The sequence below is a fragment of the Larus michahellis genome, chromosome 4 (assembly GCF_964199755.1).
Source record: "Larus michahellis chromosome 4, bLarMic1.1, whole genome shotgun sequence".
NCBI lineage: Eukaryota > Metazoa > Chordata > Aves > Charadriiformes > Laridae > Larus > Larus michahellis.
The window spans coordinates 19,278,470-19,564,266 of NC_133899.1; the positions used below are offsets into that span (position 1 = coordinate 19,278,470).

Consider the following 285,797-nt stretch of genomic DNA (forward strand, 5'->3'; position numbering starts at 1 on the left):
TTGACAATGGAAACACATTGGGAATCTACTACTCATACTCATTTTGCACAAGCAGTTCACATTTAATATCACAGAAAGAAAGAGGAAAATCAGAATGGTGCTTTGCATGGAGAAGTTTTGTAGCTAGTCCTTGGGACAAGGTTGTTTATCTTAGAAGCAGTTAACAGATGCTGCCCTAACTTTTCTGTGCATTACATTGCATTTTCTGTGTATTACAGGACTGTGGCCACGAGATGGCGGATTTTTGTCAAATGAAAGCAGGGAGCAATTCAAACACAAAGCAGGTTTTCAATTTCTGTATCAAAAAATGCCTTTGTGAGTGTGTTTTATAAAGGTAAGACAACAACCCTAATCAGAAGAATTAAATAGGGAAATGCTAAGAAGGGCAACTTCTTTTAGCTTCCGGTTCAGATTATGGATTACTGATGGAAGATTTTTTTAAATAGTTTGCAAGGATATGGTATTCTACAGTACATGACTTGGTCTACCCCACACATTATAGAATTGATATATAATTTAATTACTTTGAAATTACTACAGTTTTATTAAAATCATTATGATAAGAAGATATGTTGGAGTATACTTTTACAAATGCCAGGGAAAATAAACTGTCCCAAAGGCAGCTCTGATGAGGCAAAGATCTTAGTCCAATTTAAACTGTATATATAATTTATATTAAAAGCTATAAACCCATAAACTTTAAAAAAGCTGCGTCTGTTTATATGAGAGAAGAATCCCTGTCTTACATTACAGAAAAGTTTACTGTGTTTTCATGTACCACTAATATGATTCACTTGGATTGTATACGAAAGCTACAACTGCTCCAGAGCCAATTTTCTTAGAGTTTCTAGGCAGAATCAAGGTAATATAGGGTAAAGCTCTCCAGGGAAGGCATACATCTTCCTAGCCAACTGCAGAACTGAAGCTGTAGCCTCACCCTAGAAAAAAAATTAGTAGCAAGCTAATGCTAGTGTCTTCCCTCAATGCCTATCTCTAGCACTGTAGGCATCTTCTGGTGAAGGAAAGATACTGAAGTGGTACCAGACATCAGTTTCACAAAAGCTTGGTGGTGCTTTGTGTTGGTGGACCATTGATCAATATTCATTTTACCATAGGTTCACAGATTAAAAAGGAATTACTATTCAAAAGAGATGGTGACATCAATTTAGACAAAAGAATTACATGTGACTGCACCTTCTCATGTGTTCTGAACATTAAAACTTTTTTTGCACTGCATTTGTATTTTGGTGCCTGCGATGTTAAGCCTTTTTTGATGGTGCTATGGCTAATCAGCCTTAGTAGAGTAAAATATTTATAATCAACATCATTTTTAACAAACATATACACAAGTCACCAGAAACATTCTTCTACATAATAAAAGCATCATGTCCGTAAAGCCGGATAGATGTCTTAGTATTTCCCATTTCTACAGGTAAGATCACTATCACCGTTTGGTAAGGACAAATACAGTGTTTCTTAGAACTCTGTATCGTAAATGACAAGTACTTGTTCTGAATTGGATCTAAGTGTTACCATGTACCACAGTGTGAATCCCAGGGTCAGGCTAGCGACAAAAAAGCAGACACTATATAGCGATATATAAACATTATGTGTTAGACACAAATTATTTCTTCCTGCCCACTTAGTAGCACTGGTCAGTCCTCCTAGGGAGTAGTATTTCCAGTTTGGGTACTCAAGAAAGGTGTGGACTCACTGGAGAAAGGCCAGAGGAAAGCATTAAGAATGTTCAGATATCTAGAAACTATGACCTAGGCAACAAAACTTGAAAACACTGGATTGTTCAGTCTAGTGAATCGTAGAATCATAGATTGGTTTTGGTTGAAAGGGACCTTAAAGACCATCTATTTACAACCCCCTACCATAGACAGGGGCACCTCCCACCAGACCAGGTTGCTCAAAGCCCCGTCCAGCCTGGCCTTGAACACCTCCAGGGATGGGGCAGCCAGAGCAGCTCTGGGCAACCTGGGCCAGGGGCTCACCATCCTCATAGTGAAAAATTTCTTCCTGATATCTAATCTAAATCTGCCCTCTTCCAGTTTGAAGCCTTTACTCCTCATCCTATCACTACATGCCCTTGTGAAAAGTCCCTCCACAGCTTTCTTGTAGGCCCCCTTCAGATATTGGAAGGCCGCTATAAGGTCTCCTCAAAACCTTCTTTTCTCCAGGCTGAACAACCCAACTCTCCCAGCATGTCTTCACAGGAGAGGTGCTGCAGCCCTCTAATCATCTTCGTGGCCTCCTCTGTACCCACTCCAACAGGTCAACGTCCTTCTTGTGTTGAGGACTCCAAAGCTGGACACAATACTCCAGGTGGGGTCTCCCTAGAGCAGAGGGGCAGCATCACCTCCCTCGACCTGCTGGCCACGCTTCTTTTGATGCAGCCCAGGATACAGTTGAAAGCTTGAGAGAATCACAACACTACACAAGCATGCAAAAAATAGCTGCAAAGAGGAAAGCAAAGAGTTCTCATGTGCACCAAGAACGGATATAAATTGCAATGAGAAAGACTCCGCTCAGATACAGAAAAAATTGTTTCAAGATATTACCAGAGAAGTGCTGGAATGGATCAGCTAGGGAAGTCATGGAGTTTTAAGAAAAGCTTGTACAATCATCTGTCAAGAATGACAGAGGTAGAATTGATGTTTCTCCTCTGGCATTCCCCCCAGCCTTACTTTCTGTGGCAATTCTACTGATCTGGTTTGTACGGAGCTCTCAGGTTTTTCAGAGCACAGTGCTACTTGCAAGTACTGGCAATCACAGGGAGACCCTGGAAACCAGCCAAGGGAAATCCTACACTCCTCAAGCTTCCATTACACACAGGCTTCAGTTAACCCAAATACATCATTACGATTACTCCTTAAGCACCTGCAGTTGCAAAACACAAATAAATATTAATTTTATAATAATTAAGTTTTATTAATTCTGATTATATCTTTGTGGAAGTACTCACGTCAAACTGGCAACTAAACTATGAGACATTTATAATTATTTTTGTTACAGCAATACAAACCGTGCAGCAACATACAGACTAATGTTGTGTTAGAAAGTACCAATATTTTTGTGTGAAGGACAGATATGAGAAAGGGAAAAGCACCATAACAAAACAAAGTGTCCAAACCAATGTCATGTAAGAGGCCAGGAGCCAGCACTCTTGGACCAGCACTCTCTGTGCAGAGACTGGTAGCTCGCCCCCACCATTGTAGCGGATTACCTTGAGAACCTAAAAGCATATTTTCCTAAATATGGTCAGGCTGAAACTTCCTTTTGGGTTGAAACCAGAAGCGCCAGCATTGCATTTGAAGGTGTGTGACTGGCAGAAGGCAGTGAGAAATTGAGTGTTTTAGAGGACTGCTGATCTGCCCCTGTGTCTGGCCTTTGACCTGCTCACCTGAGGTGGCCGTGGGGCAGCAGCTGTCATAGAATTATGGAATGGTTTAGGTTGGAAGGGACCTTAAAGATCACGTGCTCCAAGCCCCCCGCCCTGGGCAGGGACACCTCCCACCAGACCAGGTTGCTCCAAGCCCCATCCAGCCTGGCCTTGAACACCTCCAGGGATGGGGCAGCCACAGCAGCTCCGGGTGACCCGGGCCAGGGGCTCACCACCCTCACGAGTGAAAAAATGTCCTCCTGCTATGCCCCTGCAGAGGCAGCTCATGGCGCGTTCCTACAGGGCCAGTGTGCTGGAAGAGACCCTGTGTGAACCCAGCAGGTGTGGAAGGCCTGTGGCGGATCTCTACACTTCACCCACTCAAGACCAGAAACTCTGTATCGGCCTTCTGCAGTGGTGGAAATGCCTCCTGCTCCTAGAAAGGAATTTGGTTGTATGGTCTGACCACGCTTGCCTTTTTCTCTCAGATAACAGGCCACGTTGATCCTGAGTAGCCAGCGCATATAAACAACACAACTGCGGTATCACACAGCAAACATGGCTTCAGCGACCAGCGTTGCAGCATTTACGGGAGGTGTACATGACTGTAGTGAGCGCGGGCAGGGCTCCGGGGTTGCCGGCCATGGCAGCTGGCTGGGACGTCCGGCACCTCCCTCAGCTGTTCCTGCCTCAGCCCCGTCGCCTCAGGTGACACGCTGCGAGACGGAGGGCGACCGAGGGCGGGCTCACGCGCCCTCACCTGCCCTGAGGGGGCCTGCCCCGAGGCGGGGCTTCGCGCGGTGGGCCGGGCCGGGCCGGGCCGGGCCGGGCCGGGGGTGCCGCGGCCCTCCCCCGCGGCGGCTCATGCGCAATCGCCCGGGGCGGCGGTGCGCGGCGGGGGGAGCATGGCGCAGCGGGTGCTGCCGCTGCCCAGGCAGCAGTCCTTCTGCCCGCCCACCGTCCCCAACCCCTTCGTCCACCCGGGGCGTCTCAGCGCCAGGGACAAGCTGCGGGTAAGGATAGCGGCGCGGGCCTGAGGGGGCGGCGGGGCGCGCCCAGCCCTACCCGGGGGGCCGGGGCCGCCCGGTGTTGGGATGCGCAGCGGTGCGGACAGGAGCGCAGCCGGCGGCGCGGCGGGGCTGTCACACACCCCCCACCCTCGCGGGCCGGGCATGGTTTTGTGTCAGCTTGTCTAAAACAGCGGTGTGAAGGTTAATGGCCGTTTTAAAAAGACTCGCTTCCGCTGGGAGAGGCGAATTCGTGAATAAATAGTGTTTAAAACTGCCGCTGGCGCCGCCTGACAGGAGCGGGGCGCTGCCGGGGCCGATGCGGATTCGCGGTTACACCCTGAGCCGAGCAGGGAGGGACAAACCGACACTCAAACATCTACAGCTCCCATCTTTTGGAGGAAAAAGCATCTAGTAAGAGAAGTTCCTTCCCTAGCACGGCATAGCGTGCTTCCTCATCTGCTCTAGGGATAGCAGAAAATGAACAGGTTGTGTAAAAGGTCAAAGCAAAGATGCAAAAGGTGTTCAGTGTAAAAAAAAAAGTCCCTTTTTTTAAATGAACTTCTTCAAGCCATCACTCCTCAGGGGTCACAAACTGCATGGTTGCTCTGCACACGCATACAGGCCTATCAACTTCAACGTTAAACTTCTAACAAGATTTGCAACGAGCTTTTGAGAAGATTTTCATAAATAACACGTTACTCCGAGAGAAAATAGGAGTCCTGTTTGACTCCAGTTTGCATCCTGTTTGAATCACATGGATGAAGTACTCTCCATCTATCCATCCTGTCAGGTGCCTCAGCTCTAGAGTGAAGATGATGGTAACTTCTCTCTGGTATGATAAGCTAAAAAAGAAAATAACTTTTTACAGTAATCCTGTTTCAGATGCTTAACTCACTTCAGGCTGGGTTGGGGCTGCAGGGGGAGTTAATCTCTTGGTTCCATATTGCAGCGTGACAGCCCAGTTCCACTGGGTTACTGACTGGTGTCACTGAGTGACTTGAATTAGGCTTCTGAGCCGAACGCTGTCCCCATACAGCTTGTGTACAAGTGCACACCAGACTTGGAGGGTACTTTTACAATTAAGAAAGTAGGCGGTATTTCTGTGCTTTGATTTTTAAAAACATCCTCTTTAAAAATTGAGCTGATGAACCAAATCTGAACTGACATCTCATTGAGGACAATGAGCACATCACTGCGTAGGTGAACTTACTGTATTTTCTGCTGATTGTTATAAATATCTGAGGCTGATGTGCAACTAAATATTTTAAGTTTCATATAGCTCTTCCTCAAGTTATAAACAGCGTTTGCCTGGAAGGTAGTTGGGTGGAGGAAATGTGAGATACCTGGAAAACAATTTCAAATCCTTTTATCCCCTGTGTTGTACTAGCAGCCCGAAACACATTTCAAGTGCATCTGAATCAGTAGCTGTAGGCATGAGCCCCAAGGAAAAGATTCCAGTTTCTTAATGAGGTTCCAGACATGGACAGCTTTCTGTGCTGTCTGCTTTCGGTAGAGGATGCACAGACTACTTTCAAAAGCTGGAATTTCAAGCTACAATTACCATTTTATCGATAACAAATATATCCTACTTTTTTGCTTCATGAGGAGGAGATGAAAAACATGGTATGTCTTAAAACAAAAGATGCTCCATACATAACTCCACAACGTGCCTGGAAGGAAAAGCACCTGGCTGGGTTAGGGCCTGCTGCTGTAGTGAGCTTCGAAGCAAAACTGCAGTAGTCACAGAATTTTAAAGCAGAAAGCCACAGGAGAGACAATCTTTCTGTATCATGTGTTGCTCCCTTCTGTTCTTTTTCCGCTACAGTTGTGGAACCTAGGATACTTCCTACTGTCTGCTTTATCCTGTAAACGTCTGCTCCTCTCTTGCCCAGCCCTGCCTATTGGACCAGCTGGGAATCAGAGCCTTAACCAGAGGGTGTTACTATAAACTTCAAAAAAGGGAAATGTCTCTTCTCCCATTTAAATCAAGTGTAGTGTATCTCCATTCTTGCATGTTAAAGATTGTTTTGCCATATTCCCCCTATTCTATACTATTCCTTTAGCATACACCGATAAAAATAGATATAAATTCAAAACTGGGAGGCCAAAGCTGGATTTTCTTATGTTGGTGAACACCTTGAATGTAAAGGCTGCTGTGCCGTGATGAATAGAGCTTTGAAGTGAGACGGGCTAGCTGTTTGCATTTCGTTCAGCTTCAAATATGAAAACAGGCTGCAGCCAGACTGAAAAATAGAGTAGATTTTACAAATTTTTTGCTAATCCTTGTATTGGTAGTAGTTTACCAGCCAATGAGATTTTTTTGTCTTTCTTTAGAATGTGCAAAACAAAGCTCACTTGTGCTGTGGTAAACATCTGCATGTGCCAAACAAGTTTAAAACAGTTGTTCAAATGTTTCTGGTTTCCATTCTGACTGAAGCTGGCTGCAATTCATTGTTGGGATTTTTTTCATTTTTTAGTTTTAGTTCTGTTCATCCTGATTGCTCACTTGCCCTCTCAACTTCTGAACTGCACTGCAAAGCACAAATACTGGTTAAGTCATGACTAGATTTTCCTTTATTCAGGAGAGATGCTCGCTGGATTTATGTAATGGTGAACTACTTAATGGCATAGCCAGAATGCTAAAAGCAAGATTATTTTTAACCCTGTGCATGGAAGTAAACTGCTAGTCTGCCTGGTGGAGAGCTGTAGCATACTTTGGACGCTGATGGAATACCCTGTCTTGCTAGGCGGGTACTGCTTTGGGAGACAGTCCATCTGCGCACAGTTTCAGATGTCAGGGGAGTTCAGTTGGAGTTGGGCTTCCTTCTGGTCACCAGCCTGCTCTTCTGCTTTCTAGATAACTTGTCAGCAGCTGAAGTTGAACAAAATTTTAAACTGGATTCTGTGGCTTTCTGATAGACCTGTTTTTCCCCTTCCCTGGCTCCTGACATCAGTGACAGTGTAATCCCACATATTGCTTAAGGGTCAGTCACCGGTCAGAGTGTGACCGGGGCTGCAAGGATTACTGCAGGTGTCTGCCACAACTGCAGTGACAGGCAGTGCAGTTGGTGCAGATACCATAAATAGAAAGTACACGGGTGATTCCAAAAGTGGGGAAAGGTTTTTTGGATGACTCAGAATAATTCTATCTTTGTGATACCTGCATTTTCTTCTGTATACTTTTCTCCTATACTTTCTCTTTTCTAGCATACCTTGACCTTTCTCTTTTCTGTCCTTTTCTTACCCTAGTCTGCAGCTGATGGAGCAGAAATCAACTCTGCCTCATTACACAGTGACCTAGAAAGCCAATAGCTTGCATCAGCAGATCAGTACCACCTGCGTATCTGCCTAAAATAGATTAATGAATTTATTAAAGTTTTTAGGAAGGGATTGTTTTGCTTTTTCTATTGCATCCTTTATTTTTCATTGTAGGTCAGTGCATAAATATTCTTTTTTCATAGAGAAAAAAGTTATTTTAAGTCAAAACATGCTGATTTATGCTTATGCTGCCCATTCTGCATAACTGAATGCAGCTGAAACGTTGAACTGGGACTACAGATCATCATACAAGAGAATGCCTATGGAGGAAAAAAAGACACATCTGATTTTGGGAGACAAGTGAGGAGTCTTGGCTGATTTAACTTGCTACCTGACACTTTCAGATTCACCACAACTCCCATAAAGAGAGTGGGAGCAATAGATCTCCAGGGCCAAATCTCTCATACCCAGCTACTGAATCCATTTCTGTGATCCAGAGCAGTCCTTTTCCTCTTGTCCATGAAGTTATGGTTAAAATTCCTGTGCTAGTTATATACAGCTTTTATATAAAAAACCACTGTATGCTTCAAGAAGGAAACGGTCATACCTAAATGTTCAGATCTGTCCTGGAGACATGTTACGTGGCAGTGCTTATAGAACATAAGCAGCACCACCACGTACCTGCTTCTCAGCCTTATCCTAATTTACACTGTGTATCCACTATCAGGTTTGGCCTGTTGTCACTATGCCTTTTGTAACAGAGACCTGAGTCCTGAAGGCCCAAAATTCCTGTTAATCCTCTTCAGTATCAGAGGGTTTAGAGCCAGATGCCAGAGCCTCTCCTGAATATTAATGAGGACATTATGTGAAGGTGGAAGGAACTTGGGGAGGGAAAGGACCATGTTGATGAGAGGCCAATTAGAACCAACCTACTATATTAAAGAATCGTATAAATAATACTCAAAGATGCTTATATTCCAAATGCACTACAAACATTTGCTCCTTTTTGAAGAAAAGAGATAAAATCCATTGTGTTGCTTAATAATCATAGCTCAAGTATGTAAATTGCAAACTGTTTTGTAGAACTCCCTTATTGTTAAAAGCCCTGCTTTTCCTGTACAGTAAGTAGTCATTGCTGAAAAGCTGACTAGAAAGGTTGATTTTGAGAGAAACACTGTTGTTGAGCTGTTGATTTTCCTAAAAAAATTAGTAAGGTATAAAAAATAGTAAGCTCATAAGCATAACTCTCCTTCAGCAACTTCTACCATACTTCTGAACTGGTGGAGTTGTCAGTCTGTGACCACTGATGTACTCTCATGTAAGTTTTAAGGGACTTTTCGAAACATAGCCCAAATTAGAAAAAAAAAATTCACTATTACAATACTGCATGTTGTTTTGTGCATATGTACACACACAGAGCTGATCCTCATCAGCGAGTGGCAGCTGAGCTGGATTAGGTGCCAGAAGAAGCTGAACCAGTTACTAGCTTACCAGGAATGCCAGGCTATGGCTTCTGCAAGCTGACACAGCTCACCTGCCTCCCAGCTCTGGGCTTGCTCAATCTGCATAGTGCTGTGTTGCGCCATAAAGGCCAACCTTCAGGATATAGTTTCTAACCTAATTTGCTGGGGTAAAACAATTAATTTCTTCCGGCTCTGCCCAGTACCACAGCTGTCTGTTAACAACCTTGTGCCAATACACCTGCTTCCTGGAGCTGTGCACAAAAAAATGCAAGTTAAAAATTCCTTAGGAGAGGCTGCAGATGATACTTGAGGATTATTGGCAACCAGGGCGTGTTAGTGTTTCTCCTTCACCTCACTCTGTTTACAAATGCATATGAAGAACCAAAGCAGCAGCAAACCGCAGCCTTGGCTTGGATCTGTTTTGTACCAGTTTTGCTACCTAGCTTGGCTGGCTGTGACTGTAGCAGAACTCTCTCAATAGTTTCTTTTGCTTCAAGTTAAAGCAAGCTAATAACAGCTTCCTGATAGCAGGGAGGAAAGGGAACTAAGCTTTCTCAATTTATTCTGAAAAATTCAAGCACAGACGTTCGTATCCAAGATGCTTCAAACAGGAGGCAAGAAATTAATCTTCATAATCAGAAGGGTTCTGCTCTATGTTTACTGCAGGCAGTGAGCAAACCACTTACAAAGGCAATGAGCCAAGAGCTGCTACAGCAGCTTCAACAGTGCTGTGAAGTCTGAACCTTTGCCTTAAACCATACGTTCGGTTTTACTGAAAACTCCATTTTGCTTAAGTCCCAACTAGGGGAAAGGAAGCCGTGTTGTGTTTGCCCCACTCCAAGCAGTAAAGATCACTTGCAGCAATAGTGTGACTCAACACAAGATTTGTCATTTTGAAAGGGCAAGAGTACATTTCAGTCATCTTAACAATCTCACTTGGCTTCTAGACAGGCAGCTAGTGACAGAAGGCTCTGTCGTGGAGATACGTATCAGCTGGGTGGACTCGTGAACTGGTTGTATGCTGCAGACCAAGTCTAAATATAAACTAAAGTCAGCAAACTCTGTTTATCATCTCTGTCTAACAACATCCAAGCCAAAAACTCAAATACTTATTCCAGTTCTAGCTGAAATGGGAATCCAAAAGTGAAAATGAAATGCTGTGAATGACTGCCTTCCCTTTTTGAACACTGTAATGCTTTCCTTACCAAATCACGTAGCAGTAATGTCAGTATTTTAAAGTCCATGTAAGGTTACTACACAGATAGCAGTGTCATTCCTGTTGATACCATTTCTTAAGATTTCTCCCCTCTTTTTTTCCAGACTGTTCTTCAGGGAATTATTTTGCTACCCCTCCGTGCCATATGCATTGCATTCCTTTTACTGATAGCGTGGCTATTTGCATCAATTGCAACTTTCCGTCACCCTGGCAAAGGATCTGTGCCGCTTAAAGGATGGAGAAGGTAAAAAGTGACCAATATTTGTGAAAGCTCTGTGGTCTGATGTTTTGCTTTTTTTTTTTAATAACACAAAACCAGGGTCTAAAGCTTTTTTTTTCCCCTCTCCCTCCTCTCCTCCTTTTGATTAAAGAGCAGTCCTCAGCCAAATCTTAGTTTTACCCATTTAGGTGAAGCAACTTTTTGGTGAGTGTGTTTTACAACAAATTACAACAATAGCTTTTTAAATAGGTAGATTTTCAATTGTCTTGAGGCTAAAACAAATCTGTATAAGAATCTTCATAGACTATTTGTAAGCCAGGACTTATTTTAGGAATAATACTGATAGGAATATTTGAGAAAAAAACTCATTAAGTATTTGGTAACATTACATAGGCCGACTTTCTGTGTAGCCTTCTTCATTCCTGCTATGCTATAATTTATGACAAAATTAGCTTTAACAGCTCCTCTCTTAGCTATGTTGCCCTTGAAGGAGTATTTTACAGCTGCCTCTGTGGGTTCTGGGTTTCAGCTGCTCAGCTTCTGACCTCAGAGTAATGCAGTTCCCTCCTAGTTGTGATGTACCGCAGCTGCACGCAGGAGGAGGAGACAAGGGAAGTGAGTTCTAACAAGGCCAAGAGATTACAAGGAGTCCCGTGAAGGGAACATGTCCCCTGTTGAGGGAATGTGTTCCAGTAAGGGAACACTGTCATTTAATCTTACTTGTTGAAACTGATAGTAAAAGAACAGTATCAAAAGTTAAGTAAGTTCTTACAAAAAGGACACTGAATCTGCTAATTACCCACCCTCCCCTTGCAATAGTGTTATTCTACAATGCTATAAGATACGGCAAGAGAAATAGCATACCTGAGAGGAGGGTTTTGTAAGGTGCTGTATATTGCCTTATCTTTAAAATTATAATCTGGTTTCAACATGAAAAGGTGATGTTTCCGTCCCTACTCCTACTGCTTTCCCTTTAGCCCTACACTCTCCCAGTGAGTAGTGTTGCTACCCTGTGCCTGGCTCCAGTGCTGCTGAGACCTAGGAAATCTTTCATGGGCTTCTGTTTTGAAGTACAAAAGAAATACTAACTGTAAGATGGATGATATTTTTGTGTTTCTGTTTACAAGGAGGATGATCCAGACAACTCTCTCATGCCTAACTCGTACCTTGTTCTTCGTAATGGGTTTCCAAGTTAAAATAAAAGGGAAAATAGCGAGTCTGCGAGAAGCCCCAATCTTTGTTGCAGCTCCTCATTCAAGCTTTTTTGATGCCATTATTTGTGCCCCAACTGGAATGCCATCAATAGTGTCTAGAGCAGAGAACCTGTCCACGCCGGTATTTGGCAGTAAGTATTTATGAAAAAATAAAATGTTAGAAGTCAGTAATTTGACATGAGGCTAAAAATCTGATCTCCGATAGTGATTTAGGGGCAGACTTCTTTAAATCTTTAAGTGCCAAACATACTGACAGATTATTTCCAGTGAAATCCCCGGGACAAGTTATCTTTCTGAATTAGTCAAAATGTCTAAAAGTATGCTGTTTCTTTTCAGATATGAAATAGAATATCACTTCAGATTTTCTTTATATGGAAAGCATGTTTTGTAACTGCTCAGGCTAGCAGCTTTCTCTTAAAAGTCTCCCAGTAGGAAGGTTGAGAAATCCATTCGACTGCTGTCTTTTAACAGGGTGGCCCACAAATGTAGAACACGGATTAGTGAAGGTTATTTCAAAACAGACACAAGTTAACAGCAGTCTGGAAAATACCATATTTGTAAGTTTAAACTTGCAGGCACTGTTAGGGATTTTTTTTAATGAGAGTCAAACCAGGAAAGAATAAAGAAGAAGTTACTCAAAAAGGAAATGCAGAGAATGGAGAAAATCAGATGACTCATGCTTCTATTATTTTCTCCTCCTTTTGGCAAAAAAAAGAATTCCCATTTGCATTATTACTAGAATCAGCTGTAGACTTTCTGCTGGCTGTACGTCTCTTATGTCTATAGGACTCTTAAAAGAATAAGCCAACAGTAACCCAAAACTAAACTCGGCACACAACACAGAGAAATGCCTTTGTAGGAAATAAACTAACTGATAATAAATTGACCTTCTCTTAAAAGCACAGGAGTGGGACATAGAAGATAATTCTTCCCCAAGTTTCTCATCACATCTCAAAAGGTCCACACGTTCTGATGTAGACTTCTGATGAAATGAGGGTGGGGGTTTTTTTCTGTAATTTACACATAAGCTGTGTGGTTTTTGTAAGTGAAAAGGGACATCTTACTTGTTCTGGAGAGGCTCAAAGTATTTGTTGATTGCAGTCTGCATGAGTTAGGCCTGAGTGTGGCTCATGAGCAGAGACCCAATCAGGTTTTTTCCTTAGAACTGTGTTGGAATGCTCAGTGAAAGATAACAGCAATATTAGCGGAATGTGTTTGGGTGAATTTGGCACATTTATACCTACTGTAAAGCTCTCAGCTGGCAGTGTAGATACATCTTCTGTGTCTTACTTCCCGTTTTGGAGAACAAGGACAATAATAATACTCTTCTTATCTATTTAGTCTGAAAGCTGTTTGTGCAGAGTCTGTCTTCTAGTATGAGAATAACAAGATTTTTGCTACAAGGGAGCCTTAAACCTATGTATTTTCTAAGCACTAGCATAAGAAAAATAAACGTTTTTATCTCTTTCACAGCAATTTTAAGTTCCCTTCAGCCTGTGTCAGTTTCTCGTCAAGACCCTGATTCACGAAAAAATACTGTCACAGAGATAACTAAACGAGCATTATCAAGAGGCCAGTGGCCACAGGTAATAAATATTCTACTACTATTCTGTCATGTATTCATATTCCATATTCACTGTGTATCACAATACCACAAGTGCCCAGCTGAACAGGATTCTGTTGATGTACAAAGTTGAAGTCAACAGTCAGGTAATATGACTGGTTTAGGAAAGGAAGACGAGAGGCTGGTGCCTAAAAAGTTTTGTCATGACAAAATCCAGCCAGTACTAATTGCTGTTCCAAAATGCATATGGCTCCTGGCCTGCTCTTTTCCCTATTTAAGTCTTAACAAGCTGTCATCAGTGTAACAGATGACTTGAATTGGTATATGTGAATCAGTATTCTTAACCTAACTCATGTGTGAGAAGCTATTGCAGAGCTGTGCTCACAACAGTTTGTGGATGAGCAGTCGATGAGATGAGTAACCCGAGCTGTCCAAGCTCCAGCATGAACAGTACGTAAGCTTAAAACATCAATTTTGCATGTGAAGAATAGCTGAGGTGAAATTCGGTTCAGTCTTTAGGTTAATAATGCAGTAAAACCAAGACTTTTCAATTGGCCTGAATTGTGGTAAGATTTTAACATGGAAGCAATAGTTAATGATTGTGCACGCTGTTTCCCATGGTCATTCCTCAGCAGCAAGCTGCTGTTGCGCTTCTAGGCCTTGGGTGGCTTTCCATCTTGAAGAGCTAATGGAGCAGGGGTTGCTCTGGAGGAAGAAAAATGTTGAGGCAGCAACTCTGCTGCTTTTATGACAGGCAGAGGGGCTGAGATGGAAACTGCATCCTCTGCAAGAAGAAAAACCTGGAACAGTTGTGAACCTACTAACATCTCATTTGGCAGTGCCTCTCTGCTTTCTTCCCTTGCATTGACTGTGCTCCGATGTTGCCTTCAGACACCAGAAATATAGTATCACTGCCACGGTGCTGGACAATAAAGTCAATGATGTAAGACCTTTCTTCAGAAATACACTGTGGATTTGTGTATAAATTCACACTTTGTGTTTTGGATTAGTTCTTGGTTTCTTAAGGGTTAATTTACTTAAAATAAAAAAATTCAAAGAAGTGACTGGTTAAGTAGCTAAAGTCACAAGATCTATTTAGTCATAATTGGCCACCTCCTAAATGATTGAGAAGAGTTACTTTTTCCTTCACTTCTGTTCCAATGAATGGCTCTTGAGGAAAATTTAAAGAGGCTAGTGAAAATATAGACTTCAGAGCAGGTATCCTTACGGCAGCTTGACCTGAATGCACTGCTCTGCTCTGTGAATAGTCTCTAGAAACAGACCACGTTCAAGCGTAACTGCTTCTCATCCTGAGGGAAGACCAACACTTGCCACTTTTTTTGAAATGTCATTATTTAGATGTTTCATGCATCATTTTTACTTAGCAAGCACCTTGCAAAAAGCTTTTTAGTTAGTGTTTAGGCTGCCTTAATTTAACTCATAAATGCATTTTTCTAAGCTGCAGTAAATATTTTTAGAGCCTCCATTATTCTTTTCACTTTGTCAGTTATATGGAGGATTTTAAACATGCACATGTCTAAGCTAGGAAGGCTTTTTTTGTAATGCTATGATTACAAACTACACTGATGCTTGTGATTTGCTAAATTGTTATGGATGAAGTGATTCCAGCAAAGCTCTGGTATACCTAATCTCCGCTGAAAACACCACGGGGAGGAAAGGGGAATTGGCTTTACACCAATTCTGCACTTGGCATCAAAACTAGATGTCTATCATGGCATAAATAGTCTATGAGTCAAGTAATCTGGGAATCTCCAAGACTGAGTCAGCAGACTCGGAGTGTCACTGGGTGATCTCTAGTCCTATGCCCTGGCCACATATTCCTCCTACTCTTTTTTTTTTATTTGAGAAACTTGACCATAAGATGGTATCTGTCATATCCTGTTCAGAGTGCCTGGGCTGCATTCTCTCAGCACAACAGAAAAGTAGCTGGATTCCCCATACTCTCCACCTAAAACCAAAACACAACAGGCTGGGCAGCACATGGGCTTGTTAATAGCATGAGGTTCTGATTAGCGCTTCTCCCAGCCACGTACCAAAACAGAAGGGAAGGAGGGACTGATTACTTACTCTTTGGTCAGTCACTAGTATGTTTTCTGTGGCTTATGACATATGCTAAGCAGAAACATACCCATTTTTGTGTCCATAGTACCAGCAAATAATTTCTGATTACAGAATGCATAGTCAAAGGCTAAACGTAAATCAGTATGTGCAGCTGTCTCTATCGTACTTTGAAACAGCCTGTGTCTCTTGGATATGACCTAATTGATCTAGCCATGACCTGTTCATTCCCACTGAAGTGGGAGCACACCTTGAAGACTCTTTTGATCCAGACCAGTTCTTGTGCTGAGGTTTTTTTGGAATGCTGCTTATGATCCTCTAGCGATATGAGAAACATAAAGCTTCCTTGCATTCCACAGGGGGCTGGATTTGGTGTGTCACATTGCAGAGCACTGTGCATCTAATCTAGTATCTTCCAGACACTAATTCAGAAACATTCTGGGTATTTGGTGTGTCTGAGTCATTCAGGTTCAGAGGGTACATAGTGGCGTATAACGCCTTCAGAGCTCTGCATCGCAGATGCACATACTCTTTCTGCCATTTCCAGCTATCCCTCCAGCTGTGATCTTCTCATCGCAGCTGGCATCTCGACTCACGCTGATAGCATCTGTGCCTGTAAAGGCTCAAGGACCTTATGCACTTCATGTCAGCCCAGACTCTTGATGTTTGTACACCCAGCAGTTCAATAAGGAGCCGCCAGCAGAGGAACAATTCTCATATCATTACCAACACTCACCAGTTCAAGTGAAACACTTAAGGCCTTTTGTACCATATTTCTGAATTGATAAAGGCCTTTCCCAAGAACTCCTCTATTACAAAGCATTTGTTTCCAAATCAAGATGGATCACATCATTAACAGGCTAATGTTACTGTGAGCATCCTTCACTTATTTGTTCATTTCCTTTTGAAGCAATAATAATATTCTTGTGATGCAGCGTAACGTGTCACTGAGCTTGCATGAAAAGTCAGCCTGTACGTAATTGATGCTGAAATATAATCTTTTTATGAAATGTGTGTGTATATATGTATTTCTTTCTCTTTAAATCCAAGATACTCATTTTCCCAGAAGGCACCTGCACAAACCGATCTTGCCTGATCACATTTAAACAAGGTGAGAGATTTTGTCTCGTCATTGTTGGTAAATAATGTGTGAAATATTAATTTGGTAGGTCTGGTAAGGCCTATACTTCTGCAGATACATCATCCACAACAGCACTGGAGCGGATGTAGTAAAGTTTCAGTGGCACTAAACCCACTATTTTATACTAGTCAGTTTACTTTTCTGATTTTTGGTAATTTGCAGGACGTAGAATACCTATGATGTACACAGTTAGTTGGTTGAGTTTTTTTCTGGGTACAGTTTTCATCTACTTTATTTACCGAGAAACTTGACTGTGATTATTATGAGATGAACTACCAAAATACATGCTACTTATGAGGTTCTTTTAGCTCAACTTACAGTCATGCTGTCTTAGATTCCTGTAAATTTTGCCGTGCAAGGCTTAGCAACCAAATTATGAAATCTCTTTGCGTAGTGCGTAGCAAGGCAGGCCCATAGATATTTTTAACCATAAAGGTACTTGATAGCATCACTGATCATTAGATTGTTGTGCTGCACTTCAGTTAAAGCCGTCTTGGGCTCCTTTCTTACTGTTGTACTGTGTCTCGGGTAGCAAAGTTACAAAACCAGTGCTACGTGCTCAGATCCATATCACTTAGGAAGATGATCAAAACAGAGAAGGCTTCAGGAAATGCTCAACAGCCTTGTGAGCATCTAATCCTTTGAAATGAGTGACAGTCAATGGAGAGGTAATACACAGAAAATGAGTTTGAACAGTTCAGGAATCTTAGGCAGCTTTCTCCTTGAAATGGAGACTAGCCCTTTTTTGTCCTGACATCTTGCTAGTTGTGCTGCTAATTTAAAAAAAAAAAAACAAAACAAAATACCAACCCCCCGCTTCCCCCAAAAAACCCACAACACAAAGAATACTTCCCATTCTTCTTGCCTTTTTTAACAGTGTCTCCTAGACACCATGTTTTACATGAATCACTTAAAACTCCCAACAGCTGTAATAAGCTTAGTCTTAACAATCAGTTCCAATTTTTGGTTGCAGGTGCCTTTGTTCCACAAGTCCCTGTGCAACCTGTGTTGCTCCGATACCCCAACAAGCTGGTAAGCAGAACGTTGTTCTATCACTAACTAGGAATACGGAAGTCAAAATCCCGACTTACGTGGTACCTATGATAAATATTTTGCATTGTCACTGAAGAATGTATTGTCCTGAGCTTTAGCATTGGAGAGCTCCTCGAAGCAGCTGGGCTTCCCAAATGTAGCTGCTATTCTGATTGTGAAAATCTTACTGCTGGGCTTCTTAGCTATAGTTAAAGTAAGAGGGAGCACGGGAGAGTATTGCAGCGGAAGTTAGAAACTTCCTCCAAAGCCACAGAGCCTGTACTTTGAAGTCTAAAATGCACACAACTTCCCTACTAGTCATCATTTTTTCTTTAAGCTCAAAATACTCTTGCTGCAAAGGGGCTCACAAAGTTTCTGAACAAAAGCAAAGCTGAGCCATGCATTACCTCCAACACCCCCTCCTTCAGGCACCTCGGGGGCAGCTTTGCAGGTGGTTTTTTTCATGCAACTTTCCGTTGTTTTGCTGAGTAAAAGCTTCTAACAGGTATTGGGGTCCAGCCATATGGCTCTGCTTCTCTGACAGGTGTAATGCTGGGACATCAGTCTAGCAACTTGTTAACTTTTTTTTTTTAATTATCTGGTCATCCATCAAATCCAGAAAAGAACAAACTTTCCATTCCTAATTGTTGTTGTTATTTACAAAGATTCCTTTGTAAAATCCTTTTACAGATCAATTTCAAAACTGACGTGAACCACTAAAGGGAATTGGTGTGGCATTTCACTGATAGGATTTAAGGATCTGCAGTATACATTGTAAAAATTATATGTAAGAAGTAATAAACATAGAATAAGAAAAAAAAAAGGCAAAGTAAAAAAAGCATGATAGTTTCCCAATGCATAAATGTCCTTAAAAACGAAACCAAACATACTTATTGAGGGCGCCTTTCTCAAGGGATTGGTGAAATCCTCTGAAAAAGTCTTACTAGATTATTTTTTTCCTACTTCTGTTATTTGGATCAGAATGAATGATTTAAAATATCTAAGTAACTGTATAAATTTTATTCCCAATTGTTGATATTATCAACATTCTGCCATCCTTATTTCTAAATTTTTAAGGCAAAGAATCCTGGTTGCTGTGACAACTTTATTTATTTTCACTACAGGACTATAAAACCATCATCTGCTTTTACTAAACTTGTGCCTGTTTTATATTGTAACTTCTCTCTCTCTAACTTTCATGTGGTTTTGTCATACATTTCTGTATTTTATTTTTTTCCTTAGGATACTGTGACCTGGACGTGGCAGGGCTACTCATTGTAAGTTTATTAATCTTACTGAAAATTACATATAGAAGTTTTTTCCCCCATTGCTAAACAGTCTGCCAAACAGATTCAGCTAAGCCAAGACACATATTCTTCTAGATCTGTTTATATGAGAGGGAAATACTTGGGGATAATGCTGTCATGCAGTAGATTTCACATCTGAATGGCTAGAGAAAGGGTTTGCAAATGGGGAAGCATTGTTTCCAGCTCTGCCACCATTTTGTTTAATTTTCTCCTATGTTTTGCACATTACACTAGAGCAAAAGAAAGATTTAAAATTCTTTTTCTTTGGGAAACAATCATAGTCATCAAAATCCATAGATGTTTACAGTTTCCCACATGGTATACAAACAAGCAAAAAAAATGTTATTTTCATTCATTCCTCCATCTCATTTGAAGTCATATGAGAGTAAATGAAGAAGATGGGCAAAACAAATGTTCATTTTTCCCATCTTTCCCCATCCAAACATCTAGGTTTCTTCTTTAGATTTTTATTTTTGCTTTAGTCAACAGAAGCAGTTGTTTTGAGATCCCAGTGAAGAGGCTATATATAGTAACTGACATTGAAATAATGAAAAATATTTCAATAAACCAGTTAGGCAATGGATCTGTGTTTATTTCTCAACACAGGTGGCCTTATAATATGCTAAAATATTTTATTACAGTATTAAAAAACCTTTACAGCTGCACTGAAAATATGTCTGGAAAATACTTTTCATCTTATAAACATTCATTAAAGTGTGGATTTGCAGAATCCCTATACCACATTTTCAATGGAATATGTAGTGTATCTAAGTACACTAAGTGCTGATTTACTAAGGGACTAAAATTTTTAAGGCAGCTAATTTTGAAACATGTCTGAACTAGTGGAGCACATCATAAGCACCTTTTAAGCGATCATTAGTTAATCCTAGCACCTGCACACTCAGGGAATGGACATTAGGAAAGCTGACCTAGATGAAAACGTCCATCTCAGTTTCCAAGAATATTTTGCTATTATTAATACCGCTGTTACAGTTACTAACATACTGTAATGAACATTGCAAGTGCAATGGCATGCGGCACGTTTCCCCTGTGAAAGATTTAGGCTGGAAGACTGAAAAAGAGCTACATCTTCAGTTATGAGAGCTGGTGTAGGAATAGGTGAAGAAAGAAGTGAAATGAGAGGTATTGCTGTGGAAGGGAGGAGGCTGCCCATTCACTAAAAATTGAGAACTGCTCTATGGTGAAGGCCCAAATTGACACCTGTGAGAAGATGAAAGGAGCAGCCTGGCAAAAGCATGGGAGGAGAAGGGACGGATGGGGTAGAATCTGGAGATTCTTAATAAAAATAACTGGAATGGGAAGAACATCCGCCCCACAAACCTGCAGATCAGAAAATGCGTAACTGTCACACTCTTTGTAAAACTTCCTGGATCTCGCAGCCAGGATGGGACAGCACCAGTCTCCTTCTCAGAAACCTCCTGACACAGTTTCTGCTTTCTCTTACAACTTCTTTCTTACTTTTGTGCCTTACTGGGAGGAAAACCTAATGTTATGTGTTAGAAAATTAAGTGTTAATAGTGGATTCCTGCAGAAAGTAGAAAGGATCCCTTAGTTCTTCTCCTGCCTTTTCCTTTCCTCTTTTTTGCAAAACAAGAACAGAAGAAAGATTGCTTGAAAGTTTTCTATTATAATTTCCCTGATTTAAAGTAAAGAGAAAATGTGCATTTCTGCTTTAAAATCACAGTGAAAAGAACAAGTCAGAAGTGGAAGCGATCATGCTTATCATCTTTTGCAGTTTCTTCATCCCCCTACATGTTGATACTAAAATTTGTGACTTTTTCTAAAAGCACTGAAGGTCCCAAATATACCAACGCTTCATTAACACACTTACGTAAACACTACTATAATTTGCAGATGGCTAGCAAATACTAACAAATCCTTGCTTCAGTTCTGCAGAAGGTAGTTACTGGTCCCATTTTGCAGATGAACGAATAAGAGATAGAGTAAAGCTACTTCTCAGAATCAGAGCTCTTAAAGCTTTAAAGTCCAGTATGTATTCACCTCTTTAAAGATAAGGTAACATACATAAATTTTGCCAGCCAAAGAACTGGATAGTATTCTAATACGCATGACAACAGACAGCAAGCCGCCTGCCCGATGAGCAAGCAGCAGGTACATGCAGAAGCCTTGTAGAAAAAATGTCAAAAGCAACATTTCAGGGAACTTCACTGCAAGGTACTTAAAAACCTTGCCCAATATTGGCTGTGGTTTTGTCAATGCTACCGATGTGCAAATACTTTGTTTTTAAATAAGTAAAATGTATTTTTCTTCCTCTTTGCCTGCAGAAAAGAGCTGTGCGTAATGACACTGTGTCAGCTCTTCACAAGAGTAGAAGTTGAGGTAAGAATTAGAGATGTTTTTGTACTAAGATTCAGCAACCAAGGAATTTATACTTTGACATAAATGCATTATTCCTTTATTAGTCCCTGTTAGTGAACAATAAACAAATGTCTCAGAAACAAGAACAGAATCACGGTGAGTAATATATTTAGATTTGTTGTCCGTATCTATGTGTCACTTAATCTGATGAATTCCTAAGAGAGAGCTGTCAGAAATGCCTTTATTTTTAAAGCATTGTAAAATCATTGCTAACTATCACCACATGCATTTTACAGATGTTAAAACTAAGAATTATAGATAATACATTCTGTTAAAGATAACTTCTCTCTTTTCTCGTTTCCCTGCTCCCTTCAAAGTATCCTTGTCTTCCTACCATCTTCCCAGACTGAACTCTAAAAGGTTTCTGCAACTATGAGCTTCTTTAAGGACTCCAGTACTTGTACTGAGCCTTGTATAATCAACCGGTTCCCTTGATCATTAAATCAGCTGCACAGCACAGACAGGTGAATGACAACTGAAACAACACACACACTTCATAGTAGCACTACTTTAACTGCTCCCTGTCAGAGAGTCAACATTCAAAACACCGTAGTGAGGAGCCAGATAACTGAGGTGTGATCAGTTTGCTTAAGTGTTGTATTTCACATTCCTTACCCAACCACAAAGTATTGTCATGCGGACCACGTATGTTTAGGGACCTGAGAAATGGGAGAATTTCTGATAGGTTTTGCTGTTCATTTGCAAAACAAAGAATTCAGCAAAGTTGTGCAAAGCTTTATGAATACAAGCAGTGTTGCTACTACTAACAATCAGCAATATTGTCTTTGTTGGGAAACAATTAATTCTAAAGGAACACTTTGTTACTGTTTAGTACATACAGTAGACACATATTTGTAGAAGGTGTACTAAAGAGCCAATTCTCCTAATAATTTTATACAGAAGGACATTATCTATGCCACTTATATATGTGGGAGCAAGAAATAGTTAACATAGCCCTTCCAGTAGAAGGTTTATTTTCCCCTGCTTCTGAACAGAACTCAAACTTGCCTGTTAGAAAATAAATCTCAAGTTCCAAAAGATGAAACTGGAACATGAAAAAATATGCAGCTTTCACAGTAGCATGTCCCCAAAGTGGAACTAATTTCTTAGCATCAATGGAAAAGTCCTTCCATTTCTAAAAAGAGAAGGGACAGATTTGCCTGGGGAAGGAGGGAATCAGACTACTCTTCGTAGGAGTTTGCACTTGTGGTGATGTCCTGTACTGTGAGCAGGTGGCCTCTCCACTCCTGCTCTGCATGAACAGTGCCCTACTCCTGTAGTCCAAGGAACACACACATGCATGTCTAGTCATATTCTAACAAACTGTGGATATTGAAGATTAAACAGTGAACCTGGCAGTGAGTTTTAGGGCTGGAAAAGATACAGCATTTGGCAAATTCTGTGCGAAGAGAGACTAGGTCAAAAGCAGATCAGAGAAGTATTTTTGCTACTGAAAGAGCTGTGAAGAATTTTTCTTGCAGGGCTACAATTTGACAAGGAAGGTATACTTACTAGTCTTCACCAGATAAGCATCTGGGTGTGTTTGCGATTATGTGTGCCACCTCAGGAGGCCAAGAAACCAAATTCTTCATCCCCAGCTGTGGTTTCTGGCAAACTGGTTCTATGAATAATTGTAGGTGGGTTTTTTTGAAGGGGATGGAGGTGTTGTTTAACCTACCAGAAATTTAGGTTGCTGCCTGAGCAAGACCTCAGCCTCAAATGATGTAATGACCACTTTCAAGACCACGACGCATGTTTGCATAGATAAACTTCTCAGAGTTATGACTTCATCTCACCCAGTGATGACACAGTTCTCTGTGTCTGTACAGTGTGCCTGTGCTTCCTCAATTTAAGAGTTACCTGACTTCTGAAGGGGAGCTGTAATAAGCAGGGACATACGTCAGACTTGAATAGAGCTGGCACCTGCTTATTGAAGGAATGAAATCTCAAACCTTTGTGTGAACAGCTGGACCCCTGCTGCCTTACAGGGGATACAACTTTTAGCTATAAACAGAAAATCGTTATGGCTATTTTGACAGATAACCAGTTCCATAAACTTAGTGTTTTTAATCATAAAGAGGCAGCATTCTTTAAAAACAAACATAAAAAGGCTGTTCGGGATGGACTGCATTTATATGGGACGGTTACCGCTATATTAGTGCATCACCAGCAACTGCAATATAACTGTATAACTGAAGAAACATATTGACACATAATTAGCAACTGTGTCTTCCAGTGAACTATGAGAAACACCTTATACTTATTCTAGAATTGCTGTATTCTAGGATTTAAAGGTAAGATTGCAGGGTGGGAGTAGCAGAACCGAGATAAATGATAACCATAAGTGAGAAAAGGCATGGTACGCAGAGCTGCAAGTGAGCACTGTAGACTGAAGTAGAAAGAACAAAACACTCCTCCACACACACCACTTTGCAAACAAACAGACGCTGATTCATGCCACGATAGATAATAATTCATCTATAGCACATTTTTAGTGAAATGCTACTTCAGCTTCTTACATATTAACACTGAATAAGTCCTCAACAGTAAAAGCGTTGCCATTTAGATTTCTAGGGTGTTTTCTAGCTCTGGGAGGAGAGGGGGTTGTTTTGTTGGGGTTTTTTACTCTCTGCTTGGAGTTTCAAAATTTTAAAGTATTTCTATCCGGTTAGTGCTATATTTGCAATTCAGAACTAAGATTCCTTAATGTTTTTATCAGGGCGGAAAAACTTACAGGAAACTTATCAGTCACATGCTGACAGATACAATTAACAGGTACAAGGTGGGGCTGCAGTATGTGTTTAAAAACATTACAAATTTTTCATACACTGTTCCAGTATATAACATCACTTATAAAGCATCTTTGAAAAGGAGTGTACAGTATTTCAGACTCACATTCTTACCAATGTAGCATTTAATTTTCTAACTAAGTGTGCATTTATTATACTTTCCTTCTCTGGGGGGTTGATTTTTCATATTAAAGCAGCTTCTACCAATCCTTAAGAGGCAGGTTTGGACTAAACTTATTTGTTTGGCTAGGGCAGAAGAGCCCGAGTGGTTTCTAAGGCGGGTGAGACCTCTAGTGTCTAGTTCCTTCATTGCATGGCTGATTTTTTTCCTCCTGTTTTTCCCCTATTGCAAACAATAATAAGAAATTGTCCATGCTGTTAATAAAGTGGTGACTGTTGAAATGATTGGATAACTCATCTCTTTCAGTTTCTGCCTGTTCATGTTCCTACTGAAGAAGAAAAGAACGATCCCATTCTTTTTGCCAACAGAGTCCGGCAAACAATGGCAATGTATGTAATCAGGCATGAAGAAAATCTTTGAGAACTTTTCTTTTATATCTAGCAATTCCATATAGGTCCTAGACATAAAATACAACTTAGTCAAGTCCCAGGTACCATACATAGGAATTGCTCTAGATTTACACTAAAAGGTGTCAAATTCCTGTACTAAAACACCCTGATGGGTTTTTACATGGAGCATAAAGAAGGTTGTCTTACATTGGAAAATAGTATGTTCACTTCATGGAAAGCTGGAAAAAATTACTCCTGTATTTGCTTGGCAAGAAGTGGGTCGTTTGTCCTCCAAGGTTACTGGGCTGCATTTACAAGACTGTAAATCTTAAAACATCATGACACCTCCATAATATAGTTTCCAAGTATGGTTTCATAATTACACAAAATCGTTTGTATTGCTTTATTCTACTTGCAGCAGTGCAAGAATGAATTGTCATTTGTTCTGTATATTAGCATTAAAGCCAAATTGAGACAGAGAAGGGAAACAGTCAACTAAAAGTAATTTTAACATAAGAAATTGATTTTTCTGTTTCCTGAATTTTGTTTCAGTGCTTTGAATGTGCCAGTCACCGATCACACTTTTGAAGATTGCAGACTGATGATTTCAGCAGGACAGCTGACTTTACCCATGGAAGCTGGGCTGGTGGAGTTCACCAAAATTAGCAAGAAACTCAAGTAAGGGAAGTTTAGCTGTCAGTAACATTAATTATTGCAGTGCTGCGCGTGTTGATGGCCATCTACAAAAGGATAAATTACCTGACAACTGACTTGGCCATGTGTATTTATGTATACAATTTACATACATAAACTATATGGAAATGAGAGGTGAGGAAAATCCCAGTAAGAACTAATCCCAAGTAATTTTTGTGGGCAGTGGTACAAGGGGAAAAAATGCATTTTTTCTAATCTCTTACGGATTTATCTCACCAAAAGATGAGGAAGATAAAGCAGTACCTCTTTTAGGCACTTGATGGTAATCTTGGTGCCCAATTTAAATTGCTTTTGTTGAGATGCACAGGCGGTGTATGGTATAGGAAGTAAAACACCTTCTTTCCAGTCTGAGACCAGCTAGTGGCTTACTGTTTGTTCTTAGTTGTACTGTGCAGCCATGTTTCCCTAGTGGTGTTGACATTTTCTGTCTAGATATAGTGGAATTTGAGGACAGAACCACTTAATCATACAGTACTCCATCAAATAATCTGGCGTGGCTGTGGTCAAATCTGAAGTATGTGCTCAGTGAATTGTGACTTATGACATATTTGCTATATATCCATTTGTAGAACTCTGGAACAATCTGCCCTAATTGCCCTAATTATTCTTACTGAGGTGCAGTGGTGTATTTCTGCAGAGGGATCAGGTACTTCTCAGGCTGTAGCAATGATAGCATTTGGGTAGAGAGTTAGCTAATAGAGCTGAGATCTGTTTCCTTCTGTTAAGGAGATATTCACCCTAGAGCATGATGTGAATTTATGGTGAATAAAAGCTCTCTGCTAGACCAGCCTAGTAACTGGACTGATGATTCTAAGGTCTGGGAAGTTATTCTAAGGAAGTCTGATATACGCAAGCATAGAACTGCCTGCTTTTAATATTAATAACTGGGGGGAAGCAGTCCTTAATTGCCGATTTCATACAAAATATCAGGTTGGAAGTACAGCATTTCTAATGCCATACACATATGCTTTGTTTGGCTATTTTTCGTCTTTGAACACTGTAATAACTCCTACTGAAATTCCATCTGTCCAAGATCTGCTGTATAGAAATATCTGCTCTCCCTCATGTTTGCATAGCCTAAAATGGAATCATGTCAGAAAGCAGTTGGATACCTTTGCTGCTATTGCAAGTGCTTCCAAAGGGGGAAGAATTGGAATCGAGGAGTTTGCGGAGTACTTGAAGCTGCCTATTTCAGATGTCCTCAAAGAGCTGTTTCTACTCTTTGACAGGGTGAGTAGTTGGTTAACTGACTTGTTGACAATGTTTTGTTAAAAATCACATCCCAAAAGGATATTTAATTCATTATGTCCAGCTTAGTAAATGCTTCCTCGCTAGCAATTCCTGTAGGCAAGATAGGTGACTCTTACAGTTTACTACTTAAGTTTCAGTGGGAAAAGGTTGTTCAGTTTGTAGCTTGTGAGATGACAGCCATCTCTTGGACCAAGTTGCTGCACCACCATCAGATGATAATCTTCCTGCTGAAGATGGCTGAGTATTTCCTTCTGCCTACCCCAGATTTTGAGCTTACATACACTCTGACAACTTAATTAACTGATGTAGTTGTAAGTAGATAATTTAGGGCAGATTGAGGCTGACTAGAGCGTATGTTCCTGCTTTGTTTGTGAAAGGTGCTATTAGACACTGTAAGGACTCTTCTTGCCTGTCTCCAGCTGTAAAGGAGGCTATGTGTTAATCTGGTTATTAGGCTTATTAGGTTATTAGGCACCACTCCATAGTCAGTGGTGATCTCTCCAGTTCTCTGCTTCTCTCTGAAGATGAGAAAAATTGCCCCTCTGACTATACCAGAAGTGTCAGTGAATAGAGCGTAGCATAGAATCACCTTCTAGGCATCCAATACGTGCTACAGTGCACCCAGAGTAGTGGACTACAAATGCGTACAAACTGGAGTTTATTTCTTGTCTGAGGGGCTGTCCCAACTCAGCATCACTCTTCCTGATCAAGTTAGCTTTAGCACACCTGTCCTTGGGAGGTCATTGCGTTGTTTAAGCTGATTAAAACTGTTTCAGGATTTTTCCAGATAAAAAGGCTTTACAAGCTTTAAAATAGAGGAGTCAAATGTATTTCCTTAATTGCTGAATGCATTGAAACTCTAGCAGAGCTAGGTGCTTTCTTCATTCTTGCCTCCTCGCCTTGGATCACTGGCTCCTATGAACATGTAGTGCGAGTCCTGAAGCACAGTACATACAATATGGAAACAGAATGGCGTGGCAACAAAAATAATTAAGGGCAATCAAGATTCCTTTCACTTTCCCTATCTGGCACAACAGCATCAGTGACTAGAATTAGCGATGTAATGCTCAACTCACTAAAAAGTTGAAGGCATAAAAGATGCAAGAACAGACAAGACTAGTAAGCTTTCGCTGCATTCATCTTTAAGGATCATCCTTAACTGAGGAACAGTCACAATAATATGGCAGGATTCTTTTCAAATTGCTTCAATTATGAGCACAGGTATTACGAGACTTCTGCTCTGTGGCTTTCAGCCTCATCTTTTTTTTTTTTTCTAAAAAGATTCCTCAAATCACATAAAGCTCACTAGGCAGAGAAGAAAGAAAGAAAGAGAGGTGTATCAACAATTGACAGAAACTAGTGAGATGTGAGATAACTCTGGCAGCTGGAGACATGCACAGACGTGGGCAAGTCTAAGCACGCAGATAAGCTGTGTTTTGCCCACACCCAGCTCAGAGACCATAAGACTTCGGAGAGTTACAGAAGCACTGGATCTCTGAGCAACTCCCTTCAAAAAACCTTCACGATGTTCCTCGCTAAAGCTTTGCTGAGTGGAGCAAGTGGAAGTGGTCGTGGAGGGAGCCTTGCACGTGGTCTTGGAGGTCTCCTAACAGGAGGTGGACATGGAGGGAATCTTGGAGGACTTGTTGGAGGTCTTGTCAATCTTATAAGTGAAGCAGCAGCTCAGTATAATCCGGAGCCACCTCCACCTCCTCGCAATCATTTTACGAATGTGGAAGCTTATGAGAGTGAGGAGATCAGACAGTTTCGTCGCCTTTTTGCCCAGCTGGCTGGAGATGATATGGAAGTGTGTGCCACAGAGTTAAGGGACATCCTGAACAAAGTGGTTTCCAGACATCAAGACTTGAAGACAGATGGCTTCAGCTTAGACACATGCCGTAGCATGGTAGCCGTCATGGACAGTGATACAAATGGCAAACTGGGCTTTGAAGAGTTTAAGTATCTGTGGAACAACATCAAGAAATGGCAATGTGTATACAAGCAGTATGATACTGATCAGTCAGGCACTGTCGGGAGAGCTCAGCTGCCAGGCGCCTTGAAGGCTGCAGGGTTCCATCTGAACGAACAACTCTGCCAGGTAATTGTGCGCAGGTATGCCGATGAGCACGGTAGCATGGATTTCAACAACTTCATTAGCTGCTTGGTACGACTGGACAGCATGTTCCGGGCCTTCAAGTCCCTGGACCAAGATGGAGATGGACAGATCAAAATGACCATTGAAGACTGGCTGCAGCTGACCGTGTACTCGTGAAGGCAGAGCAGAGAAGAATAAACTTCGTCTGGAAGATATACATGGAAGGCTACACTTCTGTACTATAGAACTGTAGTCTCTGCCTTTTTCTAAGGCAGATGTAGCTAGTGGTAAATAGCTCAGCTTGAAGTGCTGTGATTCCTCTTGTGCATGCATTAGTCTGCTTTTCTGAAGGGTTTCTGTAAGTTGCCAGTTGGACAGTCTGTCTCAGCAACTATCTCTAGACTCTGAAGTGAGGGAATATGTTGAAGGATCAAAGCTTAGTTATTTCTTCACGTAAAGTGGCTTGTATATAACGATTATATAAAAAGCTCGTTAAGTTTGGTGTCACTTTGTGATGTTACTGTTCTGATTTGTCAGCATTCGCTAAGCTGGAATAAAGCTCTGCTCGCCTGAAGGCAATCACTAGTAGAGTTGTGCAGTTGTTTCTAACAAGGGGAAAAACATGAGAATTGCAATAACTATAATGATCAATGAATTTTCATTATCATATTTAATTTCCTTCCTACTTCTGCTTCTTCATGCTTGTCTGCTGAAGCAAAACCTGAGTGGTATTGTCAGTTTTATCTGCTGGCCAGGACAAAATTGAAGACTTACATAAGGCTACTTTTACAACCTTTTTCTTCTTCCTACAATTCTGTTAACTAGTCTTGTCTCTCTTTCCTTGAAGCCTTATTGTAGTTATAATGAAAACAACTTAAAATACTACATTTATATTTAGAGAAGCTTGCTGTTATAATGCAGTCACATAGCAGACAGCCAGCCAAAATCAACCTCTGGCTATCAGAGCTAAAGTTCGTTTAGGGCACAAGCATCCCACTCAAGCTAGTTATGCAGTTCTATCGCAGAAGTCAATTTTTGAGTAAAAGAAAAGGGAATAACATGAACTGTCAAAGGTATATTTCTTTGAATTAAGGATTACATAGTTGATGAAAACAGCTCTGACACTGCAGTGTACCAAGGCAGAGTTCTCAGAAGGGCTCTGCTGCTTTAAGAGCAAATTGTTTAGGGTGTGTGCTAGCTGACTGGAATGTGAGAGAGGAGCGCAGCCTGCCACTACACACTACATGCCATCTCCAGCTGTAAGAGTCCACGTGCCCCTGCTCCTCCTCAGGGAGACAGCGGTGACTAATTGAGAAATACCACACAAGACCTGCCAGGCATCTGAATACTAATGGGGTATGGTGGTTTGAGTTTGTTTCTAAATTTCCATAGCTTTGATTTCTAAATCTTGCAGCTACACTTGGCAAACAGTATTTTCCAAACTGATGACATCTCCTCCCTTCTGTACTTTGTTTAATACCAAACTGGGTGAAAGAAACAGTAAAAATATTCATATTGGCTTGAATTGTGATGAAAGAGGTCAATTCCTTCCTAATGGCATTTACCCCCCCTCCCAGTTACTCAATGGAAAAGCACAAAGTTATCCACAGTGGCATTCGGGCTCTGAGTAGTAGAAAACCGAGCATGAGGGAAAGTGCGGTGTCTCTAGGTGAGCACCATTGTGCCAGGTTTGTTTCAGAATTTCCCTTTCTGACTAGTTAGAACTTAGATGTAGAATAGGCGGTGGCAATTTTGGAGTTACAATAGTGTCTTAGGTGATTGAGCCTGGATATGAACAGAAGAGGTGCATCTGCAATTCCTCCCTAAATGGTCCAGTTGTAGCTTCTCTGTGGTAGCCCTGTGACTCAGGGTTTACTTAGCTACTACATGCACACACACACACTTGATTTTTCCTGTTGCTTTACAGGGAGAAAAAAGTTTTGGGGCAATAGTACTTTAAACTTTATTGACTGCATCTGCCTTGCACAGAACTTTGCCAACTGGATAAAGCTAACTGATTATCTAGCTCTAATCTCTGTGCAACTCTAAATGAGACTGTCCGTGACGATGCAACCTTTCTTGTTTCCCAAAGTGTCAGATTTACTGTATTATATAAAAAAAACAACAACAAACCCCTGGTTACCATAGCATGCTATAGTGAAAGTAGTAGCAGAAAACTAGTTACTTTAAAGAAAACAAGGGTTGTTGAGGTTACGGTATGTTTTGGTTATTTTGTGTAACACAAATACATAAATATTGATGTTCTACTTTGCTATTTAGAGAATTGGAGCTCAGGTTACATGTTGCTTCTTTAAAATATTCTTGGGTGCACAGGCTGCCAACAGAGCTAGATCTGCATAGAAAGACTATTGCAAGTGCTTGTTTGCAGTGGTGCTACACAAGCACTGAAGGTTTTCCTGCATTTTCAGTTTAACTCCCATCTCTTTTTCCAGGCAACAGCCCTGTCATTTCTCCTTAACCAAAATGCCAGCGCATTTGGAAGGTAGCCAGCATCCTAGGGTTTAGTAGAGCTAGTCACAACATGATCTTGCAAGTATAGTGAGTTTATTTCCTACTCAGATGGCTGGAGTTCCGTGTATCAGATTGCAGTCGGTTTTGGTTACTGGGTTTTAGCACTTTAATTAAAGTAATGTGACCCTTACTGGCTCTTGTCACTTTTCCATGTGCAGCCAAAGCTGTGTTAGCTGATTTCCGAAGTTGTTTTTTAATGATGCTATTTTATTTAAAGTTTACTTTCCAATTTTTTTCCTGTGAAACTTATTCTTAACTTTAAAAATAAATAAAAAAATATTCTAATGACATCAAACAATCCTTTGCTAACAATACAGTCTATAAAACTGTCCAAAAATAATATTCCATGGAACTTTGAACAATTATTATCTACACTCTTTCTTCAGTTTTTTTAAGAGTTAAGGTTTATAATGATACATTTTAAAGTCAGATCTCTTATTGATGTAGACAAAATATTTTAAGTCAAACTCTGCAGCACAATGAAAGCAAAGATTCGTAAATAAAGTAGCATTTATGGGAGAACATTTTCCTTTTCTAATTATTAAAAACTGACAAAAGTTATATCCCTTAGACAGACATGAAAGTATCTTAAAGACTATTCATATTTTTGCTAAAAAGCTTCCTTAAAATTCACAGGCCTTTAAAATACAAGATGTTCAAAGGTTTCACGTCTTCAAAAAAGATTGGTTAGACCACCAGTATAAAGAAAATAACAGTTATCTGTGCAAAACAGTCCTGAATTGGTTTTGAAGGCTAAATAACATCTATCTGAGCAGTTTTAAATCCTGTCAAATATATAGCTTGATAAAGAAAAGTTAGTACTGAATCCATTATTACATGTATTTTGTTAATCAAAGACTATCTTAAGACCTAAATTCAGTAACAGAAATCCCTATTTCATAGAACCCAAGATTTTCAAAGCTCTCTACAGGGCAGCCGTAGCATTTCTCCACTGGCAAGCTCCATATTCCCGTGTTCAGCAGCAGAAAACCAAAGCAGCAAGGTTAAGGTTGGTATGCTCAAGTGGGCATTAGAAGTTGGTAGGAGAGCCAGAAACAGAACCTAGATCTGGCTGTTCACTACAGATTTTCCCAGGAGACCACCCCTCTCTCGCTTGGCTGAAAATATTTTGTGCTCTTCCCAGACTTAGAGAGTCCACTTTTTTAAAAATCTATTTCTTCTTGAAATGTACAACACATCCGGGCTAAAGCCAAGATAGAATTAAATCTAGCTAGGGACATCAAGGATAACAAGAAAAACTTTTATAAGTACGTCAGGGATAAAGGCAAGACTAGGGAAGATGTGGGCCCTCTCTGGAAGGAAACAGGAGACCTGGTCACCCAGGATATGGAGAAGGATGAGGTACTAAATGACTTTTTCGCCTCGGTCTTCACTGGCAAGGGCTCCAACCACACCACCCAAGTTGCAGAAGGCAAAGGCAGGATCTATGAGAATGAAGAACCGCCCATTGTTCATCCACTAGGATGTTGCATTCACCTCTGAACTTTAGGAAGTGTCAGTGCTACACGAACTGTTACATTTACCTTAAACACATGTATTCCAATTCTTGTTAGAGGCTTCTCCGGGGTCATGTACTAAAGAAAAACTTGTGAGTTGTTTTAAATCTTTTTTTTGTTTGGGGTTTCTGTAAGATACAAATTGATACCAAATTTCTAGCTATTGAAAATACGTATATTGCTACTTTAGCCCTAGTATTACATATATTTAGTGAGCTGTTAGTATTTTTTCCAGGAAGAACAAATATCTCTAGTGTTGTAAATTGTCTTAGTGCATGTTGTATAGTTGATGTATACAACAGCTTTTAAAGTGATTTGCAATATGAACTATAACTACTGCCATGCGTATTTTGGTTACAGAATGGAGATGGCACCATCGACTTCAGAGAATATGTAATTGGTTTGTCTATTCTTTGTAACCCAGCCAACACAGAAGAGACTATTCGCATGGCATTTAAGGTAAATTCAATTTAGTGTAAATCTACAAACCTGACAAATCAAGACTGACTGTAAATCTGTTAGCTTTCAAATCATAAGTTTATAGCTCCAATCTGTTATGCAAATGTGAGTAATACTCTTAAACCAATTGACATTTAGAGTATGAAGGGAAGGGGGAGAATTGCAGGCATCCGCTTCATAGAAAAGGGTTTCAAAAGCCATGTGAAGGCACTAATGAATATGTAACTTGGCAGGCTAACTCCAAATATGATTCAGCAGCACTTGCAGTTTTTTCGCCTGAGGTTTTTTTTTGCTGCGATTCTTCAATGTCACAAGTAGACAATAGATGGAGCAATATCCACTTTTGGGTCAAGCACTCAGTAAAGTCACTGTGGTTAACAAAGAGGGGAAAAAATTCAAGAAGGGCTATTCAGGACTGGCATATCCAAAATTGGGCTGCATCTAAGATCATCTATTGGGTTGTACTATGGTGTCCTGATAGTACCAGCAGTCAAGCAGCAGTAGCTCCTTTCAGAACTCAGGTACAAGCAGGCAATAGGTGACATGAGCTGCCCAGGCTGTGAATCCCTGAATAGGAAAATGCTCACGTAATTTTTTTTTCAGTAGGTCTTTGACTCAGAGGCAGTTATTTTACCCACGAATCTGTTCTTACAAACTATACTGAGATATGGATAATGTTCATCTTAAACTGGATACTTTTCAGTACTGATGCATACTCAAGAAATACCAGAATTTTTCTGGCAATCCATTCTATCCACTGAACAGCTCTAGTGCTTATCTGTAAAGCAGGCAAAGTGATTTGTGTTTTTTCAGGGATGTTGTATCACTACAGATTCCTGTGAAGAAGCAAGCCTAGCAGCTGTTGATGCTATTTCATTGTTTTGTTTTCTAGACTCTTCAGTATCTTAAAACAGTTGAGCTGATTATAAAACTAGTAATTTGTTTTAATTCCTAATTTCAGTGGGAAATGGCTGGTTCAGCTGGTAAAAGCCCGTTTCAGTCTGAAATGGAACTATGGGGTTTCTTTTGCTGCTTGTTTTCTCTGCCACTGAATGTACTTTCCTTCACAACAGGGAAGTTTGCCTGTAGCAAGTACTTAAGGCTTACAGCCAGCCAGCCCTTTTATTTCTCAAGGGGTTGATTCATAGCAGATGCTTATTGTCACTGCACTGGGAAGGATGGGATGATCAGTGCCTGCATTCCAGTCACCAAAATCCCATGTTAATTACAATAATTCCTTAGTAGGTAACAGATACTAAAATTTAGGGACTTTATGGCAAGAGCATAAACTATGGCAAGTTTAATTTGATGGCAGATGTGCTATAACTTAATGAAAATGAAGACTAAAACTTAAGATGTTCCAGTATACAATGGCTGAATACAGTAGACCTTAACATAGCTCATGGTGACAATTAACATAAGTCTTTCCTTATTATTTTGTTTTTATTGATTTTCTATGAGTTTTATTACTGAACTAAATGCTGTGAGGTTTGGGTTTTGTTTGTTGTTGCAGGTTTGCTACATACTTTTCCTATTAGAGACTTCAAATCCCAACTATAGCATGTGCATTGCTTTGCTAAGTGTCTTATTCCAGAGAAAATACAGTAAATATTTTGCAAGAGACAGTAGCTGGATGCAACCAGTCTCTTCAAATCCCAGGCATTGTTTGCAGATCACCTCTTAAATACTAGAAACCTAATACGGGTGGCCGATGTACGCAGAAGGTCCATAGGCAAACTGATGCCAGAGTACTTCTATATGTAATGTCTTTTCTAGCTCTTCGACATGGATGAGGACGGCACTATAACAGAAGATGAGTTCGCTTCTATCATACAGTCAGCTCTGGGAGTGCCTGAGCTTGACGTTTCTATGCTCTTTAAAGAAATAGATGCAGATGAAACTGGGAAGCTGTCCTATGGTAAGTTACATCCTTTTGTAACAAAGAGCACTCTGATAGTCATATTGACAGTGAGTTTCCTATCTTTTTTCTCCCTGAAATTATCTGATGGTTCTCAGACCCCGTTTCTCAGGAAAACTGTTGAAGGACAGCCCTAGATACTTTGTGTGATTTGTCTGAGATGCTTCAGAGGAAAGTAACTGGAGATGAGCTTCAGTAAAAGGAACAGGCACGGAAACTTTCTTTGATTCTGTTGCTGCACTATAGTATCTGTATTTTTTATATTTTTCAGATGAGTTCAAGCACTTTGCACTGAAGCATCCGGAATATGCCAAGTTGTTTACTACATACCTAGAGCTACAGAGATACCAGTTAGATATGTTGGAGGAGGATGACATTGAGTCATCTGAAGTCAAACACAGTCCAGTTAGAAAGACTACAATCCCAGTCTCAGAAACAACACCGATTGCAAGAAATAAAGTTTGTCCTGAAAGCAATGAAGAGGATAACTCAAGTACCTCTGACAAAAAGGATGACTGAATTAAAGAATTTATCTCTTGAATTGTACAGGATTTTTTTCCCAAGCTATTCATAAGCACAATTGATATAAAATAGAGATGGAAGTTACAATTAAAAAAAAATTTTTTCTTTTTTACTTTCATATCAGGAGTTATTGCTGTTCGAATGTAAGGAGAAAACCACTGTAACTATTCTGTCCTTGATGTCAGTATCACAATACTGGGAATGTTGTTCACTGTCTTCTAAGTTCATACTTCCACAGAAGTAACAGCTGTGCTAAGGCGGGTAAGAAGCTCCAGCACTGCGGTGACCTCTCAGAAGGGAGACTGAGGAGTCCACTTGTGTAAAAACAAGTGCAATTTTTGGTGCTGCTCAATTCCTCTACATCCCCAACATGTCTTAAGGGAAAAAAATGATGCCAGAGTATTTTAATTTGCCTTTCTCAAGTTTCTGAGAGACACAAATAAGTTACAAGAAGCTGAGAGTTGAAGATGGTGTTTTCTTTTAGCTGTCCTTAGATTTCCCTTAACTACTTGTGAACTATAAAGCCTAAGCTTCTGAACAAGACATGCTGACTCACTGATGTTAAGGCTTAAAGGCTAGTTAAAGATGGGAATGGCTGCACTTCTAACAACAAAAAACTAATTGGAATTCTAAGACAGCAGCTCACAATCTACAGGAAAATGCAGACAATAAGACCTAATAAATTAATGGACTACTTCAAAATAAATAGAATGTTGTTTACAGTAACAACTGTTCAGGATCACATTAGGAGGAACATTTCAAACTTCAGCATATTTTTATTCTAGTAATTATCAACAGAGGAATGTGACCTTGCTCTGCAACACTTACAAGGCAAATATGCTGTCAAGTCATAGTTCTAGTAGTTACTATCTACTCTAAAATTGTCTCCTAGAAACCATGTTTGCATTACCGTGCCAATACTCAATTCTGATTCAAAACCAAGCTCTTTCTAGTCAATGATTTGAGTATGTTTTCCTGTCCCCTCTAGTGCACTGGAAATTTGGCCTTTTTCTGTCCTTCATCTGAATGCACTTTATACAATATTTAAAATATATATGTATTTACGCAAGTAACTTCTAAATAAAAACTTGGAAGGCGAGGAATGACAGGATATTTTCAAATTAAAACTGAGATGAGCAGTGTCTAGAATGTCTAGTACCAAAAATAACCAATTTTCAGCAGGTTTCGTATGTGAAATGGTAACCTCTGCCTCTAAGTTATTGCTTGTGTTGTCTGGCTGCAAGTTCATGGCCATGTTTAATCTTTCTGTGTTTAGAATTGTGCCTATCCTGATGTTTCACATGCTTAAAATAAATCTATATTTTTAAAAGACTTTACTTGTACAGCTGTCTTTTTAGTACAGTGGGAAGTGTCTCTCTTAAGGGGCTGGGGGAATTTCCAGGAAATCATCCTTACAATGTCTTACCTTGATAAACACAAAGCAACCTGAAGTTGGACTGCTTAGTTCTGAGTGTGATGGCACTTCTCTCTGTGGTAAGGGCAGAAAAGTAGAATGGGACTCATGTTCTTCCAAAGAAAATTGCTTCTGCTGCCTATTTCAGCAAGAGGGGATATGATACAAAGATTTGCAGGTACGTGAAGAGATACCACTGTTTTCTGATGGAAAATAAAGCATTGCCATTTACAGGTAAAATGAGTGACCTCTGCCATGACTGAGAAGTAACAACCATGGCTCTGTGTAGTCTGAACATTAGGAGAGGATTTTCTTTCACTTTAGAGGAGAAGCTGGAGTTACCCTAACCTGGCTGTACAGTTAGCTGGAAGACATGCTATTTCCTTGGCAAGGATGCTGTTGCCTAGCACGTTAACTGAAGTCCTCAGCTTTTCAACCAGCAGTAACCTTTTCAAAGACGACTTCTATTCCAACCCATAACAAAAAGACAGACGGGCAAAGATGACGAAGACAACCACTTCAAGGTCTCAGAATGCCAAGGGTGCCTTATGCAAACCCCAAACCAGGACGATGCTCCTGTTGAATCCAGCCACATTCAACAGCTGGAGCACTATGCTGCCCATCAGTGTAGCATACTTAGGACAAGTGATTTTTATAGAAACCTGCAAGTCACACAAGCACTTTGCAATTACAGCTAAAAATTGTGCATATAAATCTACATATCCCAGTAGTTTAAGGAGGAAAGGCTGCAAATGGGTTTGGTATGTAGCAGTGATTCAACTATGCTCTGAAAAGAAATCAGCTAAATGTTAGAGACACTAACTCAATAGACACACATCTGCTTGATGTGCGGGAAGGGAATACATTAATTTCTAGGCATCATTGTGCCTCAGGGAGCTTTTAAAAGGACCAAACTAAAAGCAGTCTGCAATAAACGGGCATTACATTAAGTGGCAGAGCAGGAACTAAACAGAAGGAGAAGGTTAAAAATACTAAACAGAAAATGGTTCTCAATCAGGCAGTGAGGGATGACACCTTTCTATCTGAGACTTCCCGAGCTGAGAATTCTTAATTCTACCAGGTGCTTAAGGATCATTGGAGTCCTGCGCAGTAGAGCTAGAAAGGTATATTTGGCCCCATGTCACCATAGAAAACATCATTTATTTACTCAGTACTCCTCTGTCATGCTGTAATATGGATTTTGTGATAAATCCTTCACAGATACCAAAATAAGACACTGTAAAGTATACAGAAACTCTAGCAATCTTAACTGAACAAGGGTGAGAATCAGACACGGACAAGTCTATTACAAAAGGAAAACACAGCTAGTTCTCAAGAACAGTGGCCCATGGGCTGCTGCTTTTCATATTTTCTTATAACTATGTACATACACTATGAATAAATCTCATTTATATATTTTAAAAGCTAGGCTCCTGTTTCTGAACACACGAAAGGCAGTGGTGGGTCACCTAGAAAAGTGGATCTTCCTTATTCACCCTGGAACAAGGAAGACATTAATACATTAAATCCTGATCAATTTAAGGAAGGTGAATCAACAGAATCTCCGCTGGCCACACCAGAGATTGATTTCTGGGGGAAAGATCTTCTGATCCATGAAAATTAAAACCATGTTTGTACTTCCTTTTCTGTATTAGTGACACTGCCTAAATAAATGCAGAAATAAGAGATAACACCTCCAGGTTTCATGTCAGATCATACTGCTAGAAGATCTAAAGCTAAGCTGCCAAAACCACATAGATCCTGGCTGGTTGCTGTTCGTCAGCAGAAGTATGAGGAGCAGTTACACTTGGATGGAAAGCAGCTGAAAACGGATCTCCTATTTTCACAGTCAATAGCTGTGCAACGTCAGTCAGGGGTACCAAGCCAGGCTGTGGCTGCTGCTTCTGAGCTTTTGTACTCAGCTACATCAGAACAGGTCAGGTGCCAAATCATATTCCCACAATGTCCTTATGGGTGTTATCTCCTTCTTCCTCATCAGTTTTCTCCACATCTTGGAGGGGGGGGGAGGGGGGGGGAAGGGGGGCGCAGTGTGGGAATGTCCAGTGCTTCTCGAACGGTTTACAAGGGAAATTTTGAAAGATGGTAAGAGCCCTGGGAGTCCAGAGAAGGGTCGTGTTGTGTGACAGGTCTAATGACCGTTCACAGGACTGCTCGGCCACATCTGTCATCTGCCTATCAATTCCCACCTAAAATGAAGTGTTCCCTGAGTATCAGAAGTCTGAGAAACATTTCCTGAGATCTTTTTTTCTAGGGTGGTCAGCACACCAGGGCCCTATTCCTGGGTAACTCCTCAGGCACTATGCCAGTGCAAATAAATACAGCATTCTGCCTGAGCAGGCTTCTGGTGGTGTTTGTATAGGTGCCAAGGGATACTCGGAATTGAATGGATGTGGAAAATCAGGGCCTGAAGCTTACAAACTAAATGTAAAAAATGTAATTTACATACACAAACACATCTGGACTCTTCGGACAGTCTGCCTGTCAACTGCTTGACCACAGCCTTCAACAAGGAAAGCAGCCTGAGATTTCACACTGAGAATTACATAGCTCTCACTTTGAGAATGCCACGGGAAAAAATTAAAATCGATTTTTAAGAAAGGCTCGAGAAGTTTGTAGTTACACACTGTATGATTTGCTAGGAAGGCTGGACTTTGTTCAGTGGCCTTTGGCTTCCATTTTTCCTATCAGTTTTGCATCCCTTATAACAGCTTACCTTTCTCTCTACTTTCTCTATGTTCCCACCTAAAATGCAGCCACTGCCATCAAAAGCTGTATTCCGCAACGATTAAACTTAAGAAATTATAAGATTAAAATGTAAAAATTACTAAATTGGGTGGCATTCAGGGGGCACGTGCAGTATTCAGGTAACTACTTTCACTGGCCTGCAGTAAGAGCAAACTTGTCAAAGGTTGCCAGGGATTTTAATGACATTTAATTAATTAATTTTAAATCTTTACTCAATGAAATAACATTTATTAGACTGACTAGCAGTTGGGAGCCGTTTGTCAGCAGTGCTTAAGTTGGCAGACTCTCTGTTACTATACATAGCCAGAGAGGCAGAAAGTAAACATCTTATAGGATTAGCAGCTATGTTCATAGCTGAGATGAAATTTGGACATTTCATTAGTATAAGATTGATTCTGACATTTCATAAAGCCGAAATGCAAACAAAAAAATGTGTCTGATATAAATACAGTATGCGGCACTTACTCAGATAAAGTTCAAGAAGCACAGCAGGTTTAGTGCCATGACAAAGGAAATAGAGAAGGGTCATTTAAGGACCCTTAAGCACTTAAGTGTATGCTTAATCCTGTGGGCATGAATTGGATACTTTGTACTTATTAAAAGCACACTATAATACTAATAATTAGAAAACATGAATAATTTCCATAGCTAGTTATTGTTAATGGTGGCAAGAATTACACCACTCTCACCAAGGAAAACAATATCACAATTGATTAAATTTTATGAAAGTTTTCATTTATTGTGCCATCCTCTCAGTTTAAGATGTTCTCTAACAACCACAGCTTGACTGCTGAGACTTTAAAGACACGTGACAATGTTATAATAGGAAATACTTCATTACCTTAATGAGGCACTACCTACTATTGTCTTTTTTGAAGCCCCTCACACCACAACAGGTTGAAAGGAAATCTATGCCCCTCCTCTACTCTCACATCACGATTATTCTACATTTTCATGCTGTTACGTGCTTTCATGTGCTAAAAGTAAATCAATTACGTTAACTTTTTTTCAGCAGCTAGTTCTCCTTAGACTGCCTAGAAAATACATTGTTGAAAATCTTCTTTTGCATGTTAAAAAGAGGTTATAGGAGGCTCACCTTTAAAGCTACACCTCCATGCTCATTGCTTTGTTCCAAACTGGGCATAGGTACGAGTGAGAATATTTCCCTACTTTCTAAAAGTCTCTTTGACCGTGTTATCTCTTGAGGTTATACAATGGCTGCATGAGACTCAATTTAGCAGTGTAACAGTACTACAACAGGAATCATTCAAACCAGTCATGGGTTTTATATAGGAGATTGGGGATTTGTATTTTTGAACTGCTAGCAAAATTGAGGCATTTTGAGAATGGTACTTAGCTTATTTTTCATTGAGAATTTGCCATTAGCAAGAATACCCAATAAACATGTACAAAAAATTATTCCAATCCTATAAACCCAGCATATAGACTTTGTTTGCAGAAGTGAGAATTCATTAGATTAAACCTGTCATTAATGGCCTCCGCAGAGGAAGACCGCGCAGCCTTGCCATACAAACTAGTCCATTGCTTAACAAATTTCTACTGTTAGAAAAGTTCTTCTCATGGTCTAACCGGAATACTTCTGCAGCTGAAGTCACTTGTCTTGTGTTCACCTTGCCCAAGGAGAACTGATTCATTTCTACTTCTCTGCAGGGTAGCTATTTATACCTGTACATACATCTATCCAGAGCTTATCATCACGCCTGTTTCACTCTTGCATCTCCCAGCCTGTCTTTCTTAAGCCAAAAAGCAAAACCTCTTATATTCTTTCCTCACAGGTTGCACTTTCTAGACTTCTGTTTATTTTCATTTAAGTTCTCTGGAGATCACACTTCGGCTTCAGCCTCACCATTCCTCAGTAGGCTAGAAGGCTTTCTTTAAATAGTTTGCTGTCACTATTCCTGCTCATACACGTCCAGCGTAAGGCTTGGCTTTTCTACAAGACAGCGTTGCCCACTCATACATAGCCATCGCTGATCCTTAAGCCCTACATCCTCTTCTGAAGAATTGCTCCTTAACCAGCTTCCCCCTTTCTCTCTTCCTACAACTGCTCATTCCTGCCTGCTGCAGTATTTTAGCTTTATCTCTACTGAATTTAAAAGATCAGTTTATCAAGAACATTTTGATCAGCTCAGATTATTGTTAAAAGAAGCTTTCTTCTACAAAAAAAACAAAAACCCAACAATTACTGCCCTTTTGTTAAGGACATTATCTTCCTAAAACTTCACTAAGCATCTGACAGTGCACTAGAAGCAAAACACTACAAATTAGAAAGACATGATGAAAGCTTAGAGGCTATAATTGTTCAAAAAGAATAATTTCCTTTTCAAAGGTAAACATCAGCCTTGCAGACAAAGATAAGGCCAAGTGCACAATTAGATACGCAAGTCTGCTTCTGCTCATATCTCCTGATATCAAAGATTGCAGGAAAATTCAAAATGTTTTCTTAAAACGTAAAAAAGAAATGAACAGGAAAAAGTGTAGGAGACTAGAAGGAGTCATACCAGAACTGCCAGCAGCTCTTAGGAAAGCTGTTTTCCTCAATGCCGGAAGTCTTTGAAACTGAAGATAACCAGCCATGAACTACAGCAGCCATTCAAAGCAGAAATTATTTAAAATGTTTAGATTTTGTACGCTGGTCTTTTGAATGAAAGCATGCCAACCTCCATAATGTTATTTAATTACATGCCTTTGACAGCCTGTCTCTTGTAGGCAGAAAAGTATATTGTCAATATATACTGGGGAGAGAGAAACAGCAGCATTTCCACCGATGCAGTTTGAACGCAGGTTTGAACTATTACTAACTCAAAGCTACGCTAAACCTAAACTAACCTTTGAAATAAATATGAGCAGGAGCTATTCTTTCTACCTTTGCTGTTGCTGATTTTGAAGGCAAAAGTCTATGCTTTTTATAGTGGAAATTTCTCTTTTAGTAGAAAAGATCCTCTGTGGGCCAAAGAGAACCAGCCCTTCTGACAATGCCAAGTCATAGGAGACACCTTTGACGAAACTTGCCATTATTATTCATTTTATTACAATGGATTGTGCAGCTGTAACAGAAGAACAGCCATTGAACTAAGTATTGTATAAAGGACATAATAAGGGTTTCTACCTTTCCTGGATATTTAACAGTTTATAAATAGACATGGCAAAAGGAAAGCAACTACTCTGCCAGAAGTTACACAGGAGGGTACCAGCAGAGCAGAGAGAGAAATACAAGAATTCTGACTCCTGAATTACCCATGGGTGCTGACGGTGTCCCAAAACTCCTAATCAAATTTGACATTCTTTGCTTTAACATTCCCACTTATTTTATTTTTTTTTCAGATGAGAAAAGGCAAACTCAGCATCAGATCGTGAAAAGCACAGATTGAACAGACTTGATCATTTATGGAAAGATGGTGCATTTAGACTTCTAGCATCTTTTTCCCTATCAAAGTACTTGTACTTCTTACCTGCCGCTATCTCTCGCTTGCTGTCACCAGGCATTTTCAGTGATACCAAGCCTGATTCTTTCCACCATGATCTGGTGCATGCTAAGGTGCAAAAGAAAGAGATCCCAGGTCTCCATACAGTTACACAGGGGTACGCAGGCAAGCTCTGCCCTAGCAGACACTGGCCTGCCACCGGTCACTGTCTGACCTTCTGCTGGAGTCAGTCAGTCTCAATTTACTCTTCTTCCAGCCTAATGTGAACAATTTCACAGTAGACAAAAAACCCCTCCCCTCCACCTAATCTCTTATTATTTTCCCAAGTGGAGTCCATCTAGCTTACATCAAAGAATTGGTCTCGTTAAGCCATTGTTTTATAAGTCTGCTAATATTTTTCCTGCCCATAATACAGAAGACACTGCTGATAGAAATATGTCAACAGGAAAACAAACAGGCAGCATTTGACATGCTATTAGTCCAAGTCTGAGTGGATAAATAAATCATAGATCAAATATTCATAAGGGGGAAAACACTGTTTACTTCCAATGGATTCATTACGCACACATCTCCCATACAGCACGGCAACAAACACATCCCACAAAAAGGATGTCACAATGTACCCAAGAAAGGACTGTTGATCCAACAAGGACAATGTATTCCCTCCTTAGAAAGTGCTTCTCTCTCTTGGGAATATATCACACTGCTCATACAAAACGAAGGCAGCTAGAAGTCTCCTTTAGCTGTATCACTGAGTAAGGCAGTGTAACTCATCAGGATCGAATCATTCCTAATCACTGGATGTTTCTCTGAAAGTGATTTGTGCTTTAAGTGCAATAAATATTAAGTATTTCAGCCCTTTCTTTAAAATATTGAAACTCCCACACTATTCTTAGATGAAAAATATATTCTAATCCTACTCACCAGGGTATCCCACCATCTTCTAACTGAGAAAATATAAAATAACTTAATGACATTAAGTTGTTAGCCATCTACATATATTTCAACTCACAACGCTCTCCCATAATAAATGATACTGATGTAGCAAAACTGAACCCAATTTATTTTGGTGATGCTTCCTAATTAAAAATATCAGCAAAGAAACCACCTTGGCAATTGTTTCAGATGCAACCTTAACTACAATAAAGCCAGGATGATAAGGTTAGCATCTCTTCTCTCCTAAAAACAGTGCTATTGCAATCAGGCCACCCAAACTCTAAGAATGAAACACATACAGCTGTGGAGTCCTCAGCTACTAGAACTCTGCAGCTCACGTCTTTAGTGGTGAAATAAGCCATCAAACAAGAATATTCATTTTGGATTAGAAGTTTGCCACTAGACAGATGCCTGTGACCCACTGGTGGCACCCACTTTCAGACAGTGGGGAATGATTAAAAAAAATCAAGAGCTTTTTTCTATTTCTTCAGACGCAGTTACTTCAGAGGAAGCACCTCAGATAGGTAAAAATTTACCTTGATCTCTAGATAAATGCTGTGTGGAAGCGCAGAGACAGAAGGTCACGTTGTTCAAAGGTACCTCTGTGCCTAAAGAACCATTTTCCAAAAGCCACCTACAGTTTAGAGGACCAAGTATCATTAAAATACATTTTCAGTCTGTTTCTTCAGAAAAAACAGCCCAACCAAGCACAGGGCACAAGAGATAGAAGAGAAGAAAATCCCTGTTAACTGCATTTCAATTGTGAAAATCAGCTGTCTGGAGGAGCTAAGCACAGGACTGGTGAAAAAGCACAAGTCGGTCTTCCCCCACTGCTTTCTCAGAGCAAAGTCAGAGAGACGAGAAGGCAGGCAGCATCACAGCTCTGGCGGAAGAACAACTCTCATCCAGGAAATGAGGCAACTGCAACTAGAGTCCGAGCAGCAGCACAACGCTGCCCTTTTGGCTTACAGGTATGTCCCTCTTGCCAAACGCCAAGTCATTTTCAGTCGGCATTGCTATGGGGATAGGGGAAGATATTCGCCACCCAGTGCCACAACCCCCATGTATTTTCTTTGCTGAAAGCCTCATTTATGCACAAGGAAGCTCATCTCATTTATCTGACACAGTAGCTCATTGACTTAGTTATTGTTACAGAAGGTCAGTGCGGGCTCCCAGGGCAGGTCTGTGCATGTAGGCTTTTTTCCAACACAGGCAACTCCTATTCAGTTCTTTCATTACTCAGGGCTGGGTGATGGACCATTGCCACAGTGCCGTGTTTTGCTCTGGCCTCTTCTCACTTACGAGCTTCTACTGTAACTAGTCAATGTCCATCAGCATACTCATTACAACTGTGGTTTCTCATTAATTGATAAATGGTTCAAAAGCCAGTGCTGATTTTCTCTGAATCTCGCATCATCACGAGAGCGCATTTAATGAATAGTTTTAATTGAACACATTCCGTCCCAGGTTACACCACAGACCTTCCAGAGCTTGAGGCTTACCTACCACTCCTGCTATATGGTTGCAATCACATGGTGTGTCCCTACTCCGTGATTGGATAAAAATATTTTTTAAAAGTCCAAACCATCCCAAAAAAGGAGGGAATACAAACCACTAACATAAACCACAGCCTTCCAGGAAATATTAATGACCTTACAGGCAATATTAATGTTAAAATCAAGGTAACTTTAGTTGCATAACTTTTTCAATGACTGTGGCAACTAGCAATCTGAATTTCATTTGTTCCTACAGAATATAATAAACTGAACTTAGTTCTTTTAATTGCTGAAACACTTCCCAAAAGGGTGCTTATTGCTCCCAGATTTAGTCAGCACTCAGTCTTAAGCCACAAAATTATTTAGATGGTATCGCTTCTCCTTTACCTTCACTGCCTCCATTTCTGTCTCTTCTCTGTACAGAACATCGAACACTGGAATTTACACAGATAACATTTGCATTTCAAATAACTACACTCACTAACTGGAGGCAAAGAGACTGTATAGTCTCGATAAAAAGAACTGTATTCAAATCACTTCTGTGCACATCACAGAAGTGTGTGAAAAACAAAAAGTCAATGAATCAATAAATGCCTAATATCAAACAAATGAAAATGCCCTATTACCCCTTCCTTGGACCTTACTAAATAAGTTTCTGGGAGACGCTGAACAGCTGAGGCTTTCTCAGAGACAGATGAAATGAGATCTCCTCGCTCCAAGAACAGGTCTCCCTCATTTGTTTGTTTTAAAAATCATTAAACAATCCTGAAACTCAACTGCATCCCTCTAGAGACACGTTAAGGGCCATTTTTTTTTTACATATTACAGGCAAATGCTCACCATTTAAAACAAATGTGTGCTTTTTTCCTAAGAAACTCCAAATAAAGTTATACATTAAGGTCATTCCCTTGCTGCAATTCAGAAAAGGATGCATTCCCAACAGGAGATAACATAGCAGATTTTAACAAATTCAGCAAACTTCAAGGGAGATTCAAAGAATGGCTGCTTCATTCCTGCAAAAGGAACCAATTAAAGATCCAGCGCTAAAAGGAATTTTGAATGTATTGCTCTTGAATGAAACAATGTTTGAAGAAGGAAATGAATTTGTTTATGAGACACATTGTTGGCTTTGCTGAGTTTTACCACCAGAGTTTTCCTCCAAGAGGAAATACATTATTAAACAAGAAGGAAGAAAGCCTCTATCAATCCCAGTAAGGCAGCCTAACGTTAATGTCAGCAACGACATGGTAAGGCTCCTACCAGAGTTTTATTTGGGATTTTTAATTATAAACCCTCTAGAACTGCCAAGTTCTAATTTACATCCAAACTCCTTCTGAAAGGTTGGGATTTTGACTTTACATATTCTTATCTGGGTAGGTTTTTTTAAGCTTGGGTTCGTTAGGGTTTTGATTGGCCTTATGTTAGACATTTTACAGACCCTATCATAAGAGGGACCCAGACCCCACCAAAATATAAATCATAATTTATTCAGCACAGCAATCTGACCTTTCAATGTACATTTTTGGAAGCTGCATTATCAGGTATATCTGCCAAGAAACAGGCCCCAGAAAATAGGTCCTACAAACTGTACACCAGAATCAGATAATTACATTGTATGATAATGAACTAGCACAGTTAAGGAAGCATCAATACTGCCTTAGTGGTTCCTAAAAGTAAAAAAACTGAATTAGTGTGCCATCAGAGCTGTGTTATTATACCACAGAAACACAGCACGAAGCTTCCAGCACTTCTCTGTTCCTGGCCTCATACTCATTCCAGTAAGACGACCGTGTCCTGCTGCTGCCTCCATAGCTCCGACCCATTTTCTCTTTCTCCCCGTAGGGGCTGCATAGACTTACCCGACAGCAGGGACTGAAACCAAGTTTTGCTGAGATCAACTTATAAGAGGGGAAAAAAGAATGAGGGTAAGAGAAAATAGGGAAAAGTATAAGAAAAATAATATGGGAGTCAGTGGACAATGTTAATGATTAATTTATTGAGAACGAGGACACTGAAGTGCTGTTGCTGCATTAAACCCTGCTTTTGCCTCCTTACAGACACATAGATGGAGAATTGCGGAGGCTGATGCCCTTAGGAAAGTGAGATGTTGGAGACAACTGCAGCAATCCTAGAACCAAAACAAGCAGGCGAAATGGTAACTGAACTAGACGTAGTAAAATATAGGTAGTTTGGCCTTCAGTAGCCCTCTCCCTGATGAAGTTATTGGCCATACCAACTTAGTTTGCTTCTATCTTCTTACTTTCTCTCTTCTAGTCTTGTTAAGTCAGCATATACTGACATCACTAAATACACAATATTCCTTCAAAGTAGAGTGTGCCTTCCAAATCTTACCTAGGGTCTCCTAGAGCACAGCCCTGATGAAAAAAAGATGCAGGGAGTTTCAGAGAAGCCCTACACTCAAACAACTCATCCTCTCATCCTGAAACTCCCCTGTAATTTCCTCTGTCCTTGTTAATTTGTTGAAAGGACTCCTGTGCTAAGCCAAGATCAGAGTCCAGCAAATACATCGGCCTATTCCTTCTTGCAACCTACATAAAGAAAGCAGCTCTCAGCTGCCAGCACATCCAAGTTCTAACCAAGCAGTACCTATACCTCTTTGTTTTTCTTTTTTTCTCTTTCATGAAGAAAAAATAAAAGAAAAAAGGGGAAACCACATTTCCCAACTTCCTCTGAAACTTTTGAGTCTAACTCAAAACTGCATCAGCCTGCCTTAGCTCAGAGCCCTCGCTGGAAGGACTCTGAACCCCTGGCTGGAGTTGAACCCAAGGCAAACCACACTGCTGTGTGGCCCAGCAGGAGGCAGAGCCCCTCATAAAGAGATATTGAATATATTCCATACTCCCTCCCCCAGAAAATCTGCAAACTGCTAATGAGATGCAGAAGCCAGGGATGCGACTGGCCCTTAGATTTCCTTCTGCAGTATGTATGGAAGCTCAGGCAGATCCTTGTCCAAACTTCAGAAATTAAAAACAAACAAACAGAAAACACCGGGATCACAAAAATGTATTAAGAAATAGCACTGCTTACATTAATAATATGCGGACTAATAATTAACAACAGCCTGCCATTAACAGCAAAAGCTTCTTTGAGGAATTAGGAGAGAGCATGTACAACAACTGGTTGTTCTATGCCGCTCATTAGCTTACACATGCATGCTGGTATATCTTGATTTTCTGCTATAATGTGCTAGTTTGCTTTTGGTTTGACACCCTTTCACACACATTCAGCTCACTCTCCCCACGCCCCGTGTTAAAAATTTTTTTATTTATTTTAAAAATTTCATTGTGCTCCTTTGCACAGGTAGTTTCTGCCAGACAGCACAACTGAGTGGAACATTACTTAATAAGAGCCTGATCCCATTTGCTTCCCCATCTCTACCTCCCTACCATGACAGACCTGCAGAATGTGAGGTATCTTAGAAAGGTTCTGAGACGCCTTCCTGAACGCACAGAAAGAGGCTCAAGTGGTTTCCCTCTCCTGAAGGCATTCTAGACCACACTGAAAAACTCTCCTAAATTCATCTTTGTTTTTCTTCCAAAAAACAGTAAGGCATATATTTTTATTACCCTTCCATTTTTGAGAACTCATGGTTCACATTTTCAAGCTTATGAGCTAGAATGTAACTTTTTCTTCTTGAGTGGAAGCTAGGTTTCTAACGGAATCACATGAATTCAGAAGGTGGGACTTTATGAAAATACCCTAAATACTCTGAGGTTTGGGCAAGCTGGCAGCACTGGGCCCACCCACAAAAACGGAGGATCCCTGGGGAGCTGCAGTACAGCAGCCCATCTGCACCAGGCCACACCACCCACCGGCCCTCCCCAGTTCCAACTCGGTCTCGCTGCCAGGCACTCCCTGGGGCTGGCACTCTCTCAGATTCTCTTTTAAAAGAGATTCCCATCTGCGGGAGATCCTCTCAGAGCACGCACTGCTGTTCCACCCTGGGCTCATTTGTCTGGGTTCCTCTCCATGGCCAGAAGAGCAACTATATTTGTATCGTCCCAGTTCCTCCCCCTTGCACAGCAACGGCAGGCCCAGGTCCCATCCCATGTACGAATGGTGCCACTTAAAACAGGAGTGAATGGTGTCATTTGGGTTCCCATTCTGTATCTGAATCCTAAAAGAACAGTGGCCACAGTTCACCAGAGGCAAAAGCACAGATGAAGGGTAGGCGGTGCATAGCACAATGTTCTGCCATGCTTGGAGATAAGCTGTGTAGCAACTTACTTTGCCTTTCCAGTGCACAGTCATATTCTCTCTGCCTAAATTTGAACAATCCAAACTGCAGACACAGGGAAGGAAGGCAGAATAATTCTTCTGAAGAAAATTATGTGGACTAATCAGTTAATAATGATGACCTGCACAGGGATGTGGAGGACCACCAGTGGGATAGAGAATGGGGAGACTGCAGATGCTGGTGTTCACTGAGAAAGAAAAGGAGCATGGCTGTCAGCTCTTCTGAACAGGGGAAGTTCTCCTTATACCTCAGGAAGTGCAATGGGACTCCAGTCACCGACATGGAATCCCAGCGTTACCATACTTGCCACCGTGATCCCTCCTGGGAATGCTTAAAACTTTGTACTCTAATGTGTACCAGAAGAGCAATTATCGTGATATTAAGCTACCCAGGAGATGGACTGCGAGTAGAAAAGAGACTGTATAGTCTGCAGATGTATCCTCAGTCTACAGCAAAGGAAAGAATTAATATTCAGAGGATCTGATTCTGTCTGTGGACTTGCAGATGACCTCTGCCATAGCATAATGTAAGCCACTGTTCATGTATCTCTTCTCCTTTCCCTCTAAACTGTTGCCACCCTGATTTTCTGTCCCTGTCTCTAACTGTGCGTGAGCACAGGATGAAGTCCACTGTAGATTTGCTATTACAACAGGGTTCTCGACTCTGCTATCAAAAAAGTCACAATTTTCTCCCAGAAACAGCACAGAAATTTTTAATGACAGTATAGAGGTGAGTATATTCAACTTCTCCATCATACTTTCCAATGAATGATAATTTTTGACTTGGACCACATCTCTCATCAGAACTTGGACACCAAGAAAATGCAACATGCAAATCTTCAGAAAGCAAAAGAGATTTTTTAATGTTGAAGATACCTCTGAACACCTCATCTTTCCTTCAGAGTATAATGTCTCACAAAGAATCTCTCACCATGATTAATCTTCTGGTATCACTATTCTTTCAGTACACAAAAAACAATTGAAGATTTGGCTGGGCAAAGTATCATCTTATTTTTTAATTACATCATTTTATGTTCAGCCATTTCTATGCTTATGTTTTACTGAGATGCAAGCAATGTACTTTGATTAAGAACAGTCTGAAAACTAAATAATCGCAGCAAGGAGGGATGACTGCATGTTTAGCTGCTGGTTACATCTCTGCTCAATTATTTTCTATGAACAAAGAAACAACTAATTCTCCAAATCTGCATCTAACTTCAAAATCAGCATTTTCATTCCCCTTCCTTTTACGTCAAAGATTCTTGTCTGCTCAGGACACAGAGCAATCAGGCAAAATTCGGCATTAGCTTTAGGAAACCTACATGGAATTAGTAGGTCACAAAAGTTTCAATTCCTGGAAATGGCAGAGAGACAGAAGACGTCTGGTGTGCGAGAGGGCTGGCTGGCAGAAGAACGTCAGAGGCACTGCCATGTTCTAGGATCTAACATCAGCTCTTCCATTCGCTTGTGCCACAGCAAAATCTTAACTAAAACATTATCTTGGCAACATTTCCTAAACTTTGATTGCTTGGCTTTGCAGCCGGGACTGGCTTTTAACATTGCCATTCATAGATCTCAAATATATGCTTTAAATCAGAATATTTGCTGCATCGTTAAGGAAGTTTGTGTCTTCCCTACTCTCAAAGCAAGTGTCTTTCATTTCTGTAGAAAACCACTGAGTTCTAGTCTTTTTAGAGGTCTACAGTATTTGATAGGAGTAAGAGAGCAGGCACCCAAGGCGAGATCCAGCCTCCCTTAAAAGATTTTTTGTGAAGGTTCATGTTCGGCAGTACCAGAAATCCCAGCTGCTGGGTACACTGTCGCCTTCCCGCGAGTCCCTGAGGCTGGAGGGAAGGACAACCAGCAGGTGGAGCTTTAGGGCAATCCAAAAAGACATTTTTTGCCTTTCCTTCCACAGCGTTTACTTGAAAAGTTGCTCTTAACTGTATCCCCAGAGCCAGCCACGCAAGGCTTCCTGCCAGAAACGCAGAGCCCTTCAGAAAGCAGAAGCCAAACCACCGTAATTATTATTTCTCTAGATACTTTCTACATAACCCCAATCTGGAAAAACGCAAGCCCACCCTGGCACCTGCTTTAGCTGCTCTGTGGGACACACGGCAACAGAGCTTGCCACAACATCCCCACCAAGGCAATATTGGCTCTGCCAATTCGTGTGCCTCCTTTTCTCAGTTTCAATAGTCATGCAAGTGTATGTTTGTTTTAATATATGTACACCCAAAGCAATGAATCATGCAAGTGTAAGTTCACTTTAATATATTTACACTCAAAGCAATAATGCAAGTACTTGTTTCTGTATCTTTTCATTCTTTGCAAAACAAGTTTAATGCCTATGAAACCATTTGCGCTTAGTCTGGAAATACAGAGAAGGAATTAGAAGTTAAGTGAGTAACAACAGGGAAATCCTGTCTTCTACTACCCATCAGTATTTCCACCTATATTAAATACAAACACAAGTTTATTCAAAGTTGCTCTCACTGTGTAAAGCTTGTCTCTGACTTTTCAAAGAACAGATATAGCTAGAAAAATTTTTTTTTCTTTACCCCGTTCTATAGCCTCCCACTCCAGTACTGCTCCATTTGTGGTTCAGCTCAGGCACCGGGTGTCTCCAGAAGGAATTCACTGTATCCTACATTACTGGCCAACATTTTGGGATAACCTGCTTTTTTAACACACACACACTGCACTCCTAAAACATCAACTTCTCTGCGCTACGTGGTTGTCACAGTGCAGCTTTCCCTTTTAATCCTTGAGCTGAAATGCAGCCATACACACAGGTACATACCTGTGTGAGACAGTGAGGACTGTGGGTCGCCTATAGGTTTCAGTAACAAATGATTTTAGATGCACCAATTAACATAGAGGTGGCTGACTATAATTTTTTTTTTCTCACTTAGAAAATGTGTCCCTTCTGCACGGATGTGGGATTTGATATCCCCTTCACCATTCTCTGACAGCATTCCCCAACATTCCTGCTGCTTTGGGAACTCGTAGCCGCTGCCCTTACAGAGCTCAAGCGTCCACAGTCCCTATCACATTTAGGACCTAAAAGTTAACTTGTTTTACTTAGGCTTGCTTTTTCCCAGGTCCACCTTCCTTCAATTCGGCTTCTTGCTTCTAACCTTTCGGCTTATCAGCATTGATTTATTTAATATAAAGTAGTGAGGTTACCTTAGATCAATTATACCTTTTTTTCTGTGCAATTTCCAATCCTTAATACATCTGTTACTGCTCAGCCGCAGGGACAACTTGTCCAGCTGGATCCTAAATTATTTCAATCCTTAATTCAATTGTATTTTTGCCACAGCCCAGCCAATGAGCATAATTCTTTTATGGCTAAGAAGCCTCTTTAGAAATAATCCAATAGCCCATATTAAAATATAGGTCATTGTGAAAACTGCCAAGTGCCTGACTTGTCATAACTTTGAAGACAGGCTCTGAGTCTCCTTCGGCATTGCTGATCCTTTCGGTGCTTGGAGGCTTAATTTTAAAACAATCAGCTCAACAAAAACAATTTACTTATAACTGTCCAAACTAGTCAATGTTAGCTGGGAAGCTAATTTGCTACTTGATGCTGCACTTGGATAAATGCTACAACTGAGGGCAACTGGAGGTTTCCAAGTACTAAATCAGTTCACAACTTGATGGACCTGTTGCTATAGAACTGCAAAGGCTTTGGACAGTAAAAATAAGTAAAACCCATTCAAACCTACATATGAGGCAACCATGTGAAAACACCTGTAAGACAAATGTGTAATTTTACATAAAGCAAAACATACTGAAAGTTTAAGAACTTTTGTGAAGAAATTATTTTTGGCTCTTCAACTAATACTTCAACTTCAAATGGGACTTGGATCCTTTTGAATGTTTATATTTTTACAGATCCACTTTGTTTTTAAAAGAAACAAAGAACTGGTCTTGTTCAGTGTTTTGGAGGAGACTATTTTCAATGAGGTACTGTTTGGTTTTTTTCTCAAAGAGATGGAATCATAATCTCAGAAGCTTAAGGAAATCAGTTGCCTTACAACCACTGACAGACACAGTGGTCCTTTCTCTTGAGGCACCAGCAATGGAAAACTAATTGCTTCTAGGTAAATAAGATGAATCTGACTTTTTTCTGTGCTTGTGCCTGTTCAGCATCTAGCAGAAGAGAACTCTGATTTGGCTATAACTGTAAGCCTTGGGCAACGGTAGGGTGAGCTACTGCTTGTACACCTTCCCTTATTGAAAAGGCAACTTTATCAAGCACAGTACACTTGTTTCTGAGTACTCCTAGAAAAGTAAAAAATGACAAACAATTTAGATAAGTGAGGCTTTCATTTCCACATCTCCTCTCCAGATCTCTGAGTACCATTCTCACTGGCCACAAAGGGCGTTCTGTTTCTATACCAAAGGAAATAATTTGGTACCAAATGTTAGTATTAGGCCTAGTAGAAAGCACCAATGGTGAATAATTTAAATGTTCTTACTATTTGTTTGGGCTTTAGTGTAATCAGTGAACTCAGCTGTTTTGCATTTGGAAAAAGAATCAGTCTTACTGTGTCTTCAGATATAGGTGCGTGATGCCTCTTAAAATGAACGAGGCTACATAAAGATTGGCTTTGAATGTGTTCAATGATCAGTGTAGTACACAATAAACTTAAGATCAGAAGCCCGTGTTAAGGTCCCTATTTCTAATTAAGCAAGATATCAGTGCTCATTCTCAGTCTTTTTTTGCAGCCTGCATAATTGGACATATTTTACTTGCTGTACAAGCAGAGATATCAGCAAGAGACTGGCACCAAGAGAAAGGGCAGGTCCTCCCAGCAAGCAAGGACAGATTGCTTCTGTTTTTTTGTTTAGTCTTTTCAACAGGAGGAAAATAATATCCAGCACCTTGCCATCAGCAATGCAGTAAAAAATATAATCTTAGGAACATCTGAAATTCAATGTGTTTTCATATCATGATACATTTTGGGTCATCTCAGTCTAGCTTTGGACATTGAGCAAGGTGTCTTGTTCAGGGTCTGCAGACGACAGAAATTATGAAGTATCTTCCAAAAGCCTTGGTTTAGGGAGATGCATGTAATCCTATGACCACACGGAGCTCCCAAGTTAAAACCCTTTTCACGAATTCTACCCATAGGCATATATGCACAGAAGACTGCTACATGCAAAACGAGCTTCCCAAAGGAAGCCAGATTAATCTGGTACTTATTCTGATAACTGCCTTTTATAAAAGCAAGAAAAATGTGGTAGATAGTAATCTATCACAACTTCACAAAAGCAGCTGCTACAATGACACTTGTAATTGTTAGTCTGAGCAGAAGAGATGAAGATAAATAGAATTGTTAAGACAGAAAAGGAACTGACTAAAGAGAATATAATACTATGTTGCGCTATAAGGATAATTACAGGCTTGGAGTAAGATTACCCATCCTGAAAGATCTGTTATTGGGAATGAGCTTATTAAATATTTGCATTAATATTAGGCACCCAAAAGTTTGTGTTTGCTAATGAAATTTGGAGATGATGAAGTTGGCAGGCAGTATTAAATCAGTGAAGAATGGGACTCACACAGGAAAAAAAGGAATCCTAGAGTAACAGAAATGGGATGGAAACGAACAGACTAAAATGTTAAACCTGGCATTTAAGGATTAGAGAAATGACAGAGAAGAATGACTTGGGTGTTTATAACCTGTCTGTGGACAAACATTTAATATAGGCATGAAAAAGGCAAGTGAGATCCCCTTCACATTAAAGTCTTGGCTGATGATCCTGGGAATTATTACTGTTTCACTAAATGCTGGTAAGACTTCATCTGAAATCTAGGCCATTTTTGCTTATAAAAGGTTTATTCCAACCAGAAAAGAGAAAGATTACATAGAGACATAAAATGATGAACCCAGAGGACAGACTACAGTGGACCCAAGCGTTCTGCTTCTCTTACTGGTCAAATAGGGACTAGGTCAGTGTGTGTCCTTGCTCCCTTCTGGACCCTGCACAGCCAAGACGAAGGGAGGAGGGTAGGGTGCACCTCATGCACAGTCAGACTGAAACTGGGAGTGCTCCCAGTTTCACCCCACTTACACGCAGCTTTGCAAATTGCTCTCATGCAACTATCTCTGAGATAGAATAAACCTGATGCTAAAGCAGCAGCAAAAGCCAGCGATTCAAAACAGGTAGCAAGAAAGAATATTGTTAAAGTTGCAACTTAACTACTTCTGGTGTGAAATGTTCTGAAGTAGATTTATAATAAAAGACAGTAAATGCTTGTAAGCTGGAGAGAGGCCAAAGTGAAGTGAAGAGGGTGTGCCTATAGAGAGAGGACAGTGGTGAAAATTGTGAGGAGTAAACCCCCTAGACTTCAACATCATCCTCTACACACACACACATTCTATATGTGATAAAATGATAAAGATGCCATGGGATAGCTTGCTTCAGTGATACTGATGGCTCCCTTGAAGAAGGTCACCTGATGCCAGGGGTAGCAGATCCCAGGTAAAATGAGCTTGGGAGGCGTGTATTTGTGACAATCTCAATCAACTTGATAAGGAAGATACAAGTGCTACTATCGTAAGAAACAGGGAGAGGTCCTGTCTTCCCCTAGAACATTCTTGCATAAATGCAATACCAAAACATTGTGGAGCACTTTTGTAATATTTATTTGCAGTCTGAAGACAGTTTGTAGCATGACAGACACTGACTGTCAAAATGCAGGGTTGGACCAACCCAAACGGGCCCTCTCAGTGAAAGAGATGCATTTCTTTGGCTCTAGGGAAGAGATACTATGACAACAGCCTGCTAACAATACAACACAAAGCTTTTAAATACCAAGTAAACACTATGCTTGGAATGGCAATATGATTTCAGAGATACTATGAAGCAAACCTGCCCAACCCACTCTCAGCAGTCCAAGAAGCTGGAGCTGATATACATCTACTGTCATCAAAAGGCGTCTGATACAGTCTACAGCATGGTATCCTTCACCTGCTAACCTAGAAAGATGGACACCCCTGCCACTGCCATGTTCCTATCACTGTGAAATTGTTTTAACATTGATTCAGTCAGAAGGCTGTTGTCTACTTTGTTCCCAATTCCTGCAGCAACTGGCTATTCCCTGAGTTTCTTCTGTCACAGAATAACCAAACCTAACTTCATTCAGCTTATGCACTTCATTTGAAAAATGTTTAATCTTTCAGTGCCAGTGAGCCCCAAGGCCAGAATGAGCTCAGAGTTGCTGTAGATGTATCAGGACATGAAATTAAATAGTTGGTGTGTATATCCCCTGCCCCTTTTTACTCTTCTCATTATACCTCGGATTATAATAAAGAAGTGATGTCCTGCTACTTCAAGTTGAAATCACAGCTCTCACAAGCAACATCATTATACAACCCTGATCAGAAAACAATATCCTAAAACCCCGGTCTTCAGTTCCCACTGTATTCACTGCTTTGATAGCTAGAATTCTTCTCATTTTCCAAATAAATTAATCATTAATCTTCTTTCCTTTGGTTTAAGTGGTGGTGGTGGTGGTGGGGTTCTTGGTGACATTTACCTCAATTTATTTTTAAAGCAATGATAATCCCCCCGCTCAGTCACTGTTTTGTTTGGCTCAATTGCCAAGCTCTTTCATCAAGCATATCAGACATTACATGAAGCAAGACTCTTTCAGATGCACCAACTGTAAAGAGTGAGTTCCAATATACTTGAACACTCTTTGATACAGCCCTTCTCAAAAGCTGGTTCCTAAGAAGGACAGTAGCCAGTTTCTGTAGTTCTCTAACACCAGTGTCAGAGGGCCGTGCTGCCAAAGGTGGAGAATTCAAATCCTGCTGCCAAGAAGCACAGTGAGCCTTGACACCAGCAGCAAATGCAGATCTGGAAGCACACACTAAATTGTTGTTCATTGGGGTGTTTTTTTTGTCATAGACACTAATGTATGAGAGTGACAATCCCAGCTTACTGTTACAGCATACAGTATATTCTCCTATATGTTGCAAAGAGAATGATAGACAAGAATTTGAATAATTGATGACTATAGTCAGCAACACCTGACTATTTTCTAAAGTAAATTATAGCCTATTTCCCAGTCAACAGTGGAATATCGCTAACAGCCTGCCATCTTACCTGGCTCCATTGAGGTTTCTAAACATAATATTTGCTTTTCTGACTTCAACTCTACCCGCTGTCAGGCTCTATTAGGCATAACAAGATCCAGACAGATTCAAGATTAAGCAACTTTTTTATAAAATCCAATTGAGGACTTTCTTACCTTGAGGGTGCAGCAGATATTACATTAACCAGATTGTGCACACTTTCCATGCAAGAACTAAAGACATATATATATATATATATGCAGAGTGACTTAATTCTCTTAGGAAATAAGCGGGGGCTTTCTAGATTCCTCCCACCATAGACATCATGATCAAGCTCAGCTAATTGAGACCTTGTGGGGGAAAGGGTGTTCCTTAGCAAGGCCTTATTTTTCCAGAAGCAATATGTGAGTGCTGTTGTCTAGCGTAGGAAGTCTGTGCCGATTATTAAGGCAGCAACAGTCACGTGGAGAGAGGGGAACCAGGTTTAAAAAGCTCCTTACTGGCTGGGCTACAGCTTCAGCTCCCAGACAGACTGCAGTCCCAGAGTGGTGGAACCAAGAAGAAAGAATCCACCTTCAGTCATCTTCCCCCTCCCCATAGGTACCAGGGAATGGGACAGAGACATCCCCAGTGCTACCTGGTGAGTCTGTCAGCAAGATAGCTTTAGGGCTCTGCAGCTGAGAGCGGAGGCTCTCCTTACGCCCGGAGCAGGGCTTGTCCTTCATTTGTTGTGGGAGAAGGGGCGTGCAGGTTCATCAAAACGCAGGGGAGCGGGGGCACATTTGGGGGCACTGCATATAACATGGGTGTGTATTTGATGCATTTGTTGGCAGTGACTGATGGATGATGATATGAGGAGTAGGCAGCAGTGTAGCTGCGCATGAGTGTAAAAACGTGGGTTGTACTGCATGGGCAAACAGTGCGTGTTTACAGTGTACTATGTAATGACTGCACAGGGGAAGTACTTGCAGCACGTATGGCATAAAGTATCAAAAAGAATAGAGAAAATAGTGTTATGCGGTGTATTCAGAGAAGATGAGGGCAGGAAACCATGGCATAACAGAAAGAATATATGAGCTGCATGTTCTAAGCATGCAATTGCCCTGAAACAGTATAGCCACTGCACAAATACTTCACCCAGATGAGGGCTTTAGGATCCAAGTCGCAATTTGGATCTTGGAGTTTGAAGCAAGAGCTTTTTGCAAAGGCAGAAAATCTGCAAATTATCAATAGCTGTCTTACTAGCATCTTTGTAGTCTGTGGCCTAAAGAGAGGAGGGGAAGATGCCCATATGCAAGCTTTAACTCTGAGCTGTGATTCTTTTTCACATTCCAAGTTTGCAGAGGAACCTGGTATTGCATGTGAACTCTGACTAGCACCTCTTCATATATTGCAATTACAATACCGTATTATCAGTCCTAGCAGAGTGAGTAAGAACGGTAGGCTGTAACACCACTGAGAATCCTCTGCGATCTGACCTATTCTAATTGATGCCAGGCAGAAGGGAAGCTATTTAACACTGAGGGGGGGACAGGGGGATAGGACAGTTTCTGCCTTTTGTGCTCAAATTTTATTCTCTAAACAGACGCAACATACAGTTACTACCCACAGCTGTAACAGGAAGCGCCCCTGAAAACCCCTTTCTTGCAGCAGTGTTTAGCCAACTTCTGGCACCAATCACTCTTGTTCTGCCAGCTAAATCTTTGCTCATTTTACACCTAAAAGACCCAGTTCCCATTTGGCATAGCAGTAAATAGTTAATATCCTGCAAATACTTCAACCTGACAATGGAGTCCTACCAGCCCCATGCTTTCTAGGAAAGAAAAAGACAGGCATCCATCAATCGTGGCATAGGGGTATTAGTAGCGTCCATCTCCGCCATTCAACCTGCACCCCACCAGGTTCTAATGTCAAAAGCCAAATTCTACAGTTTAACTAAAGCCACACTAGCAGACCGGGGGAAAGCTCAGCCGGGACAGAGGGGAAGTGGGCAATCCAAATTAGCTCTACCTGTTGCAAGCTAACGGCACTTGCAGCTTGCTTGACCGGGAACGCGGATTTTGCCGGGCGGGCAGGAGCGGCTCCGAGCGCCTCGTAGCCTGCGGCAGGACAAGCCCTAATTGTCTATCTTTAAGGTGAAACCGCCGCTGGTGGACAAGGGGCAGCGCGGGGCTGCGGCCGGCTCCCGGGGCGGGTGGGGAGGCTGCAGCTGGGTCTCCGCCGGCGTCCCCCAGGTGCGCCGGCGGCTCGGCAGATTACGGGCAGCGGCGGCGCGCCCGGTGCCGGCCGCTCCCCCGCGGAGGAAGGGCGCGGGCAGCCCCGCTCCCCGGGGGCACCCCGGCGGGCGCGGGCAGCCGCGGTCCCCCCTCTCCCGCCTCATTTGCATGGCTCTTATTACGGCCGTGCCTCGCTCCTGCCGCGCTGACACCGGCGGGCTGGAGCGCGGAGTCGCCTCCAGCGGGAAGCGCGCTTCCGTTATCCGCGCTCCCACACCCCCGCCCGCTCCCCCTCCTCAGCTCCCTCTCCTCTGGATGTTTAAGGCAAGGATGAACAAACAGATCCAGCCCGACCGCAAAGTGTCGGTGGTGGCCCCCTTGCCGGAGCGCCCGGGGCCGCCGCCCCCGAGGAAGGACGTGGAGCTGATCCTGGTGAAGGAGCACAACGGGGTGCAGTACACCGCCAGCAGCCTCCTACCCGCCGCCCCCGCCCCGCGCTACGGCGCCCAGGACAGGGAGACCTGGGGCAAGAAGATCGACTTCCTCCTCTCCGTCATCGGCTTCGCCGTGGACCTGGCCAACGTCTGGCGATTTCCCTACCTCTGCTACAAAAATGGAGGGGGTAAGCGCGCCGCTTGCGAGGTCCTTCTCCCCGGCCCCACACCCGCACCGCCGCAAGGGCGGCATCCCCTCCTCCTTTCCCGGAGTTTCAGGGGGAAAAGCAAGAGCCGAGGCTCTCCCCGCGGTGCCGGCTGGCGAAGGCAGGAGCGGCGACACCGCCGCGCTGCCCCGTTTTCCCCCTTCGCCCCCCGGCACGGCGCATCCCGCCGAGCCCCGGGCCCTCGCAGCGCACGGGTCGCCGCTCCCGCCGTGCGGCTCCCGTCCTTCGGGGTAAGGGATGCTCGCACACCCCTCCGAGTTGAACTTAGTTGGGAGCACAGGCGTATCTGCCTTCTGCTGACACTTCAGCCTGCTTAACACTTTTTTTCGTTCGTAAAAAATAGCAGCAAGAGGGAAAAAAAAAACCCAACCAAACAAAAACACTTGAGCAGAAACACGGCATCTAGAAAAGTTAGCGCCGGAGCACTGAAAGGTTTCTTGGGGAGAGTTTTAACGTGGGGTCAGGATTTCTGTCCTCCCTTCTGCAATTTGGGGGCTCTACCCCCTCCAAAGTAGGTTGGAGACTTGTTACAAACAAAACCTCACCTCCTGCACAGTTTGGGAATGACAGCAACAACGAAAAAAAATTACACACAGTAACTAGAGTTAGCTCAGATTGTCTGGCACATCTTCAGTAAGATCGTAACTCCATCATCCCCTTTCATCTCCCTGAAATACGCTGTGCTGTCAGTGATGACTCCACGCGGTGATGGAGTAACACCATCTGCGAGCTGGGCAGGTGCCTGGGGTGCTTTCAGATCACCATCGGGAGAACAGACCCTGCCTAGCAGATGGAGGACTGCTTGTGTGAATGGTGAATGATACAGAGAACCACCGCTAGATAGAAAGTGTGTTCTGTAAGATAGTTATGTATGTCTTGATAATGTGGTTGCCTGGCACCACATAATGTGGATAAAGGCTAATGGTTCACACTTGTAGCATAAAATACTTGCTTCCTGTGAAAAGACGAATGCAGGATGGGAAAATCCCTATCAATTAACATGGAATTACACCCGTCCTTGGAACTTAATAGGGTACTAGAAAGGGTTGGTACTGAAACACTCGGTCTGGTTTGGTACCTCCAAAACTTCTGAGGGGAGTCAGAAAATCTCTCTGCTCACCACCCAGACATGCTGAAGAAAGTAGTTAGTACTGAAAAATAACCTCCATCCTTATTTCATTATGTCCAGAAATAATCTAGCAATTCACACTACAGCAGCACAATTCATCATGAACTCAGCAGGCTTCCACGGTGTCAGGTGCAGGTGTAGCAGCAGAATCACGCATGCCACTCAGCACATATGTGCCATTGCCAGATCTCCGGGTTATCCGGCAATTTTTAGGGAAAGAGGTGTATTCCCCCTATCTCACATTGCACAAGGTGACACCCAGTGTTTGAACTCATTTCTATCGTATTTTGGGTCACTTAATTTCCTAACCTGCTTCCTTTATAATTTGCTGCTAGCTCAGGCATAGGAGGTGACTGTCTGCAGCTCTCTTGCATTTTGTTTAGTCTCCATGTATTATCTTATGTCAGTTCAGCAAACCTGGGTCTTCATCAGCATCTTTTAATTCAAGTACTTCCAAATTGCAGTGGAGAGACAGCTAACTACTTCACAGCTACAAGAGCCACCTTTCAGTGAAAAGTTTGCACCAATTCTTCTATACCACCAAAGTGGAATCAGAGCTTTACAAGCAAAGGTAGAGAGGCCCTCTGCTATCAAAGTCTATAGAATGACTCAGAACGGCGTACTGATACAGAGATTATAAACACTTGTTTACTCTGCTCTTCAATAGAAAACAAACTGCAGTATGAAGCATCTCAAATCAACACCTTGGATGTCATTCCTGAATGACATACATAATATCACAACATCCTTTACTGGCACTTAAGAGACTTATTTTACCATAAAATGAAAGACGCGATAATCCCAATGGTCAAAAACCATCAACAATGGGCTTTTCCTGAGGAGATGTTCTCATGGAGGACATCAGCCAGCTGAGCTAGACAAAGACACATCAGCTGTGGCTAACAGGGGGACAAACTCATTTTTACAGCTTGATTGTGCTTGGCTTAATGAAGTTTAATCATATCTAAATATTGAGATTATTTTTCTTTTTCTATGCTGTTTGATAGAGTGTGGCCATCAGCATATCAGTCATGACAGAATTTCCAGGATAGAGCCTGCACTGAGAAGCGGGGAATGGAAACACAGCCAGGGACTGGTTAACAGCTCTCCTCCTTCTCTTTACAACAACTGTCCCTATGTTATCCTAAAAAATTTCCATCCATTGCCTCCCATGTTGGACATGTATCAGTTTCAGTCAGTAGAAACTCCTGTAAGAGATTCAGGCTCCAAAGTACTTGACTGAGTTTCAAGCCAGGTCAGTCCCTTCTCTGTCAAACTGGGTTTGTGAGCTTGTTTGCTCTATGGGTGAATTCTCCTACAAGAGCAAACATGAGACAACAGGCAGAGCTATAGGATATTGTTAGATTTGTTGCTATCTTTCCAGTTCTAAATCACAGATATGCTGAAACATCTTCCTCCCCACCCCCGGCTACTGCAGGAGGGAACCTTTTTAGCACTACAGCAAGTTTTGCTATCTCAAAAGAATAATCCAATGGGTTTCATATAAGTGCTGGCTTATGTATCTCCATACAGAAGATATAATAAAAATAAAGTACTATTAGATACGGAGAAAATTTCATTTCATTATCTTAGTAGTTTTGCTGGACTGCTGAGCAAACTAGAGAGACAAAATCAGGTGGCATTTCTATACCTGTATAGCATGCTCAAAAGTTTTACAGAAGCTCATAACAGAGTTATAGTCTGCTTTTTGATATTTAAACTAGGAGATAAAGGAAAAAAACTGAAACAGATAAAACTTGCATTGGATGGCATGTATAAAGTAAATCAGTGGAAGGGAAAAGGTTTCCTTTCTTCCTCCCTCATTTTCTCTTTATTCTAAAAGCCTCATCAATTCTCAGCCTCAGCAATTTAACTAGAGCTGACTTTAGACAAATAGTCGAATGTAGGTTACGAACTTGTATATCTTCAACAGACATACAAAATAGGCAGTAATGCCATAAGTACTGAGCCACTAAGGTATTTTAACACTTGTTTTCAGCGTAGCTTGTGCTATCTAGCAAAAAGAAATTTGGTTATCCTTCCAAAATCTACACCCACAAAGGTTCTACAAATTGCTCTTAAATGTTGAACAACAGCGTCAAGGACATGGAAGTAGTAGAAAATGGCAAACCCCTTTACATCTGAAAAAAGTGACGTGGGTGACGTGTACTGTTATGTTCCTAAAACTGGCTATGATTAATTTAAGATGCCAGCAGACACACTAAGGGCCTTTCCATGCTTGTAAAAATAGGTGGTTCTCAATAAAGCGTGAGAACTTAAAGTTAACTCAGATGGAAAGTATAAATACACACTGTATTCCCTCATTCACAGTTGAATTTTACAAGGACATGGATGCATATACACCCCCTCCTTATTACTAGCCAAATCCTTGAGTTTCTTTCTTTGATAAACCCAGAGAAATTTCCTGATTAAAAACTAAACATACAGGCTTTTGGGTTAGATCTTGAAGTTCCACACATATAAAACTCCGATAGTTTACTTCAGTGAGTTTTACTTAACACGAGGCATACACCACCCAGTGGTAGTTATATAGACTTTTTTATGTTAGGTAACTTTAGAGACAGTACTGGTGGTGTTAACAAAAAAATCCCTATTTGTATTTTAACAAGCTCCAAGTAACAAAAAGCTAGAGAGTAAGAAGCATCCAGCAGCACTAAAATGCTGAATGAATAGCCAGAAACATCTGTGTTTTGGGAGTAGCCTGCTGAGAGACCCCAATGGGACTTCTGCACAAAGATAGATGGCAGAATGTAACCTTTCTGTGAACAACTGTGATTTTTGGAAACATTCTTCTGCTATAAAAAAAAAAAAAAAATCCCCAATCTCTAGTAAGATCTAAAAGCCTAGAGCATTTATTTTTTGTATCAGTTACCTACTTCCATAGGACTTGCCTGCCTTACAAGGGCAAAGAGAGATCCAGTGGCCGTGTGATAATATGATACAGGCCACAGAAAACTTTGAGGACAGTTTAGTATGAAATGTCTGGATGAGATCTTGCCCTCAGTGACTTCTTGGAAGCAGGATATGCCCATATATAAAAACTACTTTACAAGATGATAGGGAGGCTCTGTACAGATGGTAAAATTCTGCAAGCTCTCATTAATCAGATAAGGCAACACTCCAGAAGGGGGAATTCTCAAACATCACCTTGTCGGCTTCTCTGATCAATAAACCACAACTTACATGTATTTGACTGCTGCTCACAGCACAAAGGAAAAGCACTATTTGCAGCAAATCAAATACTTTTTGTGCAGTCCATTTGTGAGAGTTTCAAGGAGCAGGGTATGTCACTGGAGAAATCATCAACTATGGTCATTTCTACCGGCTATTCTCACAAGTGCTATATCCTCATTATAACTCATTTCTGGCAAAAGCCCATTTTTTTCTATTTTTAAAAAGAGACTCCCTAGCTCTATGACTCTGTAAGTGGTCAGTATCAATGTACTCAAAACAAGTCTTTATAACACATCCAACCTTTTAAGTGCTCCCCAGTTCTGTAAGAGGCTACACAGAATTAAAGAATAAGAAGAGTATTAAAATTAGACTCTCATCAACTTAGGGAAAGATTTACCCTGATATTTGGATTACATCTAAAATTTTACTGATGCCAAATGAAGTTGAGTAATGCCTAGTATGATTAACTGATGTGCTCACAGTGGGGGAGGATGATGCTCAGTCGTAGTTAACAAAGCTATTGTAGTTTTTGTACAAGATACTTTTAATGTTAATGTTCATTTTTGATCCATTTTCCTGCATAGTCGTAGGCAAAATTAGTATTTCCCATTGAACTTTGTGGAAAAAGAATTTACCAGCATAAAGTACTTCTTTTGTGAGCCAAAGTATTTGCAAGGTCAGTCATGTTCAGACTACTCATTAGGAAGCATGTAATTGTCGGATTAGTCACTGGAGACTTATTGTATCATAAGAATCAGATTAAGCTTTTCATGAATTTACGAATAGCTGCAGATAAATATTTTAACAGTTCTCTAGCTATCATAATATACACTTTTAATCTCCTCTGAAGCATTATTTTTAAAGTATTTTTAGACCACAGTATTTCTAGAAGAAACTGTTTGCTTCAAAGAACAGTTCGCCAGCAATCAATACACTTTAGAACAGAAGTATCTTACAATTTATCCTAACGCTTCCTTTCCTATTCATACTTCCATAAACTGCAACACAGCACTGAGCAATCCACAGCACAGGTACCAAAGACAACATACAACCAAATCCAAATATCCCCAAACAGGGCCAGCCCAAAGGCAGGTGCAAGAGCTCTCACACACTGAGAATGACACCTGTGAAAGTATCCCCTGCCACAGAGCTGTGAGCCTGGCTGTGCACCACTTCCCCAAAAGCAAGCTGTGATACTGCACCTTGCCTTTCTACTAGGCTCTGCCCCTTATGTTTTGCCAAGTGCCTGACAGCAAATTTCATCACTATTTTGAGAAATAATATAATCTGGCACTTTACACTTCAAAGGTGGATGACCTTTGCCTTGTAATATCAGGGTTTACATTCCAAAATAGCATTGATAATGATAAGAATAAGTCAACTTTGAAGTAATGTCACTGTAAAGCCTACGCCGAGAGTTTGACTCATCATTCAATCACAGCTTAGATGCAAATCTAGTCATTTTGGTTTCCTAATAAGGGGGTTTCAATTCCCGTTCACACATCGAATCAGTGACCTCCAATAGGTTGTGCTGCTCCCCACACTGTGGGCATCAGCTTTGAGCTCCTGGACATTGTGTGACATAGGGGACAACGTTCAGTTGCGTTGTGTGACAGTACTTCCTTCCCCAGAACTGGATTCAGTGGCCAGCTCACAGTTGCTCTCTTCCCTTTCCCACATGACTTCATCACTTCCCTGTCCTTTCCTTGATCAGCCAGTAATCATCCACAGAGGAGAGATTCACCTAGGCTCACCAGATTGTAGCTCGCATGCCAGTTGCCAGCTGCTTCTCTGAAATTCCCTTTCCTCCTCTACCTGTCTCATTGGCTCTGCAAAATAAACCTTCAGAACTGTAATGTCTGCAGGGTTATAAACTACTATGTCATACACCTACTTCATATGAGGCATTATGAATAGTTGAAAAGGAAGAACTGAGCCTTTCAATTCTAAAATTCTCACTTAAATTCTAAAATTCTCATTCGTGACTCTGGCTTCTGGTAAGATACCATGAAATGATGTGTAAGTGGTACACTGTATAGACTCTCAGCTAAATACCTGCCTGAGTGGAGGTATTTGTCCCTGAACAATTCTAGCAACCCACGGATTGCCAATTTTACAAAGGTTCTAGAGATACACAGACATAGAAAGATTCTAGACAAGGTTCATAGTATTCAGCTTCACATTATACCTTAAGAGGACCATACTCTGATTAATGCAGGGCAAGCATTCAGAACTGATCCAAGGGGTGCTCCAATCAATTACCAAAAGTGGTTTTCCACTTTTGCTCCTCCACGTTACCAAGATAATAAAAAAGGTGGTGTGAACCAAATGAGCTGTTTTGACAAAAGCAAAGATACCTCTTTCTAAGCACACTGAATGAACACATTTTGATTACCACTCAGAAGCACTTTATTCTGAAGAAAGAGGCAGAAAAGACATCAAGCAGTAAACTTAGTTCTGTTGTTTGGAAATTTTAAATCTCTGCTGAAGGTCTCCCCCCGACCCCAACTTCACTCCTGTATGCTCTTCTCAATTCAATCAAGAAATAAAGGTACTGAAAAATCCCTAGAAAGCCATTCCAACAGGATATATATCCCTCCTGGACAAGTAAATTCTGAAAGTCGCATTAGGAAGCCTTCTATGTTCATATAGAGGAGCATAAAACATATACAGGAGCTTCTTATAGTTTGTCTAGAGATCTCAGGTTTTGGATACTCATTCAAGCTGAAATAGCAGGCTCTTAAGCTTCATCTATTTCTAGTCTGTTTTCTCACTAACATCTTTTTAAGCTCTTTATTAAATTCACTGGGATCAATGGAGAACAGAAAGGCCACATTAGGAGTGTAGGCAACAGCCCTTCTTTATGAAGAAACCAAAATATCTCTAAGGAGACTGAGACATGGTCTACATGGTTTTGGGGCAGAATTTCTCTTTCATTCTTTTGCAAAATATCACAAACCTGTCTGTCAGTTCAGTGAATATGTGAATACAGCTCCAGAGGTCTAAAGATGTTTCAAGACAGATACTTTCCTCCCCATACTTACACCGATATGAAACAGAATGCTAATACAACTACTTACACATGAGATCAGAGGGAACACACAGCTTTAATGAGTGTTTAGATATGCTATGAAGGAAATGATGATTAAAATCAGTCCACAAATTACTCAACCTCTCGCTGTGAATTAAAATGGAAACAAATGGTTTAAAGAATTTTGAGCAGTTCTGAGGAGCAACATCAAATAGAGCATGCCTTCATTTTTGCTATGTCTAATGGGAAGCTCATAAGCAACTCCCAGTTCTAAAGCTTTTGTCCCAGGTTAACCAATTGATTAAATAGTTGAGACACATGCTGGCTCTCTAATATCAGTATGCACCGTAAACTCCATAGCATTTACACACATTGTAATTATTTGATTATGTTGGACCTAACTGCTCTCAGCACTATTACAAAATAATAAACCATAACCAAATCAATTCTATACTTAGAGATATATTTATATTAAAACATTGTAATTTAGGAGGCACGAGACAAATTCAAATGAAGTGTCTTTGTAATACAGTTCTAGATCTTTCAGTACCACTTTGCTGTTAGTACTGTCCATTCTCTCTGTATATATCCTTCATATAGAATATAAAAAAAACACGATAATGGATTTGGGGGAATCTTGCAACTGACTCTTGATTTGAAATGTGACAATGAGAAATTATTATTATTACTGAAGTTGAAATAAGTTCTATTCAGGACAACTCCACTGCCTCAATCCAGTTTCAATGAAAAGTACGTAAAGATTCCAGGAATATCACACTGATTATAAACCTTCAGTTTCCCTTCCTCAGGGCACCTGGAGACAAAGGATTCATGTAGCCTGTTACCCATGTCTTGACAGCCTGTAATTCCTTCCTCCAACTACAACTCCTTAATCTTCCCCTTTCCTTCTCCCTGCCTCCAAGTCTTGAACCTTTCATGGCAAGATTTCATCCTAATTGTGTAGATCTTATGCACTGGTGCTAGGTCAGAATAGTTCCAAATGAAATGCTTTACTGACACTCCAGACTTTACTTCCTAAAGTTGGATAGCTGAGTCCTTCAGGAAATCAGCACCAAAAGTGCCTAGACCCCTAGTAATGCCGAATAATCCCTGTTCTCATGGAAATTCTGGAGAGATAACTGTAGTATAATTCATCATCTTAACTTCTGTATAGATTCAACATACTTAATTTTAGCCATACAGATTTTGAAATCTTTAATCCATAAAGAAGGGGGAAAGAGGTGGGCGAAATGGAAGGGAAAGAGTTAAGTTCATTGCCTTATGACATATTATTCTTCACAAAGACGATAGGAAAGAACCTCTAAACTACTTGTCAAGGCTATCCTGTTTTATTTGCAGTCTTCCTCCTCCTTTCCCCTACTCTCTATTTAAACAAGTTTTGCAATCTCTCTCCTGAAGCATGACAAAGGTGACAGCACAGAACTTCACTTTGAGAACTAGGGTCTACCGTTCAGAAACAGAAACTCTCAGCAGGGAGGTCTGGCTACGTAAGCCACATTCTTCTTTACACTCATATTCATCCAAAGCACACTACCAACTCTCCAGTGCACAGAATTTCATGATAACATATTACTAAACAAAGCTCGGACAGGATTGGGCAAGCAGTTGTCTTTTGCCAGTCCATAAATGTTTTTTTATGACTAGCGTTCTGATTGCTGGTATGCAGTAAGACAAGCTGCCCTTATTATACAATAAGCCTTTTTATAGAAGATGGTAATTTTTCCAGTGCTCCTACTCTTTAAAGCTTTATGAGCACAACCACTCACTTCCAAAAGCACAAGTGATTGCAGAAGCTGTGCTCTTAATGTAGGTATTAACTGGTTGCTATTGCTTGGCTGTTACTATTGTTGAAGAATATACACTAATTTAAGTGTGCAAATCAGGATCCAATGCTCCCAGACTGGTGGTGTTAGACTGCACAAATATAAAGCCTTTCTTGGACTGCTTTAGTATAAACTGCTTGCCTAGAACAAACCCAACACCAGAAGAGCAGTATTGGTTTGATCCCGCCCCACTGAAGTACACAGGATTTGTGATTTCAACAGCAGAAGAATATTACTCCTTTACAGTCTTTATTTCAGAGCTGGAGAAAAATATTGCATGATTTCCAAGCACTGCAATTAGTGACAGAGTGAGTTAAAAGCCATGTCTTGCTATAGCACTCTTGTTAGTTTGAGAAACAGCTTTTGCGGCATTGATGTACAGGAAGGACTGTGGCTGGGTAATTGCACAGCATTCGTTTTTACTGAAGTCCACAGAACTGTGGGAATCCGCTGATTTTCTGGCCCATGGACTGCATGGAAGAATACACCCTATCTGATTGCCTCACTGACCATACAAACAAGCTGTTACCATGGGCCTAGCATATGTACTGAAAAAAGCAGCCAAGTATTGTGTATCTTATTTTTTGCTAGCTATTTATAATTCATTCTGCACCTTCTGAACTATGCGGACTGAACAGCACTCCTCACTGATTTAACTTTTATTTCTTTTTCTCTCTTTTTCTCTTCTGTAATCAAACACCTTTTGCAATGTCTATCCTGAAGCATGCCAAAGGTGACAACACATTACTTGCCCTTAAGATCCGTATCTCGAGGCAAAGTATTATACTGATTCCGGCCAAATTCCAGTTTAATAAAAAAAGAGGGAGAGGCTGGACTTTTTCTGACACCAGTCTAGAGTAGAATGACGGAAAACTTTTTTCAGACCACAAGGTGGAGCAGTAGATCCTTATAGATCTTATTAGATCCTAACCTGATAATTAATGTAACAGCAAGGTACTGAGTTTCTAGGAAAAAAAAAATAAAATTATTGGAGGACCTAACAGGGTGGCTCATGAGTTTCAAATACAGAGCTGACGAGTAATAGCAATGATTGTTCCTAAGCAGACCCTTCTTGGATTTCCTGATTAGTTTCATTTATTAGGACATTATAGGAGTGGCAGCTTTTATTGATGCCTAATTCACATCAAGGAGCTCACTTGTCAGCACAGCCACAATGACAGCAAGGAGACAATCCATTGATAACAAGATGTTTCTCCCTGAACACACCATTTTTTAAATGAGTGCAACATTAAAATGGAGATATAGCCTCTTCCCCCCCAAGGAATGATACAGGAGGAAAGAATTTCTCAAATACTAAGTTCAGGAGGTTGTTCTCTGCAGTGCCCTGAAAAGATTTACCTTTGGAAAACAAACAAGCTCCACACAGACTTTCACTATCATTCTACAATACAGAATGTTAATTCTATATTGTAAAACTATGAAGAATGTTTCTTCTTCAATGTCAATGTAATCCACTTTCCAGCAGGTCTCAGCACCTTGCCTTCTTGGCAGAAGCATCATTATTTCAAAACACCAGGAAGCTAAGAGTTTTAGTGACAAAGAGCAATTACGTGTGTTGGACTAACTACAGTATTAGAAAATTCAAGGCCAAGTGTTATCAAAACATGAAGTTCACAGCTTAGAAGTTACTCAAAAGTATCCTTGCTACATAAGTCTTTGCTGGCGTGCAGCGCTGTATCTGTCTACTGATGTCCAATGAGACTGATGCTACAGAAAGCTCAAAAGCTCATGCCCCCAGCCGAGGGGTGATTATAGCTGTACATAGGCATCTTATAAATAAGATTTATCACAAAACTAGGGAAAAGCTTGTACTGTGCAGTGCTTTTGTCTCCTCTCTAAAGAGAAATGCAGATGTGTCAATGAGATCATGAGGCAGGTGTTGGTGAGACTGGAGACACTCCAGGATGTTGTTTTGGGGAAGAGTTTGATCATTTGTTCTTTTTCTGCAGTTTGTTTCTCATTTATGTATGGCTCTACAGCCTTAGTTAAAATCAATAGATTCATAAACCACAAGGGAGAAATCCTGACCCAGCTGAAGTCAATGGGTGGTTTTTTTCCATTGACGTCACCAGAGCCAGGATTTCAACCCAAATAACAGACGTCTCTCTCTTAAGGACTCCTAAGTAGACAGAATTTCCAGACTAAGAATTATGTGAGAAGAAAAACAGAGTTAAGTAATAAAAAACTATTCAGACTAAACTGATATAGAAGACTTCCACTGATCTTCACTCAGTGCAATAACTCAGTACTTCACCTAATAAGCAAAATGTCAGGACTTACATAGATGATGGTCATTATTACACAAAATGAATTTACTCTGTGAGAGTTAGGCTATGACCTCGGCATTCTCCTATGTAAGGCTCAAGCAATAAAAAAAAGTACTATTTTAAGAAGTGCTTTCACTCTCACAGTTTCAGAGAGACAAATGATTAGGCAAGAATCTCCTTCTAGCTCTCAAGGCTAAAGAGAAAAGCTGGGAAAATACAAAGCAAGTACAAGACTAAAAGCCAGCAGGCAAATAAAAAGATCACACCAGATCTAAATTTTAAGACATTTTAAATTATTCTGGGGTCTAACCCATGTTTTTTGAACTTTTTAAATTGGTGGTTGTAGGAATATAGCTGGTATCAGTGAGTTACTCTCTCTCCTTTGACTCTTCCCTAAAAGAAAGTGACTGAGAACAGTTACCAGGCTATCCCTAAATTGCAGGTTAACCCTTCATTGACACATACAGAGGCTGATGACAAAATCACTGTCTCTAACCCGAAACTAAGAGATTTGGAGATCTTCAAGATCACCTACACTCTTCCCTTCTAAATACTGTTTTACAGTCTTGAGGTATTGTGTGTTTAAAAGCTATTTAGAAATATGAAAAAAAAATATAGCTGTGTGATAAGCTGAAAACACCAAGCTCAGCTACACTGATTTGTCATAAGGTCTGAGTAATGAGTGAACAAAATTGCTCCTCAATCTGCCCTAGCAAAAGTCTGCACTGTGATGAAACAAGAAGGATTTTGTATCAAACTGTTAATAGGCCTCTGCTTCATCTTGGCAGTGAGCTATGATGGGCCCTGAGGTCATTTGCACATTCTTCTATGGCATTTCAAGCTAGGAGGCCCTGTGCAGAATGGCAGTGACAAAGTACGTACTGGACAGCTCGGACTGGGGGGAAAATTTACTTCATTGCTTGAGGCCTATTAGGAAAATAGTCCACTAAAGAACAGAAATACAGCTCAGGTTTCAAACTTAAAAACTTTGGTCTGATTAATTCCCACAGAAAAGGGAGAGTAGTTGCACAGAAAATGAAGGGAGGGTGTTGCTAGCCAGTACAGCTAGGCTGATGCAGCACTGTTGTGGTTTCATACTGGTCTAGGTGAGACTTCGTTTACCCTTTGGAGCAAGGGAATATCAAGGGAAATAGTTCTCACAGTCTTCCTGTTGCAGGGATGCTACTGAAAAGTTTAGCTTTGTGCCCACAATGCCCAAATTCTGAGACACCCCACCTGATGGCTCTGCATTGCATCCAGAATATTTCCAGCACTACCCTAGGCCAAATACAGATTTTTTTTCCAAATTGAAAGGTTTTCTGTAAATAACGTGTGACAGTTTTTGTGAAATTCTTGTGTTCAGTGCTAATAGTTCAGTACAAAGTAAAGAAGCCACAGCCATTTGGAAGCTACCTTCACCCAGACCTTCCAAAAATTTAGCACTATCCAATAGCAACTATAATCTTTGATAAGAGTACAGGGTTTTGCATTGTTCTAGCCAATTATGCAGTAGTAGCCATCACTGTAATGGTAAATTTGCCAAAGTGGTTGCTAGCAGCATCACGCACAGTCTTTATGTTTACACATAATTTAAATAAATGCAACATTTGTCTTATATAAGAAAATATTATTTATGGATAGATAGAATACTATTCATTTCAAAATATGTGTGAAGACTGTACTTTGTAGTTTACATAGCATGTCTAAGAAATATAGATATACCAGAAAACTGTACATAAAGAATAATTCCCAGCAATGTTGACAGAAAACATAGGTGGGTTTTAATAAAACATGTAGAATGGCTTTGTAGTATATGTAACTCTTTGCCTTCTACTTTAAAGTCCTGTATAAACATGCATTATATGTAGTTTACAGTATAGTTATTTTGCTTCCTTTAGTGGCATTAGAAAGAACATACATCCTGAAGGCTTCATTTATAATGACTGAGAGTAAAAGTTAGATTTACTAGAATTCTTACAGATAGGAATGTATAACTGTCTCATACTTCTGTGATAGAACACGACCCTTTATTAATAGGAAGAATTTAGAGGATTCTGTTGTACAAGAGTTTGTAAAGATTAAGATAGTACAGAAAGTATTACATTATTGCAAATAAATCTCTAATAAAGCCTGGAAGGAAAAGGAATGTTTTGCTTTGGTCATTGAGTCCAAAAATTGGAGTTACAACTTAAAATTGGATTAATCACAAAATGGTAAGGCAAGTTCTAACTGTGCCTCAGAGTGTTTATACTTGATTCTTCTCTAGCAGAATTTCAAGGCATTTACCTCCTATTGGTTTGTACATTAATCCTCCTGAAAGCTGCCTGGCACTTGTCTACAGCTGATTTAAGATGTCTTAAGCACTTTGTTTTACCCTGGCACAGTTATGAATCTCATGCTGCCTAAAATGGGTACTGCCTCCTCTCCAGAGGGTGCTTAACTCTGGGGCTGTTTTTTATTTTGACAACCTGCAAAAGAAAAAGCAGTCTTTAAGAGAAACATCCTCCATCTGAGGTTGTGTTGTGAACCAGAAATCGCACTGTTACATGTACAGAACAATGCATGTTTAAAATGCCTTGTCTCACTATGTACACTAGCTACTACTGTGGCTCTAATTAGCTCTGCCGGAGCAGTCGTATCACCTCATATTAGGCATCCAAGGCAGGTGGCATAACTAGGACATGGGTCTCCCCGTCTATACCCTGTACAATGTATACAGGACAGCAAGCAGCTCCCACAAGGGCAATCCTGAGAATGTTAGAAAGAGTAGAAAGATCAAATGAAAGCAAGGACTAACACTGCCTTAATGAGGGGCTGAAATCCCAGGCTCTTTTCTAGTAAGGTGGAGGAGCATCTCAAGGATATAAACTTGGCATTCCCGAAGCATCAAACGTACAGCTCAGGAAGTGGGTACCATAGCTAACATGCGTACAAAAAGTGCCCACATAGCTCTTCAGTCTGCCAATATACAAACCTGCAGCACCAAGAAATACTTGTAAGGTGGGAATTTTAGGTAGGAAAGCAGGAATCACTATTACACTGTAATTCATTAGCCTAGTTCACTCAGTCTCTTCAAATTATTAAAAGAAGGCTGAAACACTTGATTGCAGCACTTAAGCATCTTCACGGGAAGGAAATAGAAATGTTGCAGGGTATTTTAATTTATCAGGGAAAGCACTGCCACAATCAAATGTCAGATATATTCAAATTAGAAATAATGATTTTTTTTAAAAAAAATATTTTTTTATAACAAAGTTATTAACCTATGAAATAAGCTACCAAAAAAAGCAAAGGATCTGCGCCTGGTATCTTCAAATCAGGATTGTATGTTTTTCTTCTGAAACGCTGGCTTATGTTAGACAGGAAGTTAGATCAAAGTATCTAGCAATACATTCTGACATCAAAATCAGACGGATCCATGAATTTTGAAAACATTCATTTTAGTTTACAGCTGACTGAAACAAAACAAACACAAATGAACATGCAAGTTCTCCGAGAAGGGAGAGAAAACCATGACTAAACAGTCTGTATCTGAACCAAAGTAAAACTGTAGTTGCCAAAATCTCCCTGGCACCAAGCAAGGACTTCCCTACACTTAAGAGACAGCTAAAGCTGATGAAGTAGTATTTCCTTTCATGCACATGACTATATTCTGTACATCACAGAAAACAGTTTTTCAGTACACACATTTCAAGGAAAACTTATCACATGAGGTTACATTATTACAGATTTTCTAGTGCTGGAATCCAGCAAAACCTGCTTATCTTGTTCCACAAGCTCACAGCAAGTATCTTGTCATCTTCATTGAAAAAAATATTTTTAGCCATAGATGTTCTGCCACCAATAAATCAGGGTACATTTTGACAGACACTTGATTTTGTACATCTCAAGCACAGCCTACACCTTACATGGGTGGTTTTGTTGATATGCAACTGCAGGTGAATATATCCTTGTGTCACCCCTAATAATTGCAAGGTTGGGGAAAAACACGAATAGAACACTCCTATTAATAAAATGACAGAATAGTATTTTTTCTTCTTAATTTAGCATCTCTTAAGCTTCCAGTCATGTCTGTTGAGAAGGAGCAATGTTCTCCAGCTAGGCATCTGCTCACTGACCCGGCAGTCCAGTACTACGCACTTCCTCTGACCAGCACCCGCTGAAGAGTTTGTGAACTAGAAAGTTTGCTGGTTTGTTCCCAACAGCATTAGCTGTTCCAGGAAAGGATACTACCACTGCTACAAACCCTGTCCTAATGAACATTAGTAATAGGGATTTCATAAATCATATAACAAAACAGTCTACAAGCTGGCCCCACATTCCAGCTCACTCTCTCATTTCTTGTTTAAACCAGCCAGGTAGTTAAAAAACAAAAAGGCACAAAATCAACAGGATGCATTTGCGCAGGAATGTTTGTAGCTAGACCTTCACATTGTTACAGACTTCAGGTTATTTACTTACCCAACTACTGTCAAAACTCACTTGATGCTAATTCATTTATTTAGAAACAAAGGGGCCAGCTCCAATAGCACCTCTGCCATAAGGAGGCGTAAAAAAAAAGGCTATCACTGCAACCTTATAAAGCAGATTTTTGGACTCTCTAGGGTCACAGAGCAGAAAATGGGAATAGCTTAATTTCCTAAGCTAGAAGCAGTGAGAGCATTGTCAAAGTCAGCAGCAGGAACCCCCCGCAAAGCTCCAGAGCTCACACTACCCCACAGGCCATCTTGGACCAACCTGATTTATATTCTCTCAAACTCCTGATGTCTCTTTATTTATTCATTAATTCCCTATCAAACAACATAGGCCAGGGTTCTGTTCTTGTACGTTCCTGCGATTATCTTTAAACTACGCACTGTTGTAAATGTGATCATTTCATTAATTTATGTAAATAGGACCTTAGCCAATGACTTGGGTGTTATTTATGAATGAATCATGCTGCTCTGAGTGGCTGGGTATATTTAACTCTCATTAATTTGTTCAAAATAGCTGCTAATGGGTTTCTTTAGCTCATTACTCTTGTAACAAAAAGCCAAAGAGATGACTGGGTTTGCATGGAAGGGCTTGGGTAACCCTTTCTGTTACATCCCAGTGACCAGCTTATAAATATACTGCACTTCAAGTCACTTCAAGTGATTTCAAGGCAGTAACAGCTCAAGACAAAAAATGCAGGCTTCAGTTGGCATCAGCCCATGAACAGCATTGAACCATTTCTGGAAACTATTTGTTTTCACTTTCTTTTGAGTAAAAGGAACGCTATTAAAATTGGAATTCTGGAAAAACTGAAGGCTCTGAGCCCAAATTGAGAGTAGAAATATAAACAGGTTCAAATCTAGCAACGGTTTGTTAGAGGGAGTAGCTAAATATAGGGGCTCCAAAAGAAACATATCGCTCACCATGGTATAGCTTTCACTGGTTTTATGACACAGAAATACTTTCCATGAAAAAGTTTGCATACTTGGAAGATTTTATTGCATACTTGGAGGATATTACATGTGCAAAGTGCTGCTGAAGTTTTTATAGTATGTCATGCAATCTGTTTTGTAGAAAAATGTTATTTTTGACTACTATAATCTATTGCTGTCTGGTCTCAACATCATCATACAGCTGCTGTTAAAATCATCATATCTTGGCTTTGACACTGAGGTTACATCATGCTCCTTTGTATCTCTGACTTCTCTTTGCTGTGCCACGCAAACCCGAATTGCTTTTAATCTCAGGTCAGTAAAGGTCTGCCTTTCCACCCCCTCTTCCCAGGAGTCAGCATCAGGCTCAAGCTCACCTGCTCCAGAGGTACCCTCGGTGGCTGTACAAGCCAGCTGGCAGCCAGTCTGCTCCAAGAGCCAGAACTAACATTCACATACTAAGAAATACCTGCCTTTCCAATTACGTCATTTTTCTACCTATAGTGATCTTGTACAGTCTAGATTTCAAGATCTCTGCATGGGGGACTTCCTTTCCATTCGCAAGCGTTCACACGGAGTAGAGGTTCCACCCATTTTCCTCGTTGCCCAAGCAGACGTACTGCATTCTATCAACTGTTTGCTGATATTGTTCAAAATACTATTCTGTATGAAAAAAACAAGCAGTGTTGATCAGATACAGAGATTAGCTTGTATTTCAATGCACCAATTGGGAGATCTTTGTTTTAAAACTCTTTTCCTGCACAAATACTGGAAACACTCCTATCAGAAAATATACTGCAATATTTGCTCAAAGTTTGTTGTTTTAGCAGAGATCCCCGCCAGTTAACATTTTGACTAGAATAACCATGGCAACAAACGCAAAAGGCTAATGAGCACAAACAGTTCAAAGTTGTTTCAACTACCCCTGTCCTGGCCTGCTTCTTGTATGTGCATGAACAAATCCTTTTAGGATACCAGCAGCTGTTTAAATGATCTTTTTTCAGTCATTAGTAAATTAATGCTTCTTTCTGGTATTTAAAAGCAAGATGGGACCTCCTCGTAGGACTGAGAGGAACATTTAGAGCTGCATTCCTCTTTGCCTCCCACCCCTTATAAGATGCTGTTCATGCTGAAGAACAGAGGGAGGAGATAGTCTTTGCAAGGATTCTGTTACACCAAAATTAAGAAGTTGTTTTGGCACTAAACACAAGAATGTAAAGCCTGTCTTGTATTTTGTCCTTCATTAATTAAATGCAACAGGTTTGTTGGGGTTTTTTTTACAAAACTCCTATGTAAGTTTCCACTTAAAGTTTCGCACAGATGGTTCTTGTAGAAGCTGAGGGTTTGATCTAATCTAGTTTTGCGTAAAACACAAGGCTGTCTTAACTCCATGTATACGCTGGTACCTTAAGGGATGCATATGGATCTCATGAAATCAGTTAACAAAGAGACAGAGCAATTCACGACAGTCTAAGGCCAACCTGCAGCTTTTTTGCTGCACATGACTCAGTAGCAAGTCAAGTATGGCTCTTATGCCAGGGCTGTATTACAGATGTTAATTACTTCAGATTTTTAGCTCTTAAGGGAAATTAGGAACCATTAGGGATTGCTGAGACCAATATTGCCTTGTGCAACGCAGCTGTGTGCTCAGCCCCATCCCATCACACAGTGGGGGAGTGGAAACCCCTTGAGTGCCATCAGTGTGTTGCTGCCAATGCAGCAATCCCACAGATTGCATTCCCTTGGCTCTCTGAGGTAGGTAGGTCTTGGCAAGCCAGTCTGAAGTGTTAGCCAAACCGCGTGCTCCCTAGGAGTTCAGCTGGCTGGGCTAGGCAAATCTGACTGGCCCCATGGATTTGTGCAATTAAAGCGCAGCAGTTTCTGTGGCCGGTGGCACAGGCAGAAGTGACATGGCTGGCACTCTTCCTAACACATTTTGACTCCATACACCAGGAAGGCATTAACAGCAAGGCTGCTCCTTCAGAGAAGTCTAGTATGATGCTCAACTTCACACCAGTGGACCTAAAGCAAGAGGACCACCAGGAAGCCAGGTTGCCTCCTCCCTGACCCACAGGATGTTCACACACACAGGACGGTACAAAGTCTTCTTCCCCACAACACCTCTTGCTCGTAAGATACCGTACACAAACCAGTCCTGTGATGGACCCCCTGCGCAATCAGAGTGAGCGTGGTCATATATCACACACATGCTGTTTATAAGCATTTGCATACCATTCTAGTTTGCATGATACTTTGACCATCTTTTTTTTTTTCCTTTGAAGTACCCATGATATCAGAAAGGGTTCAGTGAATACCATGAAGTTTGATTCTGGATACTGGCTAGGAAGAGAAGAGCAAATATCAAGATATTTACAAAATACCTGTCTTTTGGGTATTTTTTACCTAATCAGAAGCTGCTAAACAAGAAGTTTCCAGAAGTCTCCAAAACATTAAGTCAACTTAATGTGACTAAGCACCCTTACTTTGATATTTATCTCAATTTCAAAATACTTCAATCATTTAGTTACCTGAAAAGTAATCCAGCTATGAAACCCTGCCATACTGTGTAACTGCTCTTTGCTGAAAATTACACCACACCTTATTAATCCCTTGCGGGGGCAGGGCGGGGGAAGAAAAAAAAAAAGATAGAAATCTCCTTTAACTAAAGCCTGGAATGACTCGCAGCCAAATAGATGACGCTTAAGCAAGTATGCCTAAGTACAGTACACTTCACAGTTCATCATGGCATTAGTCATACTTAAAAACCACGTATTTTAAACTAGCACTTAATATGTACGTCCACTACAGATCTCCAGGATTAATTTTCTCAAACGCAAGTGTCCCTGTGCAATTTGTGGCATCGTGTTTTCCACAGTCTCTTGACATTGACGTTAATCAAACGACACTCTGTGCAAACTCCATACCTCCCAAATGCAAGCGAGGTTTGTGAGTCAGCTCCACACACTGTAATACTATCAAAGCAAGACAAGTATGACACTTCAAAGACTGTCACTTACAAGAAATCTGACAGTAATATCACCTAAAATAATTTTTCTAGATATAGTGAAAGCAATACATAGTATCCCAGATTGATTTAGCTGAGTATGTTTCAACACTGAGCAGAGCTCAGAACTGCAAGGTATTAAGTATTTGTTGAATACAAATATTTTTTTTCTCTACAATATTCAAACATACAACAGTTCAACATGACAGGCATAGAAAGCAGCTGATGAACAATACTGAAACATTACTAAAGCATGTATCACTGGTACTGAAGGTAGGTTGCGTTCACACTACACTCCATATAAACATCATGAAGAAGAAGATTCTTGCCCCCAAAGTGATACAACCAATATACTTCAGCTTTTAGGATGCATTCTCAAAGCTTCAAAGCTATTCTTTATTCCTGTTGATAGACCTTGTCTCTGTTTCATTGCAAGACTTCAGCTTTCAAATGCATAGATTTACAACTGAATGCTGAATAAGTTGTCCTTACCATTATGTTACAGCATGTTACTTTTAGAAATAGATTTGTGGTGTGACTAAGAGAACAGTTCACTTTTCTATTCTTATTCTCCAGTATATTTGGGACTCAAAAGTCCCTCTCTGAACAGTCATCCTAGGCAGCTTACACGAGTAATATCTGTGAAAAGCAAACATGAAAGGTAAAGGAGCAATTAGACTTTTAAAAGCACGACAGTAGTTTCAGAAGTACTTTTTAAATATGCAATTCATTCTGCTTACTGGCATGTTCTAGATAGCTACAGTCATGCTTTTAGCTTTTATGCTTTTATAGACTACATGAACCTTCTATAAGTTTATAAATTCAGAAGCAATGCAAACTTACTTCCTTTTGCAAGGGAAGTTTTCAAATTACTAACCCAGTGCAGCAGATTTTAAAGGTTTGCAAAAGTTCCCACTACTTGCTGTTGGGAGAGAGAGACAGCTGCTGCTGTTTTTCTTTTTTATTTTGCTGAACAATGTAACTGTGATTTTCACAATCTAGTTTCTTTTTCATAAGTAACTCCCAAGGACAGCAGTCAGTTATTCAGAATATGTAGTTACTCTGTCAGGTCCTTATTTATCAAAACAATCTAATCATTTTTTCATACAGGCAAATTTTACATGAATTGAATTGTCCTGGACCAAGTAAGTGATGCAATAAAACAAAAGCTACACTTTACAGGTACCACAAAGCAGAGGACTGACACAGCATCCAGTTATTAAACATGACACCAACTATAACTGTTTCATAGTACTGTATGTAGCCATGCGCAGGGGAGTCTTTCTGTGACCTGCTGGATCATATAAAATTGCTAAGCAATCTTCAGATAGTTTCTAACATTGATGATCCTTTTGTATTTCAGTTAGCAATACTTTCTATGATAGTAGCACTGACACATCAGGATTCTGCCACGGGTGACAGTTTCTGTGGTATGAACTCACAGGAGAATCCTCAATCAAGTAAAGTTGTGCATTCCAGGAAGGCGCAAGCAGCCCCGGTACTGCCCTGCTGCAATGTAAAGATGCTGTACTTGGGGCTAGCTGTGAAACCTAGTACGTACTCCACATTAATGGTGATGAGCATTGCTAGGTTGGAAAGGGGTGTGATGTCCAACACATTTCATAAGAATAAGGGAATTTATTACAGGAAAACCCAAAACATGCCATGGAAGCCCAAATTCCATATGACTGATCGGTAGCGATTCATTTTCAAGCTAGAGATTCCTAAAGACACTTTACACAGTGTGATTTAAACCACATTTACAGGAACTCACACAACACTTTTTCCTTTGTTGCTGGCCTCCATGCTCCCTTTTGGACATATTACACTAAAAAAAAAATTGACAAAATTTTTCAGAGTCCCTTTCCCTTTTAGCTCTGCAAGTGTGTTCAGCATCAGTTCTTGTTCAGTGAGAGATTCATTTCCAGGGACACATTTTTTTTCCCTTTGAATTCAAAAGCAGAGGGGAAACATTAGGGGGAAATAGGAGCCATGGTCTACAGCTTTTTTCAGGGGTTTTGTCTCCACGACTTTAAAAAAATACAGGAAAGGGACAAGAGAACATGGGTTCTTCCCTTCCTGAAATTTCCTTTCTAGTTCCCAAAGGCTTTGTCTTTAGCCAGTAGAAGTAAGCATTAGGAAAAGCAAAATGTAACCAAAACATAGACTATGACATCTAATTGTTCCCTTTACAGGTGCTTTTCTTATTCCCTATATCCTCTTCTTAATCATTGCTGGAATGCCCCTGTTCTATATGGAATTAGCACTGGGACAGTATAACCGAGAAGGGGCTGCCACTGTGTGGAAAATCTGCCCAGTTTTCAAAGGTAAGTGTCCCTCTGCTCACTTGAATAGCACCTTGAGGGTGCTACCCACTTGTGATCACAAACAAAGTAAAGGTCTCACATCTTTCCACAGACAGCATGATATTTGCTGACCTTTCCCCAACCCTTGAAGTCAGAAGTCTTTTTGTTATCACAGGTGGAGCACAAAATGGGAAAAGCCACAGAAATCATCTTCAGGGTGATCACTGAGGAGCAGAAGAGAGAGCAATGAGCAGAAGCAGTTCAGCCCCATCACCCTTTCCAGTGGGGGGAACTGGGTATCGATAGGTGGAGGGAGGGGTTGGCAATGCAAACATGCGGAAATACCAAATCCCATCTAGGTCAGTTCAGCCCTGTCTCCCCTAGCGACTAAAATAACCACTGACACTATTCAGTTCATTGTGTGGAGCTTTCTCTGCAGAAGTCAGGGTACCACAGTGGCTAGAACACCAAAATGGAGTTGTGAAGACTGTAGTTCAACCACTAGACTTGTAACATCGCATGAGTTATCTGTGGCTCTGTACCTCAGTCTTCCTGCCTATGAAATGGGAGCAATGATTCTGACAGACTTCGTAAAGCGCTTTTCAAATCTACCAACGAAAAGCACTTACTTAAACCTGAACATTAGTATTACTATTGAGTGTTTCCCACTAGGGTTAACTCTCCAGCGTCACTGAATAAAAGGCTGTGGAATGTTGTCTTGCGCACTGAGTTGCAATCATTCTGCAAGGGAGAAATAGCCCAGGTTGGGTGTCTGGATACTGATCGGGGTGTTTGGCATCTATCAGGGATAAAGGGATCTCCCTGGGTGAAAGAAGTCATATGCTCTCTGTACATGAGACAAATACTTGTTAAGGAGCCTCAAGAATTTTCTTAAGCATTGCTTACCAGCAAAAATGCTAAGTTCCCTTATATCTATACCAGATTGTATCTCAAATCTTATGTAAAAGCCTTTTCAACACAGAGCCATTTGAAATGAAACCAGTCAAGCTCAGCTGATCTTAGAAGCTTAAAATTCAGATCGTGTTCATCCCGTTACTGACAAAAGCTGAGGAGCTTAACAATAGCAATCCAAACTTGACGGATCCAGTGCTTGGATATAGGTTACACTGAGTAAATGTTAGTCTTCCTTCTCAAAATACAGCTTTCCTCTTCAAGGAGTCTAGTGCTGCAGAATAGGAAAACTGCAGGGTTTTTTTTCTTATCAGTCAAACCCAAAACTCACATCAAAATTAGAGATATAATAAAAATTAAATAAGCAAGCTATTAACATATGTGCCCAAAAATTTTAAAATGAATTCATATAGATTTACCTAGCCCTACTATAATCACTTCACGGGAGACAAAATTCATCCCAGCACCCTGGAACCTGGAGACCCTTGCTCAATCAAAATTCCTGCCAGTATCAGTTAATACCTTTGGATGGCAATGAGGATTTTGAAAGCCTAACTGCAAAAATTAGACCTTAAGGATCACAAAATGTTCGAGTCAAATACCACTGTGCTCAGAGGTACCATATCTGTTGACTTCAGGATTGAAAAGATGATGAGAAAGAAAAATAGAACTTATTTCATGTATAGTCCTATTGACATTCCCGCTGTGTTTTTAAGCTGACATTTTCAAGGTGGACTAAACATACATTACTGTTGATTTTTAAGTGTTATTATTACTAGGATATAGAATAGCATAAGTTATTTGATTCTCAAAAAGTAATAAGCATTGAGTTGTATTTGCACCTCAGCACTAGTATAAACTCAGCACTTCTAAAGTTTTGACCAAATCTTCTGATAACATACAAACATATTCTACTGCTAATGCTTTTGAGTTGTTTCTGGGATAACTCAAATCTCTCACTTAAATGAAAAGTACACAGTCTACCCAAATTTATAACAGCTGCTCTAAATGAACAGCACTATAGCACTAATTTTAGCTATGAATATTATTGCTATGAATTCTAAGGACTCTACTTCTAATGAGACGCTCTCATAATGCATGCAATGAAAAATATACCCTGTAACCTTTGCAACACAGCAACACAGTTGTTTTCATCTCTGCATTTCCAGGGTCTATTCTAGGGTGTGGGTGGTGCGGCATTACTTTTAAGAAAAGCTAGACCTAGAAACAGAAGAGCAAATTCATTCCTCAACATTCTTGTGACTTCAGAGGAGTGACATTTAAGATACATTTGATCCAGTATTTTTTAATCTTAATATTAATTATCTATCATTGTCCTCCTGAATTTTGGGAAATCATCCAATTACAGGCCAACATATATTATTCATACTTAGTATTTTAACATTCACATTAACACTTAAGAATTATCCCCTTGGGTGATTCCCCCACACACACCGTTCTAGTGATCATAATGTATCACTAGAGTTTGAGTGTTAATGTACCAGATTCATTTAAGCACGAAGGATTTGAAGATACAGTTTCATCTTTACTTTCACAATCTTTTCCCCAGTGTTAGGGATGAGCAAACTGGTCTATGTATTAAAAGTCTCCTGAAGAGCCAAGAGTAACTTTGGTATATGCAGCAGTCTTTGAACTGCCAACTCCTTCAGGGTCAGCATCTGTTCCTTATGCAAATTTTAAACCAAGGATTAATACTCAAAGTGTGTGCTACTTCCTTGCTTTATCAAGAAACATGAAAGCCTAATAATCTCCAACTGCTGGGCCTCCCATGCAGTATCTCCAAAAAAACTAAACGGAAGAAAATGAGAAGTAAATGTTTACACTTAGGTGCTGTGACAGTACAGCAATGATAGTCATAAAACAGCTGATAGTCTGTAGCTGTAGTCTCTACCTGTTATATGTAATACATACAACTTTGGGGTAGGATTCAGAGAACAATGCTGCTCACAAAGTAAAGGAAGAATGATATAGGTCAAAGTAAAGCAAACTTCCTGAACAATTCTGGCATCAAACTTTTGTTCTGCTCTATTCCTCCCAAACCATTGGAAAATTTCCATTTTCACGAGGAGAACACGAACTCTCTGGGGCTCTCTCGCTAAAGGGACCCTCCAAGCACACTTCACGGTACGCAAAATATATAAAGCAAATGTTCAAAGTCAAAAGAGAATGCTTACAGTGGGGATTCTGTAATCCTAGGGAGCTAATAAAATGGTTTGAAGGTCCACACACAGTTTAGCTCTAAGCTTGACATTCACCAAGATTTACTGGCATGCGCAAGAACCACTTGGAGCACCTCAGTGAAACCGCACAGATTGTTTCAAGCATGTTTTGGACCTAGTTACACACTGACAGAAGCCAATCTGGAGAGTAACAATGGGAAAGAAACAGGAGAGGGAGCGGTGTCTGTTCCAAACTAGCTCAGGGTGGGAACATGAGGCACAGGGAAACTTCACTTAAGTCTTGAGCCTTACTTTTCCAAGAAAAGTTGCCAAGGACTCTGACATTATGAAGATAAAGTGAGTTTCACTCCTAACATGGGCTTGCAATCTTCTGCATTGGAAGCAAATCAGCAACGGAGCTTTACAAGAGGAAATTTTGACATTGCACTGCTTAATTTCTTCTTCTGGCAAACAACTGGATTTCCTAAAAGCCAGTCATTTTCCAAAATCATTAATTTAATTATTTGTTTTAAGGTCAGTGATACAGTGTCCACATGTGTGTACGTAAATGTCAAATAATTCCTTTTATTGGTCTGAAGATCTGAAATTAATTTGCAACCACATATGTTTCAGTTTAACTACAGTGTTTGCATATACTGTTGCATGTAAAACGCAATGTATAATCTAGTTTTCCTTTGTCTTCAGGTGTAGGCTATGCAGTGATACTCATAGCTCTTTACGTGGGTTTCTACTACAACGTTATCATAGCTTGGTCTCTGTATTATCTATTTTCATCATTCACATTTGAGCTCCCCTGGACAAACTGCGACAACAGTTGGAACAGCCCAAACTGTACAGATCCCAAACTCTTCAATGCATCGGTGCTTGGCAATGGTACCAAATACTCAAAGTACAAGCTCACTCCTGCAGCTGAATTTTATGAGTAAGTGTTGACTTGACTTTGCTATTTATTTAAAATTGTATGTCTAAGAGTGTTTCCTCTGGAAGGTAAAACAGTTTAGCATCCAGCCTCTAGAATAAGCATCAGAGGGCTAAGGTTAAAATTTAGTTGTAATGTTGATCCATATTCCTGTGTGATTAAGACTCTTACCTCTGCGAGCTTTGGTTTCTTTTGTACAAATGCAATACTTGCCACTGGGCAAAACAGAATTGGACAAAAGACAGAAATCTTTGCCGATGCACCACTTTTCCTTGCACCAACTTTGCCAGGGCAAGGAAACATGGCAATATTCTGACAAAGATGACTACATGCCAAACTGAGCTGACTCTTAAGGCTTTAAAATAATCGTTTGTTCAACAGGCTTGGCCCGTTTCTCTACTTGCAAAATATCTCAGAGCAGACCTCTGTTTGCTCAGCTGCTTCAATAGTTCAATGAAGTGAGAGGAAGCACTGAGCAGGAGGAGAGCACCACAGTTGTAGGAAGACAGGCTTTTTCTAATTCCTAAGCAAAAGAGCATTCTGCGACATGGGCCAAGACAGACAAAGGCACACTCGAAACAAACACTCGGAATCAAAACCAAAAAGGTCTATAAATTAACAACTGAACTATGAAACAAAGATATCAATCTGTGTATAAATAATTGCATTATGGGCCTCCAGGGAAAATGGGATTTGATTAGGATAAAGAAAGAAGGATGGGCATCAGGCTAATTGAATCAGCTGTTCAATTAATCCAAATACTCAATTAATATTTCTGTGTTGGGAATAGAAGGATATCAGGGCACACACCTGCTGAGCAGCGAGTCCAACCCTGTAGCAACAAAGGGACACAACTCTTACCATAAATAACCTCGTGTGTGTTACAGCATGCCTGGCTACAGTAGGGATCCTGAGGTCTGTGTTTATAGCTCCGGAACATTTGTGTCTGCTATTTCTGCTCTGAGGCAGCACAGTGAAAGATCAGTGGTGATACACAAACTGTTGGCAGGGGCTTGGGTAAACTAAACTCAGTGCTTTGAAAACAATAAGGGGGGCTGAGTTCAAAGGAACTCACTACAATGGCAAATAACGACAGCTAGGAAATTTACTGCCCTTACAAAGACAATATATGATGTGTTCATAACTCAAACATAAAGATAGATCATTTATAGCAGAAGGCTATATAAGCATGTAGTCAGTTAAAGAACTTGACTTTGAAGTGAACTGTAAGAAATTATACTTTCAGCATCTTCAAACAAAGAACTGCATTATTACAGGATTTTCATTTGAACAGCATTTAAGAAAAGGTTTTCTTTACAATTTTCTTGTGCTTAAGCCTTTGTAAAGCAAAATGCTATCCCTATATTCTTGCTTTGCTCCTTTAAAGTGGTTCTATGCATTTTCTGTTATCACATCATGCTTGGGGTATGATTTTGACTTTGTAGTGGGTGAGGTTGTGGTAGAATCTATTCACAATGTTTTGTTTTACTAATCTGGGTAACAGCTCAATTTGTGATTCTGTCTATACATTGAAATTTGAAATATTAGGATTCTTTCCTCACCATGAAATAGATTCAAGGAACAGTTTTCAGAAGGTAAGAATAAAAAGGGAATTTGACATTTCATTATGCTTTGATCCCTGAATTTTGAGGCCATAATTAAGTCCCTAGGCTCTGTACTTATTAGCAACTAGATTATATTACAAAAATGAGAATAACCACTCAAGTAACACAATCTGTAAAATCTGCTTCCCCAGCTGTAAAAACAGGGAATCACAAGGGGCATTATGTTCACTTATCCAGTATTTGGATTAGCTCATCAAGTCCAGCTGTACAGCTCAGGTGTGGACCCAAACTTGTGCAAAGTTTTAGTGTATTCAGACACAACCTAATAAAGACAGCCCAATTCATTCCCATGGTCTTTTTACAACAGGGAGAGATGAATCTTCTGATTATAAAGTTTCACATTATGTGCAACAGGGTCAGGAAATAGAAGTGATGATGTAATATTAAATTTGCATCAGTATAGTAGGTTTAGAAAACGATGCGCCATTTTTGGATGCAGTATGTTAAGTAATAGTTCAAGTAAGGATCTCGACTGGCTACATTCCCTCTGAAAACCCCTTCAAGTAAAGGCTGAATATTCCCATAACAATATGGTTTCCTTACACCATATTGCACTACTGCTTGAACGACTGCTGAACTTGACCCGAGCGTTTGTATAGGAATCACACCTCATTCTTCCTGGTAGATAGCCATTAGTCACTTCCTAATCAACAAATCTTTGCCAGAGGAGAACTACAGTTCCTGACGGAATATTTTGTGTCAGGTCAGTCTATTCCTTACAAACAGAAATCCTAGATTATCGACTGGATAGCTAATTTATCCATCCTCAGTAATACCATATGTATTAAGAATTTATAAGTAACAGCATCATGAAGATACTGGTTTCCAAATTCTACGATCACGTTTCTTAAGGTTTGTAGTGCTATCCAGTGGTGTAAGATATTAGCAATATTAGCTGTTATTAGCAACAACAGAAACAATTACTTTCTGGGCAATAGATCTAATATGACAGATTTCAGATTTTGAGTTTTGATCAGTTATATAGAGAAACAAGGAAACAGAGCAGCTACTTTTATACTAGAGGGAAATCAAACTATGCTACTCAAACTTCAGCAGGATACCTATGGAAGCCCAGCCTCTGCGCTAACACAAGGTATCATAATTAGCATTATTAAAACAGGGATTGAAAATAGCAATAGCACTGATGCCCGCTGTAAAAGTATCAAAGAAAAGGAGTGATTTTGGAGATGAAAATAAGTTCCACTATTCTCCTGAGTACTACCAAGGTTTACAGGAGACCATCCAATTTGGAGTATTTGGGGCCATGCTTTCAACCACAGTTAACTAACGTAACAAGAACTTGCTGCTCTGTGTTACTGGGCTGCACTGCAGCTTATGGAAAACTTGTTAAGGATGGTAAATGTGCCCAAGCACTTCAGTTTTCAGCCTCGAGAGTACACGGGAAGTGGTACAGCTTGAACTTGGTTCTCTAGGATGTATACTTACATCAAGAACACAGGCAAACTTTTGCCTTGTGGTGGGCAGGCTGAACTGGAAGCAGGAAGACCAGAAACACCAAACATTTATTTTGCAGTTGGAGAATAACTGAAGAGAGGTACTTCTGAAACAGGTCACAAGCAGAAAGCTGGTGTGGTTACCCTTAAGAGAAACAGACACTTTTTCTCTTTGGGACACAATTCCTTCACACAGAGATGGCCTGACCATGAATTTAGTGTAGATTATTTCCTAAAACCATGCAGCTGCCAAAGCTGAATGTCTCTATCTCCACCAGCACAGAAATAAACTGTAGGAAGAGGTGGGAGTACTGTGATGCGATAGTTCATCTAATACTTCAAGAAAGGCACCTCTAAGTTCAAACGAAATATGCTGATTCTCACCACTTACATTAAGTGAGGTAAGGGAAAACTTGCTGGGAATCTAAGCCAAGTCTTTCAGCTGTCCAGTATTTGGTGGGGAGGGAAAAGCAGAGAGAAACCTCTAAGCCTTAGACTTGGAAGAAGTCACTTCAAATTGCAATTTCCATGACAAGGCAGAAACAGGCAGACTTCAGCAAAACATATTTGGCTTTTGTTTTCAAGCCTTAAGAGTTGGGCAGTAATTCAGGTTGAAGTGGTTCTACACTTAGGCTTCCTAGAATGTTTCATTTTACTAAGTCTGGTTTCAGTCATTCAAGCTTAATTCAGGCCAGGGTACCACTGACATCAATGGGACAGTTGCATAAAAGAGGAAGGAATGGGACCTCTACAGTACTTCATTAGAGATGGTTAAAATCAATTATAAAGTAATTGTACACTGCAAACTTAGCAAAGCAAGCACTTCAAAATCTAACAACAACTAATGCCCTTCTGCTAGTTATAGTCAGTCATAAGAGAAATCCAGTTAGGAATAAAATGTAAATTCTATCCTTTCAACGTATGTTAAAACAATTCATTATAAACATTTTTTGGAAGAACATTAAGTGCATCACTACAAAAAAAGTTCCCCTATCTTCTCCATATCACTCCTATTCAAATACTTTATCTGCATACAAGCATACTTACTTACATACATACAAAGGATAGAAGGTCCTTTGCATTTTGTGTGTTTAATTCCAAACCACTGAAGAGGGAAATAATTAATGTGCATCTCCAAAGAAATGTGTAATTTACATTTTATTCCTAACTGGATGACTCTTGTTCTCTCCATTCTTGTGTCTGGGAAAAGTCTGTTACCATCTTGCTTTCATTTACGCTGACAATTAAAAAATACCAGTTTGGAGGAACAAAAGCACTGTTCTCACGAGGTACTGGGCCTGTAAAAAATCACGATCTGTTGTAGGAACAAATCCTGGCAATTTTTTAAACAAAACAGTGAAATTGTCAACAAATGTATTGAGCTATGGCTATTTTCCTCCAAAAGTACTTTTTCTCAGGGCTGTAATCCATTCTTTCTGCATAAGAAATAAAACGCATTTTTACAGGGAAATTTTTGTGTCAGATTCAGTAAAGGAAATTCACAGAATTCACAAGTTTGCCCAGCTGTGAGTAATTGCAAAAAGCTACCTAAGAACAAGGAATAAAGACAACGTTCTGTCACAGTAGTCTACATCTATCATACTTAAGAACATAAATTCATGAGGTGTCTGCAGACCAAGAATATCCTAAAAACCTCTCACCCTATACAGCAAGGGTTACTTTTATAGATCAATAGGTTTGTGCTTTGGGTATTCACCAGAAATACCAACACAGACCAAAGTGTCCACATAGTTCAGTATCGGGGCAAATGGAGTGATCAACACTATGAGCTCCAAAGGAAGATGCAGGAACGTATTTCCGTAAAACAATTGTGAAGCAACCTCTCCCAAAAGAGAGAAAGCACCACTTCAGAAGTAAGCATAAGAAATTCTGCCTATAAATGCTTGTAAAAACTGAATCAGACAACAAGAACTAATGAGTGTGGATAGCCCTATATTCTGCTAATCCCATCAGGTAAGAAAAGACTCTAAGCTCATGCTAAATATGAACAGCAGTTCTCAATGATACATCACTTTCCTGGACAACAAACCTCTATCAAATACATCTGAAGCTTCTTTAAGAGGTTTCTTCACGCAACATCAACACCCTATAAACTAATTAGAAAGTTCATAAGCAATAAGAAATTAAGAACCTCTCTAGACATCTAGACTTACTCATCTTTTGCATCTTAATTGAAAGGAAAGCTGTCAGGTGTTTCTGACAGGCTTGAAGTTGGGTAGCAATCATCTGCTTACCTTCATAGACATCACACAGTCAAAGACTTAACAATAATTCTAGCCAGATTCTATACCTTCACCCCTAGAAACCACCCCTACCCCCCCCCAAATGCAACAGAAGAACTCCTCTGATTTCAGTGGGCTTAGAATCACGTACATTATTAAATACGTTATGTGAGAAATTTATGGCCATATTGCTGAAATAGCAATAAGCCAGCTGATTTAGAGATCAATTCTATATTAACTGCCCAGGCATATTTAGGAAGCGTTTGGGTGCACTGTTTATTCATCCGTAGTCTCACACTAATATATTTACATCCCTACATATTTACTTTTTGATTGTGTTGACTTTTCTGAACTCGACTAAGTAACTCAGTCTTTCTCTTTTTGACTCAGCACACAGAAAATGCTGGTACAAGTATTAATGTGCATAAAATAAAACCAGCTATCCACAAATATTTACATGAACAGCTTTGAAATTTACTTTTAACATATGTTCACATCTTCACATTTGTTCACCATTTACGTACACAAAGGGAAAAGAAATTAAATGCAAGTACGGTGGAAGTCAATCCATGTAAGTGTGTACACATGCTCTTAAGTTTGGACAGCTTTATGGAAATTATTCCTAAACTACAACATGCCCTTGTGTAGCAAGTCCAGAAGACTGGAAGAATCACAACTTTGCCAACTTAAATTTGCAGGGAGGATTTATGAGATACTGCAAATGTCAGGAGCTGCACATTATGCTGCATGCAACTGGCTTGCTTTATACTAACTTGTAGGAATTCTAACTGTTTATCTTTACTTACAGAATCCCATGTAGTTTGGTACTGGTACCAGGCTCTGAGCAATAACTACAGCAGCTGAGGTCAGTGCTGCAGCACCTCTGATGTGTTACCTTGCATTTGAAATTCTGGCAGCAGAAGCAGAGCCTTTCTCTGTGGAACATCTCCACCTGCACATATGGCTCAAGGCAAAGCCAATAAATGTGTCTCACACAAGTAAACACCCATTTATTTGTATTCACCTGTTTCTCATTAAATATACTCTACAACACAGTACTGACATAGAATTACTGCTAGTGTTTTACGTGTTGCTTCCTACAGGGAAAATGTTTGCTCATCCAGAACTATCCCATCTAAGTATTAATCCATGAAAAGGTTAGAAATTTAACCTCACTGTGTAAAAAAAACAGCATTACAACAAGTGCCAAACCATAAAGTGAGCATTAATTTCTTTAAACGTGTCAGCGGTCCTCAGTTTGTGGCACATGGGCCTATTCCTATGGTTGACTGTCTTCTGGCAAATTTATGTCTTTCCATGCAGCTTTTCTGAAATCAGTAAAGCTTCATGAAAGTCCAACAGCTTCTTTGGAGAGGCTGGGGCTCTTCTTTTATGACTCTCCTGCCTCGGGCAGAGCATGGCCCATTGAGAACGTTGACTGAAGCATCATCTCACTTGCTGACTAAGGGCTGGGGCAGTTGGGTGCACATGTGCTCTAACTGCTTTCCATGTATCCTAAAACAGACTTTTTGCAGGAGTTCAGTATTCATTAGATCTACAAGAGGGGTGAAATTCAAGCGTTTCCATTCTATCTGCAAATCTCAATATAATGGGTTTAAACGCAGATTTTGAAAATCTCTTTTTTCAGAGTGCTGTGCAGACTTGAATGTGCTGAATTGTGGCACAAATAGCAGGGGAGGTCAGAATTGTATAGTTAATGGGAGAATTAAGCTGGGTAAAGACCTCAGTGAGTTGAGATCAACATTCTCAGTGAATTAAGAGTTTAGTCCTAGTAGCCACATATAATTTCAGGATTATCATGATTCAAAAAGAAATACAATTTCATTCAGTACAAGTAATAATTTTTATATGCCAGCCAGGGTGACACTGGTAAATTCTCTTTCTGCAAGTGATTCCCAAAATCTAGCTTGAAGTCCATCACACAGGTCCATTCTCCAACACAAGGGGGAGCTTAAATATCTTGAGAAACAGAAAACCCCAGGCAACTAAGGTGTTGGCAAAGGACAACGCAGTGTCCAAGAGAGCTGGAGTGAGTACATCCAGCTGAAGCCACACGCTGGCTGCTGCAGAGCCGCTGGCATGCCTCTGCAGCATGCCCCCCGCACCAGGGGCAGGGGGAGGTATGTCCTGCACACGTAGCACTGCACATCAGATGGCTCTGCACCACTGTGTTCTTGGCTGCGTGAGAAGTGTCTCCCGGAGCCAGGCTATCCTTCTGCTTTGCGGTGATGCCATACTCAGAGATCTTTATGAAGCACCCAGAGGCACCCAAACAGCTCAGCCAGCAGCTGTACGTGTGGCAGAGCTGGGTCAGAGCCAGGCCAACCCAGTTGCACTTTGCTGACTTCATGTGGAGCCACCCTGCTATCTCTGCAGTGTAGCCCTAGCCCCAGAACTGCAGTGGGGAGACTCCGGTGTTTAACCTGCATGCAGCCAACTCAGGTCTGCAGGGTTTGTACCGCAAGCTGTAGATACACATGTTATAGATACAAACTGCCATGGAAACACTACAGCTGAGTGTAAGCAGTGCTGTACCTGAAGTAAAAATACCTGGAGCCTGGCAAACTCTATGCAAAAAGAACTCTATCCACATCTGCTTAACGTAGATAGCCTAACCTTCCACAGATAAAAGAACCAACTGTATTTTATACTCTGAAGGTAACTGGCAGCAATGACAACTATGGTTGCCCAAATATATAACACAAGAGACACATGTAGGAGAGCCTTCTAATTGAGCACAATTATCATGCTTCAAATTGCCTTCTAAATTGAGTATGTAATTTAATTTCTATAGATTGCACACTGTATACACTAAGAGTCCTTTTAGCATCTTCAATCTACAATTTGCATTAAGTTTTAAATCACAAAAAAATAGTCTAACTACCAGAATAGGGCATAGAGCTCAAGAGAGCAGGACTGTATCTATTTATATCTTCGCCAATTTGCTGATACTTACTCTATGCAAGGCATTTGTGTTTGATCCCATAAAAGTAAATACTAACTTCTAGAAGTACTTGGAAGTTCTTAGAAGTACTTAGAAGTTCTTAGAAGTACTTAATATGTTAATTAACAAATATATTTATTAGTTAACATACTAATTTGCTGACAATCTGATGACATTTTTGCAATCTGAACAAAGCTGATACAACACATCTAAAAATTGTTTAGATGAATGACACCCTACTATTGATCATATCAAATTTAGGCAAATTAACTTTTGCCTTTAATAAAAAAAGAATGAGCCTATAATAGCTGTGTGATCATATTTGGATTGAAACCTAAAATGAGAATTGATTTGGGATTGGAAAAACGAGGCCTACTCCAAGACCTTTAATTTATCTCTTTGTACAAAACCTTCTAAATTTCCAAAATACAATCATGTAAATCTGCCTACGGATGAATAATACAAAAGGCTCCTTAGAAAGTCCTTTGAAAGTCCTCAGAAAGAGCCAGTTTGATAAAAAAAGTCTAGGAGAATTCTACACCTAAAACTCTTACCCTCCTGTTTTCTGACTATGGATTAAATGTTTTAGAGTGAACAAAACACAGAGTAATTTTCAGATCATGACCCTTGGCATTTCTTCTTCCTTTGGTTTGGTTCCCTGTTTATACTCATATACTCACCACTTCCATAAAGAGTATGTTCCGAATTGCTCAGAATGGAGACAAAGCAAAGGTTTATAATTTTATAGATGGGAACACTAAGACACAGAGAAAAATTTATTGGTTCCAATATTACCTATTATTAGAACTATGACGGGATCCTTCATTTACTGAGTCCTACTGAGCAGCCACCCACCTGCCTCCTCAATGATTTGTCTTTAGTAGGGTTTATGTGTGAATACCAAGCAGCTGGGCTTCCTGTTGGCTCTTCACAATCTGACACCAAATTAAAGAGGACCCAAGTGCCATCCAAAGATAGAACAAAAGACAGTGGTACCAGCAAACTAATTGCTGTTTGCCGATTTCAACAAAGGTGAATTATTTCCCTTTAGCTGAGTGCTGTGTGGAAGTACAGCAAGAACTGGGGCCAGATTAGTGGGTGACTAGGGGAGTCTTCCCAACAGAGAGCACAGGGAAGGAGAGGACCAAAAGAAATCCCCCAGTGAGAGAAACCAGAATGTCCGAATGAGGCTTCAATCTGAAATGCTTTTACATTCCTGCTGCTCTTGCAGATAAGCAGAAAGACTCTTGGGACCCCTATTTACAGAAATGTAGTCTCAAATTCATTGCAAATATAATTTATACTCCCTTAGATGGAAAGCAGTCTTAGCATAAATCAGGCTCCTTTGCACAAATCCCTGATTAAAAAAATAGTTATTTTCTTATCTTTAGTGCACATTCTTTGATTCTTATTGCTGTACTAACTAAATATTGCTAGAGGTCTGACTAGAAAATTAGAAAGCTTAAACAATTTATTAGCTACTCTTGTATTTTGCCCAGCAAAATATAATAGGTCCCTGTTCTACTTTCTGTCAGTTCCATCTGTTAATGTTTATTCTCAATCTTTCCCCCATAACATTTTCTTCTCCTTTTTGCACGTATTTCTCATCTACTTTCATTCTGTTCTTAATAACAACAATCTGCAGGCAAAATACTAATTCTGGTTGTCTTACCACATGTGATTTTTCCTTCCTCTTTGACTCAGACTTGCAAATTATGAAAGTTTATTTTGTTAGCAGAATTGGGCAAATATCTCTGTACTTGTGAAACAACAACCACTTTCAGAAGCTTTTACGTAAGATATTCTCAGTAGCTTTGGACATAATTTAAAGCTGACAGACAATAGAGGCTGATACTAATTCGTGCTGTATTTCCTCTGGTTCCCTGGCTTAGGGATTTAAGAGAGATCAGTTTATGCCATTTTGTTTGACTTGTACATGTCCTTATACTATTGGGAAATGGGACAATCCTGCAGCTAGTGCAGGCAACCTCTATTTAGGAATGGATGTTGGCCACCTTTCAGCCTTTTGATATTACAGCAGAGTAATGCAAGTTCAGGTGTTTTGACCTCAGAGCTTCTTGAGTGGGGAATCTTGCAGTATCTCTTACTTCACATTTTCCTCTTTGTGGCCAGTATGAGGGAAGCGACTGAGTATAATCTAAAGAAGCCAGTCAGGGATTTATTACTCAACCTGCCTTAACAGAGACAGGCTAAAAACAGCCTCAGCTGCTCCTGAAATAAGTACTCCTTGATGTGAGATAAGAATAATTGTGGCATAATTGAGCTAACTGGATTTTCTATAGCATCACTGATGTACGCTAACTTGGATGAACACGATGAATGCAAACTTTTTTTCAAGTTTGCCCTTCTCCAAAAAATTACTGTTTTTCCAAAGAACACTACAGAGCTATATCCTTCAAGCCAAGAAGGTCTGGTCTATATATTAGTTTGGCTGCTGCTTCTCTCCTCCATCTCTTCAGATGTCAGCACATTTTAACCTAAATCGCTGTTTAGCACTAGATATTTTAAACTTTATGGTGCTGCTGGAAAAGAAATGTAGCTTCTAGTAGGTAAACGTTCATGAAGTACTTCCTAGCAACCCTCAAAAAGGCCATCTTTCAGAAAGCTTCTATGACTTATCTTCAGAGGTCACAAAGAAAAACAAAAAAGAAAAAAGGAAAAGGAAGAAAAACCCACCAGAATTATAGCTCAGAAACAGCAGCTGTCTACGAAGATTCCCTTGCTTTGCTGCCCAGTTACATAACTGTTTTGACTGGTTACAAAAGTATTTTTCTCTTCCTATTTTATGATCTCTTACCCTGATTCAGGGAGCAGAACTCTTGGAATGGATATTCTCCTGAAAATCCTGGGAATCCCACATTTGAAATGGAAGCTCTGGCAAGTGTTCCAAACAGTAAGACACATTGCTAGCTGCTTCTTGGAAAGCAAACACACAAGGAAGCAGGCTTCTTTACAAATCCAGAAAATATTTGGGCAAGAAGAATAAAAAGTTAAAGGGGCACAAAGAATGCAAGTTCAGATTCAGTTTTTCTGAGTAGCCATCTACGTGTCATAATCCAAACAACTTTCTTTCCAACATCCAGCTCTGATAGCGATAGCAGTGTAACTGTGACAGCACAGATTGCCAAAACCCTCCCAAGATCCTGGACAAATGTTCTGATCAGAAGCCTATGAAGCTTTTCCCAGCTACACTTATCACTGCCCAAGCTGGTAAGTTTAGCATGGAATCAGGAATCCCTGCCCAGGATTCACTTACACTTGCGTATCATCTGGCAAATTATGCTTTATTAGCAGAAATACAAATATCTTTCATTCACATTCTAAGCAAAAGCTGAACAAGAACTACCTATTTATGTACATTTAAATAGAGATAATAGGGTTTTAGATGAGATACCAAGAAGTCTGCCTCAATGTTTGACTCTTTAGACAGGTAACAGCTATATTGTTAAATAATAAGAGTTATACTTTCTAAATAGGAACATTCTTGAATATACACCACAAACACATGGTTGCTAGCTTTTTACTGCTTCACCTGTTATTAGCCTTACAATGCAACAGAAACAGATCAGCTGCTTCATTTAGGAGGATATTTTCTACAAGTATCTTTTATCTAACCTGGAATAAAGGTATTGAAAAAGGTAAAAAATACAGCATTTCTTATTAAACATGAGAAACTCCAGAAGCAGAACTGTTAGAATTCTTAGCTGATCATATCTTTAGGGATCAAAAGGGAATTGTATACAACTATCACTAGATGGATCGTTCTAATGGGCCTTAATTTTCCCAGCATGTTTCTACAATTTAAGTAGTACAGACACATTTTTTGGTTTTCCCCATTTAAGTTGACATGGGTTTGCCCTATCGTGGAACTTATTTAGCTATCTCACTCATCTCTGACTTGATAGGACAAGTGTGTAAATTAATTCTGAAGTGCCATCTATCTAGTAAGAGATTGTATGCAGACAGCCAATAAGGCTGGAATTATACTCCTCAGGCTTTAGTTTCTACATGTCTGCAGTCACCCAGGGCAAATCACTCAGTGTTTCAGCTTCTTTAAAATGCAGTTATCTTCATAAACCAGGTCAAGGTCCTCCAGTGAAAAGGGTTTCTTTGATTTCATTTGTTTGTACTATCATGGTGCTAAGAGAAGCCAAAAGAGATCAACTTTTTATTTTACCCAAGCAGTACATAGCAAATAAAAGGTGATAGGGAAAGGGAGGAGACAAGGAAGGTTGTGACTATTTTATCTGGATGGACACTGAAACACTAACAAATTGAATCCCTGAGCCAGCATCCTGTAGATCTGTATCAGACCCAGGAGTTAGCTCTGCAGTTCTCCTCTAGTGCAGGGCTCCAGCAGCAACGCCAGTCCTCTTTGCAAATACAACTTTCAGTAAAGCAAAATATTTCTGCATAATATTTCTGCATAAACAGATTCGCAAAAGCAGCAAGAGACACTTCAATAGCATAGAACTGCGTTAAAGCAAGGGAAATGCACTATAAAAATCTCTCCCATATCCCTGTGCCTGTTGCACACAATGTGTTTGGACAGCCCTAATTGTAGATATCGCCGCTCATGGGGACAAACACTTTTCTACACTTCAAGCCATTTCATTGTGTACATCTCAAAAGAATTAGCCTGCCCTGGTAAGCAACAGAATTTTCTCTGCTATCACTCCACTATTTCAGTGATCAACACAGAGCACTATATCCAATTTAAATTTACCAACTGTTGGCTTTTCCTATCCAGCTACTTTTTTGCAGCCTCACAATAGCCTATTCAAAAAGAAACTGAAAGTAACTTTGTAACTGCCCAAGTTGCAGGAAGCCACCTGTTTGCTTATCTAGAATCACAAAATAATTTAGGCCAAAAGAGATCTCTGAAGGTCATCTGATACAACTCCTTAACCAAAGCAAGGCTAACTTTAAAAGTAAATCAGTCTGCTCAAGGCCTTTACTGGCCAAGTTTTTAAATCTGCAGGGATGGAGATTCTCTGGGCATCTGTTCAGTATTCAAGCAAGACTTCCAAAATCCCCAAACACTTCCAGCGAAGGAGAGAAGAGAGTGCCATCATTATGCCACTACAGTGCTAAACAGACACTGATGGGCCAGTGAAAACATAAAGGCATGGTGGGAAGAAGCACAGTACATGGCTTCACAAAATTCGCTAACTGCTAGCAATGTCAGTAGGGCAGCTACTACTGCAGTGCGACATCCATTCCTGCTGCCCACAGGATGAGATATGTAAAAACCTTTTTCCCCCTAGTGACTTTGCTTTGTTTCTGTGTATCTGGTATGTAGGCGAGGAGTTCTGCACCTGCATGAAAGCCGTGGAATCCATGACCTTGGCTTGCCTCGCTGGCAACTTTCCCTCTGCCTCTTGGTGGTGGTAATCATTCTTTTCTTTAGTCTGTGGAAAGGCGTGAAGACTTCAGGAAAGGTAGAGCTAACATTATCCTTCTATCTCAACTACTTTCTTTGTCTCCTTTAAGAAGTCTCCTAATTTTAGAAAGCAAGAGGCTAAATCACTGCTTCTGAGTGACCCTCAGGGACCAAACCATGTGAGAGGCCTTCATATGTGTACAGTGGAAATACACAATACAGATTCAGCCTTTATTTTATGTACAAGTTTTGCTTGTGTGATGTTCCACACATGGAAATTTTATTAGCATATTATTTTCAATTCAACATTAGTGGTCTCATGAAGAAAATATTTTGAAAGACTTTGAATTGTCTTAAATGTGCCTCCTATTCTTAGACAAATGTACTGATGTTTCAATGGTTTAAGATGCTTTGGTTTTATTACATAAAATGCCATGATAAGAGAAATAGCTGATGAAAGTAATTTGAAATTACTTTCACATACTTTAGAAAATACTTCAACAAAAATTCTAGGGTTGGATACCTCTGAAAGCTTTTTGTACACTTTCATGAAAGCACTTGTTCAGTAAATGAATATATAGCTAATCAAAAGTCTAACACACACTGGTAATGTATAAGCACTCCAAGTCTTCTTTGTCAAAACTGTCTCCTACTGGTATCTGTAAACATACATATGTAAAGACTCATGTTACATAACAGCATTTTCCCCTGAGATGTCCAGAGAGTTTCTGGAGCTTCTCCACCAAACCGAATGGACAAAACCAAGAAGATGCCCACTGTATTTTTCACACATTCTTCAATCTTCTGTAACAGCTGATTAACCTTTGGGATCTCTATTGTTTGCAGGTTGTTTGGATAACAGCCACTTTGCCTTATGTTGTATTATTTGTCTTGTTAATACACGGAATAACCCTGCCTGGTGCATACAATGGAATAAATGCATACCTGCACATAGATTTCAGAAGATTAAAAGAAGCCACAGTAAGTGTATTCATCTGCTTTCTTTCCCTTTTCATTATTAAACCTGTTGCCCCTGTTATTTAAACTGAAAATACTGCAGCTAATTTCAGAAATTATATAGCCACACTTGTGCTTTTGCATAAGCACTAGTCCATTGTCCCTGATAGTCTAACTTCCCAACAGTCTCTGCAACAGGACTATCTCAGCCCAAACTCAAACTGTTCTCATCACAAAAAAAATGAGGGCAGATTCAGATGTAGCAGTCCCTTGAAGCCCACGCTTTGACTGTGCACCCTGTAAATGGCGGTATCCTTTATACATTAAAATTGAATTGTGCAAAAATTTAGTTCTCAAAATGCTAAGAATTCCCTCAATGAGAAAAGTCTGCTTTTTGAATCACTAGGTTAAACATTAACCTGGTGAACACAAATCCCAGCCTATGAAAACCTTGCTAAACATGCTAAGTCAAGAATAACTCACCTAATCGTAGTCCTTCATACAAATGAGATTTTCAATAGTATGATGTTCTTATCTTACTATTGAAAGTAATGTACATTTGCCTGTATCATTTAACCACATTGCAAGACATTCTCATTAAATATATCCAAACCAACTCAATTTGTGGAGTACCTTGGAACTAAGAATTGTTTTGTCCATTGTAAAGCAAGATCTACGAGTATTGTCACTAACTCATGAAATCACCAGCATTTCAGACCTATGAAGAGCAACGATCTGGTGACTACAGATAGATCTTACCACTGTGCTATTCTAAAAATATCATAAGTCATTTATAAGACAGTGGTCTCTCTGCGGATGGGTCATGAGGCCATTCAAACGGTTACAAAACTGAAAAGTGAGGACATAGTTTTACTAGAAGGCAATAAACTGTCTTGAAAATTTGCAGCTTTCAGAGGTGTCAGTAGTTTGTACATAGTTGCATTGTACATTTCCTATCTTGGTTTTTCCTGAATAATTAAATAGGCAGAGAAAGACTTTAAATTTTAGAATACAGACCTATTTTATATACTCTTAGCAAATTCCTCGGTTTTGTAATACTAAATTTGTAAACTGGCATTTCTTCAAAAACAGAAAAAAAACAAACTTCAAATATGTTACTTGCAGCCACCTTTGTCACCAAGGCAGTAGCCACCTCAATAGTTCACATTTATGCATAAACATAAATACAAAGATGCAAGGATGAAGAAAGGAGGTGCTTAAATTTTTCTTATATATTTTAAGTTCTGTTTGGGAAAAAAAACATCAAAAGACTACACGTCTATGGAGCTGGGCCAGCTTCCATCAGTTCAGAAGCTAGGCCTCTATAAGCATAGCTGCCTTCTGCTTTTGGAAGGATATTCTTTGCACTGCTCTTTCTTGGCTTAATATTTTTGCAGCTGCTATTTGGATGACCCTGACGTTATTTGTTTCAAAGACTAAATTTTTCAGACAACAACAACAAAAAAGTTGCTTTAGAATAATAAAAGGCTAAAGATCATTTATAAGGAAAAGTTTCATGAATTGCTTTGTCATGTCAGCCTTTCTCCTGGTCGGAGACTGGGTTACCTGCTGCTGCAATAGGTTTGTGTGTTTAATCTTTGTCCTGAGGCTCTAAAGAATAGACTCCTGCTTCAGTTCTATGTCAGTGTGTCCCTGAATCTTTCTGATTTATTATTTTTTTTTCCTCCCAAATGAAGAATCTAACAAAGAAACATCATAAGTCACAATCAGTAATGACCTAGAGGGCTCTGCCAACGCGCTTCTAAAAGATCTTAGAGCATCCTCATCAGTGTCAAGGTCTGCCTCATTTTATAGGACCACATACTGCACAGCACTGAGCAAGCCCTCAGAAATCTCATTTTCAGGGATATTGAATCCACAAAGGGTATCTCTGTAAAAAGGAGAGAAAGAAGAGAAAGATATTCACCTGAGAACCTCTTGACTAGACCAATGCCTAGCTATGTTCCTTGCTGAAAGTCCACAAGCTACAAAGCCATAATACTCATCTCCATTGCACAAATGGATATATTAAACATCTGTGTAAAACAGCAGCTACACTGGAATCTGCATTAAATACAGAGTTAAATCAGACATGAGAAGACACTTATGCTTTCGAACACCTTAACAAATTTCCTGAAGATTATAACATCTAGGGGTGCACACAGGGATTCCTCTCCACACAGCACAGTACTTCTGTAAATCCATATGCACAAAAGTTATAACAGCATAAACAACCATAAAGAAAGCTGGAAAGACTGATGACTGCCTCCCATAAAATGTTTATGTTTTTAAATTTTTAATGCATATAAAAACAATACCCTACCATAAAAATATATTCGACTAGGCGTCAATCAGAAGACATTCAGCTGAAGTGAACAGAGAACAACGAGTGTAAACTGCAGAAGAACCAGCCCCACTGTCTGTTTCATATTCTGCTTTGTTATAACAGAGGGAATGTTTTGCATTTAATCTTAGTTCTAAAGGTATTTCTGGTTTCTTCTTTTTTCCTTTCACCTTGATCTTCTCAATTTGTTTCCTAATCAGCTTCTATGAGCCAAGACTCTTACTCCATGGATACCTGAGCCAAAACTCTTACTCCATGGATACTTAAGCATATGCATAACTCCCTCCATAGGCAGCAGGTGCTAACCTCTTATCTGAATCAGTAGGTACGAAAGGGGAAGTATCATGAATACAACTCCACTGGCAAGACACAAAAGAGCTAGAAAACCACTAAAACCAAGTACCTTATGGTGGCAGCATGCAGATTTAGTTATAGTTTAAGCAAAATTTATTTTAAAAAAATGTCAGGAACTTCATTAACAACACAAGTTGTAAGAAGTTTTAAAAAATAAGAATAATTATAGGAGGCTTTGCATCCCTCCTTCTGCACTCTGATGCACATAAACGCTCCTCAGAGAGTACCACCCTATTTGATCTCAACCTTTTGTGTAGAGATAGAACACTAAGATGTAACTAGGTATATAAAAGGAATGACCAAGGAATTAATTTTACAGGATTGTTTTGCTGTTTAGTAAAAGAAATCACGATACCTAAAAGCCCTGTATGAACTGAAATTTGGCAAAAATTACATCCACCTATCCACTGGTGTGCAATAAACACATCACAGATTGTTCTACATATTAACTTACAAGTAATTAACTCTCAACAGTTCATAAAGTTAAGTTTCTGTACGAGTCCAGAGTTCACAGTCTTCAGTGGGCAGTAGCTGAAAGTATTTATCATCTATGTTGAGAAAAAATAGATCACTAGCATAAGTGCTTTTCATATATCATGTCAGGATGGGATAAGGCGCTCTCTTTCTTTCCGTTGGGCCAAATGTGAAAGCTTAGCATTAAAATCCCAATGCAGAAGGAGCACATAAGCTGCCTAGGTCTGTTAGAAAGCTGAACAGACACATCGGATCTGATTTTGTAGAGATGGATAGAGATGAAATCCAGTGCTTGTTATAGTCTTGAGCACTTGGCAGATTCAATCAAACACTGAAGATATCATTTTGAGAAGTGTTGCGTATTATTCACTCCATTGTCTTCATTACCCTTGTGGAAGATGCTCATTTAAATATTTCTGTGTAACAACTGAATAAGTGAAACCCTCATTAACCAGGGTAGACTATTTGCAGGCTTCTGATTCAGGACACCAGCTCTGTAGCATTGTTCCTGACTGTTGTCTGCACATCGTGAGTGGATGTTGGGCTGCAGGCTCACTTTAGAAAATGTTACAGCATTAAAAACATGTTTTCCCTAGCAGACAATTTTAAAGTGACCAAGTTCATCTAAACTGAATTTAATGACTATCACAGGAATAACTCCATCTCCAACTAAGTGGGAAAGGCGACAGATAACCCGCATGGTTCTGTTCACAGCACATCAGTCGTGCTTCAGCTTCTGAAACACGAAAGCATCGTGTAAATTGTACCAACAGTCCCACAAAGAAAGCTCTCTTATGGGAAAGAAAGTGTCCTGTAGCTCTTGACCCATTAACTATTTTTAGTTTTCTGGTTGTACATTCCAAACTAACTTGGAACACGAACTATTGGAAGTGTATTTGTGTCACCCGGGAGAAAAACCATGTAATCATTTTAGACCTCAGTAAAAGCTTAGAAGTAGAATCCAAGTGGTACACCCCATTGTGGTAGCAGTGTGCGTGCACTGAGAACTTTGCTTTGGCCACTTTAGCCACTTTGCCCACTGCTTTGGGCCTTACCATTTCAGGTTAAGCCATTCCAGACAATGACTGTGCTCCATGTGACATCTCATGGGGGCTGAGAAGCATTTAAACTCCCATAAGCATGAATGCTGATCATTTTTCAAAAGCCAGCTGTCTTGTACACTCTTGCATTTTCCTGATCTATCTTTTGGACTGAACTGACAGACAATGTTGGTGTCATTATGCAGGTATGGATTGATGCAGCTACTCAGATATTTTACTCCTTAGGAGCTGGGTTTGGCGTTTTAATTGCATTTGCCAGTTACAATAAGTTTGATAACAACTGTTACAGGTAAGACAGCCTATTCTTTCCTTACTGCTTCAGAATGTTACTATTTTACTCTAACTGCAGCTGGGCTAAGTACTAAGCTATATTTTTATCTTCAGTCACTTCTTAATGATGGTCAGTCCTGTGTGCACATAGCAACCAACCCAAATCTTGAAACATTGTCTTCCTTTCTGAAATTTTAGCAACAGGAACCTGCCAAGATATCTGCCAAAGCAAAACAGAATGGGATTAGGTTTGGACTTTAGACAGCTGTGTAAACTGTGCTTGTGTTTGCCTTTCAAAAGCACCATTAAGAGCAACAGTGCACACAGGATGAAATCTTATCGGTCCAGGAACTAACAGCAGGATTCCAGTTTCCAGAAGTGTTCCTGTACTTTGGGATTATATTCCTGATATTTTATGTGGAGCTCCAATTTAGGATACGCACTTTAAATCAAGTTGGTTTGTAAGTGTTTTGCTGAATCACCACCATGGAAATTCAACCAGAACTGCTCTGCACCTTTCGAGAACTTACAACATTTAGAAGTTTTATTAACATTCCATTTTGGAAAGAAAACAAGCATCGCTTTAAAACTTCCCATTAAGTATAAATTCAGAAATTATATGTATGTATTATAAATACATTGTGAAATGAAGGATGGCAAAAAATGTTGAAGTGAAAAGGGAGAAGAAAATAAATAGATTTGAACTGCCTTAAACAGCCTGAAAGCCAAAATCATGGAATACTCCCACTGACTTCAGAGAGCTTTGTACTTAGCCCAGAGTGGCTTTAAGTTGCCAGCTGATTATTTGCAGTAGGAAATATTACCAGGTTTGAGAACACTTCAGTTAGAATGCTAGCTGTAATAGTCTTCCAAAATAACATTTACCATCTTCTGCAAATAATTTTGCATTAATCTCATAGCAGCACTGTTTTGCTTCTGTATTCTAATCTGCTCTGAAATGGAAAAAATCCACTTGAAACTAAGAAAACACCACAGACTATATGTGAAATCATATTATTTAGCTCCTAGCTTACTATATTTGTTCAATGTTGCTTCACAAGCCTTGCCTTCCCTATAAGAGTCACCTGTAGTTTCATTAAATGCTGTGTTTTAGTTCTCACTATGAAAACAAGCTTTAATTCAGTAGCATTTTGCAACACTTAGAAATATCCTTCTTTTGGTCAAATAACTCCATAATGTGCTGACATATTTTGTTCAAAAGGCTTTCTTGAAACAACAAATTGAAAATAGTACTGTTTGCAAGTGAAGGCCATGACTCAGAGCTATACTGACCCATCCATGCTTCAACACAGCTTCCGTGAGAGGAAGTGTCAGTAATTAAGGCAGGGTAACAATACTGAAAATCAGGGACAGAAAATATGAGAATCTATACTTAAATAATGATCTGGTTTTATATGCAAAATACTGTGAGCTAGCTCAGCTCCGTTTGTAAGCAGATAAGCATCATGTAATCCAGCTACTGACTAAGCAAAACAAAGCATTAGTCACTTGCACAAGAATATTTTAGTGTTGTGGGAAACAAGAAATACTGTTGCCATCTTATCAATGACAAATACCTAGCAATTTTTCTCTTTAATGACCAAAAAGAATTTGAGTTTATGAGTCCAATCTGGTGTCTCTTGATCCTGCTGCCTTCCCCCAGGAAAACATTTTAAGAATTGCAGGACATAAATCGTTCAATGTTATCAAAATAAAATAATATAAGGAAGATGATAAAGTTTGGTGTACGGCACCTATGTTTTTGGGTAGTGTAACTGATGAAAGGAAATCGTATTTACTTTCTGCTTATTAAAGCACTGTTTGGCATTACTGATGTTCACAGAGCCGCGTCCTCTGTTCTAAAGGTCATATGCAGCAAAAGCTTACATACAAGACACAGTGCAGATTAGGCAGACATCTAAAGACATACGGTCTGCTTATCTTAAAGCTAGGTTTGGCAATAGTGGTTATTAATACCCAAGAAAACTCATACGTCTATCATAATACCGTGGCAGATTGGTTAAAAAACACAACTTTGTACAATCATTACTATATGGTGCACACTGTACAACATTTAACCTTTAAACTAAATTCACTTTTGTAAGAATCTGATAAACGAGAGCTGTATTTTTTTCAGAAAAGCCTATCTGACTTCATAGATGAAGAGACCCCATTACAGATTAAGGATGTTATCCAGTGCCATCTGAATGGCAGCACAGTTTGCTAAAAATGCACTCCTGGGGTTGTCTGAAAATACTCTTGAATATCTGCTCACATGAATTGATAAACAGCAAGGCTCTTTCACTTCAGGGCACTCTCTTGCTATGCTTTGGCTACCAGCTAGGATGATGACATTAATATCTTAACATTTAATAGAGCTTTGCTGATTTTTTTGAACATAACTCAGTTTTAAATCAAAATAGTAAGTGAAGGTAGGTCATTTGCTAGCATAGTATGCTGATATGAGGTTTTGGATCATCAGGGTAATTGCACAATTAGCATTTTCACAAGAATCTGCCTATCACTATAAGATAATCCCTATCTAGTTCTTAAAGTGCTTTTTTTTCACTGGGCTGTTCTTCTCTCCATCACTAGGGATGCTTTGCTGACTAGTACCATTAACTGTGTCACAAGCTTCATCTCAGGATTTGCAATTTTCTCCATATTGGGCTACATGGCTCATGAGCACAAAGTTAAAATTGAGGATGTAGCCACTGAAGGTAGGAAGTTAATTCTGTATTAGTTTTACCACTTTTTGTCCACCATTTCTTTGCAGATGTGTTTATATTTGTTTCAAATCAGTATGTGAAAATCTCATGGAAGTAACCTGAATTAAATTACTTAGTATACATGCCTTGCTGAAATGTGCACTCTGAATAGTATTGATTGATCTCACCTCTACTGAATTGAGGTTTCCCGACATCTTGCCCCTCACAAGTTCAGTCTGTGCAACAAAAAGGCATTTATCACTGCACAGTATCTTGTGAAAGTGTTGCTGTCAGTGCCATAGGTTACTGTTTTGGACGGTTCTGGTAGGCTTAGCTGTGGAGTCCTTTCACTGGTAACAGGTCACCCATGATTTCAGTTCCTGTATCTCTCATCACATGCGGGAGCACTCCTGCAAAACACTGGAGTCCATATCCACACAGTTCATTCTCTACTACATAGTTAAAAAGTAGCTAGCAAGGTTGTGAATCCCATAAAAGATTACTACAAGTAGAAAAGAATGGGATAGCTTTTTTTTTTAATACAATGCTGTCATGAGTACATTATTAAAGTATGTTGGATATATTTTTTGTATAATGCAAATTTTGTTTTAACAACTACTCAGAGTGTGGACTGATGTAAAAGTCAACTTAGACAGAATTTATCTTATTAAAATTAACAACTTTTTTGAAGCTGAGAAACGTCATTTAGTAATACTTTTTTTCTCCTATTTCTTTTCTATTTCAGGAGCTGGTTTAGTTTTCATTCTGTATCCAGAGGCAATTTCAACTCTTTCAGGATCTACATTTTGGGCTGTGGTATTCTTCATCATGCTCCTTACTCTTGGCATCGACAGTTCTGTGAGTATTTTTTCCTTCTTGCCTTGACATTTTTCCTTTACTGTTATATTCTGTAACTGGAGAGGTATCAACCTTAAACAGGGGCTTTATTACATTTCAAATAAACACTCTGTACATTCTCTGAATCTGTTTTCACAGCCACAGCCAACATACCAACAGTATTGCTCCTGGCAGTATATTTAAAGACTCACAATATTTAAGAGGTTTAGAAAGAGATCAAATCTTTTACAAGCCAGCAAATAATTACTCACTGCTGCTTTTTTATGAGCTTACAGAGGGGCTATTCATCAACAGTTATTACTATTTAAAGGTATGACCCAACATCACTGCTATGAACTATTACTACTATGAACCTGCAATGAGGTTTTGGAACCCTGCTTGCAAAATACAAGCCACAGTAAGACATTGAGTAGAGTGGTTTCTAGAAGAGATTTTTTGCATGTGCCAAAATTCATTAATCTGCTCAAGATAGACGATGTCTGAAGGTAGTCAGGATCACAGAAACTTCAGCCCAGAAAACACCCCAAAACCCCGAACAACTTTTGTACTGCTTTGTTCTTGCCAAACAGGCATCAAAACACCCTGTTATATTTAGCTTAAAGGTTGATTAATCTCTGGGAAAAATAAAGAGGGTCTTTAAGGAATAGTGAACCATGAACAAGCATTTATCATTTTTAAGTAGGGTAGGGGTTTTTTACTACTCTAAAGCATTGAAGTGTCTTTTGTAGTTCCAGATACACAGAGCTGATCTAGGAATTTCTTGCTGAAAATGGCAAATAACAGTGTTTCCATTGCTTACAACTTCAGAAAACTTCATTCATTTTCAAAGACAAGAAAGGGAAAGAATGAACTAACTTGGAAAAGGGCAAAACTAAGAAAAATTAGGTTGCAGCAGGAAGCTTTTATAATCATTGGCAAATAGGTGAATGAGAGGAGCGAGGTCTGAGCTGTAAAGGTCAGATTCAGGTCTAAATGCTCCTGAGGGGTTTGGATTTTTGGATTCAATCTCAGGTTCAATTAAGTTTGTCTTTATACACTAAGATCCAGATCCTTATTCAAAAGTTTAAGGTGAGATTATATCTGGGTTTGGCCATTTTCCAACTGTAAACAAACATGAAGGATGGAAAGGAAGGGTTTAGCACAGTGTCAGGGCATGAATGACCAGTAGGAACAGGGCAGAATTTAGAAGAAGAAAATACACACTCAGAAGTGTTAACTTTACAACAGCAGTAAATTTAAGGCAATGTAAAGAAACATTTGAGTGACAAAGACACTCAAGACTTTTAAGATTGCAGAACACAGTTTTGCTACGAGTGGAGAAAGCTCTTTCTTGTGGAGTTCATTAAAATAGTGTGAACTGATAAACTGTGGACAGGTTTAGCTGTTTCTTTCTAAAAGGGGAGGGATCTGCTTGTTCATGTTTTGTTCAGGATTTTTCATCATTTACCTAAGAAAACTCAGGTCATGCAGTATTTTTTACGGTGGTCTCCTCAACTCTGCCCCTACATTTGACTGATCAAGTCCCTGAAGGGAAAATTAAAATTTTTTAAATCTAGGGAAAAAAAAAAACAAACAAACCCCAAAGCTAAAGAGGAAGAATCATATATGAGTAGTTTTATTCATGCATATAAACCTGCACTGGCATAGAAATACAGACATCTGCACAAAGATGGAACTGTCAAAGTGTTTAAGCAAAAAGAAAACTGATCATGCAAGTTTAAGCAAGCAACAACAAAAAGGATAGAAAATGGAACAAATGTTTTGCAAACATTTTTTGGAGTTGGTATCTTGCTTGGCATAGGGAATTAACAAGGGGGATCAGTTGTGATACATTAAGAAACGGTCCTTAGCGAAAATAATCCAAGCTGTCTCTTTCCTTTTTCAACTTCTCCAAGACCATTTAAGTGCCAACATGGTAACAACTTCTGAGAACATCAAATATTAACCCATCTTAACTGCAGGACACTCACTGATGACCCCCCAGACATTAGGAAATACGAGCCTACACTAGGTTTTGGGACATTTTACTTGTGAACATTAGTTACCTTTAAAAAAAAAAAAAAAAAAAAACCAAGAAAAGGCCTACTGCCCCCAGCAATTTTGCTCTAGCCAGGAGTCATTCAAATTCTATACAGATAATTTGCTGCTACCAGTTCCAACCAGAGATGTTGGTTTCATCAAATTCTTACAGGAAAGAGACAGGCTATGTCAGCACCTGCTAACCAACTATTGTATTGCACCCAGCCCTACAGGTCTTGCCACGATCTTTCAGCTTGAGAAAATGCATGGAATCCAACCTCTCCAAAACATTACATAAATTTATTATGACAGGAGACTGGAATTCATTTTCAGTTTCTTGGGGGGAGGAGGGGAATGCTTTCATTGGTGAAATTAAAATTCATAGCAACCTACGTAACTCAGCAATTTCAACAAAACTTGAAAAGTACCTTTCCTATATCTCAAAATGTTAATCATTAACTCCTAGAAAACAAATTAAAATTCTTTCATGTTGTCGGAAAAAAAAAATAAATTACATCAGGCTTTCTATATAGTGATTCTTCCAGGTCTGTAAAGATTTCTGTCAAACTGGATTTGGTTAATCAATGGCTAAACTCAATCTTTGTTCAGTACATTTCCCCTAGGTGCTTGGTGTGTCTGTCTTTAACTAAATTCCTTAGTAGATTTCTAATATACTTAAGCTGCCACCTTTTTCCCCAAAGTATACTGAAACGTATATTATTTTTGCCAAAGTACTCTCTACTTACTATCCTGATGAGTCAGCACAGGGTCCGCAGAGGATATGCCTATCAAGCTACTAACCATGACCCTTGAGGTTCAGTTCCCTGACCCAGTTCTCTACCACAAGGAAATAAATTATACCTCAGAATGACAGTAATTTACAGCTGAGATGTCAAAAATCATACAGTGGTTGGGAATTAATTATACCAGTTGCTTTACATTCGTCGATCTGTTTTTAGAACAGTCAGTAGTGTTTAACCAGAATTCTTGCCTTCCCTTCCTCAGATGGGTGGAATGGAGGCTGTCATCACTGGCTTGGCAGATGATTTCCAAATCCTGAAGCAGCACAGAAAGCTCTTCACCTTTGGCGTTTCTTTTGGCACTTTCCTACTTGCTCTTTTTTGCATCACCAATGTAAGTACAACAAAAGTTTCCATCAACAAGCTACCTTAAAAACATAGTTAACCTCCTCAGATAGTAATATGAATGGGCTCAGGTGACTACTTTTGTAATAAATTTTAATTCTTAAACAACTTTATGGTCAGAACATTACTTTTAGTCTTACCTACATGAAGTTTCTCTGCTTTTTTGCACCAGATCATTAGCTATCAACCAAAACTACAAGTCTGTTTCAAAGAACTGTCTGTCCTACTGTTTGATTTAGTTGGTTTGGTGTGCTTTTTTTTTTTTTTTAAATCTCATTAAATGGAGCTGTGTTGAGTGCTTATACCTGTGTGAGGAACTAAGAATTTCAAGTGATCAGACCTTTAGTCACCTGGCTATTCTCATCTTGAAGCACATAAGCAGCACTCACTTCTTGTGAAGGAAGTTTAGAATAATCATCTCCTCTCCCTGATGTGTTTCTTAATGTTCCTTCATGTACCTAGATCTTATGTGTTACTCTTAACACCATAAAAACCACATAGATAACTTATCCTGAACATCTAGTAACCTGTATTTATCACTACCATCATCTGAATGATTTGCCTTATCAGGCTTTTGACAATTAATTAAAGGATGAGAATCAGTGTTCTAGGTTGGAGAGAACTTTCAAGTTTTTTGGACAAATACCAAAAAGCCCTTAAGCAAAGATGCCAAAAAGTGTAAGAAAACAAGTGAAACCTGAGATAGCAACCATGATAGTAGATATCCTGAACCTCTCTCCTAAATCTCCTAAATTTCTGTAAACCTAGAAATGGTTTACAGATCAATTAAGATTACTGAAATGGTGTAAGTTTATCAACACCAAAGCTCTTTTTACACTAAAAGAATACCCCCAACATTTTTACTCTAGTTTCCTCAAACTGGAAAACATTTAAGACACTAAAAATTGATACATCATTTACAATACCTATCCTTTTAAGACCGTGCTATCTCCATTGTTACCTAAAGAATTGAACATGCTCCTTCCTTATTCAAAGTTTCAACAGGAATAAAGTTTCCTGAAGTACAAGATCCGAAGGAACTCAGTGGTGCCAATGGGTGCAATTCCACTGCCTTCAAATGAGCTAAAGCAGTTCAAGATATCAATTTAGCTCTAGTTTTCAAATAACAGCACCTGTTTAGACTTAAGTTCACCCCACCAGCTGGAATGCACAAAACTGCCAAGACTTGTCCAAATGTATTGCTTCACATAACTGAAGAACATTTCTAATGCGCACAAAATACAATGAAAAACACTTGTGATACCATCACGTTAATCTATTTGATTTTGTCCTCTGAAATTTTAAGGTATTTTCAAAACATGTTTCTTACGAAACTGCATTTGTCACTCACTTTACTAAGTTTGATAGCAAAGGCGTTCATTTAGAGCAGGTGTAGAACAAAAACAAGAGGTCACACTCAAATGTCATTCAATAAGCAACATCATCGTTCTAACACAACAACCGAAGTTCATTCAGTTTCCGGAAAAGTCCCCACAGAATTAAAAATCTAGACAAGGCCTACGTACTGTTCTCTCTATTTTCGTAAATATGCACAGCTGTTTCAGAAAACCATCCTTTTATAAGAAAAAAAACCTGATTGATTGCAGAGATTAAAATCAGCTAGAGATCTAAATAGTACAAAGGCTATTTAGACTATTGGTAAAAACTTGGAAAATAATCCCTTTTTTTCTACCCTACTGAACAGGCATAGTCAGATTAAATTTGGTTGTAAAAAAAGATTTAACAAAAATCTACTGCAACTGCAAACATTTCAATTGTTTACATGTGAAAAAGAATGTCCTGAAACACAGTATTCAGGTTCATTTTGAAACAAGTAAACATACCATGGTCTGCCATTCTTTGTTAGCCCAAACTAAATAAAATGAGCAGTAATTTACACAAATGCATACCACGTTATAAAATGAGGCCAAAAGTAGTCAAATTGCAGCTAAAAAAAAAGTATCAGGGAAACAAGTCTTTAGTAAATGCATTTACAGTTCTCAGTCACAAACTCAAGATGATGTGGTTGCTCTCTCCACTGAGCAAAGGCTTGCTAATACCACAGCAAAGAAACTACAGAGGGCAAAGCAGCTTCCATGCTGGGCTCACCACCAGAGACTCAACATGAAACTGCTCCCGTTGCCCAAACACTGGAAAAGAGACTCAGAAAAGGAGACGTCAGTCTAAGACTGCAGATTCACTGGACTACAGAATAATTGGCCTTAGGAACAAACTGAGTGATAATGTCTGGGGGAAACTCTTACAGCACTCCATTCCTGCCAATAATTTAGGAAGGTCTTCATTAACTGCTGTAGACAGGCCCTGTCCTACCAGCTGCTGAGCATTTCCCTGAACAGCCCGTGCCTTCAGCTTCCACTGCACACTGAGTGCCAGGAGCACCCATTAATCATGCTAAGCTGAGGCTTCTGTTTCCCAGTTCAGCATGGACACTGGAGAAAGGAAGCCTCTTAAAGAGTTGCAAGTCTGATTCCACTGTTTTAAATGCAAATATGAACCCATGTGTGCAGCATCAGCTCCACATTAAGATACTTGGGTTAAGATAACGTTTCAAGTAAAGTGGAACTAGATACTAAGCTACTGAGATGAATCTATTTGTAACTTGGTTTTGTCACATCCTTTTACTCCCCAACACTAGGGTGGAATTTATGTGCTCACACTTCTGGACACATTTGCAGCTGGGACTTCAATATTGTTTGCTGTTCTAATGGAGGCAATTGGTGTTTCCTGGTTTTACGGTAAGCACTTCATTTTGCACCTGCAAAATCTTTTCTAAAATTCCAAGTGCTCGTGACAGGCTTTCACATTGTTTTACGGGAAAACACCACAGCCTTGTACACATGAAACTGTGACAAGCCAGGCTTCATACAGGGATTTTCATCTGATTTATGAAGAGTGACAGGAATGCAGACATTCACTAGGCCAAACTTTGAAACCCTGCACAAAGCCAAACAAAAATGCCTTGTGAAGGAGGCTGCAAGTGGGATGGGAATGTTGCTACTTTTGCCAGTATTTTGCAGCTGTTAACATAGCTGATGACTTGCAGTAGCAGGTTTATAGCCAGTTGCTTCAAAGCAAGTAGGTTAACCTAAATACATGCTCACCCGCTCCTCCTTTCCATGATTTCCCCAGGGCCAACCTCAAGCTCCCCCCATGCAATACAAGTAAAGGTAGTTTGTCTTTAGAGAGTTAAAACAATTCCTACATTAGTCCCTTTTGTTTGAGACAATATTCTACTGAATTGTAAAAGACTAGTAGTTTAAAATTTATTTCATGGTATTGTATGGAACACCAAACATCCTAGATACCAGAAATAATAGTATTTCTAGTTCTTCATATTAATTTATGCCACAAAAAAGATGCAGTAGTTCGCTTTATCCTCACTACGGCAGGCTTTAGGAGTATTCAGTTGATCTCTGGCACTAGGCTGGAATCACTGTGTGCCAACCGGAGTGAAGCGATCTGCTGCAGTACCCTGAAAAAAACATGGCTCATAATTTAAGTCAGGTCTCAGAAGATGTGCCCAGCTTATTTAATAACTTTCCTGGCCTTGTTTGGTCTTTAATATTTTTCTCCTCCCTAAAGTAACATAAATAAAAAGCAAGACACTTGATACACAAGTTTCACAAGAAAGAAGAAAAACATTCTTTTCTTTCCCACTGTATAAATGACCACAGTGATGGCAAACAGCCACATTCACTGCTCTAAATCCCTATGAATGCTCTTGGATAACCTTAACTGGGGAAAACGCAACAAATTGAAATTATGCTTTCCACCACAACACTGACTTTGGCAACACAGCCTGAGCTCAGTCCTTAGCCTACAGGAATTTCACTGTCTTGTGAGGTGTCCTGCGTTGACTAATTTCACCAAGTCCTCTGCTGTAAGTGATGAAGTTGACTACTACTACTCTCAAAGACACGAAATAAAAAGGTGAAACTGAATATTGCTTACAGTAGAAATAATTGAATATTTGATTATACATAGCCTGCTAAACCTCCAATTATATGAGAGAGCATCTGGCCTGTGAGTGTTCTCCCCATCCCTAACTCAGCGTTTAATAGGTGAGGTGTTTTTAAATATCTGAAGTCAGTGTTTGAAACATCTCTGTTTTCCCCTACACCCCCAACCTAGAGGAGTACTTTTTATGTTCTAGCACTGACCCAGTGTTCAGAATTTCCCTCATCACAGAGGAAGGTAGGGTAATTCACAGCCTCAAGCTTACTCACTGGAAAAGATGCCACCTCTGGAAGGGCAGAAATTAAAGTGCCCTTAAGTCACCAAATCAAGCAGAACAAAACAAGTCATAATTTAATCTGAATTAGGCATATCTTGCTAAAGAAACAGTGAAAGTGATTTTTCCTGTCTTCTAGGGACAATGCTATCAGTTCTTTATCTTGTCACAGACAGGGTTAGTAAAATTCTACGGACACAAAAAATACCATCTCATTTTCTCCAAGAAAACCAATAGGATTCTGCATCTGCATATATGACTTACAGAAGTCATCTCACCGCAACAGTCCAAACTATCAGTTACATCTGAAATTGCTTGCTGTTTTGATTAACCAAGTTTTTTGAGCTCTTTTTTTCCTTCCTCATCTCCTATTAATTTTCACATCATACTTTCTGCTTAGTCGCAACTTTTTTCATTATTACGTGGTTTCAATGTCATAGCAGCCTGCAAGTCCCCTTCCCACTGAGGTATGTCTTGAACTAGCTGCCCTGATTTCCCAATAAGATTGTTCTTCCCCTGAAAGTCATCTTCATTTCTATTCAGAAATAGTGTTTATAGTTCACGCATGATTCAGAAGGTTCTTAGACGTTATCATTCTTACTGCCATTTACCTCCCTCAGTCACTTATTTATCTATCCATGCTGTGCCACCATATTCTAGTCAAACAAATTCTTGCTTGCAGTTAAAAACTGTTGATGAGGGAATGAGGTCAAAGAACGGCACTCATGCATAAAGCTGTTCAATCTACTAAAGAAATAGTTTTTAGCTTTAATGTACTGTCACTCAACATCAGCATGGAGCTAGCAGGTCATATGTTCTCCCTTAAAATAGGGGAAGCACTAGATTTCACAGACAACTGACTGTAATCTCTGTAAAAGAGCCAAACGCAGAACAGCCATAGCTTAACTTGGAAGCAGAGGCATAAAAATATTCTTCAGTTAGTAAGGGCGAGTTATTATCTGCTGCTATTAAAATAGGATTTACTGCACTTTACAATAGCTAGGCTTTGCACGTGGTTCACAGACCACAGGGTTAGTCAAATTTTGTTTGTTGCCCCTTCTGTCCTTCATCATTCTTTCCTTTCTCCCTCCTGCCTCCACATAACTGGGAAAATATCTACTCATTTGTCTTAAGCAGCTGTCAGATGTTTTTACCGACACGGCGTGACCTGTTGCTTTATAAAGAACTTATTACAGCCCCGGGTGCTATTTAAACTGATTAAATCTGGCATGGTCTTGTCTACCTCTTTTTTCTGACAGACCCCAGTTGCCTTCATGACCCAGCTGAATATTAAGCCAGCCTGAAGGCAAGCATTGACATTTTGGCACAGACCAAAAAAGGTGGAAATTTAGTTCAAATTATACCTATGGCCACTTACTGTGAAGTTTATTCTTGCAAAGGGCACTGGTATGTGTAAGAGAAGGGAGAGCTAGTTTGATTTACTATGCAGCTGTATTTTAGTTACGACTGCTAGCTTGGTACCATTTTTCCTCTTGTGCAACCCTGATATCATCCCTCTGATGAATATTCTCAGTAAAGCCAGACACCTCTCCCACTGACACAAAACTGCTCTTCAGTTTTACTCACAGGAAAACCCCTACGCAGTCAGATTTTAATGCAAACATCTCCCTGCATGACTGGAATAAGCTCAGTATGAGCTAACAATGATATTCACCCTCATCTGTAATTTCATTGCTTTCATTTACTTAAATCATTTCCAAAAATGATCCCTTAAACTGACTTTTCAGACCAACACGTGCATTTATTTGAAACAAATGTAAGATTGACTGTCTGATTTTGCAAAAGGGAAAGAAATTAACGAAGTACTGACTGCTGGAACTCATCTTTTGCTCACAGATGCTTTTCTATGGATGTGTGCCTGGCATGAGAGACAAAGTAGGAATACACACATTTCCTTAGAATGGAAATACAAGTGGGGCAAACCAACCTGGAGAGCTTATTGCACTGCCATGGTGTGGAAATGTTTCCTACTGTTCTGATTGCTTTTACAGTAGCCCAGCTGCCCTTCTTTGGGAATGGTACTGGTATGGCTTACTCCCTTACTGCCACCAGGTGAGGGTCACCACAAACAAATATCAGTATTGCTCCAGAGTTAGAAAGGGGACTTGGAACAAAAAGGGATGGTTGTTGTTACTTCACTTCATGGCTCCCGATGTGAGGAAGGTAACTTGCAGTTATAGCCAAATCTACTTTTCACTTTCTTCCTAATCTGTTCGTTTTTGCATATTGATTTAATTCCCTTGACAACACAATGTTATGTATGGAGAGCATAGGCCAAATTTTCTGTCCCATTTAATAAACTATTACAGTGGAGACATTCTCAGGTAGCTGCAGTGTTTGTAAGTTCATAAATTACACTGAAATTCTCTTTGGGTTCAAAGTATCTCATCATAAATTCTAAGCATCTCTTACTTGTTTTTCACCAGAAAAGCAAGGAGATTATTTCCATATTCAACACCAGGTCTCCCGCAAGTAATCTGGAGTTTTGTTGTGGTACACCAGTTCCTTCCTGTAAATAAACAGGTCACCCACAGTTTCAGTTTATCCTACAGAATCGCAAAAAAAAAAAATAAAAAATGTATAAATGCTTTCAAGAAGTGGAAAAATCCAAGCCCTATAGGTACCAACATCTCTAGCTATAGCTATGTTCTACTTCACGGGTTGATTCTTAGAACAGTTATTTGAAGACATATAGTGTTGAAAAACCATGCTGTTGAAAAAGCAGTCTGAGATCATGGACTACTTATCCCCCATTTTCAGTAGAAATTGAACACAAAGCACTATTTGAGCTCTGGGTACGTCTGTCTGGAAACCTACGAATAAAATTTTGTTGAGGTATCTAGTCCTTGTCTTTGACCTTCTGCACAATGATAAATTTCACTTGGTATTCATAGCAGCTGAAATTCAGTCACTTTAAAGTTCACGGAAGGCACTGCAAATAGAATTAGATTAAATTTAAAGAGCATTTGCAGTTCCTTTTGGCTGCTTTGCTTTACCTGTACATAATATTGGGGGGGGTGGAAATCAAAGAGAAGTTTACACTCAAATGTCCAGACCTTCTAAATACGTTACACCCTGGCTGCATGTGAAGGACTAACTCAAGCTGTTCTAATTGTTTACATTAAATAAATCCTGTTGGAGTAGGAGATGGACCTGGAGTAATGATGGAGTCTCAATATGAGTATGATCGTTCTCCCTTTATTCAAGTTTTCACAGAGTATATATAGACAGGCAATAAGAGCACGCGCTAGCGGCAGCTATATGATTGGCTTACAGTCTCTGTTCACGCGCTGTCCATGCAGTTCATTCACAGATCAGGTTGGTTACAAGAATTCACATAGTAAATTGCTTAGTCATTAGCACAACATGTTTTCTACCTTCTCAGTTCCCATTTTTCCCATGTACTAATTCCATCTTCTACCACCTGTTTTGCTCTTAATCTAATCTCTCATAGTAGGGAGGCTGGCTCACGTGACCATTGTCTCTCAGACACATTCCTACAAAATCCTACTGAACTGATCCACATGAAGAGAAACAATTATTATGGTAAACTATACATCCTTTCTAATGAACAAATATGCATGGCAAAAAGCTGCATTTCTGCGCTTTACCTAATAGGGTTCAGGATTAAAATAAAGTTCCTGAACATATCAAGTATAATAATTACAGACTAGTAGTCTGACATGACAGATTGCACTAGAGAGAACTACTTCTCTGTGAGTCTGAAGTCAGAGTTGGTTTTCTTTAAAAAGAAAACCAAGAAGGACATTTTTTCTCCATTTTTATACCAGCAATAATATCCTGTTCTAAAATACAGCGTGGAAAGTAGCATGGGTTTAGATTTAACTTTTGCAAGATACCTCATTCTGGTAAATCCAACCAGAATAGAATCAACAAGAAAAACTGGGAAGAAGCTACCATTCAAATGGAAATTTTACAGTCACTATAAAATGCATATTTGCATTTACAATAAGTTACTTGCTACAAAAAAAGTCTTTCAATAAACACTGAAGATAGAAAACATCCTACTGAAGACTAAAGTATTTCCAGGAAGTCCAAAGCATGCAAATTAACAGGAATTAATATTACATTAATATTAATTAATATTAGAGTAAAAAAACAAACACACAAACAAAAAAAAAAAACCCACAAACCAGCTTAATACCCTTGTAGACTACTCAAACTGTTTAGATAGATGAGGCTAGTGCCACTCACAGAAAGCACATTATAGTAGTGCAGTTCTTCCTAAGGCATCCAGACACAGAATTTGCAACACTCACTAAATATGTAAAACCCATAAGGAATTAAGAGGCACTGACTGAAATGCCATTTCTCATTTATTTGCTGTTACAGAATTCGGTATGTCCTGAGGAACCCAGGACAGCAGATTTTTTTGCTTTCCCCTTGGTCTGCGCAGCATGACCTATTCCGATTTTGAAGTCCCTGTCTAGGTAGTGCTTCTTAAGGGGAGTCAACAAGGTCAGAGGATCTTCCTTTCTGCATTGGCTGGGGGAAGAGATTTCTACTGCAACTATTTACTTTGGTTTTATAGCTATTAGTGCTTCAACTGACATAAGTACTAAATACACACACGTATCAACACACACGTACAAAATCTCAGAGTAGATGGATTCAAGGAATATTACAGACTGAGAACTGGCTATTCGCAGTTGTTCGCCCCTCTGGACATCATGTCACCTGCTCAACACTTTGTTCTGGTGCCTCCATTTCTCTGCACTGTAGTGAATCCCACTGCAGGTAGCTAACGTTTGAGTGATTTTTAATGGAACACTGTTACACGTGTTTCCTGACAATGGAAGTCTTGTACATTACCTTCTTGCATACTAATATACAAAGTCTTATCCAGAAATATTGTATGTTACTATCAAAGTTTTGATAATAATCAAGCCATCTATGTTTCTAAACATGTATTCTATATTCCTGGTACAATTAGCAAGACTTATCTTTCATCGGTGTCTTCATTTAATGATTTGTCATGTTTTCCTCTGCTGTCTTAATTACTGCAGCAAGTAAATTTCTGACTACTCTGTTTTTAGTCACATGAACAGATCACGTATCTTCTAAGGTATCTACAAGAGCTACATCACTAGATATTTAGATGCATACAGAGGTAACAATTTTAGAAAATTCTAGTTGGTATTATAAGTGTCAAAAACACACAGGATACTCTAAAAGAGGCCACACATTTCTAGATAATGTAGTTTTGTACATACTTACACTGGACAGGAGCATCATCTACCCAGTTCCTTGGAAAACTGATAGAAGATGAAATTACATTTGTCATAGATATAACAAACATTCTGTGGTACTTAGTGAAACACTGAAAGAGAAGTAAAGTATGCCGTTAAGTGGAACAAGTAAGCATCCTTTGATAAATTAAGAATCATATGAGTCTATCTAATTATCAGTAAGCAGTGTGTGTGAGTAAGGGTCTAGGTTCTGCTTCGGTGTACTCATAATAGTATTGAGTAATTACGGCATAGTAGTCTACAACTATTAAAAAAAAAATGTGTGTCCCATTCACAACTTTTCAATGGTGATGCTATTTGCAACAGACCTTAAGTGCTCACAGGCATTTGTCTTGGATACAGTGATGTCAAAGACACATCTAGTCATTGAAAGATCAGTGTTATTACATGTCTTCTGATTTGAAAGTCATTATCGTCTGCTTTCTGAAAAAGCAGATGGTTTTGGGTATGCCAGCATTGCATCAGTTTAGATTTATGCCAGTCTGATGTTCACATCCCTTCTAGGTGTGGACAGATTCAGTGAAGATATCCAACAAATGATGGGCTTCAAGCCAGGGCTGTACTGGAGATTGTGCTGGAAATTTGTTAGCCCTGCTTTTTTACTGGTAAGTGTTGATAATTATTTCATTATGGAAAGAATGCTAGCATGTTGCATCCTACACTATCCAATAGGTACCGAGAGCAAGACACTCATTGCTATGCCTGACGTTGTCAGGGCAAGTAGAAGACACTCCAATTTAATTCTTTTTTCTCCTCAATGGCATTGACTATATCTTATATAATACATTTCAGTTGCAAAAGAGAAGCTCATTGTGGCTGTGGCCATTTCCTGTTCCTCCACCTTAGCAGGATTTAAAGAAAGCAGCTTTTCTTAGGGAACACTGAACACTTAGGCAGTGTTCTCCCTGTCCCCCCAGCATTCATGCGTATTAAACATAACTCATTCTGTTGGGAAAATAAACTAACCAGGGATAAGAGATTGTGTTAGTAAGAATTTATTTTTCATTGGAGGATCCCAAGATCCCCAAATTGTGGAATGACACCTCAGAATAGCTAATATGCAACTACACCCAGTAATTAGCTATGGGAAACACTGGAGAGATGTGTTAAATATACCTTGTAAGCTGCTTGATGTGAAAAACAAGTGCGTAGTTACATTTGGGGGAAAAAAAAAACAAAACAAACAAAAAACAGAGTATGAATTTGGTTGCATTGTGTAAAGGTTAAGATTCAGAACTAAACTACAGTCTTACATTCGGATCTTTTCCTATGCATATTTGTAAATCAAAAGGTCAGGATGAATAATATGGAAATTTGACCTCTCTACGATTTGAGGAGACTATTAATGGCATTAAAGCTGGGCATCCTTAAAGCAGTATGGGTATTCCAAAGACACACCGGGTAGGCTTTTATGACAGCCTTCAGGTCCACTTGGTTTTGTTTTGATTTTTTTTTTTTAATATATAAAAGCTTCTGGCCTCAATTCATCAGTAAGCACCTACCAAGCATGTATTAATTATCCTTTTAAACACTGTTCTATAAAGAAGCTTGTATGAAACTATACCCTGCAGCACTTCAAACAGCCTGACTCAAATAGAATGGAAAAATGCTGCACCAAGGATCATGAGGTTTTGCGCATTAGGAGATTGTTGAAAATTTAAATTTTACAAAGAGCAGAGTTCTAGCAAGCAAGCTAGAGAAAGCTGAAGTGACTGTCAGTCTAACCTTCCAGTGACTTAAGATTTCTTCATGAAATTGCCCCAATGCCTTCCTACTGAAGCCTATAAACATGAGGGTCAAAATGAATCTGTGGGTAATACATTTTTAAGCCATCACAATGCAAAGACTTTTTTTTCCAGCTGGAACTAAATTTAGATCATATCAACGTAATTACTGGGAACCAGTATGTTTTGAAACCCATTGTGACCAGGCAGTTTTGTTATAGCTGTACATTTTCTCAATTTTCTAAAAGGCAATACGGACATTACAATCTTGATTTATAGGGGAAATTAAATATCATTTACCTTCTTACATCCTATCTTTTGGGTTTATTATTCAGTACATTAAGGAAATAAAGCAAATTACATTAAATAAAGCAGGTAATTTCTAAGTGAAAACTGTAAAGATGGTCACTAGCATGAAAAAAGGTAGTCCAGCTACGTAATTTAAAACTATAAATTTAGGAATTTGGTCAGTGATCTAAAAAACATAGTTTTTATACCACCTGTACGAAGCTGCCTCACCAGAAGAGACTGAAACCACAAGCACAGTAAATACAAATAAAATAAAAAAATCAGATATCATTTCTTTGAGAGATATATATAGTTTAGGATAATTTGGAAAAGGCTATACAGTTGTCACACTTCAGTATAATTCTCGCTCTAACAATCCCACGCGTGCTTAGCGCAAGGTGTCCCCTGTTTGGGACAGGTATTGTATTACAGCAGTTCCTAACAATAAATTCTCTACAAGATAAAGGTAATTTGGGGTTGGTCAGGTACCTGGTATTAGGAAATATTTCCTTGAAGCTTCTTCTCCATACTGTCTGCAGCTACGCACATCATCCCAAGAAAAATCTCAAAATGGAATTAATATTTTTCTAACCGGATTTCACACTATCAGCTTCCTCTAACCCACACCATTACTCTCCTTGTATAGGCTCTGAAACCCTAGGCTCAAAATACTCCAATTTGAAATTGCTATGTGGAGCAGAATGTATAGGCCCAGGGAACCAAATCAAGGAACTCTGCATATTATACAACCTACATGGATTTAACAGGAGGGAAATGGGGTGGTGCCCCACTCTTTCTTTTCTGCATCTCGTACTGGACAGGGCAACACCAGCAGGAAAAAACAAAACAAAAACAGAACAACTTTGTTTTCCAGGCCTTAAGGCTGCTTCACCTTTCCCCAGTAAATGCAGCGTGCTGGAGTTGGCATCATGCCTCTCATTGAAAAATGGGCACGAAACTTCTAAATGAAGCCTAATGCCTCTGGGAAACAAAGAAGGGAAAAGCAATAGATCCTGCAGAGGTTTTTTCTTGACTACAGAATCCCTTTTTTATATCTGTAACATTAGTTTAAACGAGGCAGTAGCAGACAACCACCTGATCTTCCCACCAAAATATCAAATAATCTAAAATGAACTGTTAATACTAGTAAATGCATCGAGAACTTCAACAGTTTAAGCAGTAAGAGGCACAAAGTAAATAGGATGAAGGTAAATGGTAAAGCCTCGTTGAAATATACCTTAGCGTGGCTGCCTAATAAAACACATGAAATTGTTTCTTCATCTCAAAACTGTAGTTCATTTTATTCTTCTTCCCTAGTTTGTCGTGATAGTCAGCATAATAAATTTCAAACCTCTGACCTACGATGACTACACCTTCCCTCTCTGGGCAAATCGCATTGGCTGGGGAATAGCATTATCTTCAATGATACTTGTGCCTGCCTATATTATCTATAAATTTATGAATGTGCGTGGGACCTTTAAAGAAGTAAGTGGAATGCTAAAAAAATGTCATGAAATGTTGCTATGAAATGAAATGGCTGGATCTAAGTTGGCAGTTTGTTTCTCTTACTCCTGAAACTTATTACTTATGAATGACCTTTTGGATCCAACCGTCAGATAGACTGGAGTTTTGAGGTAAGACTACTGCATACTGTTTGAGTTTCTAGATAGAAATGAGCTTTACAGAAAGCACCGTAATAATTCTGAAAAATTATTTTTGATGCATGTAATTAATCCGATTGATGAGATTAATTTTTCCTCGTTAACAAAAAAATATACAAATGATGGTATCTTCATATCTTCAGCTATGAGGTACGGTCTTCACACAGCTCTACCTTAACAGAGTTCAGTCCAAGGTATGCTTTATCACTCTATAATGGAGTGTTGTAAACTGTTGTATGCACAAAGTTAACTCAGACTTCTCCTGTTTTAGCATTGTAAGAGTCTCTAAACACACATTCACACCTGGGAGGGTGAGATGTGACCACGAACCAGCCCTGTGTTCAGGACAGCCTTTGTTCATTTAATGAGCATCCAGAAAGGACAGAAGAAATACTTTACTGGGTCACAGCAATAGATCCATTTAGCCCAGTATTCCCTCTTTAACAGCAGCCACTTCGTATTTGATTTTCTCTGTCAAATATGTATCCATGTCCTCTAATTACTGGAATTATTTCAACATTCTGACAAGGCTAGAATTAATACAGATCTTTCTGTCATGTTATCACTAATACCAGAATACTTGAAGAAACTTAATATTCAAAGTAGACCAAGGCGCTGAAGTAGATCTGGAAATCAAGAAACAATTCTAATATAGGCACCGCTTATAGTCTCATAAAGACTGTTGCTAACTACTTACTTCGGTAAGAGAACTGGGGTACTAGACAACAGCATCTTACACTACATAAACCCACTTCAGGCATAATACGCCTAGTCTGTGCACTGAATAAAGCAGAAACTGAGGGAGAAACAATTTGTTACCACATTCTAACAATTTGCCTAACAGCAAGAAGTTTAACGCTGCAACCTTAATAGTGTTCGTTTAACTTCATTTATATCTTTATCTGTAATATTAATATGTTAGTTCTATTTAAAAGTACCTGTTTCTATGGGAAAACACAGCTATATTTCCTTAGAGTTCACCCCCCTATACTCTTCTTTATTTATCAGTTCAAAATGGCACAGGATTAAAGTTCACTGATCATGTTAATTTTACCATCTTATTAGTTTTACCACAACTGTTGTAGTAAATTATCTATAGTCTTAAAACTTCTAATAGGACTCCTCACCACTCTATATCATCAGTTTTTGTCCTGTCGCATGTCATAATTTTATAACCTCATCTAGACTCTGTTTCATACCTATCTCTATTGGTCTCCTTTCCTACAGCTAGAGTTACACAATGGTGTAGCAAGATACTGACACTCTTAGGCCAATCATTGAACCACCACCCAGAGAATTAAGCAGAAAGTAGGATCTCACCCTTTACCTAGATAGGCATCCCCTTCACGTCGACCTAGCAGGCCCAAAGGGATAAATGTCTTGTTCCTGAAACATTAATGTCACCTCACTTAATGTTCACCTCAAAAAGGCACCCCAAAGTGGGTGACAAGAAACCTCTTCACCAGCCCTGTTTTCATGAGCTCCAACACCTCAACGTTGCACACAATTTCTAGCTCTCATTTCCAGCAATTCTATAAACTCTTTGTTTTGTTCCATTCCTGGGGGTTTACAAACCCATTTTCTAGTAGCATCTAAGTGTCCAAAAATAATTTGTAGTGGCCCAACAGGCTTTTGCCAGCTTGCACAAGTTTACTTATATTGGAATGCAGAAACCTTGGGCCAAAAACACATTTGCTCATTCATTTTGTAGAGTTAGCAAGTTCTGGTTTGTCTTTTACAGCTCTGATAGACAGCAACTCTTCAGTCTCCCCGTAAGACAAATAGCAAAAGGCTAGTATATTACATCCAAATAACTACCCATAAAATACGATGCCCTAAAACGTGGCTCTTAAAAGTATGGGGAAAGATATACTCTTAGTCTAATGGAAACTCCTTAAGTTGCTTGAAAGTTCAAGATAAACCAAAATCTACATGAGATTCCAAATGGCAGAGCACAGGGCAGACAAAGGAGATGAGGTGGGAAATAGTCAGTACCTCCTTCCTCTCCCACTGGGACTAGTCAACCTCATTACAGCACTAACAGAAAAGTGTGAATTTAGGGGATGTAAAGCCTGTGACAGCAACTTGTTCCTGATGTTCTTTTCCATATGCACTTGCTAAATGTTTGGACTTAGTATTTGCATAAACTTTCTACTGTTGCTTCTTATATTAAAGGTTAATATCAAGGGGCTTATAATAAGCTTGTTCTCTCAGTGGCTAAGTTAAGGCACATGATGCAGTGATATTAAAGATTTAAGTTACTGTTTTAAATAAAGTTCATGCTACTTCCTCATTATAGATTGGGGATTACAGACATAATCCCACTTCATATGGCTGACTTTTTCCTCTTCTTCCCGTCTGGTTTAGAGACTAGCCTACTGCATCACACCTGAGAATGAGCACCAACTCGTGGCCCAAGGAAATGTCAGGCAATTTAAGGTTTGTACTCCTTTCACCATGCTTCCTTCTCCTGATACCAACCCTCTCCTGTCTCTAGCAACAACTACAGGTTTGCATCAATCTCCCCCTTAGCGGATACCTTTGGAGGTCTGTGATTCTATTTTTCTGCTAGCATGAAAAGACGCAGGAGGCTCAGTACCGTACTCATCAACTCTCTTGGAAGGCTTTTGACACTCTCCTTCCTCGACTAAGCAGAACCCACAATTTTACAGATCACTTGAATCCAGTATTTTAGGTTGTACCTGAATACAGTGAGCTCTCACCAAAAGATGAGGGTATTTCCAAACTATCATGTGCATTTGAACAACTCATAGCCTCTCCCTCAGTTACTGCATAGCAATCTGAAGTCATGCTTCCTAAACTCAAATTATGTACCACAACACACAGTAAACAGCAAAAGAAATATCCAGTGTCAGAGCTTAAACATAATAGCTGTGATGAAATAATGTGCTAGGTTATGTGGAATAGGCTTTCCCCACAGGCCTACAGTTGATTGAAAACACTGCTGGAGACTTCTTAAGCAGCCATGAAAAATACGCTATAGGTTTCCAAATACTGATTTCTTTTAGCAAATAAAATGAGCTTATTGAAACAAAGTCCTTTTTATAGCAGATAAAAAGGATGCAAATATGAAGCTTGTTACACTTATCAGCATTCATGCTGGACCACTTTCTGTTTTCAAAGTTGAAAGCAACTAGAATTATGCACACCACCTCAAAACATGACCCAGATTTTATAGTGGTGGTTTGTATGTTGGTATTGAAAAAAGAAATCCTTTTGCTTACTCAGAAAAATAGTGAGAAAAACACTGTTTGAAGTATAATTTTGAATTTTAAAGGAAATAATCCAAGTGTAGATTTATGGGATGCAGAATGAAAGCACAAAGAAAAGGCTTCCTGTTTTGTGACGACGATTTATTTGATGTGGCCAAGAGAATATCTAGTAGCACAGCACCTCTTCCTGCCTTCTCTTTCCCCCATTCCTGCTCTCAGTTGTCTGATGATTTATGTTCCAGCTGTAAGTAATAACTTGATTTTTCCAGAGGCAGGTGTTCCTGTGCTGATGGGCTACAAACAGCCATTCCTACAAAGTACTAGTCTTCTGAACCCAAACCTATAGGAGCAAAGAGGAAGCAAATGAATTTCATTTAAATTAGAAAAGATTGCACTCAGAAGTAAATTCCTAATGATACCTCAAACATGTTAAATACTAGAGCATAATTATTTGTGGCTGTCTTCAATGAACAGTGAGGAATAGCATTGTTATTGCTAAAGCATAGTTAGTACATTGTTCATGATGTTTAAGTTTGTAAACAGAACACCGAGTACCACAGCCAAACAAGTACAACTTTCTTTTCATATATGTTTGACAGCTGTGAATTTTAAGACCGAACTGAGAGCTGACTAAATAGCCTTTTTATAGAGCACATTTCTCACTACAAACGGGAATCCACAGAAATTTAGTTATAATCTATCCGTTATTTTGAAACCTCTTTGTAATTTCATATTTGTCAACTAATGTATTTAAAACATCTCTCACTATCATCATTTAAATCAATAATGTTATTAAACAACTAATTCTGTTCTCTTACAGCTTCAACACTGGCTAACTATATGACAACCAACAGGTTGAGGGAAAAGCCAATATGTTAAGCTAAACTGGGAATACAGAAAAGTCAAGTTCAAAGCTCCCTCAATTATGCTTGGACCAGGCTGGCTCAGAGCTTAACTACTGACTCTTTGAGGGAAGACATCTGCTCTCTGTTCTCAATGCCTCCCTTCTATTACTTGGCTTCAAACGATCTTTAAAGACTCCGTTTAATTTTTCTTATATCCTTTGGTGCCATGAGATCCCTACATGACCAAAACTTGTGAGTTTTGCTATTGGCAGAAGTGGAGGAGGGGGGAGCAGAGGAAAAAAAAAAAAGCAATCAACATAAGTTAAATGCTCTTTTATCGTGAAGAAGTGAATTAAACTTTTCTGACAGTAATAATTACTTCAGATATTCATGCCATGACCTATTTTAAACCAACAACACCTGACCATTTTTAGATCTAAGGAGAGAACACATCTCGATTATGAGGAAAGAGCAACTTTAACTATGTACTAATGCCATTAGCTTTCTTGCCATACTATCCTTTGGGATATAAGTTTGCATCCTTCTGAAGTGAAGACTCAAGTGCTTCATTTTCAGTGGTTTGTTATTAGTTTCTTCTCTTGGTGAAGAAGATTGCTGTCTTTGCTGTCTGTAGATGTCCATGCCATTTTCTGTCCAGATTAATTATAAAAGCTGAAGAGCAGCAGGAACAGAATTCCTGTTACAGCTAAATACAGAACACGGTTTAATACCACAGCGTACTCAATGAAAAATATATTCCCTTGTATCAGCAACTAAAATGGCTTTATCATATGATCCATATTCCACAGACTTTTTCAGCTAAGTATGAAAGTTACATGCAAATAGACAGACTTTCATCTTTTTGTTAGATTTTGTTCCAAATAAAGAATTTAAGACACACAGGAAGAGTGATTTTTAGAATTACATAATCTACCCAGAGGCACCGAAACACCAAACTTTGGCTTTATTCTCCTGCTGTGAACATGCTTTTATGATAATCTAACCTGGATTCACCTACCAAACCATAGTAAGATTTCGTTGAATAATTTAGAAGGATATTTTAGGCATACTTAGCTCTCTCAGCCTATTCCAACTCTTCTCTCTGGTAGCATTATGCAAGGTAGAAGATACAGAACAAACTCTGCATTTAGGTGCTGTTATTATTCTGTGGTCACTTATCACTGTAGTATCTTCCCAGTGATCACTAGATTCAGTAGCTTTGAGTTATTTCTTGTACTTATTTATCACTAAATCTATAGTAATTTTTAGAGGCAGTAGCTTCTCAGCTGAATCCAGCCCAGAGTTTACCTCTGGACCTTACCTCTGAATTTCTTTTGCCTTTATACGTTCAATTCAGCTTGTCTTTTAAATCTGTGTAGTGCTTCCTCTTTTTAAAACGACCATTTAAAAGGATGGGGCTTTTTTATTTATAGTACAATTTTTGTTGAGGGTTTTCTTTCCTTTTTTAAAATAGCCCAATTTAGAAGTCCAAAGTGATTTTGGCCTCTTCCATTTAACATTGATTTCTGTTGAAAATAATGGAAGGAAAATTTCTCTCCTTATTTATCTTTTTCCTCCAACATAATCAATACTTCAGAATGTTTCAAGAGTCTCTGGGTCAAATAGCAGTTTTATTTAAACAGGGTTTTAAACCAAACGGATACTTTCTTCTAATTATAAAGGAAGTCATGTTTTCTGGCCCAGCTGATGGCCAATAGCTCTTTAAGTCCTGTTACTAAATATATTTCAATAATAAAGGAGTTTTAAATGTTGCAGCTCTAGTTCTGTAGTTACACAAGGGGCCAAAGAGTGACGATATGTTGAGGGCTTCAAAAAAGCCATCCCACCAACTTCACAGTTAATCCTATCTTTATTGTTTCCTAAACTACATGACAATCTTTCCATTGTTAGAAAGTTTACTTTTTAATAATACAGCTGCTTCAGTCACTGGCTTGGCATGGCTCAAAAGCTTCTTAGCGTTGATATAATTATCGAGTTTTGAAACTCTTGGGGGCTTTAATAGCTTGTCACATTATACATTGGTTCGCTAGTGACTGGAAATGCTAACAACCTGCATCAACGTTCACTTGTGACACACCCCATCACCACCCCCCATATGGCAAAACCCACATTTCATAACCACTCTGCTCTGAAATAGGAGCAAAGCTATCTTAACATGGGAGTGATATTAGCTTTACCCAGCACGTTAGGCTTTGATTGTACTTTTAATACTAACTCACAAGGCAATTACCTACTACATTATCTTTATTTCTATTGGTGTACAATTTCTTAGGTTTAGTGTAGTATTTATAGCTCAGGACTCCACTGCACTATTGTCATCTTGTTCTGAGGTTTTATAGACAAAGAACTTGCAACCTATACAGAAGACAACAGGCAAATCAGAGAAAGTGGGAATCTTATTACCAAGAATAGCCCGAATGAAAAAGAAAAATAATACACATTGCATGCCTGCACAGCTAGGCTTTAAAGTTCAAGATGTTGCCCAAAGGAAGTCTCCCCAAAAATAAAACAACTTCTGTCCCAGACATGAAGAACAACGTCTTCAGTTCTCCACAGAATAAGATGCTCAACTACCTCATGCCTCTTAGACAATAAATGATGCCCTTAGACACAAACTAGCACCCATTTGTGAAGACCAGGTTATATTCTTTCCCTCGACCCAGAGATATGGTACAGACATTTCAATAAGAACCCACAATTCTGGCACCCAGCTCCTCTTAGGCACCTGCTTTGAGCTGCCTAATGGGTTTTCAACATGGAAAATATCAAATGCCACTAAGATACTTACCTCCCTTCAGTTCAACCACTTGTAGTTAAAAAAAAAAGTAAAAAAAAAAAATAAAGAAATCAATCACACAGTCAAGTCCTTACAACCCATCTGGTTTAACCACAAGTCTTCCTCTAACTCAGTCTTGAATTTTCAGCCAAGCAGCTCACTTTTTCCCTCAGCTATGCCTACTGTGGGAACAGACCTGCTCTGGGGACAGGTGCTCTCCCAGATATCCCTGTAGGACAGCAAGTAGATGCTGAGGGAGTAGGCAGCCCACTTGCAAAAGAAGAAGAGTTTTGATACAAGCTTATTCAAGATGCAGTTATCATCTGCTTGCTAAATATGCTGGCTGTTTTGGTAACAAGCCAGTAGGAAGAACTGAGTGAAGCAATTAAATAGCTCATTTGACAGTTTAGAAAATATTTTCTTGAAAGCCTTTTTTTAAATCTGATAAACGAAGCAGCTGTCATACATTAGCATCTCCCTTCTGACCTTCTGTCCTGTCAGTGAAAAATACCTGCCTGTGATCCACGTTGTTTCATTAAGCCACAGAAATTTAGTTAGCACCAAGGAAAGAGACCTTCCATTTTCTTTGTACTCTTGCTGTCATTCAGCAGGGTAATTCTTCATATACTTGGTACTGTTCTAGAACTACATTACTAAAACTCTAGAGATTTAGATTTCTGGTAGAAACAGTCAGTCTTGCATAGGCAATAGTCCAAAAGCCACTAGTGCTATTCAGTGTTCAGCCCCTGTTCGAACCATATTTTTTTTGTCAGTCCTTCTTGTGTTCTGTCATGTCCTAACGCATATACCCTGGCAAGACTTGAAAGACATCTTACCATAGTGAGGGATCTTGCAGGAAATCCAGGATCAAACATTATATTTTAAATATAGAATGTAGGAGAAATACTTGGCTGTTACTATTGTACATGTTCCCTAACTGCACGTGCAATATATGTTGTATGTCATTTTCCCAGAGGAAATTCCATATAATTGGTTATTTCTTCTCAGCAAAATACCATTTAAATGCTATTATTTAAGAAGGTCAAGCCCAAACATTTTGTATATACATCTACTTCTTACACTATTGTTTTGACATGAATTAAGTTTATTTTGTACTATTAGGTTATAGGAGGCCACGTAGAAAGTTCTTTTGCTTTTAATGTCTCTTTCGCAGTTCTTCCAATTCATATGGCACTAATTAGCAGATGCTTGCTTTTATGGGAGTAGATAGTTTTCATTCATATCCTGGACTGATTCACTAAGTTTCACAAAGCATTGGCAAACTTTTAAGAATTTCTTTTCTAAGAACCAAATTTAAACCGTAGATCAGCAATTTCAAAAAGACATGAGACTTAAAAATATTCTACTTGCAGTGCCCCATTGAAACACTTTAAAATGTGCCTGAAGGACTCGGACATAAGACAGTTATCACGCTCAACAAATGACAGTGTATAATGTGCCTGCAGAAATTACGTGTGCACTCCGAGCCTCTTGGAGCAGTAAAATAGGATATGTATGTTCTAGTACCGCTTATTTTCTCAAGGCTAAGAATACATATTTATAGTCCATCAATTAGCTTATGTGCAAGAACGCCATCTCCTTAAAGGCCAACATGATGTTTCAGATTAGACCCTTGAACAAGTTTGAAGCATTGGTTATAGTACAGGGAGACAAGATCTTCTGGAAACACCTCCAGAAAGTCTCCTCCAAAGGAAAACACTTTTTCAGTCTACCTTCCTCTGACTCATACCCACGTTCCTGCTAGTGACTATGGGCTGACCTAGTGAATTAGTGGAAAGTCAAGTTACTAGAACATGAAGCTAAAGTGTTTATAATAAAGTCAGAAACAGGACCTTGAAGCGACCTTACTTGGTTCGTCTCAATATACAAGCTGAAAGTAGAATATGGACTATTTTAAGCAAAGCTGGCCGGAAATCACCATACAGGATGGAATCTGTGAGCTACTTGGATACCTGAATTATTACAGATCTTCATTTAGTAAAATAGTACTAGCTGGTACTTGAGAAAGCCACATTCTGTCTTCCTTTAGGAAAAAGGTACACTAGTACAGGATACTGCAAAACAGTCTGAAAAAAAGTTTAGAACTTAATTTACAGATGTTAAGCCTTCAGTTAAGCCCTGTTACACCTGTGACCTTGCATCACAGAGTTTCAGAGAGGATCATATACAGGGAACAGTTGTATCTCAAACATCCATGTTTGAGTGTTTCTGGCTTGTTCAACCATTTCAGTCTGTTGTAACTCAGACTTTAACTGGAACATTTCACCAAGCACTTGCTCCCCTCTAATCCATATTCTCAAAGGAGAGTTTTTGCTGACGATCAGCCAAGACCACTCAGACTGACCAACGAGGCATGCATGTGTTCCTTAGCTGTGACTAGATGAGCAATTACTTGGTTTTGCCTGCTTAAGCTTAGCTGGGGAATGACAAGACTTGAAAGCCATGCCACACACAGAGAAACTTCTCCTAGGCCAAAAAATACAGATTTTTGCACATTTTTCCTAATAAAAATTAAATCAACATAGGACCAAGATCCTCAGCTGATAATCAATTTGTACAGTGGTGCTGCTCCCTGCCTGAGACTGAATTTAGATGCATTCTCTACTATAGAGAACTAGATGGCCAATAAAGACATTTCAACCAGCAGAAAAACACAACAGTGTAATATAGCTGCTTTTAAGTACAGAATTTGATTGGTGTTCTTTCACCATTTAAAAACAGAGTATGTTTAGACAAATTGCAATCCCTGTATGACCAACCTAGCAGAAGCCCACAGAGAAACAGAAGACAGCCAGAAGACTGTAAGTAACACAGATATCACGATTTTATTCAGTTCAAGTCCTCCTCAGAAGAACACATAGATGTCTAGATGCATATAGTTGGGATGCAGGCAAGAAGGGGAGAAACCGAGAGGCTTAAGTCCAGCAGTGCAGCCTTCATGCAAATTAACCATTACTGCTGGTAGTTCTCTCATTTTGAGAACAGTGGGCCTTTTTTGCCTAAGCATTGATGGCAAGACTGGGCCACCTGTGTCCTTTGCTTTCCTCCTTTCCTTTAGCTGCCATACTAAGCAAAAGTTGCTTAATTTCTTTAACAAGTGAACAGAATAAATTCAGTGAACTAAGAAAATTACTAAGCCTTAAGCTGGCTCTCTTTTAGAGGTGTCATGTTGTTTCTCGGTCACTGCCAAGAGGCCTCAAACTTGCAGGTGACTTGCATTTGTAATTTATGTTGCACACTGAATTTCTCCACAAGACTTAGGTTTTGTCTGCTATGGCTAATATCAGTGACAAAGGGAGAATCTCCAAATAGTACATTTTGAAAATAACTTCTAATAGGTCTGATGAAGATTTGCCTTACAAATAAAAGCTTTAGAGTGAGCATATACTTGGTTTACACCAGTGTTTTACTTAACTACTTAATTTTTAATGCCTTTTTATAGCAGCAACTAGACTTTACCTTAGATAAGGGCACCTCTGTATAGGAAATATTTTAATATTTTTACCAGTTTTTTTAATTTTCATAGAATATAAATGTATATTGTAAGGCGAGAAATTCAACTTTGATGTAACAAGGTTATCACACAAGACCTATTTCTCCATTATAATATTTTGTAGTCAGCCAGTCTAGTTCAATAATATGTTGGCCTTTGATTATAAACGTAAAAATGTGATAAAGGAGAATAGAACGTTATCTACAGCTAATGCACATTGTAGCACAATATTCTCCATTGCTGCCTTAATCTCATAAAAGGAAGTCATGTGTTTTTAATTTATAGTCTAAAAAACCAAAAAAATCCAGAGCATCTTTTGGCTGCAATTTTGTGTTGTTAGATGACTTAACATTAAACTAAATGTATTAGCATCCAGTAGGTCTACTTCCAAAGCAAAATATCACATTGCAGTTTTCAGGAATAAGTTTTCATAGGACTTCAAAACTTGCCACTAGTAAAAATACTCTCCAAAGTGCCCCAGTGACCAAAAGTGTCCAAACACAGCCACCACATTTCCATGCCTAATTCCATTAATTGTGCAATCTGCAGGTCTATTTACCTTTTTTGTTGTTGTTGTTTTTAAGTCTTTGGTTATCTGGGGGAAATGGCATTTCAATTTTTATTTTTCTTTAATTTTTTGAAAAGGGAGACACCTACATGCCCATGTGTGTAATTAGAAACAAATACATTTCTTATAAATATGGATGTGTGTGATGTGTGCTAGTTAACTATACTTAAAATGCTGATAAAGATGGTGAATGTAAAGTATTTGTCCTCATTCCTCTGTCTTTCTGTGATCAGTGTAAATAAGATCTGTTTTAAGCTGTGCATTAATGTAACAGATTATTCCAATATTGTGTATAAAATTATTTAAATAAAAATCTGACAAATATGCACATAAAAAGAGTATAAAGAAAAGTCTTATGTACCAAGAATTTACTTATGACAGTCAATTAAAAGCTGAAATGAAAATTTTGCTTGTTGTCAATACTGTTTGCAACTAAAGCTTCACAGCAACAGCCAGTCCTTGGTTCTGCAGCAATCTCCCCAGTGGTGGCACGTGTGCCTCCCAGGGACAGGCATTTCTGGAGCAAGACTGCCCGGCAGCCCTGTGGAAAAAGCCTCTAGAAGCCAGTCTTGAGCCAACTCAAAACAAAAGCCCAAAAGCATGAACCCTATGTTGCACTCAACTTTCATGAGTTAGTTCACATCCTTTCAGTGTCCGGTGGATGCAGTGAACAGATTAATTTCTACATTTAAACTCCTTCCGGGAATGTAATTACTGTAATGCAATGAAGCTTTCACAACCATACATTGAAAGGAAATAATCAAAGACCTTTTAGGAACATGAATCAAAATGCATAGCACAAAAGCTGTAATTCCCCAAGGCTACAGTGTTTTCCTTTCTACAAGCAATTCCTTTTGTCTTGTTAACTTTGCCATAAGTATCAATAGCCATAAGAGCATTATTCTTAATCTATGGATCAGCCATGAAAATGCTACTCTTATCTAACATGAAGGAAGAATAGACAACGATTACTTTTTTTTTTTACTAAAACATATTTCCACATGAAACATCACAAAATGATGAAAACACTATTTCCAAAGTATATTTTATTAGGCAATCTCAATTATCTCCATATAAATTTCACAACTGGCACATACAGAGACTAATCTACTTCCCTCAGCATTTTTTCCTTTTTTTTTTTAAACAGATATCAATATTATTAAGGTACAGCCTTCAATTGTTTATATTCCTCTACCACCTTCAAACAAGAAAAGCATGGTTTAAATTATTTTTAATACATCTGAAAAAATGAATGAAATTTTTGTATGTGTTTTAATTAGTGTAAAACACTTAGAACCAAAAATTAGTATTGAAATAATTCAAAGTTTCACACTTTCAAAATACTTTAAGCATTTCACAGAAGTTTCTTTTAATCTGCTTTGCTGTTCAACAAAAGCCTGTTTACAACAAATTTCATTTTTTCAGTACTCTTCATTCTCCCATTTACAATTTTCACCAAGGTTCAATCAATAGGTAAGTCTTTTAGACTCAGCATTAGCATAGTATTATGAAAGTAGAACTAGGCAGGGCTTACCTAAACTAACAGAGAAATTTTGTCCTCCTGGAAGTATTATAGGACCCCAGTTTGCTGTCTGCTTTTGAGTAACTACATCATGTCTTCTGATATTCCCCTAATTTACTCTAGGAGCAGGAACCTCAGTTACATCTTTTTTCAACAACCAAGCCAGAAGAGGCAGATTAGGAACTGATGCTATTAGTAGTAAAGACAACTGCTTCAGCATCTCTCCTTCTTCAGCATCTCAGATTCATACACGTAAACCTGAAATTGCAATGTGCCCTCTTACCTAAGCTAATATTTATAACCTAAGTTAATTTAAAATGCGGAAGCACAACAAAAATTATATTTGAAAAGAAAATTAGGGGAAAGTCAGACTACATCTGGTTCTGTTTTCATTATAACACAAATCAACAATGCTCCCGAGAAGTCAAGTGATTACACTCTTGTAAATGCAAAGAGAATGAAGAGAGAAAAACACACATGATGTGTTTAGAAGTTGTAACAATCAATGAGCACTTATTAAAAAAGTTCAAAGAGAAGCCATTTTAGCCTTTTTTAAACTAAAAACGTACTGCTGTAATTGAGAGAACCAGAAATGCTCGCTTGCATAATTCAGCAATGTGTAATGCCAACAATAAATCAAAAGTAATTCCTAGAGAACAGAAAGCGCTCCGCTTCCTCCACTGCAAAAACAGTGATACTACTGCATATCTCCATAAAGTTTTGCAAGATCTTGGACAGACCAGAGCAATGGCATATACAAGCCAAATATTACAAACCTTCACTCTTACAGTTATTAAACTTATTACAGCACCAAAAAAAACCCAGGATGTTGTACACTCCTACAAACTCTTCTGCATTTTGGAAAGAAATTTGCCTTAGATTTCTTTCACTTCTGTGAAATTTTCAGTTAAGGATTTTAAGTCATTCAAGCGGCAAAAGCACTTTGCCTTTGAAAGGCTCTGCATTTTAAATGGTTCTGAAAGTAATTTCAACAATGTTTTCTGATGAAACTATCTGCTGCTGCAGAGAAGCACTCTTCTCCCAATCCAGCCATATGCCTGCTTCTCTTACTCCTATTTTCTTCAGCACTATTTTCAAAGTCACCCATACATTTTGTGGGGTTTTTAGTACCCTCAAGAATGCAACCAAGTAGCCTCTTCGTGCCTTTATCTTCCTAACATCCTCATAAGAGCATGTCCCAGGCAGACAGAGGTCCAGATCCACAGGAGACACCTTGGCCATGCCTTGGCCTACAATCTCAGAAGTCCATCATCTGCTCCCAGAGACCTTCCTCTCTGAGAAGGTTTCCACACACACACAGGAACTTACTGCCTAACTCAGAGCTGTGGATTCCAGTCTGAGAGTCAAGGCCTGAAGAAATATGCCTTGGGATGCCAAGCCCCCTCATGGGTCCTGCCCTCAAACTTGGCCAAAGTTGCAAAAGAGATAATTTCTCTCACAAGGCCAGTGACAGTCTTGCAAAATCACTGTGTAATACAGACTAGGAAAAGAATGGCCAGTCATAACCCTTCAGCTACTGCACCACTGCAGCTGTCAAGTTACATTTTATTGTTTCTCAATACACTTCTAGATTCAAGTTAAAAGATACGCAAAATTGGATCAGGTATCCAACTCTGTATTTAAAAGTTCTGTGAATATAAAACATTAAATTGAATTTAAAGAGTCACATTTAGAGTGACTACTACAGCTTTCTTCTTACATCAATGCAATGTTTCCCTATGCTATCACAATTTATTGTCTAACCACTTCCCATAAAATCATCTTTATACTCTTGCTATCAGATTAATAATTCTTTGGAATGGCAGACTAGGTCAGTGCCCACAGTGTTGCTTCAGAATACAGGAATAACAGCATACCATAAGTGTATAGGCCCAGGCAGCGCATACATCCAAACATTGAGTATTTTCCCCTGAATTATTCTAGATATCAGATTATGTTTAACATTAGCATTCTGAAGCACAGTTCTCTCAAACATCATAGCAACAAGACAAGAAATCAATCTTCTGGTCTTATAAGCAGCTCACTAGATTTAACTCTCCACCTCAGCCAGCAATGAAAATCTGGAGCCAGCATGGACCCAGTTAAAGGGGCAATATCATTTACATAAACATACACAAACGACTTGCTGAAGGGAACAGCCACCACATATCTTCCACTTGCACATTCAAAATAAATTGACACATTCTAGAGCTGCATAAAGTTGATATCTAGCCTAAAAACCCTGTTCTGGCAAATCCAAGCATAATCTGCATGGCTGCTTTTACTTCAGATTGGAAAACATCAGTTGTGGGCAGATGTACAAACAGAATGCAATGAGATGTGACAGAAACATACACAGCTGGTGCCATGACTAAGTAAACTATTGTGCTAGATTATTTTCAGAATTACTCTTGCAGGGAAAAATCAAGCTAAAGAATTCATTTTCTTCTGACTTAAACACTAAGTTTTATATGTCTTTAAAATACAGAGAAAGTCTCAAATCCAGGCATTACCATTCTAAAGGCTTGAAATACATAAGAAAAAAAAGCTGAGGTTTAAAAATACGGAAGCGTTCCATCTCAGAGGAACCGAATTGTTTATTTATAACACTAAAGACAAAGCAGAAAATATAGAAAATGGAAGTTAAAACCAATCATCTCTATAGGAAAGTAAACATTTTTCAAAACCAGTAAGAAATATACAATAAAATAAACAAACAGAACCTTCAGCTTGATTGCCTTGCATCCCAAGCAGACGTAAGAGAACAAAACAGAAAAGAACAAAACCAAAATATTCAGCATTTAAGAATTAAAAGGGTTTTCCTTTTATTTAGCCAGATTAAAAATAGATGAAAGGCAGAAATAAACCAGGTTTGAAGTCTACCCATCAAACAACTTTAGATCAGTCTGTAGGTGCTAGCCACTTTGAAAAAATCACTGTTTCGGCTTTTACAAGGCTGAAGACATATGCTGCTCTGCCCTCTCCTCATTTTTGGGAGCGAAATATTTGAAAAGCACAGGAAAACCTATTGGCCAATGGAAGATAGGTAAATTATATACATCTTTTGTCTTCAAGAATTCCTGCATTTTTATTTATTTTTTTTTTTTACAAAAATTAACGATGTTTGATATTATTTGCAGATATACTGTTGTTCTTTGGTTTTTTTATTGTTATGGAAGAAAAATATTCCAATTATTACACTTGGAATACTCAATAAAACAGTTAATTTATTCAGTGTATTTGAAGTTAGATGATCTTTATGGATACGGAACTGCATTTCCCATTAGAGTACAGAAAAGCTCAGTCCTTCAAATTTCAATCATCTAACTGCCAGATTTTCTATAGGAACAAGCAGAATCTATTGTTCACAACCCTTTTCCTAGTACAGAGGATTAGTCAAACTCTAACCATAGATACTAAAACAGATAGCAAAATTTTCTTCATATATACTGACTTCTGTGTGAACTTAATTTCCTACCTGTTCTAACTACAAGCACGAAGAATTTTAAGAATCACGGAATCACTTAGGTTGGAAGAGACCCTTGTGATCATCGAGTCCAACCATCAACCCCACTCTACAAAGTTCTCCCTTACACCATATCCCCCAACACCACACCTAAACGAGTCTTAAACACATCTAGGGATGGTGACTCCACCACCCCCCTGGGCAGCCTATTCCAGTGTCTGACCACTCTTACCGTGAAGAATTTTTTCCTAATGTCCAGCCTAAACCTACCCTGCTGCAGCTTGAACCCATTCCCTCTTGTTCTATCACTAATTACCTGTGAGAAGAGACCAGCACCAACCTCTCTACAATGTCCTTTCAAGTAGTTGTGGAGAGTGATGAGGTCTCCCCTCAGCCTCCTCTTCCTCAAACTAAACAGTCCCAGCTCCTTCAATCGCTCCTCATAAGATTCATTCTCCAGGCCCTTCACCAGCTTCGTTGCCCTCCTCTGCACTCGCTCCAGCACCTCGATATCTCTCTCTTATTGAGGTGCCCAGAACTGGACACAATACTCAAGGTGTGGCCTCACCAGTGCTGAGCACAGGGGGACAATCACCTCCCCACTTCTGCTGGTCACACTATTTATAATACAAGCCAGGATGCCATTGGCCCTCTTGGCCACCTGGGCACACTGCCGGCTCATGTTCAGCCACTTGTCAATTAGAACCCCCAGGTCCTTTTCTGCCAGGCAGCTCTCCAGCCACACTTCCCCAAGCCTGTAGCGATGCATGGGGTTGTTGTGGCCCAAGTGCAGGACCCGGCACTTGGCCTTGTTGAAACACATTCCATTAGCTTTGGCCCATCGGTCCAATCCATCCAAGTCTCTCTGTAGAGCCTCCCTACCCTCATGCAGATCAACAGTCCTACTCAGCTTCGTGTCATCTGCAAACTTGCTGATGATACACTCTATGTCCTTATCAAGGTCGTCAATAAAGATGTTAAACAAAAATGGTCCCAACATTGAGCCCTGAGGGACACCACTTGTGACCGGCCGCCAGCTGGATTTAACTCCATTGACCACCACTCTTTGGGACCACCCATCCAGCCAGTGCTTGATCCAGCAGATCGTATGCTCATCCAGGCCATGAGCCACCAGTTTTTCCATGAGAATTCTATGGGGGACAATGTCAAATGCTTTTCAAAAGTCTAGGTGGACAATGTCCACAGCCTTTCCCTTATCCAATAACTGGGTCATCTTGTCATAGAAGGAGATCAGGTTCATCAGGCAGGACCTGCCTTTCATAAACCCATGCTGACTAGGCCTGATCCCCTGCTTGTCCATTATATGAGTTGTAATGGCACTCAAGATGATCTGCTCCATGACCTTCCCTGCTACCGAGGTCAGACTGACAGGCCTATAGTTTCCTGGATCCTCCTTTCTGCCTTTTTTGTAGATGGGTGCTACATTTGCTACCCTCCAGTCCATTGGGACCTCCCCAGTTAGCCATGACTTCAGGTAGATAATGGAAAGTGGCTTGGCAAGCACGTCTGCCAACTCTTTCAGCACTCTTGGATGTAACCCATCCACTCCCATAGACTTGTGCACATCCAAGCGGCGTAGCAGGTCACTGATCACTTCCTCTTTAATTGTGATGACCTCATTCAGCTTCCCTTCCCTATCACTTTGTGTCCATTCTCAAAAAGCAAAACCCCAAGGCTCCAAATGAGTACGCCATGCTGCAGAAACACTGGCTATTGTGTTTACGTCTAACGATGCTGTCAGCTCCAAGCGGTTGCTTGATTCTTTCTAATATGATTTTCTGCTGTTCTGATGCAGTAATCTTAAAACCAAACATAAACCAAATGATTTCTTTCTTCCTCCTACAGAGAGTTACCCTAAAGAAAAGTTAACCTGCTCCTCTTATGCTCAAATCAAAGTCAGATGAGGTTTGTGACTTCTTGTGACCTGGGTTACTCACACAAGCAAGCACTGCTATTTGGTGCTCATTACACTTTTGCTGACTTCACTACGAAACACAAAAGGAAATTCTCTGAAAAATGTATGTTGAATAGTTTACTCCTTTAACACACACCTACCCACTTATCATCGTTTCCTTCAAGCTTTTACAGTAACATCAACTCCAAACGACAACTAAAGCAACTTACTACGAAATCAACTGCAGAACTATCCCCCCAAAAAACATGACATGTTTAAATAAGCAAACATTTCCTCAAAACTACATTTAAGAATACAACTTGAGTGACTGGAAAGGGGGTTGATTTGATGTAGACATAGAAAACTAGTTGAAGAAAAGGAGTCCCTGCTCTCATAAATCACTATGGAGTAAGTAGCACTTGTGATAAGGAAGACCCAACTTTAATCCTCTCCTTCTCATGGTTTGCAATAAAGAGTAGGAAGAAGGCAATAATTTTCTTCTTAGATGTCTACACAGTGTCTGGGGAAACATTCACACATTTTAATGGACAGTTATTCCACATTACACAAGTCACCATCATTGAACCAAGCTGGAAAGCTAAACACCAGTTCTCCTTATACACATAAGCAGACTAAAAATTCAGCCACTCATGAATTCATCTCTCTTCAGAGTCTTGTTAAAAGCAAATTGTAAAGTTTACTGTCATTTCAGGCAAAAAATGTATGGTCATGCCATTGATTTCCATTTCAGTAAAGATTTAGTTCTCAAACTACACAGAAAGAAATTAATTTTAACCAAAATATATGACACTGCATACATCTTCAGAAGGCATCAATATTGATATTTTATTACTTGTAGTCACTGAGACTCAGAAAAAAAAAAAACAAAATGTAATTTAAGATACCTACATAACAGTGAAACACTTTAAAATTAAAATCTATTCTTTTTAATGACTTTTCTTTCTGCCAAAGTCAGAAAACAATCAAGTAGGGCATACTGTTGGTCAATAATGTTTTTCTAAATTCCTTATCACAAGTTTTCCACAGACTGGCTTGTAAAACAACACTTGAAGTTCAAGTTGTCTTCACTAATTCACACACAATACAAGTCCTGAAAAATTCATGCGATTAATGCTCAGATTAGTTTTTCAGTTTTATCCAAAACAGTGCTTGCTTTTCACAAATACTAAACATGAAAATTATTGCTTCTACAGATATTTCTGCAAGCAACTATTTGCAACAATATTAACAAATGTGAACACAACAGTTTACAAACAGAGAACAAAAATGACATTTTGGTCTAAGTGGTTATTCATTAAGACTTTTGAGAAATAATTCCTCAGCTGTGCCTTTGTAATTCAGACAGCTTGGAGTATAACACTAAACTCTTCAGTTTCACAGGCTGATTTTTGGTCACTGTGACTATCTGCATGGCTGATGTTGCATTTCCAGTGCTGTAGAGGAGTGATCTAGTCCCTTGGGAAACTTGCATGCTACACTTAACCACCCTTCAAATCAGATTTCATCACATACTCCTTTATTCTAACACATGGAATACCTTTTCTTATTAAATGACTTTGTGCCCTTCTCCTGCCAAACCAAATATGCAGAACTTGACCATTTCTGCTGTAAAGCCACTTTTGCAATTCACTGATTCTGGGCACCAGAGCAACACATCAGGATCACAGATGAATTCGGAGTACCTTCATATGGAATCTTAATTGTGTGAATTCAAGCAGGGACTAGGATTTTGCTGGTCACCAGCATTATTGACATGTGACCGGCCTTTTATTTTCCAGCCCTGTTATGCTGTGGATGGTGAAGGAACAGCTACACTGGCCTAATTCACACAAAGAGTCATTAGAGTCCTTGGAGACTGATTACACCTTTTACTCTAGATTGGTCAGCCTCAGCGAACATAAGGCAGGTACAATTAAAGCCCCATTTGACCTATTAGCTCTCAATTCTTCAACTTGAAAGATTAAGAACAGAGTGATAACACGTTTAAACAGGTTGTCTTTTTAGTTTAGTGTAATTATTTCTGTACAGGGAAAAAAAAAAAATATGTGTCTGAGTTAAAAAATCAGAAGGAAGAAATATTCCCAGCCTGAATGCTTCAACTTAATAATTCCAACCGAGTTCATGCAAGTATTTGTTCTTGTAATATTTGTACTTTTAAAAGAAAGCTTGTGAAAGAACCTGGCTCACTACTTGACTTTCGAGGAAAAAAATCCAATTCTTGTCACTGCTCTGTTTATTGTATAAACTGGACAAATTAAAAAGAAGCAGACCTAAAGAAGGGTTCATAATAGCTTATTCTGTGTTACTTTCAAAGGATGATTATTCAGACATCCATGATCTACACAAATCATTCCCTTATTAAAAAATGTATGTGACATCTACATACTCACTCCAATGACTAACTATACTATTGTTACAGAAATAATAAAATCACACATTTTTCTGACATGTATAATAGTTCATCATATAGATGCAATGAGTGGCTTTTAATCAAGCTACTCTCTGAAGACATAATAACCAATTTTGAGATCCCATTAGATCTCAAATCTCAACTGCATGCAGTAATCTGACTGCAACAGATTGCTTCTAAATCTAATAGCTGTATTATGCTGCAGCAGAGGTTTTAGGAAAAAAACTATAAAAATCTAAAAAGCCACAATACTACTTGCCAAATGAGGAATTAAGTTTTAGACTGGTGGTTTAATTTCAAGAGCAAAATCATCACCTACACAAAGTTAGTAAGGTTCTTCCCACTGACCTTTCCAAATACTGTAAAACTTTTAGATCAGGGGGCATGAGAGTAACACACATTTAAGGGAACACTGAGAACACAGGGAAACTGGTGTTAGTCATTACCTGCATATTCAGCATTTTCTGTACATTACAGAATAGGGCTCAAGGAAAAGCAAGAACACTTTTTTGAAAATGTCTTCCTTTCAATTTTTCATGCATGTGCATACTCTCAACACACCAAGTAAGAGGTTGCTGTATCCCTCATTCCCCATATCCAATTGATAGGTAGGTACTTGTACAGAATGCAAGAGATCTAGGCCCAAATTCTATTCTAATTCAGGCAGACCTGTTTTTAAAATCACTCTTAAGCGGTTTGTCTATCTACAGAACTTTATTCATTATTGAGTTAGTGCCACAGGTTGATTTTTCAGCTCAGGTATTACAGTGAGCTGTTCCTGATCCTGTTCTGAATCTGGCAGTGACTATGCAGTTGGAGTTTTTTTGTTACTTGTTACTGACACCTGCCTATAACTTTGACTGGAAATTCCATTCCCTTTGAAAGTTTCACCTGCATCAATATAGTGCCATTGCATTTTGCTTTTCATGACTCATTACGTTTTACCTAAACCTTCCCAGACTGCTACAGCAGAGATAAAGCATATGTAGATACCACTACCTTTCAAAGAAGAGATGCTTGACACTTCATTCTGCGGTGCCAATGAAAGCAATTCTTTTGAGAAATTTGTATATTTTGACATTGATCGTGACTGGAAAGGGTCACAATTACAGCTCTTCAACTGCAAAATTAAAAGCTTCATAACTAATACTGCATATTTTCAGTCACTTTTTTAATTTGGAAAAGTGAGAAAAAGTCATAGACAGGAAAAACTTCACAAACCAAAGAAGGTGTTTCTATTACAATCTCTGCCCCTGCAATAGCAGAATTCTCTGATCGCATTGATTCCCTTAGTGAGAGCTGCCAAGCTGAAAACCTCTGCAGAGAGGTTCAGATACCCTCATTCAGCATGGAGGAAGTTTCTCAAGGATTCCCAAGGATTCAAAAGATATAGAACATAAAACGTGGTACAAAATTTAACTTTGTCTCCATAATTCCCTCTCTTCTCTCATGCAGCCTTAAGTAAAAATTCTACATCTACCCTAACTTTACTTTGATATCTTATGGTTTGAAGAACCCCTAAAAATTACAATGAGAGATCATTTAAACATAATATTCCATACAGTAAGAACTTTACACCTAAGAAAATCACGTACTATTATTCTTTCCAACATTAATGAACACATTAAAAGAGAAGAAGTCACACACTCCTGTGCTAGTACTGTCATAATTCTCCTTTCTCTTCTGACAGAAACATAACAGATGCCCCACTAACATTATAGCCAGACGAGACAATTTTGGGAAATAACACAAGCCACGTGGTGTTACTTGCCATTAATATAATCTTAATCAGCAGTAACCCACATACTATTATTACACATACTAAGCCTATTCAAAGAATGGGAATGTCAAGCAAGTTTTAATAATTAAAAAAAAAAAAAACAAACCACAAACAACCAACAACCAAATCCACAGATGTTGTCACAACCTTTTAAAAGGCCTGGAGCAGCTTACCTCCACAGGCAAAGCTGTGGCTACTGCTGACCATACTCAATATAAATTACCTATTATTCATAGTTTATCTGCATATAAAACCTCTGCTAATCTGCAGATTGATGTATGTGCCAACAACATGCTTTTTCATTGCGAAGTATCTACCTTTTGTCATTAGTGCTTGCAGATGAGCAACTGTGCTTATGAACAATAGGCCACCTTAAAAATATGAACACATCTGTCTTTAAACTAATGAAATTTTATAACTGGGAAAGCTATCCTACATATCTTCTCACCTTGACCATAACAACTCCAGGTATTTTACTTCTGATCTTTTGCCACAGAAGTTCTAATAGGCAGTGCCTAGGTGGAAATATAGTAGAGTTTAAGGATAATTTTTTCTTTCTGAAGATCAGTGGGTTTTCCTGCAAATAACGATTTTCTTCTTTGGTAGATGAAAAAAATGACAACAAAATATGCATTTTGCAAAAGATGTTTCAAGTCGGTAAGATAAAGTGGAAGGTACTGACAAAGTCTTCCAAGAGGGCATATCAACACATACAGATGTATATACAGCTGGACAGAAAGAACAGAAAGGCAAAAAGATCTCTGCAAGACCAAAAGGTCCAGGAATGTCACTATGACCATTAATCACTTCCAAGTCAATTGTTAACTAAGGAGCTCAACAAAAAAAACTTGTACTGGCATTTCATCCCAAGAGCAGACAAGAGACATGAAAATAAGGCTACAGTTTTGGCAAAGTAGCCAAATGAGAGCCCATGAACTGGAACACAGCAGCCACCTGACTGAATATCAGCTTCCTCCTGAAGAAAGTTTGTGACAAATCCAGCCCGTAACAGAGCAAGCCTTACTCTCCACTGTTCATGCTATCACACATGCAGAAAGTGACCATCATCACAAACCTACCAAGGGTACCCAGTGTTCCATGAAGTGACAAATGCAAGTGAAAAATCACTTTAACAAAAGCCCTACAAAAGAGTGGTGCTTCATTCTTATATTTATATGGAGAAAACCAGAAAATCTAAAATAAAAGATCAAAGATTGCATTATGGCTATTAACCATTATGTATCAGTCCTGGAATACTGATGGGAAATGTTCACCAGGAAAGACCTGCACTGTTTATGGTGCAAGAGTCACCAAATCAGAGACAGAATTAAAGTGGCCCTCTAGGAACACCAGACTCACAGGCAATTCTGAGTGCAGGTTGCCCAATTATACAGACAACTTATGTTCTTTCTCCAAGTGCAATATAAGGGACAAAAAAAAAAAGTAGATCTGTTCAGTATATACTTAATAAAGGCTAATTCCTGCCCCCCCCCCCCCCCCCCCCCCCCAAGAAGGGAAGCTTATCTTGAATCAAGACTTCAAGTAAATATGGGTGATTTGCTTGCAACCAAATAAAATATATCTAAACCATTTCCTGACTTCTTTCCAGAACACGCATTAAAAGAACCACAGACCAGAATTTTTGAGCCCGAGGTGAAACAGACACTGACTGCAAGATAATGGATCTTGTCCTGGTTTTAGTTCCTAGAACTGATTGATTTTTCTGCCACCTACTGTCTTCATTAGAACTTTGGTCCTGAGAGCTGAACAACATTAAGTCTTCCATGTTCTGCTAAGAGGTCACTGACAGCTTCCCTTAAGCTTCTCCTTTCAAATCTTAAAGTTAATTAAACCTGATTGTAAAGAGTGTATTGATTTAACTTTACAGCAAATTTTTTAATTCTGCTGTCAGTAAGCTTTCACCATCAGTAATGAAAATTCTGAAGGGGACAAAGGCATTGTAGGGCTGCATGGTGAGAAACACAGACCACCAGGAGTTTCACGTAGAAAAAGGAGAGCCTTCTAAACATACAGCATTAATGAAGTAAAGCCATGGCACACATTGTCTGGCATCAGCTCTACCAGCTGACACTAATACTGTCCCCTACCTGCACCATGCTACAGGTACTGCCTTGCCTTTACTGTCACCTCAGGTTTGCCAGCTATGCAACCTGTCTACGTGTTTCCTAATCCTCTCTACTTATAGGGATTCAAGTCAGCTATGCTATGTAAGCGCTTTGTAGCTCATTTGGCCTAGGAAAAATAACAGAGCAGTTGCATGAAAGAAAAGTAACCTGCCATCCCTTTGAAACAGAACGAAACACTAAGTTTTCTGTAAAATGTTCCGTAATCTAAGGGTCTGCATTTGAAAACTATGAAATTTGAATATTAGAGCGAGCTACATTTATTTTATTTATTGTGTAAATAATAAATTTGGCTTCCTGTTTCAGTGGGCTTCAATGACCCCATTCCCATTGGGATAGCAAACAGGGCTAAGAATTGACTGTGTAAGAATGCTCTTTTCCAAAAATGGGAAATCAAAGACCTGTTTTTCAATTTTAGTTGTCTCATCCAAAAGAATGGCAAGAAAAGCTCGGTTGCTGATTGAGTGCCAGGTACACCTACCTAGAAAGGCCAGAAGCCCTCATCAGCCTTGCTCTAGCCTAGGAATTTCAAACTCTATCTTTAAATTGCTATTTTGCTCTTTTTCTTTTGCTTAAGTATGTTGCAGAGCAAATAACTGAATGCACCTACTGAACTGACCCTGATTCCCTTGAACTATGTTGCTCTTTGTTTTTAAATCTATTCTATTTAAAAGTTAAACCTGAAATATTAATGTCCCCCCTAGGCATGTAGAATATTCTTTGGTATCCAAGAACAGAGTGAACTGTTGTCTACTCATCTGATTTGATGTTTTTGTCCTTGCAATATGCCAGTTCAGTAGTTCACATTTTCTACTGACTTTTCAATGCTTTTTGAGGCCCAAATGACATTACCCTTTAAGTACATGAGCCTGCTGTCAGCAAGAAAGAGGTAGCACAGAAAAGTCACTGGATACAGAGCTAAGATACAATTAAGCAACTAAAAAGAAAAGGAAAAAAAGATCTTGATCAACCATTTCTGCTCCCATTCACCCCTTCCGCGCAGAGCCCTGTTGGAGATATATCTGCTCTGACATTCCTCGCAATGCAAATGAGGATAGCAGGCAAGTTCAGGTCAGGCTCAGTTCCATGGGTTGGGTTTTTTCCCCAGGTATAGGGATCCCACATATGACAAAGCTTCCAAGATAACTTACCACCTCTTCTACATGTTTGGCTTTAAGTAAAAGCCCTTGAAACACCTTTTTAGGCATGCTATAGGGCCTGTTCCAAAGACTTCTGAGATAGTTCCGTTTCATATTTTAAAGAGACTTATTTCATTTTTCCCTGGATTTTGAGTTCTAGTCCACGACAAATGAGTTATCATTGCTATTTTTCATTAGCTATCATTAGCACCTATCTATCAGCAATACCAGCTCGATTTCCAGGAATATCTTCAACCCAGCTGTATGTCCTGTAGCTAAACCAGAACATATTTTTTTTTTATTATTTTCTTGTTAGCAACCTCAGTCTCCATAAGATTAAAATCAGAATTGACCAAATGAAGGTCTCAGTCACAAAAATTACTTATGAGCTAAGTATTTTGTAAACTATAGACTGTACTTTCAGGCAATAAATTACAGCTTCTGTCAAGAAAACTAAGCTAGTCCTCCCAAAATTTTGTTGCAGAAATTTTGTCTTTACCAAGCAGGGAAGTGATTATTTACTGTTATGTTCTATATAACTTTTTGCTACAATTTCAGCAAAAATAGTCCTTTTATGTATATTGAACAGCTAACACTTAATCATGTATTTATTAAGACCAGAATATGTAATACAGAATGAGTACATATGATAGAGAAAGTTAAACAACTTTGAGTGGAACCTGAGTTCCCTCATACTGCATTCCCATTTCTGGGCCAAAAAATGAAGTGACAGCCTATAAGGATGTTCATTAGACTGCACATACAAAAAAGTGTTCCATACAGAGTTTGATCCTGTACACACAAAATGGGTAGAAATTTATTGCTATTAACTTCACTGATTTTTCCTCTACCTTTATTGGGTTTGAAAAATCTCTGTACTCATAATTTGGGTTTGCATAATCCTTAATTAAATCTCTACATGCCATATTTCCATTTTGAGTCAAAATGATAAGTGAGAGTTACACAAAGATTGCCAGATATTCCCAGGGGTTTTCTTCCTTTATTTCTGGAGGATGTTATTTAACAGATTTTGTATAGCAGAATAAGTAGTTGTCACCTAGGTAGAACAAGTATATCAGGAGGGTATCAAAGTATTTGGAATAGCAACTACCACCAATTCTTAGTTTTCAGGGCTTCATTTCCAACACAGCAATAAAGACAAACTGCTGTGAACTAAACACTAAAAATTAGAAAAATATCCGTTAGAATTATTTGAGAGGTTTCAAAGATCTTCTGCAGTTCTAATATAATCCATCTTCAATACTGATTATATGCTTGAGAAAATCTGGCATTTCAACAGTTCTTTAGCCAGTTGGTTTCCCTCCAAACTCCTGCTGCTATCTGATGTTACAAAAGGTCAAACTTACAAAATTCCTTAAAATTTATTTAAATAACAAAAGTCAGTAACTGCCTACAAACCACAGTATAATTGCTGTGAATACAAGAGTTTAATCCAATTCAAGAGGAAAAAAATTTTGGTTAGCTGTCTGGTATCAAACTCATTCAGACAATTTCAACTCTAATCTAATTCGCAAAACATTAATCTGTCTGGTTCCTGATCTAAAAGCTACCATTGTCAAAAACTTGCACTTGATCTTATTTGAATGTTTTCAAGCTGTATAAAGACCTGCCTAACATCTTCCAGCAGGAAAATTTCAATTTTCCAGCAACCATTTTGATTCTTGTACAAGCTTCCAGAACAGCCCTTTCCAAGATTTAAAAATATTAAACATTAAATACCATCCCAAATTTAAGGTATTTAAGAAATATCCAAGAAAGCAAAGTAATTCCTGAAGATAAAGTTGCTGCAGTGTTTTTTCTATATATAATTATCATTAACATAGTTTGTACACGTTCATACAACACACAAAATACAACAGAATACCCTGATGTCAAGCAATGCAACGTGCCCATTTATAGAAAGTTTCTTTACCATAGCACAAAATGTGAACTTTGTAAAAAAAAAAAAAAAACAAAACCAAACACACACACACACAAAAAACTCTCAGCTGCTGTTCCAGGTCTCTCCAAATCTCAGAGAACGCTTCATTCCGATCCTGTCCCTATTACCATTCAAGTATGCAGAGTTATAGATTTCTCCTTATTTCTTGTTTACGTACTTTGTGTGCTCAACCAGTGGCAACTAGATTGATGTATGTTTACTCCAAGAGAAAAGTCTTATATTAAACCTGGCTATAATAAACTATAAACACAGATCCACTGACGACAGTTAGCATAATCCCTAGAGAGTGGGCTTTTCATAAAATATCAACCCAGAAATATACCCAGATTCAACTACACAAACTTATCCATAGCTGTCTAGCAAAAGGCATTCAGAAGATGTGCAGAAAATTCTCAAGCTTGGTCATTCACCAAACAGCCAATCTCTTTTGAAATGTTCACAAAGACAAATAAAATGTAGGGCAGAGAAAATACGGGGAACATCTTGCACAAATATCCACTGGAATTCAACATGAAATTTCAAACTGACAAGTTTCTGCATACATGAAAGGCTTTTCACTCAAAGACTGAAAAAAGCTTCTGAGCAGGTAATTTCCATTCTACCAATAGCATATGTTAAACTCCTACAGAATAATTTAGGACCACAAAGCTGTGCAATCACACACCTTGATAAAAGTGAAGTTACACGCTTAGATGACCATGTTGTCTTCATCATTTTTTGTCACGTATTATTTTAAAGTCATAGGAAAAGGCAAAGTTCTAATATATTAGAGAAAACAGTGTGACCACGACCTTCTGTGGACACCACCACAGAAGGTAAGGTCCACTGAAGACTGCTCTGCTATCGCTCCATGCAAGCCAAAATATTATTAATTGTTCCCAAGTCACCAGATTAAAATGTTTAAAGGGTTTAGAAACACAGAAAGAAACTGTACTCCTGCTATACATAGGCAAAGAATTTCAAGCCTCTGACCTGAAATGTGTGTTAAAAGCACAAACCTGATCTGATTTTAAATACTAATGTATACACATTTAGACTTCCTCTGCAGTCAGCAGAAAAAGGCATCACCAGACAGCATTAAAGATTCAGATCTTTAATAGGCTGAATTGTTTTCTGCAATCCCTTTCTTTGCTCTTCATCAATTAGATCTTTTAATTACAAGTCTCAGTTATGGTATGATAGGTTCACATTTTATATGGAACAGCAGCCTAACTGGCCCACCAAATTTTACTTTCCCCAACACCAACTCTCTTGAAAGCTGAATGGGTAGACAAGCACCGTTTGCAGGTATCTTCTGATATGGACAGTCTGAGAACACAAGTACTGCTGAGTGATACAGATAAATAAGCATACATTTGAATTAACCATTTCAAAGATTAAAAAAAAATGCTGAAAAACATAATGAGAATGAAATTTTAATAATAAATGCATTCAAGGATTTTATCTGTTTAACAGAAGTTTCATACCAGGAATAAAAGGAGGGGTAGAGGTGTTGTTTTGTGAGCCACTGATGGCTTGACAGCTGTGTTGTGCAACCTAACATACAGAGCCAATGAGCAGAGATTCCAACAGTTCCTAGTGATTATCCTTTTCTATTAACTCTGAAGAACTTTAGACTTTGTTTTGTTTAGAGCAGTTGTTTTGTTTAAATCTCATGAATTATAAAATGTATATTTTACATAGTTGAGGCAGTAGAACAACATCTGTAGTTTATTCCATGCTTCTGTCAATTACAGTACAGGCCCTGGTAAACGAATATGTGAAAATGTTTTCCAACCGTTTTTACGGAATCACGCACGCTATCTTACTTCTTCTGTAAGAGATACGACACTGCCTTTTTCTCCGAGAAAACAAGTGGACTCCTCTCATGATCTCACTCAAACGAAAGAAAAAGCATGTATAAACTCACAGAAAAATGTCTCCAGGATTATACAAGCATCAGGTTATTGACATATAATTGTGGTAATAAGCAGATGCAAGTTTTTCATTAGTTGTTGCTGGAATGACTTTTTAATTATTTTCATTTTTTTTAAAAGTCTGGAACAGCATTAATAGAATTCTAGAAAGAAGCTCTCCTTTCCACATCTTAGTAACATTAGACTGCATTCTCTAAGAAAAAAGTCCGAGCCATTTATAAACAAGGTTTACTATGGGCTATGCAATACATTCCCTATAAATAGCAATTTTCTTGTCCAATATCAAAATCCATCACCAAAATATTATTAATTGTTCCCAAGTCACCAGATTAAAATGTTTAAAGGTTTTAGAAACACAGAAAGAAACTGTACTCCTGCTATACATGGGCAAAGAATTTCAAGCCTCTGACCTGGCAAGCAAATCTGCAGCACAAGAAAAAAACTATAACCTGTAAAACAAAATGACCACCCCCTTCTGAATAAATAAAACTTGTATGCAGACACGAAGACAACCTAACTACCAAGGACTATGTTGAGCTGCAGAATGGTTTTACTGCCCCAAAAAGGAGCATTGGCAGTAATCCTGCCTTTGAAATCAGTCACCATTACAAGCTCTTGTGGGGTATAACTGACATAGCTAGACCAGGAGGAAAAGCAGTAACTTCAGGACTGCTATTAGAACCGGTCTCACAACACATATATATTGCTTTATGTTGATGTGCAAGATACACAAACATCGTGATTTCTGTCTCCTAAGACAGTACCAGAGATGCCTAAGACATCCACACGGCAAAAATAAGACGATATGCAATTTTACTTCAACTCATACATCCTTTTCCCCATGTCTCCCCAACTGCAACAAAGCCAGGACATGTCATTTCCTAGGCAGCAAAATTTTTAAAAGTTGCAGTTCCACCACAGAGTAGGGTTCCCAAATGAAAAATCACTGCTAGAGAAGGTGGTATTTCTCCTAGGGGTAAGCTGTTATGCACATGCTTTTTGTGTGTAACATGACAATAAACAAAGCTCACTCTAGATATTTTCTGGCTCACAGACAAATACCGTGCAATTAATGTCAAATTTACTTGCATAGCAACTGCTAATAGTTTTCACATATTTGGAAAACGGAGCAACTGTTTTCTGTCACAAATTATTTAAGGCTGACTCATTTTCAGGGTTTCTTAGCACCATAGGGCTCCACAGCTTTTTTTGTGACACTGCCTGGCTTTCATAAAAATAACACCAAAGAAATTTTAGGAGTAATGATAATAAACAAGCCTGACATGACCTACTGGGGCTTTTTATTACAAAAACTATTTAGACAGCAATATCTAGAGGCAGAAGACAGATCTTTAGCAATAACAGATCAGTACTTTTAGCCTCAGGAAGCACTTCTAGTATATCCCACCCATACCAAAATTTGGTGTTAGATAAGACTCTGAAGTACCTAACAGTACAATTTTATTTATTTTTTTTAATGTGGAATTAAGTATTATGCGATTTTAAATGCACATCGCTAAGGTCCATAATGTTACCTGAAGGTACATTCAGACTCAGGGCATCGGTTTAAGTAACCCTGCCATGCCTTATTCATAGAATGGTTCAGGTTGGAAGGGACCTTAAAGATCAGCTAGTTCCAACCCCTCTGCCCTGGGCAGGGACACCTCCCACTAGACCAGGTTGCTCCAAGCCCCGTCCAGCCTGGCCTTGACCACCTCCAGGGATGGGGCAGCCACAGCAGCTCTAGGCAACCTGGGCCAGCGGCTCACTGCCCTCACAGCAAAGAATTTCTTCCCGATATCCAATCTAAATCTACCCTCTTTCAGCTTGAAGCCGTTAGCCCGTGTCCTATCATTACACTTCCTGATCCAGAGTCCCTCCCCATCCTTCCTGTAGGCCCCCTTTAGGTACTGGAAGGCTGCTATAAGGTCTCCTTGGAGCCTTCTGTTCTCCAGGCTGAACACCCCCAACTCTCTCAGCCTTTCCTCGTAGCATAGGTGCTCCAGCCCTCTGATCGTCTTCGTGGCCCTCCACTGGACCCGTTACAACAGGTCCATGTCCTTCCTGTGCTAAGGAGTCCAGAGCTGAACGCAGTACTCCAGGTGGGGTCTCACCAGAGCAGAGTGGGGGGGCAGAATCACCTCCCTCGACCTGCTGGCCTCACTTCTTTTGATGTGGCCCAGGATGCAGTTGGCTTTCTGGGCTGCAAGTGCACATTGCCAGCTCATGTTCAGCTTCTCACCTACCAGCCCCCCCAAGTTGTTCTCCTCAGGGCTGCTCTCAAGCCATTCTCCACCCAACCTGTATTTTTGCCTGCAATTCCCATGACCCAGGTGCAGGACCTTGCACTTGGCCTGGCTGAACTTCATGAGGTTCACACAGGCCCACCTCTCAAGCCTGTCAAGGCTTGCTTCCACCCTCTGTAGGCCTCCTTTTTGCTTTTGAGTTTGTCCAGGAGCTCTTTATTAATCCATGCAGGCCTGCCACGCAGAGGCACTTGGTTACGGGATGCGGGCAAGGAGGGAGTTCACTTGCCTCCGGTACAGACTAGCCTCTATTCACTAGCCTCCTTTTGTCTACTGCCTTCAGTCTGGCAGGGGGAGGGTACCAGATCTCCTTCAGCTCAGGGGGTTTTTTGTGGCTCTTCTGTTTTTTTTTTTACTCAGGGAGGTCAGAGTCTGATTCCACCAGTCAATTTCTTTCTCACACTCCCTGATGCCCCACAGCCTTTCTACATCCTCTTTTAGCTCTGCTACCAGGCTAAGTAGATCATCCACCTGGTCGCACCTCACACAGCTGTCACCTCTTCTGCCATCCACTAGCCATGAGGGGTTAAGGCAGTCCATGTAGCCAGTGACCTCGGTGGCTGCGCGCTTCCACGGGAGCTCAGTCTGTATGGCTACGTCTGCTCTGGCAAGTGCAGAAGAGGCAGGAAGCTGCATTTTTCGGCCACACACCATGGCTGAGCGCCCCTCCTGAGCTTCCTCGCAAACTGCCGCGCCACGCCCTGTTTGCCCGTCCTGGTCGCTGCGCTCCCTGGGGCCGCCTTTAAGGGGGTGGGTCTGGCCACCGCCGGGGTGGGGGCTGTGTGCCGGTCCCTGCCGCTACTCAGGCTTTTCCCCGCCTCAGAAAAACTCGGGAAAAGCCCAGTTTTGCCGCGAGCGCCCGGCTCCGCCGCCGACGTACCAGCACCGGAGCTGTTTGTCTCGGCGAGGTATTCTTCTCGGGATATTCTTCCCCTATAAAGTGAATACTGTGGTATTTAATTCCCTCACAGAAACAAGCTTATTCATAGAAGTTCTAGGAACCATCCAAAGGAAATTTAGTGAATTTAATATAATTAAATTATATTAGTTGATTAAATTATTTAGTGAATTTAATATAATTTCACAGCTTTCCTGGTTAATACACTATACACAGCTGCTATTCTTGATTCATTTCAGTTGCAGCCTTCTACTTGGGTAATGCTGCTTTTCTCTCCCATAAAATCAAAGGCAATAAACACTAATATTTTCCATACTTTTGCAAATATCTTAACTTAGAATAAATTTGTTAAGCTAATTTTTTCCCCTATGCAAGCCCCCTAAACTTACGGAGTCTGCTTCTACCTTCAGCTCAGCCATGGAAAATAGCAGCTAGCTCCAGAATTACACAAATCAAAAGCAGTTTCACACCTAATGAACTTTATATAAAGATTAGATCACTCAGAAGCAATGTAACACATCAAAAAGTATTTAACATAACTGTAATTGAGTAAAATGCAAATAGATAGATAGATATGAAACACACATTTTGCACACCGGGAAATATTTGGAAGTAATTCAGTTTTATACCATGTATTTTCATATGGAACAAGCTTATAACTGTACGCACTTAAAATGCAATGAGAAATAGTAATTATGACTAATAAATAGTACTTTTAGAAAGCCAGTGGGACCGATATTTACAAATTCCATCTGTGATTGGTTCAGCTTGAGAATTGCTCCTCAAATTCCAAAGCTCAAAAAGGAACAGAATGTACACAGCTTGAAGTCTCTGAACTTAGAGGTGTTCAGTAAAGTATCACACCATCCAGATCTAACATTCCTACAGCACATCATAGTTTCCTCTTCTGTGTGCAAGTCTCGATGGCTTATTATTTTCCCTTGGTGGGCCTGAAGCAGTTTGATTTATTTAAAAGATAGAGCTATAAATCTTTATGTTTACAGTGATTCAGACATATCCCTTAAGTTACAAATGAGGTACAAAATGTGTGTGTGTACAAATAAATTATTCTTTTATTCAAAGTTGCCATAGAGACACACTACTTACTATTGACCAGAATGGCAGCTCCTGTTGAAGTAAACAGGGCTGAGAAGACAAGAAGATAATAGACCATGAGATTTAAGAACTAAGTCACATTAATCTACCTTTTTAATAAAACTTTTTAGTTACATTGAAATTAATTTGGTGCTGAATATTCCTGTGGGCTGTTGTAACCCACTGGTTTCAATAGAGTTACCTCAGCGATGAATTTGCCTCTCAGTTATACTGAGGCTCTCAATTCCTGATAAAGCTTATCTGCCAGTGTGGAGCTGAACAGGAGGACTGGGTCAATAACAAGCTACCTCTTAACTTAAACTCCAATAACAACTCTGCCTGCCTAAATGAGAGGCCTCAGAATACAACCCCACAAGCTTCACTGTCAGAGCTGCTAAAAAAAATTTTTTTCAGACCTCGAATGAATTTTATACTAAACTGATTTTAAATGCCCCTTGCAATTCAGCAGATAATTATATATATACACACACACACACACACAGAGTCTGTTACAAGCTTTAACTCCTAAATTCCAATTCTTCACTATGCCTTCTTTCTGCCAACTCTGCTGATCATCCACGTATCAGTTTACACATAAGATTACTCTTGTATTTTATCAGTGCCTTTCTCCTGGTGGATTATTCAGAAACCTTCCTCTGCCCAGCATTTTCGACATCCTTATTAGGCTGGAAATACAGCATCTTCAGGAAAATAAGACTAGACCAAGATCATTCTATCCAAAGGAACACCCGACCCCTCTAATAATGCAAGTGAGAAGCATAAACATCAGGAAGCCATTTTACCATTACCTCAAAAATTTAATTTTATTTGATTCAGACCAGTTACGGTCCTCTTATTTTAGTAAGGCATGCACTGACATCCAAGCCAAGAGCTCAGTCAAGTAGGAAAGGTTCCATTTCAGTCTATTTAACAAGTATTAGAGCAATGGGTACATTTCAACGAATGTAGAAATAGCAGAGATTCCTGCAGGACTCTAGATAAAATGATTACAGAAAGAACATGCAACTTCAAAACAAAGTTATATTTACTACTAGGCAGGTCAGAACTCTGCTGCCTGTTCTCTCAGCTAATAAGACCTATTTACATCATGATGGTAGGACACTGATCTTTTATACTGGTGAGGAAACAACAGACGAATGATGACGGGAGAGTGGGAACTTAAAACTAACAGCTGCGATCCACCTCATCTTACTTTTTCCCCCACCAGTGTTAGAAAGACCCACAACAGCTGAGTCTGGAAAGCAAAGAAGGATCAAAAGCTGGATTGCTAAATCATTGTCTGCTCCCTTTTCTTTTCTATACATCTGTTCACTACCAGGGCAAATAGTGTTAAGACAAATACAAGACAACTGTCAGCATACTTTGCAGAAGATAGCTGTGACAGGACATCAGCAAGCAAGAAAGCTTTTCAGATTTCAGAGACATTGCTATATGAATTCCCACCACCCCACCCCCCAACATTTGATGTCTTCACAACTAAGTATGTATTTTATATATCAATTTCTCATACTTTGCTGCTATCAGGAAAAGCAGCCACAGCACCAGTCACACAAATAGATGATTTAGTTCTAAACAGAACTTTTAACACTATATCCATAAAACCAGACACAACCTAATCAAGTGATGTCATAAGATTTGCAAAGACACATGACATTTAAAAATGGACAAGAATCCATATCCTTCAAATCTTTTGTAATATTTTTTTTTGAATGACGAAAGCCTTATTTGTTCTTACATCCTGTTTTTAATATGGATATAAGCACTTTTGCCACTAAAGGAAAACGGTGGATATAAAATGCACCTAAAACTAAGCAAAAACCATGCTACTTCAGGCTGATTTTGTTCAAATTGAAGTAAAAAAAATAAAATGAATAATGCAAAAAGATACAGGTTTAAAGAAGACAGAAGCATGCTCTGAAATGACAGCTATTTTTCAACATTCAGTCCCCTCACACTGAAACTTTCCTCAGTTTTATGAGTCTTTATAAGCAGAACCTGCTGCGCATTATGTAGCGACTAGAGCTGTAACTGGCAGTTTCACCTTCTGGAAAAAAAGAAAAAAAGAAGAAAAAAAGTAATTTATGCTGTCATCTGCTAAACCACAGACTGTAAATAGTTCTGCTGGAGAAAGCCATTCTAGGACAGTTTAAAACATGGTAAGGTTTGTGACTAATTCTCTGAACCCTTTCCTTCCCACTCATTCTCTAAAAAAAAAAAAAAAAAAAAAAATCAACGGGAGAGCTATGGATTTGTATTGAAGATCAATAGATAAGGCTCCCAGAAAATATACCCTTAATTTTCAGAGACCTTATTCTTAGAGGAGCCACTTAAACATCTCTGAAAACACGGCCTCAAAAGAAAACAGAAGGAAACAGAAAACTAAGCAGAATAAACTACTGATGGCATGTCACCTGCAGAATGATTTCATTGGTATACTAAGAGGGCCTTCCAAAGAAAAAGCTGCTTCTTCCTTGCCTTCTAGTCACAGGTGAACATCCAAAGCTCAAGGGTTTTGGCCTGGATCAGGCTTTCTGAAAATATGAGTAGGAAGAATACATTACAGCTGCTGTTTTCACTTCTTTCCGCCTGGAGGAATAGGCTGACGCTCCCTTTGCCCTGTCATTAGTAGGTCATGTAGGAGTTAATGTCATCAGGAACTTTCCTTCAAGTTTGTTTGCTCTCCTCCTAGATTTTATAACCAAAGACAAAAAAGTAAACTTGCCTGTGTGATCCACTGTAGCAGTAACAATACTCTTCCAACATTAACTCCTTACTGAAAACTGGATCACATCTAAGAGATTACCATAAAAGGACATCGTTTTAGCCCCTATGCATTACTGAGAAGTCATTGCTCTATTTGCAGAATCCTGCAGAAAGATAATAGCTCATTAAAAACAAGAAAGCTGGAGAGCAACCTTATCTACCAATTCCAAAAGTCATCATCGGGCATATGAGGTCAGCTTATACCCTTATGTCATGCGTCTCACAGCATTAATCTTCCCATGACACAAAGAGACTAAAGCTGCTAGGAAAACCTGCAGGCACCACAGTGTCTCCAGCAGCATTTCAAGGCCACTGACAAAGCACAATTAATCAGCGTGTGCAAAAGTGTGTTCCACAGAACTTATTCATCTCCATCTATATCTTGTTCCCCTAATAGCTGTAGGGCACTCACATCTGCAGTGCAGCACAGCTGCGTTGGCTTCCAATTTGGAAAGGTGAGGGATAGTAGTATCAAAGCAGAAACAGTATAAAGCAGAGATTCAATTACAGCTTTTTCTTTTGAGAAATGGGCCTGTTAGTGGTGAAGGAAGCAGGGAGAATTTCACCAGAGATCTGTGTTCTTGCCATGCAGAAAGCCAAGTGGGCTCTCCTCGGTGTGTGACCTGAAAATACGACAGGCCATGACCAAAGAGCACACACTTACGCCTGCCTTGCTTCTGCTTTGCCAGGGATGCAGCTTGGAATTGCCCTCTGCTCTCCTAGGCTGTGGCTGCTTGTTCTGGTTCCGGGGGGGGATAGGGTTAATTTTCCCCAGAATCTGAGCTTTGGAATGGATGGACTGGGGAAAGGTGGTTGGAGCTTGGTGAAATGAGACAAGCACTGAGGAGCATCCTTTATCATAAGCTGCATCTAAGCAATGTTTCCCTTTGGCCTCCTACAGGGCAAGCTGGCAAAACTGTGTTGCTGGCCTCTCCACCAAAGGCCTCTCAGGACAAAGAAAGGAGACAAGAAAAGCCTGGAACTGGGGGACCTCTTCTGCTAGAGAAGACCAAGTGAATAGTTCCGGATGTCTTAGCCTGAACTGTCTGTCCCATACCTGTTTCATAATAAAACCTGTCCTGTGTACTTCTAGCTCATGGGAGTGAGGGAAAGCCCCATGATGGGCCCAGCACCAGCAGTGCCCACTCTGTCCCATCTTTGGGCAGGACTATGTTCTCCTCCTGGTTTCCTGAGCCCAGGAAACCACCTGTGAAGAGTAGGTACAAACCGCAGAACATCCCTTGGTCTCCTAGAGCTCCTCCTTTACAAAGGCACAAATCTGCTGCTTCTACTTGCAAGAGAAATCCCAGCTCTGCAGGAGGGGTCATGTTGGCAGCCTCTCTCCTCTCTCTAAGGAGAGGCTAAAGGCTGTTCACAGTTGCAGCTTGGAATTACTCTCCGCTCCCCTAGTCTGTGGCTGCTGCTTTAATGTGAGGGGTTTTCATTGATTTGTGGTTTGGTTTTTTTTCCTTTCTTTCTCTGTTGCAAAAATTGTACCCAAGATGGCAAAGGCTATCAAAGATTTCAAAACCAGTTTCTCTCGGCAATAAGTTTGCCATGCAGGCCTGGCACTTTCCCTCTTGGGGACAAGTGTCACTGAAGGAGGAGAAGGTCCCCCAACAGCCCTTTTCTTTGGGCGCTTGGGAGGCTGTAGCTTTGTCATCTGTCAAAAGAAGACGTCTCGGGAGATTCTGTGTCGGGAGACCTAAAAGCCTGTGAAGTCTTGGCACCGGTGGAGAGTGGAGGATCCAGAGACCATTTACTGTTTAACCTCTGAATAAATTATAAAATGGTTTTCATTAGTATTTTGCCCCTTGCCATTTTTGCCCTCATCAAGGTACATTACCCCCTAACAGCAATGCTGTGGGCAATACCCACACCGAGTATGTGGCTGTAGGATTAATTAAGGTGCCATTGAGCAGCACCCAGGATTGTTCTTGGACCTCAGCCCGCCCTTTGCTCAAGGCTCCATTGGGGCCTACACATGATGCCAGGCTCCCCTTCCCTCCCCTCTGCCCCAAGTACAGAGGAGAAATAAAGGGTGGCACAACTCTCAGCAGAAAACGATATATTGTTATCTAATTAAAAATACAGCAAAACTAAATACAGCAAAAATGCAAGAGTAAGGAGCCATTATTTTACAGCACAACACATACTGAAATGCTGCACGGTAACATGAAAGCATCTGGGACTGGAACAAACTTACAGCACATCAGAGTCTGAGAACACTTGCCCAAGACCTTCAAAAGAAGACAAGAACAGACCCAGTAAACAAGAGACAGGTGTTCAGAATGGTTGGAAAGAAAGAAAAGGAGAAAAAGAAACCCACAGAAAGCAGCAGCCTATGGGGCTTTCCTGGTGCCCTCCCAGGAGGGCTTCCCAGCAACGTTTGCCCCGGTCAGTGCGCACAAACAGCTCCGCCGGGTCAGGCTTTGGCAGCCACGGAACCAGCAGCAGAGCTTCTCCAGAGCTGCCACCAACAACAGCCTCCACTACCGGCACCTTTTCTCAGACAGCCAAGGCCTAGGGCAGCCAACATGGCTTGCGGCAGGAGAATCTCTCCCCTTTACGACCCAGACGGACCTCTGAGCACTAACAGAGAGCCCGGCTCCCTTGGCACGTGGCCTGGCTCTGCCAAGCCCCATCCTCTGCTGGCACCACCTCTGCGTGAGTTCCCTTTCGAGGCAGATGTGACCCACAGGCCCAAATGCTCACCACAATGGGTAAAAAATACCAAATAGGTATTTTTTAAAAAGAGTCAGAGTTATCAGCTTTTGTTCAGCTGCAATTTTGGGATTAAAAAACTGGCAGGCAATCTACAGTTCAACACTATGGTATAGGGTCAAAGTGCTTTTATAAATAGCAGTAATAGGTTATGCTGTTTCTTTTATGAAGAAAGCCAAGAATAGCAACAACCAAAACATACTATGCATTCACAGGAATTCCTCATTCTACAGAAAAAGCTGCAACACGGCAAAGTTTCATGCAGACCAAGTATACTTTGGCAAGCTGTGATGCACAGTCTTCTTCAGCCGGAAGCCATTCACTTGAACTTTGCTTCACTTCCGCATAGGAAACTGGGGATGGGGATTCCTTTTACTATGCACATGGTGTAGATATGAAGCTTTGTGGAATGGATGCTCAGACCAGACATTTTACTAAATGGGCACTCAGGTGCCCACAAGATACAAAGATACTACAGAAGCTGTATTAGAAGTATATGTGAAACAAAGATACGCACTGGAATTAAGAATGGCACTGAATTAATTCTTTGTTTAGCTATGTTGGTTTTCCCAATATCTCCCTGACAGAAGTATTAGTTCAGTGTTATTTACATTAATATTATAATAAGAAAAACTTTCAATAGAAGCCCTTCATTAGGGGTCATAAAACACTGCATAACCGAGTATAGATTAAGTTCTTAATAAGGAAACCACAGCTGTCATCTTCTAAAATGGTTTGAGAAACATCGATAGTCTCTACAAACGTCATAAAAATTAATTTCCTCCTCACACTAACTTCAGTATGCTTTTTTTAAATAACATCGTTATCACTTAACTTCTTAAACCTTGAAAACTAAGGCAGAGAGACAGAAGGGATGTGCAAAAGCCAGCCAGCCAAATTCAAGGAGGAATGAGATCTCCCAAGGCCCAGCCTACTACTTTTGACCATTAAGAAAGGTTTTAATACACATTACATTTTCAGAAAGAAAAAAGAAAAAGAAAAAAATTATCTCTTCCTGAGTCTTTCTTCCTGCCCAGAGCAAAATGCAAATGCAAGCAGTAGGAAATAAGTGCCCATCTTTATATGGCTGACCTTATTTCACTGACTGTAACCATCAAAATTAGGAGCTCTGTTTCCCCAATAGCTGTAGTCCCAAAAGAGGATGCCACCTTTCAAAGGTGACCAGACCGCCAATAATTTGCTAAAAGAATTTAAGTGAGGCATTTAAAAAAAATAAAATCTCCAATGGTCACTAGTAAAATGTCAGAACTCTGTGGTAAATGCTGAAACTATTGACAGTTTAAATGTCAACTATTTTATATTTCCAACACTATAGCAGAAGCCCTCTATCATTTAAAAGGCACTGTCCATTTTTTAAAAGCTTTGTATTTGTCGAATTTCTTTTTAATTTTCATGAGTTCATTCAAGACAACATTACATACAATTTAATTCAAGCACGTATGGCCCAAACTTAGATGATTTCATTTCCCCTTTTATGGTAGGTAGGCCAAATTAAGGCAAAGCCCTTCTGGTACCTTTTATTACAGCGTCATCACTTGTCTTCTTCTGTCCAGAGCTCATCATTTCTGAAGCGCAGAATTACACCTGTGCATGACTAATGCCAAGCTGGTGGTGGTCTCACCACCATCAGCTCTGTGGTACAGTGGTATTTCCAAAAGGATTCAGTCCAAACTCAACCTCTGTTTTCCTTTAGTTTATTTCAATGGAAGAAACAGGACAATACTGACCATGCCTGAAAACTGCACCAGTCTAAAGTAAGTGATTTGGGAAATACCAACACACAGCACTTGGAAAAACTATACAAATTAATTCTTATGGTTGTACAGGCTCCAATGCTGAGAATTGTTCTGCACAAGCAGCTTTCTGTGCATACATTCCATGGAATAGAAGGTAATCCATAGGCCTCCAAGGAGAAGACTGCTCAAACTACCCATAACATTAAGTAAAAATCACTAATTTTGGCTATCTTAAAAACAAGAACAACCAAAAAATTATCAAAAATACTTCATAGGTGAAGGTAACACCTATTTTTCTGAGAGTTCAGAAATGCCTTTACCACAAATCTGGAGTCTCACAAACTCAGTGACAGCTGACTGCATTAAAGCTCTTTCCTCTCTTTCCCTACCCTGCTCCTATCTAACAGCCCTTGCTCAACTCCCGCTTACAAAAGAATAGAACAAGGCACATCTTTAGCAATCGGACACATTGGAGCTATATGTTTACAAGCACTCCTTGAAAGAAGTGCTTCCTTCACAAACAAAAATAAGTCTTCCAGGAGTAAGAATGTGAAGCCCAATGCATATTGGGTAAACACTGCTCAACAGAGGCACTGGAAGATTTTTCCTGTTTCACATTACTCTTCAGCATCAGGTTCATTTCTTAAGTTTCCCCTGTTTCTGCACTGTTACAAACAGTTACAGGGAATTTTATTTCCAGGAGTGACTAACATAACTAGATGAGCAGTTTTAAGATCATCCTCAGATACATGCTGTGGTGTGTGCTTAAGTTATAGGTAAATGCTATAGAATGCAAACTGCATTCCCTCTTGCCAGTGCCACTTACAAATTCACTACACCACTTTCATTACTTTCATTGTTCTGACAACTCCCCCACCGCCTCAATCTTTACCTTCATTTCTGTAATGCTTAATTCAAATCTCTAGACAGTAATTTGTATTTGTTTCAGCCTATAAAGTTGACATTTCAATTGCCTTTAAACTCAGATTATAACAAAACTAAGCAGAAGAAGAATGGAGAAATTAGCACTGTTTAAAATAAACAAGGGCCAGATTATGTTTCAGATGCAAATGTAGAAGGATTTCCTGATAACAACGGATAAAAACATTAGAGTGGATGGTTAAAAATGTACATGCTACATTTGCTTGCTTTAATTCCAAGGAGCTACATACTCGGTCATCAAAAACTAGATAAACACACAAACTTACTTCCCTCAGTACAGAAGAAATATTATAGTTTCTGCATGACATTGAGTTATTCAAAAAGGGATTCCAACTTCCTTCCCTATATCCACCTATGTCAACTGTCATGCAAAGAAAGTAAAGATACCAAATCACAGTAGTTTCACTGTCCTACTTTAAATGATGCTTTTCCACTGCTCAAACCCCATACTTCCCCATTCAGAGTTGGATTAGAAATGGTTCTCAGGAACAGCCTTTCTGGCCTTCCTTCCCCTGAGCTTCACCCACTTTTTCTCTCATGACTGATCCAGGTTTAGGACAAGAACGGATCACGTTTTCATACAGAGGCTAAATGGGGGCCTCTTCTGCCAGTTCAGTAAGATAAACCGGTGCTTTTCTCCTGCTACTAGTTGCAAAGCAGAAGCAAAAAAACCCATTCTGCTGAAATACTGAAATCCAGGTATGTGAATTAGATAAGGGCTCTGGAGAACAGGGCTGGTAAAGAAGCTCATTATCTCTGAATCCTTGTTTACAGTCTTCATAGCCCGCATTGTCAAGTATCTTAGATTACATTAAAAAGTGTGTCAGTGATTGTAGTTGGTCACTGCTAAAAAAAAAAACCAGATAATATCAATTCCTACTGACTGTATTTCCTTTGCTTTTAAGGTCTGATCTCTATAATCTTCAAAGCGTGGGCCTCTATATTCTAAAATTATTTAAACAGCTTAAAGGTTGGCAGTTGGCATTTCTTAAGAACTCTGGTGCTGCAACGGTGGAAACTTTGTAGTGGCTTCGTTACAGTTGAATCAGTGCTTCTGTTATCAGCCTTCTTTCATGAAGGATGTTTTCTAAGAACATAAATATCTCCATGGACCTGAAAGTGGATTGCTCCACTTCTGTATACCACCACCTAGCTTTTACCTACAGTAGCAGGGCAACAGACTGTTGCTGCTTCTCAAATCCATGCTGCTGACTAGCTGCAGGAAACTGATTTATTGGATCATTGACACTTCAAGGCCTTCCCAAAAGCAGAACTCCAATCCCATCCTTGATTTTTGAGGCCCAGAGAGCAGAGTCCACATTAACATGTATGACTACTGTGACTGAGTACAAAGCAGATTAGTATGTATAGATGACCATGAATGAAAACCTCTGAGTTTAGCAATCAGCTGTACATTTCATGTAAACTTTCACATATACAGTATGTAAATCCTGTTTGGGTTTTTTTGGTTTGGGTGTTTTGGTTTTTTTTCCTGGGACACATGCTCATTTCCAGTCTTTTGTAAATCATGCCGCATTGTATTCAAACTGTGGAAGGCCATGCGTCAAATGTAATACCTCTCAGATAAAAATTGGAATAAAATTGTAATACCTCTCAGATTGGAAATTGTAATACCTCTCAAATTGGAATAAAATTGTAATACCTCTCAGATAAAAATTGGGATAAAAAAACTAGTCTTTCTGTGGTCACCTGAAACATACCTGTTCTGTTTCAGCAGACAGAATTCAAAAGGTTATAGAATGGTTTGGGTTGGAAGGGACGTTTAGAGGTCATTTAGTTCAACTCCCCTGCAATGAGCAGGGACCGTGTTGCTCAAAGCCACGTCCAACCTGACCTTGAATGTTGATGGGGCATCTAACCCATCTCTGGGCAACCTATAAAGACTCCTTTATGCAAGTCCCAAGGCACTTAATACTTCCCACCCATGACAAACAGCAACGGTTCGTCCCCAAACAGTTTTCTCTAGGAAGGCAACACAAGTATTGATCTTCTATCTTTTGATAAATCTCTAAGAAAATACCCTTGAACTTCTTTGAAGCTAACTAGTTCCCATTACAGAGAAACGTACAGACAGCTGCAGGATTCCATGACTATTTTGCATGTTCCTTTTGACAAAATTTAAGTGTTATTTAACTAGCAGAATCTCAGTAACAACTTTTGGGTTAAGTCAGGCAAGGAAACAGTGTGCATGCCTTTGTTATTCAGGAAGTTGTATTACCCATTTGCAACAGAGTCAGGTATCTAAGTTGCTGCCACCTCTGGTTATAATGAAATGCTGCAGATTCAAATTAAATACAACACAAACCTCAAATGGAGACCAACCATGCACAGTCTGATCACCTTTGGTACTGGATATGACAAGGTTTGAAGTAAGTGAAAGGGTATATTCTCAAGCTTAACAGTGCTGGGCTGGCACCAGAGCTAGAAAACACTTTCAGACCTTGTGGCACCATCTCCCCCTGTGACCTTGAAATGACTATAAAAGGCAAGATTTCCAGTGGGCTAGCTTCCATACAGAAGCTTCCATTGTAGGAGGGAAGATTTTCAAGAGAGCTTAAACATGATTCGATGCTGTCTCCAAATCTTTGGTTGTTGATCTGCAGGCATAAAATTAAATTTCATCTCCCTGCCAGGTCTGGTCTGGCAAAATGCTTCATGCTGTAAACTTCAGAGGCTCTCATTATGCATTTGTAGCTTCGCATAGCACAATGGAAGTAAGATTTATTAGGGCCTCTAGCCATAATATACAGAAAACTAAGTAAGGTTCTAAATAAATTCCCTTTCTCCCCTTCAAGTGGCTCTTTTACTTTGCTCACTGACAAGACAACCCCAGGAGAGAGGTAACAAAGGAGAACAAACACACAAAAATATTTGCCTTACTCTTTCAAAGCAGTAACCAATGTGACACTGTTTTCATAATCTTTGCTATGTCAAAGGCCACTTATGTTTAACTAATTAAAAATAAAGCCAAGAAAGAACAAACCAGCAGGGTAAAAGAAAATGAAAAAAATAAAATAGATTTGGGAAGTACAAACAAAATGGAGTAAATGTGAAAAAGGAAAAGGCTAACATGACTCAACAGTACAACTCCCAGATGGTCTAAAGAGACATTTTTGGATATAAACGTATGAATGAAATCACATTAAACAAATCTTACCCTTGACATTTTTCACTCATCATCTTACACCTTTTCCTGGAATTTTCCAAAGCAGCTACACTTTAGTCTGCAGCAAAGTCCACCAGCAATTTGAAGAAAATATTTGAATTTTTTTAGTAGCAAAATATACTCCTGTTGAGAGTAAATAATTGCCCAATTTGTTGTTTTTAATAACATCATTTCTAAGTAACTGTCATTTCTACATGTCCACATAGGAACTTGAAACAAATATTTAAAACAAAACCTTAGAAAATAATTTAGAGTTTGGGAGATGTTTAAAGAACCACCAACTCCTAAGACCACATTTCGTAATGACTGATTTCCTAATCACTGTGATACTACTTCCTCCCTAGAGGATCTAGGATCATGTTAGGTTGCAGCATCTGATATATGGTCTCCAATTTCATTTTTTTTCCTGAAAGGAAAAAATTAAATTATGGGTAACAAGCAAGTATGTCAGAGACTGGTTTGATTTCAAGCAATGGAACACCAAGATCTAATGAAATGTCACCATGCCACCGCAACAAAGTTGCTAGTTTCCTTTCTCCCAAACCAATGACCTGAAATAAATAGCCATTTTCCACCCACAGAGAAGACACCTTGTTTCAAATTTATTTGAAAGTGTCTGTACTGTAAGAAGTCGAAGAAATATGCAGCATCTTACAGTAAAACACCTATAAGACATTAACAAATTTTAAAGGATCCTCAAGATATCTTCATAAGCACATTTTTTAGTTCAGGGAGAGAGTAAAGAGTCACATTGTTAGTATTAAATATATGCTTTTTACTCTGAGGCAGAAAAGGCATGGCTCTAGTGCCCAATCCACAATGAAACTGGTAAATAGTACATAATATAGCAAGGAATAAGATTTCATTATTTCAAATATTCCCCAATGCTATTAAAATAAAAATAAAGTAAAAAGAGGTGAATTTTTTGATGGCAAATCAGTTCAGTTTTCAATTTGTGAAGGTGAGCTTCAAAAGGTCTGGATCTGACAATACATAAGCTTGAACTTTTGGCTGTTTATCTGAACTAGAAATCTCAGGAGAGCAGCCATTTTCATGAGCTTTCTAATATCTCACAAGGTAGGACAGGGGTGGTGGACAAGAAGAGGGAAAAGAAAAAAGCAACTTCTCTTACAGTATTTCATAGCTATGTTTTTCCAAGCCTGGGTGAAATCTAGAGAATTAGAACACTAGAATGCAATATAGTAAAAAGGGAAAAGGAACATTTTAAAACTTAAGTTTTGTTAAATGAGGCCTGGCCAGAAAATAATAATTCCTCTAGCCAAAAAAATGCTGTGGTTTCTACAGTTTTGTTCTTCATCCAGACAAAAGTTTAAAACTTTAAAAATAAATTTTAAAAGACAGCAGAATTAAAGACGCGAAAACTAACTCATCAGCTACAGCCAGCAATAGGCCACTCCTTTTACAGATTCTCCTCTCTATATTCCAAATCTACAAAAACAGAAATCTGAATCCATGTCCACAGTAAAAATTCTAATGCTGGGTGTTCTGAAATCATTTATTTAAAATCTTTCTCTCTCTTTACGTTCTTTGGAAAAGAAGCCACACTAATTCCTATTTTACTTCTGTCTACTATATAATTAATGAATAGAAGCTCTTAAGGGATCCCAAACACTCCCCACGTACAACAGCATTATCATTTTAGTCTGCTTTACTTTCCCATTTGCCTACTTGGCAGGTACTCTGTATGCATCTTTGAGGGATGATAAATAATTCCCTGACAAAACTTTTGGCAGAAAACTGCATTGTCAATTAAATTTTGAGTAATTTGGGGTAAAGTTGTAAGGTGGGCCTACAAGAAAGCTGGTGAGGGACTCTTTAGGATGTCGGGTAATGGTAAGACTGGAGGGAATGGATTAAAAGTAGAGATGGGTCGATTCAGATTGGACATTAGGTAGAAGTTCTTCACCATGAGGGTGGTGAGACACTGGAACAGGTTGCCCAGAGAGGTGGTGGAAGCCCCATCCCTGGAAGTTTTTAAGGCCACGGCAGGGGGGTTGGAACTAGATGATCTTTAAGGTCCCTTCCAACCCAAACCATTCTATGATTCTATGAAAGTTCTTCTTTAAACATTTTTGATGCATCAGAAATGGTTTTGGTTTTTTAATTAGTTTTCTGCTGCTTTTCCTGATTTTAATTTGGCTGGAACTGCTGCTGCTTTCCTTTCTAGAGTTCCTCCTTGATTTCAAGTGGGAGATGGTATTCTGCTTTTCGGTGGCTAGCTAGGGTGCATTCCAGCTACACCTATTCTTCATACATTTTTTTGGGACAATGTGGCAGTTGAAGTGTACCTGGCTGGTAATACATTTCTAGCTCATGTCACTTTCAAAACATAACACCAAATAAGCATTAAAGCTTCAGAGGTACATTTTCACTTAGAACAATATCAGCAGCCAAGTAAATACTGTTAGTGGAAGAAAAACTGGTTTTGGAGGAATAACCAGAAGACTAAGTAAAGAAATGCCAAAGTGAGGAAGCTGAAGCCCTATTAAGGGACAGTACTTTCTAACAAACTAATCCCTTGTGAGGTGAGGGAAGAATCAATGCTATTCTGAGCCAACACACTGCCATTCTTGAAAAGATCAAGGACAAAGTTCTTTCTGACTATAGAGCTAACTGCAGTAGGCCAGCCTCAAACCACATTACCAGATTAGCAATAGAGAGAGATTCCAAACTACCAAGTAATTACTAAGCGTAAGACCAGTTCTTAAGGCAGTGAAATCAGCACTTTCTTGCTTTAAGGCTTTAACATTACAACATCACACAACTAAAGGTACATCTGAAAAATAGCAGGAAGCAGTGGTCTGTTGATATTCTCTGAACAATCTGGGCAAGCGTAACTGCTCATTATCAGAAAGGTGGTACGCTTGCTACTCTTATTTAAGGACAGATGCTTACATTGGAAAACAGTTATCTGTTGTGTTTGGCACACTCTGACATTCTCTTTTCTTGATGATATTCACATTTACTAAAAGCAAGAAAAATGTACATTGCTTTGTTCCATCTTTACTTTTGTCCCCTCTTAGAAGATTTTGTAGTTAAGCAAAGCCATTACATGGGGCTTTTTTATAAACTGTAATATTGGCAGAATGTCAATGTCATACTTAAAGGCTTTTAGATCCAGATTTAAGAGCTATTCAAACAGTCAAGAAAGCAAGAGCAGAGACTGCCAACAGCACTAACTCCCTAGGTAATTTTCTTAGGGCAATAAATTAAGTGCTTCAAAAAAAAGTCAAAAAGACTTATAAGCCAGAGACTTTATAGACAACTAGCTAGGATTTCAGCAGAATCACTTATATGCCAGAAAAGCTCAGAGAGAATTGTTTTTAAAAAGCCACCATTTTGTAATAAGTAACACACCTGATAACTTAGTGTAGTGTTAGTAAAACAAGCCAGGCTACCCCAGCAGAGCTCAAAATTGTAAGCAGCAAATATTAAAAAAAAAAACACACAAAAACAAAACTAACCACAACAACAAGAAAACACATTAAATCCATGCCGCCTTTACGATTTTGTTTCTGCAGTATCAGCTGTAGGTGTTTTATTCAACTATATGTTTTAGGCTTACCTTGATGACATGCTTATTGTAGGAAGTTCTGATTCTGTCAGGTCACAGGCTGCACCTTGAAGGGCCTGAAAATTTATCTCAGGGTAAATTCACCAAGGTCTCAGGAGTAAAACTAAAAGAAATAATAAAAAGCAGTTTTGAAGTCTCATTTTTAGGGGACAACAGCCTACATAAAAAGACAAGTTTAAAATACAAAACCTCCTATGGAATCAAAAGAATAAAAAAAATACATATAATCCTGAAAACATAACTTTTGACCATAATTATGCAGGTTAATTCATGTTCTCATGACATGATTTCATGGGGAAAAAAAACATACCAACCCACCAGGAGTACTACACAACCAATATCCCACTGTTCAAAGTTTTCGGAATTTGCTTGCCCAAGCCCTAATCCCAATTTCTTATCTATTAAAGGTAACCTAAACTATATACGATTTGCTAATTAGAAAGAAAAAAAGGGCTTTTTCTATGGGTAGAGGTGGGATAAGGAAAAAAAAAAAGAATCTTGTCAGTTTCTCTCAAACTTAAAGGCTCTTCTTTGTCTCACTGCAAGAGAAAATAATTGAAGTACTGATAAAAGTATAAAAAAAGTTTTATACAGTCAAAGAATTTTCCAGCTAAAGTTTACGGGTGATCGAGTCAGGACTAATTTATGACCAAGTATATTAGTAGATCCTTGCCTAGAGATACCTTTTAGATTCTGGCATTCGGTGATAAGCCATCTCTACATTTATACACCCTAGATTTGGAGATGTTACTTGCTTCTTATGTTTTTCTTCAGAGCTCCAGCTATCAAAAGTGCCACCGCATGCACAAGTCTGCTCTTTGTTAATAACAGAATTTTAAAATCTTCCATTATGGCACCAAATCTTTGTGCTTGCCATTGTTTGAAACTGACCCCTCCCAGTGCCTGCCCCAGAGCGGATCAGAAAATGAAGGCAGATCAAACGTTCGGCCCAACAATCAAGGTGTTCCTCAAGCTTTTCTACTGCCCAGTAGACCCGCCAGTTTCTGCTCAGTGTTTAAAGAAAACGCTTTCAATGAAGCGGACGAGCAGTACTACCACAAACTGAACTGTGGTGCCGGACAAGCACCACCAGACAAGGAGGTTTCAGGCTCTACCTGCATCAACCGACAGGACCCGCCGCTATCCCGGGGCACCGTCCAGCTCCCGCCGCCTTCGCGCCTTTCCCTGAGGGCAGCCGCTGCTCTCGCAGGCTTCCCCCGCCGCACCGGGCCCAGCCGCCCCTGAGGAGACGGGCGGCGGCCGCCTGAGGCGCCTCTCTGCCCTTTCGGCGGCTATAACGCCGGCCGGCGCGGGAGGCGGGAAGCGTGAGGCGCCACGTGCCCGCCCCCGCCTCCCCTCAGCCCCTCGGGCAGCGCCTCATCCGCCGGGGACCGGCCCGCTCAGCGCCTGGAAAGGGAGAGTGCTCAGACCCTGTGCCTCGTTTATCTGCTTTTGTGCCTCAAAAATCTGCTTATATGCACTGTAGCCCGTTCAGGTAACAGCTATCATTAGTTGTATTTCAAACCACATGGTGCGCTTTTCCCCCTCCATCCTCTGTAACTGCTATAGAAGAATCCTTGGAGGGCCCCAAACATCTCCCGATTAAAAATTAAGTTCTTAAATTCTGGATATTCTTACAGATCTTTATATAGGCAGTCTATAGTTTATATAGTCTGGGTCTTCCTCTCCCACCAACTGTAAAAAGGAAGAGGTAGTGAATAAAGGAGAAAAGAGGGCAAGGGGAATGAGGTCTGGGACCTAGTAGTCAATGTTGTTTCATAAATGTTCCCATCTAGACAGTTACTCTAAGTAATTAGAGGTCAATGTCTACCATTTATTTAAATATCCAGAATTAGCTTCTCGGGTAACATGCCATTTACCAGTGCAAGAGATAACGAAAAGGCAGTGGGGGTCCCCTCCACCTTCTCCTTTAATGCCCAGGGCCCTGCCTGGGTATCAGCTGTAGCATTTAGGGTGGAGGGAAGATGAGAAATAGCCACTTCCTGTTGCAAATTCATCAGTAACAGTAGCACAATTGTCTAACTTGGTAAATTCCTTCTCCTCAAATACCAGCAAAACTAGAATTACTGTTTTCCCCTTCCTAACCAGGCTTCCGGACTAGTTTTATGGTGGAAAACACTATTGATACCATTTTTCAGAAAAACGTTTTTACTAATTGTGACTTATAAGCAGTTAGTAAATGCAGCAAATTATGAAATTACCTATTATGTCTTTTCATATAAACAATTAGAACTAAGGTGACCTTTGCACTTGGTTTTTGCTTTGTGTCTAGTCTTAAAGTATATTTTGTGCTAAAATATCACAAATGTCCTCAAAGAAAGAACACTGCAAGAGAAATTATGGTTTTAGTTATTCCTACACAGGTGCCTCCTGGTATGGTTTTTCTGTAGACAAGCTTTTTGAGAAAGTCTGCAGCCACATACAATCTGCAGCTACATACAAGCTATTAGAACTGATTAAAGAACACAGCCCTAGTTCAGTGCTGTAAGACCACCATTTAATATCCACACAGGTGTTACCTGAAATAAAAGCTCTCGAAACCAGAAGTCGTTTAGAGAGGAGATATTGCTTTATTCGATGTTGGGTGCTAGGGGGAAAACCCACAAATCCAACACACCTTACCGGGGATATTCACCCATTATTTACACACAAAAGATTCTCATAATTCCACCTACATAATACATAACTCCACCTAGGCTTACATATTCATTAGGATGATGGAATAGCCTTTTTGCACATGCGTATTAAATTTTGCTGCGTCAGCAAAACATTTCTGTGCAGGTGTGAGCATCTCAGTGGTCATTTGGGTAAGGAGAGCATATGTTTATAAACAAAGCAGAAGTCTGTCTTTGGTAACACATGGATAATCCTTTTTACAGTGTCACAAGGGTATATATACTGAAGTACCACTTGCTCAAGCAAGCCATGCCCAAACTCAAAGAGAATAAAGCCTCATTTGCTGAGCTTACCTTCTGACAGTGGCTTCCATTCTGACAACTTGTTGCTCTGTGCTCAAACTATGAAACAGTTTTGCTTTCACCTGTCATAGTATGAAATGCTTTGTCTGTGCAGTAAGGAGCAGAAACAAGGTGAGTACTCTGGGCATGGTCTATAGTCATGCATCCCCATTCAAGAGTGCATGGTTTACCATTTTTTTAAATTTGATATTGATACTGTCAATATCAATATTGGAAAGTCTCCTACAGTAAGTGTAGTTGTTACGCTGGTGTCCCTTAGAATTTACATTCAGTTGATGAGATCAATTGCATATCAGGGGTTAGAATAAAAATTCAAGTCCTCTTAGCTCACCGCAGCATAAATAGAGAATAAGACATTGCAAGAGAAGGTAATACCATTTTATAGCAGATATATTCTGCAGTTCCTCTCTTTCTTGAAGGCTGTGCAGCCCATTGAAAAGCTTGAGTCTTCTACTTCTGAAGTAGATTCCTCCCTGTGTTTTTCATCTGGTCTGATTCGGCTGAAGGAATTAAGTTACAGCAGTTAACATTTTCTTTTAATCACATGCACAAGGGATAAACAAGACTGTTTATACAGTTTGCTCACTGTTGGAAAAGCAATTGAGGCTTGTTTGTTGTTGTAGTGTTTTTTTAAGACAAACTAGAACTTGAGTATTTAGCCAGAAGTTGCCACCTTTTACTTCCTTAGTGTTGCACGTGGTCTAACATGGGAATAGATGATGAAATAAATGCTTGGAAAATAGTCAAGCAAAGGACTGCTGGTTACTACATTATCAAATGATAGGGTCTGTTTTAGGAAATGAAAGGAGCAATTTCCTGTCCTACATTTGTTTCCCTTCAGAGTCGCTATGTGAAGTAAATCTTCTTTAATTCAGCAGCTATTTCTTGTGATCCTGGCTGCACAAGAAGTCTCCTAGATAAATGAGATAGCACGTCTCTATTCAACAGCTGTCAGCTGAAGACACTCTTAGGAGGTAGGGCAGACTGCTCTCTAGTTCCATCAGTTAGGCAGAAAGGTAACCAGCAGGTTCTGTACTTTTAGAAGGCCAAGACTCTTCCATACTACTTCAGAGGAGCCTGTGCAGGAAGAAACATGCATCTTTGGAAGGGGGAGGATATGCTAAGGTTGTATACAGCCCTGACTTTTGAAGAGTCCAAGAACTCTTGTCATCACAGGGAGTCTCTGCTGTTCTTTGTGGAAGACCTACCACCTTCCCAGTATCCCAATTCCTGCGTGACAAAGCGCACTGAGAGCATACATTGTTAGCTCACATTCGTATAAAACTGGACTTAAGTCATGGCCTGTGATCTGTATGTAGTGATTTCTCCATTCCCATTCATACTACAGTTTCCATTGTGAGAGTGACAGAGGTGAAGTGTTTTAACTTCATTATAATGAGAAAAGATTTTTTCCGCTGCCCTTTCAGCAGGATGGCCTGCTGGCTAAAAGCTAAGACTGAAATCTCTTATTCCAAGAGGAGGTAAGGGGTTGCTATCTTCACCTAGCTCTGGTACATGAGCATGTGGCTCATTCTTAGCAATACACACCTTCATTGTTCCTATAAACACCAAGTAGCAGGAGGAACATGTAATTCCATGAAATTTATCTTTAAATCCTTTGTAATCCCCTCTCGGGTCATCAGACCTCTTTCATGAGGCCCAACAGAAGAGTAGCAACAAGGACTAAGTCCAAAATAGAATCACAGGACAAACAGAAAATGTGTGATGCTGAGAAAGCTCAGAAGCAACACGATCAGATGAATATTCCTTACTGCATTTCCATACCACAGTGTTATGTCAGACAGCATTGCCAAACACCAGGTGAATCTAGTGAATTGTTGTTAGGATCTCAGTAAAGTCATTATTCCTATTTTTATTGTTTGGGTTTTTTATTCTTCTTAAGCTGACACAGACCATAAACTCTCCCCTACAGACTTTGCCTCTGCCAGCCTAGAAAAAACAGCTGAATTAAAGCTAAACAATGGGACTCTTGTCATCTCTAAGTATTATCAGGAACAAAAACCCTAGTGAGGGTGAAGAGTTATTTAAACTAAAGTGAAGTTTTGTTATGAGAGCAAGTGCCTATAAACTAGGAACAAATCTAGGTCAGAAATTAGAAGGCTTGAGAAGAGTTCTTCAACTAGGCCTCATATCTTAGTAGCTAGGCAAAAAAAAAATCCCACCTATTTGAAATGTAGAACTCAAGTTTGAAAGGAATGCATCCTGTTTTCCCAGGTTCACAGAATAATTAGATTTAGGTCAGTCCTATCATCATTTACAACTTACTAACTTTTGAACAAGCCAATATGCTGCTCTAAACTCAATATATGAACCAGTTATTTTATCTCTGTTGCCCTGAGAACTGAGGATATTCACACTGCATTCCCTAGCTAAAGAAAGTCGTAGTCATTGCAAGTCTAAAATATCAGAAATTCTATCTGTGGCCCTTTCAGTGCATGAGCTGAGAGATCTTGCAGGTGGGATGTAAAGATTCCTGTGAGGAGAAGAAACAGGGTATTTTGCTAGTAATGAAAAATACAGAACGAAACAAGTTATCAGTGCAATTGTACATATGCACTGAATATAAAGCCTTATTCCATGAGGATCTTCAGGCTTCAGCAGCTACTCTGGATTTTGTCTTGCCAGCATCCCTCCTGGAATTCTCCACTATTCTGTGTGGCAGAAAGCTCCTAATGGCAGGGAACAAGAGCACCACCTTATCTCACCTGCTTCTTCAATAATGACATTAACACTAAAGTTAATGTAACAGTATTGTCTTGGATAGATGATAGTACTATTAACTGAACATCACGGATGGGCTAAGCCTGAACAAAAGTCACAATGGTTGACACAAAGTACCCTGGGAATACTTTGATATTTGGGAAAGAGGGTAGAGCAAGCATAGTTTGGGAATAGGTTCTTTACTGCATGACAGATTTCACCCTTTTGTTGTCTGTTGTAACATACTCCTCCTTCCTTGCCTCGCACTTATTTCCTTTCTTCACCACAAAGCATTATTGCAAAAACCCTGTGGGCCTTATAAAAGTTATTTGACTTTTCACAACTTCTTCATACATTTTTTCCTCCTACAGCTGAAAGAAATCCCACAATACCACACTGAGGCTGTCAAATGAGTTATAATAGTTTATTATTTACTGCATGAACCAGCCTTTGCTACAAGTGATACAGCAGAGGCTGGAGTCCTCCAAAAAAACCACAGAGTTTAATGTAATTGTTCTCCCTGTGGACATCATTAAAGAGGTATCATCACCTGCTGTGCTAGGTTTCCAGGGTGACATCAATAGTGCATATCAGCTCACAGGTCTGTTGAGTTCTGTATTGTTTAGGAAGTCACACTAGTGCAGCGTTTGCCTTGCTTTCATTTCTGGCAGTAGCCTTGAGCAGACCCTGTCCCTCCACATTAAACTTTTTTTAAACTCCACATTAAAACTTTTGGCAAAGATTTACTTTGTTTTCTGACAACTCACATGTGTACCATGTACACATCTGGAACAGGGCAACGCAAATCAGATAGACAAGGATGCTGTCAAAATTACTTCATTTCAGATTGTTAATCATCAAGTTTCTTCATAAAAAAGGTCTTATTTTTTACTTTGTCTCCATTTGGGAAATGTTTTTATAAACAAAAGTTTTTTGCGTAATGTGGAAATTTTGTCTCTCAGCCAACTCCAATTATGGTTCTCACACTAAATATATCATAAACATGTATTTTGGCAGGGAAAAAATTACTGTCTTCCAAGTATAAAGAAACCAGAATCCTGCTGTTTTGAGCTGTCTCAGCTGCACCTTCAATTCATTGTCCCTGTTTTTCAACTGGAAGATTTTTTTCTATTGTTTCAATTGCAGAAAAAAAATCTAGGTATACTTGAATCATGCATACCACTTTTTCCTGCAGTTGTCCATCTAGAAAAAATATATACTTAAAGTATTCTGAAAAATTAAATATTTCAAGCAGAAGTCTATACTAAGGATATCCAGACTTTTTTTTTTTTAAAGTATAGCCATGAGCAGCAGCAGTGACAGCAGGGGCACAACTGCTACTCACAGCCTTCATACCACTCTGAACTAGCTTGTTTACTAGTAATGTTTATTCTCAACAGAGGAGCTGCTCCTCTAAGCTTTAACAACCAGCTGCCTGTTTAATTGCCACATCTTTTATGCAGGTCAACCAAAAATACTGTAATAAAGCTTTACATGTAAGCCATTTGTCTCTGCATATTCTTTCCTGCGTTGCAGGACAGAAGGACTACAGCTCTCAGATTGTCATGGCGTGCTGAGGAAAAAAGGGTGTTTTCCATACTCCATCATGGAAAAAGAGCTGCTCAGGAGCCCTTCCTAGTGCATTTGCAACCCTTGCTGTTTAATTCTAGCCACATAAAGAACTACTGCAATAGTTCATCTATGGAGGGCATGGAGGCAATTCTAGCTGAAGTGCTTTTTTCTAGAGCAGCAGTACTGTCCATGCCTTGCTGCCTTTGTCTTGTAGAAGCAAAAAGAAGACAAGCTCTAGAAGCATTAGAAGGGCAGGTGATGGCAAAAGAAGTCATACTCCTTCCCACACACAAGTAGTACTAGCATCGGTTTTTAGAAAATGGTGAAAAGCAAGGCAGACTCTAGATAATTGTTAAGAGGTGACAACATGGAAGTTATTGAACAGGGTCCAGTTCTAGAAACAGCATTTCAGAGTAACTTTATACAAGGCCATCTAGAATACCTTTCAGTGAGAGGGAAGACATTAGCTCTTTTCTTCAGTCTTCTGAACTTTTTACAACAATGGAGACAAACCTTAGATTTCGTACAGGTTATCTTCAGCACCATTTCAAGACCACTACTGCAGGCTCAAGTTTCTGGTGAATTGCTCTGCCTTATTTCTGTTGTGTCTTCTTGACTATTCAGTGTGTGTGTCTTCTTGACTATTCAGTGGTCCTCAATATGAACTCCAGAAAGGAGAATTTGTCCACAGTCAAGAATGTTTCTATTAGTAGGCTGTTGATAGCAACTGTTGTTGCAGACTCTTGCTCTCATAACCACAGAAGATGTGGGAACAAGGCTATTTGAGATAAAGTCACCACATCAGAGAAGTCCTTCCGACATTTAATCAGTTCTCCCTCAGATAGTCCCTCCACATATTGATACAAATCTCATTTATCCTGAAAGGCTCATAAATCAGTGCACTCTTGGGAACTTCTAGGGAGATCTGGCTGAAGAGGGCAAGTCAGCAGCGTAGTCTCTACTTGCTTGAAAGCAATCTTAATAGAAGTTTGAAAATGTTAAACTAGGGAAGGATAAACAGGACAGGTGGTTTTTTTACAATAACTAACAAATCTCGCTGGAACTTCCAAGTCTTAATATCTATCTTGGAGCTTTTAAGACTTAACATCTCTTGCAATAAGATTAAATGGAGTCCATAGTAGAGATGCACTCCAAACAGAGTCCCTAAGGTCAATCTCCTTTCTGTGGGTACCTGCATGTGAGGTGGCACAAGCAGTCCCCACAGTGGTTCTCACAGAGTTTATTCTAAAAGACAGAAGAAATAACGGACATTCAGAGAGACAGTATAGCTACTCCAAGGATCCAGTCGTACCTTTGACAACAGCTTGCTATTCAGCCCTCCCAAAGACCAAAGTACTCAAGAGCTCAAGATAAGTGAGGCCCAGCAAGAGAAAATGTGGAGTAGAGAAGGATCAACCTTTCACTGAGGAAAGAGAGCCCTTCCCTTAACATTGTCAGAGTAGGTGCTGGGGCAGAAATGAACTCAATAATGTGATAGGCCAAACAGTAGCATCCAAGCAAATAGGCCATACGGAGTGGCACTACTGGCTGTGTCTACTCACATTTGGTCATAGTGATACGCTGAGCATCTGGCAAGTTCTGTTTATGAAATCTTTTGTTGAAATGTATCTATTCAGGGGGAAAAAAAACTTCTTCCTGAAAGCAGGTGTTCAAATATGAAACTTCATGGACTTACCAGTGAACATATAAATAACACGTTTTGAAATGTGGAAGAATAAACGGCATTTAATTGCACAATTCCAGTTGTGAACAAGAAATTACATAAATTCCCAAGGCTCCTATTTCTACAGCATGTCCTGAGAAACATGATATCAGTATATTGAGCACACCCTTATTTTCTTTCAGAATTCAGAAGGCTTTTACAAGTGGCTATAGAGACTGCTAGAGATACAACATACATAATGGCACTTTCCCAGTGACATTAATGGAAGTCAAGTCCATTCATAATATGTTTGACATTTATTACCAAAAAAAAGCAATGTATAAAAAGCACGGGGGTTTTCTTTGCTGCTGAGCCTGGCTGCAGAAGGCTTTTTTACTTCGTTCCATTCATGGACTGAGAGTGGCCACTACGCCGTCTGTGTTGGAGCCAGAGACTTTTTTTGCTGAGAGCAGAGAGGAGAAATCTCAACTTCTCCCTGAGGTGGCAATGATGGAGACAAGTTTTATTTCACATTCCTGGTACGGCAAAAAAAAGAAAACATTAAACCTATTGTGTTTTAACTATCCTTTTGAAAAGAATGGTTATTTAAACACAGGACTATGGGCCTGCTGACTGAAATAGAAACTGGATTTTTATATTGCTACTGTCTGTTTGGTTTTCAATGGCAAACCAAGCAGCATGAAGAATCATGTATTTGTGCTAGTAAATAATGTTTTCAAATGTAATTCTGATGAGGAGAGGAGTTTTACACAAGAAAAACTCTAGCTTCTTCCTTTGGCTTAGGAGAGGTGCCTGGACCTACTTAAGGGGGGTTTGTTTTATTTGTGGTACAAGTAACCTGTGGAGATGCTCTCAGGCTGCAAAATTTTCATCCAAATTCCATTTCAATCCAGTAACTCAGACTCACGGTATTGCATTGGAGTAATTTCTGATTTTAAACTGAACATTGATTGTTCATTTTAAACTCCAAAATTCAACTGAAAAATTGGCCAAGACTAGCATGATGACAACCGAGTCTTGTTTCCGGAGGAGTTCAACAGCTTCTGTGATCTCTACTGTCTCCAAGACATTTATAGATGTCACAGGCTAGGTACCTAATGCAGCAGGTTTGGAGTCTCTTTATGAGTGTTTGACATGGGTTTAATTGATGATGCCAGTATAAAAAATGACTTGGATATCTGGGGTTGAAGCACGTCTAATTCATTAGTTACAAAGTTGAGAACAATTTCTTTGCCAATTTTGATATCTTAAAGCAAAAGAAATGTCAGCGTCAAGAGAAGGTCAACTTTACCAAAATATGTAGACTTTTTCCATTAAACCTTTTATCTGTAGAACTATCGACTTCTAAATTTTTTTTCTAAGGTGCCTTCTCTGCTTCTGAGAAAATTCGCCACCGTATGCCCAATTTAAAGACATTATTGAATTTCCCTAAAAATACTTACAGGCAAGTTGTAGTACCCAGGATGTGATTGTGGACATATGGTTAGTAATGAGATTCTAATTAGATTTTGATACTTAAGCCTGGTGTGAGAAGGGTCAGTCTCTTAATCGTGTTAGACTTTGAAGAGATTACAGGAGTGACTTTTTCCTCCTTACAGACTCTGCACTCAGAGCTGCCTCTCTTTAACTAGATTGCGACACTAAATGTAACTTGATAAATTACGCTGTATTAGCTATAAAATCACACACACAAATTTATTCATTTTGTAACCCCACAGCACTGAATTGCAATTTGAGAAAGGGCACCCCACGCATACTCCTGCTAGAACAAACTCTTGGCATAATCACAAATGTCCAATTAAACAAGCACTGTGAATTCTAACAGGATTTGCTTCACTGACAGAGGCGAATTAACACAGAAGAAAGACTGCCTCTAACTTCAGTCTCCCAGTAAGTTTTCTCTGACTTGCTACTGCTGCGTAGATCAGAAATAGTATTAAAGAGCATCTCTGTCACTTCTACTGTCCTTTCTGTTCTAACTTCATGCAAAATGAGGTTTTTGGGAAAATGAACGCCACTCCTGGTATTAGAGGAAAGCTACAGGGGAGGGGAAAGTGCGGGGATACAAATCCATGGCCTTAGAGGGAATGTGGTCGAAAACTTACGACTTGACATTCCCATCTCGCATACCTGTCCTTCCTCCACCTCCTCTCCAACAAGTACTAGTCTTTACAGCCATGAGACACATTTCAAGTAACCAGATCTGTCAATAGTGTTTATTTATGTACATTAAAAATTGACATGTGCTTTAGATCAGAGCCTGTACTTGGAATTAATCTCCCTGATTTTGCATATGTTTACATCCATAGGGGTCAAGGAGCCTTCAGAGTGAAAGATCTCCGACCGTTACAGAGAGAATAACCTACTTTCTCCAAAGCTGCCATCCCAAGCTGCCCTTGCACCCAAGGTACAGTCTGTCCAGGAAGCCAGAAGGAATTCTGTGCAGGAGGAGATGGCAGAAGATGCAAACATCAGAATCTGATTTAGCCCTATGAGGATGTAGCCATACTGACTTTCAAGCCAATGTTATCTACGCTCAGTATGCATTCTTAAGGTGTATGGCCTGATTGTACAGATGCTGAGGGTAAAACACCTCTGGTTTACCCAGCTAAGTGGATTTTATGCCAGTTTCTATTCATTACTGACATAAGAGCTGGCAGAAAGAAAAAAGTAAATGAAGGGAGTGTTCCGTCCCCAAAAAGGAGGAGTAAATAATGCCTGTTTAAAGGGAGTTGTTTTTAAAATCTGAGGGAAAAAATACATTATAGAAAGCACACGCCACTCTGGGAACAATATAACTGCTGAGCTTTGCTCACAGCAGAATCTTACACAGCTTTAGCTTTAGTGCGTGAAAAACAGGGCATGGGAGTTAAACTGAATTCACCTAAGAGACAGGCTGGACTAAAGCTCATCTGCTTTTTATTTTCAGTATGTTCATTTTAGTTGTCTGGCCTGGCTGGCCACTTCAACAAGCTCTTTTGAGGTGAGAAATATCTCCATAAATGCAAGTTGTTGAAAATGGTAATGAGTGGAGCCCAACCAAACACACTTTTATGAAAAACAGAGCTGAAGCCACTCTGACAAGATAAGAGTTGTGCTGGTTTAAAGCCCATAAACAATAAACAGGGCCACCCTTCACCCCCAGCACAGCTGGCCTCTGGGGAAGCTCATTGTACTTGTCCTTGAAAGAGAAAAGAGCAGATAAGCCACAAAGAGTTACATTGTGGGAACAGCTTGTGTGAACTCTGGTGAAGGACATGAAAGGAGCCAAATAAAAATACATTCAGTCCTGATTGTAGCCGGCTTATTTTGATGGGTACTATTTACATATTCCATTTAGATCTTTAATGTTTCTGTGGTGAATTTCTTTCTTTTTTTTAAAGCCTCGGCAATTGATTCCTTATTAACTGTTTTGTTGTTTGTTTTTGTTAATCTAATGGAGAGGGAATCAAGGTATTTAATCATAGCTGTAAATTTAAAAGCAGAATGAAATTAATTGCTACGCTTAAGAAATTGTTTCAGATGTGTAATAAGAATATCCTATGTATTTGGCTACATAAAGCAGGCAACTTTGGCAAAGTATTGCATTCATATGACCTGCTACCTTGTTACCTATATTAAGTCTTGCATTTAGAATTTATGCCTCTCAATTTTAAGCTGTAATTCTTAAAATCCTTACTGTTGTTTGCATGTTGAGTGGGTCATCTGTAGATGCAGTAACTGCCTGGCATTTGAAAGACCCAACCAAAGATGAACAGATCAATTCATAAGCTTCTTGACTTTGGGTTCTTCATTTCTTTTTCTATTTATATGAGCTATTTTTTTTCATTCACATGCTCTGCTGGTGTCGCAGGTGGAGTGAATAACTTCACTTGTAAGAGAGAAGCAGTGAAACATTTATTAACATAAAACAGTGATTTAACAAAGTTAGTAGTGAATGCGACAGTGTTTTACAAGATTCAAAGCCAGGGTACACTTGATTATTTAGTGCATAGAGGCCAGGGTTGGACAAGCTGTCAGGGAGACCCTCCCGTTGAGTCACGAGGTTCAGAAAGGACCCCCTTGCTTTCTAAACTCCTTCTCAGAGAGGAGTCTAGGTGCGGCTGGATCCAATCCTAGTCCCAGACTTGGTCAATGGTTTATGTCTAAAGGATTATATATGCACAATCAATCCTTACATCACTCAGCTAAGATTTCAAAGTTTAGCATGCTATTAGTCACTTACCAAGAATCTGTTGTGGCAGGGAATCTCTCAACCTCAAGGAGAAGAACCTTAAGCGAGCGTCCCCACTCAAGGGGAGATCCTGTCGTGCAGGAGAGCTCAAAGGGCTCTTGGGCTGTCCGCTATTTATGGAGTAAGATTATTGACTATTGTCATATTCTTATGGGAACAAGATACCTAGGTTCCCACTCCAGACAGTGTTTTGGTTATGTTGCCAGCCATCTCCCACAGTTCAAGTGCAACTCATCACAACTCCCGCTGATGGCCATGGCTTGAACAGGAGCCGAGGGGGAAAAAGGGGAAAAGGGGAGAGCACACCGCCACAGCTGGCTGCTGGTTTTGCCTCTTGTTGATGCACAATGCAAAGGACTAAGTTGTCAGAGAGGGGCCACGCATCTTTAGCATTATATCCATCATATAGAACATCATGCACAACTGCTCAGTGTAAGTCACAGTCTGTACAATAGATACAGATATTCTTGTACAAGGTCACGTGGAAAACAGCATTTGTTGAAGGTGGGTCACCTCAGCTCTTAAGTTTCAGTTTGCTGAAAATCAGCAAATTTAAGCAAATTCAGTTTGCTTAAATGTCTGGGTTGAGTTGGAAAGAAGAACCTACTTTCACTCAGATTTACTACCCCAACCTGCTGCAGAAGTGCCAAGGCCAGGCCAACCCCATCTTAGAAAAATACGAAGCCAGTGGTCCTCTTGAGCCCTCCAACAAGGAGTGTATGTGGTGCATTTCCTACACTATAACAGCTGCACTTCACATCCCTCCAATATTTTACTGTATTGAATCTTGGAGATTGCTGTATGTCTGGAGATATATGGACAATATTGTGTCCTCCTGGCAATGGTATTTTATTAGAAAGAGAAAAAGCTGCATCAAGAGGACATCTCACATCTTGGAGCTGGCAGGCAAAATATTGTCTACTTTGGTTTTTCTTAAAAAGCATCATTTTATGAGGCCTGACTTTGCCAGACATTTAACTTCTATCTCCCATCCAATGCTGCAGTTTAAAGAGGAGTTTAAATGGGCATAACTTGTTACTGCTGTCACAAAAGGCACGGTCCCATCCCATTGCCACAGGTCTGTATGACTGTTTGTGCCAGCACAAAATGGGCAGAGGGAGACAACAAAAGAAGCAGCAGGAGAGGGCAGACAGGACCACCTCCAGAAGCAGTAGCAAGCTATGGCAATTCAAAACCTTTCATGAAATTCCCTAAGTTTGAGCTGAGAGGAATACTGAGCAAGAATTAAATGGTTGTATGCATATCTGACAACAGAAACATAGGCACCATAGGGTTGGGTGAAAGGAAACAGATGAACAGTATCCAAACATTGGATATTTCTGCACCAAAATGGCAACTTGCTGCTTTCATCTCCCTGTTGAAGCTAAGCCAGAATATCCTGTCATAGATCCTGACTGTCGTCACTGTAAGATTGGGTTGGAAAGAAGTATCAGCCCAGCTGACATTTTCCTCTTCTAGCAATTCTGTAAAAACACTTTCTTTGGTGAGATAGGTCAATTTTTGTTTTACTTATTTAATGGTGGATGAGATTTATACAGCATACAGTGCCATCCTCTCCCGCTTACATTTCTTTTAACATCACAGAATCACTGGCCTGCTTGCAGGCACCGACCTCTAAAAGGTTGAGACCTCTGCCTGAGGTCTCTTAACTTTGTTACTAACCCATTCGCAATGACATCTCTGTGGGCCATGGACACATCCTGCCACATTTCTGTTTCAGTAGTGACATTGATATTATTGACATTGCAGGCAACAGCAGAAATCATTGCAAGCTGCAGAGCCTGAGACCTCATGGCGACAGCTATCTTGGGAGTTCCAGGAGGCAGTGCAGAGAAGTGAGAGAGAACCTCAGCCAATGCCCTGTGCAGAGGTGAGTCAGGGACCCCTCCTGTTGCCACTCAGCACTATCCAGGTAGCCCTTTCCTTTTGAAATTGTCCTGTTTCCTCAGCTTTTCACCCATTTCTCAGCTCAGATTTAGCCCATCACACATAGTAAGCGCACTGGCTGCCTAGAACTTCCTGAAGCGCCAGGACAGGCTTGCTTTAGGAACTGACCGAACACGTGAACATCAGGCCTGCCAGGAGCAAGCGGTATCTGCCTGGCCGGCAGGCGCTTTCCCCAGCCAGAGGAGCAGACCTGCCCTTGCGACGCTTTTGCCAACAGCAAGAGGCCTGTCTGCATTATTTTAAGGGTTGAGAGATAATTTTGTACAGAATTTGACAACGACAGACTCCACTTCAGTTGATAGTCCACTGGCAGGGCGCATTCCGTTCAAAGAGATGCCTGAGCTTGCAATAGTGTGACTGTGATGGGAAATTTTCTTCCAAAACCTGTCACCTGCTGGACTGCCCTGCAGTTCCGACTGCTGCCGTCTGATGTGGCAAATCCAGGGCGCTGGGGTACCTCTCCCCAGGGGGAAGCGGCACTTTGTCTTGGCAGCATCTGCCTACAGACCTGGGCCAGTGACTGTGTGTGGGGATAATTACTCCAGAACGGAATGAAAGCTTTTGACCTCCAGAGCACAGCACGAGGGAGTTTTTTCCATCCCAAGGGAACTACTGAAGAAGCAAACATTATTATGGATGACGCAGATGAGAAAATGAGAAATGGGGACAGGGGAGGAGGATGAATTGTTTAAATGGCATTTTTTTTAATTTATCACGTTTCATTTCCTACCAGTGCATCTAGATTCAAAGAAGTACTGTTTAGATGAATAGCATGAAAAATCACCACTCAACATTAATTTCCAAATAATCTGGGTAAGCGCCGTGGTGTTTCCCAGGCCTGGGGACCCAGCGCAGGCGGCAGCCGCTGCCCTCTGCTGGGTGGCCGCCGCCAAGGCAAAACTTGGCGTGTGGACCGAGCCAGTGCTAGGAAACTCAGCGGGAAACACACCGCTCCTCACGGAAAGTAAAGCAGCTTTTTGATCGCAGGGGTGTTTTGATTGCGAGTTTTCTGGAGGTGAAAGCTAAAGCAAAGTGACATCTTTGTGCTACAGTAAGATTTTTTTACATAACTCATATTAAAATGAAACCACAGAGGTCTTAAGTGTAATACAAAGAGCTTAACTCAACTTTGTCATTTTGTATTTTAATTGCAATGTTCTCATCTCCTTACCAAAAAAAGGTTTTAGAGTAGGGACCGGAATGGAAGATGACCATTCGTTACCCTCACAGAAGCTGACTCAACTAGAAATTACCTTACACAAGGTAATTGTAAAGGTTGTGTTTTCTTACACAACCTTTTCCATGTTGCTTCCAGGTTTCACTGACGTGCACCCTTAGACCCTGCCCTTTAATGTAAGCCAAGTCTCAGAGGAACTTATTTTGAACCTGCTATATATAGAGATGTCTCCACACAATGCTGAATTAGGGGTTTTTCAGGCTTTTCACCAGATGTAATATATCGGTAAGGATATTCACCTTGTTGGTTTGATGTTAAAAACATAATAAAGCCACAAACAGGTTACTTGGTTCAGGTAACAGATGGTGCTGAAATCCTTTTGGGAGGTGGAGTTATGTCACCCAAATGCATAAAATTTCATAAGTGTATATATTTCTCAGCATGTTTATATTAGAAGTTTACATTTGGTAAAAGAAAGCTAGTATCTCATAGTTAGACCTACAAAAGTCTGAGGAATACAAAGTTCTCATGAACTCTTTTTATTGCTCCTATAAAAGAATGGTTGCAAAGAGGTGTTAACTACCACGATTGCTGTACACTTGCACACTACTACTCAGTCCTCTGAAGATGTAAAAATGATCGCTCTACAAATAGCACACTATTTACAAATGAGAAAGCTTTATTCTTTCCATTACTCTTAAAATGTGAGTGAAATGAATTTTGGCTTTTGAAACCAAAAAAAAGCAAAGACTGTTGTTAAAAAATTAAAATAAAAAATACCCAGTAGAGAGCGCACCCTAGAGTTGTTTTCTGGCTGTTGTCTTGCTGGGATCTTGCACACACTAATACTATCCTGCTCCCATCAGGTATGTACTATCTCACAGAGAGAACAAACGTAGGCTTTAATTGTAAAACTCATATAATGAGCACTTATTCCAGATAAAAGCCCAGATAGTTTCTCAGATTTCTATCTCACAAATTTGTCATGCTGTTATTAGTGAAACAACCAGGAGAACTATCCCAAGAGGGCTGACAGAATTATATACCAACTAGCAAGAGCACATGGGTCAGACAGCTGTGTCAATGCCCACCTTCCTTGCCATACTGCTAATGGATCCCACAGAGGTTAACTCACACATGTCCCTTGTATGGGATTACGGATTTCCCTGACAGCTGGAAATCTTGAGGGGACAGCAGCTTGTGTGCATTTCAGAGTCTACAGCTAGGGAGTTCTACCTGGCTATTGCATATGGTAGTAACTCCAGACATGGGAGCCTGTACTCACTCAGGTACACCATCGGTCTGCTTAAAGACTAAGGCGGCACCTCCAGAGTGCAGTACGTGGGCCATTTTGGGGAGCAGCGACACCTTCCCCACCTTCCCCTCACACAGCGGGATCCACCGATGCCACTGCACTGGTCGGGTCACAGCAGCGCTGTGCAGGGAAGGACAGACAGGGTTTTCCTGGGTGATTCACCATAGTGCACAGAACAGAGAATAGGTTGAAAGTGTATGCAACATTTTATTGAAAAAATACGAATGTTCTGTACATAAAGTACAACTCAGTGGGCTTGATAAATTCTCCAGAGACTTATTGGTTAACATAGGTCTTCTTTTCTTCGTTTTCCTCTAAGGGCATAAAGCATACAATGAAGCAGCAGGTCCCCTGTACTTGTGCAAGTGCAATCCCATCGCTGTGCGTGCAGCATAGCACCTGGCTCTACAGACGGGACTCCAACATGCTCAATGTACTTTGATGGATGGTCTGCAAGAAATTTAAAGCATGGAAATACTGCACAGGACTGGTCCTTCAATCCACTGATGATTCAAAATTTATTGTGAGATCTCTGTTACCCTAAACAGTCTGCACCTGCGTATCCAACATTTCTGACAAATAAATACAAAAATAAATAGGGATCTGGCCTCACGGAACCTCAAGTCTCAGAAGCAACACAATTTGTAGCAAGCTACATACATAATTTTAACTATATCAACATAATTTATTTAAATCTCTATCAATAAATGTATTAAAAGTATAAATTCTTACCCAATACTGAAAGTTTAGTTCTGGAAATAAACCCAGAAAAACAAAGCTTTTCCAGTCCTCTCTTACAATTTAGTGTGCTCTTAGAAAATGCTTTATAGCTGAACTTCAGCAGAAACTAGCTGCTATATAATGTAATTCTACCCCCCAAACCTAATATAAAAAGCTTTTAAAATCTTTTTACAGTAACTGGCTTTCATGTCCTAACTTTACGTACAGTTACTAAAAATACTGCACAGAGCAGTGCTGACTAAAAATAGGTTTAGTGTTAAACTACATGCACAAATGCTGGAGTACCAAAGCAGAAACTGAATAATGTGGCAACTTCACAATTAACTTATGTTGCTAATTGGATGGTGTAACAATACTGCAATCCCAAAAGATATGTATGTTGCAAATGGAAAGACAATGAATAGGACTGGATGAGGAGAAAGTTAGGCAAAAAACCTTTTTTTTTTTCTTCTCCATTTAAAACTGGAATGTCCGTTATCGCCAAGAAGGTAAATGCAGATCAGCATTAGAAGCTTGTACTAAGTCAGGAGTAAATTGTGATGACTTCTCGGCCGCCTCCTCTAACAAGTAATACTCTCTCCAGACCCTCAGTCAAGACTTCAAGAAACTCCATGTCTGTTTCAATACAGTCAAGGACAAATGAAGTATCAAAACCAAAATACACAATGATTATTAGGTTTACCTGGCAAAGTTTTGGTAGCAGGCAGGCTGCAGGGGCATCCTCTGTGAGACGAGGCCGGTGGCTGCCCCCATGTTGGACAGAGCCAGTTTCAGCTGGCTTCGAAATGAACCTGCCCATCCTCACCCATAACCTCAAGTTTAAAATCTCTCCTGGGCTGTAGCAGCTGTGGTTGAAACCCCCTTATGCGAAGAGGAATGTTTTTATCCTTTCTTTGGCCAGCGCGCTATTGTGAAACAGCCATTACTACTATCTAGATTTAGGAGGGAACAGTCATTTGGTCTGTCATTTGTGAAATACATTTTTTGGCACGGGGCAGTGAAAGGCTGGCTAATTTAATGGCACAACCAAGGCTGAAGAGCAGCTGTGGACAGAACTGCAGTGCCAGCCAGCTCACCAGATCAGAGCCCTCAGCTCTGGCCTTGCTTAGAGGCAATGGTGCAGGGATCCCTTTAAGTGCCCAATTACTGTAGGTTTGAATTTTTAATTGCACTTGGAGCTAAAGCTCCCACATTCCGATGAGCAAGCTATGCCTGAGATACACCCTCTCCTTCAGGACTTCCTCTTCACTTGCGTTCAGACATTGCCCTGCACAGAGCGCTGGCTGCTCTCAGTGCCTTCTTAAACATCTGCTACATCCACTATTGAGAATTAAATTTAATGACATTTCATAAATAAATAAATTACATCAAGTACGAATTTAGACAAGACTGATTTCAAACCTACAAGGCTTCCAGAGCAACCAGTGGCAATTTTTACTTTAAGTAAACTTTAACCTTTTAACTATAAACTTTACTTTAAGCAAACTTTAAACTTTTACTTTAAGCAAGTACTACATAACAGCCACAAGCCCGTACCCCTCCACTCACCGGACATCGTCACATATTACAGTCTGACAGCATTTGTGGCAAAACGAATTCAAAAGCACAGATTAAAGGAAGATCTATGTGGACCAGGCCTTGCCTGAAAGGATACAGTTTTCATCACCATCAGTATTCTTTGGAGGACCAGGCATGTTGAGGAGAACAAGTCTGGCATCATGGGATCTATTTACAATAACTTCATTTAGCTTCACTGCTGTGTGCATTCTTCGGACATTAGACTGGTTCCTGTAGAAGAAGCACATTCAGACTTACTGTTAGAAACGTGCCTCTGAAAACTGAATGATTAAAAAGGCCCTTAAAACCAAAACCTAAATCACTTAAATACCCTGTTAAACGTCAACTCAACACACAGTAAAATTTTTCAAACTTAATGATGAAGATACAAAAGAGATTTCACAGAGTTCTTCAGGTACTGCTAGTCCATTGGTTTTAAGATCCCTGGAGTCAAGTCTCCAGTTTACGAAGTTACATTGCTCTTCAAGAAGCATGTTTTATAAAGATGATTCACAGTCTTGCATAAGAAGATAAAAACACATTTGCACAAAGGGAACACGCTCTTCGACCGTGGACGCTTGTGACTACAGAGCCTTCCCTCCTGGCAGCCCTCTCCAGATCCCCTCGCTCCTGTAGCAGCACACACCACACACCTCTCCACACTCAGTACCGGAAAACTCTTTCTCAGAAACCCGTTGGAACTCAGTAGGAGACTGGCACCATCGCGCTCAGCCCACACTTCCCATGAGTGGCCTTGTCTTGTTGTGTTGAACAGCAGTTGACATCTCCAGAGAAAGCCTGGTTTCCTACAGATTCGTAGGCTGGAACGCACCCTACGAAGGGCTGGATGCCCACCTGCTTATGGGGCTTGTCTGGTGTATGATAAGGATTTTAACCTTTCCTTCAGTCAGACGCTTATCAGCCTCTCTGCCTGGCTATTTACAGGAAACAACTATGACCCAAGTCTCTTTAAAATCTCAATCATGCTTTCAAATTCGAGTAGCCACGTGGTTTCAAAGTTATAGGAGGGAAGGGAATAGATGCAGCTGCTTCTTAAGAGTCCAGGCTAAGAGAGGTAACAGGATTAATTATTCAGAATATATCATCACAAAATAACACCAATTCATGCAGGAGCAGAACTGCAGAGTATCCTTCAGGGATTTTGAGCGAGGGAATGTTTCCTTCCTACAGGAAATCAAACGTTATTTTGGTAACGTAAAAGGAAAACCGATATAGAAATAGACTTGTAAAAGGGAGAATATATTTGCGGCTTTGAGGATTTCCACTTGGTTTTTTTCTTCATTTTAATATATTTTTTAAAAAGTATTAGTAGAAATGAATCAAATAGGAATCCATAGTTTTGTTAATTCGGCTTTAGGTATTATGAGTGAAAGTCTTGAGTAACCTTACTGCTCTTCTAAATATTTAGGTTGGCAAAGAAATGTTTTATACAGACAGAAAATAGAAGATGCAATGTTAAGAATAATGTTTATTATACTAACAGCACAATTTACCCACTTTGAGTTACCTCTCTGTTATTTCATGTTCTTATTTAACTTAGAGCAAGGACAGCCTCTGTCTTCACCACGTCAGCTTCAGAAAGCCAGGGACAACAATGAGGCCGGATTATGTTTACGGGAAGTGAGGAAGAAACCAGCACCAGAAACAATATACTGTTATTAACTATGTAGAGTTTTGGAAAAGTAATTGAAAACTAAAGGTTTGGTATTCTCTAAAGTGACATTTAAAACTGGCATCTCCCCAGCGATTTGAAGGTGTAGGCTATAAGAAAGGGTTTGTTTAGTCCCCAGAAACTGACCAGAAATAACATCATAGCAGTGTTGTGGAACGAGAGCTTCTCTGAATGAGTAATGTTTCCCACTTCTTGTGTCATACTCTGCTTAAGAAAACAGGTTCAGACCTGTAATTGTTTTCTATCCTGACTTAGTTCTTGTCAAGACAACTCTCATAGTTTCTTATGTGCTATTTATAACGATACTTGGCTTAAGTGGCTGATCCTGCTCCCTTTAAAAACATTGCTAAGACTGCTCAATTTTAACTCCTTTTCTTTTCTTCCATAATTACATATAGTTTTCCTGCTTTTAGTTGAGAAAATGAAGTCTTCCCTCTCAACCATCTTAATGTACTTCTAAGTTAAACAACAAACTTACAAGTTTTCCCACTCTCTGAAAGCATGGAAGAGGAAAAAGTACAGGTAGTTAACACCAAATTCAGCAGAATTTCTACAGTATATAAACTATGTATGATTCATCCTAAACTAGACTGGAATTCTCACTGATTTATTAGGAAGAAAAATCCAGAACTTTGCCATGTATGCAAAGCTGACTGAGTGAATGCTTGGTGTAAGATGTGGTACACCAGAGAGGTCACAGGAGATTCATGTGTTTTTATACAAAGTCACAAATAGAGCTTTACTTCTAGCTATTCAAGGGGCACACACGTGGTTATACTAAGGCTGTTGTTACACGTCGGTGCTCCTTCAACAGCAAGTCTGTCTTGAAGGGTTTTATCACACACTATTCAGTCATTCATCACCATCTCCACAGCTGCTTCCTTGCTGTGTTTAATATCCACGCGACATATTAGATAGTGAAATTATCAGTCTTTTTTTTAAATTCTGATTAGATCAGTGAAATTATCAATCTGGTTTTTAATTGTGTGTTTTGTTGAGGTATTTGGGAGACAGGAGGAAAGTTATAATAGGATTTAACAGGTCCGATTTAGAATTTGACTATCCCAGGTAAAATACTGAGGGATATGTGTCACATTTCATTGGTTAGAGATTTCTCAGGAGGCTAACTGCTGTCTTTTCAGTAGTCAGGTCTCAATGTTCATTGCGCAAGCCTAAACCAAGGATTAGGAGACAAAAGATAATAAAAGCACTTTAGAGTGCTTTGATTTAACACATTTAGAGTTTCAGGAGGTGCAAATTGTTGACTCTGACAAAACTCACGGCTTAATGCTGATGAGATCTCTAAAGCTTCCCACAGCACTGCCTCGGTTCCGCTTCTCAGCATCACATTTCTCTTTTGTCCAGGTCATCTGGATGTTCTCAGGAACAGGGTCCCCCTCATCTTCTTCATCCGAGTAGAGGCTCTCCAGACGTGCTACTGAATGTCTGTCCTTTACCAGCTGAGCCTAGAGGGCACATGAATGACAAGGTGAACTCAGAGACTTTATTTTACATTCTCTGATTCTGTTTAAGCAACAGAAGACTTTTTGTTCCATTGTATCCTTTATTTCGTACAGTCAATTTAGCATTTAGGACAACTCTGATACCAGGCATCTGCCCTAGCCAATAATCTTACATACCAAACTGACTTTAAACAGTTTTGATGGGTGTAAGCTGTGCAGAATTTGGACTAACAGAGGCCTGTATCTACACAAGAAAAAAAAAGACAGTCTAGCTCATACCATGACATGGTCTGAAACAACAGAGAAGTCTGACTCAAAATTGACAAAAAAACATTGGACAATCACACGCAAAAAAATGAGATCATCTGCACCTTTCATAGCTACATGACCTAACAGTCCAAACTGGAATGGAATCTTCAGTAGGAAAACAGGATATACTATGAATTGAGACTAACCCCGGACGTCCCATATAAAGCAAAAACAAGTTCAAGAAAGGGTTGAGACTTACATCCTCAAGTCATACAGTATCGTTTACATTGCAAAGAGCAACACACAAATTGCTTCTACAGCATATATACTGCCATCGTTTTCCCCCCCAAAGCAAATAATTTCTAGCACAGTTTTGCAAGTACAGCCAGGCTATTCGATGACTACATGCAATTTTGGGAAACAAAAAAGCTACACAAAAGTATTTCCTTACATGTTTAGAACACAGGAGTTAAGTTTAAGCAGCAGCTATATAAAACACTACTAGGAAGGCACTTTGTGTCATCCACCTCAGCAGCCCATAGCAAGTCAACCACAAATGACATACCTCCCTTTCCCTCTCTGTTTTTGTCAGCCTCATTTGCCTCAGCATCTGAGATCTCTGCTCCATCATAAGAGTTCTCTCATAAGTATATGCTGAGATATCACTATTGTGCTGCAGAAATAAGAAAAAACAATATTGTGCTTGTAATCAAGTCATAACTAAATACCACCATTTGCATCATAAAATGAAAAACAGGCTCAAATCCCTTACCATTTCTACCACTTCTACCTCTGCCTCTATTCGGAGCTGATAGAGGAAAGTAGCCAAGTCCTTCTTCATCTGGATGCTGTTATCATCCATCTGAGCTACAGTAAAAATTCTCATTTTGCATTTTCTCCAAACCTGGTGAGGGAATGCAAACTCTCAGTATTTGAATGAATAACATTTTGTTCTACAAAACAGAAACTTATCAATATATCCATTCTTGTTTATCAATACAGGCTTCGCTACCAGACCTTGTGTCTTTAAACTAACGCACGCAGAACTAGTTGGGTGAGAAACTATCTTTGTCTAGCTCCTTACTTTGTGCTGTTTGAGAAGAAAAGGAAGCAACATCAACATGCCTCCATCATGCACAATCCACCACACATCAATGTTGCCTTCATTGTAACGCTCATGGTTGCTGGGGTAGAAAGACACATTTTTGGGAACCAGCAGAGCCAGATGGGCTGCAGTTGTGCAGCGAACAGTACCTGCCCAAGAGGGGAAGAACAGACAGTTAATTCCAATTCTGTGAGAGTGATCTATGGTTTTAAGAAAAAATAAAATAAAAAAGTTACTCACTGAGCAAGTGTCAGCAAACCATAAAAGTCATCACTTATATAAAGCATATGCAGGAAGGCTTGCATAGACAGGTGGGACCAAATGACAAAGCTAGGATAAAGCCGACTTACAGGAACTCAAGCCCTTTTTCATGTTTGAAATAAAAGCAGGAATCTTCAAAGGTAAGTATCAGGAGGAAGCATCTGCTTTGTTCTAATCTGACTGTGTTACTGGACCACAGGGGAAGGAGAGGGATGTAGGCAAGGAGAGCTCCAGTAGTGAAGAGAGATGGATAGGTTAGGACAGGTGAAAAGACAGAGATTATCTAGGAAATAAATTATAGTTTGCCATAAAAATAGTATCTCTCAAGTCTGTAATTTTTTAAGCGTTCATTAGACAGATTAATTTTATCCGTCAGATTAATCTTTGAAGATCTTTCATAGGTCTTTTATCTACAAGAAGTGGTATTTCAAACATAGAGCAGTTTTGCGACAAACTATCTACTTCACAATCAATACTAGAAAAAAAGAGACTAAAAACCAAAACCAATTGCACAAGGATTCTGTTAAAATCCCCTGTGTGTACCATATGTGTAATGAACATCTCTGTTCACAATATTTGATCACGCAGAACCTTTAAAGCTCACCTATAAATGTCTTCCATGACCTTGGATCTTCACTTTGTCGCCAGCCATATGGCCATCCCAAAACCACAGTATTATGTTTCATGCCACCTAGGCCACAGGACTGGATCAAGTGGGCAATTCCTTCTCGAACTTTATTGGCTACAACTACTTGACAAAATCCTTTCACCTTCTCAATGTCCATCATATTCTTAATAGTCTGCAAGACAGACAAGGAAAAACCTCACAACCGAAAGGAACTCTTGGTATTTCTCTATCATGTGATTACAATGTAAATTGCTGGTACACTTGTCCACAGGTAAAACACATTTCAAAGCAAAGTTCTGCTCATCCACTTTCCTTAATAAAACAGAGAAACTACCCACTAACTGTGTATAATTCTTGTTTAAAACGGACATAGTTCCCTTCCAAACGTAATTATTTCTAAGAGATTAAGATAAGAGTTATTTGACTTGTGCTATAATCTCTTATTCATAGTCGCAGTTAGTGATTGTTTGTGTTACTATCTCACTTTCCATTTTCTAATCCTAAAACACTCACCTTTTTAAACCCAAGGTTAATTATCTTCATTTGGATTTCCAGTTTCCGATTTCTATGTAACATGCTGTGTTATTATATTCAATTTACAAATATAAGCACCCCAGATCATCAAGACTACCATACCCCTTATTTGTTTAAATAGTAAACAAACTGGGTCAACACGTAAGCCTATAAATTAGTTTTCCTGTATAAAAAGCCTCTGGGGAAGAAAACAGTGATGTGCTGGTACTATACAGATGCAAACAGGGCTATGAATGTCATGTTGACACAGTGAGGAAGATAAAATGTTTTATTAACAAAAACTTTCAGGACCTGCCTTCAAAGCTTTTTGTAATAAATTTATCACCACACTGAAATTTGCTAAGTTTGTAATAATTGACAGTTATTGAAATGTTTCCTGGTATGTTCAGAAAACTAAATAGTCCTCTTCCCTCTATTAATCAGCATACATAAACTTCCATAGTAATTATTTCTGAGAAATGAAGACAGTTTTATGCAGTAAGGCTGTTTACACAAGTTGCAAGCATTCATCTTATTATACTCCCAAAGCCACAACTGGCAGGTGAAATGTTTGCAAGCCCTTTACTGAAGGGCTGTAGCCCTGTATTTCACAGAAGCCTTACTGATATGCTTTTTTCCATATACGATTATGAAACTTGTAAGTTATCTGCCCACTCACCCCTTTTTACTTTAGGAATTAGTTGAAGACACTGACCTGTTCAGCAGCCTGGGCTTCTCCATAAGTTTCCAAGAAATTCCCCTGGATCACTGATCCTATGATAGTCAAACCTTTGCCAGCTTTCAGCTGGGATGCAAATGTTAACAATCTAGGGTATTTCACATGCAAATCTTCATCAAGTTTCAGAAGCACCAGCAACTGAGGTCTGGAGAAAATAAAAAAAAGGGAATGTATTTTTTACTAATGCTTTAATGAAAATACTTCTAAAGCTGCCTCTCTCATCACTTTAATTGTACTTGAATATAATCACTTTCTGTATCTCACATGTTAGAGGGGTTTTAATTATTTTTTTTTTCCTCTTGATTCAAAGCAGATTTGAAGCACTGAGGGAATTCTTCTGCTGTATCGTTTTGACAGTCCTAATACCCGTTGATGTACTTAGCTGAAGAGGCTTGCATTAGCATTACTGTGATATTTACATGGTTGATTTTCAGGGCTGTTTTAAGTATAATTAGAGCGCACGCTGTGTTCATACTGTAAGGCTGGCCTTCCAGATCTATCTGGATACTCGTGCCAAACAGTTGGGAAACATGAATACTTTCACGTAAACACAGATCCCACCTCCTTTCTATTCCTTAAGGTATTGCTACACATCAGTTAAGTTATTTTGTCTCTTAAGCTATGGTTGAGCAAGTATAAAAAGATCTATAAAAGTCTCCTCTTCTTTGGTAGATTCCTAGTCCTCTTATTGAGAGCCCAAGAGTTGTGCAACGCATAACAGAGAGCAGGGGTCCTTCCCACTGAAACTGTCTTCAACACACAAAGCCAAAGGGAGAAATGTTGGCCACTGTTCTGGTTTTTAATCCTACAACGATAGCAGTGATTTCTTTGTGCCTCCAGTGCAAATTACCATGGACCTAGGGACCTCTGTACTCAGAGATTTCCACAGGTTCTCCAAGTTCCACTTCTGAATTCACCGATTCAGGGGTCAATTAAAGATCCAAAGGATAAAAAAGGTCTGCGCGCACACAGTCTCAACACTTCTTTTCTTTTTTTAATATTCTGGGCATTTAGATTCATTCACACGGACCAAAAGCATCTTGTTTGGAGTCCAGTTTAATTCCTTAAGTGCAAGAAGAAAATCATGACGGTGCATTTTATTAGTCTAAAGCGAGTACCTCCAGTTCTTTGTGTGTGGAGGGCCCTCCTCCAGTCTGAGTAAGGCATATCTTGCTGCGCTGAGTGAAAGACCTCGGATACCATCACCCCATTCCTTCTCCGCACTGTGAAGAACACATAATGTAGCCAACATATGGTTTCATGATCATTTAACTGCACACTTTATAGTCATGCTATAGAGAAATCATTATCTTATAATGAGTTTAATAATGTGATATATAGCATGCATCACATGTATATTTATCATTTGTAGATGTATGTATGTGATACTTACCACGTATCACATGAGAGAAATGCAACTGTTTCAGTCACATGTATACCACAACACCACCATTCTGGTTTTCATTTGTAATCAACACTCCACTACAGAGAATGCTTCCCAAGCATGAACAAATATCAGGCATTTCAATACCCAATTATAGTTAAAACTAAGTTACAAAGCCATAGTACAGCTGATTCCATCAGATATGACCAAGCCCAGGCAACCTAACCTGCAGATTCAGCTTTCCCAGGCCTGTCCTAGACAGTCCTTTTGGAGTAAGGTGGCTGCCTTCACGTGTTCTGGCCTGAAGTAATTACGCGTGATAGAAAGAAGGACAGATCCCAACCAGGGTTTCTACTTCTTGTGACTCTCAAGTTCCAGGAAAAAGCTTTAGAGCCTTAACAACAAAGCACTTCATGGTCTGTTTAGCACTGATACAGTAACACAATTCAAAAAATGCAGCAATAAGGGAAGTGCTCTAAGTCACAACTCGGGACAGTTCCTTCTCCAAATCTGAAGGCTAGAGATAATTCATAGAAACTAGACCCAATCTCCAGTTCATAGAAACTAGACCCAATCTCCTTCCTACCCTTGTCTATCCAGTTAATACTTACCCTTGGTACTCAATGTACTTGTAAATCATGCCCGCAATAAGCATAGCTACCAAAGCGTAATACCAAGATGAAATGAACATCAGTGCAAGGCAAATGCTCATGCCTAGAAATGAGAGGGCCCTGAAAAAAAAAGCAAAGGTATTAGTGAGTAGTGGGGTAGAAAAGCTTAAAAACAAGTCAATTATTCTCTTTTTTTCTTTAGATTGTCTATTCTCAACCAGCAGTGAAAGTAAAGCTTCCAATGAATCTCTCCACTCCTCAACAGTTTTAGTATCCTGTTGTTGGAATGAAACTCTGATGCCATTAAATATCTGGGTTTGGTCCACTATGAATATTACATCAATGTACTCTTGTCTAGAGTTGATATCCAGAGAAATAAAAGATGACCACAGCCCTCATGAAGAGGATTCTTCTAAAACCCCCGCTCTATGGGACAGACAAGGCGTTGAGCGTGCTGCCTCTTGCTTACCAGTGATAGTATTTAAATCGGGGCCGCCAGTTTGGAGTTCGAAGAAGTGTTTGTACTGCACATGCTAGATTAACAAAGAGGTAGCACATCAGGAAAAACCTGCAGAAACAAAAAAGCTTTTAGCACACACCTTTTAGATTCTGGCACATACTATAACCGCACGAATGGTTTACAGTCATGTCCTGGTTTGAGGCAGAACAGAACAGTAAAATTACTGAAAAGAAAATTGGTTCTCTTCTACCTCAAACCAGGACAAGTCAAAATACCGCTGCCCTGTCACGTGTGCCTATCCTTCTAATTTTTATTAGCCTGAACTATAAGTATAAAGTAGATAGAACATTTTTTAATTGGATCAAGTTAGATCTATCCACAACATCAACACTATCTTTGTTCTGTGATAGAAATAACGTTTTCCCAAACGAAATAACAATATACTAAAAACATGTTTATTCACAGAATACTCCAGACCAGGAACAAATAGATTTATATGTAGAACCTGAAGTCAGAATATTCATAGAAATAACAAAAGTGGAACTCAGGCTCCAGTAATTTACATTACCGATTTAAGATATGGTTCTGAAAGACAATCAATTAGCAAAATTCAAGAGTATTTATCTCTTCTCTGCCACTCCCCCCCCTCAAAATAGCACCACCCTGTTTCTTACATTGAGAGAATTGGAGCCACCATGTCAAGCGAAGCAATAAGGATTCCCAGCTCAGCAATTAATGCTGTTAATAGAAGAGCCCATGTTGGTTCACCATTTGCTTTTCCATGACCAAAAATCTGAAGAAATAGAAACATTAAGCACATCTTCCAAGTATTTCATAAGGTTATAATGAAAAAAATTTTACATTTTAAAAAACAACAGTAAATTTCCACTGAATTAGATGTTAGACTTCATAAAATTACCATATATGTCTATTCAAACTCCTTTAAAAATATTCCTAGTTTTTAACAAAAGAAAACAAAGCATTAAAATGAAAATATTGACCTTCACTTCAATGCTGGGCAAACTAGGGAAAATAAATCTGATTTCAAGCATAAACTCAAATAGCTGGTTAGTTACTATGTACAGAATGCCCCCCCCCCTTTTTTTTTTTTTTTTTTTAAAAAATATGTACTTACCCAGAGGAAAGGAATGATGTTGTCCTTTGCTATGGCTTGCAGCAGCCGGGGGGCTCCAGTAAGGCTCTGTAAACCTGCTCCGCAGGTAGAGAAGAAGGATCCTATCACTATGACCCAGGGCGAGGGCCAGGAAAGGGTGCCCACCACTAAGTTCTTGTTCACTGCATCGCCGAACCTGCAGAGAGGAACATTCCTGTTCAGAGTAGTGTCTTGACACTCACGGTTAGTGTTCTCAGTCTGTTTTAAGATGTCATTTAAATATTAAATATTTTATGTTATTTTCTTGATTAGGAAATACAGGAAGTAATAAACAATCTGAGTTACTTTTGATGCACAGATAAGAAGTGTCTGCAGCCTGATTTCAATAATTCAAAAGCTTTCTTTTTATTATATATTATAAAATTCTTATGTTATTAGCATAACATTTTTTGTACTTTCACCTAGGAAGATGCAGTTCTTAACACAAAAAATAAGATTAATGTCTAACACAATCCAGTATCAGACATCCCTACAGAAGACTCTGGGGGTTTTTTGTTTGTTGGTTGGTTTGGTTTGTTGGGTTGATTCTTTTCCCCAGACAATAACATTTAATTCCCTGCCTGCCTACTGGAAAGAGTCCATCAACATGAGGGAATTTTTCAGAAAAAGCACTTGTAGTTCTAGAACTGGGAATGCTGTTACTGGGTTTACAGACAGAAATGTTTGATAACTAATAGTCCGAGGGCAGAGATAATCAAACACCAAACTTTGTCCATTATGGACGTTTGACTGGGTTTCTATGTAAGAAAATAATCACAAATGCTATGAGGAAATACCGCTTCCTATGAATACCACTATGAGCAATCCAATATATACAGATATAGATGTGTGTTATCTTCCTGTCTTACAAATTTCTTCAACATAGGTCAGGGAATGTACATTTTACTGACTCAGGGGACTGTGATCAGCCGCAAGAAAGATTACAGCAGCTTTGCAAGCTATTTGCTAACATACCGTAAGCTGAAATCATTTCAGCTACTTGGCACACACTACTGATGTCATCAGTGCTTTTACAAAAATCAGCAGTAGTACCTCAGATAGCAAGGATGCCAGAAAGCAGTGCGCAAAGAGTAATTTTGCCAACCTCAGTAATTAAAAAAAAGAAAAGAGCCTACAATGAACAAGGAAACAAATTAAGGTTCATGTGGAGAAGAAAAACAGAAAAAACAAAACAAAAAATTTTTGTTGTTTTGTATCTTGCTTCTCTAAGGAAGAGAAAGAAAAAGTAGACATCTATAGTTTACTGTTAGGGATCAGATCTTTGAAGGAGTACCCCTGGAAACTGAAAAAGGTATGTCAACACAAGACAAAATAGGTTTGGGGCGGGGAGTGGGGGAGATGGGGAATTAAGACATAGGATGAAAAATCTGAGGAGCCATGCAAAAAAATATCAAACCAAATACAATAAGATTCCCAAAACATTGTTTACAATTTACATTCAAATATGGTTTAAAAGGCACCCAGACATGAAAGAAAAGGGGATGGGGGGTGGGGGGCGGCGTTGGGAAAGAACACACCTTCCCTGCAAAAAAAAAAAAAAAAAAAAAAAAAAAAGAAAAAGAAAGGGGAGAATGCAAGCAGTAAAACTTACTTATCTCTCAGGACTACACCTTCTATGCAGGCTCCAAATAATAATACACAACTGAAGTCTGAATACAGAGTGTGCTAAGGAAGTAGGATTTATATAGACATAGCAGATAAAAACAACCATAGAAAATATTGTGGAAAGTTCAATATGTGCTTCCATCCTACGGCATTTGCACTGCAGCATCTCCATAAGTACCTGGTAAAGCCGGTGAGTAAATTCATGTCTCACTGCTCATATATACCTTCTAATAGTAAAGTGACAAAGTTACTATTCTAAGTTTCAATTTTTTAAAAAGATAGTTTTAAATGTTATGATAAAGGAGATAACTTCAAAGGAAATGATTTTGTATGTAAACGTCAATTTACTCTGCTAGTATAGAACAGAACCCGACATTAAAATATCTTCCTTTTCTCTCTCCTCTTGCGGCTGAAGATATTTTGAATATATAGCAAACCATTACCTTGCACTTTCTCATTTTGTGGTCTCTGATGGCATTCACATCACCAATAAGTCTTTGAATATTGGGTTTGTTATTGAACTGTACTACTTCTGCATTGGGGAGTACGACATACTTCAGGTTTTTTTGGATCTGGCATTCCAGTAAAGTATTTGATCTTGTTATTTAGGTTTACACGACTGGTTAAGTCCTAAACTCTACCCTCTACCCCTGAAAGGCAACTGTAAAATCCAAAGAGGGGGGGAAAAAAAAAAAAAAAAAAAAAAAAAAAGGGAAACACTGATCACTCCTAAAAATTATGGTGTAAGCCTTCCACTGGGTGGCGCGTTAACATCTACGGATAAAGTTACCCACCAGAAAATAAGCTTTGAACTGCAAATACTTTAACACTAGAGCTGGGTTTTACATCTATCACCTGTTCTAATATTTAATACATTCATAGGAAATGCAGCCTTGTTGGTACAGGGCCAGTTCTCAAAGTATCATCTGGGAAAGGCTGTGGTCCTAAGAAGCTGGGACAACTGAGCTGGGATCCTGATTTACAGCTTGGCAAGCGTTGGCAAAAAAAACAGGTTCAAAACAGCAGAATTTCCAGCAGAGTCACTGTCTCGGCCAACTGCCCTTTGGGTGCAATTTATTCAAAAAGTTCTTACAAAGAAGTTTTGAAGTCCTTGCTCATATTGCCTTTTGCTTCTTTTTTTTTTTATTCTCCTATGTTGCTAAGTTGTAGTTTGGGACACCAACAGCTAGATGAAGCTGAAAGACCTTGGCTTCATCTCTTCTCTAGCAGCAGTGATAAGATTAAGATGGTCTTTCCTAAGCAAAGCTCCAGTGGGTCTTAAGCCCTGAAGAGTTTAACCACACACAAAACCCGGCAACTTCAGCTGGGACAAAGGCTGCTCCTCTGAACACACACTCAGCACCTAGAAATCTGGTATGAGGAACAGCCTCATCTTCTGCAGATGAAGTGCTCCAGCCTCGGTGGAAACAGGCAGGAAACACCGAGTCACCGACAGCTACGTGGAGTTCACTACTTAGCACAATGCGGGTAGCGCTTCTGCGTGCACCACCTGGGGATGTGTCTAACAACCATGGAACAGCATTAAATCAGATGAACGTGTTAAAAATCAAAGGGAAAAAAATACAGTCCCGTAAGCTGATGTAAGATGATCTTGTTTCACTGGCTTCCAAATAAATACATAAATTCATTAGTACCAGTGCGAAGCTGACACTACACATGAACCTTCCCCCCTGTCCCTCACAAAAAAACGCGCTTGGGAAACAGCTAGTTTAATTTCTAACCCCAGTTTATCTTGCCCTAAAACATTCAAGAAAGCATATTCTCCTTAATGTCACTCAAATGAAAAGGTTTTGGGGTTTTGTTTGTTTGTTTGTTTTTTTAAGGAACTGAAATTTATGATCTCTCCCATTTAAAGCCTTCCCTCATCTCAATGGTCCGCTGCATCCTAAAAAAATCATATACCTGTATGCCATCAGCCTGAATAGCCATAGAGCACTACGTAGAAAAGCAACAGTAATGCAAAAGAACAAAACAAAAAACCCAACACAAAAAGGGAGATGGAAAACAACAGGATAATTATTCTGATGCTTTCAGCTCAAGGACTGGGGGTTTTTTCCCCACTGACCAATCATACTCACACTGATAATTTAGTCACCTGAAAGCAGCTCCACAAATCAGACAATACTCATTCATCGGAGCCACTTACAAGGTGCTAGGACTTCACTAATTTTAAAAGGATACAGACTAGTGATGTGGTGACAATAGCAAGAATTGTTCCAACAGGAATGGATTTCTGTGCATCTTTGAGGTCCCCTGATCTGTTGGAACCAGCCATGATACCTGAAAATACATTTTGGATGTAAGATCAGGGAGAGAAGAAAGCTCAGAGACCCAAGGTGCCCTCTGGTCCCAGGATTCTCACCGGTCACTGAAGGGAAGAAGATGCCAACCAGCACCATGAATGAAGTGGCGATATCTGAAAGCACATACAGATGAAGGTTGTTCTTCTGGCCTGCTACGTCAACAGATGGGTGATGTACTTTCTCCAGTATCTCGCCTTTCTCCAAGTAGTTGCTCCATAAGTTGTCTTCCATGTTATTAACACACCACAGAGAAGAAAAGCACATTTCAGTTCAAACCTGTTCTCATTGTAATGGGTCTACAACTGAATATTACAAATGCAATTCATGCAATTCAGTGATCAAATTAAGACATATACAAGTTACATGAAAGAAAATTTATATTGCATGCTTTCAAGGGAATTCGTATCAAACCCAATAAATATGTATGAATAGCCTACAGAAGCCTAAGCACTTTTTATCCTTTAGTATTACTAAATGTAATACTTGTTTGACTGCATACCTATTTTATCCCCAAGAAATACATTGAATATTTTTAATGAACCACCATACCTACAGATAGCAGCTCAGAGAATGCAAAGCAGCAATATTGACCAGCTTTCTAGATATAATCTGATTTGTTCTTTAGACAGTGGAAAAATTACAGAATTATATGGTTGGCATTTGAAATTTCACTAATAAATGCTGAGTCCATTTTTGAAACTAGGCTACTGGTTCCTGTGAAAATGGGAACCTGAGGCACTCAGCACCTGCACAGAGCAACTGTTCTCCGGAGTTCATTTCAATAATGAACACTTCTCAACGATATGATATTCAGGAGCAGGCAAAGACGGAGGTACACTATTTTCAAACAAGTACTCTTGTATTTTGGGACATAATCTAAACCTGTCTAAAATGGAGAGTCAGAGCAACTCAGAGTTCTGAAAAAGTTTAACAGCTTACTCGTGTTACTATAGCTCATAATTAGAGCTGACTTTCTGCTGAAGTTAAGAGACATACAAGGCAAATTTAATCAATTTTACAGCAGGCAAGTACCGTATTAGGAGAAAAGTGCCATCTACTCTTTTTAAAGATAATAAAACTTGTTTTTCTTTATTGAAGATAATTTTCTTCACTGTAATTACATTTCTTCAGTCCCTCTTTCTTAACCAGCAGGGAACAGTTCAACCCATTTCAACTGCTCAGCATGCCTCCACTTTAAGGGAAAAAAAAAAATTCTATCATACCTTTCAAAATGCCACTAGCAGCTCCTGGAATTCCTGCTATCTCAGAGACATTGTTCATCAGGAAATACTCATCACAGTTCTCCGTGGTTAAGTTTGTAGTGTGGCAGAAGAGCTCCCAAAGCTTAGAGGCCACAGTGATGTTATCCTTAACTACGGTTTTGGCACAAACATCAAAATATTCTCTTGACAAAGTCCTGTTGCCCAACATGCAAATCCTGGAAGGGAAACATGAAAACCAGTGTGATTATATGGTACCGGGAAAATGAAATCCGCCCTTCCCCATAACACTTCTTCCATATCATGGAAACGCCAAGTGGCTCATTTCTCAGCTTCCTAAAGACAGTGGTTGCAGAACAAAGACTGTGTATCTGTTTTCCTTTAAGGGTCAGAAGTATAAAGCTCCTTTTCCAAAAAAATTGGGAGGGATATAAAAAGCTACATCGGAGTGATTTATTGGATTTGGTAAATTTACCTTAAACAATGAAAGGGGTCGATTAGGCAATATTTTTCTTTTCAGTTAAACAGAACTACTGGAGTGGAAGAGATCCAAAGAATATTTGCATGCAAATTACTAGATATTTAGAATACCTAAAGATATTTGGAATTGCATTATCCCAGTTTCTGTGTAGTAGCACTCAAATGGCCCCTGACATTTTAGCTTCAAAATCAGGAACATACATTTCAATCACAATAAGCAAAGATTCTTCTTGTCAGCAGGTACTATGCATAATTGCTAAAATCCCTCTGTGCCTGTTGTGTTTGACCTAACCACAAATATAGTTTGTTCCAGCACTGAGAATTTTCAGTCCGCTTCTCCAAAGTTGGTTCCACAAGACATGGTGATACAGCATAACAGCTTCCTGCCGCTAAAAGTTAATTCGGCTTCTCTTCCCAGTGCCAGAAAACATTCACAGAAGAAAAAAAAAAAAAGGTATTGCTTCTTCCATTTTAATAAGTTTAATTGCTTCATAGATCTCATCAAGCATTAAAGCCAGGAAAATGGAAGAGACGGGGCCATTTTTGTAGGGTTTTAGGCCTGTAAACTGTAATTTCAGAGGCACCTTCCACTCCAGAATTAAAAATAAATACAATGTCTAGTTACTTCAGCAAAAGAAAAAGGAATACAGCCCAAGGAAGAAAGACAGGGAGAAGATTCAAGAACAATCCAAGAGATAATGAGGGGGAGGTAAAGACATTGTTTTATTTTTACTGCTGTAAACCTGCCACTGTTGTAAAACATTATAATCATTGGGCCCTAAATATCTAAAGGGAGCACTTGAGGGCTGCAAGTACTTAGTTATGGTCACAACATTTTAAGATGTGAATAATTATGCAGACTCAACTCCTCTATTTCCATTCCATTCATCTCTTGTCAGCGGTGTCAGGAAATACTATTTGCATTTCTGGTAAAACACATGCCTCCACATTATTGCTGCTCCAGCTCTGAGTTTAAAAGACCGTATTACAAGTTTAACTGCCAACATGCCAAGGAACGTGTACTGTGTTCAGAGCAGAGCTGCTCATATGGCAGACTAATCTGCTTTCAGACCAAGGGGAAGTTTTCCTGGAGTCTCGGCATGGCCCCACCATCACACCTCCCACATTCCTCAGAGATGCTCTATTTCTCAGCAGCTGCATCACGCCGCCACAGTTTCCAACCACGGAAGTAGCACATCACGTCTGACTGGCCTGGGGAAAATGGACCTGCCAAACTGCTTCCTACTGAGAAGGACTGCCATAAATAACCCAGCAAAATTATTGCTAAAATTTAACTCAAGAGCCGTAGGCAAAGATACTGGATTGTCTTTGCAGGAAGCAGAGAAATGTCAGCCTCCATCAATCCGTATACTCACTACGTGACTTCATTCTACCGAAACAGTTAAAGAATGTAATAATGCGTTCATTTGAGCCTAAGAAACTTCTATTCCATGAGCTCTGCATGTGGAAGACTATGACTATATACAACTAAAAAAAATCTGAAATAATTCACAAAAAAGCTAGCTTTGACAACATATTAGGCACAAGTTTCAAGTAACGTCCACTGAACCCCACCCTCCAGACCTGTAGGCAAAGCTATACCCCCATCCAGAAACATTACTCACGGAAATTCAGGTGGATCAAAGATGGACTTGATAGCTCCAGCATAAATGGATAGTATGGATATTACTACGCAGGCCAGGAAGAGGGAAGCAAATTTGTTAACATATTTGACGCCTACAAAGACCACCACTGCCATTAGGATGAGGAACAGCGTTCCATACACCCTCATGTTGTTTAGCATAGCACTGGATGCATCATGGGCACCGGATGGATGAAAAATTGCTGCTTGTGGCACAATATATGTCTGAAACAAGAAGAAAGCAAGCTGAAGGAACACAGGAACAGAACTCTGCCTACATTACTGTAGTGATATTGTATCTATACTAGAAATGTAAATCGCTTTCCAATTTGTAACATGCTCTTCACCAGGAATCTTTAGTTTATAGGAAAAGTCAAGGGATAACGGCCCATTCTATTTCAGTAGTACAGCTGAGACAATTTTATCAATCATGAGCATGTGTTTTTGATTAAGTCATACTTCCAATCTATGTTTTCAGGAGAGCTTCCATTCTGGACACCCAGAGAGTGTGCAACTTCCAAAGGGAAGCACTAGCAGTACCAAATTGGACACTGAGAAACTGGAGAGCTTCTGGTCTCTACCTGTAAATGTGTGGACGAAAATGGGACAAGAATACTGCGGTATTTTCTATATGCTATTTGTCTTAAAAGCAGAACTGCTCCGGTACTACTACTACTACTCACCAATAAAATCTCAATGGCACCAAGGATATACATTGCTCCTGCAAATGTCGTTCCCAAATAAAAGCACAGCCCTACAGCTCCACCAAACTCTGGGCCTAATGACCTGGATATCATGAAATAGGAGCCACCAGCTATAAAGCAAGAAAATGAGAGTAAAATTATCATTTATTTATCGTTACAAATTGTAAATACTTGCAACAAAAATACAAAAAAGTTATACACTGTGTATCTGCTCTTTTGGGGTTCAACTGAAGTATCCTTTTGGTAGCACAGAAAACCCCAAATAAATTAATCTTTAGCCTAATTGATACAAAGAAGAAATACTAAATATGAATTCAGGCTTTGTATCTCGGGTTAAGCAAATTTCTCTAGAACAAAACCCCATTAACAGCTTAGATCATCTCTTTTTTTTTTTTTTTTTTTTTTTTTTTTTTTTTTTTTTTTAAACACAAAAGAGAAGTTTGCGAACTACACTTACCTGGAACAACACCATTTGTGGCAATAGCACTCATTGATATGGTTGTCAGCATAGTCTGGGGAAAACAAGGAAAAGGAAGCAATTGTGTCAACAACATTTTTTAAATGTTAACTTATTTCTTGATAAAGCAAAGCTGCCACTGCATATAGGATACAATATTTCTATTTATTCTGCCTTGACTTGTCATTATCTGAAAGAAAACAAGGGTAGCAGGAATTTAATCATCAAGCTGTTGATACTTCTGCTTGAGAGATGACCACTGCTTTATCAGGTCAAATAACCGGTGTCTGCAGACAAAGAAAACAAAAGATAAAAGAACACAGGTGTCCCTGCGTCTGCAGAGCTGAAATTCCAACAATGGCTAGTCCAACAAAGCAGGCAGCCGTGATCTGGGACAGGCACAGAAAACAGCTGTTTGTTGAACAAACACCATTTTTAAGACTGCACTAGATACATTTGCCAGTTTAGAAATGCTAGGAAAAAAAAAAGAAAAAAAGAAAAAAAAAGAAATCACACAGCTACAAACACAGCAGAAGTGTCTAGCATAAATCTGTCTTTTCTTTACACATGCATCTACAATGCAACCTCTCCAAGTTCCTCGACAGTTTCACAGAGCTTGTGTCACACACATTATTTTACCTACACGGAAATGATAGAATTGTCTAGGTTGGAAATGACCTTTAAGATCATTGAGTCCAACCATTAACCTAACAATAATAACCTAAATAACCACCTCAATAATAACCTAATAATATACTTACACAACAGCAGCAAAGTAATACAATGAGGAAGGACTGAAGAACTCCAGCCATTCCTACCATCCAAGTCAGACGAAGGAAGAGAATAACCCCAAAGATATTCTGCATGCATGGTAAGTACACCCCCATCAGGGTGCCCATGCTGGGTGACTGAAAAAAAAAATAAAATTCATTGACATTCATTAACTGGAATTATCCAAAGCACAGGTAACCAAAAAAATCCCACAACTTCAGTTTTTTACATGGTAGAAATCTAGGAAATATAAGGTAGGTACACACAAATACTGTTGTGTTGGACTTCCACAAAACATGAAGCCAACTCCTAACACCAAACCCACAAATTTCTGAACAAAATGCTGACCTTGTCTCATCTTCACATTTGAAGTAATTATACTCGGCATTTAAGACCAATTACTAACAACAGAACACATATGTATTTGCTTTAATGTAGAACCATAGAGTTCCTAGTATGAAACCTGCTGAGTGTTGCAGACCCCGAGTAAGATAGATCCTACCCTACTCCCCACAGTTTACAAATTAGTTTTCATGGAAAACACACTTTTGTGATGTTACAACTAGAAAAGATTTGGAAGCAATCTGGAGGCGTACATATGGTATTTTCTTCCATTTTATATATTCCATGTAAAACTAATGATTCTTTCTTATGTCTCATCTTAGCATCAGACCCCGAATTACTTTTGACAGTGACTGAGAACTGAAGTCAGTTATGTGAGTTTACAGGAACTGCACGACTGACATTCAACATAGTATCTTGTAGAATTTGCCCAAACGTTTTTTGTCAGAGGATAGTCAGATCCAAAACAATGATAAAAATGCTGCTGATAAGGGTTTTATTTCAAGGAATACAAGTGTGTTCACTGCGTTGGCACACGTGGCACTAGCAGCACTTCAGAATTCAGAGTGCCAAATCTTTGTGGTTTCCTGCCAAGACATTGCTTCAGCTTTCTGCAGATTTCTTTTGCATTTAAAATTATACAGAATGATGAAACATAGGTGGAATAAACAGTGGCACTTCCCAAAGGCTCATCCCTTTTCATGCTTCTTTCTATAAATAAACCTGAATTCCCAAACATATTACAGACAGACACCATTTAAAGAAACCCATGAACCACCATCTAAATGAGAAGGATATTAAAGGGAGTTGACAACACTTGTTCAAATTTGACTCCACATAGCATTAATTAAATGCAAGAATAAATAGGTAACATGCACCCTTATAGACCAATTAGTCATGAATCAAAAGCAACAGTACTTAACACAAGCATATTACTCTTAAAGCAATAAAATGGCTGTCAAAGACTTTGTTCTTGCCTTGTCTTCACTGTGGAAAAATTTAGTTACCTAAGGTAAGTCAAGAGTATATTTTATGACAAAAAGTAAAATCCTAGAAAAATCAAATGGCTAGAGTATCATCAGGCCAAAACAAGCAACCTAGGAATTTAGTGCTTCAACTTGCAATTATATATTACAATTCAAAATTTCCTCATCTGCATTAGGAATCTGCCCTGACGGAGATGACAGGAAACTGTGCCTAAGAACATGACCTGAACACTTCTTTGTTAGAAATGCCAGGAATTGCTGACTGAATTTTTTGAAGTCAGCTTTGAATTCCTTGTGTGACTAAAGCTAAATCAGATCAACCAGACTTTCGCCATACACACTTCAACCCAGGTGAACCTCCTGAAGTAAACTGGGCAACAGGACCACGTGCTGATGGTTTGCAATGGACTTACCCTACCAGACCTACCAGCACGGGGCCAGAGAGCTGTTACTCAGCTGCTCCAATGCCACAGTACAAAAAAAATCCCTAAAACGTCAGCTGCCATGTGTACAAAAATTACCATCCTATAGAACAAAGCTGATCTGCTTTGTCAAGATTATGTATAAGGACAAAAGGAATTGTTGTCTTCTGATACTAACAGAAATTACACTGGTATGTAAGTATCCTGACCAGGGTAAGGTAAGGAGTTTTAAACGAGTTGTCCCAGTGCTACAGTGGAGGAGGATCTTCTCAGGGTATTCTTCATAGTGTACCCATTTCCTCAAGAAGAGGAGGTTTAGATAGTTTTGTTTCAAACACCTTCATCTGATTCACATTGTGTCTTCAACTGCATAAGCATTAACTGAGAAAGGACTAAATAATGTTGCCAGGCTCTGGGCAGATTTTGCCCTGCATAAGGGCTTCCTATTGTCACATTAACGTACTCTTTGCCTCTCTTGAGAGACATTCCACATGATTTTATCATCTATCTGACCATTCATCCACTAGTCACCCCTCTCACCACGTCCCTGAACCCAGCAGCCAGCATCAAGTGAATTTATCAGCTGTGGGGGTATCTCAGAGGTAAAGGAGTTTCTAGAAGTTTGTCAAAACCGGCATCCAGGAGAAGGACGTAAGCCCAACCTATTGCTCCTACACAGGAGAAGGTGGTGGAGCACATTTCTTATATATTCTACATGATAGTTTTCCAAGCGCTATCAAAGCAGGTGAGTTTTCAGCCTGCCCTTTACACATGTCCCAACGCCTGCTTCCTTTGCGTAAGAATTGACTTCAGCTCAGCTCGTTCCTATCTTCTGCCCTCAGTGGCCCCTGCAGCTTCTTACTGTTCATCATCTTCTCCCCCTCCCTCTTAAGTGGCCACTTACGCATCTCAAGTTACAAGCTAACTTCAGCCACAGTGGATGAGAAATTGTCCATTAATTGTACAGTTCTGAGACTACTGCAGAGCACAGCAGCCCAGGAAATGCATAAGCGTCTGCCTGCAGACAAAACCCAAACCACAGGATTACTAAGTGTACCTCAGGCATAAGAGTTTACTCTGGATTTTCTTACCCTGTGGAATAAAAAAAATACTGGTATGAAAGAATGATCCCCAAATACTACTTGAGCCAGCTTGTTCACAGCAATATTTAACACCAGTAACCTGCAGTGACTTCACCCTTTTTTATAGCACCTTATAATCAGCAAGTGATACTAAACCAGTGCTGAAGTCTAAACAGAATGCAATCTGAAATAAGAAGGGGATTATGTTCAGTCTCAACAGCTACCAAATGAAAAAAAATTAAACACCCCGTGCTGCACAAAGGAAATAAAAGCCAAAGGCATTTTGAAGAATGCTGTTTTAGATTAACCAAGAACAGCCAGAAAAATCTCGAAAACAGTCTCAATTTCAGTGATGCAGATCATGTTTCGGTTTCCTCTAATCAGCTGCAGACACATAATTGATACAAATATTGATCTGAGTCTGAAGGACACTATTTCCATTGTGCCAGTGTGATGGGTTATCAAAGCACTTGGCTGCAGGGCTCGGGGACATTGATCAGTAATGACAGCTCTTGCGGTTGCTCTGCAGAATGAGGACAGAGACAGCACAGAAACAAACTGCCTTATTAAAGATACATAAACCAGTTAATTTAATTTTTTTCCATCATGAGAAGGGGATATTTTTATAGCACTGCGTCTATTAAGTGCTTTAATACAAGACTTTATTTAGGAAAGACAAAAAGCAACTAGATTTCTACCCTATTACATGGAGTAGCGTCAATTTTATCTGATGTGTATGTAACACAGAATGCTACTACCAAAAATATTTAATGGGAATGCTGAAACAGGGTAGTATGTTTATATTAAGCTGTTTTGCACTGAAATTGTCCTGATCTTCATTTGCCTCTTCCACAAACTCTGCAGCAATTATTAGAAGGGGATAGTCGTGTAGCGTATTTTCCAGAGCCTGCGGAAACATTGAGGTCTCTTTTGGTCTTGTCACTGTAGAAAGCAGGTGCTGACAACAATGATCTCCACAAGCTAAAGCACATCAGTCTCTAGTCTTTTAAGCTTAAACTTGGAACTGCCTTGTTGGGGTTTTTTTGTGTCTGTGGTTTTTTTGTTGTTTGTTTTTAAATTTGATTTTATTTTATTTGAATGGATATGATTTGGCAGGCAGGGGTGTGCTAGGTCACAAAAAGGTATTCACGGAGAGACCTGTCTTACCTGCTCAGACAGAATTCTACATTCACTTACTGAAAGGACTGCTTGCGTTTATTGAGTTTTTGAATACCAGATCCAGAGTGTGCTCACTCTCCTTGCTCCAATTCTTGTCTATAAATTGCCAATTCCAGTAAGTGACACATCAGGACAGGCAGCTCACCTTTTGTCACACTGGCTGGGTACGTTTTTGCTGAGCATACCCAATAGAGCATTCAGCAATGAGTCAGTTAACAATGCTGGCACTTAAAACCAGACCCTGCTGTCATGCTGGGGTGGATATTCCTGCTCCTGTACTAATGCTCCAATGGGAAGGATAAGGTAACAGCAGTGCATTGATTTATACTTCAAAGATGATTAAAAACAAATGCGTAAAAGAATCCCATTTGCAGTTTCTGGATACCTTCAATCCATAGCATTGTACAGTTACAGCTTTTGAATTTCCTGGTTTTAATGGTTATAATTATTGGCCAAGTTACTATTCAACGTTCTTATAGTCTACAAGATGTTTAAGATTTCGTATTTCTTAAGGCAAGAGAGGGCGAAGAAATTCAAACCACAGTTATGATATTGCAGCTGATGTAATTTATCCCAGAGACTGGCACGCTAGGCAAAGATTCACTTAAGGAAACTGCAGTGTTTACACAGATAATATTAAGATGTTAACACAGGATGATATTGTCACTTTTGGAATGATTATCCAACCCACTCTACAAAAAAACATCTGAGAAGTCTGCAAACACACATTTTTGGGACATGGGAAAGCAGAATTCAGGACAACCCAGGTATTAAGCCCAAACTCTATTTTCCCATAGAGGCATGGCTTTAACAAGGAAAACAGTCCTTTCTTATGGCAGTAAACAGCTAGACAATACACAAGTGTTTACATAAATCATACCTAGATGTAGAAATATTAACACCAAACCTTACATGATACTCTACCAGGGATTTAAAACAATGTCTCAATTCCCTATTATTTGCTCCTTTTTTACACTACAGACCCATCACCAAATCCTTCTTCTAAAAGGGAAGTGAGTGACTGGCTTTCAGATGAGACTGCATCTTACCCTGCTATTCTGGTCAGGCAATTAATAAGGAAATAAACAGCAGAAGTGATCAGAACTTTCTCAAAATAGTAAGGACTGTACCTATTGTACCCGCCTCCACTCTATCTTTGTTCAGGTAACGATCAATCTGCTTTTGATAGGAAGAGGCTGAAAATTATTTTAGATTATGCAATAACACTATAATAACAGCTCACGCTTGACATTCCCACCAAAAGCATGCTCAGAGATGCAGCTGACATTTCGTAAAGGTAAAAACTTTGGACAGACTCAGCAATTAGTATAACGTCAAGTACCACACTAAAGAAATTCACACTTAAAGTGTTTAAATTACTTTTTTAATGCAAGCTAATAGTAGCAGAATGCAGTTACTGCACCCAGATGACCTTCACTCAGTCTTTGTAACAATGTCATATTAACCACAATATTACAGCACTTTAGTCTATGCGGTCTCAGATAAAATTGAATTTTAAGCTTTGTGCTGACTGAAAAACTTTGTTAACCCCAGTGCAAAACTGCGCAGAGTAAGGAACTGGAGTGCAAAGGAGCTGGAATCCGGCTTTCAGCATGGGGTAACATGCATTCTCTTTGAGAACAATGTGCAACATTATCAACTGCCATCTCTTTCTGAAATGGCTCAATCTTCGACAGGGCAGTACTATAAAATCTGCAGAATTCAAGTGCTATCTTAGTTTTTTGGAAAACTTTCTTTTGACAAAATTTGCAAGCAAACTGACAGGCCTGCAAGTGCCATAAAACACAAACATACTACCTGAGGGTTTAGCACTAACTGAAACACCTCCCTGACTGCCAGAGCACTGAGAGCAGATAGAACATAGCCCTCCTGATAGAAATCTAACTACCAACAATAAAACCCCACCTTCCATCTTATTACAAGGCCAGCCCAAATAGGCTAACCATCTAAATGCAGATCCTTTGGGGCAGAATTCAGTTGCCTAAGTGCCTAACACCAGAATGACACTTGAGCTGCCCCAGGGTGTCCAATCTGACCTCCACCCACCACTTTAGAAGGGTGTTAGCTCCTGCAAGACTTGTGTCATACCTACCAGGCTTGAGATGTGTCACATACTGCTGGGCAGCTAAAAGAGCACTAGGAAAAAGCTGGGGTTTTTTTGTTGTTGTTGTTGTTGCTTATTCGATCCACTACTACAAGCCTATCCCCCTTATCTCAATCCATACCAAGCGTATGTAATTGCACTGTAGTGCACAGTGCTTAACCACTACAAGTGCCCCAGTTCTTTGGCAACATCCGATTACCTATAGAGTTCTATGTTATTTCTTTGCAACACTGTCATGGCTCTGGACAGAGGCTAAGATAAAGCAAAGAGGAGTTCAGCTCCCCAAAAAAATCACAGAGGCAATCATCCCGTCCATCAGCTGGCCATGGAGAGAATCTTTACTTACTTTTGATACTTTCTTCTTTGAGCCATCAGTATTTTCTGCTTCTTCATGTTCCTTAACACCTTGAGTAAGATTTGTGTAGTTGACCAACTTGCCAAGCAGAGATGACACTTTTGGTCGTATATCAAGTTCTTCCTGTGGAAGAAGACAACTAGTCAACTTCTGCAATTCACAGCATTTATGAAGAGTGGCTGGGGTCATGCCTTCCTTGGCATGCCTGAGCCTGCCAGGGAACACACCGGGAAAATCATCCAGGAAATGACAGAATATTTCATTGTGCCTGAACCGCTGATGAGAGGATTTAATTCTCTGAAAGATAGGTAAATCTGACAGGAAAAGGCTACACCAACAGGTCTGCACCCTTCTCCTTAGGTGCTGAAACGCATGAATTACAGTAATAAAGAAGCTGTCTGAGCCTTGGGACTGTAAGAAAATAGACATGTACACCTTGCACCTATCTCTAATGTCAGCTTGTATCAACAGATATGCTTTTAAAAAGGTCAAGTTGCCAAATAATTCAGAGATTTAGTGATTAAACTCTATAGTCATCGTAGGTATGCACGCACTCTGATAATTTTATCACATTTTTCAAAATATTTAATCTAATTTATGTGGACCTAGATAAAAATCACAAAAGCCACATGTACAGAGGCCTCACACCTTTACATTCATCCCATCCAACTTCTGTTTCTGAAAGTAAGTTCAAGGTGAAAAAAGAAAAAAAAAAAATGAACAAAATCATTCCCTTTCTCTTTGAATTCAAAATGTCTTACATGTCTAATTGCACAATAAGAACGCATGGTAAAGAGAAACAACTTTCTACACGGGAAATAAAAAACAATTAAGAAAGATTTCACTGTCTGGAGTTCTATCATATATTCATGTATCATCATGAACAGCTTCTGTGAGGATCAATGGCATTACATGCTTTGTACCTGATGGCAGAAACTGACCCCAAAAGCCCCTTTTCTTACTCCTTCCTCTGATCTCATCTGCAGTTCACATCTTCCAAAACCTGATTACGATGCCTTCCAGAAAAAGGTTGCAGCAACACATGCTTCCTGTTCATAGCCTTAGGGATGCTACCTGCTCCTCCTCCTCCTCTTTCGTACAGAAAAGAGCGTGCAGCCCTAGTGTACTACTGTGTTAACTGCTTATGAAAAAGGCAGGCATGTGACTAGCAGCAGCCATGCCACAGCTGGCCAACTCTTCATGATTGGCAAGTTTATGCTGATCGCAGATTTACCATGACTTGGAGGAAGACGACACCACAGCTGAGAGCATGCTTCAAAGTCTTAGCTCAAGTACCCTGCCTGCAAATACAGTTGTAGCATTTCCAGTGAGTTCCCACCTCGCAGCAGGTTAGTTGTACTTGTCCAGGCTCCGTGCCACGCAGCTCAACTCTGCAGGCACCACCCTGGCAGGGTGTAGAGCCAGCTCAGGCTGCCCCACACCAAGTTCCCAGAATGGGAAGTATTTGGTACAGGTTGCCAGTATTTCTCTAAAGCTGTAACTCAGAAGCCCAGCTGGAAAGCTGCTGCAGAGCCATACAAAGACTCTCTGCACCACTCCCCAGCACCAGAGCTTCTGAAAACATTTTCTAGAAACTTTGTCTTCGCACACTATATTTGCAGTTAATGCAGTGCCAGTGAGGCGAGGATGTGGAGAAGGATTCTGCTGGACTTGGTGTGGCTCCAACTGGCCTCCGGTGTGAGAGTCTGGTCCTCCTTACTTCCACATGGAAACAGTCATACTGCCTCACAGTCCCGAGTGGACTTCCTGAGCTTTTTCATTACACGGGGTATCTCTGCCTAGTGGCACCTCGGACAACAGACGCACACCCACAAAAAAGCATGCGGGGCAGAAATCGGTATTACCGATATAGTGCAGTTGTAATATGGGATACCCAGGCTAACCTGAGTACCTGAATTTAGGCGCTCTTCTAGAGAATAACATTGTCCTTCTTAGCACAGTAAACAGCCCACGCTCATTTTCCACACTGATTAGCACACCAGCTTCACTATTTAAATTATTCAGGTGCTGACCCACTGCCCGGACCTTTGCAATGCTTTGTCTTCCACTTAATATGTGCTCAATCCCTCCCATCTTGGAAGACCCCAAATCACTTTAGAAGTATGAAAAACAGAAATTACCTCAAACAAGGCCAGATTTCTGTCATAGTAATCGCCTCCCTTGCTAGCTTCTGCAGCGTTCAGGAAAGGACTGTTTTCTTTATGGTTGCCATGACCTGCAAAGAAAAAAAGCAGCAGGTTTTGATAAGAGAAGAAAGAGTTTGTAACCTTGACAAAAAACATAGGGAATAAACTTGTGTAGTCAACTCAATCTGCTTGTTTTCAGTATCTAAAATTATGCAACGTTATCAGTATCAGAGGTGTTACACTCAAAGTGGAGTTACTTCTACTCCTCCTTTTTCATGAAAATAGAACAAAAAGTCACCTCAAAGTAAAATGTACAAGTAGGGTCACAGCTGCAGCACTACTTTAATGTTCCCTTTTATAACTATTTCTTACATAGAATGGTGACACGTGAAAAGACAGTTCTCGTGCACTTAGAAATCCTTACTAATGCTAAGAGCAACTTCTGAGCAGTATGTCCAAACAGATTAGGTAGATTTAGTAGGACTGAACAATTCAAAGACTAGATTCTGTTATTACAAGACAGGTAAATATCAACCAAAGCCCCCCCTTTTTTTGTTGTTGTTTGGTTTTTCACTATGCCCGCTAATCCTAGGCATCAAATGTGCTCACTTCATGATGCCTTTACCCTTATTGTATTTCAAACATTTAGATTGTGCACTCCTCAGACTCATCTTATGCTTTTAAGTTAAAACCTAACATCAGGTACAGTAAAAGCACAGCATTCACATCTGCAATAAACAATGTTAAAAAAATAAATATATAACATGGAAGATCAGTAGAGCTTTTTGTAACGAGTAGTGACTTTTTTTAAAAAAAACTAACAAATATGTAAGGGCACTATAGTACAAAATGAGCCCTGGCCAAAAAAAAAAAAAAAAAAAAAAAAGAGATGTAATTGATTCCAGTATTCAAAAGTTCTCAGACCTGTGGCTCCCATTACACCCTGCTTAACAAACAAAAATTCCTTTCTTTTCCCTATAACTCTTTACTCCCTGCTATTTCAGCCAATACAAACTAAAGATATTTCCAAGAGTATCTCCTTAAGAAAGGATCAATCCAAGGAATACTTTTTTTTAATTAACAAAAAAAGTAACCACTAAAGAAACTGAAAATGAAAGAAAAAAACTTATCTCAAATGAAAATACTGCAAGTTAAAGAAGTACTGTACACTGAATACATAAAAAGCAAGAGATTCAACAGCTGGATTTTTGGTGCATATTTTCAATGATTATGGTAATCAGTTCAATAAGGCTACACTAAATTATTTTAATACAATTGAAGTGAAAGCATCTCTGCATTCAGAAATCTGAATCAACTTACAAAATGAACCTAACAGGCAAACGGAAGGCTCCTCCCCCACCCACAGGGATCAGCATATACCACCCTGTTACAAAAGTAATTGCTACAAGTGAAGAAATGATCACAAAGTTCAGTACTATTCTTACTGAGGGGAAGGGACACATGGAATAGGCACAACTTGCTGGAAATTGCTGGTAAGTGCTCTGAACAAAACTGTTGGAAAAACAATATTCACAAACAACAGAGGTCTTGTTAAGCTTCTGGAAGCAAACACTTAGCTGACCAAAAATATTTGTAGATAGCAGCCTGCTCTGTTTATGTGCCTATTGCTTTTCTCGCAGCTCTGACAACTAACACCAAAATGTTAAATAGCTGCTGCCTTGCACAAGTGGGCCCAGTTTATTTGCTGACCCCACCTACACGTAAGATACATTCACATCGTTGTACATTGTAGAATTTTTTGCGCAACTAGAGAAATATCAGTAAGCTTAGCAACACAGCATCAAAATAAAATGTTAATCAACTTCAGCAAAGGTTACTAAAAATCTGCAAAAACTACTTGCTTGCTGTATTTCTTATGTCTGTATTGTCAGAAGGAGCACACAAGACCAGTTTTGTTGCAGTATGTATTGTAAGCTGTGCTGCAGCCCCTTCTACCCTATTGCAGTTGAAGTACATTTGTGATTTTTGCTGAGGAAATGGAGTGATCTGCCATACAGGTTTCACTCTAAATTGGACACAGGTGCAAATGATAACGACAACTAACAGAAATACTGCCTACTTGATTTTTCAGGACTTTGGTCTCTGCAGTATCTTCTCATCATTATACTGATCAAATACAATAAGGTCATGAGTAACTTTGTTTTGTTTTCTTGTTTCCTATATACTGGCACCGGTAACTGAATGTTTGAAAAAAATCAAACTGATTTTTTTGTTTTTTTAAAACACTCAGTGATTTTTAAATCAATTCTTTGCTGCCTTAGTTTTCCTTGTTCTTCCATCAGGAACCTTACCTTACACATGCAGCTTACCACTGTCCCAAAAAAGTATAATGGGCGTCCCTTTACTTGCAATACTTACAGAAATTCTCACACTTTTTACGCATAGAATCACACTTGTCAAGATAACTCATACTTGAGTCTCATAATAACTTGATAACTCATTCAGTCACAGATTTTTTTATATAAGATGACAAGTATTTTGCTCTTTCAAAATGCCAAGCCTCTCATTACCATCATTGGTACAACCCATCCTTGGTTAAGAAAGATAATTTCATACCATCTTTCTAAGCCTAACAAAGACCAGTGACCTACGATGAATCTTCAAGTTAATTGGCGTTACTTTTTAGATGCATCTTCATTTTATCTCCAGTAAATTTTTTCACAATTGGTCTCTTCAGGAGCTCTCAAAAAGAGCTTCCAGCTCCTCTCTCATTGTCCGTTTGCATTTTCAAGCATCACCAAATTCCTTCCCATTAGACTTTCCCTCTGAATTTGACTCCTTGGTGTGCTTGCTTTAGACATCTTCCTGCATACAGCAAGCCAAACAAAGCAAACTGCAGTAGAAAAATCATTAGAACTAGTGTCTGGAAATAGAGTATTGTTTTTGAAATTGCTAGGGCACATTTTTCTCTCTATGGAAAAGTTCATATTATAGAGAAATACAGCTGGCTTTTTACCATATTCACAGCACAAGCTCCATTATCCTGAAAGCATATTTGGATTATGAATTACTGAGGACAATGCAAAAATAAAAGTGAACTTTCAAACTACATGATTCTACTGATCCAGTGAAGTGCCACATTAAACCCCCTCTCAAACACTGTACACTTTCAACAGGAAGCAAAGGAGTCTAAGTTTATACTCAAGTTCTTTACAATGACATCCTATTTTAACTTCACCAGTATGTAGAACTGGGTGCTCCAGAGATGTGTGCTGATTCAGAGAAGTACTCGATTGCTAAGTGAAATACAGCTAACTAAAGCATAGCCAAAAATCACCTTCACCAGTTGCATGTTCGGTGCAATCCCTGCTTTTCATACATGTCCTAAATCACAACATCAGAGTGTCCATCTCATTTTCTCTCTTTTCGTATTCTAGTTGCAATTTCGTAAGTAAAACCTATGGCAGATGACCATTTCCTCAACAAGAATCACAAAACAGAACAGAATGGACTGCAGCGCAGTATACAATACGTACTGTAATAAAAAATTTGTCTAATATATTCCATCTGCCAATGAGCAATATCAGCAGCTTCAAAGAGACTTACTTGCATGGGAAGAGCTTGCTATGTCCATCAGTTTTGGAAGAGAGCGGAGGTGACCTCGGAAAGCTACTCCGGGGAATTCTTGCCCCAGCTTCACACGAGGACAGTTTACATTCTGAGGCATGAAGTCTCCTGGGCAAGCACCATCCTGTGACATGCGTACAGTTTTCCACATTCTTAGTTATCAAGTCTTTGGTCTTGGACAGTACCTATGTGGTGTTAGTTTTCATCGTGCAAGATCATTTTGCAAGGAACATTTCTTAAAGAGGGAGCTAAATACTCTGCAACAGAGAATAATTTATTTACCTTAGTCCCTAGTTAATCTCAATTTTTGAGACAGGCAAGCTATATTCCAAGCAGGTTAATGCATCCTCTTCACTTGTTTCATTGCTTCTCAGTCTTTGTTATCTTTCGACAATTAAAGCATTTTATTTCTGAATGCTACCAGTTCTCTTTCAAACCGAATAATTCTATTTGCAGCCACCACTAATGTTATACAGTTTATCTAAACATCTCCACCATAGTTCCCTGAACTTTTAGAGCTCCCCTACTCAGGTACGGACATGGGTCTGTAGAACAAGGTTAATCATTGCGCAGATCACCTGAGTTCCATAAAACATCAAAGACAGTCCATGGAACAAAACCTAAAAATCCTAAGTGTGCATACTCCCATACATGCAAACACACAATCCCAAGAGACAGAATAAAAGCAATAAATGGCTGTCCAAACTTTTCCCTAACTTTCATCTCATTGCCAAGAAAAAAAACATTGTGTCAAAACCATACCAGATAGTTTACTAACTGGTTTTATTTTGTCCTTCTCCAAAAGGCTTGTGTTGTCTTTAGTTTAAAAAAAAAAAAAGATTAAGAACACAGATGACAGTGTTCTGCTTTCCTTTTGGAAGGGGATTAGGCCAGAAAGACACAGTTTCACTGCTCAAGCATGCCGAGTGCAAGACTTCTGTGCAAGCCAATGTGTTTTCTTTAGTAACTGGAGGAAAAACAGAATTTAGAGAGAACTACAGATGAAACACATATATGAAAGTAACTATAAGAAAGACAGATTAGTAAGGATAAATGAAAGCTGAACAATTAGGCACAGTGAGACTATCATAAAGAAAGACCAAGAAGCTTCACAGTATAAAGTCTACTCAGCCAGAGTATTAAAAGAATAATCATCCCTGCGAGAAGGTGGCAGAAGCAGCTGCGTGACTCGACCTGTTGAGGTTTTATTCTTCTCTTTTGTCAGTTTCTGAATTCCCATAAAGAAAACTACCACTCCCCTACTTCATCATGTTCAGTTAAATAAGTGGAAAATTAGTACATCTTAAACCACTTCAGATCTTTGCATTTGGACATGACTAACCCAGGGAGACACACCCCTAGCTCTCACGGAGGCTCTATCTACCTGACAAGTTACGGCATGCTGAAGGCACAGATGGACATAGTCTGACTGGCTTCAGTCTAGCACAGATAACAGCAGCAATGAAAATACAGTAATGCTAATTAAACTGCAAGTAAGGCTTAAAACATTAAAAACAAACAAACATGATTACAAAGGGGGCTGTACATTGATGACAAACTTATGCCATTTTGCTTTTACAGGCACACATCTGAGCTAATTAAATGACCATGTTCCCATCACACCTCCACTCCCAGAGACAGCCACAGACTCCGGGTCATGCTCCACTGTGCAGGGATGCTGAGCAAAGCTCCGGGTACGGCTACGTCCTGTGAAAATGGCATGCAGGGTTGCCATAATCCTCCCTGCCTGAAATATCAAGAGCTAAATCTTAACTGAGGGGCTAAATTTCTTCAAAGAATGTTAGCTTGAATCAGAGTACAAATCAGAGTTCGAACTGAAATGCTAGGCTCGACAAAGGAAGAAAACCATTGGTTTATTTACCTTTTTATAACTGATAAACAGCAGATATTTACTAGAAAACCAGCTCAAAGGAAAGCTCAACACTCCTCCTCTCAATGTAATTTAATTTCTGGAGCATCATAAGAGCTAATACGTAACTTGAAATTGTACTGTGCATGTACAGGCTCCTTTGTGTACACCACAGTGAAAAAAAATTGTCATGAAATAAACTGTATAGCAGCTAACACCATTTTTTTCTGTCATTCAGATGGTATTTTGCATCACTGGCCATGAAGCCTGTGATAGCTAGGGACAAAACTGAGCCATTTTCACACACAGAAAATATTATTTAATCTTAGATCTTTTTGTTAATTTAAAAAATAAATAAATCATTTATATTTTTAATATTCCATCTACAGAGAACACTGGAATCTAAGAATAGAAATCAGAGTTGTTACCCAAGCAGTTGGTATGGGATTCCTTTAACCACTGTTAAACCAATCTACCTAAACAGCAGGCAGTTATATTCAACTCATCACCTAGGCTCGCTTTTTAGTCAGAAAGAGACGGGTCAATTAGCCGATCCCTGGAGCGCCTCTCCTGCACACGCATCTTGGCATGCTGCAAATTACCTCTAAAGAGAGCCTGACTTAAATAAAAACCTAATTTATAGAAGGTTTAAGGTATGCAAAACTTATCCCACTTTGGAAAGCAGGTTAGTTCTATTCCAGTTTATTTATGCTTTTCCAGATTTTCACGTGACAAGATGTTCTCAAATTTCTACACAACCGGTAAGTAGGCAAGAATTCAGTTTGGTTTTTTGACCACAAAACCAAAATAGGTTTGCTATGCTCACTGTTCTCACATGAATACACCGAATATAGCTATTCTACAGGAAAAAAATTTACAAGGGGATTACAGCAAACAGAAATTATTTTCAGGTAGAACAGTTCTTCCCTTAGTCACAACATTGCTTTTGAAGACATTTGTTCACAGCCTTAAGGATGAAGTTTTAATATAAAAAGCTGTCCATTTTTAATATGCTTCGGTGTTTTGTTTTGTTTATTTCTACAAAAGAAACTGTTTTAACACAGTTCTGGAGAAAGCACTTTCCAGATGTTAACAATGATACTACTTTCCCAAACATCTGTATTGTGAGATAAAACTTGGTTCCCTGCAAAAGATTGTGCTATGTTCAGACATTATTCTCATCGTCCACCAGCAGTAAAGTTTTGCAGAACTCAGTATTGCTGAAGAACAGAAAGCCCTAAACAAGTTCCTTGACCTTTGCTAGTAGTTCAAGAACCCCGCTATCTACACATTTCAGCAACAAAGTGTTCAAGAGTATTGTTGAAGTACATCAAGAGACTGTCATATTAAGAAGATAACCTAAGAAACATGTAGATGACAATCTGATTTCAAATACATTCTAAAGCTGCTTATATGCTTTATTTATATGGTTCCTCACATGTGGCTGGGCTAAACAAAACTGTTCACTCTCAGAACTGTTATGAAATCTCTTTCTTGGTTCATTCAGGAGACTATAACAAATTATTCCATTTACAATTGTATTTTTGCACACATTATTATTTATAAATTTCATAAATGGAAATCAGATATTGCTTCTGTTCTTAAAAAATCCACTTTCAACTGCTTACCAAAAATCCTAAGCCAACATCAGTAACAGTCCAAAGTAGAGCTCTTATTTAAAAAGAATAATAATTAAAAAAAAGACCGCCTATTAGAAATGTTTGTTTTTCCATCAGCAACACACAGCTAGCAAGAAACACGAAGCATTTCTAAAATGAAAATTCTGATTACAAACTCATTCGTGGCAGCAGAACAGGCAGCTGACATCACAAACCTGATAAGGAATACTTATTTTCTCTTTAGCTACAAAGTAGTCAACATTATCCAAAGCAAAAACAGAAAGTCATGATTTTTTAACTTTCAAGTTTTTCAAAACTGAGAATGATAATTTTATTAGTTTACAGTAACAAAAGACTAATAGTGACATTACAAGCTCAGAAAACAAACACTTCTCAAAATATTTTGAAAACTTTACTAAGTTCTAGGGGTTGGGGGTGTGTGTGTGTTAGGTGTTGTTTTTTTTTTTTTATTAGGAGTATTGTATTTATATCAGAAATAGTAGAAACTGGAAATAAAGAGCATTGCATCTGGTTAGATAAAACTCATTCACTGTACAAACTAGGCATTGGTAACGAAATAACTAACTGAAATCCGTTAATGCCAGTTCATTTAAGACCTTGGGCTACTAGGTCTTTTTCACTGACAGTGGCAGAAAGCACAAGCTGTATATTCCAGGCTGACCCAGTATTTTATGAAAATAAAGGCCAAGGGTGCACTAGATAACAACTCATGCAACAATAAGGCTGTACAAGACGCAAGAACAGCAGAATGAAAGGACAGATCTTTACCCGGGTAGCTTTTAGGCAGCAAAGAGATCCTCTGTACTTTACACACAGGCTCAAACTATCAGTTACATTGATGACACTGAACTCTCACATGCCAGACCCAGACACACACTTCCATCAGAAACCGCAGCTTAGGGCCAAACTATTGACACTCATGGGCATTTTAAGAATATAACATGTTCATGCACCACTTTAAGACACATACATTATTTACTTCACTGTTAAATTGACACCGTCATTAAAGTTTTGAGTTTACTGAATTTTACCCAACAAGTAAAGGTGTGCTTCTTAAAATTCATTTACATACTGCACTGCAGATACCATGTACACATTTATAATCAGCAATGGCTTTGGTCTCTACAAAAGCGATACAAACAAAGCACAGTTCTATCAGAAAGTAAATTAGAAAGCTGTATTGTTGGTAATATATTAGTTCCCCTGAAACAGTTCTAAAGACTGCCTTTGTTTGTGTTCTGCACGAAAGAACAGCCAAAGCTTTCCCAGACAACAACCTATGCAACAGTTAATTCGTACCCTGGTACAGCCTAAGTGTACAACTAAACACAGATCTCTGATTTATCCCTAGATAAACACGTGTGAAGTTACTATCAGACTTCTACCGTACTTTGCAAAACTAGAGAACAGCTTTACCAATCAAGCTGACTGATACTACACAACTCAACGGATTTACCAATTTAATAATCCTGTGTTTCAAAATGCGCAATGATTTTATTCTTCAGGTAAGATCCACTGATAGTTTCAGAACACTATAATCCTTTGTAGGTATTAATATCACCATGAAGTACTTACCCTTTAGCAACAGCTCTTTGCCATTTTCAGTAATTTGGTTTACCATTCTTCTTTCTGCTCTTAGTACATGCTTTAGTAAATGCCTTCTCTGTGAAGTCCTGAGGATTGCACAAGTTCAATAATATCGTATTCCCAAAAGAACTTTTTTCCACCACCTCTGACAAGCTGACTGCTGGCTGCAATGCTGAATGGGATTGATCTCTTTCAGGAAGCAAACACGTTTCTTACAGAAAGCTAAACCGACACCAATATAATCCTGGTATTATAACCCTTTCAACACTGAGAAAATATACAAGTGTCAAGATCTTACTGAAAATGCTATTTATGAAATCCAAACCCAGCCACATTTAAGAGGCACGTTGCCAGCTGTTCGCACACTTACTCAGAAAAGTGTGTGCCACAGAAGTGCTGCTTGCTGAGTGTGTACTCAGACAGCGTTTTAAACCTGCTAATGGCACAAAAGTATAGCTCTGTGACGTTAGCCCTCCAGGCATTTTAGCTTTCAAGTGAAAAGAGTGATGTATTTCTTTCCATCTTCAATACTTTTTAATATGATTACCCATTAATGGATGAATCATATGCAAGATCACAAAAAAAGAAAGCACCAGCATGATGAAGTGGAGGTTTATGTAAGATACATAAGTAAATACTAACTTAATGATTCTAAGCAGTTCATAATTACCAGAACTCACTCCATCCTGCTCATTCATAAGGAGGTCCTCTGGATACCAGCACACACCACACTGAGACTTATCTACGTTATACCGTAGGTGCAATCACCAAGAATGCCTATGTAATTAAAGATGCCAAGTCACTTTTGAAAAATCGGATTTAGGAATTCATATCACTTAGGAGCCTTCATAATATAATTTGTCATTGCCAGCTGAAAAAAACACTATGAAAACAACCTTTGTACTTCATTGTAATCCACTTCAGAGGTTCTTTCATGTGGAACAACTCCAAATCATTTCTCACGACTATCCTCCCAGAAACTCTGTCCCTTCACATGCGCAAAGGCACCTCAGATGTAGCACACCCTTTATCAAATCACAGGGAGAAGCGTTCTAGCATTTTCACTGCCTCAGGAAAAGCCTCTAACCTTGCTGTAAAATGTTCTCACTTTCTCCGAAAGACAGCAACATACATCTACGAGACCAGCATGCAGCTTCCATGCAATACTCCATTTACCTCTCTCTCTCCCAGATACAGAAAATTGTTTTCAGCTCTATACCTGTTCAGCTGACCATGGCTGTGCAGTAGTAAGATGAGAAATCAACAGCAAAAAACCTAAACTCAAAAAAAAAAAATAGCCCCACAACACACACCACAATTTCAGACACATCGGCTCCCTTCTCCAGTTCAACATGTGCCAAAAAACAATTGTACAGGTACAAACCATGGAGCGAGAACAAGCAGACGGCAGCGGTGACCATTAAGTCAGTATTACCACCAGCTCAAAAAACTTCCTGCAAGAAAAAATGGAAATACAGGAGAAATAAGCCAGAGCGCTAAGTATCTCCAGACATACAGAAACTAACAGAAGAAGGAGGTTTAATTGCTTTGCAAATTAATTGCATGTACATTCTATGCATTATATACAATGTATATTAACAGACATCTACAATCCATTCCTGGAAGAAAGTAGAAAGACATCTCTACTCAGCTACAGCTTATTGTGAAGCCCTGAATGTTTTATTAAGTTTTCAGTTAACTCATATAGAAAGTGCTGAATACCAGATTTTTCTTACATTTGAGAAGTACCTTGTTCCATGTGAAAACAAAGTGTGTGAGAGATTATTTTTTTTTAACTAAGAAAAAAAGAAAATAAAAGAAAAGAGAGAGAAAAAAAAGAGCTAAGCTTTTATACGCTCCAAGGATGAAGAGCTGACCTTTCAGTGCGAAGTGCTACAAACAGCCAAAACTCACTGCAACTCTGGTCATGATACTTAAAGAAAGTACAAGTCAGCATGAGACTTCTCCTAGCAAAGGAAGTCACTCCATCCCACTGAATATTTCAGAGGGTGGAGAGCACTCTGACATTGCACACGATAAGCAACAATCCACAGCAGTACTTGCACAACACACATATTCAAACACGTTTATAAAGAGCTCACAAGTCTTCCAAAACAGCACAAAATATTTCACACTGTGCAACACACAGCACAGACCAAGACAGAGTCAGGTATCTGAAGACGTCACAGGGGCTTTTAGCATCATTTTACAAAAAGTTCATGAGTTTGCCATAGCAGCAGAACAAAATGAGTACAGCACATGAGCTTACAGAAACTCTTTGAGGAGCAATGGGCAACATTAGATCACTTGTCTTCTGCTTCACCAGTCAGGAACTAAATCAAGCACACGCAACAGAATCTAAGTCAGAAGAAACTCAGGGACGTATAATGGTGAGCTTACTCCCACTAAAGGTACACTTCTACCACAGAGTCCAGAATACAGTGTCTTAAAAGTGCAAAGGCAAAATATTGCAATTCAATTATTCTGTGCGCGTTGCCTTGAGTTACAACTTTAATGCTCCCTGCCCGTACAATAAAAGACATCTTAACACAAGGCAGATAATTATCCCACTATCTGGTTACATAGTATTGGGATTTACCAAACATAGCTAAACTATACCTCCCTTCATGTTTGGCTGCAGTATCCCTGAAATTAATCCCGGACATTGCCACCCCATTCTCTGGAACATGCAGGCACATCTAAAGTGAACAGTTTGTGTCTGCTTAGGCAAAGTAGCCAAGATACAAGTTATAACCACGCAGGAACTGAATTTGGATAAGGTTGGCAAGGGTTGGCATGTGATGCTCTAGAAACAGCTGTGCCCTGGAGATCACGTCCCAGTACAGGGCGCAGAACACAAATTTGAATCAAGAGAAAAGAAGGGATCCTGTTAGGGGGAGACGGCTAAGTCGTATTGCTGCTGAACACTTCATATTGTAAAGTCACAGACTGGACAGTGAAAACCTTAGCAGAAGAAAGCTGAAAATATTTGGGAGCAGTCAGTAGTTTCTGAAATCAGACCTGTAAGACTATTAAAGAACCTCTACCTTTGCCTTTTACATCAACTCTGGGTACAAATATATGCTATAGCAAGTAGTAGTAAAATTGATGTCAGTTACACCATTTAGAAGTGGATGAGAAAGGCAAAGCTCCTAACGCAGAGGTAGAAGGCAGAGGAGAAACAGCAATGTGCTATCCTCCAGAGAGAGCAGCAGCTACACCGTCATCTTGAATTGCTCCAAGTCCTGACTCAGATCTGACCTCCTACATGGAAATACAGAGGTGGACTTTGCACATAATAACTAAGCTTGGAGCTGCTCAGCTTGCAAGCACAGACAAGGTCATAACACAAAGTAGCATTGCCATAGATAATTTTATGAAAAATAATTACACTCCAAGGCATAAAAATTGTGTTTTACTGCAGCAATCAGCAATTTAAAGTATGCAAGAGCAAGTCTCAGCAAGCTGGCCCTCCTTCGGAGTTACCCTAACTCAGCAAATGGGCAGTTTCTAATGGCATACCATAAAAATCCTTTTTTTCCCTTTGACACGGAAGCGAAAGGCAAAAGTTTGAAGCCTGGATGGTCTAACCTCCTTCACAATAAGGCGGTATCTGTAATGATTGAATGATGTTCTAAATCCCTCAGATAAACACAAGAAATAGCTGGCTACTGGTAGGAGATGAAAAATGAAGGTTGGCAATTAGACTGTAGAAAAAAACCTCACATACAGTTTTGTTCTGGCATAATTAGTTTGAACCTATACATAGTACAGGCTGCCTCTGCCCTAAACACAGAGCTCTGCGTCATCTCTCCTCTCCCAGGATCTTGTTATACAACCTCTGCTACTGTTCCCTGCAAGCCAGCTTCCAACATCAGCTTACAGCTTTGATTCCAATTTTCAAAGTAATCAATGGATTGCATACTAATTATATTATAGACCACGTGTCAATCAATGAAAGAGCTGGACTTTCGGGACAATGCAGGTCACTTGGGTGGAGCGTGGAGAAAGTGGCAAATTAAGCATTCTCGATTCAAGGGGATCGACCTGTACGACAAACTTCCAGGGAACATTAGGCAAACCCAGAATCTGGATAGCTTTGGAAATGCTGCTAAGCCATGCCCTAAGCAAATGAGCTTCCCAGTATCCCGTCAGAGCACAATGACCACCAATACAAAGGTGGGATGATGACCGTCCCCTCACCAGTACCAGCAACTTCCTCCCTCACCCCTTTCCCCAGCTGTCCAGCCCAGCCTGGCACTGGCCTCTCATCTTCAGCTCAACAAAATGCCATTTCATTTACATTTCCAACAAGTCTTAGGCTGCCTCCAGTCAGCAAAGCATAGCTAACTTGGCAGGACTGCCAAGTTATCAACCGTCCCCATTCATCCATAAGTTAATTGAGTCAAAACTCCTTTTGGGCAATTAGCTCTTTATTCTGCACATCGAACTCCACCTCTCTGTCCTACAGAGCAGAATGAAGACCAAAAGATGCTTAACAAAAAATTCCACCAAGTATTTGCAATAGCAACAAAAATTTTGAAAAAAATGTATTGCCAGAACTGGTCTAACTTATACATCTGCTGCTCAAACATGAATTAAGACCGCTGGAAAGTAAGCGGTTATCTTTTTCCATGCGAAACCTAATACCTACCACAAAATCTAAAGCCCTATTACATGACCTATTAGGAAAAAACGCTACTCCTGTAACTCCAGTAACTTCTTTTTATGGTTCAGAAATGACAGTTTGAGATTCAAGAATAAGAGTAACTCAGGACAAATAGGCAGTGGACAGCCTACAAAATAACCCCTGGATAGGTATTCAGAGGACTTCAGAAGAAAGGGGACCTGTACCACATAACAGTATACAAAATGGTACCATATCCAAAATCCAGAGAAGTTTACCCTACGTGCATTATAAGAGCTGTGTTTTTCCCGGTCACGTAAACTTTTTATATTTCAAGACAGAACATATTAAATGTATGCCAAGTATTTGATTTTGCTAAAAGACTAATTTTTTTTGTGTATGGTATTTCATTATTTTGCTCGCTTAAAAAGAAGGTATTGTTTGGTTAGCATTCACTACAGCAGCCACTGTGAACGATGCACAGTTCTCCATGCATGAAAAAATCCAAGTATACTGAAATAAATCATCTGAAGCAGCTCAGTACAAGAACAGTACTACTACTACAGCTCAGAACAAGAACAGTACTACTCATTGCTAAGGGATCGCTTGGCATCATTTAAACAGATGCCTATTGAAAACTAATAATTAAGAAAGAGATTTTACTGAATCAAACAACAAAAAAATACTGAATCTTTCTTATCTGTGAGAACAAAGCTTAGTACAATTAAGAGATTCAAAATTTCCAATTCAAAGGTTACTGAAGACAGTGGAAATGTTCCTAAAACATAATTCCAATAGGCTTTAGACCATGTCTTAAAGTGGTGCATTTTTTTCTCCGTCGTTCAGGTTACAGCTCAAAGTATTTAAAGAAAAACCTCGAACCAACACGTTGAAGACACAAACGCTTTGATCAAATAGATCTTGCTCCCACGTATTGGTGATAGTAGCAATTTTTCTGTAATATAAATCAGTCTGCACACTAAATTATTTGTTACATCATAGTCAAGAAAAGGTGTAAATCTTCAATTGGTCTTGGAAGGGGAAGCTCACCAAATGTAGCTTTTCTCTCCTGGTGGCACTGGGTGTCCCCCATTCTGTTACATGCACTTAAAAAGTAAGCGGTGATCACTTAGTTTGATCTTCCCCAAGGTTGTTTTTGTTCTTTAACTTCAGCCAACTGCATTTATTGTGTTTGGCTACATTTCCCAGTCAATGAGGCTGCAAAGTACCTTAATCTCCACTCCACACAGAACTTTAGAGCAAAAGCCAAACTTAAACTTTACATTGAAAAGCATGCAAAAATGTATTCCTTAATTTTGCTGCAGTGGGGAAAAGAAAGGAAATGTCAGTATTTTCTTTACAGAAGGGAAACACCAAAGAAATTCGCAAGGGGAAATTGAATAAAACACACACAGATCAATTTTATACAAGAGAGATATGTACTACAAACACAATATAAGAAGCCCCCAAATTCATTTGAATTTCTTTAGAAAAGTGCAGAGATTCAATAAAATTATGTAGCTTCAGTACGTAAAAAAATTCCCAAAATTATTCTCAAGTTTGAAATGGGCACTTAGGAAGTCAAAAGGAGCGAGCGTTTGCAGATAGAATTAAATGGAAACACGATGTATTTTTGTGTGCAATTGCTTAGCTTTCTAATACAGGTGTTCTCTAAAACACAAAAAATCAACAGCTACAAAAGACTAGTGGAGGGTTATTTGGCTTTTTATGAGTTTTTTGCAACATACAGACACATTACCGGAGTTGCTTTCAAATCACTTAGACATATCACAGAGATACTTCCCAGAGCTTTTCCAAATAACTGAAATACCAGAGAACCCACAAAAAGGCCCATGTTTTTCTATATTTAGCTAAGTCTCCTGGGCGCCAGCAGTTGGCACAGATATCCCCTTGGTACCGGACAGCTGCAGCCTCTCCAGCTCTGTCTTAATCACCCAAGAGGTACGAGAGACATGCTTAGCAAAAGTAACAGTTTATGCAGTAAAATGAGCTTTTTGCTTTTCCTAGACAAGCATTTTTATAGATGAACTAAACCTTACAAAACTGTATGCTGCTAAAAGAAACTTGAGGTATCCACCATGGGCTCCACTAAAATGAGCTTCTCAGAGAAATTCTTTTGCTTACAGGCTACAGAGAAAGTATACACCATCTCCTTCATTTACCCAAGTGTTATAAACAGCTAAACGTGTCCCAGAGCACTTCTCCACTCTCATTTTTCACTTATTGCACTCTTATCTTTCCTTATCTGAAGCAAGAGTCCACTTATTTATGCACCTGTATTGTTGAAAAAAGTATTCTGGAGTTTGGCACTGCTATCAGTGCTGTGCTCATTGCCCATTACACAAACAGAACAAAAAAATACCGGACTTCAGGAGGATGACCCTGCTGCTAAGACCCCTTTCAGGATCTGCATTTCAAGTTATAACTACTGCTGTGTATCCTACAAGAGCTCACAAGTATGCTTTATGGAACAGGAACAAATATTGACATATTTAGTGCTGACAGAACACCTTTAACATCTCCAAATTTACACATTAAACTTTCCAGTGAGGGAAAACAGTTGCTAAACTTAGCAGAACAGAAAAAACCCTCCCTCATCAAAATGCAACTAAATTGAAGAAGGTGCAGTCTCCATACTGTTCACAAATCACCAGAAGAGACAGTTCACTGACATCAGTGTATTTCTCTTCTCAGGTTACTTTCCTCCCAAACAATTCAGAGCTGCTGCCTCAACTCTTCCCCAGGCTCCCTCCTCCATGACTTCTTGCTGCAGTTTTGAGGCAACATGAAAAATGTGAAGATGCACGTGCTACAGAGGTTATGCAAAAATACTCTACTATAACTACTGTAACAGCGCCATTTACCCACATTGCTGCTAGCAGAAGTTCTTGAATTTAAGACAACTTAAAAATATATTTGGACGCATGTTTCTGTCACTCCTGTTTAGCTGTTGTATCTAATTCATTATATGACTAATTTTATCTTATCTCTGGACTTTGCCAAAACACATACATTAAGAATTAAGTGCTTTGGAAAGGAATTTTTGAATGATTTATGTATCCCCACTGAAAGTAGCTTTAGTCATATTTTACATGAACTTTATTTCAAGTCTCGTAAAAGACTTAAAACCTGGAAAAAACTTAAAACTTACTAGTAAGTTACCACATATTAAAAAGCAGTGAACCAGGAAGAAGCTTAAAGTAAAAACGCAATGCTATCACACCAGGACTTTCTTTATCCATCTTCTCGAAAATAGCTTATTGCAAATGACCAGCATAATCTGTTGCTGCACAAGGGCACCACACATACTAATGCAGACTGTAAGCATGAGGAAAAGGTCTCAAGTCTAGTTAGAAAACTCTGGGCTGAAAGCAAGACATGTGATAATTGGAACATAAGCAGAGCAATTCATTGGCAAAAACCAAGGGTGGCAGCTGACCAAAGCTGGTTAGTGACACCAAGCTGATTAGTGTCTCATTTCCACAAACAAAAGTCACAGCAAGATAAATAACTTCCCACAGGACACATGACAGTGCCGCACTTTGGTTAACAGGGTACACAATCACTGTGGAGCTGAGATTCCTATTAAAGCAAAGCTTATTTGGTTTTTTTAAACACTATTCATAACCCACTCTCCTTCTTCGTACCCTGTGTACCCAACCTAACATGCCGGCATTATTTCAAAGACTGAAAAGATGCCAAATTCACATTTCTCATCCCTGCCGATCCATAAAGCAAGGCTCACATGTTTATCATAGGATCACAGGAAAATTCTTTGTACTTCTTTTTCTAAATGGAAGACGTCAAAATCTATTACAAGCAGTGGTAGTCAATGGAACCTGCTTAGAAAAAAAAAAAAAAAAAGCTGATTTTATTCACAAGCAAGCTCTGGAACTATCTGGGAAGGCTAAATTATTGCACACTCACTAATGTCTTCTTAGGGAAATGACCGACAAGAAATTCTATTGCAGAATGGCTTCATGTCTGTAGCGTTTACATGACACTGTATCACTTGATGTCCCAAATAAAGCAAAATTCAGAAAAAAGATTCAAAAACAAGGCTATGACAAATAAAGGTCACAGTGAAATAAGAATCTGTCAGAATCATAAGCAACAGCCTAAGAGATTGCACAACTGCACACTGTTACAGACCAGCTATAAACAGTTACATTACTGTGACGGACCACAGGCTTGAAGGGCCATATCGTTAACTGAGTCACTTTAACTCATCTCCGATCAAACTGAGCAACCCAAAGAAGTCTTTGAATAAGGTTCTAAATAGCAAGCTGATAAAATACAATCTTCCCTAGAGAAGATTCACCAGAACAACTGTAACCAATTCCTCCTACTGACTATGGCGGTGCTACTTGATCGCATAGAAAGACTGGATAACTGGCATTGCTCAGGTAGCTCTGTGTGCATTCATGCAGTGCCAATATGAATCATATGCACTTTGATAGGGCCACAGTCTAAAACTCTGAAACTCTGGATGCAAGTCAAACAAAGTTTACCTCGTTTGAAATCAGGGGCATCACCAAAACCAACAAATACTTCCACAAGCCCTGTAATCAGTTGCCACAGAAGGCTCCGGAGGGTCACTCTCTTCCCTTCGCTCTGCAGGCTCCAGCCAGCGCTAAACAGCTGTGAGATACTCTGTCTTCAACAGGAGCTTCCCATCTCCACCACATCGTATTATCAACGCTCCCCCAGTATGAGAGGCTACGCTAACTCTGCACAGGATGTAGAAAGAAGCACCAAGAACCAAAGGAATAACACAAGGGAATTCAGATTCCCCTCTATAGAGCCATAAGCCCAGGAAACCTAGGAAGAGACAGAAAAAGCTAGTGGGGAAGAGCATGCTTGTCAGTACAGGTAGACAAGACAGCATATCTTTATACCTACACCCTGAGGATATGAAACAACACTTAATTACTGTGAAAGTAAATTAAAAAATAGAAGGCAGTTATAGTTCAAACAGAAGCAGAACTAACTACCATATATTAATAGAGATGCTACTAGATATTTATCAGTTTTAAAATAGAGACTCAGCTAACTTCCAGCAGCACGGTTCTATGCTGCAGTCGGAACAGCAGTACTTAAGAGATCACAGCTTGCCAGCTACTGATAGACTGCGACGGGGAGCTGAATGTTGTTTGCACACATCCTACAGGCAGTCTTGCATCCAAATGACACGCAGTTTGAGCTGACCTTCCTTTATCCACCACGGCAGTAATTTCCAGAAATTAACACTTACCAAGCCATGGCCAAAGCTAGCTAGTGGAAAAAGTACTCAAGGTCTCAATCTGCTGAGATGGGTGAAAAGCACCTGTTACTTTCATACATATGAACTACATGTTTAGTAAACCGAGAGTTAAGCAGACATTTTACAAAATGAAGTCAAGGCCCTGTTCAACCTTTAGGGCTAGAGCCTCAAATTGTCTGTGATAACAGACAAGTTGGAAAAAGCACCTACCTTTCATTATTCCAAAATACCCACAATAGGACTGGAAAGAACTGACATAATGGACATTAGGCCTATGTAAGCTACTTGGTATATGAAGACTAAAATTCCTTTGAAAAGCATGCAAAGAAAGGAAAAAATTAATAACATAAAAAAGAATGGTACATATTGGAGATTTAAGCACAGATTCAGGGAGAACTGAACACAGTGACAAGGAAAGAACTGGACCTTGATCTCGTGACAGTTGAGTACCACTCAGCAAAATAACTCTTTTCTCTTCCTTGAGCACAGGCCTGAGCAGTGCAGGCTCCCTTCAGGGATTATTGTGCATCCAATAAAATTTGCATTCTGAAAAGTTTGACTGCACGGGCAAGGAAGAACAGGTCAGGTGTTTACCGATTTTTCTTTTGTTGCCTAGAGTCATGCGTGATTCACAGAGGGCAAGTCAGATTCACCAGCTGAGCCCATGGGAAGATCCTCTTCTTAAAGGTTACAGAACTAAACATAACTAAGGCAGAAAAAAAGAAACAGATACCACAAAGAACTAAAACAACCTTTTACCACAACTACTCTACTCTCCAAATCTAAGTATCCTTCATTTTCTCACTAGCAACACTCACCATATTTAAATTGATTTATACCTTAAAGTCACAGCAAAACACCAAGAGAGGCTGAGCACTTGTATTAGGTGCCTAATTAACGAATGCACTTCTCACCACCCAAAATGCCCTCCTACTTACGTGATCCTCTTCTGCAATTGTAATAAATTAACCACTAGCAAAAAGCAGCTCCGCGAACCAAGAACAGTTGTGAAAGCCACACAGCCACAATACACACGCTGTAGTATTCAAAGGCCCGGGTTGAGGGAGAGGGTCCTAGATGCCCAGGCACATTTTTCAAGATGACATAAGCAAGAAGAACAGTCACCTGCAATTCGGCTACTTTAACTGAATGTTTTACCATCCGTTTATTTTGGTAGCAGAGCACTGAAAATATCTGAGCTATCTCTGCGTCCTCTTATCACCTCTGGAGACCGCAGTTTGTGGGAGCAACGATAACGCCTGTCCCTGCTCCCCGGGCTATCAACAAGTGGCCGGGGAGCGCAGGGAATCCCCGGGGCGGGTCGTGCCGGGCCCGGCTCCTCTGCGCCTCCGGAGGACTCCCCAGCCACCCGCATCCCCAGGGCACCCGCGGGCTGCGTTGCCGCCGCTCGGCCCGGGCCGCCAGGGCTGACAGTTGGCGACAACGTTCACCCACCGGGCCGGGCTCCCCGCGGGCCTCGCCACGGCGGCGCGGCTCGGCCCCAGCAACGGCAGAACCGCCGCCCGCCCCGGCGGACCCCGCGGGGGCTCCTCCTCCGGGCGCGGCGCCCCTCACCGGCCCCGAGAGCCGCTACCGCCGCCCTCGCCTTTGTCTGCCGCGGCCGGCGGTAGCGGAGCGCAGCGGGGGAGCCAGGCTCGCCCCGGCTCCCCCCCCGGGAGCGGCCGGCACCGCGGCCCCCCCGCCCCGGCCGTGCCCGCTCACCGTCGGAGCTGACGGTATCGTAGGAGTCACCGGCAGCGGGCGGCGCGGCCGGCTCCCGGTAGTCCACCCAGCTGAGCCCTTCTACGCTGTCGTACTCGGCACGGTGCTTGTCCTCCACCGGCACCACGGTGAAGTGCGGCATGGCTGGCGGGGCGGCGAGGGCTCCCCGCGGCACCGCAGCCAGGCAGGCGGGACGCGGCGCGGAGCCGGCGGCGCATTCCTGCCCCGTGCGGTCACTTCCTCTCAGGAAACCGCGCTCCTCAACTCCACCCATTCCCCTCCGAGCGCCGGGGCGGCGAGGCGGCGCGGCGGCCGCCGCCCCTGGGGCCGGCAGGCGGGCGGGCGGGCAGGCCGGGGCCGCCCCGCAGCCGGGAGCGGTAGCGGGGGAGGGGGTCGCTCCGCCGGCCGGGCGCGCTCAGCAGCGGGGGCGCGGAGGAGGGGCCGGAGGCGGCGAGGCGGCGCGGGGAAGGGGGAGCCTTCCTCCCGCAGTCATCGTGACAGGAGCCGGGCCCGGGGGCGGCGGGAGCTGCGGGGCGGGGAGGGGCGGGCCCCCTCCGCGCCCTCCGCCCGCGGCCCTCCCTTGCCGGGCCGCCTCGGGGAGGAAATTTCCCTCCGCCGTGGCCCGGGCCGCCTCCGACCCCCTTCCTCCTCCTCCCCGCCGCCATTTGCTGAGCAGCAGAGATGCGGGGAGGGCGTTGGCGCGCCGCGCCCACGCTCGGAGGGGGCGATCCCCCGGGGCTGGGGCCGGGCGGCCCCAGGAGGTCGCGTCGGGCAAAGAGGCCCTTCCATGGCGTGGGGTGGTCCCCTGCCCTCCCCGCCCCGGGCCAGGTGGTCGCGGACCCCCGGGAGGGGCGGCGGGGGGGAAACAACAGCAAGGGAGGGGTGGCACATAAAGCCCTGCGAGGCTTTGAAGGAGCTGAGCGCGGCAGTTAAACATTCTGCCGGCTCCCAGCAGACTGCTTAGCCCTGCCCTTCGGCTGATCAGCAACAAAGGGATGAAAAGCATACCGTCATCCTGAGAGGGGGTTTATTTTTATGCAAGTTATCGTTAACTTCAGTTACCCGGCAGCTGTCCCCGCTTCCTGTGTTTGCGGTGGCAGCGCGGTGGTTTCTCTGGGGCTCGCTCCCCTCTCTGGCTGCATGAAACCCTCTGAAAGGCGAGCAGAGCAAGCCCAAGGGAAAGATGGCCGCACAAAAGGCAGGGGGGGAGCGCGGGGTAAGATGGTACGCTGGGGAAATTTGAATGCTGGCTGGAGCCAAGGGTATTTCTAGCTATATGCAAAGTAGACAGTTGCTAAGGCAGCAGACGGCCAGGGCAGATGAACTGTGGCCCCGCTGCTCAGGCAGGGGCCTGGGAGCCGGGGTTGCACCATTGTTTTGTCCCACTAATGGAGGCAGTGGGGTGTGCCACCCCCTCCCAGCAGCTGGGACGGATGCCTCGGTGGCGGCAGGGCCCATAAAGGCCAGGGCACGCCTGCCTCTCAACCTCTTGTCCCCAAGGGAGCAAAATTCAATTTTGCCTTCGCATTTGGCGCCAGCGATGGGTATCTTGGCCTTCGTTTGGTCTACAGGAGCCTTCACATGGAGTTTAAACATGAACTAATAGTTGATAATGCTATCCATTGTCTGTGTTTGAAAGCTAGCCTTGAAAGTAAAAGGATCCCTTTTTAATGCGTTACGTAATTGTCAGGAAAAAAGCTCTAGAGAACAGTTTCTGCATTTTACTACAGAATATCAAGTCCAAATAGTTCTGGAGATTTTTGACTAAAATACTTAAGAAATCTGTGTACAGTGACAAGCCAGTCCAGTAATGATGTAAGCTTCGTCTTCAGATTGCATAGGAGTCTATGGAAGGATATAAACCTTAAAGCAGAGGAAGAAGATAAGACTATGTTGACATGTCCTGTGTTCAGAAGAACCTAATCCCTACCTTTCTGAATTTGTCCTGCCTTTTTGACAAAGCAACCCCCAGGTCACTGGGAGAAAGAAAAATGTGTAATGAGCAGAGGGGAGACACACAAGAGGCAGAATGCTTTGTTGGCAAGAACTGAGTAATAAGTCTACTTTTAATTAGTTAGGTTTTCAAATAAACAAGAAGGATCCATGCTGCGGAGTGAGTGCTGCCAAGGGCGTACAGGTCTCTCAGTTCACTTAACACAAACTTGCTGGTAGACCACCTCTGGGGAAAGCCAGAGCAATTACACCTCTTAGTATTGATCAGACAGGTGGAAAGACTTCTGAGACTCCTGTGCTTTCATATAACCTACATTTTACCTTTGTCTCTTTGCTTTATTGAGGAAAACACCAATGATCTTCATGTGGCCATGTGTATCTCAATAACTGCCTCGTCGGTTTTGGAGGAGATAAAAAAAACCCAGATTTTCCTCTATTCAAAACTCATGGCATCGTGAACATCTAGGGGGAGGTATTTTTTTCCCAGGAACCCTAAAATGAGCATATTTGTAAATAGGATCCCACTGACATCTGTAAAGTTTTAGCAGCAATTTCTGTGGGCAAGCTAGGCCAATTTTGATAATTTAGAAAGCATTTCGGTTGATTTTAGAAGTGTTAGTTCTGACAGACTGGAAACATCCAGGTGCACCACTTCAGCCACTCACTGTGTTATCTCCAGCTCTATTTTTTCCCCCAGAGGAAAGTGGAACAATTGCCCAAAAAGTAGAATTTTCTGTTTAACCTTCTTTGGTTGAGTTATGTTTCATTAGTGTTCATATTAAGTATGACCTAATAAGCTAGAGTCCACCAAGAAAACAGTAAAATTAAGTATTAATTGATAGGGGGCAAAGAATTTTATATAGAAAAAGGGCAAGGTGATAACTCACCATTAAGCAAGTTAGTTCATGCTTAGTCGTCTTTCTTCTTCTTTCCCGTTTTCCACTTTATAAAGCTTTTGAGTGAAAGTGTCTGGTCTAAGCAAGCTGTCCTAGAAAAAGGAGACAGGGATTATAAGAAATAAGTCTCAAGAGTTAATGTTTTTGGAGTCATGCTTATTCAGGAAGAAGAATTAAACGGGGCAGTTTAATCTTGCTTTTGAAAGCAGGTCTGGCAAGGAGCTGTTTTCTTTAGGCACCAAAAAATGCATCTAGGCCACCACAAAACCTTTTAGTATCATGAAATCAATGGCACTGAAATGGTACCCCATGAGGGGAAAAAAATAAATAAAATCAAGCTCATGCACATATACCAGCAACTCCCCTCTCTGGAATGGAAACTATATCCAAATGTCTTAGGAGACAATTTAGCCTTAGGAAACTATTCAAATTTATTGAAGCAAAAATATTTCTTTTGTCTAAAGACAATGGTCCTTTACTGACTTGTAGACAGGCCGTATTTAAAGATAAGAAGTTATCTACCCATATCAACTTTGTTGTTTAGCAGCTGGTTTGTAAAAGAATTGAAATTCCAACCTGAGTGATTAACTTTTTTTTTTTTCCCTGAGTATGACTACTGATTGTGACTTCTGAATGGTATGAGTGGCCATCATAAGCTTAAAAGTTGTTGGCTGGAATGAAACTAGAATAGTACAGCATTTACCTGAGACAACATTGCTACCTCTCATTAAATAATGGAGATGAATGACCTGTTTTCTACAAAGCTAAATGGAATTTGGGATTATGTTTTCATATGGGTACAGACTGGTCAGTGAAAACGAAAGAGCAGAGGGAATAAAACTAATTTCCTTTCCCCCCCCCCCCCCACACAGCATACACTCCACCCCCAACAGATAAAAACTGCACTTCTAAGAAAAAGTCTGGTGGTTTCACTGTGAAAAACACTGAGAATAGCTTAGCAGAATCAAAACTTAATAAATAAAGCCTGAGTTTCAGTACTCTAGTGTACATTAACAGCATTGGTGAAATCAGCAGCCTAAAGATCAGCAAATCCATGATCTCTGATACACTATTGGGAACTGCTTTTAAAATATTACCTATACATCATATAAGCAAAGACACAGTCCAGGTCTTATTTAGTAAGCCACTGGGTATTTGTGAACTACCTTAAGTAGGTCTAAGGTTCCAGCTGAAAGGTCAGTCCGCTTCCGCCGTAAACTATGCCATTCAACTCAAAGAAAAAGGTTGTCTGAGGAACTCTGAGTCTTCTGGAAGGGTAGTTTGGTGAACTGCTGAAGAGGCTGATATAAATCCTCAGGGCAGGCAAGCAAGGTCAAGTTTGCCTTGAATGCTTCTTATTACAGGTGACACCACTCAAGCATTAAAAAGCAGCTTGGCTTTTACAGCCCGGCATGAGATAGTGACTGCACAATGCATCGGCTCTTACAGAAACAGACTTACACGTGCAAGGTGTTTCAGCCCTTCCCTGGCAGACAGGGATTCACGCGTTCTCATGCAGTCGTCATGCAGTCATCCTAGGAGAAAGTGAACATAGAATTATAATATCAGCATTAGTGATCGCTTTTAAGGATATAATAGAGGGAATAGCCTGCCTCAGCCATCACAAAGGGGTGTAGTACACGCATTGGAAGGCCCTTGCAAGTGAGCTCTGGAGTATTGTTAGCTTATGGACTTGCAATATATGATGTTATTGTCAATCACACAACAAAAAGTGACATCGTTTCAACTCCTTTGAAATAAAAGTGATTTGCCCTTTGTTTAAGGATAGAAGAACCAGCATCTGAAACTGCGTTTGAGGACAGCTTTTCTTATTTTCCCCTTCTTCCTGAATTTCATGGGGAAATACCTAATCTTAAACAAATTAGTTTATTTTTTCTAACTGGGAAAGTCAAGGCCGAGCAAAAAGTATCACCCTTAGAAATAAATATGTCATAAAATTACAATTCAGATGATTTTTTTTTTAATTCATCTGTAAAATTGTGCTGCCCCTAACATTGTTAGGAGTGCTTTATAATAACATGATACCTCAAAAAGGTTTATAGAAAGTTTAACTTTCTGTAAATGAAGCTTTGAAATGCCTCATTGGTGGAGTAACCTGTGCAGTTATTGCTGTCGTTGATGACTGTGACATTTATGACTCCAGGCAGAATATATGGCCTGCTTAGAGGCACAGGATGCACTGGCCTAGAAGCCTGAGAGTTAACATCCATAGTTGTGTTTATCCAAAATACATAAAACTTCTTGAGTGGAATACCTGCATTCTGATGTTTTAGATAATAATCATATTGCATCTCTGTTAATACAGACCAGTATAATGTTTCTCTCTTTGTCAGTGGGACAATCTATGAACTATGCTTTGAAATCATTGGAAATTTCTAAACCATATGACATGAAAAGTATTTCTGAGATATGCTGTATCATCGAGTTAGTAGCAGGGTAGTGGCCCAGAAAAAAATATCTTCCAGTTAGAAGAGAAACAGGCTTGTTAGTTATAGGAAAGGTTTGCAGGTTTATAGACAGCATAGATGTAACATAGTAAAAAATCTCTGTGAAACTGAAACTGTGCTCAGTTATCTCCCATACAGTTTGGCAGAAAGCCCTGATACCTGGAAGAATTAAATACTTGCCAATTTTAAAGCCAACATATTTTTTAAAAGCATAAATACAGATATTTAAAACTGTGTAAAGAGGAAGGCTGGGAGGCTGGGATATGCACAGCAGTGGATCTGTAACTATTATTTTTTTTTTGGAAGCTTTTTTCTCACTAGAGTGGAACCTGGGTGATAAATAGCCCAGAGCTGACCATCAGAAAAAAATAACAAAACAAAAGTGGCCACTGCCGAGGTACAGCTTCCCTGGACGTGAGGCTTGGCAGGAATTCTGCAAGTTCATGGCCAACATTTCACCATAGTGAACTTCCATTTGCAGCACATTCCTGCTTCTCCGCATCTGAGGATCACACCAGCCTTGTGGACAAAGCAGGCCAAAAATTGGCAATCTGGCTGCAAAGTTTTCTCACTAACAAAGATCAGGATCTGCTTCATCCGTGACAAAGATAAGCAGTTACTGAAAGAGGTCCTTTGGAGAGGACCACAATATGTGCATCCACATGTAAAGAACGGGGGACAGAGTGCTTATGGGAGATGCGAAGTACAGTGGTCCATATGCCATCTCCAGGAGAAAAGTAAGGCAAGAAAAGGGCACGTTATACAGGTGCTCATACACTAACTGCAACTGAAAATTTTGCTGCTCTTCTCCTAGAAAACGTGTCACAGCTTAGGCATTAAAAGACCACAAGAGGACACTATGGTGCCACTTATCTTCAAAATTTATTTACTTCAAGGAATTTCTGCCTCACTTGTAAAACTACTCATGTAATTCTACTGTATTTGATATGTGGAATAGGCATTTCTACAAAGATACCTTAATCTCATCTTTAGAGACTGAGAAGTTACTAAGTCTTAGAGATTTCCCCCCCACCCCTTACTCAGATGCTGTAAATTCAAATAAGAACTGGATCAAAGTTTTCTCCACTAAACTTGTGAAACATTGCAGTAATTTTCAGGGTAGGATTAAGATGCTGGAAATACACTACCCAGTGGTTTGTTGTGTTTGTTATTTTTTTAATTTTTGCTCTTTTTTAAGGGATCAATTTCCAGTTCAGTTACATTTATAGCATGGATAGATTTGTCTATTTAATTTTGAATAAAGGGCTCAGAGAAGAAAATGAGCACAGACCTAGACAAGATTCTTTAGATGTTGAGTTTAACTACAGAATGATACTCAGGAAAGTTAATCCAAACAGACTTTTCAAAGCTGCATTGAACTTTTTTCAAATGTTTATATTCCAGACTAAAGGGACCTCCCTTCTTTTGATTTGTCTGACAAAACCAGTATTAGCTTCAGTTTTAATCTTAGCTATTTTAATCTTTATTTGGTTTCTCAGCAACAACTCACCGGGGAACTCAAATTCTTGCTTCCTGGGCTCTGTGCTTTTCTTTCATTGCAGAACTGGCGAAAGAAATGCTTTATGAAAACAGTGAGACCAGGTGCTAAAAAAGAGCTTCAGAGAAAAATACTTACCCATTATATAGGGGAATCATCCTAGTGAAGTTTACAAAATAATCTGGGGAGAAGCAACAGAAACAGGACAAAATTAAGTGCCCTGTCATTTTAGTTCTGATTGTTAAGGCTTGAGCCTTGATTCAAAGCAGCAGCATTTCTGTCTTTTTTTTTTTGTCTTTTTTTGCAATTTGTTGATTCATGACAGAAACAACTGAACCAAGTCTAATATCTCTCCGAGATCATAGCTTTAGGGAAAAGGGCTAGTCGCTTTTGCTTTGCAAGAAAAATAACTTTACAGGTTGTAAAAATTTCTCAAAAAGTATAGACACTAGGGAAAGAATTGCCACCTTTGCAATTTGAGCACCAGGAAGTGAAACAGGCTATGAACAGCTTATCTGGTAATACTGGACCAAGCAATTGAGAAGTTCTAGCTCAGTTATCGAAGATCCTGGACATCTGTGAAATACAGGAATGGGACAAAAATGCTTCCCATTTCCACAAATTTTGTTTTGCTCTGACCGAAATTACATAATGAACTTATAAATAAATATGAAGATTAGTAAAAGCTTTTCCATTTCTATGGTTTCAAAAGGTAAAAAAAGGAAAATTACAGGAACACCAAATATCCACCACCACATCAAGTTATTCTATGTAGATGGTAAGGTTTGTAGGTAAGATATCAAAACAAAAATAAAGACCAGATTAAAAACAGAATAGTTCTTGAAACCCTGACTCAAGCCTTCCAAAACACTCCAAGAAGGGTTATGCAGCATCACAGTCTGTCCTGGAAACAGTTCAGCAGATCCACTAACATACTGCTCTGGGTCTGCAAGTTAAATCCAACAAACCTTAAGAGCAAATGAAAGCCACTGTTAGTGGGAAGAATCTTCTTTTTATTTAATTTTTTGTAGTTTAGACATGTTACATTTTCAGATTTGGAAGCATTTTGATCATTTCCATATGTGTAAATCCAGAGAAGAGTGAACAGAGGAGCTGCTGCTTTCAACAGCGAATGCAGTCTCACTCTGCTTTTCTGCTCCTTCCCTCCACTAACACCGAACATGGTTAACCCAATCACTGACATGATCAGCATGAAACCCGTCACTTGAGGGAGAAAAACAGTTTTCAGCTAGATCAGCTCCCTCAACCAGCTCACCATATAGTTACACAAACACCAGTGCTGTCACAAGGGTCACGGGAAACAAATGCAGCCAAGAAACAGGGTAGGACTGCAGCAGCCAAAGCTGACACTGGCATGAACTGCTACGGCACTGTACCTTACTCCAGAAGGTGATGAAATGATACCCAGCTTTTCAAAGATGATTCTGTGGTGCAGATGCCCACTGAACCTTATGTTTAAGATCAAACAGAAGTTAATAAACTTACATTTATATAGGTGGTTGGGCTTACTGCATGATGTTTACTGACCTTGAAACATAGAAATATGCTGATATATTGCTTGAACAGCTCGATGATATGCAAAAACAAATGCAGATGTTAAGCAGTGTCTCAATTCAGTAGTCCATATCCAATGTAGAGCAAGCAAAACTCCTTCCCATGGCCCAAAAAAGTCACCTACTGAGTAGAAGTTAGATACGTGAACTGAACTACTCAGAGTTTACATAACAGATCAGCTGTATATGTTAGACCAGCAATAGACTTTTAGGCTTGGTTTCTAACACCACCACTTACTCAGATGAGGCAACTGAGAACTGAAGTTTATTCCTGTGGATGCTACAGCCCACTAGTCTGGAAAAGGACAGTACTGGGGGAAGGGTGCTGGTGTCAACCCTTTAGAATCAAATCAATAGTCTGCATCAATATTATGTCTGCAGTTTTTGGCTGTTCATATCACACATGTTGAAAGCATGAGCCTTGGATTGTTAAAGATGCTTTGAAGTTTGGGTCTTATTTGGAAAATCTGCCTAAAGTAGTTCATACTACATTGATTTTGAATTTACAGAAACAGTAATAACTATTTTCAGAATTCATGTTAGCACAACACATTAGCAGGTAAATAATGACTTGCATTCTTCCATCTGGCAGCCAACAAAGCTTATTACAAAGTTGGTATCTCAATTACATTTGGTATTTCACTGATACCACTACTGCATCCGTCAGTTGAGCTACCTTGCATTTAAAATTACCAATGGAAATTTGTCTTATTAATTGGTACAGGGCAAAGGCATTCAATTTCAGGATGAATCGTCCTCTCCATTGGGAAGCAGAAATCAGAGTGCGATCATTTTATGCTTGAGCTGTTGGAAATGCAATGTTGTGACTACAACTACTACAAGCTGCTGTCAGTAGGAATGGAGACCCTAGCACTCAGACTGAAGCGTCACTAGTGTTTTTCTGACAGCAGTCACAGCCATATCATCTTACATGATTTTACTTTTGAAATGGAATTCTAATGAGATGCCATTCTACCGTGTTTCAAGCTGAGTGATTTTGATTGTTTAAGAAAAATAAACTAACTGCATCTATTAGATAAGCTCGATACTATGTGCATAATCATTGCACGATGCACAAGATTCCATTTCTTGCTTGATGATTTTGCACTCTGATGTTGGTTTCACACAAGCAGCTTAATTGAAGCATTTTGAATTAACATTGTAACTAGTAATGGAAAAAGGAACTTTTAGATCATCACACATCTGTGAGAAATGCTGTAAAGTAGACGTTATCCTAATCTTGGTGCAGGCAACCTGTTTAGTTCCCCATAAGCCTGGTTCTCTATGACTTGACTTGCTTGACAAGTGATTTGCTGCAGGTAATAGTGTCATCATGGACTCACTGCAATGACTTGGTCATTCATGTTCCTTTTCCATATGCACTCATTTGGACTTCTCTACAGGTTAGGCGGTATCTGAGTGAAGATGAGACTGACTGCCTACATCCAGGATGCTCTAGGGTTAAACCTATCTTACTTTCTCCTACCTGCCATGGGGGAGGCTACCTTCCCTGTGAAGAGCCAGACCCAGAGTCCTCATGATACCCTGGCCTTCCTTCTGCAGCAATTGCATGGTTCTTGCAGGGTTTCCTGGAGTTCTCAACATTTACATTGTTTTGTGATATTACACCAGTATCTATACACAATTTTAAACAATATTTTATTTAAATTTCATGTATATGTTTTGCCACAAGCTTACAAATTATTCATTGCACAAAGCAGTCAAACAAGTGCAATACACCATAGGTAAAACAAGGAAATAAACTCCAAATATCTATAGTATGGTGAAATCAGTCATATAAAAATATTCTAAGTATCTTAAGAAAAGGAATGTATTTTTAATCCATGCTGTAGTATGGAAAAAAAAAAGTAGAAATTAGCAGGCAGGAAAGTGACAACACAGTAGGAAGAAAAAGGCTTCAAAGAATAAGGAAGCATCTTACATTTCAAATATGTAATGAAGTTACTATCACAGTACTAATTCTGTGAAAAGAGACCATGGATGACAGTTTTCCAATGGCTTATGAAGCTATTAGCAGAAGAACTGATGTAAAGAAATTATTTGCCCTATTGAATTAATCATTTTACCAGTAAAATCAAGTTCTGATGCCAGTCAAGCAATATCAGGAAGGCAAGATTTCTGAGTCAGTGCAGTAATTTCCCATTGTAGATGCATAACCAGGATCAGTATTTACTGAGAAACTGGTCTTAAAAAACTTGGCTTGTTATCAGCTAGATTATTCAATATGATCTGTAAAGAATTCAATAAGTGGCAGTAGTATATTCAGAATATACTTATCAAAGACACCACCTTATCAGGAGAATTAACGAAGCTTCATTTTGAAGCAATAAAAGAACAGTCTTCTTCCAGAAACGCTACGTGTATATGGAATGCAGAAATGGATGGCAAGAACAGTCTCAAGTGCCTCTAGAAAACAACTGACTTGCTGTTTCCATTCTGTTCATGCTTAGCCTTGTCTTCCAGTTGTTAAATACTTTGTGGCCCATCTGCTGTCTTTAAATCAATTACAGGACTTTTCTTTTATTCTATACTAAGGCTAAATTCTGTAGATGTCATATCAGTAAATAAAAGCACATATCATGAGATAAAAATCACAATTAACAGCAAGTATCATGAGAAGACATTTACCAGCAAGCACTGGGAAATGACCCTACAAAGATGTAGTGCTGCCATCTTACAATTTTGTCATGAATCTCTCCATATTTGATTTGAGCCATATTAACCTACCAAGAGTAGGCCTATCACAATATATGCTCTTCTCTATAACAGTAATTTCTAACCTCACATACCTTGTGCATTTGAAAATGTGTTCCAAAAGCTGAAACGGCAGAAGATTTCTAATAAAAATATTTCTTTCTAATCTCATGCCTATGAATACTTTGACAGTGTTCTGATTTTAGCCAGCTAGAATAAAAATAAAATAATAAAACCTACTATTGATAAGGATCATTGCTTAAATGTGAACTAGATTTCCACAAAGCTGTGGAACATTCTAACACAATTTTTATTTAAATATTCATTTTACACTTCTCAGACTGCAATAAAAATATCAGAACAAGATCTCACCCTCTGAGTAGCCAAAATTCCTGCTTTGTCCTGGCTTATTCTTGCTCTCAGCTTCATGAACATGCAGCAAACAGCAGTCCCCAAATTACAGAAAAGTATCTGCAATGTTGCCTGGTCACCTGTACCTGAATACAAGACACCTACCTCCACCCTTCAGGAACTCTACAGTTGCCCACAGTCCTAGTCAGGGTTCAAAAACAAGAGTTTAGAACTGCAGGATGGATCCCTAAAGCTAGTGGTAGGCATGAAATCTGAATTGAAATAGCTATGTTATCCATCTTGTCCTCTTAAAAAAATAAAACAAAACAAATCCCCACTCTTCTACGTATATCGGGGGGTGGTCTTCTCTGGCTAAACCATCAACTGATGATGAAAGTTGTATGATTTAACAAGAAGTAATATCTGAAAACATCTCAGCACAGCTGTCTTAATCATATTCTGTAGTTCCTGTGTGGAACTGCTGATTCTGGACTCCAGTATTTATACAAAGTGCCACAACGTGTACGAAAACCATGTGTCATACATTACAAAATTTATTCATTAGATGTGAATACTTTCCATTAACAATGTTGGTCCTGGTTTAGCCAAGATGACACAGAATTTATCACTTAAAATTCTAAATGATTTTGCTACATTTAAATCTACATTAATTTTCAAGTATACAGGTGCATTTATAGGAATTATATAAAAAAAACTTAGCATAGCTTTACATTAAAAAAACCAAAAAAGACAACTACTTGCATTGCAGATTACTCCATATATCTCTCTCTAGACTCCATAGGTCTTATGATTCATAATACAGTATTAAACATGACACAGTTACAACTGTCAGAATAAAAGGTTTTGCCAGAGAAGGAAATCCAAAGGACCTGGCTGTCTGAAGCTGTCGATTATGTAGGTTTAGGCGACAGGAATTTTGTACTTCTTCCTGCAGAATTTCACTTTCACCTACATCCATTAGTCCACTATTGTTCCGCACCTAGAAAAATTTCAAAAGATTACCCCTGAAAGCCAGACCACACAACAGCAAAATGCTTTATGCAGCTAGCAAATTCAAAGCTATCTCAAGTGAACCAGCTTTCTGTATTGCAAAAACACATCTGAATGTGAGGAAATCAACATCATTGATTTCAAAAATCAACATCAACATCAACCTGATGTTTGCATTCCTATGAAACACATCCCATAATTCAGTACAGATACATTACAGGCAAGAGTCACAGGTCTGGCTGTTCTTTATCTTGGCTCCCTCCACATATGGATGCATTAGCTGGAAAACCTTAAGCAAACAAAATCCTGAGCTTTCTTCTCTAAGTCAGCTCACAGTCTGAAGACAGAGCTTCAAACATCTCTAATTTAGAAGGAAAGAAATTACTAAATCTCACAGATAGGTTGGTTAGGTGTGATGAATTTCAACCTCTTCATAATGTCAGTGAGCCACACGTGCAACTTGCATTAGGTAGGTATTTTGGCTGTTAACCGGAACAGTACAAAATTCCCCGATTTCTGTTCATTCAACATACCCCAAAAAGGCAACTGGAAGAAACATTACTGTGAAATATATGTTGTCTATAAGGCTTCGTGTATAATATCTATTTACTTATCCGTGTAAATAAAAAGAATAGGAGGCAAGCAGTTCGCAAATTTCAAGAGAGGCTCTTGAAAAAGTTGTCATTTAGGAGGCGCTTCCACACAGTCTCTTTCTTTCCCTCCTCTCCTCCCTCATCCTTCTGGATTATCTTCTCCCATTTACACTTAAAGCTCACTGTGATCTAGTTGTTATATTTATGGGTTGTTAGCAATCTGGTCATGGTGGGAGCCTTTTGGATAGCAGTCCAATCCCATGACAAGAATTAAAGTGATTTGCAGGAGTCAGCATTCCTTACTGCACCAGCGAACACAACCAGACTGTGATGCTGGTACGCCTGCAGTTTCTCCAAACCATGAAGTGATTCTGTTTAGAAGTCAGTGATGTGTACTTATCAGATTACCACAGAGAGAAAAAGTTCCAAAGAGCTCTGTCCACTCTTTCTCACTTTTTTTTATTCTACTAACACTCTCTTGCCATCTTGGTTTCTTTCCAGCATTTGGAATTACTGCATTAAGTGCTTACATTCCCTCATAGCGCTCTCATTGAACAAAAACAAAACCCAAACCACCAGCAAGGCACCAACAGTTCCTCTCTCCCTCTTAGTAAGAATCAAGATTCAGTTTAGTTTTTAATCTTACATTTTCCACTTCCCTGAAGACACGAAGAAAGTTCTCCCTTAAGACCCCTTTCAGTTCAGTTTCTTTCCATCCTCTTCTAAGAAGTTCCTCAATCAAAGAAGGATATTTAGAAACATCTTCCAATCCCTCAGGGAAACTGTTGGCAAGAGTCACACAAGAATATTCAACACACATCACTGAAAAATGTAGAAAAAGATTTTTAATTAGTCTTTTGCACATCTTCACTTTTGGAATGAGCTCAATTTGGACCCAATTCTTCCTCTGAGAAGTTAAAAAAAAAAAGTATTAAAAATTCAACTAACATAAACAGGAGCAGGACTGGGACACAATGAAAGGCTTTTTATGCACACACGGTCCTATTAGCAGACCATAACTGCGTATTCTGTAATGAAGATGCACTTGTGTAAAGGTAGAACAATAGCATGGAGGATATTAAAGCAAAACAAAAGGGGAAAAAAGGCCAAACTCCTGCATGCATTAATCCACTCTATATCTGGCCTTTAGAGTAAGTGGAAACAGCTGCATCACAGATGGAGTTGGTGCAATCCACTTGTGTAACTGAGAACAAAAGGGAACCTGCAAACACACAGTGAGCTAAAGAGTTGCAGGCAATTTTGTGTATTCTGTTGTTTACAAAGTCTTTTTTTCCAAAGAAAATACAATTATAATAATAGTATTGTTTTGAATTCAACAGTTTAGGCAGTGAAAAGAAAGCTATTCATAACCCTCCACTGAAGAAATTACAATAAGCAAAATTGACCTATGTCTTGTGCTAATTCTTGCCAAAATAAAAAGGAATTAGAAATAACAAGCTGCAAAACTTGCATTAAACATCTGTTTTAAATTGTATTTCCATGACTTTTGGACTTTGTTTTAAGATAACGAATATCTTCTGTTATTTTTCTTTTCTGTGGAGGTGTGGTGATAAGCATAACTCAAGAAATCTGTGCCATTACTTTCTACCAGGACTCAGGACCTTAAAAACAACTCCACCACCAATTAAACTGATGGTCTTCGGAAAAATGCATGCAATAAAATGTGTCCTTTTGTTACAAACTGTTTTTATTTTGGAGGTTATAGTTTCAGGGCTATGATTAGTTAACTCCCATGGGAGCTAACACAATGTTTTTGTGGTCCTGCTTTACAGATGTGAGTCTGACTGTGACTTTCATACCCAAGTGTGTATGACCTCAGGAGAAAAAAAAAAAAAAAAGAAGGAGATGAAGATTCAAAAGAGAGATAAAAAGAAAAAAAATGGTTTAGGGTTATGCCAGCAAATGCCACCCAATCTGCATTTATTTCCTGTGCTGTAACAACACCAGCCCAGGAGGAAGCAGGAGAGCTTATGTTGTAGGCTCTTCGCCATGCTCTGCTTGCATCAAACGCTTCCCAAGCCCCAAAAGCAGGAGTGTTTCCTTAGCCCCAAAACACTTTGGGCTTTCCCCACTAGAAAGTGACAGCAAAGGAAAGGGTTTTACAGCATCTCCCTGAGCTAACCCATTTACCATCTAAAAGCTGAGGTAGCTTTTCTGTCATTCATCTTTGGCTTCTAGAGGAAAGCACCCTCTATCACTGTTTTTGTATGCACAAACCCCTGCCTAGAACACACAACTGCAGAGTTCACAGGGCATTAGGATCCATTTCCACATTTGCAGCACTCCTTCATGCTGTTCTAAAGAGGAATCATTGTGCCCCTCTTTCATAAAACTTGTTTTAGTACTCATCACAAGACAAGTTGCTACAACTCTTTTAGGCTGCCACTTTTTTTCCCCAAAAGGAATCAAAACCTTCATGATTTAAGGAGCAGATGTCAATGTATATACAATTTTACTAACCGGTCCACTCCATCGTAGTCACCACCAATTCCTATCGATTCTGAACCTACAATTTTCTTTATGTGGTCAAAATGATCTGAAAGAAAACATCAAAGAAAACAACATCTAGGCATATGGCAAGAAGAAATAATACAGTTCAGAAATATCGTCACTAAGTGACTGTTCTCCTTAATCATGGATTCTTAATCAAATCCTTTTAAAAAAAAGTCAAAAGACATCCCGATAATACAGGTTAAAATTTAATAATGCAGTTGATGTATTCTGAATATTTACTGATGCTTAACTAGATGTTATCTGTTATTAAGTACATCAGGCAGCAATCTTCAAAATAATAGCTACACTGACGAGATGCAAATGAGGAAAAAGACACTATCACAGAATCATAGAATAGTTTGGGTTGGAAGGCACCTTTAAAGGTCATCTAGTCCAATCCCCTTGTGATAAGCAGGGACATCTTCAATTAGATCAGGTTGCTCAGAGCCTGGCCAACCTGACCTTGAATATTTCCAGAGATGGGGCATCTGCCACCTCTCTGGGCAACCTGTGCCAGTGTTTCACCACCCTCATTGTAAAAAATGTCTTCCTTATATCTAGTCTAAATCTTCCCTCTTTTAGTTTAAAACCATTACCCCTTGTCCTATTGCAACAGGCCCTGCTAATAAGTTCCCAACAAGTAGACCACAAATACCAACAGATTTTTCATTACCCATTACATATCTATGTTTCCCACTCTTAATTACAAAGGTTTAAGATGTTTTTCAGAAAGTAACAACTACTTTGGGATTAATGGCTGTTGGCTCCATTTGGGAGCATTATGTCCTCCAGCTACACACCTTGTACCTCTTATTATTGTTTAATGAATATTAGCTCCAAAAATACCTAAAGCTGGGGTAAGGTGTGGAAGGGAATAAACAAGCAGTATAATTAACATGATCTCAAAAATGATGCAGACACCAGGAAACTGATAGAAGCCACCCACAAAAACTGCAGTATATTAACTTCAAACCTGCAACGGTAGAAACATTAACAACTTTTCTGCCACAGGCCAGTACATTTGCGTTGAAAGTCACCATGATAATTCCCTTGTTCTTTTTCTGAAAAATATGAAGAGAGAGATGATGAGTTGACACTCATGTGTCCTGCAAATCTCATGGCCATCTCATATAAATCCTTCTACATCCATCCATAAGAACACTCTATAAGTCAAAGCTCAGATGGCAACAGAAGGCTTTGCCTCTCTGTCTTTTGCATTGGATTCATTATATTCTCTGTAGTCTGAATCAGCAGAAGTCCAGTGACTACATCAAACTCAACCAGAATTTCAAAGTATTTGCAAAAACGTCATTTTTGTAACCAAAGGCAAAACACAACCCAAAGAAAATGTCTCAGAAGCAAATGTGTAACTTGTTGCTCAGGTATCTGCTTGTAAATCCAGTTTAGAGATGAGAGGGTGAATGTGCAAGTTTGCCTCAACTAGCCAAACATTGCCATTAAAAAAAAACAACAAAAAACAAACCCAACAAAAACAAACAAACAGAACCTTAAAGAAACAAAGAAAAACCCCAAACCAAAAATGATATCACTCACCAGTTCCTGGAGGATATCATCAGGAACATTTCTTGAGTGATTACAAATAGAAAATGCTGAGGAATGGCTGAAAATTACTGGTGCTTTTGAGATACTTAGTGCAGCTTTTGCTGTGGAATATGAAGTATGAGATAAATCTATCAGCATACCCAGGCGATTCATCTCCTTTACCACTTCCTAGAACAGATTTACAGACAACAGTGTCAGTATTATATTTCCTTAAAGGAAACCGTTTAGCTGATATATGTAAACAGATAAATAAATTCTGCAGCTGTCAGCTAGTCATTAACATGCTGTGCCTGTATGGGTTTCTATTTACCTATTGATTTTATAGTAATTTATTCCCTCAAAATTAACTAGCACGCCACCACATGCTCAAAACTTATAAAGCTTAGTCAATCTGAAATAAGTAATTTGAACTGTTATTCACATCCCGCTACTTCCACATATTAATTCATACTTATAAGCTATATTAAAACAATTGTTATAATTAAATCCAGCACTTTTACCCTTGGGAACATCCGAGGGAACTTGGCTTGACTGAATCCTGATTACCTCCTAACTATCAAGAACTTCTAGTAGTTAATGTTTAATGACAAGTTGCTTTTGAAAAGATAAGGCCAGAAGTTATTGTTGCATGATTATAATTTCAAATCTTTGAATCTTATAATTCAAGATAATTAGATTATAATTCAAAAGAGATCCTTACTTGGCCGAATGCAGTCAGACCAATAACACTAGGATAAAATTTATGTATTCCTTTAGATGATGATTCAGACCTTAAAAAGGGAAGTGAGAAAGGAGAAACATCATATTCTTCTGGAGACTATAATATCAGCAACTGAAACTTCTTATGCTACACACAATAAAAATCATTACCATGTCACATAGCCAAATATCTCGTTCACACAGTGCTTTTTATGTTCATAACTGTTTTCTGGACATTATGCCTTCAGGTTCACGACTGTTGTATGTTTGTGAAGCAATGCAAGACAAGCAAAGAGATGCTTGTCAGAAATTTTCTGACTAAACAAACTTTCATCAGAGAACAAAGATATGCTGAAATGTCAGTTGCCTGTCTGCCAGAAAGCCTGCTTTTCATTCCTCTCTGCACACAATTCCCCTTCCCCCAAGTCAGTACAAAAAGGAATTTTGCCAATCCAGCAAAGCATAGGTGCTAATATTCTGATACAGGAACTAAGTACCCATCTCTGTAGCTGCATATGAGACCTGCATTTTTGAGGTGCCCAGAGAGGACAGCATTGAAGGCTGCTGACTGCTGAGTTCTTACATAGAATTTACCCTCTTGTAGCTACATCATATGCATTTTTAGTACTTTTTTTTTTTTTGCCTGTTTTACCCTATGTAACTTTCATAATAAAGCAAAAGGGATAGCAATTTTGTCATCTTCGTGTTGTTAACAAGGTTTAAAACTTCCTAAATTGTCAGCCTAACAAGCACTACATAACAGAGCCTTCAGTCTCCCACTTGACACGTGGCATCCTCAGTTCAGAGTCTTTTTCATAGGTGAACTCTGTATCCGAGTCCGTATTTTCCCCATCTTGGAGCTGCCATCACTTTTCATTAGATGGTCACACAAACACATGCATGTTAGTTACCAAGGTGTATTGCAGGAATGTGTTAAAGTCATGTAACGAACACCCAGGTCATAATACATTCTCAGTGTTGCCAAACTGCTGTCAATGGAGTGACCACCTTCTATTCCAATCAAACACGCGATCTTTCTACTGTCAGAGATACCTGGAAACAACAAAGGAAGATAATTCCAAAGAAATTTCATGACAGATAAGAAGCCAGCACTACTGAGCCACAATTGTTATTGTAAATTGCAAGCAATAATAGTATGTTTTTGCAGAACACGAGCTTATGCTAGTGCATGTTTAAATGGCAAACTTTCTCATGACTGCAGTGGGCCAGGATTGTGTACAGAGTCAGTTATTGTGGTTCAGTGGAAAAACTGAAGTTAAAGTCACTCTTTAAACCAGGATAACTTGCCTGCTTGCAGCTCTCTGTCTTTTGCATGTATCTCCTGCAATCCCATGTAAAAAAAAATTCAGTTAAAAGAAAGAGCATCACCTTGGGAAGTTGTCACAAATTCAAGCTCTTCATAGCTGTTACACATCCTCTTGACAACATCAATTTGCTCTAAGGTCAGACGCACAGCATCCTTGTTCTGAGCGCTGCAAAGAACATACACTGACCAAAACTGAAAGAGACATTGACAAGTAAACTAGATAACTTGTGTTTCAACTTTGAAACTTTCATTTGCTAATTGTGAAGTTCATGAGCACAGACCAAAATAATTTCCTACAGTTTACAAGGGAGTCGCCACTATAGTTTTTCCCCCAAAGGAAGAGTTATGACGCAAAGCAGGAGCATCCACTCCAGCCATGATTAAAGCCTCCTGACACACTCAGCTACTCCACAGTACACACAGGAAAGTGGGTGTAAGTTTACTTTATTTATCACAAAATAAATGTCGCTGTTTTGATTAAAGGTACCTGTATTATAAAACACAAACTTTTGAAACACAGATGTTTTGGAAAAGTGTCTGTAGCTTTTCGATTTCAGTGGGTTTTTTTTTCCCCGAAAAGAGAAAGAGGCAAAACCAAGGCCAGAAGTACTTTTGTGATTGGGAAAGGAAGGACGCAAATGTAAAAATATGTTCTCAGACTCACAACCATGGCAGTACATACCTGAGCTCCCACATAACCAGCCTGAAGTTTCGCAAGGTTTGTGTGTGTCTTGTTGAGTTCTCTTAAGTTGACTCTACTGAGTCTATTTTGGTAAAATATTCTCAGCCGCAGTGCAAAGTCGTTGTGGCTACAATTGAAAACAAATAGGGCTTGTGACAGAAATAAGTTGTTCCCCTTCTAACCCAAATGTATTTTCTTCCACTGTTCGTAGTCCCTTAGACTATTAATTGCCAATAATCCTTGCAGTAACATATGCTTAAAAGTCTCCCTTCTTTTGCAAACAAGCTTTATTTGTTAATTAGGGCAGCAAGAAACTTTTTTTTTGCCTCTCCCATTTTTATAGCTCTTGTGTTTCTGTATCTATTTTTCTCCCTATTGTTTTTGAAGGAACGGAAGAACTGAAATCAGCCACCACACTCCTTAGAAGCAAGTACTTGTGGTAGAATAATCAGTGCTGCCTGTGCTAGAATAATCAGTGTTTGTGTTCCCACGTCAAAATACACTCACCGCAGACATCATTCCTTCAGATTGTAAGGGTACCCTTTCAAGGTACGATGCCTGCTTTCTAGCTCCGCACAGAAGTCATTGCTAATGAAGATGCCATTAAATTACGGGAAGGAGACAAGGATATTATATAAAGGGAAACAATAATTAAGTGGTTAAACTTGACCAGAAAATTACAAATGCATTTAGAATAACCCGATCCTACAGTAAGCACCTTCTGAACTATAACTCCTTCCAGATAAATCACTGCAACAGTAACTAACTGCCATGTGCTAGTAACAGCCTATGTCCCTACTCATCTAAACACACTTTAGCATTTCCTCCTCACTTGTCAAGATTTACAGAGTTTAGTTGAACATATTTTATATACCCATCAATTAAACGTGTATCTTGCATCAACTCAATAGCTCTCTCTTTCATTGATTTCTCATAGCTGAATGGCACAGCATCAAAGAACATCAACAGCCACAGCAACAGCTTTGTTGTATTTCTCTTCATTTCCATTTTCCAGTTTGCTACAGCAAAGAGATACCACAATTATTTGCTGATGACAACGAAACAGCAAAATTTCCAGTCTGTGGAAGTTGTAGGCTTAATAGTATAGGCAGAGCCAAAATGCCTCTCCTTCTGGTAAGGCTGGGGTGAATTCTGCAGAGGAAAGAAAAAGAAAGAGAGAGAGAGAGTAATAAACAAAAGGGAAGGTAGTGGTGGAAACTGTAAAACAGCTACCTTCTCCCAAAGTTTTTAAGATCTCTGGCTGTTGGTTTTTTGCACATATAACCACTCCTTGAACCCTGATGCTGCCACCAGCTGACTGCTGAAGGGAACCAACTCCTCAGTCAGAGCTGGCAGGGTGAGCCTGACGGACCCTGGACTCTCACCTCCCTAAAAGCAGCTCCCAAAACAACATAACAACATAGTTCCCTCATTACGTTAACTGTTTTGTTTCATTATTTGGGAAACTTCACACTGAAATGAACAATGAAACTGTTTTTGAGAAATTCCAAGAATCAGCTGCTTCTGAGTAAACTGTATTGTTGAAATACACAGCACATCAGAGTATTTTTCAAAGGAAAGCTATTGAAATCCAACACTTTTCCACACCTTAGCATGGACAATATGTGCCAATCTTGAAAGGGTCACTTTATTTCCATGAGGAAATGGGTATGACACCAACTTCAAGAGGAATCCAAGCACCCTGTACTCTTTTTTAAAATACAGTACTCAAACACTTGGACAGCAGCCTTTCAGGTGTCAGTCAAAAAGCATTTTTACAAACAGGTTAGAAATATCTCCTCTTCTATGTAAGGTAACTGTAAGATCTGCTAGGAGGTGAAAATACCTTTGCCACGGAAAAGGTTGTTTGCCTTTTCCATCCCCCCACATTCAGAGTTACTGGCAGCATTACCTACAAAGCTGAGGAGCAGTCACCTCCTTCATTCATTGGAATTACATCATAATTAGATGCGTGTGCCCTGTGAATTCTTTCAGATCAAAGAAGTTTGGATAGAATTGTAATATTGCAGAGCCAATGCTCAAATTTTTCAAAAGACAGAAAAAAAAAAAATAATGTTGACTTTTCATTTGTTTTCCACTATGAGTCAGTAAAGTTCACATTTATGAACTTTCTTCCGGCAGCACAAAAGTTTGTTTTTACTAAAAAAGGAAGTTGTTTTTATGTATTTCTTGTCTGCAGAGGTAAAAGCAAGTAGCAAATATCCAAGACATGATTTACAAGGCAATTCATCTTGCCTGCAGACTTTGCTTCTCTTGTCTTTAAGCGAATTTTCTAAAGCAACAACAGGAGGTGGACATAAACCAGGAAATGGTTTTCTGATATAAAGCCATATATGCATCAATAAAGTCACAGATATCTCAAGGGAGATCCATAGGCGATGGTGGCATTGGAAGCAAATTCAGGTCACACTAAGCAGATTACATATTGAAGGCATCCTGTTCTAAACACATTTCTTTCTTCCTCTTACTAGAACATTTTGATTACAAAAAAATCAAAGCCAAAGTGAGAGTAGACCAGGATATTGAAAAGCAGCAGAGTGAAAATCATATTAAGATTCTTCTTTTTCTAGCTGATTTATATTAAACCATTTTTCTGTCACCTACAATATGCAGATTGTAAATAAAAGGAAAAGTTAACTGGCTTATTTGCCCTGCCTATGCCTGATGAAATGTAAGTATGTTTGTAATGGAGTTGTATTTGATAAGCCAGTATAAGTTTAATTAAACTGTGCAATTAAGATGTTTTAAAACAAAAATTAATCCATTTTGCATGTATTTTTTTCCCTCTAACTCAAAATAATATAAAAGGTAAAAAATAAAAAAATAAAAATTAAGAAATTACATCACAACCTGGATTTAGAAAGCTGCAAACTGCTATTCTAAAAAATCCTTCAACAAAAATTCCTAAGGTTCCTCTCTTGAGAAACTGGCTCAGGCCTTTTCTGATTCACAAGATATGGGAATGCGTTAAATTGTAGGACCATCTGGCAGGAAGTACTTTTGGACAGTGGGAAGAAGCAAGCTTATACAAAAGGGAGTGTTGATGGAAAAGCTGATTTAAAATCAGCCCTGAAGTGGTCTCAGAAAGAAGCTCTAGGACAGCTGAATAAACACAGTAGTACACAGGCACAAATGAAGATCCAATATAAATATGATACCAGGGGAGTTGTGGCACTAACTAAAGAAAATTAATAGCCCTCACCCCTTAACATTTCCTACAAGAAAACCATAATGTAAGGAATAGCGCAGAGAGTATTTGTGAAGTACAGAGGTCGAATGCCACGTAGAGGAAAGCATTCTAGAAATAGACTTGTCCTTCAAGGATGCTTAACAGTCTGTGTTCTCATTCATTAACAAACATAACAGAAGTGATTGACACCAAGTTTCTTATGTGTACAAAACTTAAGGAGTTTTTGGCTAGGCCCTTAGGACAATATGGGAATTAATTTACATCACAAGTCTACGTATCTGGGTTTTCTCATGGGAATGGTTTCCTGCAGGCCCAACTACTTCCCCTGGGGTCAGAATAAGGATCAGACCTTCCAAGACTGGGATGATACTCTTAGACTGTCCTTCACCAGAGCACAGTTGAGTCCCTGGCAATACTTTAATTTGTCCAGGATTTATATCATAGCTGATGAAAGAAGCCCTTATTCCTCTCATGTCTGCAAAATAACTAAGGGAACCTTCTGTGTTCTTCCCACATTTACTGATTGAAAGGGAGATTTTTCTGCTTTTATTCATTGCCGCAGCTTTATATTTGTGTACCAGGAAAAAATTATTGGGAAGGTCATTTTCTATCCATTTTTTTGTAATACTGCCTTTAGCAAAAAATATTTGAATTGTCATTGGAAACAATAAGTTGACCTCTGGTATTACTTTTACTCAAAGAAATTGAGTATTTATAGATTATGTATTTGGGAAAAAATGAGGCAGGTCACAGATCCATGGGCTTACACATTATATCTAGGTACAGCAAAATCCATGTTCAAAATATGAGCCCTGTTGTGCTACTATGACCTGGTGTTTGATTTCCTTCTTTCACTCGTTTTCAATAAAATCCATTTATGCAAGAGGGCACATTCAAAAAAAAAATATAAACAGAATCCTACCGGAATTTTATACGCATTTGAAACTGCAGCAGTTTGGTTAGATTTGATTTATTTTAATTAACCTCATGCAGAAAATTGGAAGGTACTATGCAGTGGGTATATGAAGTAAACGAGACCCAACAGTCTGCTGCTTCTCTTGCCAGGCACCTCTCTCCCAGCCCTGGGGTACAAAAAAAAAAAACAAACAAGCAAAGTGCACCATTAGTCCTCATGGGACAAATCCAGAGGCAGTCTCGTGATGCTGCTCCAGGAACTGAAATTCATCTCTTCAATTCTGAGTTAGGCACTGAAGCTGAGCCTCCCACAGACCAAAAGTCTATCCGAAAGAAATACGTGTAACACTGCAAGGGACAATAAACACTAACACAAAACTTTCTTCTGACTTTCAGCTCCACCCCAGCTACATGAAACATCACAGGCTTGCAACAGACACACACACACAGTAGGAAAGAGATAAGGAGGGAGGTGCAAAATGCAGCTCTATCTCTTCTTCCACATTACACTTCAGAGCCAAAATGTCTCTTTCCATATCTACATTTGCATGTCTCATTAAGATCATAACTGCTTTTCATCCCCACCATATCTCTGCACACAGGACTGGCACAGCAATTTTGAGGCATCAAGCTTAGAAAAGCCATCAGCCCACAGCCCAAAATAAACAATGACAGTCCCTGGAGAGCTGCAATACACAGAGTGAGTCTTTGCAGACACGCTACAGAAATAAAGCTTTACTATCTCGCACTAGTTAGCTTTTACCATTGGTTTACATTCTCCAAGCTCTTCATGAAGGGCTAAGAAGTTACTATCAATAAAACATGAATGCTGAGAAAGCGTACATTACGCTGAGCATTCCCACATCAGGGAGGACAGAGCTAAAATGAAGCAGGATGGCCATATCTGCCATATAAGGCTGCAAGAAGGGGGATTGCTCTTTTAAAATAGATACATTTTAATGGAAAGTTTCACAGTAAGAAAAGGAAAGTTTTTCTGCATGCTTCTGTCATTTACCATCTTCGGAAGTATGGGCAAGCTGCCTGGCCCCTCTTCTCCTTTCCAGCAGGCAGGCCAAACCTCAGTGCAGAAGGTTCAGTAAACAAATCTCAGTTAGGAACGACATTCCTTTCATCCCATTTGAAGTCCTTATTTTCCATCTTGTTCTTTATTAAAACACTTAATGACAGCCATTACATTAAGACTTGAATTTGTTGAATTACTGTGCCAAATCAAATATATAAAGTGCAATAAAATAGAGCTCAAATATCAAGATAGTAACATATCGTGAAAAATGAAGGTTTACACCCCCAATCCAGTTATGCAGAGAGCTCATGTGGATAATTCTAGTGCATCTCTGAATTAACTACCTCAGATCATGGCAGCAGCTTAGTTGCAACAGCACAGAAAACACAAGACGACCCGGACCCTAGGTAAAAACTTCCTTGCTGATTACTGCCAAAAGCATGGATTCTCCCTATTCCTTAAATAATAATTAAACATAATTAGTAATACATAAATATTAAACATGCTTCTAGGAGCAGAACACACGCCTCATACTATGAAGTATGTTTTTAAGAAAAGATACCGATCCCTTTGAAATTCACCTTGTCATCGAGACAGTCTTTCAAATCTTTCTCAATTTCTGCTTGAAATTCCTTCTGCCTTCCACCAGCCCTGAATCACATCAGGTTTATCTGTTCCCCTGCTTAGAAACCTCTTTAGTGCTTTCACAATATACAGGTATTACAATGTATAATTTTCAACCTGCTATTCCTTCCCTGCCTGTGCAAACATACAATGAAGTGCCACCAAGGAATGAGAAAACATAGTGCTGTTAAACTTATTGCTTAAAAGTGGCATAAAAGGGAATAAATACAGTAATGGTTGGAAGGCATTTCAGGATCTCTAGGGAAGAGAAAGAAACAAGCAGGAAAGCTTGTCCCAAACTTCCTGGGAAAGTGGAACCCACTAGGGGGCAATTACAGTACTTCCATATACAGAGATAGTCACTCAGCCTTGAATTTAAGTGCATCCTTGGATATTACACATTATATCCACCGTGCATGTAGACTTCAAGTTTTTCAGATGCAATATAATCTCAGTTGGCAAGACTCCTTTGCAAGTGAAGTGTAGGAGATACATTGCTTTCTCCTTTAAAACAATTCCAAACTAGATTTTATTATTACAGATAAAAATGATGTTTTAACTCAAGAAATATTTCTCATAACTTTCCTTAAGAAAAGGACAACCACTGAATTTCTTTCCTGTTATGTTCTCATCCTTCTCTTCACTGTTGTTTCTTCCTGTCCACGGTTTTTAAGACTTTCTGACAAATGCAAATTGCTGAATGCAGTAATTTTGAAGTAAACAGGAGCTCTGCTAATGCTATGTGGTTTTTTATCTAATTGATGACTATGAGGACTATTTTCTCAGAAATCTTACGTCACTGAAATTATTTTAACTTCAAGACAGATACGCTTGATGGCATAATTTCCTAAAGGCAGAACAAACCAGAACAGCCTGACAACTACTTCTATAGCACTGTAGCAGACCACCTATTATCAGGCAAAATTGTGTCCAGCTTAAGAGTGCTGACCTCAGTGGAAGAGCTGGCGAGGAGTGTTTGACGCAGGGAGTCAGCTGGCTTCTGTGTTAATGCGCAGTCTCCTTTCTCGTATCTGGTGATATTGCTTTCCTGGAATGCAAACCAGAACCCATTGAACAGCATGTACAGACTTGAGTAAACTACTCTAGGGTTGCCCTCTGTGAATGTAGTCTCTACTGTATGGACCACAACAGGTTTCAAAGCTATAGACAGCAGATTATATGACAGGAATGCTCTTTCTCCCAGTCACTCTGTTTGGGTCTCCTGCCCCATGCTCCTGTCCCTTGTTTAACACATGCTCTTCATGCCAGGGTCAGTGTAAACCATGCCCCCTCCAGCCCCTACTCCTGACAGACTCGTTCTTTTTGGCAGTGTTTTGCCCAGTTCCAAAATATTTCTAATATTCTGGTAATGTTTGGATACTGCTTTCAAAAAACAATGCTACAAACTAGTCAGAGAGACAGACAAAGGCCACAAGGATGAGCATTACTGAGCATTAACAACTGAGTTTAACCATAATGGATGCAGCCTGTGGAAATGTTGCTCTCACAGGAGGTAATGAACTTTGCTTCAGCACAAGAAAGCCTATTTGAGTACTTGTGCCACAGTGGAGTTTACGTGCCTCTCCCTTACGGCTGTTAAAAAGAGAGCGTTATCAAACACACCATGGGCTCTTTTTTTTTTTTCTGGGCTGCCCACACATTTCTAATCTCAAAGTGAGCATTTTGTTTTCTTGTTTTCTTTGTTGTGGCATGCAAATGAAAGATTTTGAGGAACATCAGTTACTGGAAACACAATCATTCTCTAAGTCCTTCGTCAGATGGGAGTGCAGTCTTTGAGAAGCAGTTTTTCTCCCATAAACATGCATCAAAAATATACATAAATTCTGAGACCCAAAAACTTTAGTGAAACAGCACTTCTACAGAACTGTAAAGGATAGAGATCAATCACAAGTTGTTTCTTTTCTGCTTTGTGGCAACTTTAGGGATTTCCCTTAAATGTCAAAGCACAAATGCAGACTTTACTAACACAGTGAAAAAAAATCCTTGTATCTCTAATCTAGAAAATGTTAAATTTGTTTGTGGCAGCTCAGCATGCACAATGTTAAAAAGGAAAGGTCAAAAAATTGCCCAAGAACCATAATTCTGGCAAAGGCAAATTAGTTTATGCAGGCATTCCTTGGTTTCAAATTCCTCAAATCAAAATACAGATCAGATCTGCAACCTGTATGTCTAGAACTCTGCCAGATCCTGACAAAATTACTCTAACAGGAACACTAAGATTTTATAGCTTATTATGTACTCTGTGACATAGTACGGTATAACTGCTATTCCAGAAAGCCACATAATTTGTCAGTTCAAAATGCTGAATGAGAAAGTAAGCAAGCCTTGTTCACACAATAACACTGTTCTGATGCTATAAAAACTGCTACACAGGGTAAATTCTTGTCCAAATGTGTACTATTTTTACATCAATATTAACTCCGTAGAGATTTCCAGGAATAGGTTTAAGCATGAACTGTACCTCCATGTTCTTCAAGCGATTTGACTGATGACAGAAATCATATTTATCTATACATTACCAAGTCTCCATTGCATGTATTTGTACAGAAATGCTATTCTTGGTAGCTACAAGAATTTCCTACAGATTTGTTATATAAAAGTACCTTCTAGGTTTCTCGCAAAATATTCTTTATACTTTGACAGTAAGACTCATTTGCCTTTGAAATGTTTAGGTAAGAAAAGACACATAAGTATATCATCATTCAGAAATCGATTCTTGAAAATTGAAGGAGTATTGCAAACACTACACAAAATTAGGAACATGGTATATTAGACACCCCTATTTAAACAACATTTAAAATACAAAACCCACATAGCTTTTTTCCATGCTGACTTAGCAGAGTTGAAAAGTGGAAGTTGACATGAGATTTATAGCTTTTTCTTGTTTATCTAAAGGATCCTTGGAGCAGGTTACCTTCTTAGGAAAATGCAGCGGAGTCGAAATCCACATTGGACTGTGTTGGATGCAACAGCTAAAGCTTGGCACGAGGTCCTCCTGGCATCAGAGCAGCAACAAAGAAACGTCCTCTATTTCTTTAGCTCACACATCACAGGCTTCACACTCAACAGGCATTTGGAGATTGCCCCTTTCAGAGATATAGGTCTGTGAGAGAGCTTTCAGTTCAGCTACCGCCCACCCGGGAACCCACAAGCCTTGTGCTGTGCTGTTTTCAAAATCTGGCATTTCCTCCCTCTTGCGGCAGGCTGTTTGTGCAGTCCGTCATGCATCTGCTGGCTAACAAATGATGTGTTTAATGCTGCTCTGTTTATATTGTTTTAGAAATAGGTGCCCCTCGTCACAAAATAACTTAGGTTGGAAGGGATTTTTAGTGAAATGCCATTTCATCCAGCTGCCTGATCCCAGCTAAGGTAAACTTCAAAGTCAGATCAGGTCGCTCAGGCCCTCATCCAGTGGAGGTTTTGATGTCTTCAAGGAAAAAGGTTATACTACCTCTCCAGGCCCCTGTTCCAGTTCCACCTTACTGCTGACATAATTTTGCCACATTGACTACACCTAAGCCAATAAATATCTGCCCCTTGTTACTATACCTGCTGGATTTTTATCAGGACTTACAGTGCCACTGTGTGATATTTGTAAAGGTCAAAATGCTCACAAGTTACCGATGACCTTTTCAAAGATACTTATGTCTCTGAACCTACTGGGACTTTTCACTCCCTTTGTGGGAGCTGACAGTTTGGAAACAAAAGAAATATGTGCAAAAACATGATCCTGCAGTTTCACAATAAGTAAGGTCAGCTTGTCATTATTTTTATGTTACTTCATACTTTCTACAGAAAACCAAAAGGTCATCATGCTTTTGTTTATGATTCCATTGCAGAGAAATAACCAAGTCTCACAATCAAAACTCCCACAGAGCTGTTGCACGAGTCATGTCTTAACTGGAATGTATGTCTGTCATCAATCCTCAAGTTCCCAGTAATTAGAAAACTTAAACAGAAGCCCCCACGTCACTTGGAATTCTGCTGCACATTTCTAATTTGGTGAACTTCACTTATAAACATTTACCATCAACTCAAATGGACTGAAGAACCTAAACAGTATGAATTCAGTATCCAGAGAAAAGACAAATGTTTTCTTTAGTTATCCTCTACCTAATCTGAAGCTTGATCCAGGCCAGGTCCATTTTTATGCCTATGACAGGGAACTATCTCCCAAATTTAATTTAATGCAACAAATAACAGGCTCAGATTCATTTTCCCACTTTTGGTCTAGTTCTAGCTCATATTTCCTTGTTAGTTTTCAACTTTTCAAATTCTCATCCTCTTCTTCCAAGGTAAGTGATATCATACAACTATCACTGCTTGCAATTTATTTTTCCTATTTTCTCAGCTTTCTGTCCTTGTAAAGTCAAGTTTCATCTCTAATCTGGTTTCTACGTGCCTCCAGCTCCTTGTTCAAGAACAATTTTTACTGAGCCACTAAGCTCCTGCTCAGACTTTTAACAGCTCACCTCTTTGCAGATTCAGAATGTAACTGATTTTTAAAGTTGCTAAAAGTCAAATTCTTCCTTTGGCTCACAGTCAGGTTTCCTCTATCTTTTTATTCTAATAGCCCTGGATGAGCCTCAGCAGCTGTTTGTGTATAATAATTCTTATAATATGGCATTTGTGATGTATGTCCTTCCTGCAGGGTCCATCTGTCAGGACTGTGCTCTTAATAAATATCCTGAGAGCTATCTTTATTGTCCAGAATGTTGTTATACAGCTGTCTCTCCCTGATAATAGCTATCCCTATATGTTTATATCATCTTGTATTCACCTCAGACATATTTTGGAGCAAGCTGAGAAGCTATAACATAACTGCAGCCCTTACACTCATACCATCTGCTGTCAGGACACAGAGGGATAACATTACGTTGGAACTGTTTTTCACGCTAGCAGCTTCACTAATTTCAATACCTACACGTCCAAAATGCTAGTGTTTTCACTACCAGTACAGATTAAACTGTAGATTACTATAGCTGGGAAAGCAGGGCTTTGCAAATGCAGATGCCTACTGTGGCAGCCATTTTTAACTGTAATTCAGTTTCTCCATAAAATCCTTAAACTCTACCAGCTTGTGGCATCATCTACCCTACATAATAGAACCCCAGCATTTGGCGTGGATATAGTTTTGTATGGGAATATGCTTTAAAACCACATACAGGGAAATGGCTTAGGGACAAGCCACATTAACATAGTATTATAAATGCTGCTTATCAAGTACCCAAACTTGGTATGTTACTTGCATGTAAAGATTACAATCTCGAAGACCATCAGTTTAGCATTTCATGAGCACAGGCAACAGTGTTTTAATTAGAAACTGTTACAACATGTTAGGAAGAGGAAATCCCATGTATCAAGTCTTCTGTTTGCATAAAAATAGCAACACAGGCAGTCTTAACTATTGCAAATTAAGTGCCATCTGTTTCTTCTACTGATCTCAGTATTAGTTTCAGGTCCTAAAATGGAGTGAGTTTGTGCTTGGAGGGGGGATCGTGATGGGAGGTTCATTGGTTGCTTTAATCTATTTAAATCAGCATGATTGCATCATATTTCCTCAGATAAGACCTTGTGAGAAATATTAATCTAAGCTTGGGAAATCAAAGAAGTTTTGAACCAAGTCAGTAAAAAACTTTTTTCCCATGTTACTCTGTTTTGCAAGTGGCTGAAGCTGCCACAGTTTCGTGACCCTGGTCACCCTGTTTGACCAGCAGCTGTGAAAACAGTCCAGATGATGCCATGTACTCGCAGGATAAGTAGATACAGAACCACATCAGTTAACATGATTACCAAATGCAAAAGAAACAGGAAGGAATACAAAGATGAGCGTTTCTCTTCACAGATGCCGGTTTTATTTTCCCATGTTCTGAGCAGAGAAAAGGCTTCATGAAGCACATCAAGATGTCACAAAAGCTTTGTAGTCACTAGGAAGGAAGCTATAGCTGAATGTTTCCTACAGTTGAAAGCAAATAGTGCCATAATGAAAGCAGATACCTTTCAGGATGAATACAAATGAGTACTACACTGACACCATCAATGACTCTTGTCAACAACTTTTTCTACAAATACCAAAGTTGTTGTGGGTTCTCCTGGTTCAATACTCCCACAGAGTTAATTTCCACAGTGTGTTGCAAAGAAAGATGGAGGAAGCAGCTGCAGAAAAAAAGTTGTAATAAGGTTATCTATTCCATTAAGTTATGCTTATTTTAAAATACTAGCAACATTTACAAGTGATAATGCCCAAATAGTAATGCAAGCCAAACAAAGCATCTGGTCTCCCTGCTTTCTGTTTGTTTAGCTATACATTGTTCTACAAAGGTACTAGCTATCCATATTAATTCCTTTGATTCAAGAAAGGTGAAAGTTCTTGCCACAAGGTGGCAGGAGGTTCCCAATTAAAATCATACCTAATTTGTGATCTAATAACACATTGCTAATTGTCAGGACTATTAACCATTTCTGTCAACCAGGATGCAAACTAGCTTTCTTCAGACGAGTAGGGGTTTGGTGTTTGTTTGGTTTTTTTTCTCCCCAGAACAAGAAAATAAAATGAAGAATCTTTTAAAAAAGCAATAGAAGAGATCCCAAAAGCCTTACGGACAGCAGAAGTTGTTGCCTACTCAGTTCAGGAATTATAACTAAAAAGGCTTCCAGAAACAGTTTAAAAAAAAAAATATTTAGAAAAATTGTTTGCCCACTCTGGACTGATTCCTATATAAGTAGTCTTTCCTTTTAAAACCAGAATTCTCAAAGCTTTATTTCTGCCACTTTCCATTCCAATTTTTCATCAAGAGCAAAGCCATTCGTATCTATTTAAAGTAGCAGTTGTGATAATAGGCACCCACAGCCATACAGAGCAGCAAACTCCACTGAATGCTGTGTTTTCTGCTCAGCACAGGTTTTTAAGAGATGCCAATCCTTTTTGGTATCAATAAGAAAACACAATTTAGTAGCAAGTCTACTTAGTCAGCTTCATTTCTGCCACCTAATAATGGGTTGGCTTTTTCATTTGAGTTTTAAAGACTTAGCTTTGAGTTTTGGGAGGGGTGCCTAAAAGTCATCATCACTGATCTGCAGATGATGTCCAGGTAATCCTTGACCCAGGCCTGAATCCTCCTTATTCCTTCCTTTTCTTACTTCACTAGAGCTCACACCCTGAAATGTAGTAGCTACACTGGTTTGGGAGATGTTTTACCACTGCACTCACAGCTGACAAGTCTGCTGCTATAAGTTTAAGTATAGACCTAGCTGAAATCTTTCAGTGATGTAAACTGACCAACATTCATGAACAGAACATTGCAAATTACATTTTTGTGCCTTGGCCCATGTAATATTTCCATTTTTACAAATCTCTTCTTTTCCCCACTCGTGTTTACTCTCTGGATTATTCTGGGAAAATGGAAGATCATGCAGCTCAGGAAGGACAGGAGTGTTTCATCCACTGAAGTCACTCACACTCTGCTATCAGCAGCAGGAAAGTTACTAGATGTGATCTTCAGGTTACAGTGTTCACTGGTGCTTAAGACTGTCTCCACAGAATGCTTGAAATCTGTTGTCACATAACAACAGCCAGATTATGGTGGCAGAGAGGATGGTATCTTCTGGATTATTTTTTTTTAACTGTATTTTTTTGACATAGTAGAAGAGTATGAGAAAAGTTTCAAGTATTCTTTCTTCCACTGACTTTAAACTTTTTTCCTACTTATCTTTGCTTTATTGTTTGCTACTTATTCTGCTAAATTATACTTATAATTCATGCTCTCAAGACATAACAAAATCCCAAAGGTATTTCTGCATAAACATTACTGAAGTTGTCCATAGTATTATTTGTAGATTATAACATTTTGTTAACAAGAATAATTATATTTATTTCCTAACAAATTCCATTTTAAGTTAGAGCTGAGGATATTGCCCTTCTCTCTCTTCTTTTGTCCTAAGCAACTGGCCAGCTATTTTCAGCAAAATTTTTCAGTTTTTAGAAACAGGCATTTCCACCAGAAAACTGTTACAAGTAGAAGCTCCCAACCACCTTTAACTGAAAACTTGTCAGCATTCTCTAGGATATTGGAAGAGTCTAGGCTCTACAGATTTTAATTTTAGTGTCCTCTATATAACGCTTAAGCACACACAATTTTTTTTTTTTTTTTTAAAATGTCAATGTAAAATGCAATTCCATGGAGAAAACCAAGTCAGTTATTCTGTAATATGCTAGTGAGCTGGGCAGTAAATCAAGAAACTTAGGGTTGGGGTTTCTTCCAGTTTGACAAAATATATTGAGGCAGCCAAGGTTTTCTAAAAATCTTTCCAGTTTCAAGTGCCAATCCTGAAATTAATTTTCCCAAGAAAACAGTAGCTTTTGCATTTATACACAAAGATACACAGAATAAAGACTAGAACTAAACAGGAAATTCTCATTAAGTGAATCCACACCCACTTAGGAGGAATCATACTCTGTCCCACTGCTCCTTCTCCCCATCTCCCCCATGCCAAACCACGTCAGCTCCTGCTTGCCTTTTTGGTAGATGCAAGAATGCATAAGCTCAGACATCAGCCCTCCTTGCCCTGCCTCCTTCTCTCTTCTTCCTCCCAGGAGATCTCACAGACCGTCTCCCAGACTCTGGTCACACACATGCATTGGAAAAGCCTTCAAATGACTTGGGGTCTCTGAAGCTAAGGATTTACCAGAAAGAGCTCAAACTTTTGAGCGCTATTAAAGAGGTCTCACGTATGTCTTTCTTAGCAAGACTCAGCATTAATGAGAGCAAAATACCATCAAGGGATACAGACAAAAAGTAATAAGCCATTTTATTTCATTTTCAGGGGATGATTCCTTAACAATATTCTGAATTTCACGACTGGTTTTCAGCCCTGACAGATGGTAAAAGCAGATGTGTCTTACTTCCTCCTGTCCTTCACAGAGCCTGTTTCAAGCCCCTGCAATGGTCCAGGGATTATTACTAATCTATGATTTTTGAAGTAGCCCCAATCCAAAACAAGACCTTTGGATTCTGCAGTAGTAATGTATGTGCCAAGTCACATGCCTAAGCACAAGTTACAAGACGAAGGAGCAGAACAGCAAGGTAAATATGAGCAGGGCTACAGAAGGTCTAACATTGACTGTTACACCTTACTATACCACAACAGAGCTACAAATACAACAGACATCTATTATATGGTAGATTTCCACTCTATTTACACTGAAACACATTCATGTTCTAATACCAAGTTTCTAAATAGTCAATTGTATGCTGATCACTTCATTAGCAATTCCTAAAGGATTATGCAATGACTTTTCTTTGCTATGTATCTGCAACCAACCGTACTGGACACACACACAAGTTGAGGTTATTCTCCTTCTTCAGAAGTATTATGAACCTAAACATAGCATGGAAATAAATTCACTAGCTGTGCCACCTCATCCAGTTCATGCTGAACAAACTGGAAACTAAGTAAAATTGCTCAAAGTCTGTCAAAGGCTTTCGGAGAAATTACTAACTGAAATCTAAAAAATTAAATTTGCTTTAAATTTTTTTAAGTTATCTGACATGATGTGCAAGCATGTGCTCTTAAACATCTACAGGTGTGGGCAAATAAGAAATCCTATATATAATGTTAATTTATTTTAACTTTTTTTTTTACAGAAGTGTTGTTAAGAGACTTCAACATACTGTTGTCTTGGGATGTCTTTGTTGGATCAGAAAATTTGCCAACTTAGGATTCATTGTTTCTGAGCTACTTTATCATCTATACAACATATTGCGATGCTTAAGAACAGCTTTCCCTTAACTGAGGAATTTGGCAGTAATATGAATAAGGTGGTAGATAGAAAATTGCCCTGGTTCTACTGGAAAGAGAGCTTCCTTGCAGCTATGAGAGAAAATCACCATGGAATCTTTTTGCTAAGATGCTATTAAAGAGCAGCATGCACACTTCCCTCTTTTTGTAATAAGTAGCATTTGGTGATACAGTCTGGAGTGACTGAGTAAAAGGGCACATCAAGAGACCAGTACTTACTCAAGAGAATTATTGCAGAATTTTGTTATGTTCCAGAGCTGGCCAGCTGACAGTGTATATTGTTACAGAAAGAGGAGCATTAGGAGATGAACCAGACAAGTGATCTTACCCAACCAACTAGGTACAGTCAAGTTGATACACACACAGGAAAAAAAGGTTTGTGAACTCACCTTAAACTCATTTATCGCCATGAGAAACTAAGTGTTTTCATGCTGTCATAAAATTATCTGTTTTTCAAATCAGAATGGACCAAGCTCATAAACTCTAGTGAAGTTGTAACACCTTCTCACCTTTCTTCATCTAAACACCAGCAAGCCTGGTATTTAACAAGGGGAGCAGTGCTTCTCCAGGGTGATGCTCTGCTTCTAACTTTCACAAGTATGTATCCTCAAACTCTGCATTGGGATTTGATCACCCTTTGCATAGAGTCATATATGTGTTTACCAGTATATCACATTTGAGGACACAAATCAAGACATCCTGTTCTTCTGTGTGAGGTCAAAATGTGAGACATCACTCGCATCACTTTGACCACACTCAATTCGAAAAAGAGCTGTGCACAAAACCACAGGAGCACACAGGAAGAGATATGTTGTCTTGAATCTGATCATAAAGCCAGGACGCATGGCTTATTCTCTACAGAATAAGAAACAAGTATCAACAAGCATCCTGTGTTGAGGTTTATTATGGTTTTGGCATCATCTTCTCCTAGTTTTATATATACCTCCCAACACTGTATGCCCAGTATTGTCTCTCAGTAGCTTTATTCCAACATAATTCCTGCTAGGCCAAGATCATCATTTGTTACTCGGTTGGTTGTAAATGAATAACAAGCTTTGTTAAACAGTTCTACATGCTTTATCAAAAATTAAACTGCAGAAGAAAGTCTGCAAACAAAGCGTGGATACAATGCTTTTGGTTGTTCAAATGGAGTTGCCTTATTTTTATTATAAATTCTAGGTAAGGTGAAAGTAACTTGTAGGGTATTTATAATCAACAGCTGCCATGCATCTACCTGTCCACTAAGGAAGACATGAAAGAGTCATGTGAAGGATTTATCCTCACACTAAGGAGCATCTAACCTGCTGTGTGTTTAACCAAACCTGCCTCATCATGCCTGTGACAGAGCCAGTTTAGAAGAGACAGGGAAGTCACCAGTTCTTAATTCACTTAACTGCCTCAGAGGAGACTGCCAAAGTGCCTAAAGGAAATTCAATGGCATCACACGCTTCAGTTTACATAAAGAAAGCTCAATATATCTACACTGCTGCTTTTATTCATATGTGCAACCATGATACCTATTACACAGAGAAAAATCACTGTTTGAATTTTGAATTTTTACAGTTTTCAAGCTGCCATTGCTTCACGAGTGGAGCCAATGAGACTTAAACTAATTATCTAGCTAAAGCTGGAAAACTTTCACTTAGCAGTCTAATTCATCAGCACGGCAAAAGATCTCTTGATATTTTAAGCATATTCTCAAGTAAGTGGAAAGTATCATCACTGATTCTTTACTGAAAAGGTTTCACTAAAAGGTTTGAGCCTAACAAATCAAAGAAAGCTGAACAGTTCAACTTCAGTGTTCCTAGTAATTCAGTTTCGATATACTTCTGCCCGTAGTGCTGATTTGCATCTCACTTGGAAGAGACTCTCACTGGAGTTCACAGAAAAATGTACTCAACTATACATACATCGCAGGAACTCTTAACCTAGATAATCTCAAAGAAAGGTAAATGAAAGAATCAGATCTTGGATTACTGGGTCATATGCTGTCGGAGTTGAAGGATTTCAAACACAGGTTAAGTTAAAATGAATTTTGACAAATTACCCCTTTGTATTACCTAGAGCTCCTGCAATGTAGAGATGGATGCAGGTTTTTTATATTATTCACAGATAGTTTTGAATTACGTGATTGTTTGTATATAACAACATGGAGCTTAACTAAAAACACTCTCCCGTGTAATTTTACAGAGTATCTAATCAGAAAAGACTGAATCATCTTAGGCATATTACAGCCTTCCCTGACCTAAGCATATACTGCATACTGAATCTAAAACCTATACTATAAATTAGTGCAAGCTTCATGTGACTTACTTTCTATTCCTAGTGAAAAAGTTAAATTAGAATAAGCTGAACACAGCACAAATTTGAATTTTAAAAATGCATTTTGAACACTGAACATTCAAGTCACAGAAGACATGGAGCAAAAGACATTCTGTTTTTTCAAAAAAATAGTCTCAGACCACTATACAGAAAATAGAGATTAAAAAAAAAAAAAGGAGATAAGCTACTTTAGCCGAGCATAAAGAGTATGTTAGAGTTATTATGAGCCTTAAGTGTTTTACCAGAATGTATATTTAAGGTTCTTTTTTTAGCAGATGATAGGTTCTGGCATTGAGAAAGAAAGTCTTTATCTTAGCATACAATATGAAACAACACTTCAAGAGATAAAAGAGCTTGACAAAGAGATTATTATCAGTTGTTCTAGTAACTATATGGTAGATTGCTCAGAGGAAGATTGGGCAAAAAGTTTCTGCACCCTTGATCTGCATCATGTTGAATATGATCTGTTTATTACCAACATGATTTTCGATCTTGGAGACTAACTTTACGAGTCATTATAAAACAGCTCTTCAAGGATGAGAAAGGCAAATCTTTGATTTGTTTTGAAGCTTTCTACAGACACGCTCTTAAAGACAACTGTTTGAACATGAACCACATGTCTACGGTTTAGCTGACATCAAATTATGTACCCATTCAAGTGGTAATTTTTTAGAACTTGTTTGGGTTTTTTAAATATTCTATCTGTTCCATAAGCTTCTGAATAACTACCTTAGTTTTTTCTCATACATCCAAGAATGTTCTGTAACATTGGATTTGCTCCTCACCACTACAGGTAAGCATTTTCAACATAGCCTACATTATTCAAGAAATGAGTTGGATTTTCTTCTGAAATGCGCTGCCTGCACTCAATGACTGCATATAAGCAAGTCCAGCAGTCAGCATGCAGACTATATATTCAGTCCCATGGCCTGAATCTTCTATAGAGCCTCCTAAGAGGCCTGAGATATAAACAAACTACCCACAGTCATTTCTAGTGAATAATCTGAAGATGTCGCAACATACAGAATAGAAAACAATTCATCAATACCTGCACTCAGGTATGAGAAAAACAAAATAGTTTCTCTGAAAAACTGAGACTGTTCCATAAGATTACGCGAAGGTAAACTGATGGTATACTTCAGCTCTCCCTCCCAACCCATTAAAACAGATGAGAGAAAGCTGGTATTTGCAAGAACTGACACTCCTGGAAATGAGTGTACTCCTGACAGCAGTACAAATATAGCACTAAAGGACTTGGAACCAAAAGGATTTTTCTTAGTTCAAAGCACCTTCTACTAAATCAGCCATTTCTTTGATTAACAATCAAAACTCAGTTAGAATTTTATCTGAAATTATTTAGCCTGTGGAAACAGTTTAATAGCCAAATCATTTGAGGGAAGAACATTAACTTTGGATCAGCTCCATGCAAATTTTAGAATGAAATATAACATGAAGTTCTGTCAGATCAGAACATTTCCAGAGTTTAGCTTATCATAATTTAGGTTATGTGGTTGCTAGGAAGTAGCGCAGTTCAACAGAAGCCCATTTGGAGAGTGACTTGTGGTACAAGCCACAAGAAGCAGGGGCAATTAGCAGTCTCAGTTCAGAAGTGCGCTTTTCATGCAAATTTGTGTAGATAGACCCTTATGATCTTCCTGTCCTTACTGGGGATGGAGCGCACAGAACACTTTTTCTTGGTTTGTCACAAAATCAGTATTTAGTCTATATTTACATTTAAGAATATGCTTTGTTTTGCCACTGTTACATGGTTGTTTACTCTACACTCTCTTACCTCAGCCAACACTTAAGCAATACAAACAAAACAGATACACAGAGACAGCCAATAGCCCACTCAAACAGTTCCACGATTAAGTCTTATTAAAGAGAAAAAATAGCACAAACTGATCTAATAGATTAAGAAGCAATCAATAAACCTCGTCTACTTTAAGTCCTGACTGTACCATCTCAATAGTAACATCATAGGGCTCCAAGCAGCTGTGCTAGAAGCTGTCATCAATTAAAATTAAAGGACTCTTCTCAGTTATGCTCAATCTAAACCCCTTTCATGAGGAAAGAGGTTTACAGCTTAATAAACCGTTCAGGTGAAGTTGAAACTCTTCAAAAGAGAACAAGTGAGTGCTCTTTGGTAATTGTAACTTTAGTTACCTACGTGCAGCAGAGTACCCTTTCAGCCAGCTGTTTGATTAAACGAACCCCTTCTGTGCTTTGAAGGCTCTCCCTTTTTGCACACACACAGAGCCTTGTGCCAAATAGGAGCTATTTACCAAACTCTTGTCCAGCCTTCCAAGATCCACAAGTGAGAGGGAATGGCTCTTTATCACCCCTGAGGTTCCAGTGTAGTTCACATGATGTCATAGCACACTAATGATTTCAGACTCCTCATAAAAGCTGTTTCCATCTTTTCATATCATACAATGTTCGACATTTTCATGGTCAGAGTGAGATTCCAATCCTCCACCCAAGAGACTCAAACGTTACAGCTAACAAAAATTGAAAGGATTTACTTATTCATCATACTGACTTTTTAACCCTAAAATTCAGGAAGCAGAGAAGTTGCACTTCGGAACCCCCTCTTTCCTCCAAACCAAATGCCTAGCTTGAACAGTCAATTATTTTTTTTCCTGGTCCTGTGATGTTTGTACTCGCTGCAGGGCTTCATCATAGCTCCTACGCAAGCAAGACTACCCCATCCAGCTTGGCTTATGTCTCAGTGGACAAGTAACTTAGTGTCTAGGGGATGAAGGTTTCAGTTCTTTTAGAAAAGGGATTATGCGGGGTAGGAAAGGGATTGAATCTGGGCTCCCATTTTTTGGGTCCATATATGCAGAGCAGGCAGCAGGACCTGCTGTCCCTCTTGGGGTCATAATTCAAGAGGAACAGACACTGCACCTTCTCTCACCAGGGCTCAGGATCACAATTGGAGAGGGGTGTTACAATCCAAGTGCAGATATTTCAGACCTACCATTGCTTGTTTCCTAGCAGCTCCATCTAGGTAGCTCGTTACCCAGCCTCAAGGGCTTTTTAGACCAAGTCAGCCTTCTGAAGAGCACAGTGTACAAAGACACATGCCAAACTCAAAGCCACAAACTGGAGTTTTGGGACTGGACGCCTGTTTGTTTTCCTTTAAATGGATCTGCATCTGGGATGTAACCAACATTCTCCAGAGAGAGAGAAGTGTGACAGTAAGATTCTTGCTGTTATGCTTGAGAGCCCTCCTTCCACTCAAAAGTCAAAAGGCTTAGAGAGCTAATGCACGGGTATCAAAAAGCTGCACCATGACTATCAAAACCGTAAGAGTGATTTGCAACGTACCTGATATTCAGTGTAGTTAGGAGCTGAAGCAGCCATTAGCAATGAGAAAATGGATAAATTAGTTTGTACCTACACAGGCTAAAAATGTTACCATTTAAATACTACCACCTAATGTTTTGGGTTTTTTCTCCCCTAGGGATGACATTCTCTCTCTCCTTACTGTGAGACTGCCCATTTATCCATAGAGGTCAAGCACTTTCCTCTCTCAACAAGATACCTCAGATGCCTGCTTAGTCAGGGACTCAGCATGCAAGTCCAATGCTTTCATTTAGCAAAACATCAACTCAAAGGCAACAGCATCTGGATTCCAGTTCAGTCTTGATCAAGGTGACGTCTGTCAGACTTCTACCTTTCTTTTCTCCCACAGAGAATATTCAGTTCCTTTTTCCTACATCCTTTTACTCATGTTAAAATGTTTGTTGTCTTCATCCAGGAAGCAACAGAGTTTCTAAAGAACAGCAGAATTTGTAGAGCTCAGATATTTCATGCAGCTCAGCCCACAGTGCATTAATTGTTTCTGGTTTTCAGGTGAAACGCCATGTATTTTAAAGTACCATACACAATATGGATGTTCCTAGCAAATCAGACATTACAGGTTCACTTGCTATTTGTGCGCTTCCACTCAGTAAAGTGGCATGATCTTCTGCTATTTGAACTAATTAATACGTCTTATGGCAAGTACTTTATCTCAGCATGGTCAGTTCACTTCCAACTGCATTTGGGCTGTGAATTCTCAAGGACAGGGGATTTCTCCCTGTCAAAACCACACCATTTAAAGCAATTGAGAAGTGGCAGAAAGAGGGAAACAGAAGAAGGAATGTTTACCTTTTTTGGAACTTTTGAATGCCACGGTAAGCACGGTTTCAGGATAAGATTTCAGCAAAGCATGTAAATTACCACTGGAAATGATTTCCTCCCAAGTAAGACCAGCCAGGAATACCCCCACACCAGCCATCCTCCATGTGAAGTCAGATTTGCAGCATCTCAGTTCCCTAGTGAAAGCAAACTGAGTTTTTGCACCTAATTTACTGGATGTCTAATTCAGCAGGTCACTGCCACTTTCCATCCAGAATATTCACCTTTCCCTCCAACTCCCAGTTATAACTCTCACTGAAATCCAAAAAAACCTCCAAAAACTGGAGCAGTCCATTTTAAGAAAAAAATTTGACTAGAATTCTGAAGATGGAGAAGAAAGCCAGTAATGTCTCTTCTGTAAGAATTTGGAGATTTTTGAAAAATTTTTTTTTTAGAAATCTAAATCTTATGATCTGTCCATCCTCCAGCTAGAACTGTTCTGTCCTCTGCGTATTTTCTGTGCCATGGAATCTTTTAGATCTGCAAAGCTATGTTTGTCCTGCAGGTGGCACATGCCTGCAAGTCTCACTCCTGCATGCATTGTCTCAAATCCCCTGCAGTAGAAGCCATGCGTGTGCTATTTTTATTATTTTGCCCAAAACCACTAAAAAAAAAAATGCACACTCTCATTTGCTGTGATTGCTACAGTCGCTTCTTAAATAATATTTCTTGTATTATGCCCACTAAAGAGAAGGAGAAAAAAA

The 285,797-nt window shown here is 39.5% G+C and overlaps 5 protein-coding genes and 1 long non-coding RNA gene across 26 annotated transcripts; 3 read left to right on the plus strand and 3 right to left on the minus strand.

Moving 5' to 3' along the window:
* The first annotated feature begins 4,218 nt into the window (after positions 1–4,218).
* LPCAT2 (lysophosphatidylcholine acyltransferase 2) lies at positions 4,219–36,931 on the plus strand. Its single transcript, XM_074583158.1, has 14 exons — positions 4,219–4,401; positions 10,440–10,579; positions 11,683–11,900; positions 13,243–13,355; positions 16,463–16,523; positions 17,527–17,585; positions 18,828–18,862; positions 21,199–21,253; positions 24,509–24,591; positions 25,144–25,269; positions 26,382–26,535; positions 33,061–33,159; positions 34,936–35,077; positions 35,349–36,931. Exons 1-14 carry the CDS (start codon positions 4,294–4,296, stop codon positions 35,594–35,596), a joined length of 1,641 nt encoding a protein of 546 aa, XP_074439259.1. The 5' UTR covers positions 4,219–4,293; the 3' UTR covers positions 35,597–36,931.
* On the plus strand, positions 27,944–29,229 carry CAPNS2 (calpain small subunit 2). Its single transcript, XM_074583159.1, has one exon. The coding sequence runs from the start codon at positions 28,082–28,084 to the stop codon at positions 28,826–28,828; it is 747 nt and encodes a 248-aa protein (XP_074439260.1). The 5' UTR covers positions 27,944–28,081; the 3' UTR covers positions 28,829–29,229.
* A 23,463-nt stretch (positions 36,932–60,394) lies between the features above and the next one.
* Positions 60,395–131,195, plus strand: SLC6A2 (solute carrier family 6 member 2). Its single transcript, XM_074583160.1, has 14 exons — positions 60,395–60,848; positions 82,979–83,110; positions 86,887–87,124; positions 100,732–100,870; positions 101,659–101,793; positions 106,188–106,291; positions 108,868–108,992; positions 109,726–109,838; positions 112,863–112,991; positions 115,659–115,758; positions 123,050–123,150; positions 125,875–126,042; positions 128,586–128,657; positions 130,272–131,195. The coding sequence occupies exons 1-14, from the start codon at positions 60,395–60,397 to the stop codon at positions 130,293–130,295; spliced, it is 2,034 nt and encodes a 677-aa protein (XP_074439261.1). The 3' UTR covers positions 130,296–131,195.
* On the minus strand, positions 129,653–175,995 carry LOC141741934 (uncharacterized). The gene is made up of 3 exons (XR_012586528.1): positions 175,855–175,995; positions 174,731–174,842; positions 129,653–129,791 (listed from the first exon to the last, which is right to left on the minus strand). It is a non-coding gene; the product is annotated as an uncharacterized LOC141741934 (long non-coding RNA).
* A 16,597-nt stretch (positions 175,996–192,592) lies between these two features.
* Positions 192,593–243,661, minus strand: SLC12A4 (solute carrier family 12 member 4). Of its 12 annotated transcripts, XM_074583163.1 has the most exons (27): positions 242,363–242,519; positions 242,019–242,130; positions 232,898–232,967; positions 226,396–226,673; positions 222,823–222,917; positions 220,673–220,804; positions 214,181–214,327; positions 213,420–213,474; positions 212,942–213,072; positions 212,242–212,483; positions 210,140–210,354; positions 208,976–209,140; positions 208,795–208,893; positions 206,579–206,636; positions 204,949–205,123; positions 204,488–204,606; positions 203,823–203,921; positions 203,354–203,473; positions 202,477–202,581; positions 201,335–201,503; positions 200,083–200,278; positions 199,197–199,366; positions 198,885–199,016; positions 198,678–198,785; positions 197,682–197,866; positions 194,805–194,938; positions 192,593–193,765 (listed from the first exon to the last, which is right to left on the minus strand). In XM_074583163.1, exons 4-27 carry the CDS (start codon positions 226,565–226,567, stop codon positions 193,674–193,676), a joined length of 3,315 nt encoding a protein of 1,104 aa, XP_074439264.1. In that variant the 5' UTR covers positions 226,568–226,673; positions 232,898–232,967; positions 242,019–242,130; positions 242,363–242,519; the 3' UTR covers positions 192,593–193,673. The 12 variants fall into 12 exon arrangements, 10 of the variants coding, with proteins under 10 accessions (XP_074439264.1, XP_074439266.1, XP_074439265.1 ...); XR_012586530.1 differs by lacking the exons at positions 232,898–232,967; positions 242,019–242,130; positions 242,363–242,519 and adding an exon at positions 231,502–232,878 and having other exon boundaries at positions 192,593–192,859; positions 193,586–193,765; XM_074583165.1 differs by lacking the exon at positions 232,898–232,967.
* Positions 243,662–245,986: 2,325 nt separating this feature from the next.
* LOC141741937 (dipeptidase 2-like) lies at positions 245,987–271,944 on the minus strand. Of its 10 annotated transcripts, none has more exons than XR_012586533.1 (13): positions 271,700–271,944; positions 269,714–269,812; positions 263,865–264,142; positions 262,991–263,117; positions 262,290–262,323; positions 261,893–262,034; positions 260,983–261,052; positions 260,274–260,450; positions 259,693–259,780; positions 258,687–258,762; positions 256,852–256,987; positions 247,162–255,601; positions 245,987–246,087 (listed from the first exon to the last, which is right to left on the minus strand). XR_012586533.1 is itself a non-coding variant. In XM_074583172.1 (12 exons), the coding sequence occupies exons 3-12, from the start codon at positions 263,996–263,998 to the stop codon at positions 255,407–255,409; spliced, it is 1,275 nt and encodes a 424-aa protein (XP_074439273.1). In that variant the 5' UTR covers positions 263,999–264,142; positions 269,714–269,812; positions 271,700–271,944; the 3' UTR covers positions 246,910–255,406. The 10 variants fall into 10 exon arrangements, 1 of the variants encoding a protein (XP_074439273.1); XR_012586531.1 differs by lacking the exon at positions 262,290–262,323 and adding an exon at positions 262,371–262,500; XR_012586538.1 differs by lacking the exon at positions 262,290–262,323 and adding an exon at positions 262,371–262,500 and having other exon boundaries at positions 256,852–257,027.
* Between the last annotated feature and the right edge of the window lie 13,853 nt (positions 271,945–285,797).

What these genes read in the sequence shown, in the direction of transcription:
- LPCAT2 (XM_074583158.1), top strand. Translation starts at nt 4,294, where the DNA reads ATGGCGCAGCGGGTGCTGCCGCTGCCCAGGCAGCAGTCCTTCTGCCCG. An exon ending in GTCCACGCCGGTATTTGGCA is followed by an intron (nt 11,901 to 13,242) that starts GTAAGTATTTAT and finishes TCTCTTTCACAG; the next exon opens with CAATTTTAAGTTCCCTTCAG. An exon ending in AAAATTAGCAAGAAACTCAA is followed by an intron (nt 25,270 to 26,381) that starts GTAAGGGAAGTT and finishes ATGTTTGCATAG; the next exon opens with CCTAAAATGGAATCATGTCA.
- CAPNS2 (XM_074583159.1), top strand. Translation starts at nt 28,082, where the DNA reads ATGTTCCTCGCTAAAGCTTTGCTGAGTGGAGCAAGTGGAAGTGGTCGT.
- LOC141741937 (XM_074583172.1), bottom strand. Translation starts at nt 263,998, where the DNA reads ATGGAAATGAAGAGAAATACAACAAAGCTGTTGCTGTGGCTGTTGATG. An exon ending in GTCTGACTGCATTCGGCCAA is followed by an intron (nt 260,451 to 260,982) that starts GTAAGGATCTCT and finishes AATCTGTTCTAG; the next exon opens with GAAGTGGTAAAGGAGATGAA. An exon ending in ATGATATCCTCCAGGAACTG is followed by an intron (nt 259,781 to 260,273) that starts GTGAGTGATATC and finishes CATATTTTTCAG; the next exon opens with AAAAAGAACAAGGGAATTAT.
- SLC12A4 (XM_074583161.1), bottom strand. Translation starts at nt 243,420, where the DNA reads ATGGGTGGAGTTGAGGAGCGCGGTTTCCTGAGAGGAAGTGACCGCACG. An exon ending in TGTCACCACATCACTAGTCT is followed by an intron (nt 206,637 to 208,794) that starts GTATCCTTTTAA and finishes CTCTGTATTCAG; the next exon opens with ACTTCAGTTGTGTATTATTA. An exon ending in GTCATGGAAGACATTTATAG is followed by an intron (nt 199,367 to 200,082) that starts GTGAGCTTTAAA and finishes CCTCTTGGGCAG; the next exon opens with GTACTGTTCGCTGCACAACT.
- SLC6A2 (XM_074583160.1), top strand. Translation starts at nt 60,395, where the DNA reads ATGGCTCTTATTACGGCCGTGCCTCGCTCCTGCCGCGCTGACACCGGC. An exon ending in AATCTGCCCAGTTTTCAAAG is followed by an intron (nt 83,111 to 86,886) that starts GTAAGTGTCCCT and finishes CTTTGTCTTCAG; the next exon opens with GTGTAGGCTATGCAGTGATA. An exon ending in TGGTGTTTCCTGGTTTTACG is followed by an intron (nt 115,759 to 123,049) that starts GTAAGCACTTCA and finishes CATCCCTTCTAG; the next exon opens with GTGTGGACAGATTCAGTGAA.